This window comes from Sphaerodactylus townsendi, linkage group LG11 (assembly GCF_021028975.2).
Source record: "Sphaerodactylus townsendi isolate TG3544 linkage group LG11, MPM_Stown_v2.3, whole genome shotgun sequence".
NCBI lineage: Eukaryota > Metazoa > Chordata > Lepidosauria > Squamata > Sphaerodactylidae > Sphaerodactylus > Sphaerodactylus townsendi.
The window spans coordinates 58,791,433-59,075,825 of NC_059435.1; the positions used below are offsets into that span (position 1 = coordinate 58,791,433).

At 43.8% G+C, this 284,393-nt stretch overlaps 2 protein-coding genes, 1 long non-coding RNA gene and 1 pseudogene across 10 annotated transcripts; 1 reads left to right on the forward strand and 3 right to left on the reverse strand.

Annotated features, from left to right (window-relative positions):
• Positions 1-3,359: 3,359 nt before the first annotated feature.
• ODAD2 (outer dynein arm docking complex subunit 2) lies at positions 3,360-91,415 on the reverse strand. Its single transcript, XM_048510337.1, has 20 exons — positions 91,292-91,415; positions 89,006-89,251; positions 87,322-87,479; positions 86,667-86,862; positions 84,987-85,093; positions 84,002-84,138; positions 82,935-83,051; positions 73,891-74,105; positions 70,530-70,631; positions 68,680-68,824; positions 50,724-50,870; positions 49,517-49,726; positions 48,814-49,050; positions 46,647-46,757; positions 45,674-45,828; positions 44,994-45,236; positions 33,403-33,517; positions 25,090-25,278; positions 23,603-23,824; positions 3,360-4,118 (listed from the first exon to the last, which is right to left on the reverse strand). Exons 2-20 carry the CDS (start codon positions 89,227-89,229, stop codon positions 4,005-4,007), a joined length of 3,144 nt encoding a protein of 1,047 aa, XP_048366294.1. The 5' UTR covers positions 89,230-89,251; positions 91,292-91,415; the 3' UTR covers positions 3,360-4,004.
• A 32,784-nt stretch (positions 91,416-124,199) lies between these two features.
• MPP7 (MAGUK p55 scaffold protein 7) lies at positions 124,200-222,409 on the reverse strand. Of its 8 annotated transcripts, none has more exons than XM_048510575.1 (20): positions 222,198-222,409; positions 197,298-197,458; positions 188,657-188,769; positions 177,632-177,709; positions 175,412-175,492; positions 167,188-167,316; positions 164,254-164,335; positions 162,672-162,757; positions 161,437-161,511; positions 161,103-161,299; positions 160,513-160,577; positions 154,928-154,948; positions 154,810-154,827; positions 153,708-153,746; positions 142,835-143,005; positions 135,641-135,721; positions 133,045-133,138; positions 130,000-130,108; positions 129,331-129,474; positions 124,200-127,289 (listed from the first exon to the last, which is right to left on the reverse strand). In XM_048510575.1, exons 2-20 carry the CDS (start codon positions 197,332-197,334, stop codon positions 127,110-127,112), a joined length of 1,800 nt encoding a protein of 599 aa, XP_048366532.1. In that variant the 5' UTR covers positions 197,335-197,458; positions 222,198-222,409; the 3' UTR covers positions 124,200-127,109. The 8 variants fall into 8 exon arrangements, with proteins under 8 accessions (XP_048366532.1, XP_048366531.1, XP_048366530.1 ...); XM_048510574.1 differs by having other exon boundaries at positions 154,816-154,827; positions 188,651-188,769; XM_048510573.1 differs by having other exon boundaries at positions 153,708-153,749; positions 154,816-154,827; positions 188,651-188,769.
• Positions 198,509-199,441, reverse strand: LOC125440636 (annotated as a pseudogene).
• On the forward strand, positions 222,105-226,585 carry LOC125440690. Its single transcript, XR_007245730.1, has 2 exons — positions 222,105-222,278; positions 225,240-226,585. It is a non-coding gene; the product is annotated as an uncharacterized LOC125440690 (long non-coding RNA).
• The last annotated feature ends 57,808 nt before the right edge of the window (positions 226,586-284,393 follow it).

Sequence of the window (284,393 nt, forward strand, 5' to 3'; positions counted from 1 at the left end):
TTCAAAGAGCACTGAAAGCATTATTCTGCATGTGCAGAATGAGCCCGTGTCATACCACAATTATTCTATCATGAAACTCAAGGGGGCTTACCAAGAGCTTAACATGTTCTCCCCGGAGGTCTCTCATTCATGCACTGTCCAGACCAAGCCCTGCTTAGCTTCAGCAGTTACTTTAGCCTGTGCCCTCCAACCATATTTGATCTCTCCTTAACAAGTGAAAGATAAAACAGTACATAAGTAGGTCATAACATATATTTTCATATGCTTGAACTTTAAGAGGAAATGAATATAAAGCTCACATTTCAGAGCCTATTTGAGCATCCTGGGACAATTGATTGGTTGATAATGAGTGTCTGTCATCAAGTAATAAATCAAACAGGCAGGAAGTGATAAAAGAAAGGCTTTTTCCTTGTCTGCTGACAGACGTTTGAAATGAAAGCTTGAGTATTTCTCTTCGGTTCAAAGGACGGAAGGCCCTCTCCTTCCTAGAGTGCTATAGTATTTCTCCAGAATGGTTTTGTGAATTGTTAAAGATATTTTCCCCCTGAGCATCTTAATGAAAGGCAAGCTTAGCGGTTTTGACATCTGCTGGAGCTCTTTTGATTTACATTCAATGAACAACTGACCCAAGCAAATTGGAAAAGATACACAAATGCATTTTTGAAAGCCTCCATTTTTTGAGGCAAACAAATGCCCCGATTTGCCAGCCAATTGGAAACTCTAGAGGCTAGTTTTGAGGGGGAAAAAGAATTAAAAACTAGATAGGGACACTCCCCCCTCCGCTATACATATAGTAATATACACAATAACTGATGATTTGCTTTGTACTGTGTGCTGTGTACTGAGAACTCAAGATCTGCTACCGAGGTAGCATAAGTGGAAGGGGACAGCCCAGTTGACTGAATGTGGTAATCTGTAAGAAATTTCCTCAGGGAGTGTTTTTGGATGTATTACAAAACAGAAATATCAAATTAAGCATGCTTAGGTGGAAGTGAAAATATGGAAGCTCAGGAGATTTTTAAAAATGGCAGAGAAGCCATAGAACAGGTGATGTGGAAAATGGGAACAGAATGAATGAGGAAATGGAGGAAAGAATAGACAATCAGGCCAAGTACAGAAGAGAGAGCAGAAAAGATGTGGGACAAGATTTGCTGGAGCTCATTGGGTAGGGAATGTTGTTTAACAATTAATGTTACACTTTCTGACAGATGCTTTGGACTTGTCGATAATACCTGACAAGAAAGGATTCGTTCATGACCCTATGAACAGTGTTTTATTTTAATGGTTGTCATGTAATTTGGAAATGTTCTCCAAATACACAGACCTGGAAGAAAAAAATACCAGCAGGTCTAGTTGCAAAGATATCTTTGGTAAATGGATATCATTTGGTAAACAGAAAGTTCTCAGATGCTATGATTCCCAAATGTCTCCAGAAATTTATAGGCTGGGTAGAGAAGTACTGTGTGCTACTTACTGAAAAAATTAAATGAGGGGGAAATACGCATGGTTTGCATGTTTATTGCTTTCTTATAGGCAGCTAATAAAATATTTGAGGGAAAAACAAGGCTGAGGACATTTCATTTAATCACAGAGCTCAATGCTGCTATTGTAAACTGAATGTTGTTGCTGAATCCTGCAAAATATAACCACATAGCCTGCCACTTTCCTAAACATGGACACTGTGTAAAGGTTATGCTGATACCATGACCAGAAGTCCAAAGAGCCACCAATCAGGGCCATTTTAAGAGATGATGCTGATCCGTATCCCAAACAGAAGTCCCAATCCATTCATTTCTTATTATGCTAGAGCAGTGATGGCAAACCTTTTTGAGACCGAGTGCCCAAATTTCAACCCAAACCCCACTTATTTATCACAAAGTGCCAACCCCCTGCAACTTAACCTGAATGCTGAGGTTTTAATTTAGAAAAAACCGATTGGCTCCTTCTTCCTCCATCCCACCCGTTCGAGCAGGGGCTAGCCTGCTCTAGCCTCCAGCAAGTCCCACATGCACTGCTCTGTGCCTCTCTAGCATCTCTGCCTCCTCTGCACCCCCGGCAGCAGCCACCCCATTGGCACTCAGCCTTGCCAGCCCGAAGTCCTCCCTGCTCATCAGCGGTCTTACGTGCGACATTGACCAATGCCTCCAGTGGCACAGATCAGTCTAGATGTATGTGGGTGTGTGTGTGTGATTTTCTGCCCCCCACATGATGAACTCTGTATGTGCGTGCCCACAGAGAGGGCTCCGAGTGCCACCTCTGGCACCCGTGCCATAGGTTCGCCATCACTGTGCTAGAGGGTCGTTCATTGCCACTGCATTTAAATATACTAGTTTTGCTGAAGAAAACAGAAAAGTGTGTGTGTGTTTGTTTGCATTGGAAGAGAAACCAAAGAAATTGAGTCATTTAGAATTAAGAACCTTCACGTTTCAGTGGTTAACAAGCCGGGCTTCTCTGGGTGGGATTGTTTGATGACACTCTACAGATCTAATCAAACACGTAAGACACATAACCTAGAAAGTTACTCACAGGCTAACTTCCTAGATTGTGTGTGTGATGTGGTTAGTCAGGTTGAAGTAAACTGTGGTCCTGCTGCCCACCTCTAATGCAGAATATAAGCTCAGCCCTGGATGTAGTATAGAATCAAAAGGATTAATCAGGAGAATTCTTAACAATAGGAAATCAAACAGGGGGCCTATTCCCATCACAGGTGTGAACTATTTGGGTATCAGCCATTTATTCTCTTTGCATCTGTGAGGGGCATAAGGGGTAGAACCAGGGGGTAGAACCAGGGGGCATACATGAAAATGCTGGGGGGAAGAATAAGGACTAATAAAAGGAAACATTTCTTCAGGCAACGCATGATTGGTGTTTGGAATATGCTGCCACAGAAGGTGGTGATGGCTGCTAACCTGGATAGCTTTAAAGGGGCTTGGACAGATTTATGGAGGAGAAGTCGATCTATGGCTACCAATCTTGACCCTTCTTGATTTGAGGTTGCAAATGCCTTAGCAGACCAGGTCCTTGGCAGCAGCAGCAGCAGCAGAAGGCTTTCACATCCTGCATGTGAGTTCCCAAAGGCATCTGGTGGGCCACTGGGAGTAGCAGAATGCTGGACTAGATGAACTCTGGTCTGATCCAGCAGGCTATTTCTTATGTTCTTATGTAGAGCCCTAAGACAAACTTCTGAATACCTTCTCCAGACTGAAATTTCCAAGGTTCTTTGAGGTCAGTTATGTGAGTTAGATTGGTATAAGCCCATAAGTTAGACTGAGCTAGACTGGTACAAGCCCTACAGAAGAAATGTGAAATGGCAGCGAGATCATTCTAATGGAGATGAATAAAATGTTCATTTATTTTATTCTCATTGTAGTTGTCTGGTTGGGAATTTGAACACTTGATTTTCTAACCACAAACATTACATGTTATTAATCTTAATGCAAATCTTCGATGCTGACAGTACTAACGGGATTCTGGAGATGTCTTGAAAGCGCGTACACAAATCCATCTGCTTGAAACACTTGTATAATTCCAGATGTTGAACTAGCGCATGTGTACACGGATGTCTCTGGAGGTTTCTGTAAGTGTTCCAGCAACCAAAACCATTGTGACAGAATGATTAGACAGGTTTAGCAGAAACATAATTGCTTCAGACGCCCAGGAATAATAATACAACCACATCCAAGTATAGGAAAATATTATAGGTCCACGACAGGTCAAAATGTATTTGAAATGAAATTGGAAAGACATTTTTTGGATACTCATTGGAGTATTTTTGGTACAGGTGAAACATTGAAAACTTTCCAACAATGAGGTATGGACATTGTCAAAATAAAGAGCACTTACAACTTTTTGGTTTGATTTCAGACATTGCATCAATTGTTAGTCACCTATAAAATAACTTAACATATATGTTTCTGCAGCATTCCATGTCTGCTTGTGCTGTCCTAGTGGTGTAACATAAAAAAAAAAACATTCTCAGGAGCTAGTAAAGGCTGTCTGGAGATTCAACCATACTTTGCTTTCTCTGTAGCGAGAGCCAACCTGCGAATGTTTGCTATGCAACCAGCCGCTGCTTCCTGAAGCGTTTCATCCGTGGAGCCTGCCATGCCCAGTAGAAGCTTTAAAAACAACAACAAAATACAGAAATAATAAAATGAGAATGAGCTCCAAACCAAAACCACTAGCCTGAAAATAAATTATCTTAACATGACATATGTCTACCAAAACAATACTCTCTAATGAATGAAAGTAGCCCACGGCTCCGGAATTCAGGTTGGAAGGTTGGAATCTCAATAGTCTGTTGAATTAACAGTAGCTAAAAGCAAGACAGAATTTCAAAAGGACAGATTAAGTTAATGGGCACATCCATAACTGTTTCCCACAGTGGTTAATTATTTGTATGCTTTTATCTGTTGGAATGTGAAAATGGATAACAGGGAATATATTCTGTTCTTTTAAATTGTCCTGATCATAAAATCTTGTCACTGGTTAACAATTGGATTCTGAACCACACAACCTGTTAGTCTGTCATGCTGTTCTTATATGCACAAAATTATGCATTTTGAGTGCAAACCAAAGTCTTTGACTGATTTTATGGCCATGCCATAATTAATCTGCACCTTAGGAAAGGTCTGCTCAACTCTTATAAGGCCAATTTTGCATGCTGAAATTGCCCCTCTGTTGGCACGGGGAATGCCCCAATGCAATCAGGAGTTTTGCACTGCCCCCGGTGCTGCAGCGGGGCTGCCATGTTTCTGCCCTGGAGCCGCCCCGCACAAGTGGCTTAGCTCTGCAAATTTCCTGAACCGCACAGGTTGAGGTCCTTTTGAAATGCTCCTTTGTTGCTCCGGAGGCTTCCACCAGCATGCCAAACTCCTCTGTTCCATAAATGGGGCCAGTTTTCACACCTTGCCGCTCTGGCCTGCCCCACCAATGGACAGGCATGAGAAGCAGAACCCTCCTCCCGGGCCACTGTGGGGGAGGGCACCAGAGGGAGAAACCTTGGTTTTGAGAAAGGAGGGAGAAACCTTGGGCAGAAAAGCGGCGTGTGCAGGTGTCACAAATGGGAGGGCAGCAATTCTCTCGTACGCGCAAGGATTTTAGATTTAAATTTTAGATGGAGAGGGTGTATAGGGCGGAATTTTTCTCGCAAGGATTTTAGACAGGGGGTATTTCTCTTGCACAACCCGGGTTATTTGGACCATGCAGAAGTGGCTCTAGTGGAATTATTCAGATGTAAAAATATTACACTGGTGTAGAAGGTGAATATAGTCAGGCACAGGATTCAGGATGAGTTCTTTTGGGCTCTAGCCTAAAACCAGCTTTCTGGAGTTCAGCAGTCCAGTTTTATTTTCACTGAGTGATCATCCCATTTCTTCCCCAGTGGAAACACTATGAATACAGAATGAACCACATGGCAATAGGCCTACTTAAAATAGCAGCTCAAACCAATAAATGGTTGTTCCTAGTTTGTGCTGCAATTTTGTGGCAGCAAGTCTGTGACACAACTGCTTAAACACTTAGCTACATGGAACTCCAGATTCTGGAAAGCCTCCCAAACTTTTAATGTGGCTTCAGGTATTTTGAAGTGGACGCAGCCTTAATTAAAAACCCATTTTTCCCCCAGCCTGCCGCCCTCCAGATTCAGAATCCACTCAAACAACATTGAATCAAACCACAAAAAAATCTGTTATCACTCAATTTTCATGCATATTTTTCATGCTGCTACGTTATTACATAAAATTATGAACTGCTAAATATAAAAGCAGAAATTGAACACAGACTTAAGAACTATATACTACCTTTCACTAACCTTCCAGTGGTTGGGAGACATGGGTCACAGCTGCATACATATGGTATGTGCTTATAGAGATCAAAGCATTTCATACTTCAGGAAGTATTTGTGTTAGACTAATGCATACAATAAGCATCTTGCCAGTCACCTCTCACCCTCTGACCTCTAGATGCAACTTCTAAATACATTCCATCTTCCTGCTAGAATTCATTTTTTAAAGGGTTTATATGAATTCAAGCACAAAACTCACAGATTCATACAACTGTATAACTCGAAGAAGTAAAATTTCCAACACAACATAGGGTTACAACTAGGCCAATCCAAACAGAACAGAAACAAGGTTGCGTGCCTTGCTCCAAAAGCACCTGAAGAGACATATTTAGGAAAGTTTAAAAGACGTGCCCTAATTTTAGAATGCTGCAACATATAACAATATGGAAATATCCAGGATTTCCAGTATTACAATAGTTAAGTTTTGCAAGACCCAAACGATTACAGAATTGAATCAGTGGAGCACCTACCATCTAAAATGGTACCAAACCAAAACCTCCTCATTTGACTTCTTCTAGACCAGAGGTCTGCAACCTGCGGCTCTCCAGATGTTCATGGACTACAAATCCCATCAGCTCCTGCCAGCATGGCCAACTGGCCATGCTGGCAGGGGCTGATGGGATATCTGAACATCTAAAAACTTCGTCCACTGAACATCTGAGTCAGTATTTGCAGACCCCTGTCTCTAGACGACGGTACTTTGGCGATCTCTAGAGGGCTAGAATTTTTTAAAAGCAGAAAACCTTGGTGCGTGTGTACCAAACTGTAATGGCATGGTGTTTGCTCAACCTAAGCAGAGCCGCGAGAGCACTGAGGTGAATCCTTGAGATGCCGGTGGTGCTGCCGGGGCTCAATAGGAGGCTGTTGCTTTTCCTGGATTTTTTGAAAAGTTTCAGGTCTATTAAACCTGAACCCGAAAAATACCCTCCGAAAATGTTGCACACACCTAATTTATTAATATAAAACTGTCCTTGATTAATAACATGTAATGGGAGTTACAGGATCACATGACAATTGTTGATTTGAGACAAAGTCCATATGACAGTAATAATCACCCTGTGAATGCGGCTCTGTGGTTATACCCAATCAAGCAGCTGGATTTTGCTTAAAATTTCCACACATGCAAGGAGAGGGTCAATGTTCATCATTGTAGGCCTCTGAATCCCCCCAGCTATTCCTGGGGGTCCTCTATGCCACAGGAGCAGTATTTTAGGGAACTTTAAGGGTTGTAGTGTGAAAGAGGATGCAAGGAAGTTATATTTCCTTCTGTCTGGGGCAATTTTAGAGGTTTCCCCATCCACCAAGCCAGGAGTTTGTTTGTTTTTCCACAATAAATGTTCACTGATTTTTGGGTGGAATTATTTCCACAATTGTTAAATAAATAAGTCCTGTTTCCAAGTTTAGACATGACTCCATTGATACTTCTAGAATTATGTCACTGGTATCTCCAATATAGGATTCGCAAGACAGAAATTGTTGAGGTTCATTGGCTGATAGCAAAGACACAGTCCATGACTCTCAGCAGCTGTGCTGCTCACCTGTATTTCTTATTCTGCCCACCCGTCTGTGTTTATTAAAGCCCCTTCCTCCACACAACTCAACAGCTATTTCTGTTTCTGCAGCAAACTGTAATTTTGATCAACTTTAATTTGCAACATGTTCCCCCAGGCACGCCACAATATTCCTGTGAACCTTACAGCTGAGTTAAGAGCAGAAGAATTTCATGTGCTCCATTCAAAACCAAAAGTATGTATGTACATAGCGTACATACAGTGGTTTCACCAAAGCCTTAAGGCTGACATTTGGAACAAGGAAAACATAGGCTATTTATAATTATAGCTTGCCTGTTCACTGCAGATCTCATGACTTCCTTAAGGTACCAAATGATGAACCCCAACTATAATTTTCCCCATTAATAACTATTTTCATGACTTCGTCTTGGAAGCCTGATAATTCCTCCTACTGTGAGGTACCGTGTTTCACCTCCTTACTGTGAGGTAAAACTGTACTTCTTAGACATGTTATTTGGTAGAAATAGCATATATACTCTTTTTCTCTTTAAAACATAATCTTCCTTTGTTCAAGTTATTTCATTATTTTTGTTTTCAGAGCCACTTTGCATATTACTTTTGTTTTAAAGTGTACACCTAGAAATGTGAAATCTGACTAAGACAAACTTTTGTATAATAAAACTATACTCTTTGGGGGACTGATGTAACTTCTTGGATGTAGCTTCGTGAATGTAGCTTCTTCTTGAAGGTACCGAGATTTCCTTCTCCAAAACAATCATTATCACCTGTTTGTTTAGTATGTAAGGTTTTTTTTAAAAAAATACAGCCCTTTCATCTGGAGAACACTGAGACAAAGGATTAAACCAATAATAATAGTCAATATATCTAATTTTCCACTACAGCCCCATCTTTGGATACTTAAATCTGGAGACTGGAACCATGAACAGACAAGACAAAGCTTTCTACAAACCTGAGGAAAAAACCAAATTTGTAGAAAAACCTGAAAGTTTTAAAAAATCAGCATCCAACTGAAAAGATAACTTATTCTAAGGATTAATACTCATGCTATTGCAAGACTGGTCAAAATCAAAAACTATGTTTCAAAAGAGACTACTCTTCCAAATACAAGTTGAGTTTTGTGTACAGAATGGCATTACCCTCCAGAGAGAAAGGGCAATGATACCAGGAGTTCTCTACATAGAAATCATGCACAAAGTACAATCATCACATCTAGCAATTGAAGTATATCTATGATAGGGCAGGGAAGCCACCTATAGGCCAGGAATGAATGAGCAATTAAAGACGTTCATGGAGAAATGTGACGTGAACAGGCCCTGGGAAGGCGGCCAACTCAAAGAAACATTAGTACAGCCTGATATTCCAAGGACATCTTGGGCAGGAGTAGATTTGTTCAGTTGGATAGATAAGGAATATATGATCACTGCAGATTGGTTTTCCAGTTTTGGGAACTATTTACCAGATATTTCAGCCAAAAGGATCATATGAAAGATAAAACCACACAATGGGATACAAGGTACACTCCGATTAAATAATGCAGACCAGTTTGTCAGGAAATTATTCCAGAAAGAAGTGGGATTCTGACCACATTCCACCATCACCTGGATAGTCTCAAAGAACAGCAAAGCAAAATCAGCAATACAAACAGTGAAGAAACTTTAAAGAAAAACAAACGCTGCAGGGGTAGATCCATACTTAGCACTACTAGATCACTGGAACATCCACCTCAAGGCCGAACCCCAAGTCCAGCACAATGATTAATGAGAAGAACCAAGACCCTTTTACCCACAAGTGGAAGATTACCACAGCCAGCAATCCTTGCATATTCCTTGATGGACTCAGGAGACAGAAGCAACGAAAGCAGGCTCTGTATTATAACTGGTCATTGGGGCTGCCAAACTGCAGGCAGGCACAAACATAAACCTGCTTGCTTCTGTCGGCTAGCAATAAATTAATACCAAATAGATTAAAAAACCTTAGCGGGATACTCAAGGTACCTACCAAACTTTCATTTAGTCCACATACATGTAATTGGCATCACAATGATAGACAATCATTAGAACATTCTCACGTCTTCACAGTCTCATTACACCTAGACTCAACTCGCGCCGTAACAATCTAATCGAAATTCTTATCTCAGTGTAGTAAGAAAACAAAGAAAAAATTTGGCAGGCTGATCTGTCACCGGTTTCTGACTATTCTTTAAAGGCCCATGGAGTTATGCTTTCTCAGCTCCTGTGAGCACAAATAGTCCCTTATCAGTTTATTTATTCCTATTTCTCATTCTTCAGGACAGCAATTTCAGCATGTTTTCTCTACGGCTTGCAACAGTTCTGCTGTCTAATCTTATTTCAATAGTCCATGTATCTGTTTAATCTTCTTTTAAAGTCATCTATGCTTGGGGCCATCATTTACCCACTGGCAGTGAATTCCACAATTCACTTAGTTATTCAGTAATTGCTAGTTCAAATGACAGGTGGAGGTTGAGCTAAATCAGTGCAGGAAAGCGCTTGGTGCCTTTCAACTTTAGTATGACGTGGCTAAATCAGTCATGAGCTAAAGTGCAGATTTATCCCTCCAAATGGAGATGATGGGTAACTGCATCATGGCAGCGCAGAGGTGACACAAATATTGGCGTCAAATCGAGACAAATATTTCTTTCAGAAGCCTGCTGCCCTAGAAGCTGCAGCTTGAGGTATTTAATGTTCTTCTATCAGTTAAAAACAAATTATAAGCTCGTCTTTCTCCTTCTAATGCCAGGGGTGTCAAACTCGCGGCCCTCCAGATGTTCATGAACTACAATTCCCATCAGTCCCTCCCAACATGAGCATTGGCTAGACTGGCAAGGGTTGATGGGAATTGTAGTTCATGAAGATCTGGAGGGCCACGTGTTTGACACCTGTGCGTCTAATCAGAGTCTAATTGGACCACTCATTTGAGTGGACATATTCATAAAGGAGCAACAAGCCAGTGTGGTGTAGTGGTTAAGAGCAGGTGGATACTAATCTGAAGAACCGGGTTGGATTCCCCACTCCTCCACCTGAGTGGCAGAGGCTTATCTGGTGAACCAGATGTGTTTCCGCACTCCTACATTCCTGCTTGGGTAACCTTGGGCTAGTCACAGTTTCTCAGAACTCTCTCAGCCCCACCTGCCTCACAAGGTGTCTGTTGTGGGGAGAGGAAGGAAAAGGAGCTTGTAGGCCTTACGGGAGAGAAAGGTGGGATATAAATTAAAAAAAATATTCTTATATTTGACTATTTACAACAATTTACATTCCACATTTCCGCAAGAGATGTCCAAGGTACATTATTAAATATAAAACAGCATAAGACCACAAGGGAAAAAAAATAACAAAATCATCCTTATCTGGGAGAGGCTGAAGTTGGCAGGACAGCCAAACTGGTAAAAGGCACTCCAGGTTGGACGCCACTTGTACACTCATAAGCAATATGGGCAATCCAACAGCACCTGTACAATAGAAACCCGATCTTGAAACCTGCTTGAAATGAAAAACTTCTTTATGTTGACAGCTGCTATATTTCTGTATCACACTGGCAAACCATAAAGCATTGTTCCTCAGTTACGCTGGCTGCACTTTCCTTTTCCAGTCCAGTCTCTCGTTTCTTCCACATGCTATTCTACCAAGAAGATGTCAAATTCCTTGTTCTGTGATCTCCTAATTAGTAAGTGGATAGGAATAGTAGCTTTACTCCAAAAGAACATTTTACATGCTTTTAGAATATAACATAAAAGGGGAAAAATTGTCTTAAATAAAAGCATATGGTGGAAGGTCATCCAAAAAAGTATCAGTCCAGATGCAGCCAACATTTTGCTTTCAACACTGTGCTGAACACTGGAAATATTTAAAGCACCTACATTTGCATGTTGTTTCACATTTATTGTTTACCCCACAAAAAGACTTATTTAATTAACATTACAAATAATACAGCATGTGATACAATCCAAAATAATTCCGATTGCGAGCTCAGTTAACACTTTGTTACTGCAGTCCAGAGCTGCCCTTCTGCTTCCCCATAAATAAGACAAAATTTGGAATACGCTATCTGCCGAAAAACGATTTGGCACCTGACACTGTGGGTGAAAATGAACAGATTCCAACTGAAAATGGACACTGAGAAATTCCCCTTTGGAGGAAAACCACCACTGACATTCAGAAGATGCATTAAACCAAGATGTTCACTTGTCTCTGACCCAAGAACAAATAGGAAATTTACTGAGGAAGGAAAATCTGTTGGACTGACTGCCTCCTCTTCTACGGCCTTCCAGGACAATTACGGTAAGGACTCTGTTGGCGTGGACATAGTCAATCAGAGGTAATAGTGAAATACTCTTTGTTAACTGGCAAATTAAGATGCAGGGAGAACGAAACACAATTTCTATTTTAGGCTGTCTTGCTATTTTCCACTTTTTTTGCAGAATAGCTGCACTTAACAGTCAAATAATTCAAAGATCCAATGCTACAAAAATGAGGTAATATTACCTTGAGCAGAGGTTCATCAAAGGTGATGAATTTTCACAGATGACGCTTAATGGGCCCTTTCAGCCTCTTATGTACTACAGTGGAACCTCGGTTTTTGTTGTCGTCGGTTTTCATCGGTTTCGGTTTTCATCGATTCTTTCCCTGAAAATTTTGTCTTGGTTTTCGTCGTCGGAGGATTTTGTCGGTGCGCATACACTAATTTCGTGACAACCAACGGCGACCCATGCAGTTTCATTGCTTTCCAGTGTTTGCCTCAGTTTTCATTGGTTTCGGATTTCGCCGAGGTTTCCCAGATAGATTATCGATGAAAACCGAGGTTCCACTGTATTTATGAATATTAATAATGCAGGATAATACAACATTAGTGGATAGGGGATGACAATACAAGTAGCCTACGTAAAATCCATGCCCCTAACTGACTCAAGTCTAAGTCATCATGCCTCTTCAAGGCAAGAAAAGGACACAGCAAAGACAGAGGGCAAGCAAGACTCACTTTTATCCACATCATGGGAGCAAAAAGATCAAAATAAAAGCCAACAGGAAAGAATATCCTCTGCATTTTAAAATCGTTGGGAGAAGAAATCCAGGTTACTCAAAAAACTAGTTAATAAAGAGCTGATTTTATGGATTACCAACACTAGTAATTACAACGTAATCGCAAAGCTGTGCGAATTTATATTTTCCCAGGGCACCTGTCGATGGTTGTGAAACTTGGGGATTTTTCATATGAACATAGATGCAAGACGGAAACTGTTTATTTAACAATCAGACCTTCTGAACCAAGGAATTAGTTCCATTCTTTTGCAGAGGTGTTGGCAGGTGAAAAGGAGATTAGTTGCTGAGAATTAACTGTAGGTTGCAATAGCCAACATGGAGAGAAAATCACATGCAAAATACAGAATTTGATGAAGCAGAACTCAGAAGAACCAATATTTTCTGGCCTGCCCTTTGCCTAAGTAGCCTGCTGGTTATCCCAGAAATCTTCTCTGAGGTTTAGGAGAGTCTCACAAACAACTCGGGGATTGGGCAAAATCATCTCTTTCTCCCTCTTCTGCTGGGTGGCTTCATTACTGAGATAAATCAGCCTACACACACAGTCCGGAATCCAAAATGCCATCAAGGAACTTATGTGTGCTGGTGAATCTTTATTGCTTTAAAGGTTCCCTTGTTGATTACAGCTTCCCCCACCCAAAACCTATGTGAAACTTGGGGATCTTTCAGGAATGGCTTTCAAACAGCATAACTTGTGATCAGAAAAGAAAAAAGGGAAAGGCCTGTTAAGCAGAGGCGTAGCAAAGGAGAAAAACGCCCGATGCACTGGTGCGTCCTCCGCCCTGCCCCGGAACGTCCCCATCCTGGCCCAGCCACATCCCCACAGGGGCGCGTGCCTGATGCATCGTGCACCCCCTGGCCCCCTTGGAGCTATGACTCTTCTGTTAAGTGCAAGAAACCCTTTGGGGATAGGGTGGTATATCAAATCAAATAAATAAAATAATAAATAAATAAAATAATAACTAAAAGAAGCCTTTGGAGGCATGAACATGTGGCTCTTGGGGTCTTAAGTTTTAATTCTTATATAAACTGTCTAAATCATTTTGAACTTTCCACATGTTAACTGATACAGAAGAGAAATAGTGGAAGAACACAGGAAAAAAGAGTGAAACCAAAGAAAAAGAAAGACAAGAGATATCGAAAGTAGCCAAGGTAAGAGCTGCTGCAGGAGACAAACAAGCAGAAACCATTGGGCCAGGGAGCCTCACTGTCCTGCTGTGTTCTTAGAAGAAGAAGAAGAGTTTGGATTTATATCCCCCCTTTCTCTCCTGCAGGAGACTCAAAGGGGCTGACAATCTCCTTTCCCTTCCCCCCTCACAACAAACACCCTGTGAGGTAGGTGGGGCTGAGAGAGCTCCGAGAAGCTGTGACTAGCCCAAGGTCACCCAGCTGGCGTGTGTGGGAGTGTACAGACTAATCTGAATTCCCCAGATAAGCCTCCACAGCTCAGGCGGCAGAGTGGAGAATCAAACCCGGTTTGGGGCTAGAACACCCAACCCGCTCATCATTGCAGACCCTTCCCCTTTCTTCATTTGGAACAGTGGGCTAGAGAAAAACAAAATCAGGTCATGTACCAGACTACAAACCCCTCCCTCTTCTCCACACATGACAGTCATGCTGTTTCCTCCACTGAGTTCCATGGAAAGTTAGTTTGTGCTTGGAATCAAGAGGAATACTTATGAGAAGTCAAATTGCCTCTGAGTTCAAACCTGCGTAAATAGTCTGAGATGGGAGTTCTCCAACCCTAATTGAAGATCCTTCCTTGTTCCTCCTTCCCTACTTCTTCCCTCTGTCTACCCCTACGCCTAGGGTGGGTGGACCATGACCAGATGCCAGACTCCCTTTCCCCTTCCTTCCCCTCACCTTCCCCCCAGGGTGGGGGCGTCACGACCGGATGATGGGCCCCTTCCCCCTTCCCCCCAGAGTGGATGGGCCCCTTCCCCCTCCTTCAGTGGTGGGATTCAAATAATTTAACAACTGGTTGTTTACATGCATCATTTCAACAACCGGTTCTGCTGAAGTGGTGCGAACCTGCTGAATCCCACCACTGCCCTCCTCCCTTATATTCTTCCTTCCCCCAACACTGAAGTATACGGAGGGAGTCTGCAATCAGGAGAATTAGTGATGAGGGCATTACTCCTGTGCCACAGATGTACCTGTTCAACTGAAGGGGTAGTTGAGAATCATTAGTCTAAATCACTAGCCACCACTGTATTTTAGCCTATATATTCCACTAAAGATAAGGGTCCGTATGGACACCTGGGTTATGCCGTCATTTGTATTTATAGTGTTTTAAAGGTTATAATTGTAAACATTCTCTTTTCCATTTTATTTTAAACTGTTTTAGATTTTTGTAAGTTTTATTGATTTTATGACTGTTTTAATCGTGTGTGTGAGCCACCGCCCAGAGCCCCTCGGGGATGGGGCGGTCTATAAATCTAAATAATAAATAAATAAATAAAATAAGCCTGGCCATGGCTGGGAAAGGGCAGCGTATTTAATTTAGAAGAAGAAGAAGAGTTTGGATTTATATCCCCCCTTTCTCTCCTGCAGGAGACTCAAAGGGGCTGACAATCTCCTTTCCCTTCCCCCCTCACAACAAACACCCTGTGAGGTAGGTGGGGCTGAGAGAGCTCCGAGAAGCTGTGACTAGCCCAAGGTCACCCAGCTGGCGTGTGTGGGAGTGTACAGGCTAATCTGAATTCCCCAGATAAGCCTCCACAGCTCAGGCGGCAGAGCTGGGAATCAAACCCGGTTCCTCCAGATTAGATACACGAGCTCTTAACCTCCTACGCCACTGCTGCTCCAATGAAATTAATAACATGATAAAAATGGTACCATTGTTAGAAGACGTTCTGTCACCAGGAACATTCATAGACTCTAGTGGTACATAAAGTTCATCCCCTAAAAAGCAATTTTCAGTCCTGACAATCCAGAAAACATAAGGCCAAAGACCCTTTTAGCGTGCTTGAGTTGAAGCACATTTTCAATTTGATTTTGATTTCAGTGTAGATTTTGACAGATGATTAATGCTCAAAGAAGGCACTTGAACTGACAAAGATCTTTGTAATAATATATGCTGAGAGAGAAAGAGACATGTAGAAACCCCGTTTCAGATCACTGGAAACTCGTTTTACTAAGATTAAAAGAGGAGCCAGGTTACTTACCATGTGCAATAGGCATTAAGGAGAGAAGATTCTGCCAGACCTGTTGCTTTTGTCCTTGCAATGAACATTTGCTCAAGCATCTCCCGGGGAACCTCTTCCCGCCCGCCCCTCACGCCAGTCTCCTAAGTTCATCTTCTATCAGCCTTACATTCTCTTTTCCATTTTATTTTAAACTGTTTTATATTTTTGTGAGTTTTTTTCCCCCTTTGTACAGATTAATGTAGGGAAGATATGGCTCATTTGGAGAACACTTACTAAGTAGGTATCTTCTTTTCCAAGCTCTTACTTTCTGCTAGCATTTTATGACTCTGAATGCTTTTCCAGTCCACGGTGAAAAGAGCTATCTAAAGACTGCATAAAATGCAGAGCACGGATCTGAAATGCTTAAGAACTGCGTGCCAAAGTGCTGCAAAAACCCTTTCCACCTCAAATGGGCTGCAATAAAAAAAAGGAGAAGAGCTACAAGTAAGATAATGACTACACAGCTGGCACACGTACAACTTAGAAAAAATGATAACTGATGCTGTTCTCTATAGTACCAGCAAAGAGAGAAGGCAGGGGAGACTGGATGATTAACAAATGCTTCTTGCTTGAAAAAAGTGGATGCCGACTTGTTCAGCGAGTTCCTATGGCTGGTTAAGATCATGTAAGGAAGCTACACTGAGAGTGCCAGGAGAGGTTTGTACTGTGGGAATTTGGAACAGGGCTTCCTCTGTAGTGTCATTGCAAGTATGAAATGCCCTTCCTTCCCCTCCTGGAAAGACCATATTTTATGCTGCATTGTAGAAGGTTTTTTTAGGCTCCAGTTGTTCCACCGCATACTCTGGTACGCCCTGCTCTCCTGCCACGCCCCCAAAATGCCCTGCCCCCCACGTATGCCCTGTGCCCCCGCCACGCCCCTAAAATGCCCCTGCCATGCCCCCGCGCAAGCCCGGTGCATTGTGCCCCACATGACCCCCTGGGCGCTGCGCCACTGCTGAAGCAGAGCTTTCACAGATAACTGTAGATTCATACAGGAGTAAGTGGTCTTTCAGTTATGTTGGTCCCAAACCATAGAGCTTTAAAGGGCAACACCAGTGTCTTGAATTGCACCCAGAAACAGTTTGGGAGCCAATATATAGATAGGCCAAAACTGGTGTGATATGGTTTTTATGACCCACTCTAGTAAACAACTTGGCTGCAGAATTCTACAGCAATTGAAATTTCTGAATGCTTTTCAAGGACAGCCCCGTGTAGAATGCATAACAGCATAACAGATATAACCAGGAATTTTAACATGGTGGAGAGGTTTTCTTTCCTGAACGTTTGCTTGGGAACTTTAAAACCAAAAAAGATGGTGGGAAATTTTTAAAAGAAATAGTTACCAAGATTCATAATTAAATTATAAAATTTCCTTAGTGGATCCAGCTTCTGACAACTGGCTATTTTTCAGGACAACGGTGTGTGTGTGTACAGCAAGAATTATATAATTCTACTGAGATGCTACTTGATCATTTTTATGTTGTGGTATCATTTTTAAAAAAATGATGGGCAAGCTTTCCCCAAGCATGTCATAGTTGGTTCTGTCTGAGGTTTTACAGGGAATGTTCTAGTAAAAAAATTATTGGGAAGAACAAGTCCAGGTGAGCTTAATATCACCTCTCCCTACCATCTTCCTCCTTCTCAAAACATCTGGGGAAAGGATTGCAGGGGTAGAATGTTTGTACCAGCATCCAGGTATCATTTAAAGACCAATGTGCTGACAGCTTCTTCTGAGCATATTAAAGATTGCTGCCCTGGAACCTGAGAAATTCTGCTCAGAAGAATCCACTGCTACCTGAGATCCTGGGTAATGGATTTCCACTTGAGTGCAAATCCCAAATAAGAATTAAATGGGCTTGAACAAATCATTGTCTCTCACCTAATGGTAAGACGTTTCCAACCAGTTTTTCTGATGAAAAAGTAAGGAAGCCTTTGACCATCCCAAAGCTTATACTGGGCCTCGTATATACAAAAGCTAGTTGAATCCATCCCATTGTCTCCAACTGGATGAATACGCCTAAAATTATTAAAAAGACAGGGAATCTGAAATACTAAGTTATCATAACCATGCTGACAATTGACATACAGATACAGGAGAGGCCTGTATTTGTATGCCAATGTTTACCAATTAAACTCCTATTCCCAAGAGAAATCATCTTAACCCATTATATTTAACTACAGTACTTCTGTCATTTGATTCTAAGCCTAACAACTGCTTTTCAGTCTCCACATAACACATTTTTATGTGTATGTGCCTCAATCCAGCATTTATTTTAATGTATGGAAAATGCAAACATCAATTTTTTTGTCTTTGAGGTTTAATGAAGGAAGCAGATCTTGAGTGAAATGAGCAGGGCAGCTCTACGGGTGCAGTTGAGCATACAGGAGTCTCTGGGTGGGATGACTCCCATTTAATGCCAAGGTTACTTTCTTCCTAGACAGTGTTTCTCATATATACCGTTGAAGTTATTATTACTTTTTTTAAAAAAATAGACATTGACATAATAGATTAAACTAAGTTTGGGTGTCTTCTGTATAATCAGTTAAATTACTACATTGTATTTACAAAACCATCATGGGCTCCCTAGATATTCATCAGAGTTTGCGTGGACATATAGCAATGGATTCAAACTATGAGAAAATAGATTGCGCCTAAACATTAGGAAGAACTTCCTGATGGTTAAGGGCTGTTTGATAGTGGAATACGCTGCCTTGGAGGCTCTGTGGTGGAGCTCCTCCTTTGGAGGTTTTTAAACAGAAGACGGATGGCTGTGATTGAGTGCTTTGATTGTGTGTTTCCACATGGCAGGGGATTGGCCTGGATGATCCTTCCAACTCTATGATTCTATGGTGTAGTGGTTAAGAGTGAAGGACTCTAATCTGGAGAACTGGGTTTGATTCTTCACCCCTCCACATGAGCGGTGGACTCTAATAATGATGAGTCAGGTTTGTTTCCTTGCTCCTACACATGAGGCCTGATGGGTGACCTTGGGCTAGTCACAGTTTTCTCAGAACTCTCTCAATCCCACCTACTTCACAAGGTGTCTGTTGTGGGGAGGGGAAGGGAAGTCAATTGTAAGCAGCTTTGAGACTCCTTACAGGAGTGAAAGGCAGGGTATAAATCCAAACGCCTCTTCTTCATATACTTGTAAATGCCAGAAACTTTAATACTAAGATGAAAATCATTCCAATTCTGAATGGCTATCAAAACAGAAAAAAATATCTGAAATTGAATTGTAAGAACTGAGCTGAGTATTGAGTTGAATCCACATATTCTACAAACTTGTGCAAGCTTAAATGGTCAAAAACATTAATTGTTATTTTGGCCTACCTTTGGAGAGGGCAAGTAAGAAGCTTTTCAGCTCTGTCTAGTCCTCAATTGTTCCACCAGCTGTTGAGCTTTAGAATTTTTACAAGACAAAAGGTTTTTAAAGGCACCGCATGATTTTAAAGGCACAATCAAAGACTACAGATAGATACATAACTTCCAACCCTCACTTTTATCTGCTAAGCAAATGGCCGCCAAAGATGCAACACAGAATAACATCTGTCCAATCCCTCCATATCTATGATACCTGTCTGAGAATGAGGGAAGAGTTTTTTCATTGTCAGTCACTTTGAACACCACTCTCAAGAGGAGGCACAGTAATATCCCAAATAAATAAATACACTTCTCTGTAAACATAAGATCCCCTTCCCCAACATATGGCCAGTATAAGCTATGTACATATAAATGAATATGCACACACAAACCTCAAATGTCCTAAAATAAGGTTTGTTGCAATGCTCAGATCTAGGAAGAGGAATAAATGAAAATCACAACTTAAAATGGGAAGAACCTTTTTTGGGGGTGGGGAGGTCCCCATCAAAGCATGCTAATCATAAGGCGGAAAATTCAGAGTGCTACTTCAATAGAGAGATAAGATATCTAATTAGTAAAATCAGACTTGTGGGTTTCATGGAGAAATATATCATATTTTCACTGAATGCCAAAATCACAAGTCAAGAAGTCTGAAATACCATTTTTTATTGTTATTTCTTATGTCCAGCTTCTGTGAATAGTTTCTTTTGTAGGGAAACTATTTTTGCGCAACTGAATGCCAAAATTTAAAATTACCTGGCACTTTGCCTTTGGTTGCTAAGGCTAATTAGAAGAAAGTCATTTTATTAACTATTGTTTAATTTTTTAATTGTGAGCAGTACGGTTCACAGATAAGTTTTTTTAATGTATCAAATTAAAAGGACCTTGATCAGGAGCCAAAGAGAAGTCAAAAGTCCACACTGCGGTTTTTCGACCCAGCTTCCAGTGTAGGGTAAGTAAAAGATTTCTGTCAGATTTTGTCACATAGAGACAAACAGTACAATCAATGTGGACAACAGAGCGATCCATTGAAGTTGGTAAGTAAACACAGTGCCCAGTTGCAGCCCCTCATAGAACTCCATCAAAAGCCACTCCTGGGGATCAAAGGACCCTATGAAGTCATGCACAATGAGAGACAGACAGACAGAGGGAGAACCAGTAACCCCTCTGAGCATGGATGGATATGCTTTCGTCTTAACACACAGAGCTCCTTGGATCTGATCCCAGTCCTACTTTTTATGAAGTCTCCTAAACTGAAATTTGTCTTAGAACAATTGCAAGAAGCTGTTCCGTGTATTTCTGTGGTTTACGGAACATGTGCCAAGTCGGAAGGAAAGGACATTCCCTGCATTCTCTGAAGCAAGATAAATACAGAAGAGAAACCTAGATGAAAGATGGAGCTGTTATCTATGGCTCATGCCAGATTCTTGTGCTTTTTTGGCAAATCCAGTGAACGTTGGAAGAGTCAACTAGCAGCAACCTTTTTCCATTAAAAAGAGCAATATATATTTGGATTTAGCGTACCTTGTTTATACATTTTGAACCTTCAAAACTGTCTATTTAAAATGTTTTAATGATTCCTTCTGCACAAATTGGCTGCAGCTCCATTTATTTGAAATGGCCCATTTATCACCGAAAGAGCTGCAGGGCACAGCTTCTGCTGAATTGCTCCAGCAAACCTACAGCTTAGCAGGACAAGCTTCTTTTTATAAGACTAAAAGATATTTAGAACACGCCAAGATGAGGATGATGCCAAAGTCCAAATTTGTTATCCAAATGTTCCTAAATTAGAAACTTTCCAAAGTGAAGCATTAAGTCAATAAGCCCATCACTTACTGCTGGTACCATCTCTCACCTGGGCTGGGGACAACACGGGACTGGTTCACATGTACATATATGGATTGTATCATGCTTACAACAGTCCACTGAAAGGGGGAAGTAAATTAACACGAAAGCTTTATCTGTGGTGTTAGATCTGTGCTTGCACATATTCATATATACAGACATGATTAACCAACAGTAGAAACCAGCTCATTACTGCAAGCACCTGCTGGGTATACCAGACTTTAGCGATGTGGCTTTAACAAATGTGTTAGGGCCTCAAAACATAAGACCAGGGTCCTGCAGGACTGAGGTTATTTCTGCAGGGACTGTAAGATGGATATGTTCCACCAGGCCCATGGGTGAGGCAGCAACAGCTTTCCAACTAGCTGATCTCCCAATCCCTCCCTTCCTCTTGATATGATCTAGCATGATATGGGGAGAGGATTCTAAGCAAGCTTGAGTGATACCAATTTTTTTTGGTAAAAATTGGATTCAGATTGATTTGGCTGTAAAATTATTGTTATAGCCGAATCAGTCAAATTCAGTCAAATATATTCGGATATACCGAAAAATTTGGGTTAGTTTGATTTTTTGGTATTTTTAAGTGGGGTTTTTTTTTGGCCTGTAGGGGGCGCCTTTTTAAGCTAGTGGCACCACAATTTCAGGGTATCTTCAGGAGACTCTCCAGATGATACCACCCAAGGTGGTGATGTTTGGTTCAGGGGGTCAAATTTTATGGACTCCCAAAGGGGGTGCCCCCATCCCTCATTGTTTCCAATGTGAGCTAATAGGAGATGGGGGCTACCCTTTGAGGGTCCATAAAATCGCACCCTCAGAACTACATTTCACCAAGCCTGGGTGATATCATCAGGATAGTCTCCTGAAGATATCCTGAAATTTTGGTGCCACTAGTGTAGAAAATGCGTACCTGACAGGCAACCCAAGAAATTATCCCAGATTCTCCCTTTGAACTGAGCTGGCTCTATTGAAGCCAATGAGGAAATTCTAGGTGTATGTAAGCAGGCCAGGGTTCTTTTCCCCCATCCCTTTCAGCAGAGATTAAAGGAGAGAGAGAGAGAGAGTGTGTGTGTGTGTGTGTGTGTGTGTGTGTGTGTGTGTGTGTGTGTGTGTGTGTGTGTGAGAGAGAGAGAGAGAGAGAGAGAGAGAGAGAGAGAGAGAAGAAAAGTCACTGCTCTCTTCTCCCCTTTCAACAGAGAGCCTGCTGAAAGTGTGTGGGGGGTGGAAAGAAGAGAAGTAATTTCTATCTCCCCTCCACCTTTCAGCAGAGATTAACGGAGAGCAGGGAGGTTGATTTCAATGACTTTAAAAACTTCCCACCTTAAAGAATATCCCTATTAGGTATCAATACATGACTCAAACATTGAAAACATAGCCAGAGATTGACATACGGAAAAAAAATGTCCAATATTTTATCTGGCCTGGGTCATAAGGCATCAGTTGGTTACTGTGGGTACTTAGGCAATACATAATTCCTGCAAATTAAAGCCTAGATTTTAACCTAACCAAAAGTTACTTCTCTGACTTAAAAACCCTACACCTGTCCTAAAAGGTGTACAAAATTCTCCATAAGTTTTGATGGTAGTTTTCAATAGGAACAGCAAGAAATATTAATTGCAATGGCCACATTTCAAAGAAGATGTCGATTCTAAATTTCTCTGCCTATCCAAACTTGAGATTTTTAGGAGGTCTACAGAACAAAGATCTTTGGTAACAAACCATCTCAAAGTAATTCTACAAGAATACATTTTTCCACAGTTCTTAATAATTAAAAAAAATCCCAACATGATTAATTTTGCCCTTCAGCAAAACCTCTGCTACATCTTATTCTCAGGGAATGTCTTATTTTTAGAGAAACAGGGTATGATACAGAAATGTTTTACCTAAACCAGTATGGCAAATGGACTTGCTCAGTCCCCACCACCCGAAATTTCGGGCAATCGTATTATTTCATCTTATGCCTGTCAAGGAGAACAGCTCCTTGGGCACGAGGGAGGCTTCAAACTTGGCTCAGTGGAGTGGCAGGAGAGGGGTGTGAGCCATCTTTACTGAACTATCCCTTTGTGACTAGTCACCATGATTTATTAGTGATGTGAAAGGCAGAGGCGTATGGAGGGGAAATGGCCCCCAGAGACAGCTGTTCTCCAGGTGCCCCCCTCCCGCTACACCTGGGAGTGGGGCTCGGGGAGGTGGAGGCCCCGACCCCTGCCCCCCAGGCCTTGCCCCCCTCCCGGCGCCCGATAGAGGGAAGGGGGAGCGCGCCAAGTGTTCTGAAGCTTCCAGAAGACTTCTAGTCAGTTCTCTGAGGCCAGCCTGCATAGTCTCATGCAGGACTTCACTGAAGACATGCCCCCTCCCTTTTCAAGAGCCAAAACACCCATGGGGGTGCAGCCACTGTGGCACTTCACAGGGCTTAAGGGGGGAAATACCTCAACCTGGGACTCTTCACAGTATTTTTACTTTACTACAGTATTTACTTTACAATGGCAGCAATATCCCCATTGTAACCATGAGGACACCATCACGACTAGTTCAGTTCTCAGTGCAGGCTGAGATATCAGTTTAGCCATGGGATGAGGTGGGGGGAAAGAGTAAAAAAAAGTCATGGTTTCAAACTATGTCTGAGTCAAATGACATCACATAACCTTCTTAACTATCTCATTCCATCTTTGTTCCAGTTCAGATGGAGTGCCCCCTTGATAAGCATAGTACAATTCTGGGATACATCCACCATGCAGATGTTACCATTGATATGGTCCGACCCTGGCTCACTTTTTTCTTACCTTTACCACTCCATTTTCATGCATGGTGATGCAATTTTTGGGATCCTCTGAGAGTTGATACAGGGCTTGTGCAGTAGCTCGATGAACTGCTGGGTCAGTTGATTTCAGGTAATGTACTAAAGGGGCGACAGCCTTGGTGTTTCCAAAAGCAACTCTGTTTTTTCCCCACATACAACAGCGAGAAATGGCATCGGCCAAATGACGTCTTAATCTGTCATTATTCTGAGCAAAGAGAAAAAAAGAATGTCCCTTACATTCCTAGCATCCTAAATTAGCTTGGAAAGACATTTAAACAGAAGCCAGAGACATACTGCAGTATAAGAAAATGGTTGGAGGGATTCAACAGATATTTCCAACTGGGATCCTTAACATCAGAGAAACCACTTCTATGGAACTGGTCCAGATGAGGTATTGTCTGTATACAGAAACCATTTAAGATTATAGTCACAGGGGTTGCTCAAGACATTGTGCCTCCCTAGGGATCTTCCACTTTAAGTCAAAAGTGGTTTGCACCTGAGTCAGGTGGCACAGGCACAGTGCAGGGGATGCTGCCCCTTCAAGCACCTCAGCAGGTGTGACACCCCCAAGTAGCCACTTGCTCTGATTGGGTGTCAAACTTACTCTGCACAGCCATAGACCTTCCCTAGCAAGGTGTCTGCCCAGTTCTTAACTTAAGGCAACATGGATAATGAAAGACTAAATGCCTTTTCAGAGCAAGATGAATAACAAAATTTAACTAAGCTGTGTAGGATTCAGATTTATTTCGTTTCAGGAAAATACAAGCAAGTGGTTTTATGAACTGATTTTTAAAGCAGAATGGGGTATTGTGAGCCTTGAGAGTGTAGTAACCGTTAATGTGTTAGATACTAGGACCAGGAGATCCAGGTTCAAATGTGGGCACAACAGCAACATTCACAGAGTAACCTTAAGCCAATCACTGTGCAACTGACTTTCCCCCAAGAGATGCTGTGAAGAAAAATGAAGAGAGAATATCTGAGACACCCTGATCAAAAAGGAAGTGTGGTAGATAACAAATGCAATGGACAGATGCCAAATTGATTAAAGTCAGAATGTACCACTTTAAAGAATTACACTGAAATTTGTGATAAAAATTACTTGGTATTTGTAAAGAGGTATATATCCCTCTCAGTGTACATCCCTGTATATCCAATAATCCTTTTTTGATCATCATCTAAAAAGAAAAGGATTTACTCTGCTGTCATCTGTTCCATAGTAGAATCAACAACAAAGGGTTTTTTCCCTTCACATTGTCTTTTTAAGCCACCCCACGCCACGCCACCATTTTGGCTATTAAATCAGGAAGTCCTGTCTCACTTTTGTGCCTTCAGATGTGTGCTTCTTTAGGCCTGACAAGTGAGCACCTTTGACAACTATGTATAACTGACGGCAGTAAACATAAGGAAGCCTTACTGAGATTTCTACAAACTGGTAGTTCTGAAAGTGTATCACTAAAAGGAGTTACTTACTGTGTTTGCTAGTTTGGACAACAAAGGAACAACACCATGATCTGTTATAACGGCTAAGTTTTCTTCATCTTTTGCTATGTTGGTGATAGCAGCGCATACGCTGGCTAGAACTTCTTTATTGTCCGATTTTAACAAATTGACTATCAACTCCAAACCACCAACAAATGAGCGAACCATTTCACCAGCATCCTGAAAAACAAAACCAAGCCGTTGAGCTTTAAAAAGTAGTTTAATCACTATGTCTTATGATTAAAACTTTTCAAAATATATGCATTTTACAGCTAATTACTCTTGTTGCATTTTGTAGCTAATTACTCTGAATTACAGCTTATTACTCAAATAATTACTAGAATCCTATTCACTGTGAACCTTTGGGCTGCATTTGATTTGTGAGGCCTCATGACTGTTTGTATCAATATCCTATGACATAAATAACTGATGGATAAAAGTTTGGTCCTTTTCTGCTCCCCAGTGCCAGATTTGCTTCGTGTTCTGAGGTACTGCAAGGTAAAGTCCTTTTAAAAAGACAACATGTTTATTAATAATCTTGCCTTTGTATTGTCGAAGGCTTTCACGGCCGGAATCATTACGAAGGTAAGATTAGGATGTTGCGGGTTTGCCGGGTTGTATGGCCGTGTTCAGTAGTATTTTCTCCTGACATTTCGCCTGCGTCTGTGGTGGGCATCTGAAGATGGCAGCCACAAATGTAGGCAAAACATCAGGAGAAAATATTACTGGAACACGGCCATACAGCCCGGAAAACCCGCAACATCCTAATCTTACCTTTGTAGATAAAAGTCTGTCAATGAAAATTAGTGGCATTTTCCAGTTAGAACATCTCAGAAAGTCCAAGATGTCAAAGCCAATTTATCAACTCTGGTTGCTTTTGCCCAAAAATGTGATGGTATTGCTGTGCAAATAAACTTGAGTTACCAAGAGTCCTCTGTAGACCACGTTTCATTCAGCAGAACTGTCCTTTTCCAGTTCCATGACCTGCGATTTTAAAATTGTACCCCACCAAAATCCATTTTCAGGATGGTAGGAAGAAGCAGATCATTCAATTTGCCTCTTTATTCTTTTCATAAAATATCATTATTTGAGAAAGGAAAACTAACAGCGTAATACAGTGTATGAGCCAAATGCCTTGGCAAGTGGACATGTAATCTATACTGGGGATCACCAACTTTTATTTGTCTGGAAACCGCACTATTCTGCAGACAGCAGTCCCGGGTGGGGGCTGTTTTGTCACATAAAGGGGTCCAATGATCATAATAAGTCTCCACAAAGCCAGCACAATCTATCAGTAAAGATTTCAAAGTTATTTAAGACAACAACTGATGCACAGTGTTTCAAACTAATATATATCAATCATAAATATATTGAATTCTCAACATGGCCAGATTGGTGAATACTTGAATCTAGAGGGTGGAGTCATATTATGACCAGACAAGTAAAAAAACCCAAGGTTTGCAGCAAAATCTGAAATCTAAACAGACAAACAAATGAAACAGGAAGCACCTGTAGTTTTAATAAACAAATGCTCTCTGTGGCTGTTGCTAGACAACCACAACAGTATTGTCAGGTGAACCTTTGGTTTATGACAATACAAGGCAGCGGGGAGGACTTTTTCAGGGATGTTTTAGCATTTGAAGGGGGTTCCACCCCCTGGCCCACTCCCAGAACATCTCCAGCCACACTAGAGGGGCTGGAGACGAGTGGCGGCTTCCGGGCCAGGGACTGTGGAGCTACACAAAGCCTACCTGCCAGGATACATTACCCCCCTAACAGTACATTTGCCTCACTGCACCAGTGGGGTGGACATCCACATCAGTAGTACAAGACTGCACTGGCTCCAGAGGCTCCAGAATATTCACCCCCTCTAGATTTGGCTGCCCCTCACTCAGGCCCAGCTGCTTACTACTGTCCAACAGCAGCCACACACAAAAGCCAGTGTGGTGCAGTGGTCAGACTTTCAGTCTAGGCTCTAAAAGAAAAGGTGAAATATCTTGTTGGTATTTGGTGGGGTGGGGAGGGGTTTCCACCTGAGAACATGGTGGCAATAAAAGGAAGCTGAAAGACTAGATCCCCAAAATGCTGATTTTTTTCAGCATTTTTGGTCGGCACACACACCCCTCCTCTGTCTCCCTTATCTGTAGCCTGGCCAGGTCCTGCGTTGAACTGTGCACACTACCTCGGCAGTCCACGTGGACTTTGGAAGTGGAGCCCACAGTTTAATAATGGGTTTGGCATGGCTGGGTCCAGCACTGAATTGCAGGCTGTGCCTAGCTGGGTCCAGCTTTACACTGCTGGCTCTGCCTTCAGAAGTGGAGCCAGCAATATGAAGCTCGGCTTTTAAACTGGGGGCTTCAGAGGCAGAGTCCTCAGTTTAAAGTTGGACCAGGCCAGGCTGAACCTGTAGATGAACGTTGGGCCTGGCCTGGCTGAGCCCAGCGGTCAACTCTGCACCTGTCTCCTGACTCCACATCCCCAGACTCCACGTAGACGTATTTTTTGGGTTCAATGACTCAAAAATTATGATTCCCGGTTACCCTTACATATCTTCATGTCATTTGAAAAACGTATTGACAAAACTAATTATTTGTTGTATACAAAGACTTCTGAAGTTAAAGATGTTCTTTGTTCACAGGTAAAAGGCCAGTGCCATTGGGAAGACGGATCCGTGAGGACACAGGCAAAAGCCCTCTGGGGCTGACAGGAAGAAGCCAGACACACCAAGTCTTTTCTTTTAAGGCTCTCTGCGTTAGATATTGTACCAAAGGCTTGCCAGAGGTTAAGCTGAAGAGTGAAAACAAAAGGGCTTTTGCCCTGAGGCTCTTAGCTTGGGCTGCATAGCCAGGACCTAGTATCTGCACACAACAAGTAAAAGAAGAGATGAAGTACGCTGACTCCTGCATAGAAGTTTAGTGATATATGTTTAGTCACATTGGTCACTGAATGTGACCACTATATGTGCTTAGATCATATTACATTCTATGACCACTCAACCCCATTGCTACACGTAAAGCATTGGGTGTAAGCACTGAAAGGACAGGAAACAAAGTGAGCACTGAGGAAAGAATTTTAAAAATCATATTTCATTTTCTTTACCAGCTGTGAAAACTGTATTAGGACACAATACATATCTAAAAGAATTTGCGTGCTGGGGGGAGGGGGGGAGGGGAACATGAGAAAGATTTAGGAACACAAAGGATATGGGATAAAAAATAAATGTTAGGTATGGGGGAACAATGCAATTGGCAGATAGAAGACGGTCAGCTCAATCCAGAGGCTCCTGCGGCCAGAGACAGGGGTGCCACCATGTTGCTGTGCCACCTCCAGAGGGCTTTCAGGTGATGTGGGGCTGCAGCAAAAAAACCCCAAACAAACTTGGCCACCTGAAAGCCCTCCATAAAGATGAATGAAGTTATGCCACCTTTTTGGCGTAACTTTTGGCCTTTCGTGCCACAATGTTCCTGACTCTAAAGGTCAGGGAGAGCTCCATCCCAGGTGGAAGCCATCTCCCAGGGGCGGAGCAAGGGGGAACAGCGCCCAGGGCACACGTGTGCCCTGCGCCCCTGCCGCGGCGCTACCCACCCCACCCTGCAATGTTCCCTCCATGCCCCTGTTGCGCTGAGCGCCCAGGGCATCATGCCCCTCCCCTCCCCGTTGGCACTATGCCACTGCCACCTACAGTCAACTCCAACCTGCCCCCACTGTATCGAAGGGGCTGGTTGTGTTACGGGAGTGCTGACGTGGGGTCCAGTGCTGTACTCAAGTGTTCCAGAGTGCTGCAGTGCCCACCCACTGGCATTTTTGCCCCTCTGCTGGCGTAAATGTCCCAGAGAGGGTAAATCCACCAGCATGGACCAGTGCCCCATCCAGAAGTTAGTTCAGCTTCCCTCTGGATTGGGCTGCATATCAAACCTCAGTGCACTTTTGCAAGACAATCTTAATATTCATTAAGCCTGATTTACAGCACAGATCATCCTACAACGTGTTTCAAAATTATTTTTAATCAATCTGTTCCCAAACTACCATCACACTTAAATATATAAAGAATTGTGCCCTATTGCACTATTTGGTGAACTTAATGACAATGTGAAGAAAGGTTTTTGAATCTTTAGATTAGGACATTTTAAAAGATTCTTACTTCACTAATACTATCTGTCCAATTAAAATTATCCAAATGATTTTGGATCCTATCTATCTGCCTTTGGGATCTACATGGCGGCTATACTTGAAACAAGGAAGACTTTGTAATTTCTGAATATTTTTATGTTTACATTATTCAGCTTTGGGAATAAAGTTGTATCATGCCTACAAAACGACTTTCCAATATCAACAGAGCTCAGAACACTTTTCATTGCAATTCTTCATAATTATTTGCTTTGATTGGCTAATACGCTTCCACTCTGTCACTGCAATTACTTCTACCGTTATGGTTTGTAGCTTTTGAATTAGCCAGCTAATTAATCTAAATCTACTTCTGTTAAACTGATTCTGTTGCCTACAGGGCTGTTCTTTCTTTAAAAACACATGTATAAAAATAAATATATTTAAATTGTGTACATACGTACCAAAATAACATTTTTATCCACGGAAATAGTCTCTTGCCCTGATCTAACCCTCCCGCCCCTCCAAATGCCAACACAGGCAATGATGCCCAAGTACACCCTTAGTATACATGGATTAGGTTAGGTTATCTATAGATAAAGCAGAAGACAGAAGGAGAAAAGCAGAAGAGTAAAGCAGAAGACAGAAGGATTTTGTGTAAACACAGGAAATTACTTTGCTGGATCATGGCCAATATATTGATGCACATAACAATTACGTAAATAACTCTGTATGTTATCTTTACCATGCAGCAACTCTCCATTTAACTTTGTTTTCATCCATGAGAAGTCAACCTTTTAGGAATTATCCAATAGATAATGTTCTGCAAAATTTTAAACACAATCTATTGGAGGTAACTTATTCTTGAACATTACTTTAAGGGTATATATATTGAGAAGAAACATCTTGCTTAGGCACTGTCAAATGCCTCCAGTGTATTATCACCATGAAATTGCTCTGTTCGCTACACTCTGATTTATTAGGATAAGGATCTTTTAGCTGTCTTGTTTATTGCATCTAAAAATATCCCTAGCAAATGCTATGGAAACACTTTAGGCAGCAGAGAATTTAGTGTATGCGTATGTGTCATCGGGGATAAAAAAATCATTAAAAAATAATCATTGTTTTATTTAAATCAGATTTTTCTATTTAAATCAGATTTTTAAAAACAAAATGATTTTTGAGGGGGGAAATTCTCTAAAGACAGTTTAAATAGTTTTCTGTTTAAGGTACATTATAATCCATCATGAAATAACAATTAGTTTTTAATTACATAGCATGATACTGTAAAGTCATGCAATATTTTTAAAAAATTGATAAATGAATTCCATTAATCCATTTACAATATCATGCTCTTCCAAAGGTTTGTGTAAGATTATTTGGGGCTATTTTCCATCTAGAAGATGTTACCATAGATCCTTGGTTTTACCATTCTCAAAACCATGAATTTGTGTCTGTAGAGATAACATGCCACTTTTTCACAGTAACAATGTTAAAAAATAAATATATAGAGCTGAGATAAAGAATTTAACCCCATTGTTTCTTTGCAAAGCTACACATATAGAATCAAACCCTTACCTCTTCAATGCTAAGTTTCAGGTAGTTTAATGAATAGATTGTTTGGAGAGGAATAGATCTGTACAAGGAACTGTGAGGAGGGAGGGGCAAGCAATAAAAATGATAGTGAAACCTTTCGAGGAGAATACTCCACAAGTCTCGGGAACTTTGTACGCAGGGGCGTACTGGCCTAGGGATATGGGGACACCTATGTCCTGGGAGCATGGCTTTTGGTCTTGGGGGGGCACCAGATGCCCCTATGTGACAAAAGGGTGTGTGCCTACCTGCCACAATCCCCCGCCCTCCCTCCTGGCTGGCTTCTGCCCTCTCCAGGCCCTAGGGAGAGCAGGAGCCAGCCCCCAGGGACCTGCGGGGGGGATAAGGGACCCCAGCAGGTAGTGGCAGCACTCCGCCCCTAATCCCCTGGGCTCCCTGCAGTCTGGCTTCTGACTTTCCCAGAGCCTGGGGAGGCAGGAGCCAGCGTCCAGGGATGTGCTTTTAAAAGAATGGAGGCTGGGGGGCAGGGCTCGGGGAGCAGGACCCAGTACCCAAGCCCAGCCCCTCTGGCTGCTGTGCTTTTAAAAGCACGTCCCTGGAGGCCAGCTCCTGCTCTCCCTAGGCTTTGGGGAGGGCAGAAGTCAGGCTGCAGGGAGCCCGGGGGGGGGGGGCTCTGGGGCGGGCCACGTCCCCAACCTTCACCCTGAGCATGGGGAGTTGGCCGGAGAAGGAGTTGTCTCCGGTCACCATTCGCCTCAGTTTATACGTACAACCTGAGATTTATCATGTTATTCTCGGCCAGGAGGAGAAAATCTGTAATGGCAGTAGGTTGTAAAAGAGACCCAGTTCGGGCATATGGGTAAGGCAGGCACACATGCAAAATGCAAATACTGCAACAAAGAAATGCAAAACCTGGTTACCCCCCAAAATTAGAGATAGTTCATTTCATAATAATTCCATAATTATCTATCTATGTATTTTAATAGGAAAATCAAATCAGTAATTTTGATATCTGCAAACTAATCCAAAAAGTTATTATTCAAAAAATAAACCTTCATCTGGTTGTAATTATTAAGATTATACTAGCAAATTAGTCTTTATGTAGAAAACCATGATTTAAATCAAGTCTTACTGACTAGTGATTTAAATTGTGATTTAAGTGATGATTTAAATCGATTTGATTTGATTTAAATCAAATCACTCTGATGTATGTCTATACACAAACATTTGGAAGCTTTTTTCGCATTCCTATTTGTTGCTCTGCATTTTATTTTTAAAAAGAAAATGAGTAAGAGGATATCCAGGAAAAAAGAAAACAGTGAATATTTCCAGCTAACAAGACCAACACAGAACATGGGCTGTAGTTGCTTAAAATAGCGTAATTGAAGAAACTTGCTGCTTCTGTTTTGTTAGTGGGTGAGGTAAATTCAAATGAGGCTTATTTCCAGGATAGCTACTGCACTGTGTCTTCTATGATTCATCAGTCAAACTGAGCTCTTGCCCGCAAAATTTGTTACTCTTGAAAGTGCCATCTGACTTTTCAAAAACAATGTCCTATATTTCTGCTAGTCTGAATTCTCCTTTTGAACTGGTTTTTCCACATGGGCAAATAGAGGAATGAAAGGGAAAGTGGCATGGCAGCTATAGCCCAATCTCACCAGATCTCAGAAACTAAGCAGTGTTCGTACTTGGATGGAAGAGCATCAAGAAAGGCAGTGGTAAACCACTCTGCTTCTCACTTGCCTTGAAAGCCCCTTGTTAGGGTTGCTATAGGTCAGTTGCAATTTCATGGCCCTTATCCAGCTTGAGAGCCAGCATGGTGTAGTGGTTAAGAGCAGGTAAGCTCTAACCTGGAGAACCAGGTTTGATTCCCCGCTCTTCCACATGAGCAGAGAACTCTTATCTGGTGAACCAGATTTGCTTCTGCAGTCTTTCGTTACTGCTGAGTTACCATGGGCTACTCACAGTTCTTTGGAACTCTCTCAACCCCACTTCCCTCACAAGTGTCTGTTGTGGGGAGAGGAAGGGAAAGGAGTATGTAAGTTGCCTTGTCCGCCACTATACCAATCTCTATCCCATACCAATTTCCATCCCTGTACTCTGTTCCACATAAAGACAAGAATAGACTGTATATTTCTCCACTACAAAACAAAGCACGCCAGACCTTCTTTGTTGTAGAATGCCCCACCTGAGTCCTAGTGCTTACCTGGCCCTGCTCCCCCATTTATTTTTTTTACAGTAAAAATACATTTTAGCATTCAGTTTCATTTATCAACATTATATTTTCAATAATGCACAAAACAATGGTTTTGAGAAAGGTAGTGCATAAAAATTAATAATGATCCTCATATTCATTCAGGACTATATTCTAATGTGGAAGCATACAGCTTTCTCAACCACTGTACCTCAACTGACCAAACTATCATATTTATGTGAAACAGAGTACAGCAACCAACACAATTCACATTACAGAAAAGGGTAAATACTGCAGTATTTAACAGGCCTGGCCATTAAAGGGCACATGATGGATGGATGTGTACACAAGTAACAACCCATACAACCACTTCATACACGTTTTGACTACTTGCCAGGCTTTTTGCTAGTAATCTATACGAATGGTATTAAATGTAGAAAAATTCTTCTTACCTTTGCATTTTCAATACAGGGGCAGATAGCCCAGGCTGCACTTGCCTGAACGTCTACATGAGGATTTTTCAACAAAGACCACAACAAACGAACACCATCCAAGCGATCAATTATCCTAACAAAGGGACACATTGGGGGCATCAAATGAAAAACAAAATATGTGAAATGTGTGCTTTGAACATTAGCTAAAGATGTGGCAAGACTTGCTTGTGATATTTTTTGTTTCAGTTCAACAACAGTGGTATGTTAGGGCAGGGGTGTCCAACTCTAGCACCCCAGATGTTCATGGACTATTATTCCCATCAGTACCTGCCAGCATGGCCAATTGGCCATGCTGGCAGGGGCTGATGGGAACTGTAGTCCATGAACATCTGGGGTGCCAGAGTTGGATACCCCTGTGTTAGGGTATAGTAACTTTTATCAGCAGAACACGCCACAATTCTCCATAAATAGATTATTGAACAAACATGATTTAGAACAAGATATACTTTCTCGCTGAGTCTTTCGAGTCCTGCACACTTTGCCTAAAAAATCTTTTCGTTAAAAAAATAAAAATAAAATAAACTACATTATATAGTTGGGGATCTTGTAAACTTAAAAAACAAGACATGTGACTTTTTAACGAGCTGCATGCAAAGTCAGACCAAAATTCAAACATACTGGTTTCTTTCATATAGCAACAAATACTTTCCAAAACAAATATTTATGCCAAAAAACTATGTACTTAACTCTATATTGAGTCTATGTTTAATTTATTTACCTTGCTGTATGACATATTTTAAATTTCTATGTTGCTAACCTAACATTCGGAATTAAAATGGGTCACACCACAGTACACCCTTTGTTAGGTATGAATAACGTGTAGCTTGTTTCTCATGCGCTCCCTACCGACAAGGCGAACACTGAATACCGTGTTATAATTGCTTAAACATACCGTAATCAAAGTATCTTCATGTCTAGCTAAAAAACGAATTATCATCAGAATCATCTTTAAACCATCTGTCTTATGTTTATATGTCAATCAGTCTAGGGGATCATAACTTCATATTCAAGTCTACTGAGTACTTTAAAACGGAGAGGAAGACCAAACAAAACTTAATATCCTTGACAAACATGGCTTTGTTCAGGAAGATATGCAAAATTCAAAGCAGATGAAACAAAGATAAAGAAAATCAGGCGTACTTTGATTTTATGACCTCAAATGTGTAATTCTACACAGTATGTCCACATCTTTGTGAATCCCTTATTTAGGAAATGAAATAACACATAGATTTTACTCATGTCAAAAATCAAGCAAGAACATTTAATTCCTGTTCATTATGTAAAATGAGTTTGCCAGGACTGAAAAGTAGAAAATCAGCCCTGTACGTAATCATACAATTATTTTGGTACAGACAGAATGATTTAGGACACAAACCCTTTGTTTAAAGTAACTACGGCTTTACATAAATTGATGCAACCTGGTTATATAATTTTGCTTTCCAACATCCAGGTATTGCGGAGAAGAGCAAGGACAATCTGAAACATTAAACAAGGCAGGCAGATTTACACTGCCAATATAAAGTATGCCAACAAAAAAAAAAGGATGACGGAAAGCAGGAAATCAGTTTTCATACCAAGAAGCTGTAATAAAACAAGGACATGGCATGCAGCTAGATATAAAAATAGTATGTAAGGCATAGTTTGACATGAGGGAAGAAAAGGAGTTCAAAACAGTTTAAAAATGTAATGCCCCACCATACGGTATTCTATATTAAACAGAACTAGTATGATGTTATTTCATGATATTTTCATGTTTATTGTTTATGTACCACTGTTGAAAGTATGCAGAGTGACAGAATGTCTTGCTGCTTCTTCCACCAGTCTTGAGAGGTAGACCGTTCATACTCTCAGATTCTCAGGAAACTGAACTACACCGCGAACAAGCTATTTGATGAAAACCATCCAGCGAGTCATAAATGATTAGGAATTCAACACCTGCTTCCCAGACCAAAAATCTGTATTAGCTCGCATAAGAAGATAATCTGTGGCACCCTGGACTGACAGTGTGATCCTAAACATATTTATACCCTTTTAAACCAAGTGATTTCAGTGGATAGAGAAGAGCATGACCATCTTTAGGACTGCAGTTAATTGTCTTTTGGAATATCTCCCAGTCTTATGCACTTCCCTGCAAAATATACATTGAAATACAACTGTTATGGAAGTTGCAACATTAAAAGACCTTGGGCCATTTCCGCACGGGCAATTCATGGCAGCCTGGAGACGGTAAAAACGCCATCTCCAGGCTGCCATTCGCACGGGGGGCGCAGCTGCAACGCAGCCGCGCTGCCCTCGCGCCGCCCGGCCGGCCTGAAGCCGGCGTTTCCCCAGAGCGCTTCCCAGCGCTCTTTTTGGGGAAACGCCGCTGTGAAGCCACTGCCGAGCGAACGGCAGCGGCTTCATGCCACCTCCCCCACCTGGCACTTACCTTGTCCCCGGGCCTCCGGCGTGTCGCCGAGGCCTGGGGACACGCCCCCCTGCCCTGCGCCGCTGGAGCAGGCGCGCAGGGCCAGGGGGGCGTGTCCCCAGGCCTCGGCGACGCGCCGGAGGCCCGGGGACATGCCGGATCGGCAGGGTGCCGGCGCTCCGTGGCGCCGGCTGCCCAGCTGTTCCCAGGACCGTCCATGCGGACGGTCCCAGCGTCGTCGGGTCGGCGTCATAAACGCTGACCCGGCCGTTTCCGCCTTCGTGCGGAAACGGCCTGGGTTTTGCTTTCCTATCTTCCTTTACCCATCACTGGTACCACTCCTTCTGCACGTGGATTACCCTGCTGGCTACAAATCCCTGTACCGACTGGTTAAATGGTCAAAAGTAGGATCTGGGAAACCCAGGTTCAAATCCTCCCTCTGCCTTGGAAGCTTCCTGGGTGACCTTGGGCCGGTTACCAAGTCTCGACCTCACAAGGTTGCTACGAGGATAAAACAGAGGAGAGGAGAACAATGTAAGGTGCTTTGTGTTCCCATTTGGAAGGAAGGTGGGATATAAATCCAGCAATAAATAAATGTAGAGGAGTAGTTTGGATTTATACCCCACCTTTCTCTCCTGCAAGGAGACTCAAGGTAGCTTACAAGCTCCTTTCACTTCCCCTCCCCACAACATACACCTGGTGAGGTAGGTGGGGCTGAGAGAGTTCCAAAGAGTAGCCCAAGGTCTGTGACTAGCCAAAGGTCACCCAGCAGGAATCTAGGAGTGCGGAAACACATCTGGTTCACCAGATAAGCCTCTGTCACTCATGTAGATGTGTGGGGAATCAAACCTGGTTCTCCAGATTCTAATCCACCTACTCTTAACCACGTTGTAAGACCAGTAAGAAATGCTTCATCTTTCCACAGGCACTGCATCTGATGCTTCACCTGAGGATAGTTTCCACTGGAACAAAATCTTGTTAATCTTTAAGGTACCATTACACTCCTGTTCCGCTGTTACTTGCAACAGAGTTAACAGTGTCATCCTCAATAGAGTTAGCATGATACTGTAACACAGTTATCTGTGAAATTCAGATCTTGAGATGAATCACTTCAAGCATGAATCACTTCAAACCGTGTCTTTTGCTCATCCCTTATTATTGCACCAGTCTTTCGGCAGTTCCATCTTTTCTGTCCCCTGAAAAATTTGATCCTGCAAGTAAGAACTACTTTCATCCTCATTCAGAACAGTTTGAGAACATCAAGAGATAAATTATTCCCTTTCTGTAGAGCCTGGAACTTTGCCTCCAGACTTATACTCTTTAAATGAAACAGCCATAAACAGAAATAATAACGTTGCAGCTGGGCCTAATAATTTACAAAACAGACAACAGACTAGGATTTAGCCCTTTCCCATTTTTTTAAAACAGAGTAGAACAAGGATATTTTTTATTTATTTATTTATTTTTATTTATTTATACTTTCAGCTTTTATACCGCCCTGTCCCCGAGGGGCTCCGAGGGGATAGGATGCTATCAGACCAGGATTTAAGTAACTAACTGGGGTGGACACAGAATACTATGAAATTTATTTGGTAAGAATTTTCCTCTTCCTCTTAAGAAGAACGGCAGGGAATGAATCCCACAAGACCCAAATAACTTATGGATCACCAAGCCTGAAGTTGTCTTGTTTAAGATCACTGTCTGAGAAATAGGTTCCAAGGTAGAAACAACAAACCATATAGCCTCTGTAAAAATCTTTTGGGGAGGGCAACCGCAATTCCATGGTAGAAAAAAGAGAAGGATATTGCTACAATCAATCAAGTGAGCGAAAACACCCTCTGGAAAGTCTAGAGAAGGTATACATGAGGACAATTCATTCTCCTAAACCCAAAGACAAGAGTGGATGTAGAAAACTTTAAGGAAGGAGAAAAAATAAGGCAGCATAAAGGTTTTAGTAGAATTTGGGGCAGATCACATGGCCACCCCAAGGATTTTGGGTCACACATTCCATGTCCTCAGGCATGCAGGACTCCATTCTGATCAGACTCATGACATATATGGAGAAGGGACTTCAGCTCCTTCTAAGCAATTTTCTCAATTTGTGACAGCTGCAAAAAGCCATTATTTGTACCACTAGAAAATTTACCTGTAGGCATAGCTCCCCCCACCCTTCAGGTTGGAAAAATAACACAAGGTGGAGCCTAAAGGCCTGTGTATCCAAGTGTGCTGTGGTCCTGAACAGAGCTGGAACCAACAGCATCTGGGAGGAATGGAATGCCCAATGCATATATGATTCAAAGTTCTTAGATTTTGCATCATGTAAATGGGCCCTTAAAGGTAACAGCAAACCCAATAGGGCAATCTTACATGTTAAGTTAGGGCAAACTGCAGAGCAGGAAAACAAAGGAGATAGCAAGGGTATACAACAGCCCACTGTCACATCACAGACCTGATCTTAGCTGGACCCTTGAGTGCCAGGTAACTGAGTTTTTAAAAACATGCTGGGAGTTATGAACACAGAACTCCAAATGTCTCAGCTGCTTTGGCCCTTCCTGAAGAAGGTGATATTATTAGTTCTTAAACACTGAGGTATGCCAAAGTTACAGCATGTTCAGAAATCAGGGTCGCCAACCCCCAGGGCGTGACTGGGGATCTCCCACTATTACAACTGATCTCCAGGTAACAGAGATCAGCCCCCCTGGAGAAAATGGCTGCTCTGGGGCCCCTTTACTCCCCAAACCCTACCCTACTGAATTCCTGCCCCCGAAATCTGCAGGTATTTCTCAACCCAGAGCTGGCAACCCTCCTGACAGGATATGGCTCCTAAGCCACTTTAATGGCTTCCTGAAATATGCATGCAAGGCAGTCTTGGTCACACGGCTCGACTGATTACTTGTATAATATTGGAATATGTTTGCATAGCCCTTGATTATTGTTTAGAGTCACTGTTTGTCTAACCAAGAAATCATTAATGCATGTGCTCATTTTTTAAAGGTCTTCTGGACTGCCAGAGCTGTATTTGTTTGACTGCCAAGATAAAAGTTCTAAATGAAGTCTCTCTTTCAGCATGTAACAAACCTTAACCTACAGCAAACCACTTTTGTGCACTAATAATTTGATATTGAATATTTCCAGGGTAAACAAGCAGCAGACTTACTCAGAGGCACATGCGTATACCCTCAACATCTGTTTCTCATATCTATCATCCTTTTTGTTACGCCATGATATGCCAGGACTCTCGAGAACCCTGACTGCGTCTCCTGCCAACTGAGACCACATATGCAAATGTAAACAGTGTTACACTGACTATATAGATTGTGCTCCTTGGTAAGATTACAGGTTTCCAGTCTTGCAAAGCACCCTCTCATCTTTTGGGAAACCACAATTCAACTCTTGCAAACTTTAAAAAAAAATGCTACAAACCCCTTTTGATAAATACTATTATAAATCAGAGACTCAAGCTCCATCTGGTTGGGCTGTTTTTAAAAATCCTGTCTATTTTGGGACATTAATCATTACACCGCAAGCAAAGTTTGAAGTTAAACACAAAAAGGAGATTAAAAACCCTACGACAATTTTTAAAAGGAATATGGGATTAATGCCAGTTGTCACTAAAACGCATACATAACTGCAGTTGGAAAAGACGCTCCAAGAATACATTCTAAAACAAACAACTTACTGCTGTGTAACAGAAGAGGTTTCCCCCTTGGATAGGTAACATACTTGTGCTTCTGGAAAAGAAGACCCCCCCCCCCCCACAAAAATATCTAATAATGAGATTTACTGCCAATCAGAGGCCTCTGTGGTTGCAGGCACACTTGACCCATGTTGTCAGCGCCGAAAAACTCTGAGCAATCAGGTGGAAGCAGGCGATTACTAAGTTAAAACAGATATAACTGGCATAAGGGGGAAATCACCCTGTTTCCATTTGCTTCAGTATTAAAAAAGTGGAGATGTCTTGACAGAAGAGCTGTAATCTGAAATCACAGGTGCCTCATAAAAAACATGAAGGTTAACATGTAAATTGTAAATCGATCTTTCTGCATGGCCATCAGCTAATTAAAAAACCTGATACGACGTCCTTTAAGCCTTGAACTTTTTCACATGTGCATACTAAAGGCTGAAATACACATCAGGGGGGCATGTGTACATTTGGCCTTGACTGATACCCAAATCAGACAAAAAAATAAAAAGGAGTACAAATGTCACAATGCCCTTCATCTAGTCCTGAAAGGTTAAGGAGAATTGTACTGGGCAGAAACATGGAGAGCATTCCCTAACTGGGAGTGACACGGTCAGATTGCGAGAGACATGGACAGGCAGCATTCTCTGATTCGGAAGCAACAACTGAAAAATGCTGTTGTCTTGTTGCTCATATCACTTCAGAGGAAGATCTTAATTGATGGGCAGGTCTGGAAGTAGGTGAATCATTGGCTATCCCTGTTTATGGCTCAAAAATCAGGGCCAATTCTTTGCATTAGCTTTGGAATTTAATCCCATGCAGTTGTTGTAAAATGGGCATAACATGATCCCTGTAATTTACACAAGTCAACAATCTGCTATATTTTGCACTAACTGAAGCTTCATTTTGCAAGACAGCTCTATGTACAACACATTACAGTTATCTAACCTATTCCAGGTGTTCTTGGATAAAAATTATCATCCAGCTCCTTTTCTTTCTAAAGTCAGACCTGGTTATAGTATGGAAACTGATCTGGTTGCCCTAACAGATTGTTTACTATCAGCTGACAGGGAATGTATCCACAGGTGGACTCGGACGCCAAAGCAGCCCTGGAAAAGCCCACACACACGGAGGGAGAAAAAGCCCAGTGGCAAGGCGAGTACCACTTGGTCGAGCTGCATACAGCGAATGCACTGCCATAGCAGGCAAGGGGGATGCCATGACGCTACCTCTCTTCCACTGGCCAGTGCAGCTGAGGAAAGGGTGTAGAGGTGGTACAGGCAACTGAGCCTGAGATACAGGAAGGCTTGCAAGTAGGTAAAAGATGCAGGTACGTGGGGTGCGCAAGGGGGAATATAAAGGGAGGTATGAGGGGCACCAAAACCTAGAACCTTCAAGCTACTGGTTATGACCTTTAAAGCCCTTCACGACCTGGGACAATATTATTGTCACCTTGAACCATGAGGAAAGGTAGGATATAAATGTTTTAATAAATAGATAAGTAAATAAATCGCTGCAGTGTTTGATACCAAAGATGATGGAATTCTTCAGGGCTATTAACTAAAATGGGCATGGGAATTACAGCGCCACAATGATTTTGATATGTTTTGATGGTAGATTCCAGAAAATATTGCTGGGGGATTTCTGCCCTACGGCCATTTGCTTAAGGTACCTCAAGGTTCCATTTTGTCCTCCAAGCTAACAACATCACCTTCATGAATGTCCCCAATATCCGGATGATATACAGTTCTGTATTGTCTTTCTCTCTAAATCCACAGAAGCAGCAGAAGCACTAAATCTGTGTCTGGAGATGGTGAAGGCCTGAATGAAGATGACTATATTGAAGCTTAATTAATGATTTGGACCTAAGCTTTTGTCAATACCTACAGTAAAACATCTTTTAGTTCAATTAATACGAGAGCATTTATGAGAAGTAGTGACCATAGTTGGTATAAAACTTGGGAAAATATTGAAATATTGAAATCCAGGCAAAAAATTCCCAGAAATTTGTGGGGAAATTGAAACATATACAATACTTTCTTTCTGATTAAGCCTAAACATATTTTAATGCTTTAACAACATAACATACATTGTGCCTGACTTTGTACTTTTTGGTATATGCCTTCTTTTTCGACAAGCAAAATTACAATTGCACCAGAGAGAGAGAGAGAGAGAAAGAGAGAGAGAGAGAGAGAGATTGCTGTAATCTTCTGTACCCTATAATGCCTGTGCACGTGTAAGTAAGTAAATAAACCGCTTGGGACTCTTGAGAAGTAGGAAAATGTAGTAAATGCAGTAAAGAAAATAAAGTATATTATTTTAAAGGAACAAGCCTAACAGGGCAAGCCCCACATCTGAATATCAAGTTAAGTTTTACAACACTGAAAACAATTAACTTTTCAATAGTGTATTTTCACCACGCACACTGTAGCATGTTAACTGTTGCCAAAATTAGTCACATGTAAAAAATATGCCTGAAAACAAATTGTGTATGTCTACAGTACACAAATTATTATCTAACATTGTAAGTTGTCTTGCACCAATAATCTTTATTCTGAGTGAACAAAACTTTGTCTTAAAATATTTCAGTTATTCCAAAATGGAAAATATTACACAGGAGTTTCTTCCAGTCCTCCTCCAAATTTCCATTTTTTCCAATACAAGGGAAAAAAATACTGGGGGAACAGTGAAAAGGGGAGAAACAGAAGAAAGCATTTTGTTCCGAAGTCTTCACATTTTCTTCAAAATTATCTTGTTAAATTTGCTAATGGGGACGTGCAAGTAGGACAAGGCCAGAATCCAAGTACAGGAACGTCTGAAGTTGTACAACTAACAATTTTCCTTTATGGGTGTTTTACTTTGCTAATCAATGGCACCGCCATTGTTAGACTGATTTTAAAACATTAATTAATCCACAATTCTGCGTGAAGTACGCCGTAGAGAGGGTCCCATCGATGCAAATGGTTCTAGCGCTTGACTGTTCTCATAAGCAATGTTTACACTTCTGCACTATCTTGCCGCTGAGTGACAGCCAAGTCATAAAAACAAATGCCCCTTTCAGGAAATCAGAATCGCTAGACACGCACATGGAATATCAAGTGATTTAGGCAAAACAGGAGGGGGAGATCGCTATCTCTTTTTCTGACCTTGTTGGTACATAAGCAGAGAGGGACGCCACAACCTGGTGGAGATTTTCCCGTATTAACTACAGCGAAAGCAAATGCTTGCCCAAACGTTTGATTGAGACATGTCTCGTTAAATGTAGAGGTTGGGGTCTCCAGCTACACAAGCTTTACATTATACAAGTCAAACATCAGCACTCTCTTAATAAAATATCTGCCCTCTTTGCTGCATACCTTGGTGTGTAATTTTTTTTAAAGAAAAATTAATTGCAGATTTGTTTAGTTTCCATATAAAGCTACTAAAACATTCAGTTTAAACAGCACCTTAGGAAAGCATTTTTATGGCGCCAGGTATGCAAATTTACTTTTTTTAAAAGCCTAGATGTTCAGAAGAGTTTGCAAACATATTTCACTCAAAAGAGCTTGAAAACAGAAAAGTATAACCCACCAACCCATGCTTATTTATTTCTTCATTAAAACATTTACATCTTGCCTTCCCTCATGGTTCCAGGCAGCTTACAGTAATAGTTTAAAAACATTTTCATCTGAAAGGCAAAAATAAAACAACAAACCCCAAATCTCTTTCTCCTGCACCCCTTAAAAAAGCCCTGCTAATTCGGACCCCCTCCAAAGCCCTGGCAAAGAGGCAGGTCTTGCAGTGCCTCCTGATGATCCCCAAGGAGGGAGCCCGCGTGGCTTCATCAGTGAGTCCATCCCACAGCACCGAAGCCACAACAGAAAAGGTCTGGGCTCTGGCCGATGCTAAACTGGCCATCCTGAGTGGTGGGACAGCCAACAGCCTGATGACCATATTTGGAGCTTTTCAGCCTGAGCCCCTACCTGGTAGAATGCTCTCTCTGGGGAGATCAGAGCTCAGTGGGACTTAATGCCGTTCCATAGGGCTTATAAGACAGAGCTGTTCCTCCAGGCCTTTGGTTGAGGCTGTTGGTGATACATCAATAGACCCTCACCCCTTACGTTTCCCTCCCTCAGAATCACAGAATCATTGAGTTGGAAGAGACCACAAGGCCATCAAGTCCAACCCCGTACCAGGCAGGAATACACAATCAGAACACACCGGATAGATGGCCATCCAGCCTCTGTTTAAAAGACCTCCAAAGAAAGAGACTCCACCACACTCCAAGGCAGTGTATTCCACTGTCGAACAGCCCTGACGGTCAGGAAGTTCTTCCTAATGTTTAGGTGGAATCTCTTTTCTTGCACCTTGAAGCCATTACTCCATGTCCTAGTCTCTAGAGTAGCACCCTTCCCCCTCTTTTATTCTGTCCTCCTGACCCCCTTGTTGGGGTTCCCCTCCAATCAAATAATGACATTTTAATAGAATGCGGGATCCATATATTAAATTGAACTGTGAGTCTGCATTTACAAGTCCACCTTTCTCCCAACTCCCACCAACTGGAATCCATACATACACATGTATGTAAGCAATGAGGACACCCTTCGTGCATCCGACGCAGTGGTCTCTAGTCCACAACAACAAAACAATTTAGTCTTTGAAGTGCCACAAAACACCTTTTTTTGGGTTTTGCTATTAACAGACTACCCTGTGGATGTTATCTGCTTTGTTCCTCTGCAGCCTGTTCTCATACAGCATGTTTGTAAGGTACACATTCATACCATAAATTCTTCCTTTAGAAGGAGAGCTGTTGAGTTTCTGAAGAACTATGTAGTCTGCCCAAAACAACCAGAGTGCAATAGTTAGCCTTCCTCCACATTGCTTATCTGATTGCACTACGCTGCCTTTTGTGATTCCACAAAATGATGGATGCAAAACAAAGATAACTAGCATATCTTCCCGATGGAAAGGAAATTCTCTGCTGATCCGCTTATGCTTGCAGCTCTACATCTATTAGACACAGAGGATATTCAGAGAGCCATTCCACTGTCTCAGAGATCTGAAATTATGCTTCTCAGACTACAACCCTCGTGTAACATGGTAAATCACTTTTGGAACTCGGGGAGTTTACCGGACAGTTTGTGATTTGGCTTGAGGGAATGCTGTTCAGACAGCAGTAACAAAATCCCATTTGGACACGGCTGAAGTAACTTGTTTGGATGCTGGCCATATATCTCAAAGTAAAGAATAAAATAATCAATGTTTGTTTCATATTCACTCACTACAAAGCCATCACGAATATACAGTGATGCAAAAAAAAGGAAGAAAATGTTGTGAAACATCTGGAGCGTCTTTCACTGGATATTCACTTTTGCAAAACACGCCTTTGGGATGCACAAACAGAATTCGCTAACACAGAATTTCTAACACAAACAGAATTTGCTAAAAGACATTTTTTTAAAAAAGAAAAGAAAAACTTACTGCATATTTTCAGGTTCTACTGCACAAGCTCCCACTGCTTTGGTAACATTGACAAGAAGAGCCTGATTGGTTCCTGTGAGTAAAGCAACCAGGGATGGAATGCCACCACATTTCCGAATGATGGTCCGATTGGCCGGTTCTTGACAACACTCCCCTAATGCTCCAACAACATTCACAAGAACTTCTTCTGGTTGGTCTGTCAGCAGCCCAACCAAAGCTTCTATAGCTTTGTACTCCCTGAATCTGAAAGAAAATAGTGGCACGTCAAGATTAATTGCGTGAGAAAAATTATCCAGCAAACATTTTTAGTTAGTCCTTTTAAAAAAATCATAAGGTGGGTTTAGGTACCTTGGGAATTCTGAAAATATAATGCATCTAGGATGCACAAATTCTCTACTAACATTAACCTTTGAAGGCCTATCTACCCAACTGGTTACAATTTAATTGCCTTCCATTTTCTTCAAAATGCTTGGAACTGAAAAGTTTTGTAAAGATGCTAACTAAACTCGGATTTTTACCTTGGCTTTCGTAGGGACTGGGGCCTGAACCTTCTAGAATCTATTACATTAGAACCGAAACAAAGTGTCTTTCAATTTGTACAGAGCCATGCTTGCTTTCATTATTCAATCAAAAGATGCTACTTGAATGTATGAATAAGAAGCTAAAAATGTTACTCGTACTTGGTCACATTTTCTTCGCTAATGGCACATTTCCAGATTGCTCCTGTCACGGCTGCCAGAAGTTCCTTTTTATCAGAATTAGCAAGCATGGTAGCGAGGGGTTTTAGGCCTCCATGCTGCCTAACAAGGTCACGGGTTTCCTGATCTTCAGCACACTGCAGCACATGTTAAAAAGTGATGTAAGAATAAGTTTACAAATGTAGCTGTGATTAATAACATCCAAAGACCAAACTTTTGCTACCAATCCCAACAACATGCAAAGGAAACATCAAACTAGACGAAGCAAGCACAGAAAATACCAGTTCCCCTAGCATCAGTGGGCGCAATCCTGTAAGTACTGATGCTGCTATGCAATTTTGAAGCATTTCAGCTGAGTTCGCAAAGAACTCCCATCTGGGCTCCACTGAAGATAGGGAAAGGTTTTTGCAACAAAACCAATAACGGGTTCTTGATTTATTATGAAAAAAGAGTATAATTGCATTTATTTGAAGCTTTTAATTATTAAAAAATTGGAATATTTATAATTATTTGCGAAAGAAAAATAATTTTAGTTTATTGTTTTCAAACTAGTTTTATTAAGATTTTTTTTTCAGGAACAAACACACAACAGCTAAGGATATAGACACAAAAAAGCTACTTTAAGGGGGGAAAGAAGGACTCCTGATTTCTTCTGCGTCAAATATGTATGTGTGTGTAAGTGCTGTCAAGTCACTTCACAGCAATCCTATGAATCATCGTCCCCCCCCTCCCCAACAGCCTACTGCTAAAGGCCTTGCTCAGGTCTTACAAACTAGGGGCTTCCTTTATAGACTCAATCCATCTCGTGTTGGGGTCTTCCTTTTTTCCCGCTGCCTTCAGCCTTTCCTAACATTATTGCCTTTTCCAGTGAAGCTTGTGTTCTCATAATGTGATTGAAGTATGATAGCCTTACATTTAGCAGGAAGTAGCACACAAGAAGCAAAGCCACATTTACCTTAAAGATGGCACTAGCACAGTGCATCTGAAGTTCCACGTTATCGCTGTTCAAGTTTTTCACAAGGTTTTCAATCATCTTCTCATTTTTTATTGCAATTCTGTAGCTTGGCTACAAGGGTAAGTTAAATATTGTTAAGTGCTATTCATAATAAATAAGATGGCTATCGTTCAGATCGCAAAGCACGACCACAGATCTTTGATACATCAAAAGAAGTTTAAGCAGAACTCTGATATGAACTGTTTCCTGGCATGTTCACAACATGCATATATCACAAAATGAAATTCGAGTTACTTTCCTGGGATGGAAAGTCTTTGCTGAGGGGAAGGAAAAATTAGGCAGATCAGAGATTTTTGCACTGGATCCAACCAGTAATCTTCCACTGCAAGCTAATGACACCAACAAAAATTACCTTTCTTAGGAAACAAGACAGCTGTAGAACACCTGACTTCTACCAAGTCAAATCACTGGACTACAAGATCACCACTGTCTACTCTGACAGAGAGCAGCCCTGCAGGGTCTCAGGCGTAGAAATGCCTTTTATATCACCTGCTGCCTGTACAGAAACTGAACAGATGTGCTGGAATGCTCAATGTGGCCTACAACAGAGGCTTTTATGAGACTTCTTGGCAGACTGTTCCTTTGCCTTCTCACATTGGGCTAATTTTTACATATACATTCTGAAGTTTAACTACCGCCACTGAAGCAAATGCTAGTCAAAGTGCTTCCAGTGGTTTTATTAAAAATGTATTTGACAGATTACTACCAAATTTACTTTGTGATATAATCTGTCTGTTGTCTGGGGTCGGCCCTCTCAGTCTCCCAGAACTTCCAGTGTGCTGCCCCAGCACTTACCAAGCAGCAAGTCTGAGCTGCATGGAGCACACCAGAATTAGGCAGAGGGGGGACAGCCCCCCTAGGAGGTGGCAGAGACCATGGCTGCTGTTGAGCTGGAAGACACACCATCCACAGGGCCACTAGGAGGAGCTGCACCCTAGAAGATGCAGCATGAGTGGAAGCTGGAGCGAGGGCACCTTCAATTTCTGGCAAAGAGGCTAGGCAAGTACAGGGAGGAAGGGGGATAGGACCTGGCCCACGGAAGGGAGAGCTTGGCCCCAGGGAGAGAGGGCTGTTTGGAAGGAGGAGGGCAGGGCTCCAACCAGCTGAGGGGAGAAGGGGAACAGGACAAGGTAGGGTGGGACGTGGAGCAGAGATAAAAGAGGAGAGATGCCAAAGGACTGAGGAGGAAAAAAGGCAAAATAAAAGTTTGGATTTATATCCTGCCTTTCTGTCCTGTAAGGAATCTCAAAGTGACTTTCAAACTCCTGCCCTTCCTCTCCCTGCAGCAGACACCTTGGGAGACAGGTGGGTCTGAGAGAGTTTGGAGAGAACTGTGACTAGCCCAAGATCACCAAACAGGTTTCATGTGCAGGAGCGGGGGAAGCAAACCCAGTTCACCAGGCAAGAGTCCGCCGTTCATGTGGAGGAGTGAGGAATCAAACCTGGTTCTCCAGATTAGAGTCCACTGCTCTTAACCAATACACCATGCTGGCTCTTCACAACATGCTGGGGTTGGCCCTAAGAGCGTAGACCTGAGAGTCAGGGGTGCCATGATCCCTTGGTGGTGGGGCCTGCCCCATCCTGAGGCCTGGTGTGCCATCCAGGGGATATGGTAGAGAGCAAGAGAACAGAACAGGCAAAGAGGGCTCCTCACATGTATAAACTGAACTTGTGAAATCAGTCATAAGAACATAAGAAAAGCCATGCCATTCCAGGAGAAAACAAGGCCCATCTGCTCACACAGTGGCCAACCAGATGCTTCTAGGACAGGGGTAGGGAACCTGCGGCTCTCCAGATGTTCAGGAACTACAATTCCCATCAGCCTCTGTCAGCATGGCCAATTGGCCATGCTGGTAGGGGCTGATGGGAATTGTAGTTCCTGAACATCTGGAGAGCCGCAGGTTCCCTACCCCTGTTCTAGGAAGACCTCAAGCAAGACGGCTGCAGCAGCATTACCTTGTCTGTGTTCCACAGCCCCAAATATAACAGGCATGCTCCTCTGATACTGGAGAAAATAGTCTTATTTTTTTCAAAAGCTGGTAAGTGTTTCAGTTTGATCGCAACAGAGGGGGCCCTTTGGTTTTCTGTAACTGTAGAGGTCACCTACCTCAGAGGCACACTCCTGCAAAGTCCCCACCACTGGGATTAACATGTTTGAATGAGGAGATTTCAGCAACTGAGCCAGTAGGGGGATGCCTCCAGCCTTGCGTATGGCCTCTTTATTCCTGGCGCTTTTACTACAGCTCCAAAGTGCCAATGCCCCACAGCGTGCTACTTCAATATCTTTTCCCTGAAGGGGTGTGGCGTGCGATGATCCCATCGTTCTACAGTCCAACAGGCCAACCTGATAGAAAACACGGATCAATGAATTGCAGAAACAATATCTGGGATAACACAGCTAAATTTGAGTCCAGTAGCATCTTAAGGATCAACAAGATTTTCAGGGTATAAGTTTTCACTCCCTTCATCAGTTACAAAGACTAATATACACATTTTATATGTGTCCAATCCAGGAACTGGAGCCATGCGCTTCAATGTGTGCAAAGCTAGATTCGAGCCCAGTAGCACCTTGGAGAAAAACATGATTTGTGGGTATAAGCTTTCAAGAGTCAAACCAGATATAACTTATTAGACTTTCTTGCAGTTTTTAGAAAGCTATTTAGCAGCCAAATGTGGCTACTAAAAAGTAGAAGCAGGACTGATAGAACCAACAATATTTAAATAGGAACAAAAGTCTCAGCACTGTTCATCAAGACAGTAATTTTTAAAAAGATAACCTCAAATGTCATTCAGTTATAATGGATACTTACTAGTTTCTTGATTCCGCCATGCTGCCGGACAGTTCTTTGAGCTCGTTTGAATCTAGCCACGTTAGCTATAGTCTCAGCTGCCAAACATTTCAGATCTTTATCTACAGAATCAAGTATCTTTACCATGATTTGTAGGCCTCCGAGATCAGCAATCGTCCGTCTGATCTGTGCATTTTGGCTGACTTCCTTTAGGATTTTCAATGAACCAATCTAATCAAAGGAAGAAATTCCATTCATAAGATTTTTAAAAAATGCATATAAAGCACAATTACTTGAGCTTAGATGGTTGAACATGCCTCAAGGTCGTTCACCCTATCACGATGCAGAAAATGCCATGGTGGAGAAACATGCAGTAAAATATTTATTTATTATTAGATTTGCTAACCATTCTCCCCTGTCAAATACGAGCAAAGAATATACACTCTTTGGGACAGCTAGACTTCTTTTCATTCAGACTAATTCCAGGGAAATAGTCTGCTGTTCTACATTTGCCTAACTACATGTTATACTTTCCCCAGGTCTAAGTCAAGAGATATAATAGAGAGGCCCTTTCTGCAAAGGCCAACGCAGGTGTAAACCAGGATATCCATGTGCAAGAAACACATGTGCAAACCGGGATATGTGATCCCAGTGCAGCCCCAGGACCCTGAAGCCAACACAGCTGGCTGATGCGCCTTCGCACAAGGGCGCATCAGCTGTCACCCTGCCTGCCTCTCCCAGCGGGTTGGTGCTTTCCTGCCACTATTGCTACACAGGAGACGGGCGGGGGAAAGGGAACAAGAAAGCCACAGCCAAGTAACGTGCCTCCCCTGCGGGACCATTTGCTCGGCGCCGGCTCCATCCTGGTCTTCCCCAAAAGAATTGCAAATAATGCAACTGTCATTTAACCCGCCCTACAGCCATTAGCATGGGTGAGGGACGCGTTAGACCTGTATTAGGGGCGGGAACTGTGTGAAGTTCACGCCCAGCACGGTTTTTTTCCTGCTCTTAACCCGTGTGTAATGGCCTGTGCGGAAAGGGCCAAAGTTCCATGATTTTCAGGTACTAGGACACTGATTTAGATGGAGGGCCCGGAACTTAAGTCTTAACTTCCATGCTACTTTTGTGATCTGAAGTGGGCCCTGGGAGCTGCTATTTGCCTCTTTTACTGATAGGCTGCACGTTTTCTGCAAGTGAGTCTCCCCAACAGATATGTAAACTAACTCACCTTACATTTGATTTCTTCTGTATCAAGCAAATTAATTAGCACTTCAAGTCCTCCAACATCTCTGATTGCCAACTGACACGTTTCTTGATACAAATTGAAATCTCTCATTGAACACAACGCTATTACAGTCGCTGTCTGGTTACCTGCCTATGAAAGGAAGTAATTGAAAATACGATACGCTTACTGATAAAGAAAGGCAAATAGATGCAAAGACCACTGAGGAATGCAAAAAAAAAATCAAAACAAAATGGGGCAATCTAACAGCATAATGATAATTCCTGTGTATTGTCTAGACATAACATTTTCAAGGATTCCTTATTGTTTAACAATGAATAGTGGCAGCAATTAACACACTATTATTTGTTTGCTGATAATATATCATTAAAAAGTTCAATAGGTTCAGTAATATACATTTTAACTCAAAATTCAAATATGCTGGTAATCCTATTGTGGCAATATGGGACAGTTTTGTCCAGATAACACAAGTTCTTTTGTTTATTACAAAATACGTTTTCTGCTTTCAATTCCCCCCTACCCCTCAGATGACAAAAACTATGATATATATGCCAATATAGCATCGGCAGCAACAATGTGCAGCTCCCTTTTAAGTAACATGAACTTGGATAGTGCAATTTTGCTTGCAGAATATGGGACCATTTATTTTAAATAAATTTTAGACTCCATAAACATGTTTTTGCAGCCAGCTTTGATGCTTTGAGGCACCAGAGCCTGCGGCAGTAGGACTCAGCAGTGCCTCTAGCTCAGGGAATGGGGAACATTCTCTGATAATGGCTCTGGTACAGTCAGTTCCTTAGGATCCTGTTGCCCTAAAAATGACTTTAGGTCATTATTAGGGACAAAAGTGGATATAAATGAAGTAAAATAAATAAGTAAATACTGCGTGGAAAGGGAATGGTCTCAATGAGAATCATCCCAGCAGGTACTTCTCCCAGGGACTGCTGCAAAAATTGCATCATGATGTACATAAAAATTATCAGAAAGTCAGAACTTGCTGAAACTTCATGCTAATTGTCCACTCACTGGCAAAGCTAGATTAGCTATTCTGCTCTGTGAGAAACTGCTCTTGATTCATAGCTGAAACTAATGTATGAAAACACATAATAACTATACATAAGAATAACTATAACCGAATGGTCAACCTATCTGCTTACTATGTACACAAAGTTACCTTTTGCTTTTTTCATTTTGGAACACTGAGCTTATATTACAAGCAAGTTAAGTGGACCACTCATTTTCTTGTCTGTAACCATTTTGGCTTTTTGTGTTTGTGTTTCCAGCTATACATCCAGGACTGTTCCAATCATTACGTCCTGTAAAACTTTAACAATTGCATGCGTTCACCCAAGGGAGCAGGACTAATAACAGGTATTATCCAACCTGTATTACAGTTTCCACCAACCACACAATTGCTTAATAATAAACTTACGAGGTTATGGGAAGCTTTTGAATGAGAAACATGTTTGGCCTACATAGCACTGAAAACTGCAGTTCCTGACTACAGTAACTGAGTAGTTAGGAGGACACTTGCCACCCCTGTTTTATGGCAACTAAAAGACAGGTGGGGTGGGAACCAGGGACATAGGAAAAGATTTTTTATGGGGGGGTTCAGGAGTGGGGCCACTCCCCCACCTGCCCCTAGGGCATGGCCCCTAGGGCAAGCCCCACCCCCAGCCTAGCACTTATAAAATCAGCTCTCCAAGGCTGGGGACGGCAGACTCCCCCGCCCTGCCCTCCTCTGCTCCCCACCAGCTGGGCTCCCAGCCAGCAGCTGGCAGTTCCTTCTGCCCTCCCCTCTGGGCAAAGGCATAGAGGGAAAATGGAGCCTGGTGCAAAATCTGAGTTTTGCCCCCACTGGGCAGCTGCATGTGATGCTGGAATCCCACCCTCAAAACAGCATCACTTTCCAATGGCCAGTGTTTAAAATAGAGGACCCAAATTCTCCTTTTTAAAATTCACCCTTAAAGCGAGAATCTGGGTGTCTCCTAGTTAAACAACATTTAGCAAAGTGATGCTGTTTCTGGAGTGGACTATCCCCTACTGTGAAACAGCATCACTTCTCAATGTGGCGAGTGGTTAAGAGCAGGTGCATTCCTAATCTGGAGGAACTGTGGGTTTGATTCCCCTGGCTCTGCCGCTTTGAGCCTGTGGAGAGCATATCTGGGGGGAATTCAGATTAGCCTGTGCACTCCTACACACACCAGCTGGGTGACCTTGAGCTAGTCACAGCTTTTCGGTGCTCTCTCAGCCCCACCCACCTCACAGGGTGTTTGTTGTGAGGGGGGAAGGGCAAGGAGATTGTAAGCTGCTTTGAGTCTCCTACAGGAGAGAAAGGGAGGATATAAATCCAAACTCTTCTTCTTCTTCTAAACTGAGGACCTCAGATTCTCCCTTTAAATCCATGCCGAAGGGGGTGGATTTAAAAGGAGAATCTGGGGAAATTTGGGGGGTGCCTGCTGTCAGGGGTGCAATTGTTAAGCTAGCAGGACCAAACTGTTAGGGTATCTTTAGACTCTCCTAATGATACCACCCAGGTTTGGTGAAGTTTGGTTCAGGGGGTCCAAAGTTATGGACCCTCAAAGTTATGTAGCCCCATCTCCTATTACCTTCAATTGGAAACAATGGGGGATGGGGGCACCCCCTTTGGAAGTCCATAGCTTTGAACTCCCTGGACCAAACTTCACAAACCCTGGATGGCATCAGTAAGAGACTCTCTGGATGATACCTCCCAGGTTTGGTGAAATTTAGTTCAGGGTGTCCAAAGTTATGGACCCTCAAAGGTGTAGCCCCCATCTTCTATTAGCTCCCATTGGAAACAATGGAGGATGGGAGCACCCCCTGAACCAAACCTCACCAAACCTGGGTAGTATCATCGGGAGATTCCCCCAAACAATCCCTGAAAGTTTGGTGCTGCTAGCCTAAACAATGACCCCCCTGCAGGCCAAAAACCAAAAAACACTAAAATGTTTTAAAAACCCACAAACGGGTGGGCGGAGCTTCGGACATGAATGGAGGGGTTGAACCCGAGAACCCCCCCTTACCTACATCCTTGGTGGGAACCATGCTTCATTTACCTCTGGAAATACAAGTACAGGGCAGGTCTATTCTCAGTGCTCTCCTGACATCCAACTTGTGCCAAGTCTTCTCTTTCGGATGTGTAGGATTTAGACAAAATGAAGGTAAGTTTAGGTGTTGATTTAAATGGAAGCTGGATATGACTTTTGATGTAAAGGAAGGATCTGCTCTTAAGCTTACTGAGTTTTTGTGGAAAACACACAATTCTTTTCTCATAGATAGTACATTTAGTTCCAAATCCTTCTAGCAGACATTATGGTTATCTGGAAGGCTATTTTCCACAATAAGAATTTTAGGGCTATGGTTTTTAGAGACTCAAAAGGCTGTTTTGTTAATGCTTATAATACTTTGTTTAGAACCAATGCAGTGAAATGATGATGTACAGGAGATGCCAATTGAGTCGCTCCTTTTAGAAAGGTCTTGATAAAATTGTTCCTTGATAGATTTTTTTTACTGCTTGTGAAATAACAAGCTGCTACTTGCTGCTTTAATGTGTTAGGCTTTAGACCCTATCTCCATCCCTACACAAGGAATCTATATAATTCCTTGTAAATCCTATGGAGGCCACCATGAATCAGTTGTGACTTGAGGGCAAAACAAGAGGCCCTTGCAAGATCCTTATATGGAGACTAAATCAGATGGAAGCCTACAAACAACCCTGCTTCACTCTGAAGAAAGGAATGTACTTTGTCAGTTGCTCCTCAAAGCCACAATGAACATGAGCAGTAGGATTATTATATAATTGCTTTAATTAAGTACAAAAGTCTGTGATCAATGGAATAGAGTTTGGCTCACAAATGCACCCTAGGTATAGAATCAAACACAACCTTTAAATCCATAAGGGCTACCCAATGCATGTATTTTGGGTGGGCTTTATACTGCTGTGCCAAGTGGAGAAGAACCAAGCAATGATCCAATGCTGAATGCCCTCTTTTGAATGTAGCCTGCTCTCCCCCCAAAATACCCTTAGTCTCCAGCCACAAAACCAATTTCCGGTAAAGTTTCTCAATGGAGGAAAGCAAGCTAATGAGGTGGTAACTATATGGATCAGACTTACATCCTTTTTTTTTCATAAATGGGAACAATAATAGCCTGAAGTCAGGGCTCTTGAATTACACCCATGTCATTGAAAGTAGTAAAAAAGGGCTACTAATAAGTGGCACTCACCATGCAGGAAACATCTTTACCAAACCCCCTAGCAAGAAATCTGGCTCAGGAGCCTTAGCACACTGTTACTGGAGGGCAAGCTGGTAAAGAGCTAACTGGAGGGAAGGATCAAGAATGATGGTAAAAAGGGTCTTGCTGATCCCTGGAGCACTGAAAAGGGTAAGAAAAGAGACCTCCCAAATCTCTGCTTGGATTCACGAATATGGGGCCCTAACAAGGCCAAAGGAAATGGAAACCAAAGATCCAGAAATGCCTAGCCCAGACCTGGGCATTATACGGCCTGCGGGGCACATCCAGCCCGGGCCAGAGATGTATCTCCTGACTGGCCCTCATGCAGTACTGGGAGCGGCGCTTCTGTGCCCCGCGTAGCCGCTTGCCTTGGCCGCCGCTTCTGCAGGGCTTCTCAAAAGCGCCTCTAGCTCTGCCTCGCAAGGCCCCGGCCCACAATATTTTCTGTTTCTTATGCGGCCTCATGGAAAAAATAATTGCCCACCCCTGGCCTAGCCTCATTGTTGCATGTTGCTAATATAAGCTGGTATCACTGATTGCTACAGTGCTGAGACTTCTTAAAGAAAATAATGGTCTTATAGACCCTTTTTACCAATAGAAATCTAAGGAATAATACCACTGAATTAGCCTGCTGAAAATAGTGGTGGGCAGTCTACATGTCTCTTTTTGTTTGCCTGCGCTCATTGTCAAACTAGTCCCTATCCAACATAGAAGAAAAGGAAAAGAGAGGCCTCGAGCCCTTGATATAAAGGGGTTAAAATTGCTTACTCAATGTAACATATATTTTATAGCAAAACCACAACAAAATATTTTTCATATGCTCCAACACATTAACTCAATGCATAAGCATTACTACTAGTTGCCACAACAATTATTTTTTCTGTTCTAGTAGTTATTACAGAAAGTTTTCGAGGACAGATTTTAACCAACATGGAAATTGTTAGCGCTCTATTAAATGTACACAAAAGCTGCATCATGTTTAGTGCCTTTGAAATTAGATATAGTGTGTTGGATTCAAGATGACTTCTACTGGCATTTCGACAATCAGTTTTTAAAAAGCTTTAAATTGAATGCAGATTTCATCTTTCAAAAGGGTAGTCCCTATTCTAGGATGGTTCAGCAGAAACAGTCACAAATTTCAATTGAAAATTAATTCCCAAAAGAATGTGTGCCATCCTCAGAGAGAAAAATTTTCAAACCACTGTCAAGATAATATTTCAGTTCAGCATTAAGACAAATGAGTCGGTTACAGTTTTTCGTTCCCCCTCAAGAAATAAAATCTATAAAGTTATTTGTTTATTTAAAACTTCTATTAGCCATCTTTCTTTCCTACAGAACTTAAGGAAGTTTACAATACAGAGGTTCTTGTACTTTATTCATCAACAGGTTGAAAGGAACAAAACACGAGCATAAACTGCACAGTGCAGAAAAATTAAAGCACGGCGTATTCCAAACCACATGCTATAGTTACGACAAAGCAAATACAACCTAGATCTGCATAATGGTTCTCTTGTGAGTAGGGAGAATAATGAAAAATATGCCACTGCTACCTCTTATAGAGATGTTTCAGTAGAGACAAAAACTCTACTGACTCCTTAGAGTTCACAAGCCTCCTGAAAGATTTTGGGCAATCTTTCCCACATGGATCCCATCCAAAAAAAACCGACACTCTTCAGTCTACTGTTCCCTGATGCAATAGAAACTCTCTCTATGACACCTTGCATTGAGGAGACCATTAAGAAGAGGGGCCCAAATATAGGAATCTATTATTCCTCAATGTATTATTCCTCAATATAGGAATGTATTATTCCTCAATGTATTATTCCTCAATATAGGAATGTATTATTCCTCAATGTATTATTCCTCAATATAGGAATGTATTATTACCTATGGTATTAGATCTTATAAGCTACTACAAACACCAAAAAAGATGTTCCAATGCTTGCTGGTGCTTGACCCCTTATGTAAGTAAAGCCAAGGTAGGTCCTCGTCTAATGTACATACATGTGATGTACACGTATTCTGATGTACATATGCCTGTAGGTGAACTCTCACAAATTAGTTTTTGTTGCTCCCCTCTAGGTCTCCATGGGAGATTCCTGGCTGTTCTGGTTCCAAGAGTGCACGCATGAAGCAATGGAGAAGCACACTGTGGAAATTGCCAGTCTCCAGTTATATAGTAAGGTTTGGTGGTGCATTTCAATTTAATTCTCAATTTTAAACTCGGTTTACAAGAAGCCAAGTTATTTGAGTGGGTGGGGTTTTTTGTGGGGGGTTTGCTGTTCTTCTATGAGCGATTTAGATTTAGCAAATCTTGCAAGGTGGCTGAGATCTGTCATAGTAAGTTCCATTTCCACTACACAGCCCAGATTCTGAGAGAGCTGGAATACTCCATCAAAGAATGCTGCTAATTTCTAAACAAGACAAATTATGTCGCAAAATGCAGGCTTGTTCAGCAGGAGGCTTTGATCTAAGCAGGTGAATATTGAAGCACTACGTGTGGGAATGAAAGCACAAGTACCTCACTAGGCACAAGATGATCTTGCTGTAATTGTGTTTTGTTATTTTACACCAGAGTGCTCCTAAATGTCCATTTTCTCTTCCAATTTTTCATTCTGTTCGACAGAACACAGGTCAAGCTGCAACTTGTTAGAGATGAGTTATGAATGAGTATAACTGAGTTATGGAATAATTCTTTGCCCCATTTCCTGAATCTTCTGGAGTTCTTGGGCTACAGCTTGGCAGTGAACAAAAACATCCAGATCCAAATAACCAGGGCCAGTGGAAAATCACAACCAAGATAAAAATCGCAGATTCCATAATGTTCACATTACATGTCTGTAGCGCATGGAAAATGGCTATTGTTTAAAAGCTAATTAAGCTCTGACACCGTCATGTCTGGCATGTCTCAATAACAAGGGAAAGCATGCAGTAAAATTCAGATTAAAACCGTTACCAAGATTTCTGAGGCTAAAAGTAAAAAATAACCAGATGACACAGAAAGAACAATCATTTCTCACAGTGGATTTAGAATCCAGCGTTGGGTTGTTGCTTACTCCCCCCCCTCCCCCCCCCCCCATTCTACTGGATGGCTTTTTGCTACCTGATCTGTTCATTTTTCACAGTCTGCAAAGTTACATCCTGGGTTACAGTCCCCTTAGCTTACACAGGGCATTTATTTCTACATCTATGGGTCTGAATGCATCAATGTATTTTCTGCCGGTAGCCAAGTTGTGGAATTGGCAAGCAACTGAATAGCTGAAGGAATATGGAAAGATCAATGAATGCAGTTGGAGATTGGCAGAAGCAGTTTCCATATGCTTGACTAAAGAAATTGTCCGTGATCCATTTTATATGTTCTCTGTGAAATCTTTAGAAGTAGCATGTTGCTTCTAGGCCCCTGAAAGCAGCACTAAATGAAATAGTCTTGTTTTCTCACCTTGCTCTAAACATGACAAGGAAACCTCCACCATCTATTTGTGATGTACCTGCCAGGGCTGATTAGATTATATCAGAGTTAATATTTTTAGTAAGGTATTAAACTCTGGCATGCATTGCTTCTGTTATTCTGTAGATCTGTAATTCTGTGTAATCTGAGGCCCAAATTACATACTACAGGTATACGGCCTTTTCTGCTTGCACAGTTTACCACAGACTTTCCCAGTTTTCAAACTTTGTGTCTTGAAAACGTCTTCTGCAAAATAATTCCACATATATCCTTATTCTCCATTGTTCTGGTCCCCCCCCCTTGTCTCTTCAGTTGCATTTATTCCACATGCTACTGCTGAAAACATATTTTTCCTGATGGTGGTTGGACATTATCTGGGATGCAGAAGAACACCCCCTTTTCCCCCCTCTTGTACAGGCCCTCTAGCATAACTGCACTGTTACATTTTGAAGTAGGAATTAAAAAATGTCTCAGCCTCCATTTCTACTATTGAGAATGACCAATTCACAGCGAAAGACACCCCACAAAGAACTATATTTATTTGGCCAAATTTGACACACAATGGTTACTGCAGCGATCCCTGATTACACGCAGTGGCTACCCTTTTTAATCGTCCCAGCATCACAGTGTTCTATGATTGATGCAATCACTAGCTTCAAAATCATTCTCTGCCATAACAATAACATCACAAGTTCTATATGAAATTGACAAAGCTGACCCAACTGATGCTGCTTCTTTGTATCTCTGCCTGAATGTTAACACTGCAAGTTCTATGTGAAATTGACAAAAGCAATCCACTGGTCCCTGATTCTTTGTATCTCAATCTTAGCGTTACCTTGCTAATTCAATAAGGCAAAGAGAACATTTCCAAACATTCCTTTTGAAAATGGAAGAGGAGAGGGCAACTACATGGGACGTGGGAAAAGGCTACATGTTTTGGTGGAGTTGAGAAATAAAGGCCGTTTTAACATGATCACACGCTCAAGGGAAGCTGGCTTGGAAATGGATCAAAACATATTGCAGTTGAAGTGCTCAGGAAATCAATGGAGGACAAATCCAGGGGAAACATTTCTAGCACCAAGTGAAGGAAAAACATGTGGAATTCAAAGAAAACAAAGTTGAACTCACCTGTATTTGATTATTTAACTATTTTGGTTTTAATTGTTCTATTGAATTATATTTTTAACTGTTTTATTTTCTGTATACCACCCAGAGCCCTTCAGGGATGGGCGGTATTCCAAATCTAACAAATAAATAAATCAGGTTGCTAGGATTGGATTAGCCATGCTGTCAGGTGCAGGGAAGGAATGTCATGACAGAGAACAGTCCCTAATATTAGGAGGTTATTCTCCACTGGAAGAACCTTGAAATTCCCTTGACACATCCTGAACAGCATGGGAAACCAAAACCTCTTTGCTGGTTTGGAGACTATGAGGATCCCTGCTGACTAGTGAATCAGAGGGAAAGAAGGAAAGGCGTAAGGCACGGCCGCGGCTTCCACGCAGCCCGCCATTGCAGGCAGAAGGGGCCCTCACGGCAAGTGTTGCATTATAGCCCATATGTGGGCAAGGACGCGGCTTCAGGACCTGGCCCTGTGCATGCGCGGGAGCCGGGTCCGGTCAGATGACGCAGTCTCGCAAGACGCGAGCTGCATCATCAACAGGCGCCTCCAGGCGACCCACAAATAAGTTGTTGCATGTTTATTGGGACAGAGGTGGTTCTAATGTTAACTTGAGCCCGCAGGATCCCTTCTCAGCCTGCAATAGAGACGTCCTGACCAGTGAAGTTGGAAACCATCCCCCAACAAATGCTTGCCCAGTCCTGCTCATAAGCAGAAAAGAGGGCACTCTGCATTGCTTCTCTCCTGTTGTCATTCTATGCAGTTGCTTGAGTGCTGTCAGGAGTCTGGATGAACTCCAGACATAGGACTAATGGTGCAAGGCAGGGTCAAGACCAGGCCAAGGATCAGAAACCCAAGTAAGCAGGTGTAAGGACAAAGACCAGAGTAAAAGGAGCAAGATCAAGAACAAGTTGAGGGGCAACAGTTCAAGAACACTCCCAAAAGCAAACCCCAGATATGCAAAGTGAGAGGCATAGGCTGAGAGGCAAAAGAAACAAACAAGCAGTTCAAAGGCAAGAAGGATAATCTTGGACAGGCAGGGTCAAGTTCAAGGGAGTCAGGTTGGTGTAGGAAAGCAAAGGTACAAAGCCTGATCTGTGCTAGCTCCTCACAGAGATAGGAGGAAGAAGAAGGAGGAGGAGGAGGAAGAGGAGGAGGAGGAGGGAGGGGGAGGAGTAGGAGGAAGAGGAGGAGTTTGAATTTATATCCCACCTTTCTCTCCAGTAAGGAAACTCAATGTGGCTTACAAACTCCTTTCCCTTCCTCTCCCCACAACAGACACCTTGTGAGGTAGGTGGGGCTGAAAGAGCTATGAAGAACTGTGACTAGCCCAAGGTCACCCACCAGGAATGTATGAGTGTGGAAAAACATCTGGTTCACCAGATAAACCTCTGCAACTCAGGTGGAGGAGTGGGGAATCAAACCCAGTTCTCCAGATTAGAATCCACCTGCTCTTAACCACTACACCACGCTGTTACCAGATGCGGAGAAAAATAATATTAAATCCATTTTCCTGTTTGCTTATCAGTTTGGCAAGCTCAACCTGTGCTGCACCAGGAAAACCAGAGTACTGGAGAAAGGAATAGGTAATTAGAATGGCCACTTATTAATGGTAGAGAACTGTTTCAGAGACATGCTGTGGCACAAGGTAGGAACCTTTTAAATGATTCACAGTGCAATCCTATGCACAGTTACTTCAATCTAAGCCTTATTCAAGTCACTGCGCTTGAACTGGAGTAGCTTTGCATAGAGGACTGGACAGTTCATCTCTTCACCTCCAAACCCTGGTCACCTCCCTGAAGGCCAACCAGTGTGCAAGGCGGGCACATCACTTCCTGGCTGCTGGTGTTTATGGCTGATAGCAAATGCCAGAGAAAGAATAGCATTCTCCCCAGTGCCGGGCTACTATGGGAGAGGAATCTGGGGAAGCGCGGCTCTCAACCTCTGGCAGGAGGCGCAGCTGCCCAAGTGGGTGTGAGGTCATGGCTGGGCCTGCAACAGCGTCTGCAAAAAGAGTTTAATGAGACTAATCTGGGAAGATCCAGCGATTCTATAGACTGTCAGGAAAACAGCAAGCGGCTGGGTCTGAATAAGAAAAGTTGGGCAATCGAGTTGCAACGCAGCCAAAGGATTTTCCAGGGAAAAACTAAACCATATGAAGAGATTATTAAAATATAAAGAGAACGATGCTTTCTGGAAACAAACAATTGAGCAAGTGAACTCCTCAAAGGTGCAGAAGACAGACGTTGAGGTCGAAGCCATGTTCCCCTATCCCAACAAAAAAACTCAACTCTTTGATTATGTGATCCAGAAGCACACAGATCTGTATGTCAGGGTTGACGATGGAACGGCATCTCTGAAATATTACCTGATGGATGCAAAACAAGAGACGCCGCGGCTAAAGAGAGAAAAGATTCCTAAGAAGACAAAAAAGCCCTGACTCCTAAACGCATTAGCAGATCTCGACAAGTTTTCTCTTGCCAAGTGGACACCCGTTTAGCCTCTGAGGCAGCTCAGAAACCTCCTTGTAGCTGCAGTTCGTTCTTGGCACTTGAACCAAAACTGGGGTACATAAAACTGAGCAAAAACACATGATGCGTATCCCATCTAATCAAGGGATTATTGCCAGTCAAAACTGGATCTCCTAATCATAAAGCAGCCAAGCTTGACAGCCCCCCGCCCCCCAACCAAACCCTGTGGGCCCTTTGCATAATGCTCATATAGTTCCCTTTTCCAAAAATGTCACCAGCATAAATTTTTTTGTAAGTTGTGGAGTATTTGTTGGAATATTTTCTTTCCCAGTTTGAATTTTCTTTTTTTTGTTCCCAAGCACTTTGGGATGCAAAAGAGAAAACATACCAATATATTTGCAGAAATCTCTCAGAATAAACCTAACATTCAGGCCCATGAAGGGGACAAGGTTAGAATGGTTGGCTGTGACTGCCCTCCATGCCCTGCTGCTGTATACTTAGTGGACATCTTGAAATTAAACCTTTTTGGTTCATCTTGGCATTTGGTTAAGCTTTGTCTCCATCTCCCAGTAGCCCCTGAATGTGGATCTATCCCAAGTTGATAGCTTCATCATCATCTGAGTCTTCACTGATGTACGACTCACCTTAAGAACATAAGAGCCTGCTGAATCAGACCAGAGTCCATCTAATCCAGCACTCTGCTACTCGCAGTGGCCCACCAGGTGCCTTTGAGAGCTCACATGCAGGAGGTGAAAATAATGGCCTTCTGCTGCTGCTGCTCCAGAGCACCTGGTCTGCTAAGACATTTGCAATCTCAGATCAAGGAGGATCAAGATTGGTAGCCATAGGTCGACTTCTCTTCCATAAATCCCTTTTAAAGCTATCCATGTGAGTGGCCATCACCACCTCCTGTGGCAGCATACCTTCATCACTCTGATTCCTCCTAGTGTGATCAATCCATCCTACTGAGTCTTGGGCACCATTTCTGAAGTTAATCCATCCTACTAAATCTTGGGTACCATTTCCAAGGTCAATCTATCCTACTGGGTCTTGTGTGCTATTTCCCCAAAACTATATGTGCTGTCTGCATTCAAATTCCCAGAGCTTCTAGAATGTTTATGCTCTGAATACATTCTTTTGGAGCAGAATTCTTCCCATTGGGCCAGTCCTACTGCTGCTCAAAGGGCCTCATGTCTGTCGACAACAGCAAGATGGCCATCGCTGTACTCATCTTTACAAAGAGTTTTGTTGTCTTTACCCTCTCAGGGGTTTGGCTGAGATGCTGCTCTTCCCTTTCAAAGGCGGTTTCTGCATGGGCTTCAGCCCAGTAAAACACAGTTTTGGCAGGGACCCTTCACACAGGCGCTGCTGCCAAATCGATGCAGCAGCGCTCTGTGCCCGCCAAAGGTGTTTTCAAAACTCACTTGGGGAGTGAGTTTTCCTGCAAACGCCGGCTTCCATCTGCTGCCATGCAAACGGCAGCGGGTGGAAGCTGGCGTTTTCCCCTCCCCTCCCCGGCCCCAAACACCTCCTTGCCTCCTGCTAGCAGCAGTCGCTCTGTCGTCGCTCTGACGAGGGAAGAGGACACGCCCCCTGGCCTCCGGTACTTCATCCATCGCTCTGGCCGTGGGGGCGTGTCCCCTTCCCTCCTCAGAGTGACGACAGAGCGATGGCTGCCAGCAGAAAGTAAGGAGGCGTTTGGGGCCGGGGAGGGGAATACGCAGCTCTGCGCAGCTTGCTCCAACAGCTGTGCATCCCATGGGGCCATTTGTGCGAACAGCCCCAGAGCCTGCATTGGCATGATTAAAGCCCCAATCACGTGAAAGCCCTCCATAGGGCTCAACAGAGTTACACCACCTGCCAGTGTTCCCAGGACCAAAGCACAGTGGAAGCTGACTAGCGTTTGCTCTGCCTCCAAGAACGCCCCCAGCTATGTCAGCCTCCATGTTAGGCCAGTGCAGCTGTGGAACTGGCGATCACAAGTGGGTTGGGTGCCGCAGAGCTTTGTGGAGAACGCCTGCCTCCCTGGAGACTCTGCTGGCAAGGAGCGCAAACACACCAGTGCAAGCCCGCACCACCTCCTGTGGCTGTTCTGCCCCCTCCATCTTGATTGGGCTGCCTGCATTTTAAAGGTCTGGCAATTGTGGAATTGTACATTTATTAAACTCCCTATTTTAGGGATGGAGTTCTACTGTTAAGTTATTAATTCTATTCTCTTGATATATGTTACTACATTTTTAAAGAAGAAGAAAAAGAAGAGTTTGGATTTATATCCCCCCTTTCTCTCCTGTAAGAAGACTCAAAGGGACTTACAATTTCCTTGCCCTTCCCCCCTCACAATAAACACCCTGTGAGGTAGGTGGGGCTGAGAGAGCTCAGAAGAACTGTGACTAGCCCAAGGTCACCCAGCTGGCATGTGTGGGAGAGCACAGGCTAATCTGAATTCCCCAGATAAGCCTCCACAGCTCAAGCGGCAGAGCAGGGAATCGAACCCGGTTCCTCCAGATTAGAATGTACCTGCTCTTAAACACTATGCCACTGCTGCTCCCAAAATGGTTTATATGGTTAAATGGTTTGTTTCCATGTGGTTAAATCTTTAATTCCTGAATTACCATTGTAATCAATTGTCCTTTATGAACTAACATTAGCATTTTAAATAGCAATCTTTGTAATTTAGTATTTTTTATTATGGGCCTTTTCTTTTTGTTTTGGAGAGTCTCTTTCCCTTTTGTGTTCTATTTGCATGAATTTATATTACCATCTATATTTAATCGATCATGCAGAAACATTTTCTAGGGTAACTAGTCCATAATTCATTTCCCAGCTGTTATCTGTGTAGCTAATTTGATCCAGCAACATCATACATGGCAAAAAAAATCTTTCTAACAGAAAACAATGAAACAAATTGAGAAGGCTTTTATAACTTTTGACGTTTATGAGACTGTCTAGAGAAAACCAGACTGATGGGTTTTTAAGCAATTCAGCTTTCTGCTCCGTGTTTGTAAAGCGCCTAAATTGAGTAGATCACAAATGGCAAATAAACATTTATTATGCAAGGCCACTGTGATGGATATATTGCCTAATTAAGCACACAATAGCAATCTGAAGACAATGCGAGTCACTATTAACCATTTTCCGAAGATGCACGGCTGTCCTCCTCATTTCTCTAGAAGCTATTTGCTCCTTTCTGTCCACAAAAAGGTCCCTTTTCAAGAAACATAAAAAACTGAAATTGAACTATCACTGATTTTTATTTAACCTCATATATGGTTGTACATTGCTCTCCATGGTCCTTCATAATCAAGGTATTAATTAGACACCTTATATTATATATGAAATTGACAGTGCCTTTGTTGTCATAGACAACCTGCAGATGAGTGTGCACATGTGACAAAGGGTGGGCATGTGTGTGGCAACTTAGCAGATTGACATTGCCTTTCTTATGATGGTCAACCTACAGATGAGTGTGCACATATGACAAAGGGTGTGCATATGTGTGGCAACTTAGCAATGCTGGCATTACAGGTGGAAGAACAGGACAATGGGGGCTTTTCCGCATGTTTTTTCTGAGGGTTCTGGTCCTTTCCTGCTTCCATTTATTCCCTGATTTCCACATGTATTTTTACAGTTCTACAGTTTCACACAAGCAGCTCCCCACGGGGCTGCATTAGAAATGGCTGCACAAGAAGGGTTGCTTTTTTGTGTGAGTCAGATCTTTGATGAGGGTTGCAATGAACACTGAGCAACGCGGTAATTTGGGAAGCATGCATGCCGCACAATAGCCGCACTTTCTGCGCTCTTTTTCACTACAGAAATTTTCAATCAAAATCTGTTTTATCTATACGTCTTTCACATCCAAGCAGAAACATTCTGGATTTAATTAGATGTTTTATCTGTACAGACCAAGTCTACTGTTCTTCCCAGTATTCCAGACAGCAATAGAAGATAAAGGGCCACACTGTTTAATTTTAATAGAAATTCCACTATGGCATTTTCATATGGTAAGTCACAGATAATGCCATAAAATAAAATAAATTGGGGATACTCCATTTTAAAACAAAGCACAATAAATTCTTCTGTTTTTCCACCATCCCTACAAAATTGATACCGTGTGCAACTTATTTATTTTTATGGAAGAGAAAAAAATATTTCTTTGCTCTTGTTTAGATTCTCCCTTACACAAATCTTACACGACTTATGCTGCATTTCCAAATTTTCTTTTGTTTCCAGAAGTGTAAATAAATACAGTTCCATATGCACAATACTTTATGATGTCAGAATCTGAATCTCAAGTTTTTTGGAATAACTATATATAAAAAATCAGCATTGGGACGATAAATTTCCTTCTGCCAATATATGCTTACGAAAAGTTGGAATTAAAATCGCCACAGTTCTCCTTTTGAGACATTTGAACTATTGCTACAAACAACTTGTCAAGGTCCACAGACAGACACCCCAATCCAGCAAAGAAAATGGGCATTTGGAACACATGCATCCAAACCATAGTGTTCATTTGGCCATATGATAGCATGGAACTACTGGATGTACCTTCTGATATGGATGGAAATATGCAAAGGTTACTATTTGTGGCACAGCATCAAAGTTTAATCAGACTACGAATATTAATACTCAACTCACCTCCCTCGGTCTAGCTTCCATTTATTCTTGAGATGGAAAAAATGCTGAATACCACTATTCTAATATTTCAGGAAAACCTTTGAACAATCAACCATTACCTTCTTTTGCCTCAGCACATCAAATAATTCTAAAACCAATTAATCATGCTATAAACTAAGCATACTTAAAATGTTACTGACATTAGTGTATTGCTTGTATTTTGGAATGCCCAAGTGCAATTAAATTTGAAATGAGATACAATTGTCATTCTATTGCCAAATGGTATTCTTAAGCCTCTTGCCCAGTGGTGGTGCCAAAAATTTTAATAACAGGTTCCGATGGTGGTGGGATTCAAACAGTGGCGCTGCCGCACACATGCACCTCCAGTCCCTATTGGGCAGGGAGGTTGCCTTAGTAATCCCTTCTCGGCACTCAGAAAAAATTAGTAACCACTTCTAGAGAAGTGGTGATAACTGGTTGGATCCCACCTCTGCTCTTGCCTTTATTTGCCACAGAGCAGATTTGGGGGGGGAAGCACATCTATATACCTGCATTTATATCATACCATATAGTTTTTAAAAAAATAAGCACATCTATCTACCTGAATTTATATTGCACCATATGGGTTTTTAAAAAACAACAACTATATGTCCAATGATGTATAAACTACCAAAACTGAATAAATAATGCAAGAGTGCCATATGAGACAAATAAGCCCAAATCTAATCCGACTACTAGATTCTTCTATGATTCCTCTGTCGGTAGGGCAGAGGGTTTTTATTTTTATTTAAATAAAGTCAATCTAATCTTTAGAAAGCACAAAAATCTTCAGGAATTTTTTTTTTAGATCTAAACTGTGACTGCACCTGCCAAACTCGAGAAACAGAGAGCTGTTCAGTAGCATACAAAAGGCCTTGTCTGACTGAAGCAAGAGCTTCTTTTGAACCAACATGCAGCAAGACAAGCAGGACCACATTTGTCTGCCTTCCATGGGACAAACAATGACACAACTCATCAGCTACATTTCTAGCAAATGAAGGGTTTCATGTTCATTAGTGTGCAAAGGATTAATCCATTCACTGCTTTGATACTGGTTATAAGTGGCTCAGCTGGCAAGCGGCAGCAGCTGACTGGTTAACTTAAAAAGGCAAACTGTTACTGCCTCCTGAGCACTCTGTTAACATACCCGATCGTTCAAGCCTTCCTAGCCAGCAGCATCAGCATCAAGTCTCCCTGGACTGCGACCATTCAGTCAGGTTGGGGGGGGGACGGAAAATCGCCCCCGCACCCCTCCCCCCTGGGTCCATACACTGACTTCAAGACCTGGTGCAAAAGAAGTTGTTTGGTCCTGGTGGGAGAGGGTGGCCGCCCATGCGGGAAGGGAGGGGGGCAGAAAACTCAAGACTTTGCACCGGGCTACATTTTCCCTAGATATGTCTCTGAACGTCAGCATATGGCATCAGAGATCCAAACTAGCTTCAAACTAGCTGTATTCAGAGCTGCATATACTGTTCTGTTTTCTAGTTCTATACCTAAAAATGCAAATGTGATTTTCCTATTTATACTCCACTTTTCTCTCCAATGGAGACGCAAACCAGCCTGTATTGATCTATTCTTCTCCATGTTATCCTAACGATAACACTGTGAGGCAGGCTAAGCTGAGAGAGTGACTGGCCAAAGGTCACCCAGCAGATTTCCATGGTAGGGCAGGTATTTCACCATGAGTCTTCTAGAGTCCAGAATGACATGCTAACCACTAGATTAAGACATTCCAAACTGGGAGGATAATCCACAAAAGTGTTATATTGGACTGAAGGATCACTTGCCCCTCCCACACACAACATATAGAGCATAACTGCAGGAATGAGGACAGCCATTGATTTGGAATTCCACAGCTCAAAACTGAAAAGGAAATCTGTACTTTCCCTGAAAATAAACAAGCTGAATTTTCAGAATATAATATGAATTAATTCAGGGGAATACTAAGTAAGCAGGAAGTCATATCATATTATGAACACAGACTTCTTTTACCTTGATATATTTCACTAATTTTTGAATTTGCCAGTATTCAGATGGCAAATCTGTGTTTATCTCCTGGTGGCGGTCAGGTTGCTCTTCATCCTCCTCACTCTCTGAAGAACTTTCGCTAATATCTTCCACTTTTAATGAAATTTTCCTAAACAAAAAAAAAACCCCACAGAAACTTGATTTAAAAAATTATGGGCAGATGAGCATAAATCAAAAGAACAACTTACCAGGGAGAGCTGCTGTGCAGTTTCCATTTCACTGAAATGGAAAGGGTAGCATGCTCTTAATGAATATTAACATGGTTTCATGCAGTAGACGCAAAAAAAAAATTTGCACTACAGCTGCTAGTATGCTTCATTCTAAACATTTGGAGAGGGGCTGGAATGTCAAATTAGAATTTGACCACAATAACAATTCGGGGGGGGGGGGGGGAGGGGAAGATTATTATCCTTTTCCCCATGGGCCTTTTTCATGATCTAATTTGCCAACCTAAGATTGCATTTCTGCCAGCAGGGAAAATAATCCGTGGGGCAGTATGTTTTCACCCAAAATTAGGAAAGCAGTTTGTGAAAGGGCAATATTGTTCAGGAAAATGGCTTGGTAAGAAAGTGTTTGAATCGGCCTTCCATCCTTTCGAGGTTGGCAAAATGAGTACCAGTTTGCTGGGAGTAAAGTGTAGACAACTGGGGAAGGCAATGGTAAACCACCCCATCAACAGAGTCTACCTGGTACATGTTGTGATGTGATGTCACCCATGAGTCAGTAATGTCCTGGTGCTTGCACAGGGGGTCTACTTTTACCCTTTAAGAAATAGTTCATCACCCCCTTTTCCACCACCACTCCATTCAGGTTCAAAACTCCCCTCCTCCGTGGCTCCATCAAAATACAACCAATCCATGTCAAGACATTCCATGTATCCAGTCCATTTTGATCCTTAATTACTATGCTATGCATCAGGTTGTTATAAAACTGACAGACAAAATCTTGTGCAAATGTTTTTATCAACATTTTGTCAACATTTTATCAACATTTTTATCAACATTGTGGGTTTTTTATACATTAACTTTGCTAGTTTCTATAAATCACCGAATGACATAAAATTTATATAAATTCACTGATGTGTGCTGTACAGGGTAGACATTTTTGAAAAATTAATTATTTGTTTGGACCAATGCAATTTTATGCCAATGAAGCCTGTGAAATCACAGAAAATGTGGACCTGACTATGAAAACGCTTGAAATGGATGGCTGAATTTGTTTGCTTTTCCAATTTTGATAGTTACACACTTTGTCTCACAGTTTTGAAAGAGAGACATGGAGATGGAAAAAATTACCCCCTTTGAAAGAGAGAGAGGCAGAGAGAGGAAGCAAGGAAGGAAGCAAGGAAGGAAGCAAGGAAGGAAGAGGAAGGAAGGAAGAGGAAGGAAGGAAGGAAGGTAGGTTGAAATTCTAAGGACAAAGCCTTTTTAAAATGAGATCTGTCCCTATACTCTGGTTAAGAAATACAAGCTAAGAGAATGTCTGTCAAGAGCCAAGTTACTGGTACAAGCAATCATCTTCTCTTTACCATGATTGGAAAAATGGTAGCAGATGCAAGTACGAGATGATCCTGCCAGAACCAACAGGTTTATATTTTCAGCCTGGGAGTTCCCTCTTAGTTTATGCACAGAAGCAGTCATAACTGGGGAACGTTCTGTTTTAAAACCACTGTGTAAGATCCTCAGTTGATAACAGCAGAGACTCTGCAATGCTGATGTCATTTAAAAAGCATCCATAGTCAACTTACTGCTTGTGTTGAATGCTGATATGTTTGTAATTCATAAGGAAGAAACAAACAGTAGACAGCCACATACCGTTTAGAAGAAGGAGAGGATGATGTGCTGAGTTTCTTCTTTCCTTCTGGAGTGATAAGTTTGCTTTCCTTTTCTTCTTTCTCTCTCTTTGCTGCTTTGCCCCTACAAACATTTTTTGTTTGTTTGTTAGCGGGCCATAGTGCTATTGGGACTACATTGTAAATTTGTGCATGCATTTATCTGGAAAATCAATTTAGTCAAGGAGGTATATTTCAACTGATTAATGCCAGAATATATGAAGGTTGAAACAGAATCTCTTTTTACGAACGTTTAGAAACTTGCCATTACAAATTAACAGCAGAGGCTATTGAATTTAGAATTTTAAAACACTGGCTATAATCCAATAGACAGTTAAGTGTGCTAAGTCTAATGATTTCAGAGGACTGAAGCACATTTAATTCTCTATTGGATTGTGGCCATGGTTTTCTAATACTAAAAACAGTTCAGGTTTTTGCTTCACTCCAGCAATACCCATAGCGTGAAAATTGCTGGCATTACAAATAAATCACCTCAACAGGAATTTGGTTAAATGCTACAAACCCACTCAAATGCAATGTATGGATGATGTAAGAGCTCAAATGGAGGTAGTAATATTTAAATATGCATTTCAGGGGTTAGGGTGCAATCCACAACCTGCTTTGCTATGTTGACAATGAATGATGCTGCCACAACTGATAGCATCTTCCAGCCAGGTCCATGGCATCCTGTTCTACCTGTGATGTGGAATTGGCTGGACCAAGATTAGCTCACTGCTTCACCACTGGGCTACTTGACAAAGAGATTGTGAACTGTATACTTGGATAGTTCAGTCACCTGATCCCAAAAAGTGGTCAACAAGTGTGAAAATAATTTAATTACATATAGTACGCTCCTTTAAGCATACTAAAAAAATTTCACACATTACAGCACTTCCTTGTGTCCACAACCAGAACTTTCCATTGGTTACATGCCCAGAGCTCCCCATTTGGGCACAGGCACATGAGGGCCATCATTCATATCAACCCGCCACCCCCCGACCCCAACTGGGAATTCAGCGACCAGCAGGGAACTTTTGGAATACATCAGACATAAATACATTTGGTGGCTACAAGAGATGTATAACCTATGTATCAGGCCTAACTGAAGCAAATCTTCCTGTGTCATGTTGTGCCAGCAAAATGGGGAATGTAGATGCAAGATAAATATATATCAAACCTTTGTTGTTGTTGTTGTTGTTGTTGTTTTAAGAACAGTGCAAAAGGCTTGGAAAGGAAAGAGGTAACAGGGCCTGTCCCCTGTAGCCAATTCCACTGGCGAAAACAGCCTCTGCTTCCCCACTGCAGCACCGTTGCTAACAGAGCAACACAACCCTCTAAGAGTGAGTTTTCCTGATCATTTGTGAGACTACAAGTCGGCTTGGAACCCTGACTTGTGTATTTTGTTCTGGATATTTTGAATACAAATGTACAGTGTGTTTTGAGTCTCAGTTGTAAAAATGAATACTAGCATAGTGTAGGGAATTCTTTGTATCAGCTTGGCTCAAATACATAAGCTCCGAAAGCATAAACCAGGTTGGAAATATTTAAGCTGCTAGCTATAAGTAGGGGATCCAAATTGCAAACTCTCCTCATTGCCCTGACAGGGCTTATGGGATTTCCTTTAAATGCTGTGTAGATTCCCATGCAAAGCAGCAGATATGATATAGAGAAAATGCCTACATTACAGACAATGGCCAAGACAGTGGCTGTCAACTTCAACAAGTTGTTGCCTTCGGAAACAAGTGATCATTAACCTTGAGCACTTCCAGACAAAAGCAATTCTTTATGGTAATGACTGAGATAGATTTTTTTGCTTGACAGGCACAACATTCTCTGTGCCGGTCCTGCTTAGGGTTTCATTGAGTAGCAACTGGCGCAGGAAGCGGTATCCTGAATGTATGGATTGGTTTTCCTGTTAGACCAGTGATGGCGAACCTATGGCACAGGTGCCAGAGGTGGCACTCAGAGCCCTCTCTGTGGGCACGCACAAGGTTCATCATGTGGGGGGAAATCACCCCCTCCACACACACATCTAGGCTGGCATGGGCTGCTGGGCTCAATTATTAGCATTAAACCTAAGGCCTAGTTTTGGGGAAGCAGAATAGGTAACCCTGTTAAGCACTGTTAAACCCCACTGATTTTCATGCAAAGAACTAAAGCATGATCCTTTACCTGGGAGTAAGCTGACAATGTGCTGGCAATGTGGCTTGCTTCTGAGTAAACCCTCCTAGGGTCATGATTCACTCGTCCGAAGAATTGCATGGTTGCTTCAAAGCAACGCCAACAACTACCACCAAGCTTACTCCCAAGTAACACACGCCTCAGAGCCAACCATTTTTTCTTAACTAAAACCTCAGTATTCAGGTTAAATTGCCGTGTTGGCACTTTGCGATAAATAAGTGGGTTTTGGGTTGCAGTTTGGGCACTCAGTCTCAAAAAGGTTCGTCATCACTGTGTTAGACGCTATAGCTAGAAGTATCAGCAGTCTGTTTGTCACGTGGTATGTTTTTATCTATTTCCAGACTTCAAGCCAAGGACATACTTGCTGGACCTTGTTTCTCAGCAGTTCCCAGTTTTGATGTCCTCTGACCTACCCAGCCTTAAAAGGGGATTCATCCCATAAACAGATAGCTACTGCCAGGCCTATCAATCATCATGGCTAAATGGAAACTACATTTTCCTAATAAATGCCAGTTGCCGCAACAGTGAAAAAGGGCGACTGTCTTCTCATTCTGTTCATGGTCTCCCTGGAGGCAGCTTGCTAATCACTATCAGAAACAGTGTGAGGCTTTCCAGACCACACTTATTAGCCTTTCTAAATTCTACTGCTACTTGCTTTAAAGCAGCGGTTCTCAACCTGTGGCTCGCGACCTCTTTGGGGGTTGAACAACCCTTTCACAGGGGTCCCCTAAGACCATCAGAAAACACATATTTCCAATGGTCTTAGGAACCGAGACACAAACAATTTTACGGTTGGGGGTCACCACAACATGAGGAACTGTATTAATGGGTTGCGGCATTTGGAAGGTTGAGATCCACTGCTTTAAAGATATTACCTATTATAGGACAGGTGATAGTTTAAATAAAAACCCATTATTACTTTTTGTTTCTCTCTTTGAATAGATGATATGAATCATGTTAAGAATGCCATGGAATCAGAAGAAAGGACTATGGAAAATTATCACTGGAAAATACTGTTCCCTTAAACAGAGTTTTTAAAATAGAGGGGGATTCATTTATTTATGAATGTCCGGTGTGTATTTTTTTAAAAATCACAAATACTGTTTGCTAAATCATTAATATAGGTTGACGATGTGTGCCATAAAATGCAGAGAGTTACATACACTTGGGAGCCGGACATGCTCTTCCATTTCATAGATGACTCTAATTTCTTGCTGTCAGTAAGTTTGCTTTTTACAAGAGGACTCTTAGGCTTCTCAAACACATTCTTTTCTGAATAGTCATAAAACTTTTGGGGTTGGCCATATTCATCCGCCTCAACCACTTCCACATGTTGATAATGTTTTTCATGCTTTGGTTCGTCAAAAAAAGTATATTCCTAATAAAAGACAAAAATGTTTGGAAAAATATTATTTCCACATGAATAAAACATATTGAGAAATTAGTAAGTTTGGGGAAATATAGCTAGAATTATTTTTTTTGTTTCATAAAAATACCCCATAGTTCTCTCAAAAAAGGCAACCATATTACTCAGAATAAATATTACTCTGACTGGTTTTAAAATTAAATGCAATTAAAATAACAGCCATCTGTTGATAAATCTTTCATTTATTTTACTTTTTATTTATTTTTAAATTTCTACCTACCCACCCCATCCCCAAAGGGCTTTGGGTGGCATACAACACAATAAAAAAAGATAAAAGTTAAAACCACAACAAATAATGCAATAATGCAATAGTAAAATGCAATAATACCAAGCGCAACAGCTAAAAGATGGCGACTTCAACCCCAGTTCCCCACACAGGAGGCCAATGATAACAGCTGTTAACTTGGCTGTCCTCCTGAAAAGGCCTGGCGGAAGAGCTCCGTCTGACAGGCCTTGCAGAATTGATTCAGATCCCACAGGGCCCTGATCTCACTCAGGAGCTCATTTCACCAGGCTGGGGCCAGGACAGACTAAGGCCAGCCGGATGTCCTTTGGGCCTTGGATTCCACTAAACATGACCCCAACAGTGTGAAAAACCTCAGCTGTAGGCCCCTTGATACAAATTCTCTTCCTAATGAACAAGCTCTATTGAGTGAATAATAAGCACCCGGTTGCATCCCGCCAAGGTTTTTGCTCACAAAAGGGACTGAGGGATCATTTTTGACCACCCAAAACAAGTATGACAAGAACTGTGTGATGCATGATTCCCTTCCTCCCAATCATGATGCTGCCAACAAATATGGCCACTGTTAAATTCACTACGTTTCTGAGATGGTACTTTGTATTAAATTATGGGTACTGTTGCCAGGCATATTTTTCCAACTCCAACCATTCCTTAGGAAGGCATTTATAAGCTTAAATTCCAAACAATGACAGATACACTAATAATCCAATAGATAACTGTCATTGTGTGTGGCTTTGTTGGATGCAGTAGAAGATAGTGAGTATTAAATTTTATACTGTCCCTTTTATAATGGCTGCATTATTGGCACTTTACAAGGACTGGATATTTGTGAATATATATAATCTGAAAGGCCAAGATGGATGTATTACCTTCCTTTTATGGACTGCCTTACAGAAGGTCAGCACTTAATGTTAACAATTATATTGCCTCATTCATTCATCCAGATAGATTACCTGATAATCTAGTTCAGCCAAGATACATTATCATACTCATTCTGTTACATACTACATTTTCAGACCCAGATATATTTATGGAACATAGAATGCTATTATTTGACGCAACAGTAGGAAAGACACACCGTAAATATCTTCAGAACTATTATAAACTGTATTATTATTATATCTTCAGAACTATTATAAACAGAACTATTATAAACTGATCAATTAATTCTGGAAGGTAGATGAAACATACTGCTTCAATGGAAGGACCTCTTCATTCTGTATTTTATATACTTTTAATGCAAAATATCTTAGTTATTAGAATCTTCCACTTCTTAAAACTGAGTAATAGCCCCAAACAGCTGTTATGAAGGTGGGAAGGAGATGGGGAGATGGAACATTCTTTCATATCGTAGCCTGATTTTTCTGTTCCTAGTTGTGCAAGCAACTGCCCTTCAAAGTTGATGGGGCCAGTCTAAAAATACTTGCACCAAGTCTACTTTATGCAAGGATCTTTCTCAGGTATAGTCAATGCTGTCATCTCTGAACACTTTTTAGCTGGTTTATTTATAAACAGTTTAGATTTCTTTTTACAAAAACAGAGAAAAGGCATGGCTTGCATGCCTTGCTAAAGGACAGGTTTTTTTCAACATGGCAGAAAACTATAAAGAAAAACTACGTACATGGAACAAAAGTCAGTTGGATCTCTGACTTCTTTCAGAAATCAGGCATGGTACGTAGAGACCTTCGGTTTTAACTGGGCTGCTGAGTTTTTCAATCCTGTACAGCTACTTACTGAGAGTACAAGGAGCACAAAGAGAGTACAAGGAGAGTGCCAGCTAGGTGTAGTGGTTAACAGCGGAAGATTCTAATCTGGAGAACCAGGTTCAATTACCTACTCCTCCATAGGAAGCCTGCTGGGTGAACTTGGACCAGTCACAGTTCTCTCAGAACTCTATCAGACAACACAGAGGAAGGCAATGGCAAACTATCTCTGAATGCCCCTTGCCTTGAAAACCTTACGGGGTTGCCATAACTCAGCTGTGACTTGAGAGTACTTTCCACCACAAGGAGCAGCGCACAGAGCTTGGGTCTCAAAGCACCACAACCGTGTATATTATGTATTCACCAGCACACATACTGTGCAACATCTACACACACAATGTAACCCCAGGAAGGGTAAGCAGGATGTGCCAACCAGCTTTTCCATGGACAGATCACCCTGACCAGATCCAGACGACAGAGTCTGATGGATGCAGCTAAGCGAGCAGCTGCAGTCTCTAAAATCAGGTTCAATAAGTCATGAAACAAGAGTCTTCCCAACACTTGGAATAATAATAGACATTATCCAGCGCATGGAAATGTTCAGACTGAGAGAATGTGTAATCTGCAGCATAGAGGAGATTTTTAAAGACATCAGAAGTTCTCTCTTCTTCCTGTTCTCTTAAAGAGCCTGAACATGTGCAAACTGTTTGGAAATGGTTTCCTTACCATATGCTATAAGACAAAGCTATTCCAGACCTCACATACTGAAGTATTTCTCTATATTCTGGACTTGCCATATATAACACTCCAACAACGTAATGTGTTAAGGCTTTTAACAACTTCCCCCCTTAGCAAGATTATCTTCTTCAAAATTTAAAAAAGATTTCTCATGTACAGTTAATATGCATTTAAAGCAGGCCCAGAAGAAACATTAGCTGTTCTGTTTTCCCACCAGTGACCCAAATTCTGTGGAAGTAGAACTCATAAAATCCGTGGAAGTATAAAGACCATATCTATGTAGACGTATCTACAAAACAAACATTGATACCAATTTAGCTGGCAAGCCATCCTGGGAACTGAGGTTTAAAATGTGTCATTATCACCAGCATCTCCCACAGTCTTATGCCAGAGGGTGAAGATTTTGTTGTGTTTTGTATGACATTTCCCAATAAGCGTTACTAGCTGTCCTCCTTGGATTTAGCATTGTGTGTTTATACATTTTTATTGATTATATATTTTTATTGATTATATATTTTATACTCGGGTAGAAAGGCAGCAGAGAAATAACATGGGCAGCCCCATCCCAACCCAGAGGTGACAAAACATCATGGAGGTGACAGAACATCACGCCAATGTAGATTCTGTTCAGAAAAATTTCAAGAGAGAGCTATAGTCTGGAATTTTAAATATATAGCTATGCTTTAAAAAAACTGATTGCAGTTCACTTTCTGAACATGTGAAATTGTGCTGGATTTTTAGAATTAGTTAACATATAACGAAACATTGTCTGACAAAACGTAGGGTGGTTTGAAAACCAAGGAAAACACAAATTAATTATCTGAAATACAAGTTGGTGCTAGAATCCTTTATTATGAGATACTACACTGTGTGTATGTATTTGCCTGTCAACTGATCCATCTCATTTCATCCTATCCTATCTTTAAAGAACAGCAGTAAGAGTGTCTGCAAAACCAGGGAGATTTTTGACAAATTTCCAATGATGACCTGGGCAGATTCCGCACAGGCCAAAAACAGTGCCCCTGGAACAGTAAAAACACAGTTCCAGGGGCGCTGTTCACATGGCTGCCGCCTCTGTGCTTTTTCTCCCCAACTGGGGGCACTGTTTTCCTGCCTCGCTCAATGAGCGAGGGATTTGGGAAACAGCGTTTGACCCACAGGAGTCGGAAGGCAGCATGAGCATGCCTCCTCATCCCTGCAGAGCTGTGCAGGGAGAGAAGGTAACTATGGGGAAGGAAAATGGAGGCGCCGAAAAGCGGCGCCTCCAACCCGGTGCCGTTTGCGTGGTGCCAGCAGGGAACGCTGTTTCCCAAATGTCTCACTCATTGAGGCAGAGAGAGAAGGTAAGTGTGGGGAAGGAAAATGAAGGTGGCTCTGTGTGGAGGCACCTCCGTGGGCCGCAGCCACTCTGGGGCTGCTCAAACCTCACCATGCAAACAGCCCCAGGGCTCCACCGGCATCATATATGCCTGTGGGACGCTGCTTCCCTGGCCCGTGTGGAATCCGCCTAGGTATGGAAAATCAGTATTTTCAAGAACCAGACTGTCCCAAATTAACTAATCTCAAATTATTTTAATAAACAATATTATACCATATCCTACTCCATAGTGTTTGGGTATATTCTTTCCAATAACAGTTTTATATATATATCAAGAAAGTAGTCATCCAACCCTTTCCTGACATTAACTGGGATTGCAAGAATCCCTTCCATTACCCCAAGAAGCTTCTGTGTGAGCCTGGAAAACCTGATGAGCTTCCCTTCTATCAGTTGTTTTCATATAAGATGGAATGCTGCTCTGGAAGGCAAAGGGTTGTGGAAAGAAATGGAGGCTGTAAGCCCCTGTGCATGGGCAGAATACCTTGTTTGGATCCTAGGCAATATTTAAAATAATGTCACAATTTCCTCCAGGTTTGAAAATAATGAAAATCTGAAAACTATCATCTGCTTTAAGAACAACATAAGAACTTTAATTATAACTACCGTCTGTGTGAATTTTATTCTGAATGGTACAATGTATTTCTTATCCCGGAAAGGCAATAACACTTAAATTTTAGAAATCCGGTAGCATGGAGGTAAGACATGCTCTGTGAGCTGGAAGCACCCACTTGTGTCTGACATTTAAATCAAAGAGAATTCTTGTAAAATGGAGAATATTCCTTTTATTCAAGTCATAAGGGTGAAGTTAAAGACAGGAATGGTTTTGATTATATAAAGTATTGTCAAAGAAAGTTGACCTTTTTCATTAAAATATGATATTTTCCTGCTCTAAAAGTTATATTACTGCTCAAAGGAAAACCATCTGTAGAAGGCTGAAGGTTGAGAAGAAGTTATTTGCCAACTGCTGCAATTTCTAAGCTCGCCTGCTTGGAAGTAAAGTTCTAACAAAATCAATACGGTTTCCAAATAAATGTGTTCAGGGCCAGAGTGAAAGTCAGACAGCCATCAGGTAGAACTCCAGATATACCACTTCAGCCATTAATACAGACATTTTATCTGGACTACGCATAACAATGATAGAAACAATACCTATAAACCATTAATAATTACATTCAAAATACACACAGGAAATGTCGGTCTTCCGGTAGCAAAATAAATATTAGACGTTTTAAACATTTTCCATTACACTAAAATTCTTGCAGTTGTTTTCACAAGGCTTCACACTGTGCAGTTGGAAACAGTGGGCCACTACCCACTTACCTCACTAAACTGCAACGCCGCTGCGACCCCGCAATGAAAAGCCTCCGTGGCTTCTGACAACGGAGACATTTGTTCCCCACACGTTTGCAATTCTTGAAATAACGCGGGCAGCAAAGAGCGGGAGTTCCGTTGCAATGAGGGGAATGGAGCGCTCCGATTGGCCGTCGAACGTGTGCGTCATGAGTTACGTGAAAGTGGCGGCCAGCCGAGGGCGGGTCTCCAGTGTGATTGGCTGGGAAGAGGTTGTTTATGATAGGTTACGCCTGAGACGGATGAAGTGAGAACGTCATCAAAGAGGCGCTAACAGCCCTCTATTAAGACGTCGGCACATGCTGACGTCAGCAGTAAATCGTTGGCTCTGCGCTTTTCTGTGGAGACACGTGCATCAGCAGTGTTTGGAAGTGGAAAGCAGAAGCCAGCTCGCTCGCCACGCCTCTTGTACTTCCTCATTCGGCTTTCGGCGCCGACATTTTCCATTTGCTCGCGGCACGTGGCTTTAGCGAACAAGTTGAGACAGTGGAAGACGTGGACTTCGACTGGGTGGCCGTACCGCCGTGTCACCACATCATCACTACGCGACACTTTGTAGACGGGGGACACCCCCACTTAACAAGATGGCGCTCCCTGTTCCCTGATTGGCCGTGAGCTGCACGTCACAGCGAATCAGCCGCTGCCAGTCAGCCGGTAGGTTCCCACAACCCCGCGGCACCCGCGGGGTTTTTAAAAAAGTTGCTCTTTTTAGCGGAGCTAATTTGCCGCGCAGCCAGGAGGCAGGAGAGAGGTAAATCCCTGGCAGCCGCGCAGTGAGCGCCGGAGATGTGGGGAGCGTCCAGGACCCCCGTGGCTTTTAAAGAGGTGACCCCGCGGCTTATGGTGAGTGGATAGTGACCCCAAGTGGCTGAAATCAGGCACTGCTCAAGCTGCAAGGACAACTACTCAAAACTACCTGTTCAATAGGTACTTTTGATTTAAGTTCTAGCCTTAAAAATAACTTTTACAACATATATCAATGGTACAGACCAACAGACCAACAAAATGTATAAAAAATGTTTTAAATCAGTATTGGAAATGTGAACAGCATGAAGGCGCATTTTATCATCTATGGTAGACTTTTAATATTTTGGATACAAATTCAAGTAATAATATAGAATATTTTAATGACTAATATATAAATGAAATCCGAGATGTATTTTTTTGGGGGGTGGGGGGTATGGACAGTTGGTTTTGAAAAAAATGTGGAATTCTGTTTTTATGTGTGGTATCAGCAGTGAGGATATTATATGTGCAAAAACTGAAAACTTCATCCATACCTATGACAGAAGTCTGGCTTGTGAAACTATTGGACTTGATGGAGATGAAGAAACTTACATCTTTGATTAGAGAAAATAACTTATCTAAATTCATGGATAATTGGAAATCCTTGATGGAATTTATGCTTAAAACAGAAAAAAATGTGTTGTTGATTTGTGGCTTTGAAGAGTAAAAGATCAAGGGAAAGGATATAAGAGAGAAAAGTGTGAATTGTTTTAATGATATTAACTGGGGGTTATTTTCTATTAGAGTCACAACTAGGGCTTGGTAAACATTTAAATATGATTATGTTTGGTGCAGAGGAAGTCAGGAACCCTTGTGTGTTTTCTTCCCTTTTTGGGGGATTATGATTTTTTTTTGTCTTTAGGATATTGGTTTTTTTATGTCATTTAATGAGTCTTAATAAAAGGTATTCCATTAATATGTACTTTTGATTCTTCAAAGCTGTGCTTCATTTAACAGACGTGGTAATGCAAATATGAAAATATAAACAAGAACAATAAATGAGACATTAATTTTTATGAGCCATAGAAGGGGAAAATACAGGCATTTGTATCAGTCATTCTCTTTGCCCTTCTATGCCTACTATTTATGTATGTATGTATGTAGGTATGTATGTATGTATTTATTTATTTTATTGTCAATTTTATATACTGTAAACAACACAAGACAATAACAAACAGATGGAGCACATAATAAATTACAAATTATAGATAAATAATATAGGCTCCATTAATCATAATATTACTAAAACCCATTAAAATACAGCGTTCCATACAGAATACAAAAATTCCGGTATCCAAGGATGGAGTAAAATGGTGGGTCTCATTGATGTAACAAGACCCAGGATGTAAGGAGAACAGAAAGCTCTTTGAAGGCAGCTTCTATTGGGGAAAAAGCATGAGGGGAAATTAACCTTTCTGTGCCCTGCCACGACTTTTTAAATGTCAGAAGGTGTGGTCATTGACGTAGTCCCCACAATCCCAGGGGCACAGAAAGCAAAGGGGAACTGTTGCAGCAGCAAAGCTCCCTGGAGTGAGTGTAAAAGCATTACACATGGGCGCCTGAAATTTGGAGTCAAGTGGGAAGCAAAATCCCAACGCCCCTCCCCTTTCTCCAGCCCCCAGCAGGGACCCCCCCCCTCACTTACTTCAGAAAACAGAGCAGGCTGGAGAACAGGCCCTTCTGTTCTGGTGGGAACTACCTTTCCCAGGGTTTTCTAAAGTAGTAGCAAGTAAGTGTGGGGAAGAGAGGCTTCTTGAGGCGAAGCTGATGTCAATCCCAGCATGACCCCCCCTAAGCTCCCCATACTCACTTCTTTAGGGAAAACTGAGCAGGCTGGAGAACAGGCCTTCCCTGTTTCAATTGGTAGAACTACACATTTCCCCAGTGACGACCCTGGGAAATGTAGTTCCTAGAGCTAGAACAGGCAATAGCCTGTTCTCAACTCTGCCTCAGTGCCTAAGGAAGTGAAGAGTGGGAGATATAAGCGCGCCCTTGTGAAGCAGGTCTTGAAAAAAAAAGCCAGAGTGCGCACTGGGCGCACTCTGGCCCAGCTACGCCTCTGAACTGTTGAGACAGTTCTGCTTCCAACTGCATTTTAGAAGTTGCTGTTCTCTTTGCCTTTCCTAACAAACAAAGCTGTTACTCTCTTTTACTTTCTGAATACTGCTCCAGTCACGTGTAGGAATCCAAAATTAGGGTTGGACATGCACATGCCTACATTGTTTTCCAGGTACCGGTAATTAGTTTTGGTCCTAGTGAAACAATGTGGAAACTAACCTTGTTAGATGAGGTGACAAATATGTAATGTGTAACATACAAATGAATATTGCTTATAAGGAATGAGTCACAGCCTACACAGCAAAAGGTATTTCTCACATTTTACTCTCTAAGTGCGCTATATTAAGATAAGTTTCCCATGGTGCAAGAATACAGTACTAGACAACGGATCTGTTCTATGAAGATAATTTTCTTTTTCAATATAAGGAGCTTCCCCCAACGCAAGACACAGAGCAAGGTCCTCCTGCTGGAGGAAAGCACCTCTGCTAGTAGAATGCATAGATGAGTTCAAACCCCACACATACCTGCTTAGCCATGTTTTCTACAAATGTTGGTGATCTTTCCCTTAAAAATGTGACAAGGTCTTTATATATGTCACTCTTTCTCTCATAGTTGATTTCATCCCTTTCTTTTTCTCTTCCCTGCAGAAACAGCAAAAGTTGTTTTATTCCAAAAATAACTTCCCAAACACCAAAAGTTATTTTACGGCCTTGCACGTTCTTGAAACACAAGCAACATTTCACTCAATGACTTAGTGAGGTTCATGCTATTGTCTACATTCAAAGTGGGTACAGCTGGCCCTTCAATATGAGCATCACAACAACATCAAGATTATTCAAGTTTTGGCAATTACATATTTCCTTTACTTCTCTCAGCGGCAGTTTCTGTTACAATAGCACTACTAAAGAAATATTCTATCTGCCAATGACTAACACTGAGGCCCCTTCCGCACATGCAAAATAATGCACTTTCAAACCACTTTCACAACTGTTTGCAAGTGGATTTTGCTATTCCGCACAGCTTCAAAGAGCACTGAAAGCAGTTTGAAAGTGCATTATTCTGCATGTGCGGAATGAGCCTGATACACTACAATCATTACAACCATCAAGGAAAGAGACTTATTTTCCAATTCGTATATTGGACTACAAACAGCATAACAACAGTACAGGATAGAACAGGTAATACAAGAGTATGAAATAAGTTAAATGCGCACAAAACTTGCTATAATTGTTCATTGCCTAGTGACTGAAAAAAAGGTGGAAACAATTGGACAGCATGGTACCTTGCATATGGGAGAAAGTTAGTATGATGACACAATTTCTGCACAGTTTGAGTAATCGCTATGGCTAAATCAAAGGAAATGTTCTGTGACTTGCTTCTATAGGCATATTATAGGCCAAATCGCATGTATGTCATTGCAGTTCACATTTACCCTTGGCACTTGGCTCAAAGGTTCAATTAGAAATACTAGGATCATGATGCCCACCAATAGGATTAGGAATTGTACAACTTTCATTTTTTTTAACATTCTAGCCAAAAACAATAGAACCAATATTACAATGATTTGCCTTTGGGTGTCTTTATTACTTACTCCATTTAAAAACACTCCTGCCGTGCTGCACGTGACATACATAGCGTCCGTGTCGCGTGGTTTAATCACCAAGTAGCAAATTTCTCCATGAACTTGTCTCCATGGTGGGGCACGACATCCATTTGAAAATTCATAGTCTGTAATTAAACAGTAGCAGTGTTTTGGGCCATGTTTTTAAATTGCATGCTAGTAAAGAAGCATAAAATAAATTCTAATTATAATATTATATAAAGGAACCACATAATCTAGAGATCCTTATTCAGTCACTTTGGGGCGGGTGCAATATGCAGCGCGAAGGGTTTGTGGACAAAGGTCATGCACAGTTCCCAAATCACAGGCTATCTGATAAAGCAGGTTTTAATGGCCTATGAAAACTTAGGACAATAAATGTACTCATATTTGAGGTGTCAAAGAATTCACATTGAACTATGGGAGTCCTGTAAGGAGACTGAAGGGGGCTTACAAGCTCCTTTCCCTTCCTCTCACCACAACAGACACCTTGTGAGGTAGGTGGGGTTGAGAGTTCTGAAGAACTGTGACTCACCCAAGGTCACCCACCAGGAATGGAGGAGTGCGTAAGCACATCTGGTTCAACAGATAAGCCTCTGCCACTCAAGTGGAGGAGTGAGGAATCAAACCTGGTTCTTCAGATTAGAATTCAGCTGCTCTTAACCACTTTACCACACTGGATCCTTCTAGGGCAGTGGTACTCAACCTGTGGGTCAGGACCCCTTTGGGGGTCGAACGACCCTTTCACAGGGGTCACCTAAGACTCTCTGCATCAGTGTTCTCCATCTGTAAAATTGATAAATGTTAGGGTTGCGGGGTCACCACAACATGAGGAACTGTATTAAAGGGTCGCGGCATTAGAAAGGTTTAGAACCACTGTTCTAGGGCACCATCATTTAACCACGATTACAACTACATCTATCTTGAATATGTAATAATGATTAAGTAACCAGAGACATGAATGAAGAGCTTGGACCTGATGTATATTCCAGCGATTCAAGGACTGCATCATCCCTTGCCCCAGAGAAACGCTTAAGCAGTTCTACTTCATTTTTCACAGCAACAGGAGTTAATCTCACTTCTCTGTAATTAGGATAAAGTAGTTACATTCTAATAGCTGAGCAGATAGTTACATAATTCACTGAGGGGAAAACCAGAAGAAAATGTTGAATTTTTCTTAAACAAACCAAGTTTATGTCCAGCATACAGAAGACTGGAAATACACTTCCTTTTTACTGAGACTTGCATGTACTTAAAAAAAAAAGTTGAATGACAACATCTCATTGGCTGTACTCCAGAGATCCCTTAACTTCCTCAGACTTGTAATAAATAGGACTGTAAGCATTAACAGGTTTAATGGAAAGGTTACATGACTGAAATTTCAACAGTGCAATCCTAAACTGAGTTACACCTTTCTAAGCCCACTGCCTTCTGTGGACTTAGAAGAGTATAGCTCTGTTTAGGATCACACTTTAAGTTTATTAACTGATAGGAAACATTTTTATGCAGCAGCAATGAAACTGAAGGAGCCATTCTGCAACGTATGACTGGAACAGGTAATGAAAAAGAAAATCTTAATGATGCCGGTCTTTTTTGTATTGTGCTTATAACTCTTTCTTAAATCTGAACAAGAAAGATGGATGATAAACGCAGGAAATAATGACCTTTTCCTCAAATAACAAATGATAGCCTTTATATATTATGATGTAAATTACCTAACACTTCCTTCAATATCCTCAAAAAGGATATTTATTGACATATTGGTAATATGTGTTTACATTTAGAAGCTAAATGATCTATGAACAAAAATATTTTTAATGGATGAACAATCTTGCAGAGTCAGGTGTAGCCAACCTTGCTAAACATGGTTCTCCTCATTTTTGCACCCAGCGGAAATTTGTCACGTTTAGGTAAAGGAAAGTGTAGTTCCCCATACAAGCACCAGGTCATTACTGCCCAAGAGCTGATATCATATTACGACACTTACTAGGCAGACTATGTTTATGGGGTGGTTTGCCACTGTCTTCCCTATTTGTCTACACTTTACCTCTAGCAAGCAGGGTACTCATTTTACCAACCTCAGAAAGACTGAGTCAAAGACTGAGTCAACATTGTGCTGGTTATCTGAAACTGACTTTCATCAGGACTGAACTCAGGTTGTGAGCAGAACTTTGACTGCAGTACTGCAGTTAACCACTCTGCACCACGGGGCTCTCTTTTCATGTATATATAACAGCATTTTATTATTTTACATCATTTGTACACCATTTTTCTCTTTAATGGTGACCCAAAACAGTTTACATTGTCCTCCTCTCCTCCATTTTGTCTTTACAACAGCCCCATAAGGTAGGCTAGGGTAGGACAGACCAAGGTCACCCAGCAAGCTTCCATCCAGAATGAGGATTCAAACTTGCATCTTCCAGATCTTTGCTACATTCACTGGCTACGTACATGTCTGAATTGCAAAAGTATAGAAAACTGCCAATTACTTGCCCCAATCCTGAGAAACCATTTAATAACTTCCATTTTTGCAAAACTGTCAAAATCATCCTAATATCATTTTGGGGTTCTGAACAAAGAACTGCTTTAGATTAACAGAAGAACAGTAAAACCTCATTGGCTGAAAAGCAAAATGCTCCATTTGAAATATACTCACTGTGAAATCTGTTTCAAAGAGCTGTTGAGTAGTTGCATATCCAGTTGCTGCAGAAGGAGGGAAATTTTCATCTTAATTTCATTATCAGCAGCATCATCTTTTTTCACGTTGTCTAATAAACGAAGCATGGTCATGTCCTCTCCTTCGATCGTCCCATATCCAGGGCCAAGAACTTTCACAATGGGATCTCTGTTGACTGCAAGCATTAATATTCGTGTAAGAAATTTGAAAGAACATCACGTTAGGACATGTCATGATTTTAAAGGTTGGCATTGTCAAGAAGTAAGTATTTATGCAATGGGATGAATGAAAGATATTTTAATTAAGAATTTTCTGGTTTAAGGATACTGTTGCTTGTTCGAAACCAAGAGGAACTGTCCTTCCTGTGGGATTCTACTAGCAATTCTTACAGGACCAAGAACGGAGTAGAGCAGTACCAAACCCTGATTCTGATCCAAATAATAGAACAGATAGACAAAACAATATGGGTGGTGAGATAATCCCTGTGTAGAGCAGAAAAACTGAAGTTTATAAGCAGACAGTCCTGAATGTCACAGGCTAATTCCCAGTTCACGCAGCAGTGACATTTACAGCATGCATACCAGTGTCTGTGTGATAAAGATTCAACTGAAATAGGAACAGAATAAAATATTACCTTCTAGGCATGCTTGTGCTTCTTTTAGCCGTTTTTCTGCAGCCACATACAGCAAACGAGACAGCTGTGCAAAGCTGCGAACTTTGATAGTTGATCCAGTGAGCAGGAGCAATGGCTGTCCATCTTTGTACGTTTCGTGGGACCGAACTGTTTTTGCACTAGAAGAATAAACACAAACAGACACGAAAACTTCTGAATGGACTACAGCTATGAAAACATTACTGAAAATCATGAGTAAGGCCAATGCAGAATTTGACAATATACAGACTTTGCTAAAGATACCAAGCGATGCAGTTGGAATTTGAGTAACAGAAAAAAAGGGGACAGAGAGTTTGAAATTTATGTCCGGAACTGTCTAATTTCATACAAGGGGACAGAATGGACAGAAATGGACTGAAAATCATACACCCAGTTCCTTCTCTTTCCTTTCTTTCTTGCAACATTAGTTGATTAGAATATAAATATATTGGAACTGTCTGGCTTTATTTTGCCTATGTAAATTTCTGACATGCTACAAAGTAATTAACTAACAATGACAACAGATAATATGATTAATATTTGCAAAACAGCCCTCATTACAATGGTAATGCCCAGGGCCCATATATTACAAAGGAAGTGGAATATCCAAAGTGTCTCCAGTACATATTTGTTCCATCCTTCTTCCAAAGAGCTCATCATGTCATATAGAGTTCTCCCTTTTCTATGCTATTCCAGCAAAACCCCGTGAAGTAGGCGAGGCTGAGAAACAGTGATTGATCCAAGGTCACCTAGTAAGGGTGTTGTGGGTTTTCCGGATTGTATGGCCAGGCTCCAGTAGCATTTTCTCCCAACGCTTTGCCTGCATCTGTGGCTGGCATCTTCAGAGGATCATCAGGAGAAAATTCTACTGGAACATGGCCATACAACCCGGAAAACCCATAACACCCTAGTAATTCCGGCCATGAAAGCCTTCGACAATGGATCACCTAGTAAGCTTTCATGACAGAGTGGAGGTTTTAAACCAAGTCCATCATTCCAACCACTATGCAACACTGCCTTTATCTAAACTCATCAAGGACATCTTCTGCTTACTAACCTGGATGTCTAATATAAGGAACGTATCTCATGCCCCTCCATGATTTAACAAGTGCTCCTGACATGACACACATAACATTGAATGGCAGCTATTGATATACTCAGGAAAAGGTATAAAGTGATGCACTTGGGAATGATCCTGGGGAGGAAACCCAGCTTCTATCGTAGCCCTCCTAGTCCGTTAATTCATAACCCATATTTTCTTCTCTCCTAGCAGTCTTGCTAACAGAAGTCCATTCAGAAGTTCATTTAAGGGAGGGAAAGAGAAGGCAACTACAGGTTGCTCTGAGACTCCTTAAAGGTAGAGAAAAGTGGGATATAAATAACTCTTTTGCTTCTTCTATTTTTCTCCACAGGTCATAATGAAAGCTAGTTAGAAATTTACAAAATTGGACACCCCTGCCCTTAAGTTTAATTTGATGGTCACACTAGGGCCGTACCCAAGAGTCCGCTTTTAGAGACATGGATATAGGTCTGACCTACCCAAATGCAAGGAATGCTTGAGAATAATGCAGCTTGCTGCCCAGCAAAGCTAGTTAGCTTTGGTTTATCCTATACCATTACCATGTTAAGGCCCTATCCATTACATTTTTTTCTCATCCTTTCTTACCTGACCTCATAGCCAGATTCAAATGCGGAAGGCTCTAGCTGTGTCCGCCATTCAAGTGGCTCCTTGAAGACAAAGGCTGCTTCTTGAGGGTGTTTGCTGCTAAAGTTTTCAGTAAACTTAATGATCTCATTAAGAAGAGATTCATTCAGTGGTGTGATTTCCAGTTTGCCCGTCCCAGAACCAGCACTAGTCCATTGAGCTGCTCTTGTCAGTGCCACGCCCATGGCAAAGTCTCACCTCACACACCTTGGCAAAGGGACAGGCCAAAAAACACTAGTTATTAAACAGATTTTAGAAAAAACTTGACTGAGTGACTCTGATAGCATTTACACATGGCATATACTACTTCCACAAGGCATATAGCTCTCATTGTCATTGCAGATGCAGAGGCATTCAACAGTGCTCCTGGAATCACTGGTCTTAAAGGGTTTCTGACAGAAATAAAACAAATCACTAGTCAGTAAGTAGATTTAAATCATGATTTTCTATATAAAGACTTTGTGTGTATAATTTTGGCTGGTATAATCTTAATATGCACAACCAGATTAAAGTTATTTTTAGAATAACTTTTCAGTTTTATGGTTATATTAAAATTATTCATTTGATATTACTATTAGAAATACAAAGATAGTTTACCTCACAATCCTGATACATAATTCCATGAGGGATGGAATGTCCAACAATGAAGTGAGTCCTACGTGCCCATTGGTAGGAAGTGCGTCTCCATGTCGACCTCACCAACAACGTCCCCCTTCCTCCATCTAGCCTCCACCCACCCCAACACCCAACACCCCCACCCGCAGGGCCCACCAGAAGCCCCCCATTCCGCCACCTGCCTCTCCTCCCTTCCTAGAGCTCATGATAGCAGGCAGGGACTTGGCCAGCACTTTCCCTTTCCCTTCCTAGAGCCCACTTTATGGCTTCCTAAAATGGGCTTTTACTGCTAGCAATTTCATAATTATTTATCTTCAGTTTTGTTCAAGTCACCAGGCCTTGCATTTCTTTGTTGCAGTGTTTGCATTTTCCATGCATGCCTGCTTTACCCATAGGTAGAGGAACCTCATTAAAATATTCCCACACTGGGTCTCTTTTATAGCCTGGTATCATTGTAGATTTTTTCCTCCTGGGAGAGAACAATATGATAAGCCTCATGTTATACATACAAAGATCCCAAGACTTGTGGGATATTTTACTGCAAGCCCCTCTCTCCACTTAGCTCCTTATACAGATCTATTCAACTACAAACACCCTTCTATTCATTGAACTTCTAGCTCCTTATACAGATCTATTCAACTACAAACACTCTTCTATTCATTGAACTTCTTGAAACTTAGCACCTAAGAGGTAAGTCATTAATTCTGTGTACATAGATTTGCAAAGGAAGAATGATATTAAGGTCTTTGTATGTTTATTTTATAACATTTTTATTGTGGAGGAGGGGTATGTTATCTCTGCAGTCACAAATTCACAATTTTGGGAACTGCAAAACCAAGTATCTATGTTAATACCAGCTAGATGGAAAAATTGCCCCCAATAGTCTTACAGAATCCTCAAGAAGGACTGGATTAATGGAATCCATTCACCAAAAAATTTAACCTTGCATGAATTTATAGCCCCATGCTACAGTAGGTTGCCAGATCCAGGGTGAGAAACTCCTGGAGATTTTGGAATGGAATCTGGGGAGGACAGGGCCCTCATTGGGATACAGTGTCACAGAGAGCATCCTCCAAAGCATTCATTTTCTCCCGAAAGAACTGATTTCTGTAGCCTGTAGATTAGTTGTAATTCTAGGGGATCCCGGGGTCCTACCTGGAGGCTGGCATCCCTTCAGGCTATAGTAGTGATACAAGCAAGTTAATCGCTTAATAACTGCAACAGTCTGGAATTGAGCTCTGACTCCGAGAGATTACCAAAGCCTATCTGGATGCTTCACAAAAAGTACTAGGCTTTACCACCCCCTAAAAAGGTGCAACGAATTGAGGCTGCAATCCTATACCTACTTAATTCGATGTAACCTCTACTGCACACACAAAAAAAGTGGAGCTTACTGACTTAGTAAACCTGCAGAACACTGTGCAGTCACCGACCGGGAGTTGATGGGGATAAGGGGCGGGTGGGGGGAGAGAGCAGCCTCCCCGGAAACCAATGCACAATGGACCTCAGAACCTTCTAGTCCGTGGAGAAAAAAATCCGAAAGATTTTAAAATACAAGTCAATTCCACATTTACACGCTCATTTTTCAACTGGCGATCCGAGGCAAAAGCCCTTCCCGGAACAAGCACTCACCCCACCCCTTGGAAAAAATCCTCTTCTTGCAGGCTTGGTACCTTTCATACGAGAGCCGGAATCCAGGTACCTGCCGTTGCCGGAGCAAGAGCGACGCGGTTACCATGGCGACAAGCGGGTTGCTAGGAAAGGACCGTAAACAATGCCCGCTGGAGGCGAACTTCTCTGCGCCCGCCCTCCCTATCTCCTCTGCTCATTGGCTGTTTCGAAGGTTCTCCCGCCTCCAAATAAAGAACCAATCCAGCCAACCGCGACACATCCTGGAGCATCTCCGGCTCCCGAGACTTCTTGGGCGTCGCGCTGAGGGTCATTCCATCACCCTCGTTCTCACCACATCTCTCAACAGTGCTGTGACCTTTCTGGCCAAATTTTGGTCGCCTTTGAAACCCCAGTTTATTTTCATTGTTGAATATATCCCACTCTGTGGAACCAAACAATGGTTAGCACAAGAGCCAGCCTGGTGTAGTGGTTAAGAGAACTGGGTTTGATTCCCCACTCCTCCAGATGAGCAGTGGACTCTTATCTGGTGAACGAGATTTCTTTCCCCACTCCTACATTTCAGCAGTACCTTGGGCTAGTCACCGGTCTTTGGAACTGTCTCAGCTGGACCTACAAGCCAGATGTTTGTTATGGGGAGAAAAGGGGAAAGGAGTTTGTGAGTCCTGAGTCTCCTTATAGGAGAGAAAGGTGGGGTATAACTCCAAATGACTACTCTTCTTCTCTTTATATATAAGTGATTCATGCTCTAGCTCAGGTTTTTTTTTAAAAAAAGCTTACGCTGGGATTTGTCAGACCTTTCAACAACTTTGGTACAGCACTCCAACCATCATGAAAATATTATTACTATATTGATTTACCATATTTCTATACTGCTTTGCTTGTTACTTAAAGCAAGCAAATTGAAGCTGACCAGAAATCTGACATATTAAAATAGTAAACACTGTTTTATGCCAAATCAGGAAAAAGCATCCCACCTACATCCACTGCCACATAAACTGGATGGTAAGACTTTTGTACAAGAGCAGCAACTCCATATATACGTGCCCAGAGTGTACTTGGCAGGGGCACAGCATTTTTCCCCCCAGGTTTGAACTACGCATAGTACACTACAGTTAACAACTGGATTTATTTATGTTATAAGCTGCCACCCTAACTGTTCGTATATAATTAAACATGTTTCCAAAAACTATTAGAATTAATTTTGGGCAAAGGGGAGTATTATGGACCCTGATCTTTTCCATGTGCTCTATTACTGTTGGCCCTGATTCTTAAACATATTCGCAGAATACCTTCCAGATGCCAGCCATCGATGCAGGTGAATCGTTAAGAGCAAAAACTACCAGACCACAGGCACACAGCCTGGAAAACCCACCACAGCCAGTCAATTTCGGCCATGAAAGCTTTCACGGACACATGAATACATTATTTTCTTTTGTTAACATACACAACAATAAATATTTATACAATTTTGAAATCAGAATTAAAATGTGTTAGAATAGCATTCCCCCAAAGGTCCATACCTCTCTTTTTAATTCATCAAGAGAATGTCATGATATCAAAGTAATGAATGTCATGATTTCAACTTGCAAGTTAAAAATATTGGAAAAATATAATTTTCATTTTGCTTCATCTTCTGCACATGCAGCAGTAGTGGTCTGATTGACAATACTGCAATATTTGTCCAGTTCCAAGCTGTTGCAGTTTTTGTAAGTGCTACTCTGTTGACCCAGAATAAAAAAAACAAATATAATATATAATACACATGAGAAGAAGCCAAGAATGATTGTTCTGGGCCCAGTACAAACTTGATCCAGTATAGGGGCCTAGAGGGTTGAGATTACAGAGATCAATTCCCCCTTGGCATTTAGGGGTCTGCAACCAGTGAAGCTCTGGAGGCTGCATCGCGTGCTCTTTCCAGCCTTATACTGGCGGCTGCAGCTTTGTGGCCTGGAGGAGTCGGAGGGGTAGAACGGGCAGTGTCCCTCCAGGAAAAGTGGAGTGGAGGGGCCAGAGCTGAAGGCTGATCCAGGAATGGGCTTTGAGGTGGTAGATCTTCAGGGCCGTGGAAAATGGGTCCAAATGGCTCTTTGAGTGGTAAAGGTTGCTGACCACTGCCCTGGCAGAAATGATAATTTCAAAAGAAGGACTCTACGGAATATTGTCCCTGCTGAGTACCCTCCTCTTCCTGTAGCTTGTCTTCCCTGCAGACCAAGCAAGTGAGATTTGTTCTTGTTATACACTTTCCAGCTTCCTCCAATTTTGTCAGGAAGACTAGAAACCCAGTGGGGTTGCCAGCTCTTGGTTGAGAAAGACCTGGAGATTTGGGGGTGGAGCTTGTTGAGTGTGGGGGGTTTGGGTAGGGGAAGGATCTTAGCAGGATAGAATGCCATATAGTCCACCCTCCAAGGCATCCATTTTCTCCTGCGGAACAGACCTTGATCATCTGGAGATCAACTGTAATAGCAGGAGATCTCCAGGTGCTACTGGACATTGGCAACCCTATCACCCAGTCAAAAAATATATTGTAATTGTACTGGAAAAGAATATGAACTATCTGGTTGAATAATTCCTTTTTGTTTCTAGTTCACTGTAGTTCTGGCATACTTTTTATTCCACATAGATGAGTGTCTGTCATCTGAAATAAGAGAGAATTTCAGCAGCATGGTACTTTGCACTACAGCTGGTTTGCCCTCTCTGTTGATGGTAGGTCATCCAGTCAGTTCTCTCTATCAACATCCAGTAGCTGCTACAAAAGGGTCTCTCAGGTACCACAACATTTTTTGGACATGCAAAAGTCAAGTGAAATCTGCCACGTTACTCACTTAACTAGGAAGACGATATGGTCACTGCATTTCATTGAGCAGAATATAGAGCATGGCTGAATTCATAGGAACTGGGTATTTTTTAGGTGAACAGAAGGCAACCCTTTCCCAAGCCAGGTAAAAATGTCAGTTAGCAGCCTGCGGTTTAAGTAAATAACTTTGTGTTGGCCCATAATCCGTTTATGAGAAAAGTTGTACTTGGAGGTTTTTAACTCAGAGCCAGAGGTTAGTTTGTATATTTTACTTTGAGGCATCCAGGCAGTTGTACACAAGTCATAAACTGTTCTTGAAACAACATGTACAGAGACATGGACCTCAGATAGTGCGGGTGAGCCAGTGTGGTCCAGTAGTTTAGAGTCTGCACACTGCTACAGCCATGAAGGCACCAGCAGCCCAGAAAAAACACACTCTTTTAAGCAATTCCCCCACCTGTAAAATGGAAATCAAAGGGTTTTTCCCCAAAAGAGAAAAAAGGTTAAAGAGGATCAAAATTCTACATTAAAGATATTCTATGTTTTATTCTATTTTATAGCAGCCCTGGATCCTTTTTATTCATTTTTGCTCCACTGTGAATCTTTCACAGTTACATAAAGACTTTGAAGGAGGTTCATCTCTTAGCTGTATGCTGGAGCACCCATTTGGCATCACCTGCAGGCAGGGTTGAGCGAGGGGGAACTGCGCCCGGGGTATGTGTGCGCCCCGCGCCCCTGCTAACTCCACCCGTCCCGGAATGCCCCCAAAACGGCCCTGTACAGGTGCACGCCCAGGGCGTCACGCCCCCCATCACGTTAGCGCTACGCCACTGCCTGTAGGGAATGAGCAGGGACAAACAACCTGAGGCTTGGTTATTTCAGTTTGTACTACATGTTTACAAGGAAGAGACTACAGGCAGGCTGAGTCTTCAGAGTCCTCTACCAAAATATTCACAACCATGCCAGTGTCACTTGGAGTGGCTCCCCTCCTGGGGGGTGGGGATGGGGTGGGAATCTCGGAGGCCATCTACAATTGGGTTATATTGCTACCGGACTTTAATGTATTTATTGTCTTTATTCTGATTTGAATTATGTTGTTTACTGGTTTGCTTGTATTGTTTGGTGGTTTTATTGTACACTGCCCAGAGTCCTTTGGGAGTGGGCGGTATACTAAATTTAATAAATAAACAAACAATGTATTCAGCAGCATCTCCATGTGGGTGATGGAAGGCATGAGTCTTTGCCATTTGCAAAAATCACAGGAGCTTGAAAAATTCCAGACATAATCGCGTAAACAACAGTCGATATATGGGACACAGCAGTTGACACAATTGATGGCTCCCTATCAACCCAGCCAGACCAGATGCATCCCAGAACCTCTGTACTCACCTAGAAGTATGGGGGTCACTGGCTGTACGAACCACCTCTTTAAAATGCCCATTTGAGGTTATGCCTTCCCATTTATAAATAAACAATAAAATAAACAACAGAAATTCTAGCCTGTGGCCAGTGGGTCTTTCTGCCTAGAAAATTATGCAAAAATATTACTGTCTTCAAATACAGCATCACAAAGGGGCACAAAACAATAAAGCAGCTTTAAGCATTTCTTTCTGAACCTGCCTAAATCCAGCATATTATACTTAATGGAAATCCTAACAGGAATTCTCTTATCTGACATCATTCATTTCTAACTTCATACTTTTCCCTTTTGGTTCACTCCATATGGTTCTTCAGGAACAGAAAGGCTAATTACTGATCCAAACACAAGCCCCACACCTGACATACCAATTTACAGAGCTCTTCCTCAAGCCAAACTCTTACATTCATCAGCACTGAATTAACTGTCTTCCAGCACACCTGTACAATGTCTTTCCACCAGATATACGTTTTTCCTGTCTCTGTGTTGTGTCTATTGATAGCACTGCTTGTAACTTATTCGATATCGTTCCTCTTCAAGAACCCACGAGTTCAAATAATTATTTTTATATTCTAGACTGGATGTCAAGGCGGGGAGTTGGTAATTCACTAGGCAAGGTACGACTGTACAGAGACCAATAAGGTATTAAATGGAAGCATATGTAGATTTGCCAAAAGATAGTCGCTTGCCAAATCAGGTAAACTTGACAAAAGGGGGAAATAATGAAGTAAGCACAGGTGGAGTTATGTGAAACCTCTGTAACTTGTGGCCTCTGGCTTCAATTAATTGTAGACCCTCCCTCCTCCTCCCCCCCCCCACACATACACACAGATGCTGACTGAACTGTTATATGTTCAGAAATGGTTTGAAAAAATTACTACCACTTAGAAGTTAGTTTCTTTACTTTTTAAAAGTCATCATTGCAAAAGGCATATGAACAAATGGAACTATTGGTAGGAGTCTGAGGTCCCTTCCTCACATGCAGAATAATCCACTTTCAATCCATTTTCAATGCACTCTGAAGCTGGATTTTACTGTACGGAATAGCAAAATTCCCTCATAAACAATTGTGAAAGTGGATCAAAAGTGTATTATTCTGCATGCGCGGAAGGGGCCAAAATGGAAAGGGTGGAGGAAACTGCTAGGCCCCTTCCGGATATGCAGCCTGTTCCCATCTCATGACAGCCACCCATTCATACTACCTGCTCATCTCAGTCATACATGCATTATTTTGCACTGTTCAATCTAAGGCCCCTTCCGCACATGCAGTATAATGCACTTTCAATGTGCTTTGCAGTTGTGCAGAATAGCAAAATCCACTTGCAAACCATTGTGAAAGTGGATCGAAAGTGCACTATTCTGCAAGTGCATTATGATGGAAAGGTTTCTGAAACAACTTCATTGGCTGCCCATCTGCTTGTAGGCACACTTCAAGGTACCAGTTCTTACCTTTAAAGCCCCTTGGGACTTGATCTGTCTTAGAGCTGCAGATAATGACACCTTCTCCCAGGGAAGTCTAAACATTTGCAACAAGAGCACAGACATTTTCAGCGGCTGCCTCTCGAACAGTCTTCCAGAGGAGGCGTGGAAAGCACTCCCCCGCCCTCTGATTTCTTCCAGAAGATGCACATTCTGCATGGATCTGTAATGAAAAAAAGGATTGTGGCTTTTTGTTCTTGCCTGTTGGTTTTATGGATTTGATATTTTAATCTGTTTTTATAAGACACCCTGAATTTGTATACGATAGAAGATACAGTTTCTGTAAATGGCTTTTAAACTGTGTTTATTTCATACCAAACTCTCAGCCAGGGAGCAACTCAGCATAACATAGATTTGGAACCTTTTCCAGCACGTATCATATTCACTTTATAATCGACAACATTAATATTTGATGTAACAGTTGCACAAATTTGGTCAATTAGCCAAAATTGGGAAATGGTAGGGTAGTAGGCCCTAAGATATTGTTTCAGATTTTTGTTATTCTAGTCTATTAGCATTGTTTCATCAAATGGATTGTGTAATATATAAGTGAAAAAGGCAAGCTATACATTTAACATTAATTAAATGTGAGAAATAGGCATTATCTTTCCGTTACTTTCAATAGTGATAAAGCTTCAAAAATAGTACACAAGGAGTAAGGTGTACCACAAAATATACTAGGTTATTTTGAAGGCGATATACCACAGACAACTCCTTGTTTTGAGTTGACAGCTGCCTTTAAATAAATAGGATAGTACAAAAATATTCGAATGAAGACTCATTCAAAAAGGAGTTTGGCTGGTAATCCACCTTTCATGTGTTTTACTTTTGTACAGTTTTTAATGCCTTATACATTTATATTGGTGGCTGATTTCTATTTTATTCCTGTACATTTATATATTCCTTACTGCTATATTAGCAGTAAAGCCCATTGTACGACCAAATGCAACAGACTTGGGAAACCTATTGGTGTTTATGTGCCCAGAAGCATAGATGGGCAGGAGTGAGCCCGGGGTGCACTCTGTGTTTTCGGGCCCCCTGCAGCCCTCCCCACTTACTTTCATGTTGGGGTGAGCCAGCGAACCTCTTAGGGTCTCAGAAAGTGCACGGGAATGCCTGCGCCATCTGTTTCCCTCCGGGCAAGCATCCTCACCGGTCACAAGACCCCCATGACTCACGGGTCACCAGGTGTCCTGGACAAAGTGACAAAAGGTGCATACCCCCAGGTATGGATTAGGCCCACACAGGAGCGTTTCCTCCCACACCTACGCAGCCCCTATGATTCATGTATTGCCCAATATTCTCCCGCTCTACTGCCTCCCAAAAACCCTCATAAAAGGTGCCAGGGACCAGAGCACGGCAGATTAGCCAGATCAGCCCGCTACTGGCTTCTCTCCACCGGATGATATCGCTGCGTCTCGTCTCTTCATTGCGTCCCCCGTGACGACTTCACTTTTTCCAGCTGGCAGAAAACAGATTTCTGCCAACTGAAAACAGGCCAGGCTGGTGGGGCAGGGCTAGGCCTGGCGGGGCAGGGTGGGGCGCGGAGGACAGGGGGGTAGGGTCGGGGGTGATTTTAGTGCCCCCCAGCGCATGCCTGGTGCAATGTGCACCCCTTGTAGCTCCGCCACTCTATGTGCCTTTTTAACAATTGAAGATAGCAGCTATTGTGGACAAGGCGTAGTGCCTGCTAGAAAGCAGTGCAATCATATAAATTAATACATGCAAATCTGTTCACGTGGAAGCAGCCACAAACTGAACTAGTGGTTAATCAAGCATCACTGTTGTACCATCAAAAAAGCTCATGATGTATTAAAGTGTTTGGTTTACCATTTTTGTAGCATTGTTTAATCAAAATGATGGCTTTTTAAAATAATATATTAGAAGAAGAAGAGTTTGGATTTATACCCCCCTTTCTCTCCTGTGAGGAGACTTAAAGGGGCTTACAATCTCCTTTCCCTCCCCCCACCCCCGACATCAAACACCTTGTGAGATAGGTGGGGCTGAGAGAGCTCTGAAGTGCTGTGACTATCCCAAGGTCACCCAGCTGGTGTGTGTTGGAGTGCACAGGCTAATCTAGTTCATCAGATAAGCCTCCACAGCTCAAGTATCAAACCCAATTCTCCAGATTAGAGTGCACCTGCTCTTAACTACTACGCCAGTGCTGCTCCATAGTCAACTATCACACAGTCCTAGTGGTCAGATTCACACAATGGCAGGCATCTTAATTTGGCACATTACTTGCTTTGCACATATGAAGAGGCCTTTAGCAACATGAGGAGGCTTTTTGAAACATGCAGACATTTGCAGGTCATCCTTTACCACTACCACCACAAAAAGCAATACAGTTCACAGTTGACTATTGGTGAAAGACTGGGAGATGATGTGATGCGATGTTGGGGGGCACAACGCCTGGGAGGCTCCCGAGTATGGCAGCCATTCTGCTTGGAAAGGGGTCTCACAGCGCCCGGGAGGCTCTCAAGTACGGCAGCACCTTGCTTGGAAAAGGACCCCCCAACATCTGGGGGGGGGGGGGCGCCTGAGTACAGCAATAGACTGCTTGGAAAAAGGCCTGTCACGTGCAATTGACCTTTCCTTCCAAAGGTGGTTTCGAAGAAAACTGCTGACATTGCAGACTCTCTGGCCCCAATATGTGTACGTTCAAATACTTAATTCTGTACTCTAACCCGTGCTCTTTGCCCTGTCCATTGTGCCTGCCTGCCCTGTTTGTTTTTCCACCTGTAACTGTCAATAAAAGGGCTGGGAGAAAACAGGATGGCAGAGTTGCCCCCTGCATCTCTCACTCGCCGAAACGACATGCTGCCTCTATTGCTGTAAGACAACAATGCGAGCTTCAGTTGACATTGTTCTGTTTGAGACAGTATTTGATGTTCCTTAAAAGACTGACTTTGTTCCAGTTTTTGACTCTGCAAGTTATTTATTAGGAGCTGTTGTGGCTATTTCCAAAGCCAGCATTTTCAGAATTATCCAAGAAGACCTCAAAAACCTCATCCCTGACAATTAATCCATTTTTAAACTCCCTGCTTAAATTCTTTAATTAGACAGACACATGTTCTACAGTCAGCTGATCTGGAGGCCAGACAGCTAAAATCTCAGCTGAGTGTTTATAGGAGGGAAAATGAAGTCTTTGGGATAGGATTCAATGCGAGGAGGGAGGGAATGTGATTTTGAGAAGAAGTTGTCTGGCCAAGATATGATGCCTTCAACAACCTTCAATCTGAATAAGAGCCGCCTAAAAGCAAGACAAGATATTTGGGGATAATAAATTGACGATTAATAATACCAAGGCAGTTGCTTTTCCTCACAGTGACAGGGAAGGAGAATTTGCAGGACACTTGTAGAAATAGCTTCCAGATGGGAATGCATGATATAGTATCCAAAACTTAATGTGATTTAGGGAGAGCTTAACCAATAGACGGGAGGGGCGATGCATTGCAAAATCAGAATCATGTCATGTGCTTGTTTCTGCTTTCCCAGTTCTGTGGCTGTCTTTGCTTTGGCATCATGCACGCTGTCACTTCTGGACCTAGTGCATCAAGGAAAGTGCATAAAGAGAGTAAGAGGGAGAAAAATGGCCATTGATGATTACTTTTTCCATCTTAACAGTGTGATTAGCAGAATCCTACCCTTGTTAATGTTCATTAAAGTTCCATGTGCCCCCCTCTGCATAAACAATCTGTGAATCTCTCATTTCATTTAGTCTGGCTTGTGGTTGTTCTTAAGAGTTGCACTGCTTCTCTTGGAACAGGATGAAATGCCAGAGATGAAACCAGTAGAAAAACCAAAAGCTCATGGAGATTTTAAGTGGAAGAACTAAACATGTAAACACTGACAGGCAGAATATGTGCCCCATATAATTTCTTGGTGGGGGCGGGGAATCGTTAACTTTGATTACACTCAAAACAACCATTACACTGATAATAAAACCCAAGACTCTTTTGTTCTGTCCTGCACTTATAACCCTGGAAATCAGAGAATGATCTGGGAATTGATTTGTACTAGGATACAGGTGTTGACAAGTATTTACAAGGAAGACTCCAGTTAAGTAGTAGGATTTCCAGTCTTTCTTGCTTTCAGTCATAGTATAAGGCCCTTTAGCATGGATTGGTGGTGGAATATGCTGTCAGGTTGCAGCCCACGTAGGGCAACCCCCGTAGGGCTTTCAAGACAAAACACAAAGTGGTTTGCCATTGCCTGCCTTTGTGTAGCATCCCTTCTGGCTCAGAGTTAATTAGCAGGACTAAGAAAGATGCCAGTGGCTCTGGGTCTCCAGATACACGTTAGCGTTGCAGATTGAAACTTGCCTTAAAGGAGAGACACCGCTCTGCAAGATTACAGGATAGGCATTTGCAGGAGCAGACCCAGGCAAGTAGCTCTGAGGAATAAATGGCCTTTGGCAGGACCTGCAGTTATGGTTGTGTAACCCCCATGCTCAGAATGGGTTGACCCAGAAAGGGGTGGAGACTCAAAGCAGCAGAAGGCTGCAGAGCTCATGTAGTTTGGAGGAGACAAGGCTACCAGACTCGGACCTTGATTTGTATAAGCTCTTAACACCTTGTTAAGGTAACTGCAATGTTGTTGGGAACTACTGGGAAGATAGTTGTTTATTTTTGCTATGTTGTAAATGTTGGAGTTTATTGTTTCAGGGTTTTTTGTGTTTGTAATGGGTGAGAGTTCTCCTGGAAACCTTCATCATGTTGAATCCTGTTCACCAAGCCCTTGGAGTCTTTAGGAGCCAACCCACTTGCAGGAAGAATTTCACTTGGCAATATCAGAAGACTGTAACTAGAAGGACTTGAAATGAAACCTGAACAGGACCTTGAAGTGTGATGTTAAATGTTGATGTTTGATGTTATATGGAAAGTAAACCATTTTGTTTTTTAAATTTGTTGTTGCAAACTCATTCCAAGTTCTGCCCCACAGAACCCACAGATAGAGGTTACAGTTGCAAAGTGTTTTCTTCCTGACCTTGCCTGTATGCCACTGTTGTCTTCAGATCCCAACTGACAATGGACTGGCTTCTTGACCTTGATTCTCAGCTTCTCCTTGTTGCTCTGTACATTCCTGGCTTTCGACTTCTGGCTTGATTGACATTGCTCCGGACTCTCCCACGGACTTGGTGTCTCTTGAATTATTACTTGCTGAACTGTTGTCAGTACAGCCCAGGCTCTGAGACTCTTCAGTGCTGTGTGTTGCTGTGACAGCACACCAGCCCTGCCCAGCCTGCACAATTACCAAGTGCCTCCCCAGATATTGGTTTTGGAGGGGGGGAGTCCTCTGCATCCCAGAAGCAGCATTTCAGGGAGCACTTGGGGTTGCCCAAGAGGGTAAGAAAGTTGCACTCAACACAGGCAGAAATCCTTCCACTCATGGAAACACTTCACTAGGTCCAAGCCAGATCTTTTATCAGAAGATGACTAAAGCATATGGGCATCCATTTGAAAAAGAAGTTGTCACAATGTATTGTCCTGAGGAGAGCTGGAGACAGATTTGCGTATTGTCAGAGTACACAGATGTAGTTGGCTTTGTTGATCTCCTTTCTGTTTTAACACAGAAAAATTTGCTCCTTTTGCTCACCCAGATTAGGTTTTTTTTAATGTTCCACATGCCTATTTCCAGTGCTAGGACTAGATCCTCAAATAGAAAATAAGAACAAATCACGGCTCGCCTGTGTACCGACTATATTTCCATCTCTACTGCATAACTGATAAATCCCCACAAATTAAGGATTCGGACACAGATTGTGTAATTGACCCCCTGATTTGAATCCATTCCCCACCCACCCCACTTAGAAATTAAATCCTGGTCCTATTCTACATTGTTAACAAGATTGAAAAAAAAGGAACGCATAAAGTAACTCCTAAATGTTGCTGTCCATATCTTACTCTAATTTGTTCACTGCAATCTCATTCATGGGCAGAATTCAGAGACTGTGAATAAAAAGGGGAGGTGTTAAACTTTACACATATTGGCATGACTTATCCTTACATTAATGCACCTGGGTGGGAGATTGTCAGGTTTATATACTGCCTCATGGCCCGGAAATTAGTGTGTGTATGTATGCGTGTAGGCAAACTGTATTTGACAGCCTACAGTTGCCCTATGGTTTGTTGAGACCGTGGAAGTGATTAATTAAGAAACATGCTCAAGGTTTTGTAGGATCCTCTCTTTCAACAGGATCCTTCCAAAATAATCTCTCAGAAGTGTCATCAAACCTGTTTTTGCAAGCAATTTGAGCTTTAGCATCCCATGGAGTTCTGTCAGCCAGGACTAAGAAATGGACCCTGCATTGGCTACTGTTCTAATCTCTATTGTGATATATGCTGGGAGTTGCCAACAACAGCATTTTCAGTGATCTGTTTTGCTGGTAAAAGTGGCAAAAATTTTAAAAAAGGAAGTAAAGAGAGAGGATATGATCATTTGAGCCACTGCAAGGGGTGGACAACATGTTTTAATCAGTTAATAGAACTGCATGGAAGACCACAAGTGTGTGAGTTTAGCAGCAACAACAACCACTCTTCCCTTCAACTAAGAAATCAGGTTCCAAACTAAACCAGGCGAGATGCTGATTGGTGAAATGAGAGGCCGGCTACTGAGAGAAGGGGGAAAACTATTGCAGTTGTATCTGGTTTCTGTCACCCTACTGATCATATTATGTCAGCAGTCCTGAAAAACAGAAAGTAGCCTTCCTTTAAAGCCAAGGAATATTCCCCCCTCCCCTTGAAACTAACACTTGACTTGAATGACAAATAAATTTTGTTGAAGGAGGTTACAAATGGGGCTTACAAGTCTTATTCAACATTCATCTCGATTAGGTGTCCAAATTACAGAACAAAGGACACCTTTTATCACCACTTTTGCTGTTGTTTAACCAGAGCAGAACTCTGTGTTACAATACGTGTCTTCCTGCATAGTGTACATTCTGATACTGTTCATTCAGCCAATTTTCTGGTATTTTTCTCAAACTCCCTGCCATGGATATTCCAATTGTCCATATGGGTACATTTACTCTTCATTTTTTTCCCATTTCCTTTTCTGGTAATAACTTTGCTAAATCAAGCTTTTTTTAGTTGAAAAACTGGAGCCATTCTATTCAGGCTAAAAGAGCCGACGCCTTCCAGGTTTGGCAATTACATACTTTATTGTTGGAAGAACCAAATCTAATAGTTTCCTTTTTCTTCAATTAGGAGTTTATATAGCACTGGAGATTTACTGTGAGACTCTTTCATTGGATGCTTAGTAAAGTATTGAAGTCTTGGAGATGCCTTTCTTTTAAAGATCCTTATTTCTGAATGCCAGTGTTCCAAAAAGTCACGTGACCAGTTCCAGAAAGTTATTTACTGTGTTTTGTTTAAAATGGTGGCATAGGAGGCTGAATAGTAAAACTAGCTCACACATGTCTTGCCAGATAGTAATGGGATCCTTTTTATAAGTGTAACTAACATTGGGTTTGATTCTCACTGTTGGTACTTTAAGGAAGGGGCCTGGCAAAATCTAAATACCATGTGAAAGTGACAGGCAAAGTGAAACAAAAATTAAAACGTGTCACCACTGGCCAATTTCCCATTAAGGTGCCAACCTTCTGATGGTGGCTGGAGATCTCCCACTGTAGCGACAGATCTCAGGTGACAGACACCAGTTTACCAGGAGAAAATGGCCACTTTGGAAGAAGGACTCTATGGCATTATACCCCTTTGAATTCCCTTCCCTCCACAAATCTTGTCCTTCTCAGGCTCCAGTCCCTGAATCTCCAGGTATTTCCCAACCTAGAGCTGGCAATCCTACATGTGTATTCAGGGGGGTGGGGGGTGAGTTAATTGAATTTTACCATCACAGGCTATTAGGATTGCCTCCCATTTACATAACTGCCAGCAGGAGGTGGAGGTTAGATGGCGGCCAGGTTGCCAGGTTCAGGTTGCAAAACTCCTGGTGGTAAAGGCTGGGGAGGTCAGTGACCTCAGGGGGAACAATGTCATAGACTCCATCTTCCAAAGCGTCCATTTTCTCCAGAGGAACTGATCTCTGTAATCTGTAGATGAGCTGTAATACCAGAGGAACCCAGATCCCACCTGGAGGCTGGCATCCTTATGGGCTGTAGTAATGCATGCAAGTTAGTAATGCATGCAAGTTTATCACTCGATAACTACAAACTTCAAATGATAATGTCTCAATCAGCCATCCGGTAGGATTTCCATGTTACCCAATATCACCTCAAACAGCCTTTTTTATTGGAATCAGCAGGGCAGCCAACCTGTGGGATCAGTCCCAAGGGATCACCCCATCCAAAATTCTGCTGCCAGCTAGATTCCTCTAGGAAGATCACAAACAACCCGTAAAGCCCAATAGCTCTCCCAGCTGTGCCCCCCATCAGCAATTGGTTTTCAGAGGTACAATCAACAGCCTCTACCAGTTCTCTTTTTTAACTGGGTGAAGAACTGATAAGGCTGGTCAAAAGACCAGGTTACTAGACTTAGGGCGTTTCCCCACTTGCCACGACCCCCTTATGCTGCGCGCTGCTCTCAGCGCGCATCATTTCTGGGGCGCGCCCGGGCTTCCCTACGACCTTGCGCTCTGCACGGGGTCATCAAAAGGCGCCGTTTGGAAGAGCGTCAGGAATGACGCGCGCTGAAGGGGCGCGACAGCGGCAGCGTCGGGGCGGCTGCGTTGTCGCCGCCCTTGTAGTGGGGAGTGCCAGGGGACCCCGCGCTACTTGCCTACAGTAGCACGGGGCAGAAGGTAAGTGGGAAAACGCCCTTAGATAAAAATTCTCCTCTCAGCCCAATTCTCTACCTGCAAAGGAGGAAAAAAAAATGCTTGCAGCTCCTACACGAAGGAGAAAATAAAGACATATTCATTAAAGTGTCTTGTTAAGGCAGTTTTGTGTGGGTAGTTTCTCTTAAAATAGCTCCCAAGACTATGCACTTGCAATGTACAGCCGTTTATGCTCAGTATAATAACTCCACAGTGCCCAGTACCAAAACAGTTCAGAATTTTATTGGGACACAGGCAAGGGCTAAACCAGGGGTAGGGAACCTGCGGCTCTCCAGATGTTCAGGAACTACAATTCCCATCAGCCCCTACCAGCATGGCCAATTGGCCATGCTGAAAACTGATAAGGGAATTGTAGTTTTATCTGGAGCACCCTAATTTTAGTGCCCCACTAGGCAGTAACCAGCTGCAGTCAGCAACCAACATAAGCGAAAAGAGTAACCAAAGCAAAGCCTTTTTCCTTAGGCTTAAGGGATCGTGTTAAAATAACTATATAGCACAATAAGGGAATGTCACAAAATTCACAACTCTCCACAATGTAATATTAAGCATAAAGCAAATTTTTCGAGTTCAGCAAAGGTTGCCAGGTCCTCTCTGGCCACAAGCAGAGGATGGGAGGTAGGGTTGTTGCCAGATCCAGGCTAGGAAGCTCCTGGAGATTCGGAGATGGAGCCTGGGAAGGACAGGGGCATCAGTGGGCTTTAATGCTATAGTCCATTCCCTCCAAACATCCATTGTCTTCAAGGGAACTGATCTCTGCACTCAGGAGATCACGTGCTATTCTGGGGGATCCCCAGCCCTCACCTGGAGGGTGGTGTGGCGTTTCCCTCCCCCCCTCCCCCCGTCGCCCGGGCCCTTTGGGCGGTGTATCCTTCCCTCCTCCCTAACCTGGGGGTTGGTCTCCCCAGACGATGACTCTCCCCATTGGCCCAAGGGGCCAAGAAACCACCACGCCCACAAAGCACTGGGTGTATGGGGCAGCCCTCGCCCATGCCACCCTCCTCCTAGTAGGTCTCCTTGCCTCCCTTCCCCTGTCTGGCTTGAGAGTTCACACCCTCCCTCCCTCTCCCTTGTTACTTCAGAGGGAGAGGAGTTTCCAGGGCCTTGTCTCTCCCCTGTGGCCTCACAGGGAGAGGTGTTTACAGCTTGCGTGAACGACTCCCACCCTGTTACTGCACAGGGTGAGGACCAGCTTGAACCAGGGTCTAGGTTCTCAAAGGGGATCTGGGCTTCAGGGTCCTCTTCCCTCCTTCCCACTTCCCACCATTGAGCTGTCCCTTTCCCTTGTCTTTTCACACCACCATCCACATTCCCTGCTGCTGCGGCAGCTCCAGACTCGCCCTTTCCCACTTCCGGATATACCTTCTGCCCTCTCATTCCTCTCCCTCATCCCAGCTGCTTCTCCAGCCCATCTTCTCCAGCCGCCTCAGCTGTGGGCGGGCGGGCCCTGCCTGGTCTGAGCTGCTTCTTCAGCTCATCTTCTACAGCTGCCTCAGCTGTGGGCTTGCTGGGCCTAAGCCTCCTCTCTTCCCTGCCTTTCCCTTTGAACAAGGCTTCTGAGGCCTCTAAGGCCTTCTCCCTCCCTGCAAGAGGTTCCTCTGCAGAGTTCCCATTTCCCGCAGTTTTAGCTGGTGCAGGACTCAGTGGGGTAAGTCCGAGCGCTGCAGTCGAGCCCGGACAGGTGGCATCCCTGCGATAAGCCTTTATTGGAAATCAGATCTGAAGGAAGGCATGTTTATACCTCTGCTTATGTCGCTTGTGGTTGACCAAGAAGAGTGAAACTTGAGAGTGCAGACAGTCCTCAACAGCACACACAAAAAAGGGGGGGGGGGGTTTAGAAAATTAAATATCTGTTTACATACCTATTTACAGCAACAGAGGAAAGAATCCTTTCACACATTTTGGTCATTCCCCTGTAGCCAATTTTTTTCAAAACTATGATGCCCCAGATACTTCACTCATCTAGGGCTGTCACTCACAGTCCTCCTGATTTGTGTGTCGGCTGTCTCATGCAGTTTGATTGAATTGTCTTACATGGTGTGATCCATCTTGAGTTTCACCGAGAAAGACAAGACTATAAATTAAGTCAATAAATCCAGTGGGGAACCGAATACAGATAAATCAGCAGCTGTACATGTGTGTGCACGCATGCACATTTTCGGGGTGTATTTTGCGGGTCTCTTCCTTTCTCCTTTTCTTACAAAGTTTATTCTGGTGCATATTTGGAGAGTTCCTTGGGAATGTAGTGCTCCCATATGTTGTCTGTAAGATTAATCCATTGTTTTCATTTCATCCTGGGGTCAGCCAGTTTGCTATTATGTAAAAAGTACCTGTAATAGGAATGATGTTTGCATATCTTCTTAAGGTAACATTACATTTTAAAATGTAGTTTAAAACGTTGGTAATAATTTAACATAGTACATATTCATAACAGCAACATTAGTTCTCAAGGATTTTCTAAGAAGGCATATTGAGAATAAATACACCTTCTTCCTTCTCACATTTTATTGGGAGTGAAAGTTAGGTATTTAAAAGTTGCTAATTGCTTAGATTAATCTTTTGATCCCACGGTGGCTGTCATGAAATGTATATGCCAGTGGGTTTTGTGCTAATTCAGTGGCAAAATGTCAAAATCTGTGCCAATCAAAATGAATAAGCCAATGAATACTTACCTATAGCAATGCGCCCAGTGAATTAGGCAGGCTGTTCATGTTCAGTTCAGGATTTATTATATTTATAAACCACCTTTCAGTCATAAGAGCCCCTAAGGTAGTTTTGCAAAATCCACATGTTATGCAATAAACACACATTCGTTTCTTATTTATAGGCTATGGCATTCTTTCAGGGCTTCTTGCACCTGGGAAAGTTTTGTGTTTTCATCAGAGAGCAACATATTCTGCTATCGTGATTGTTCAGCACACTGTAACTGTACAAAAACACAAACTGAGAAACGCTGATGGAACTATTTATCCATAGCATTTGGGGGATTTAAAATTTTATGCATGTGCATATATGAATGATTTGGAGGCTGTGCTTTTCCCAGTGTACAATTCAATCTCAAACACTCATCTAGCCTTTTATTTTTAAGTTACAAATAGCAGAAGAACTGAGTCTCATAATACTTGATCATTTTATCCATCCTGTCTAACTTCTAATACTGCATACTGTCTCTATTTTGAGCTCCTGGATCAATATTCTGGGCTACTGATTTAGACTCTTAAACAAGTCTCATCCCCAATTGTGGGGTTAGGAAGCACTTTCAGTGATCTACAGGAAAGTGGTCTGAAAAGTTCTTTGGATTGCCTTTGTTTACTTGCACCGTAGCTCCATTGGAACATGTGTGTGCATGGTGTAGTGGTTACTGTAAGGAATTCCATAGAAGCAGAAATAAAAGGCTCTTTGATGAAAAAAAGACCGTTTATTCAGACATCTTAGAAAGCTCAAGTACACGCAGTGGCAGGAATGACACTTCCCGCCAGAAGCACAGGTTATAACTCTATTCACCCCATCCCCATCCTGCTTCCCATGGGAGCCAGGAGTCCCTCATCATCTCTGTGCCAAAGATAAGTCTCCATGGAAGCTATTTACATAGCCAGACTGTGGAGATACACTCAAGGTTACTTCACCATCAACACCATTAGATCCTTGCATGCCTCCCTTAAAGACCCCTCCCCCCAGGTTTTATGGAAGGTGGAAAGCAGAAATAAGGGGTGGGAAGCGTCCAATATTTTGAGGAATAAACCCATTGGTGCAGAGATATCCCACCCAAGAGACTAAATATTGCAAAGCGTTTGCAGTTAGCCCGAGAGTCAGGATGGCGTCAATTTAAGTAGTGCTTGTAGCCATCAATAATGGTCGGTGGGGGGCCTCTCCGGTAGTGCGTGCCAGACATCGAGCCAGGAGCCTCCTTGAGCAAGCTGGAATGGAGAAGACAGGATGAATGTTACTAAAGAGAGTTAGACAAATTGTCAGACGGTATTTGACATCATTAAGCACTTTAGTAATCTGAAAGGTCCCACCGAATCTTTTGCCAGTTTGGAAAATTTATACACGTCTCTGAGATTTTGGTGGACAAATACACCCAAAGCGTATCCCATGAAATCGGCGGTGTTTGGTCCGCTTGCAGCTTTTGAGGTCCTTAGCCTGTTGTAGAGCTCTGGACCGATTCCACCCTACGGCTAGGGGCGAAATCCATTGTTGAAATTCTGGAGGGTCCAAAGCTGTGTGGTGGTTGTGGCTTAGCAGTGGGGAAGGAAGCTGACAGACACAATTTCAAAGGGGGGTTTTCTTTGTACTACTATGAACACGCATTGTTATAGTACTCCACCTGACGGAATAAGCTACGCTAATTGTCTTGGTGTGGTAGTTGGTGTAACAAAGTAAATACTACTCCTAGGGTTCTGTTAGTTCTCTCCTCTCACCGTGGTAGGCTGCATTTAACAACTAGCTGAGGCAGGTTGGGGCGTTTGAGGAACCACCTTATCAGTAGGAATGTAGGCCGGTAAACATGTTGAATGAACAGCCCGTGTAACTTAGAACAGAGGATGGAAGCACATGGAATAAAATGGGCTTGTTTAGAGAAAATAAAGTCCACTACCACCCACAAAACCGTGTTGCCATGACTTTGAACCCGTCATAAAATCCATGGAGATGACTTCCCAAAGGCGGGAGGCCACCGGAGAGGTTTCAACAACCCATGGGGCTTTCGGGATGGTTTGGCTTCTGCACAAACCGAGCAGCCCTTAATATATGCCTCAATGTCCCTTGCGCTGGCGCCGCAAGAACTGCCCGTGAGGGCCAAATGCAGAGTTTTCAGAAAGCCAAAATGTCCAACCCGGCCGGGCATGCATTGGCGAACTTCAAGAACCTGCTTCTTGGCGGAGGGAGGCCGCGTACCAACATTCCCCTCCGTAAACTCCATTCTCCAGCGCCAGTTGGGAGTCACTTTCTTCCAGCTGGAGGCACCGTTGCAGCCCGCCTCTGAGGGATTCCACTTGGGGAAGGAGAGCGAGACTAGGAATGGGGGTGGAGGAGGGTGGGCGTTTGAATCGGGGTGACAGCCAGCCCAGCTGGGAGGGTGGTCGTGGAATGTCACCGGTAGGCAGCTCCACCCTCGAGGTGGTAGCGAGTAGCGTCAATTTATTAGTTTTCGAAGGGAAAAAAATGGACTGTGAAAAGGAGAAAGCGAGAAAAGAAATCGACCCCAGCGGAGTTGTTTTGCGGACATCTTGAAGGGGGGGGTGGAAAGAGCTGCCAGGTTTTGTGATCCGACCAAACCTGAAAGGGGTGTTTAGCCCTAATCAAAATGAATCAATTATAAATAAGCACGGAACCAGCCTACCATCTTTATTTTTTTTCTGCAACAGGGCTGCCCCAAGTGCTTTGTCGAGGCATCCCGTGAACCACAAGCGGGAGATCTGGGTCAGGGTGCTTTAGGATGAGTTGATGGTAAAGCCGACTTTAAGAGTTGAAAGGCTGTTTGACACTCTTCAGACCAGGAAAGGGGCGGGCTTGGCGGACGTGGATGCTACCTTTAGTGCGTAAAGAGGTCTGTGAGAGGGAGAGTCAGTTCAGCGAATTGGGGTATAAAGTCCTGCGATAGAAATTATATGGAAACAAAAAAGAAAAGATTGGAGTTCTTTGCGGTTGGTGAAGTGACCCATTGGAGGGACTCTGCGTCAATTTTAGCAGGATCCATTTTCAAGCCCTGAGATCCGGTAACCAAATAGTCAATGGAGTCTGGGTGAAAACAGCATTTGGAGAGTTTGGCAGGGAGTTGTCGAACAAGCTATTACCTCGAACCAATGTTTCATGCTCTTCTATGGTTTGTGGAAGTAAATTAAAGCGTCATCCTAAGTATACCACAACTCCTTGTACAATAAAATCATGGAGAACTTCGTTGATAGGGACCGCCACAAAGCCCGGGGCCCCATAACCGAATGGCATTATCAGAGTATTCAAACTGTCAAACTTTGTGTTAAGCGCGGTCAAGTGTTCATAACTAATGAATTCTGACTCTGTAATGCCAAGCTTCTCTCAAGTCCAATTTAGTGAAAATCGCCCTTTGCGAGTGCATCTAAAGGTCCTTGATCAAAAGGCAAAGGATATTTATTGGACAGGAGACGAAACTGGGACCCTCGATAATCTGTGCAAGCCGTAGGAATATCTTTCTTTTTTACAAACAAAAGCGGAGACTGGCGTGTGTGTGTGTTTGGTAGCCAGCCATTATGAACCAGCGAGGTTCTTGTCCAGGAAGACACGAAGTTCAACTTCTCCTCGGTACAGGACTCTGGTGGATTCTACCTTTAGGCAGTTCAGCCCTGGTTGTATAGCGATTTTGCAGTCCAGTGTGTCTGTGGGGTGGCAACTGATAGCATTCTGCTCCTGAAAAACTCTGGCTAGATCATGTCGCGGGTGGGATGCCAATGGAGATGGGAGCAATCGCTATGAAGAAGCCAGGGAGGGGGGGTGTGTCAGGAGGTTGGGTTTCCCCAATTCATGTGTTCACCGCCAGAGGGTCAGTGAATTCTAAGATCCGTTCTTTCCAAAATGAACTTTGGTTCATGTAACAATAACCATAGCATGCCCAAAACTATGAGTGTTTATTACTGGCCAAAATAAAACTAATTTTCTCCCAATGGTGGTATGGAGGAACCGGCTGTGTTTTTGAACTGGGCGGTCCTTACGTTCCCGAGGAGTGCCGTCCATTTGGGTGAATGAATATGGGCAACCGGGGAATTTGATCAAGACCTGGCTCCTCTGCCACCTGGGGCGCGGTAAGCAGTGGGGCAGCCAGAATCACAAGGGCGAGGCTATAATCACGAGTGTGTTTAGCGGGGTTGTAAGCGCTTGGACAGTAATGGGGCGCTACCTTCCTCACAGCGTCAGAGTCGGGCCATGTCCATGGGGGCTGAAGAAAGGCAAACAGCTGCTTCCCCTCCCTCTGGAGTGTATGACTTTTAAAGGCTGAAACCGTCGAGGTGATCGTGGTGGCTTGGCAGATGGAGTCTGGCGTAGCTGGGCGGCTGGTTTTGTTTCTTGGGACAGTTGGCGGCCTAGATGACCTGGCCCTCCGCGAGTAAAGACCTACAATCTGGTCAGCGGCGGCATTTCAGAAGGTGGTTTCGGTAGGAAGCTGGAAGGCTTGGCGGGTGGCACTTGATGGTGGGTTTGAATTAGGCCTCCCGGCCTGGCGTATTCAAGCGAGCGCCACCTGGGACTAACTGGATCAATCTGCAATGATGCGAGGAACCGAATTAAAGAGAAACACCGTTTCCGCAGCTTACCGTCCACAGCATCGAAGTATTAGCATTTCATGCGTTCAGGCCACTCAGGAGGAAGTCGAGGCAACCACCGCCGCGAAATTCGCAGACAAATTCTGCCAAGCAGGCGGTTGCCTTGCTGGATAGTTTGATGGTCGCGGATAGCTTCATTCATAAGTAGCCTGGATGTAGGCCGGCGCTCTTAAAGACGGAGGAATCGCCGAGGGCACCGTCGCGAGGAGATCTTATAAATACTTGCAAATCAAAAGAGTCCACCGGAGCAGTCGGCTTACTGCCCCATCAGGACTGAGCCGATGTCCATTATTTTTTAGCGCTCAGACCGGTATAAATCATCATAATAGTCTTCAAAGTGGGCATTGGTTGCAAAGTGAAGTAGAGTTTGGAAGCGGTCCCCACATCAAAGCGGCGGGCCTGGTATCGGGGGCCTATAGTAGCCCCGTTCCGCAACTCTTAAGCCTGCTGAAGTTCGCGGAGTTGAGCAGGTTGGGCAGGCAGCTGTTATGCAGAGGCGGAATGAAGCTGGCAGTGCGCTGGCGTTGGGTAAGCTTGGGGCCAGATGCAGTGGCCCCTAGGCGCCCGGCATGATCAATAACAGCATAGACTCCAACTTGGGGCTTCCTGGTCTGCTGCCTCCCTTAGCTCCCTCTCCAGCGCCAGCCAGCTCCCTCTCCTTGCGGGTCAAAGGCATCCCTAGATGCGCGCTTCATTCTCCGTTCCAATTTAGCCAGTTAAGTCCCGTTTAAGAGCCAGTAGCTCACTTTGCGTCATAGGCCTGGCCCGCTTTCGGCGTTACGCTGTAAATCCACAGTCTGGAGTGTTCCCAGGACCTTATGGTAGTTTGACAAGTTCTGCGCGCGTATTGCCGTTGGAAGCATCTTTGGCGCGGTCCAGCTCGAGTTGGACTTCTTTGCGTTGCTGGTCGGTCCCTCTACGGGTTTTGGCTCTTGCTGCGCTGTGCCGTTCCTCCTCCCTGCTGGCGTTCCGCGGTTCCATGCCGCTTGGGCCTCTGCTTGGTCGCCCCACTTCCTCATCCCAGTCACTCTTTCGATGGAGGAACAGATCGGCTAGAGGCCAAAGGCTCTTGGACTCTTCTTCGTCTGGAAGCGAGACGCCAGCGGAGACACAGCGCCGGTGGCTCCAGGGCACCTCAGAGTGCGGTGGCTAGCCAGGATCCAGGGGTCCGATTGGAAGGCATGATACGGATACCCTCCCAATCCCAGGTTTAGTCCCAGTGTCCTTCGGCGGGCCCCAGTGCTGTACCCGCGGTGGTTCTTTGGGGCATCACGGTCTGAGTCCAGGAACGTTCAATGGATTCCTGGTTTGCCGCATAAAGGTGGTCAGGCCCGTCTCCTCCCACTTGACAGGTTGCATCACAGGGTTTGTAATCCACACGAAAGCGGGTAGAATCCGATCCACAGGCTCGATCCATAGACGGCCCCAAACGACTCATGTAAGTCCCCATGGTCGTCGTCACGTCCCTCGTTCCAACGGAGTAAAGGGAAGACAACGTGCTGATACGAGGACGGGAAAGAGCCACCAGCGAGGCCCGTTCTCCTGCCGGTTCCTCCAGATCCAGAAGGGAAAGGTCGGAGCCCTCTTTGGGGGCTACCGCACCTTCCTCAGTAACATTCAACCTCTCCATGTCGAGACACTAGAGGTCCACTGCACTAGTAAAGTAGATGGATTAAGGATTCCTGCCACAATGTAAGGAATTCCATAGAAGCAGAAATAAAAGGCTCTTTGATGAAAAAAAGACCGTTTATTCAGACATCTTAGAAAGCTCAAGTACACGCAGTGGCAGGAATGACACTTCCCGCCAGAAGCACAGGTTATAACTCTATTCACCCCATCCCCCATCCTGCTTCCCATGGGAACGGAGTCCTCATCTCCCGCGCAAAGATAAAGTCTCCGCCGATGAAGCTGGCCCATCGCCCGGGCTGTGGAATGCACTCAAGGTTACTTCACCATCAACACCATTGAATCCTTTACAGTTACAAGTGCGGGGCTTGAATCTGGAGAACAGGGTTTGATTCCCCACTTCTCCACATGAAGCCTGCTGGGTGACTTTGGGCTAGTCACAGTTCTCTCTAAATTCTCTCAGTCCCTCACAAGGTGGAGAAGGGAAGGGAATTGTAAGCTACTTTGAGACTCCTTAGAGAAAAGGTGTATAAAAATCAACTTCTTCTAAAGTTACGTCAAGCCATAGCTGACTTATGGTAACCTAGAAGGGCTTACCAGGCAAGAGACTAACAGAAGTGGTTTGCCACTGCCTTTCTCTGCATTACAACCCTGGTATTCCTTGGTGGTCTCCCATCCAAGTACTAACCAGGGCCATCTCTGCTCAGCTTCTGAGATCTGACAAGATCAGGCCAATGGATAAGAGTGTATTGTCAGTCATACAAATCAAATCCATTTGTTGAATTCTTCAGCATTCCAGTAAAGCCCTGGGCAAATTACATCCGCATTCAGCAATGCATCTGATTGCATAAATACTGGGAAACTATCATCCATCCTAAAGGACTGACAGAGTTCTCATTTCAAAAGCACTCTGGGTCATCACAAGCCAAGCACTTTGTGTGCATTTGTTAAGGGAGGCACATCAAGTTCATTGCTAAGTTGCGCCATTTCTTCAAAGAACAATAAAACCAACCTATGATAAATGTTGTAAAATAGTTAACATTTTCCATCTTCAAATCAATGACTCACAAAGAAAATTTGCTCCCCCTCACAAATCCCATTGTTTGTATTTGGAACTCAGCATTACCTGCAGAATTCAAATTATTCTCAAATCTGCAAAGAAGCACTCTGGATACTAATTCATAGTTAACTGCTAGCCTTTTAAAAATACTATATTTTCAGTCATAATCTGCACCTTATCATTTGGTCAAGAACTAATGTCAAGAAATGTCCAAAAAAGGGGGGGATCAGAGGCATATTGAGGAACTGTGCAACCTTGTTGAGGGATGGCCTCAAGATTATGCTGTCCCCATGGACTCCTTTCACCAGGATTTGCGTCTTTTGACTGGCATTTCTCTTCTCTCTACTTGGCGCTTCCCCCTTAAAGGTCAAGCTCCCGCAATACCAGCTCCACCCTACCCCCACTTGTGAAAGCCAGAGAACCAGGTTTGCCCATGCAGTAGAACAGGGGTAGGGAACCTGCGGCTCTCCAGATGTTCAGGAACTACAATTCCCATCAGCCTCTGTCAGCATGGCCAATTGGCCATAGCCATGCCTGAGTATGATAAATGTCCCTGGAAACCACAGAGAACAGCTTTCCATAAAAGTGGGAGTGTTGAACTAAGGCCTGGGACATCTGAGTCCAAATTCTCACTCTGCCATGGAAACTCATTAGGTGATCTTGGGCCCATCATAGCTGCTCAGACTAACTAACCTCACAGATAGTTGTTATAAGGATAAAGTAGAAGGAAGAATGGTGTGAGATAAGATACCTTGGGGGAAAAGTGGAATATAGCACATTGCCTCTCATAAGGTCAAAAGGCTGAAGGAACATTCTTTGGAAAACAATGTCCCGGTAACTTCCAAGACAAACACACTTCAGTGAATATGGGCAAGCCATCTATTTGTCCAAAAAAAGCCTGCCCATTCATGACCCCGACCTGTATAAAGTGTACCTTCCTGTTCTGACAGCGTATTGTCCATCATCTGCAAAGTAGCTTTCAGGATTTATAGCAAGACACTCAGTGCCAGATACTGCTTCTAAGAATTATGTAATCCTCCCCAAGTTCAGAGAATTCTTCTGTCGGCCTTGTGAGCTCAAAGTGTTCTTTCAGGTGACAATCAATCATGACTCAACCTGGCCACGGCCACCACCACATTTACGACAAAGAGGGCTATTTTTAAATGGTTACACCGATAGAGCAAGAAGCATTCCCTTCGCCAAAACTATGTCAGCTCTGCTCTGTTATATGCAGAGTGCAGACTGTTATTTTGGGAGAGTTGTCAGCTGGCCTTGTTGTATTACATTAGGTTTATTAAGAAGTGGAAAGGTTGTTTTTTGGGAGTTTTTTTTTTCCAAAAGAAAACACTGCTGATCTGCTGGAGCAGAGCTGCCATCTTGCATTACAAAGCGGGCTCTGGATGATGTGCGGGAACTGCTACTGTCCTTTAACTCCATCAAAAGGCACGACAGGAATTCAGTGGTATTTTTAGCAGCTTTATACACATTGTTAGGAATTACTTTTCAGGACCAAAACAGGCAGTACTTTTTCCTTGTGAAACTGGAAAAGCTCTTTTTGGAGGCTCCATAAAGATCAGAAAAGCAGCAGTGAGAAGTCCGCTTCTCTCCTGTTGTTCTGAATTGGCCATGGCTTTTCCAATTAGTGAATTCCTGGCCCCAGGAAAGCTCATGGGGGGCACTTTGGGATGGAGAAAAGATAAAGTTGTCCTGGCTCCCTGCTTCTGTTATCCTGGGATGGGTTGCATGCTACCATTGCACTCAGCCAAGTACATAGATTTTTGTCAGCAAAAGAGCCATTTTCTTGGGATGAAGCCTCCATGCATGGCTGAATATGGGACACAAATCAGTTGCTTGGGGGAAGGGCTGAATGTCCTCTCCTGCTTCTCTGAACTCAATCTTTCTACAAGCTATTTTTTCTCCCTGGCTCAAAAATGACTGCTACAGGCATATCTTGGGGGATAGTGATAGAATCCCTGCTTTGTATGTTGGGAGGTCTCAGATCTAGCCCTTGGCATCTCCAATTTCAACATTGACTAGGCATTGACTTGAAAGACTTGAGACCCTGAAGAATCTCAGTCACAGTAAGCGATACTGTCTAGGCCAGTGTTTCCCAACCTTTTGGAGGTCAGGGTACCCTTGACCTCACTCTTCATATCTCACAGTACCCCTGCCGCCACCCTCCACCTTCCCCTCCCATTGCCCCTGCTTGCCACACCCCCACCTTCCCCTCCCAGGGTGAGAGAGAGGGGGAAAACTTGCACAGGGGGGGGGGGGAGTGAGCTTCTTCTGAGCAATGGAGGAGACCCCTGCCCATGGGCCAGCTCCATGTCCTTGCTGGCGCCGGTGGGAGACACCACAAAAATGGGAGGGGGGTAGTGTTGCCACGGTACCCCTGGGACATGCTCACGGAACCCTGGTTGAGAATGGCTGGTCTAGGCCAAGTGTCTCATTTCTGAAATCCATGTCAGTGCTTTACAAATGAGGATGGAGTGGACCAGGTTACCATTTTGCAGACATGAGGCACTGAGACCGTGTCCAGAATTAGATTGGATAATGTCTGGCAGTCATGTAACTATAATGGAGACATCCGGGGACAAAACTCATAGGAAAATATATAATGTTCTTCCCCTAGACAGAACAAACAAGACTCACGTTTGCCATTTTGCGCAGTTTTGAGTCCAGACCCTTTGAATTTTTTAAAGAGCACCATCACAGTTAATGAAGAGTTTACCATACAGACACAATCTAGAGAATGAAGGAAGCCTTCGATAAACATCCTCCACGGCGGCAAAGAGATCTGGGGGAGCCGTGCTCTCCTCATCACCATCACGTACCTTTTCGGTTGGCAAGTTTGGTGCAAGATGGAGGGGAGGGGGAGTGTTCCAAACTATTCAGTTCTTCTAGAACGCTCTTTAGACCTCTCAGCGGCTGACCTGTGAAGTCCCATATATGTCTGCACAGAAGGCCGAAACAATGAGACATTTTCTTCTTAGAGGGCTTGCAAGACTGAGGTATTGAGACAGGTGTTTGTGGGCATGCTGAGCATTGCCTTGAGGTTACTGGCTCACAGGGTGTACTAGTTGTCCTGAGATGACCTGCTGGCTGTCATTTACTGATTTATTTGAAGGCTTTTACTTATAATATTGTCCTGCAACTTTAGTGTCATTTCAGATGTGGTTACCCACCTTGTGCCCCAATTGTAATGGGATAAAGGTAGCTTAGGAATATTTTAAATAAAACTATTTTCCAGCATACAAAATTATGTCCATGAAAGCTTATGCCACTGTAAATGTTAGCCATTGAAGGTGCTACAACATTCAAGATGTTTTTGTAACCCTAATTACACATTGCATTTTATTCCTTTTTGAAGCCCAATATATATTTTGACTTCAGTTTCTAAATACCTACCGGTAATTGTATTTTCATCTGCCATTCTTTGACTATCACACCACACTTAAGTATCACAGATTTATGATGCCACATTGGCACTTCTCTTTGGTATACTTCCATATGTCTGTAACACTTCACTGTTCTCCAGTATTACAAGCTCACAGGTGTAAGCACACACCAGTGTTGGAGTGTTAATATCACCTTTGAAAAACAGAACTCTTAACGTTTTAAACAACAGCCAATTTACTTGTATCTAGACTCGCACCAGAAAAAATTGCAGACTGAATTAAAAAAGAGATGCAAAACACTTACCAGCTGGACCAGTGTTTTGAAAAACGTTCATGTCATAAGAGTCTGTCTTCTACATCAGACAAGCATATAAAAGGGCTTAGGGATAGTTTATCCAAGAGAGAAAGAAAATGAATATCCAGGTGGCTTTTAAATGAGAATATAATAAAGGGCAGGATTTAGAGAGGGAGAGCAAGTTGAAAGGTACAGTAGAGGAAGCTAATCTTAAAAACACAAAGAATAGGGGAGAAAATCCAATATTTCATTTGAAAACAGAGGTGAGAAGTCCGTGAGATCAGCTAAAACTTTTTTCTCCCAGCACACCACCCCTACCATGAATAAAGCAGCTACATACAACTTGGAAATGTGGTCTTATTTAATAAAAATTAGAATGTGGCTTAGAGCCCCTGGAAAATTGCCACTAATGGAAGGTGCTGGTTTTGCTCACTCCCCCATCATGTAATGTCTGGGATCCCCAGTCCCCCAGAAGCAGCATTCTGGGCAGAGATGGATTTATACACAAGTTAAGAAAGCTAAAATGTAAGGCCTCCGATTAATCCTACAATTTCTCATTAAGCTCAACAGTTCAGGGCTCCAGCGTATCTTGATCTGTCCCTAATTTTGCAGCTCATTTTGGATTGCAGTGGGAGAAAGGAAGCCCCATTCTTCTGTCAAATGAAAGCATTGTTTACAACCTTTTTGAGTCCTTGAATACTGTTGTCATTCAGACATAAGAGGGTGGATGCAGTGACAACATTGGTGCTACAGGAGACAGGATTCAGCCACGAGGGCTGCTACATCTTGCCTTTGACTACCCAGAGAAGATCCTTGTGTTGTGGTGTCAGCTGCTGCCAAGCAATGCTTTTAAAATTCAACACGTGTGTCACAGCCCCATTTTAAAATTCTGAACAGCTAACCAAATCCCCAGTGGCCAATCAGAAGCTCTGCTAGGCAAAAGTTGGAATTGGCACCACCCACTTTCTAAAAATACTTGGCAGGTGCCAGGAAATATGTTGGTAGGTGCCTTGGCCCCTTGTTGGGGACCCCTGGTTTACAGAGATTTACTATAGGATCCAATCCCATATTTGAAAAAACAGCACTAAAAGGCCCAATTAGGAATGGAAGAGTTTCACCTTTGTGAAAACTGAACTTTGTAAGTATTGCCCTTCTAAGCCAGTAAGTTACTACAAACTGAGTTTGTTTGGGGCACTGGAGTCCTGTCATGGCATCTTACTCTTCGGATCTTCTGGCCTGGTGTGTCATCTATTTCTGAAGGCTGCAATCTCTAATTACTTGACAGCCCTCTAAATATGAGAAGGAAACAGCAATTTTTCAGGTAAAGTGTTTAGAAAACCCGGAATTTGGGGGGGGAAAAATTAAAAAGCCAACTGCCATATTGGTATGAGAGTTGTGCTCACTTTTGGGGGGAGGCGGCTTTGAAATTAGGTCATCACCAGGCACCATATGGCTTTAGAGACATAAAAACGATAGACGGGCATTCGCCACCACTGCCTGAATGGGTGTCCGGCACACTCTAGTCCTCCAAAAGACCCAACCAGCACAAACTCCCAGAACTGGATACCGGAAATCAAACGACAGTCAATCATTCCTTAGTCATGGCAACTTGGCACCTCTAGGATTCTTCAGTATCAACAGCTCTCTGATGCCTTACTTGAAATATGAGTGTTGCCCATCTTGCATACAGACAACAATCTTCTCATCCTCAACAGGTTTGCACTCCTCTTTACCTGGCCAGTATAAAACATCTCTCAGGGGACAAAGAGGCTTTTCCCGACATGGATCAGATTATTTGAACCAAAGGCAAAGTTTTGCAGCTTGGGTTCTTCAGGCCCTTTCCAGTAACATAAGGAAAATCTGTGTTTAGAAATATAAAATTCTAAGCTTTCTCAAGATGTGTGAATGATCCGTTTTGTATAGGTCATATATTTTTACCAGCCTATAACTTTACTGCTATGTGGGATAGAAAAATGCTATGCTTCTTCAATTAGGCAAGAAAGAAACTCTTGTAAGCATGCTTCTTACAAGGAAACAAAAACACAGGCTTTCGTGCAGTGAGACAAGTTTGTATGTGTGCGCACGCATGCATTAAATGGGACAGTAAATTGGTTGTTTTGTTGGGGGTAACATGCACATTAATCACGGCCATCAGGATACAGTAAGAAGTTGTTTCTGAAGTTCCCCACACACACACAAACTATTTGGGGAATCATGTAACAGATCCAACAAAATTATATTCAAAAGCCAGTAGTAGAGGGACTTGACAGCCTACAAATAAACACAACCAGAATTCTCTACTGAAGTTACCAATTTTTCCTGTTTTCAACATCTTAAAGATAAGCTAAGGAAGCTGCAAGACAGCACTTGCCTATCTGGCAATGAACATCCTAGTTTTCACCACTGGGATACAGTAAGACTTTTTTTTTTTTGGTTATGAGCAGTGAGTAAATCTGGATTCCCCGTCTTGATTTGGCCCATGGTTAACTAAAATTGGAAGTAGTTTGTTCCCAAACAAACTGGGTGGAACTACTGCAGTGCAATAATTAGTTCTGTCCCTGAGCTAGGAACCTCCCCATTCAATGATCAGTTTAGCCACAAATTCTTCAGGGACCTTTTCAGTTTTACTCCTCCAGCTGTAGAATAGGAATGGCTTCTCTTTGGAGGATGTTGCAAAGATTATTGATTACTGAGAAACAGACGGCCGACAAATATCAGAATTGCTTTTTTCTCCAAATACTGGGTCTCATGTCTCCAAGAATGGTTGGGCTTCTTGGTGGGTGCTCATGAATGAGACATGAAGTTGGCAGAAGCCTTTCCCCTTTTTCTCAATTATCTGGTATTCAGAGGACAAGAGGGTGAATTAAGAGGGTGAGTTGTGTGAACAATGAAGTGCCACTCAGGATTTCCCAATACTTAAAGCTATTAATACTCCTGAGGACTTCCAGAACTCACAGATCTCTTATGCCTGTGAAATCCAGGCACGCATATTCAACTTTAATTCTTAGCAATCAGGAACATTGGTTTAATTTAGGTAAGACAAACTGATGAATCAGTTTACTTTCAAAAGCATTTTTATCCGATTAGATGGCACCATACTGCGAAAAAGCAATAATGCTTTCTTCCAGTTACATCTTGGATGCTCAGAGAATGGAAAGCTGGCCACCAGTATCCATGCCTTTGTAATTTTTCACAATCAGAGTACTCTAATTCGGTCTGCATTTGTCTGCCCTCAAACTTTTGAAAATTTCAGCTGGTGCGAATGCAGTACAGTTCTATTTGCTGATTTAATCTTAAAACTTTACCTAGCAGTGCCTTGCATATTTAAGAGGATAGATTCACCTTTATGAACAAAAACTGAACTTGATACCATTGATTAGTTCTTGCTCTGCATCCCTTTAAAAATGCTAGAGCTGTAGAGAAAGGTAGAGTGGGGAAACTACCCAATTCACGGCAGTTGTGCCTCAGCTATGGAATGCACTTCCTAGGTAGACTTTTTTGACATCTTCCTTAGATTTTTCCAGGGGAGAATAAAGCCCTCACTTTTCTGCCAGGCAATTGATCATGGAAACATTTATTTGCTGTGTTTTTTATTGCTTTTTCATATTTTGGGAAAGTTTTTATTGTGACCATGATGTATGTTACACACACAATAGTTTCATTTGTAACTCAAGTAGTTTCTTTCGATAGCAGCAGCAGCAGCTATAAACATTAATAAACTAAAAAAACTTTTCAGATACATAGAATTTAATGTACCAAGCATCATCCTGTTGCTCTTAGGAGGGAAAAAAAGCAAGAGTGTCTAGACTTTATTGTCAAGGGAAAGGTATGAAGTATTTTAAGTTACTTTCAGGACTGTCAACAGATTTAAGAATTCAACTAATTTCTCCCAGTAACTTTAAATTTAAATACATGTACATATTATGTTTTAGATGGCTCTGAGATTGTTAAAATAGAAAATAACTTATCCCACCATACGTTGCCAGAAAGGTCACCTTTAATTACTTTAATCGCTGGCAACACATTACACTTGAAATAGTCTCGACGCAAGCGTCGCAAGCCCCATTTAAACACGTATATGACAATTTTAAGTTGTTTAACCTGCCAGTTATTTATGTAGCATATTTCATATCTCACTTCTTGCCCTAATAGGTACCCAAAGCTGCAAACAATATATAGAGACAGAAAAAAAAACAAAAACAAAGGGGGAAGGGGTAGGGAGCGTCCAATGGTCAAGCACGTCTTCTCTGTCCACTGGCTGCTGATTCGTTTAGTTATAGGTTCAACCTTCGGATCAAGAGCTTTTGGGCCCTTGCCCATCAGCATGTGACCAAGGGCTTGTGCCTGTGTGCCCAGTGGAGAACAAACTCAGTGAGAAGTTTTTTTGGCGACTGCCAACCAGCAGGCTCTTCTCCAATCCTCCCCTCCAGGAATTAAAGCTTGCAGTTCTGCTTATACAAAGGCTCTGCATTCATAGTGTGAGACCCAGTATTATTTGGGAGAAGCAGCAATATGCATGTTTGTGGGGCATAGGGAAGATATATGCAAGGATACGTAGACACAAATTAGGACTTGCCTGATGCCACATGCATAACCTGGAACCCTGCTATTGCTCGCCCCCTCTGGCTAGATAGCTTTGTTTGTCCAGTCAAAGACCGGCTACATTTGATTGTTCATCAAGATATTTATACCCTGCTTTTTCCTTTGTTCAAAGTGGCTTACAAATTAAAATAAACCTGCAAGACAAAATGCAGTAAGATACATTATGACAATAATTTATTATGATAAAGCTGTATTTCAGATACAGTTTAGATGTAAGTGAAGACAACTTCAAGTATTGCTGTGAATTCAGAAAAATATAAAACTTCAACATTTGTTTTACAGTGACAAAACAATACAATAAAGATATCTGCACAAAGACATAAAAACAGAGTTCTCAAAAATATGCAGTACAATATGGAGGGGATCAAAATTTAAGTGTTCACCTTCAGCCAGAAATAGGTGTCAGGTTTTTTTGTTTTTTAAATTGTGCCAATCATATATACATAAATCCAAAGCTCAGTACAGTTCCAATGTGCATATGGAGCTTTCCATAGCACTGACGTCAATGGAGAGCACCAACTTGTGCAAAGCTGCATGCACATCAGAGGTAACGCATCTGTCATGTTTCAAAAGATGTTAAAAATTCACCTGAAGCTTGGAAAATTATGCCAAAGCAATCGCAATCATTGACAGAGGATTTAGATTATTGCAAGCAAGAAAACAGCGCTCCAGGCTTCAGTCACTGATTAAAGGTGTCAGTTTCTCTTGCAGCGGGGTGTCAAGACTGTTGTAGTTTGTGATACCTACAATCGAAATGCAGGTTTGCTTTCAAGCAAACACTGAGGGAGTTATGTGCTATAGTCCAGTCTTCAACATTCAGGTGGATCACCGAGATTCACCTGCTGGGTCATGAATCCTCATACAGCTGCATATTTCTACTCCTTTTCATAGGACCTACTTGTAGTACACATGTTTTAAAGCTCAACTGCACCATGTTTCAATTCTCTTTGTATGAACTATTACAGCAGCATCAGCCAAATGAGGCAACATTAGTTAATAGCGGAGAGAACTCCACCACGGCTCTAAGACTTGGTTTGTTCCATACTGTGAAAGACTTGGTTTCCTGGTCAACTGTCCACTGTTTTAGCCTTGATACCAATGAGGTCACAGCTTTGGCTCCTCCTCTTCCTATCACATCACACTAGATATCCTGTGCTTCTAAGTTCAGTGTGCTGCAGGTGAGTTCCAGGTCTGGAAAGAGTCACTGCTATAGCCTATATTCTGGGCCATTTCCAACAGCTCTCTTCTGAAGACCTTGAGAGTTAACAGGCAATCTTGGCACTGGTTCTCACTGTACGCACTGGTAAGTCAAATATGTATAGTACCTAATTAAAGAATCAACCTGAATTATTCAGTGAATTACTGAAATTCCTACATTTGAGTGAGAAAAAAATGACAGCTCAGTATTTTCATACAACTAATTTGATTAACTGAAGTACAGTCACATTTAATTCATTCAAAGCAGTTAAGACCTGAGATACAGTCATGATTATGTTGTAAATGTTCAGTGCCAGGGTTCGGGATGCATCTAACGAGCATAAATGTTTCCAAAAGGCTGCATTTGGTTGTTGGCACTTCCCTTCTATAAATGCAAGGAACCAAAACAAAATATCCAATCCTCTATTTAGACTATGTTTGCAAAGACCTGGCAGTTTATCTGCATCTGAAGTAAAATATTTATATGGAATGTTAAGTTTATAAAGCCAATGTTTCAAATCACAGACACCTAGTGGTCTGTGTAATAAATGATCACATTGACAACCAATTCAAAAAATTAATATCCCTTCTCACCTCTTTTCATAAATATATAAAGTCTCACTAAATTCTTTCGCCTTTAAATAAGTCAGCTAAGTCTTGTACATGTTAACATAAAATAACTGGGCTTCCTGTTTGCATGCCAAAGGTGTGATGCATCACTGTCACACGCTGTTGGTAAGACAGACTCACTTACACACAACATGCACCCATATCTATTAATATACATCATTTCAACAGGAACACAAGTAAAAGCAAAAAGGAACACCCCCCCCCCCGCCCCCCCAATCGCTTTCTTCATTCCAGAGACCACAGCTTGGGTTTCTACTGTACAAGGCCAGTGTAAAATGAGAATGATACCCAAGTTTTAATTAACAAGTTTTCAAATAAAAAAATAGCTTCTGGAGTTACACAAACGCTATTTTATCTATCTTTAAAACAATGAAGCACTGGGTGTAAATAAATTCCCCTTATGCTGCTGCCTCTATTGCAAAATTTCCAACCCATCCCATGTGTTACATAAAAACTACTCTAACCAACACGAGATCTGATGTATAACTTTAAAGCTTTCCACTGTTTTGAATACCACAGAAGTTTATCTTTAACATTTTCGATGCAAAACATTTTTATTGCTTATTGTTCGCTCAAAATATTGGTTTCCTCCAAGCAGGCAACACATTCCGGCAGATGCACCCTTCAGAGCACAGCCACAGGAATGGGAGTCTAGCTTCAAAGAACACATTCAAACATATCTAAAAAGTATCTTAAATTGGCTCTCTTAATAAAGATCCCAAAGTCAGGCTGAACATGGAAGACAGTTTACACACAAAAATATCCGTGTTCATCATTATCCTATTTCAACACTTATGTTAGACAAAGAAAACATTAGCCCCTTATTTCTCCTCCAGTTTTGCATTCTTCAGGTGTTAACTCTAGTCCCTGCTTGGCAACCAGAAACATTAGAGGCCATTTCAAAGATGGATCTCACACCTTATGATCTTCCTGGCTTCATGGAAGTCCCACACTGGAGGCACAATCTATTTATAAAATGTGGTATCTTGTTTTTGTTTTAAAAAGTGGTTATTTGAATCAAGTAAAATAAGGCTTCATCGTTGTCCTCTGCCTCCTAAAACCTATTTCCAATCAGGAAGGCTCACACACAGAAAAGATCACAATTCCACTGCACAAAGTTTGTGAAATCATCAATGTGCCAAAGCAAAAAAAGCTTCCCATCAACAGAATGGCATTTCAGGGGCACCTAAATACCCTTATAAAGTTCCGTGAAAGCTTTTTCTTTGCTTACAGTGCTAAGAATGCACCCAACTGACTGGAACCCAGAAAGCCTCTCTTTCCAATTTGTCAAAGGTTGTTTTCAGCTCATTGTACGCTGTAGTTAGATCATCATTTACTATAACTTTGTCAAAGAGATGCCCATATTGAACCTCCATTATTTGTCCTGATTTAATCATTTCTTGAAAGTCTTCTTCCTATAACATAAAAGAGGAACACCCAGTCAAGATAAATGTTGAACAATTTATAACTCAGGCTGCAATGGCAGGGACATGTTCCTGGCAGTAAGCCACACTGAATAATATGGGATTTATTTCCAAGTGGACTGGTTTAGATTCAACCTCTGCAGCACAAACAGGATTCTTGGTTCTGCAACCATCCAGAGTCCCATTTCAGGGACACAAAGGGGTGCTGATGAGAGAGCAGGAGAATCAGCTACACCCGTCTCCCAGGTGAACTGAACTGCTTTCTGCTTGCACGAGAACTCTAAAGCCAAGCCCGAAGTCCATAACAAAGTGAATGCAAGTCATATTATGCAGTTTACACAAACTATCATTTCAAACTGCAACAACTACTTTGAAAATATCCTGACAGCTGCCCAATCCCACCCCCCTTGCCCAGTGTATCAGCACCATTAGCTAGTAACTGATAATCAAAGAAATGTATGTGTGTTAGAAGCAGCACTGGAAAACTGTTTTTAAGCTGTTTACATTACTGATGTACTACCAACTGCATTACCTAAGACTCAGTGTGCTATTAGCAAGGGATTTACTAGAACACAGCCTGTATTTTTGAAAGTTTGGTACAAATCCAAAGAATCACTTGGATTCTTGGGTCTTACTAGAGCCTATTCATTAGGTTTATGTTCAAGTGTCTGGAACGCACAGAATGTAACCATAAAAAAATTAAGACAGAAAATGTTAAGAGCAACCACCGAAGACAGTATTACACTTTCCAAACTGTTTTGCATTTCACCGTTTTGAAAACTCTTGCTGAATAAACTATTAAAACATACTGTGCTTTGGAAATAATATATTACAGAAAAAATGTTCAGAAGCAGATGTGTAATGTTCACCCACAGGATTGCTTCATAAATTCTAAATAAAACTGGGAGTTCCAGAAGTGGTTGCTTATCATTCCAGGACATACCCCAATGCACTGCATTCATTTCCCCACCCCTCCTTCCATGCCAGATGGTAAGACCCAAGCAGTGGAGGCTGGTGCATCACTAAATTAAGAGCACCAGCTTCATATCTTCCTGTTATCTGTTGCAATTCCTAATGTTAGTATATTCAGCATTTGGGTTTGGGAGGAGAAGCTGAATAGGAAAAATTGAATTCCATTGGAGGAGGAAGAGGAGGAGGAGGAGGAGGAGAAGAAGAGTTGGATTTATATCCCCTCTTTCTTTCCTATAGGAGACTCAAAGGGGCTCACAATCTCCTCTCCCTTCCCCCCTCACAACAACCACCCTGTGAGGTAGGTGGGGCTGAGAGAGCTCAGAAGAACTGTGACTAGCCCAAGGTCACCCAGCTGGCGTGTGTTGGAGTATACAGGCTAATCTGGTTCCCCAGATAAGCCTCTACAGTTCAGGCGGCAGACTGGGGAATCAAACCTGGTTCCTCTAGATTACAGTACACTTGCTCTTAACCACTACACTACTGCTGCTTTACGTCACTAAGTACCCATGCGATCCAAAGAGTAAGAATGATGATGCCACTGACAGTAGCTGGAAGGAGCACTGGGGTGAGAAGAGGCAGAAATCACTGACCCCCTGATTTCAGCTTCAATGCTTCTGCCACATAAAGTGAGCAAGACAGGCTCAGGTGGCTCCTGCTCTCTCTCATCCTGCTGAATCACTTTCACCTTGCCTCTGTTCCCTCCCCTTGGGGTTTTCTGCAGCAGTGCTTTTTTGAAGTCAACAACACAGAAAAAAGTTGGTTTCCTCTCCCCTCCACCACCTGTATCACTTCAGCTGCAATTCTGCTGCTGACAAAGTATCAGGCCAAAGAAGGGAGCATCTGGGGCAGGAAGAAGCAAAGGTCCTCACATGGCCATCCATGCTAATTCAGTTGCTGAATTTTTCAAACTATATTGAAAAATACTGTTAATGTGCATTTTGAAGAGGTTATTTCCAAAAGCATTTGATTATCTTCGTTGCTGGATACAACTGATCTCATTAAAATAGATACAAATCATCTGGCAATTTTTCACACTTGAAGAAAGGCAAAAGGTACTTACTGAGAAAGGTTTGGCAGCACCCTTTTCATCTTTGCTGGAAATTATCTTGGCATTTTTTCTGGTCTCTCGCAAACGCTCAATTGATGGAGGCTTTATAAATATGACATATGGTTTAAATTCCGATGTCCTTAAATGTTTCACTGTCTGAAGAAGAAAATGCCTAGTTATAAGCAACTTATTTTAATATGCATTTATCTTTGAAGATAAGTCATTTTGCACAACAGTTTCTAGCTGTCTCCCTCATCTTCCAAAGCTATGTGTAATTTATACAATGCTTGAATTGTGGAAAATAATTTACAATTCTTCATTCTTTAATGTGAATCAACTGCCTTGTACCCACAAGGCTATCTGTGCAACTGATATCCATGAAATAAAGATATCCTAAACGCCTTTGTCAGACGACACTCTAACACTCATTTAGATTTTTCAAACATAGGAAAGTTTTGTGATCCATTGATCCTTTATTGAGTCTAGATTACTGTTGAGGGACTTATTGAGTAAATATTCTTCCTTGTCAGTAAAGTCAGAAAAGTATTTGGGATCAAACTGAAAACCAAGTAAATGAAGCACAGTACATCCCCCCCCCCCCCAAATCTTAGCATGAAATACAAAGAATCAATGAAAATAAGGGGGCCAACAAAAAAGGCAAAAACCTTACTGCATACTTACATGAGGCTGAATGTCCAACAAACAGACTTTATTTTTAGCCAGAACAGATCGAACCGAGTCTACACTGGTACCATAGTAATTGTTCTTATATTCCCCATATTCAATAAATCTGTAGAAAAGATATTTCAGTAAATCTGTTGGAAAGATACTACTCCCCTTTCAATTAAGAAGTCCCAAACTTCAAAACAATACATATATGTTTGGCTTGAATTAATTCATGAATAGTTGCATTTGTCTTCTACACAGTATTTTGTTTTACTATTTCAAATTCACAGTCTGCTGGCGTTGTGTTAAAAACAATACAAGGTTCCAATAAATTACTTGAGTTTTTAATCATCCTTGCCTAAATCAATGCAACAGAAGGTTTGACAAACGAAACAGCAGTAACTACTGCAAACTGACCACTCTGGAGAGCCAGCATGGTGTATTGGTCAGGAGTGGTGGACTCTGATCTGAAGAACCAGGTTTGATTTCCCCACTCCTTTATATGAAGCCTGCTGAGTGACAGTGGGCTAGTCACAGTTCTCTCAGACCTCTCTTAGTTTTTGTGGAGGCAGGCTTTTTTTTAAAAAAGAGCATGGTATTCCTGAACCATTGTTAATTATCAGTTCTTCTTTTGTGGTGTATTTTGCAGACAAAGCTACCTGGTTTAATGTGCAAAAAACCACATGTAGCCTATGAGTAGCTCCAAAATTACCTTTCCAGTTAGGGTGATCAGGGAACAAATTGGTAGATGAAATTCAATGCAAGATGTATGAAATGATGCATGTGAATCAAAGCTTCCTGATTAGGACTGAACTACTGGTCACAGACCAAGAAAAAAGACACTCCATCAAGTGTTGTGGGAGACAGCTTGCTGAAAATATTGACTCAGTGTGTGCAACAAGGTAGTCCCCCTGTGTAAGCACTACATCATTGCTGACCCATGGGGTGACAGTTGCTAGACAGGCTATGTTTATGGGGTGGTTTGTCATAGCATTCCCAAGTCATCTCAGTATGCAGCGTGAGTTAAAAAAACATAAACTCCGTGCTAGTGATCACCAGGAAACAGACTGAGAACAGTAATACACAAACCCCTGATGTGGGCAGATTTTGAATACTGTGTACAGTTCTGACTACAGGTAAAAAAATCATACTGAAGATCTGGAAAAAGGGCAGAAAAGGGGCAACAGAAATGGTAATTGGTTGAAGCATCAGTCCTTTGAGGCAGAGCTAAAGCACTGAAGGCCTTTTAGTCTAGAAAACGGGCAACTGTATGTGAAGAAGATGTATAGAATGACAGGTGGCATAGAGAAAATCTACAGAATCTTTTTCCACTATAATACGCCAACGTGGGGATCATCCTCTGAAAGTGATTGGCAGCGGTTTCAAGACAAAGGGATGTGGGCTACTGGCTCAGATGGACATAACAGGGGATTAGACAGCTTTACAAAAGACACCGCTATTAGCCAAGAATTGCTGAAATACTCAACAAGCTTTGGATTCAAAGTCCTCTGATTATCAAATGCTGCGGACGTCAGCAGGTGAGGAGTGTTGTCAGCAAGGGCTTTCTTGAAGCACAGGTCAGAGTGGCAATGGATGCTGGACTAGATAGCTCATTAGTCTAAATCAGCATGCCTGCTCTTATATAATTGGAACAGCGACTTCACGGTCATTTTAAAAAGAAGTGATTTGGGATAGAAAGTAAAAATAGTTCCTGACCTCTCCCCTCACAAACCAAGAACCAATAATTAGCAATGTATTTTTAAATGACTTGGTGACAAGGAAGTATCCAGCTTGGGAGATGCTTCCAGCGTTGTTAGCTACAAGACCAGCCAGGTGAGGGATGGGCTTTCATGCACCATTGTTTATTTTCAAGGATGTATTCCAAGGCTGGTTCTAATTAGAACATTTGATGCAGCTGAGAAACTTCTAGTTGGGAGAAGTGAAGTGCACATTCCAGTTGGGAGGGACGATTCACTCCAAGCCTGGAAGGTTCGGTCAGGGCTGCTGCCCCTGTTTGAAAGAGATCACCAGACTATGGCCAGTTTCTGTATGTTCCATGAAGAACCTTCCGTGTAAATTATCCCCCCCTTTTTACCCTCCCCCCCTTTGTTGCTCCCAGAGAGAACTTTGCTTTGTGATTTGCAACCTAAGGCCTCAAGAACAACTATGCTGTGTAGGATTTCAGCAAGTACGTCAAGAGTTAGCTTTGTTATTTTTTGTGTACCTGTTTTTGCCAAGCTATCATTCTCTTAGATTTTCAACATCTTTCTAATTTCCTTAATAAAGAACTATTTTACTTTTTAAACAGTGTGAGTTTACTGGCCAAACCCAGAGTGCTTGGTTATGTTATTGACAGTGGCCAGGCTTTCACTGCTTCATTTGGTCAGCCTCAGAGAGAACAGGAAGCACTTAAGACTGTAAAAACAGGAATAAAAGAGAGAAAAAAGCAGAAGCCATGCTGAATAAGAATTACTTTTGAAGATAGGCTTCACAGGATTTTTATGGGAAATATAGCTAGATTAAGTGTTGTGGGGAATCCCAGCTTCAACCCTTGCAGTCGATTGCAACAAACAAATGACTGAACTGTGCAAAAGTGTCATAGTATAGAGGGCCACACACAGCGACTAAAGACCTATTTTAAGTGCTCATTCTTACTATAAACAGCTTCTTTTAAAACCTCTCCCCATTTCAGAATAAGCACACGACAGCTGCTTTTTATATTGTTTTACTAGTGTTCCTTCATGATCTATGGATTGAAAATATTAATGCTGAACATAATGATAATTAATTATTGGCAATTGCTGACTACTTCTGGCAGTCCATGTCCTGACAGATTCACTCACAGAAGCACTCAAATCATAGGCAGGGTGCTGGGAAATATGCAGGCAGAAATTTACAATGGCTCTCGGCTTGCAGGCCTCCAAAAAATCAAATGAAGTTAGCTCTAATTTCTTTCAAGTATTTAGATGTGGAACATTCCTCCAGTTACCAGACTGATGTCCAGCCACAAAAACGACAAAATTTTGTTATTGTAGTTTTGCTTAGTTGTTTCTCACATACTTGTTATTCTGCACGTCTGTCTCAAACAAGTGCTTGGAAATAAAAGTGTACTCAACGCCGTCACTTTCTTGGCTTCTTCGTGCTCTTGTGGTATCTGGTTTTGATAGAGGATTAAAAACTAGTTTACAAAAGGAAAAAACAAACAAATGTACCATTTGGTGCTCATCACCACACTGTTATAATGCAAGTGGATGCTCATCAGCCTTCAAGATGCTCGCCCCCCCCCCCCGCCCCCCTTTCCAGGCACATACTGAAGTCAGTCTATCTTCTTATACATGCTCCTTACAACAAAAATTAATGATCCTATGGTTATCTAAATGAGAGTTCTACACTAATCCTAGCATCAGTTTCCTTTCTCTAGTGCCAGGGTATCCATCAGATAGCTTGTGAGTTATCATTAGCACAGTGGTTGCTGTAGAGAAGCTTATATAGTTGCTAGATCAGGGGTAGGGAACCTGCGGCTCTCCAGATGTTCAGGAACTACAATTCCCATCAGCCCCTACCAGCAATGAGAATTGTAGTTCCTGAACATGCTGAGAGCCAAAGAGGTTCCCTAAATTCTGTTAGATGATCCAAATATACCAAAATTATTATTTAAGTTCTTTAAAAAAAGTTTATTTCATAGGATTTTTCTCTCTGCTGTTTGGCCAACAGCCTCATTTTTGGTGCTCTTCCTAGCCCATGCTTTGTCTCTAGGTCTGAAGAAAGCTTAGTAACATGCTGGGATGGGGAAGTTATGCAAGATCTTTTCATTACTCAGAAGAAACTCTTATTAACAAAAATTCTGGTGACTCCTGCTCTAATGGTGTCAAATACCTAAGGAGTGAGAGTATACAAGCCCACTTGAAGAGGGATCTCTCTCAAAACTGAAGATTTACAGTCTATGACTGCTTCTATTTTCATGTTTAGAGGCATTAGAGAATATTTAATTAATACAGAACATAAATTACAAAAACAGCATGTTTTTACGTTTTTATGTTGTACAACAAATTATGTCTTTGACTTTCTGAATATAGTCATACAAAGTTTCTTAGAACACGTTACCACACATATTTCCCACAATGGCTTATTCATGACATTTTGTATGACATGATAAAACTTCAGAAAATCTGTTGAAGTCCAGTGCACTAATTCTTCCCATTCCTGAAATACCTTTATTTCAGTAATGCAGAGAAGGTAAAATTTCTGTCTCTCATCACGGAACGATGCCTGTATCCTATCTCTCTGCTCAGCACAGTCTGAAACCTTCCTTCAGCCTAAGGAGCCTTCCTCCAATTTGTGGCTCTTCTGTCAAAAGGGAGAAACTCTTCAGTTGGAGGAATGCTTCAAATAGTGCTGAGCAGAGTGCTGGGATGCATGCCACTGTTTATTTTAGAAATAAAACGTTAAATGATATGTTGTAGCACACTGTCTGGCAGCCTTTACTGATTTAAGAAGATGTCAGCTGTATAAAAGTTTGCTTCCTGACACAAACCTAAAATTACCAGTATATGATGAACTTGTTCATTTGATTTGAGGAAGTCAACATTTCAACATAGGCACTGTCTAACAATGGCACCTGGCTAATATCTATTCAGGAAGTTGCACTATTAACATTATGCAGTGGCATAGTGGTTAAAAGCAGGTGTACTCTAATCTGGAGGAACCGGGTTTGATTCCCCACTCTACCACCTGAGCTGTGGAGGCTTATCTGGGGAATTCAGATTAGCCTGTGCACTCCCACACACACCAGCTGGGTGACCTTGGGCTAGCCACAGCTTTTCAAAGCTCTCTCAGGCCCACCTACCTCACAGGGTAGGAGCTCTCAGCCCCTTTGAGTCTCCTACAGGAGAGAAAGGGGGGGGATATAAATCCAAACTCCTCTTCTTCTTCTTGCCCATTAAGCTGAGAGGCACAGATGCCACTGCACAAAACTGAGGATGCCTCCTCATGATTGAAGTGAGGACACTTTAGCGATGCCATTTATAGTAGCCTTTCATCAGTCTCTGAACACATGCCAGGAATAAGTTGCTTGCTTGGTGAGTTATCCCGCTGTATCAATAAGGCTTATTACTGACTACTACCACAGCGCTTGTCAACTGCTGTTTGAAGTGCACTTCCAAAGTTTGACTCTAGCATGCACAAAAACTGGATGCAACCCCACAAATCTATTCTGTGCTTTGGAACAGATTTCCTTTTGAAAAATAACGAACAGGCAGCTGGGTAGCACTAGGAAGGTGCAGGCCTCTTTCGTAACAAGCCCCTAGACTCCCCTGCTCCCATCCTGGAGGAGTACAAACTTCTGCTGCCTTTGGCACTTGTGGCACAGGTTGAACAGCTATGCTCTACCATTTCTCCATTCCTCATCTCCCATTCAGATTTCAAATGAGAACTGAGTGTTCTAAAATACTTGGCAACTTACAGCAACAGTATCCACCTTATGCTAAGAAAAATACTCCAAGGAAAAACACAGCCAATTTAAATTTTTAATCAAGGAGGAGAGCACTCTTAAAAAGTAACTTAATATGGATGTGCATATATCCAAGCTCAAATGTCCTGACCTTATGCCAAAATTCAACTGATACATCAAGGACTTACAAAGCAGATTTTCACTTACGTGGCACGGTGACACCATAATGCTGGGTATCGCTGATCAACAATTTCCGTTTGAGTTCATTCAGTCCGACACCCACAGGACCTGAAAGTTTAAATACATTTTAATCAAATATCTTTCTTTGATTACCAACACCACCACATACTATGTTGAGATGAGAAATCGAAGAGGCTTTTCCAGAGACATAACACCAAAAAAAACATTTGTAGTGGAACAACTCCAACATCAGCAGCATTCACTATGCAGATGGAAGAGACTGCCAGAGGTTTGAATTCATGTGACTTGTGGGATTCACGGACTCTGCCTTAAACGCTATCAGTGAAATTTAAAAAAAGTCTGATACTTATGAATAGATTACCAAAAAAGAAAAGAAAAAGAAAATATGGACAGAAGGTAAAAAAGAAAATATGGACAGAACCAGAAGATTAAAGAATTGGGAATATCTTTCAGTACATTTACTACACCGGTTCTTTGTACTATAGCTTCCAATTTCATGAGATTTCACCTGCTTGCTTATGCTGCCATAAAAAACTAGCACGTTCATCAGCTGTTGGGGCTATGATTTTATTATTATTATTTTATTGGACTTATATACCGCCCCATCCCCGAAGGGCTCTGATAAAATATCACGTCTTTATTTTGCTCATCCTCCAAGAATTGTAGGACAGCATACATGCTATTGTTAACCTGTTAAGTGTGAAGGAAATTAGTTTGGAAGAAGGAAGTTGTTTGCCATCTGTAAGTGTTTCTGGTATTTGATTTTTGTGTTTTTGGTTTCAAATTTATAGTTGTTTGTATTCTATCGTATTTGAATGATGTTTAAAATTATTATGTATTTTACTGATATTTAATTGTTTCATATATCTTGCTATTTTGTATGTTATATTGCTTGATACTGTAATTCCTATATTTTGATTTATATTTGTTGATGTTTGCTATTCTATATTGTTACTGCTTTTTGCAGTTGCTCTTTTTGTTCGCTGCCCTGAGCCCTTCGGGGGAGGGTGGGATATAAATTAAATATGAAATGAAATTATTCCCCCTCCTCCATTATATTCTCACAACAACACTGCAAGGTAGATCAAGCTGAGAGAGACTGGCTGACCAAAGATCTCCAATAGTTAAGACACCTTTTGGCAGACCCTCCCTCATTCACAGATACACAAGATAGCCAATACTCGAGCCTCCCCAAACCCCAGAGTTAAAAACTGCTATTATTTCACTGCCAACTTTGCTACTTCCTGCTCCCACAAGCAGCAGTTTCCATTCATTTGATCACCTGCCAATTCTCCTCCTCTCACCCAATGGGAAAGCAGCAGCTGTGCTCCTGCACTTCACCCCCACAGCATTGGGCTCGAAGAAGAAGCAAAAAGAGGATGAAAGAATGGAAAGAGAACAACAGCGGTGGTGGGAAGAAAAGGAGAAGAACTTGAGGGGCTTCAAGTGGCTGCCCCTGCAAGGGCGTCAGCAACGTCTAGTCCAGGGGTAGGGAACCTGCGGCTCTCCAGATGTTCAGGAACTACAATTCCCATCAGCCTCTGTCAGCATGGTCAATTGGCCATGCTGGTAGGGGCTGATGGGAATTGTAGTTCCTGAACATCTGGAGAGCCGCAGGTTCCCTACCCCTGGTCTAGTCAATGATGACGAATCCCTGAAACTGACCCTTATTTCAGGTTGAAAGCCAGATATTGTATCAAAAGGCATTACTCATCAATATCTTATCCATTAAAAAATTAAAAAATTACAAATTTAATTAATTGCCGTCACAATTAATCTTTGTGCCATTTGTGGGTCACTGCTAGTAAGTACTAAGGCCAGGCATAGAGGTCAGGCCCTCAACAGTAATAAATAATCAGTAGTGACTTGTAATACTCCCCTTGTGTGCCATAAGGCATACTAATGAAGGCCAAAAACTTTTCACGATTCCCAAATTAGAGTTTCTCTAAGAAAGGTATACTGTTGCTGTATTTATACCTTGCTTACAGAAAAAACAGCATATCAACTTTAACTTCATGCTAATCTGAAATTAATTTACTGTGTGGATTAATGTCTAAAATGTAAAAGCAGTATCCATCAGCACAGTCACGCTATAAAAATGATACACTGCTCAACCGATGCCATCAGATGTTTCCACTGGAAATTGTTTGTAACGCATGTTTAAATTTAGGAGTACTCTTCACTTACACTTAAACTGAAGTACCTTTCTCTTCATAATATTTAACAGCTATTGGAGCAAATTTAACAATATTACTAAAAGCAACTTTCCAGCAGCAACAGCAGGACGAAAGCCTGCTACAGAAGGGTTACTGGAGCTTTGCACACTGAATTAGTATGGTTGTACCTACCCACCCTGCTTACAAGGACTCTGGATCCAGCCTAAAATGACAATTTAGCCGTAGCGTTCCAAGATTAGTAGATTGAGAGGTAAGGCAGGAGCGTCCCATTCTGTCATAGAAAAATTTAGTTTGGATGCAACACCATATCTAAAAATAGGTGTATGTAATTAAAATGCAGTGTTCAGTCTTGCAATTTGAACAACTGCTTTGGTAAAGCTTGTGTAAACTATAACTGAATTTGCACTGTGCTCATGAAGCACTTAGGTGTCGTTCCATCAATTCTGAATATCCTGCCCACCCCCTTTCCCTTTCTTCACAGCTGCTTAGAACACACTCTCATTGGACAGTGCTTTGTGTTAATGACCAATGCCCTTTTCAACCCTTACTAGTTGCTACTAGGTACGTGTTCAGCACAATGCAGCACAGTGATTTTGAACAGGAAGTTAGCAGCCATTAACGAAACAAGAGCATTATCTGCCATGGCTAGTGGCAGTTTGGATCTCACATTCTCCCAAGCATTTGAAGGCCATGAAGAGATCGGAGAGCAGCCATCATTATCAAGGCTGCTCCTAGTCTTCCCTCCATCTTCATCTACTTCTGCCAACCAACAGCTACGTGCACCTTCTCTTTGTGTACTCTATTGTGATCTGTTCTTGAATATCCCAAGGTTAAATTCTGCTACTTCAGGTGCCTCAACATTTCACCACACTGTTATTTTGGGTAGCAGTGACTGAACTAAGTGAGGGAGAAAAAGCCCTCTCAGGTGTTGGAAAAACCAGGTGGGTGGCATGTGCCAGGCAGAGACCCTGGGCTGTCAGTGGGGCCCAGATGCTTTTGAGGGCAAGGTGGAATAGGGCCTGCACGTCAGAGCAGGGCTGTTACATCACATCCTGGTGGCAGGAAGTGCTGGAATTACAACAGAGAATTTGATTGGTCAGGCAATTTGAATTTGGCATGCACATGACAAACAGAGCAACAGAAGTTTTCTCCTCAGTTTGACTGGAGTAAGATCAGATCAGGCTAGGTAGGATGGAATTACCAGACCAAGTGAAAATATTAAAGCTGACAAAGCAAGAGCTTTAAAAAGAATGCTAGAAGCAGCTGCTGTTGAGATGAAGGCTCTCTTGCTAAATGCTGGCAAGCCAAAAGGAACGCTGCAGCCATGGAACCCAATCTAGAAGGACAAATCTGGCTCAAGGAGCTAGAGATGGAGAAGTTGTGGTTGCAGGTGGAGAAGGACATAAGGGACCAGGAGATGGAGATCTAGAAACTGAAAATGTAGTAGGAGCAGTGGGAAGAGGAAAGAGAAGTCCATATGCTTGATAGAGAAAAAAGTTCCTGTCAAAGACTGAATTATGTGGTAGTTGGCTTAAATACCACTTCGCTGCAACGGGCAGTAAATAATGTGTGGGAGCCAGGCAGGCCATGCCCTGTTTTTAGTTGTTTTTTTTATACAAGAATTTTTATTGCATGTGCGTTTTAACTTGGTTTTAACTATTTAAATGGTGTGTTTTTGTTATAATTGTAATGGTTTATAATTTTAATTTATTAGCCACCTTGATAGCCCTGATGACAGCAGAAAGGTAGGGTATACATTTTATAAATAAATAAAGCCATCTATATAAGTGGTACAATTGACAAGAGGTGAATGATTCCGAATATAACTTGAATGAATGTGTCAAGGATCAGCACACCTACTTGCAGAGCACATGTAGGAGTCACACATGAACTTCCTGGAGACTGAGAGATAACATGACTGATCAAGCTCTTTTCAAAATAACTTACTTTACAACAAATTAAAAAGCACAAACAATAGTTGAGACCATGTGACAGGGAATTTACATTCTGCAAACTAGAATAAAGTGATTTTGAAATATCTTGGCGGGCAGTTGTTTTAAATAGGCTCCAGCACTAAACAGTGTTTTCAGTTTGTGTAGCTGAACATTTTTGCCATGACCAATTATGTGAAAATTTAATTATTTGTACTTGTGTTTCCTGGCACTAACAGCCAAGCTGTATTTCACACGTCATATTTGATACTGCTCCTAGGTTGCAGAAAGCTTTTAAATCTGATCATTTCTACTGTCCCAATAACAGTGCCAGTTTTTCCACGTTTTACCCAAGACATTTTAATGATATTGGCCAGACTTAAGCTGCCCTCAATACTGAGAGAAAAACATCAGAATTACTGAAGTCTGCAATAAATTGTGAACTGCTTTTGTTACTGTAAAAGCACACTTTCTTCATTTGATTTATTACCACCAAAATAAAATGAAATTTCTAGATATTCCTCAGAGCCAGCATATGTGACTTGTTATAAAAAGCCTACTTATCACACTTTTCACAGACCTCTGTTGATATAGGTGTAAAATCAACTCAACCATGTTATTACTCGCTGTGTACAACCCACAATCTCTCGCTCACAGTAGTAGGTGCCTGAACTTGCACGTTAAAGAAAGACAAAGCTGTTTATTAAAAACTGATTTTAAGCGTTCCCTTGGATATGAGCTATATAAAAACAGCAGTTCTACAGTTCATAACAGTCCCTGACAGAGGGTCATATTTCTTCTGGTCTGCAACTTTTTCTAGTGGAAGAAACTCTGCTAATGAACAGTTAGCCTATGTAATACTGAAAAAGAAACAAGAATACAGTGCAACAAGTACTAGAAAAAAGGTTAAAATAATTGTGTTTTAACTTGAATTTAGGAAGATATCCCTAAAAAGACAATGCATTTCTACAAGTGGGTATCACTTGTGGGTATCACATTTCTACAAGGAGGTATCAGACTCTGAAATCATGGAAGAGACACAAGAACCTCATCAAGGTGATTTTTGAGGCATCATGGTAGAATTCCTAAAGACCCATCTTGTTAAAAACTCACTCATCTCTGTTCTAAAGGATTGGTTCCAAGGGCTGGCCAGTGAAATTCTCAAACTTCAAGCAGAACTTCTGGAGCAGAAAAATGGTATATGAAAGGATATACTTCCTTTCCTCCCACTCCATTCAACCAGAAACTTTTTTGTTTTTTTACTTGCTTTTAAAAATTATTGCTCATTTTCCCCCACAAAGGCAATATGCCCGAGACTTCCAATTCACGCTCCGGCACTTCCATGCAAACTAATATACGCAGAGGTCCCACAGTATCTTGAAAATGAAATTTGACTATGGCTTTCAGCACTTAGGAAGTTCTTGGTCAATTTCATGTTCAACACCCTGGGAGAGAGAGCTGTGTATTATTTCGGAAAATAACGCCAAGTTTGTCTCACTGCTCACTGGAACTCCCATGGATCAGGATGTGAGCCAGTGAGGAGTCTGCAAACAGGAAGGAGGCAGGAGTGGAGCCTGGTTTCATGATGAAATGCAATTAATGTCTGATTTTGAAATCATCCCTACTCTTATGAACCATGTCCAGTTCTGAGACGATGATGAGCTTAGCTACAGACACACCATAAGTTCCACTCAAACAATGAATGATTCATTCTATCATTACAGGCAGCTACTAGCTTTGAGTCCCCTTTTCACCATTTCATCGTTATAATGGGACTGATTCTGGACAATTTGAAAACCCAGCAGGGGAATAACAAAAATCTGAACATATTGTGAAGACCAATATAACATGTATATAAAGTACGCCCTGTTAGTAAATAGTTCGTAAACAATACACAAAATTAGGAAATAATGTTACCAGGACGTTATATTCCTAAGTTTCAACACTGGTGTAACACTAGATACTGCTTGTTGACGTACATCTTTGAATCATAGAAACATTATGAAAGCAATATTCTAAAACTATAAAGGTGGCACAATTTATGAAGTCTGACTCCTTTGCCGAAACACTTTATAAGAAACCTCTGCATTAGACTGCAGCCATGGTTGGGAATGACTAGCTTCATAGTAGGTTATGAGAATTTACCGCGGGGGGCAGGGCAGGGGGGTAATAACTTTGGAACCATTTTAAGTTGCCTGCTTTTGCAAAACCACACACACACACAATTCCAAAAAACAGAGGAAATGGTACACACCTTCACAGCGTGACCATGGTTGAACTTTTGGTCAGCATCTGAAACAAGCTTTGTTATTTAACTAGGATTTAGAAGCCAGCTTAAAACTCTGGGGGAAGTGATTTTGCAACCATTAAGCAGGAAATGACACTCTGTCTGCACAGGCTGTCTTGTGAGATAGAATACAGCTAATTGGCTTCTGTGTAAGAAAACAGGATTCCTTTTTATGGGAGACTGAAGTGATGCAAACAATGGCCTTTTTACAAACTGAAACTCACTTACAGATACTATTCTCTGTGCTGACTTATAAACTCCCATTTTTCCCCTCACATACATGAGTGTCTGTGCACTAGCAACGGGAATGACTACAGTTGCAAAGGTACCTCTTTCACAAAAGAGCAGGGTATCCATCTGCTTCTGGATCCTTAAGAGTCCGAGGAGAACCTTCTCCTGTCCTTACTGTTTAAATACAGTGAATCTCCACCTGATCTAGCAAATGCAAATGGAGATTAAATATTAACTCACCTATTGCAATCTATTCCTTTCCAAAATTTTGCCCCAGAGTCAGTGGACCCCAGAAGTACCATGCAGGTTGAAGTGAGGAGCTGCAGATAGAAGGGAGAATTGACAAAATTGTCCTTCCTCACTTCTGTGAGCAACCGACAAGCAAAAAGGGAGGTCAGCTAATAATTATGACATTCAGTTCTCATTTTTGCAGCTTTAAAAAAAATCCCAATCTTTTTGCAATTTCATTTGTTGGGGGTCGAGGGAAGGGGGGACAACGACAACAAAGAACAATGCACCTCAAGCTCTATTGTTTTACTCGACCTGGCTTTCCAGTTCAGGAACTAAAACTTACCAACCAAGACAACAAGTCTGTATTTCTCATTAGGATGCCATCTATATTTTGCTACTTCCTCATAGGTTGGGACATCTGCTGTATCGTATTGATCACTTTTCTTGCATTCATACATAGTCTTGTTTGTTTTTCGGTCTTTTCTGCTCAGACGAAAGCTTCTCCTAAAACCAGCTGCAGCCACAAGATTTTTTAAAAAAAGAATCAAGTGTTAATTGTAAATCAACCAAACAACCATACCACATGCAATAAATGTAACTACAGATGTGCCCCTTGCAGCATCTCTTCAGTTTCAAAATGCAGCCAGCTGCAAAGGTAGCACAAATAGTTCAAAGTGTTGGTTTCAAGGAGTATTTGTTGTAAAACAAAATGATGATGTTTTAGAGGAGTTTGTAAAAGCCTCACTGATACAATAGGGGACAGAAACACACAAACAACAGGAAAATGTCCACATATTCAAATACATCACTGCTGACATGAAGATTACGGAATTTTGCATTAACTGAGAAAAATGAGAGAAACAATCACTATTTCAATAATTATTTTCCAGATTAACAGAAAAGCCATTTTACCTACACATATTCCCATTTTACCTACACATAGTTAAGATATTTAATGTCCACGTTGGTTCAAAGGAAGTCAGTTTAATGATGAATGTTTCTTTAAAAGTATTACTAATGTTACATTCTTGCATAATGTTTTGACAACAGAATATTAACTGTCATAACCAATATACCATTGGTAATATTTATTTATTTATTTATTATTTAAATTTATAGACCACCCAATCCCCAAGGGGCTCTGGGCGGTGCACATCATCATCTATGTACAATATATAACAAGGGTCACAATAGTGACCATATGTACTAAAATTAATTAAAACCATGTAAACAGCGGTCAAAAACAGTAACAATAAAAATGGCGTCCCGCAATCCAATTCCTTTAAAAACCACCCCAAAAAGAAGGGAGCAACCAAACTCCTCCCTAAAAATAGCAATAAATATGCAATAACAGATTATAAAAATAGGGAGCGATTAGCTACTGCACAGAACATTACATTAGCTACTGCACAGAACAGATCACAACTAACAAAAACATATCCAACATATTATGCGATAACTGTTTTGAAAAGTCAGTATGTTAGCAGTTACCATGGTAAGAAGAATTTCCATTTCTTTAGGTGTGCCAGAGACCCATTTACTGTATACCTGTATCCTATGGCTCACTGGGAATTGACAGCAGCAATTCAACTTCAACCACAGTGAGGTAGATGAAAATATTTTGTTGACTCATGTGCCCTCCTCCTATGCTGCCCCATCTCTGGCTCCAAATTGGGCACCTGAGGCTTTGGAACTTGCCTTAAAGCTGGGCTGGGCAACTGTGGCATGGAGCTGCTCATTTGCTACCCCCAACATTTGGGGTCCCACACAACTGCTTGTATGAAGAACTGGCCCTACATCCACCACGTCAGAGTCACTGAGGTTGCATTCTGTTATCAAGGTCGACCCTGATTTGTCTATTCCTTGCCTCCTCTCTTCTTCCACTGCTATATCCAATATATTTGCAAACTGCAGTGCTGCTCAAAAAAGAGTGGCATGAAACCCTCATTTGGTGCCAACCACCAATCCCTGGCTTATTAGACAGTCTGTATTCATATATTCCAATTGGTTGGGCTCCAAGTATAACTCATGATCTATCATGACGTCTGAATGCAATCTCAGAGAAAGCAATTTGCCCATGGTTACCCGTCAAGTCAAACTTAGGTTCCTATACTCAAATTTACTTATACAAATTATTACATTAACAAAGGGAGGGTTCTATAGTTTATGTTTAAAATGCATTAATGCCCCCCCTCTTCTCTTCTTTCCTAGAGAAGGAACATTAGAAAGAGCCTTACTGGATCAGACCAGAGTCCATCTAGTCCAGCACTCAAAGTGGCCCACCAGATGCCTTTGGGAGCTCACATGCAGGATGTGAAAGCAATGGCCTTCTGCTGCTGCTGCTCCTGAGGCTTTTGCAATCTCAGATCAAGAAGGATCAAGATTGGTAGCCATAGATTGTAGCCAAATCTGTAGAAGCTATGGATTGTATATACCTAGATTCAAAGATCCCCACTCCCCATCCCGATCCAGTGTCCTAGACTTACATGCGTAGAAAATTATTTTCAAATACCTTGATGTAAGTACTGATTTGGTTAACAATAAACCCAAGAGTAAGCAGTCAGGAAGTGGCATACAACCTGAGCAAGTTCTGCAGAGACGGAATTTGTTACAGGCAAAACAAATTCTTCCCAAAAGTTTAAAAATGTCATGCATATTAACAATCTCTGATATACGCGCCCAATAGCTTATCTTCAAAAATTGGGGAGGGAATATGGCTCATGAGGCACATTAAAAAGTCCAAAGTTCACAAGGATCTCAAGTGCTGGTAAGATTTCTTCACCTATGATGCTGGAAAGCTCAGCTGGTAACCATGAACAAAATCATGTTTGATAAATGGATCTTGGATGGAAATCTTACTGGATGGAAATCTTACTGGATGGAAAAGCAGTTTTAATTGTTCTGATTTACAGAGGCAGGCCACCCAGGGCCAAGAGATGCATTTTTTTAGGTGAGTGTTTGATTAGAATCTATATTTTCTCAAGCTTTTTAGTTTTGATTTTTCGTTGTTAAGCCTTATAGTATTAGACTGATGTGGTCAGTGGGAAAGGGAAATATAAACTGTTTCATCTAATGACAGCCACTAAAGCAGTGGTTCTCAACCTTCCTAATGCCGCGACCCTTTAATACAGTTCCTCATGTTGTGGTGACCCCCAACCCTAACATTTATCCATTTTACAGATGGAGAATACTGATGCAGAGAGTCTTAGGCAACCCCTGTGAAAGGGTTGTTCGACCCCCAAAGGGGTCCCGACCCCCAGGTTGAGAACCACTGCACTAAAGAGTAAGGTCACACTAGGCTGTGATAAATCCATTCAGCCCATGTCTCCTTTTCAGCTAACATTTCCAGGTAATAACTTCAACTAGATTTCTGAACACAAAATGGAGTTCCCTTATAAACATAAAAATTGAGATTAGGTAAGGAATAGGAATATAGAACAAAACCGAACAATTATTCAGAACAGATACAGATAGGGGCTCAATAATCCTTTGAAGCTTGCTTTAATTTCACCACAAAGGTTTCTCACTGCAATGATAGAAGGGAAAGAAAAATAAGCTAAAACATCAAAAAATTAGTTATATTCCACTACCCAAAGCCTTTCATACACTTGACATTTTAGGCTGACTTTGCAAAAATAGTTTTGAGTTATACATATTAGGCTCCTTCATCCAACTTACAACAAAAACAAACTGAACAAAATTACTTGCAATAAAACATGTCGTTTTCTCTGTCATACATTTTAGTATTACAATTCACCAAAAGAAAGGTGTATTACTCAGATTTAGAAACCCTGGTTTAGCAAAGTTGAGATTAAGCTGCATTCAGACATCGTCAACATTAAATACAAATTTGCATGAATCACCAATCTTGATGCTGGACTATGGGGGATATTTTGTTCCTCTTCTCTACTTGACTGGAGTGCAACGAAGAAATCCTGGGCCTTTTTTGCATGAACTACTTACCCCCTCATTGAGGAGCAGTCGATTCTCTAACTTTGCTTTTCTAAATTTGCTTTACTGTGGGGTTTTCCTGTTCACACCATTCTAAATAGGTTCACCATTTTGCCCACCCACCCACCTCCTTGTTGTCATGCAATCTTCATCTTGGGAGATTGCCTGCCATTTTTTGTGTGTGCCATCTAAAAGGCTATCAAAAGTTTGCTGAATGAATATAGCCTTGTCAATTTCAGTGGGTTCAACACTCCAGCAATATACTTAGATTGGAGGCAGGGCGGGGGGGGGGGGGGGGCAGCTGAGGAACGCCTGCAAACCTTCTGATAGTCCTGAAATGGTGGCCTGCAGAATGGGGGGCAACTACTGTAGTGTGGGCAAGACAGGGCAAGGGACGCATAAGAAAACCTGAAGAAGTGTAAATACATAGGGCTCTCCTTTCCTTGTGAAGAGAGGAAAAAAGTTGCATTTACAGCATACTCTGAAACCACAGATATTGTCAGATCTGACAGTGGGATGAGTGCCAAACAGTGGGAAATGGGTGTGTCAATGAGAATAAAACCCAAAGTGAAAGTACATTCAAGGTGAAGGAGACCACGTGTCTGTAAATGGACCTAAATTAATAGTAGCTGCTTATGCATGGATGTGTCTTCCTTCTGGAAGTTGAGATTCTGGGGGCTGTATTCACACTTTATGGGGTAAATTTTTAAACCAGGATTCCAACATGTTGTGCAAGAAGGAAAAAAGGAGAATGGACAAGTGAGGCATAATCCATGTTCATGCACATTCAAGCTCAATGCAAAATCTGAATGCAGCCAGATTCCATAATCTTTCCAAAACTAACATTACCATGGCCCTGATGGCACTCCAGTTACAATTAGTCTCAACCTCAAAAAAAACTGCATTGGAAAATAATGTAATCTGCAAAAGAAAAACATCAAAATGCAAAAAGATTTGCTGAATGTTAGGTTTACAGTTTAATTTTCAGAACCAATCCCAGGCACAGCTACACCTTTCCAAGCCAATGAACTTCAGTGAAAGTTCAAAAGGTATAATTCTGTTTAGGATGGCATGTTAATCTTACTTAGCACCCTACTTTTAAAAGTCAAGCCTTATATATACAGCACAACAGATCATACTATACATTATTTACTGTGAACTTGATTTGGGGTGTAGAAGGCAGCCATTATAGCCACTGTCTTCCAGAGTCAGATACTTTTTTCTGTATCTCACCAAGATAATTCATTCTATTTAAAATCCTTTAGTTCTCCACATAGTGCTATTTTCTCAGTTCTAAATAGGTATTACTATCTACCAACTATGCAGGAAACTTTCTTTCTGTTCCATGGAAAAACAGTCCTCTGTCCAGTTCCTAGCAGCTCTTGACAGACACAGAAAACCTATCATGGAAATTATGCTTATTAATCAAGAATCCATAACAAATTAGGCATTTTATGAAGACAGGCTCACAACGTAAAACTACAGATTCATTTAAACAACCTGAATGCAGTTTCACCCTAATTATGGGCAAGTACTGTATCATGTATCATTTTCCAAAATAGTAAACGTTTCAGATATTTCTATATTGCTCCAATCTGCCGAAAGTTAATTAAGAATACCATCCTATATAGCCCTCCTAATGCTCATTGAAGTCAATGAGCTTATAAATCTGCAATTCTGCCTAGGATTGCACGGTAAGTACATGTAATTTCTCATATAAGAATAAGACTTCTAAATGGCAAGATCAGCGTTGTATTTACCTATAACTGTTGTTCATTAAGTAGTCATCTGTGCAGGCACAGGCCAGATGTGGAGCCTTTTTCCTAGCTTTTTCTTGCAGCGACAGATGACTGATGGGTGCTCCCGCCTCCCACACACCCAGGCTAATAGTTTTTCCTGCCCAAGGACATGTGACATGGGTGGGGAGCACTCTCTCTCTAGTTCTCCCTTTGCCGCATTGGGAGGGCTACCACTCTTCATAGGTGACAGCACACAGCAAGGAAACGAGGGAGAGATGTGTGCCTGCACAGAGGACCACTCAGTGAACAAACAGGTGAGTGCAATACTGTTTTTCATCTATTCTCCAGAATTGGCCTCATTCTCAGGTGAACAAAATGCCCTGTAGTGGTGATAGAGGCCATAACACTCAAAAGCATTTGTATAGTCACTGCTTTTTGAAATCTATGGTGGTGAAACCTAGCCACCAAACTCTAAACGGCACTAACCCTCTTCAGTGGAAGACTGTCTAGGCTGACTACAGCATCCAATATTGTCCCTACAAGCTCCTGACATTGGGTTGGCTGAAACTGTGACTTGTCCAAGTTGACAATGAGGCCAAGGCCTGAAACACATGCAATGTGCCTGAAGGTCAAAAGTCAACCTGGCCATTAAGAGCCAGTTACCCAAATAGGGGAATATAGTGAAGCTTTTCAAGGACAAGCATTCCACCACACCTGCCATGACTTTGGTGAAGAGGCCAATGTGAGAAGCCCAAAGGCAATACAATAACTTGTAAATTTGTTCACCAAATGCAAATCTCAAGTATTTGCGACATGCCTCCTGAATAGCCACATGAAAATAGGTGTCCTTGAGGTTTACCACAGCGAACCAATCCCTTGTAGTGGGAAAAGGGATGACCTCTGGCATGATCTATCATCTTCTCCTTTGGAGGGGAGGCAGATTGTACTGACACTGAAGAGGAGCATCAATGGCAAAGAACAGGTGAGAACACTCTCCGAGAACCCTTCTGGGGTTCCCCGTTAGCTGGAGACAGAAAGCATTGATTGTGTGATAGAGGACAGAATTACTATCGAGAAGAAGGTGACTTTGATCGCCTCCGAGGCAGGAGTGTTGCAGAAGTGATGACAGAGTGAAGGCAGCCCTTTAGGAGGAGAATGAACTCCCTTCAGAAGGGCAGAAGTTATTTCTTAGGCAGGATTCTAGATGTTTTGTTTTTCTTGGGAAGAGGCTCAGAGAGCACCCTTGGAGGTTGCCTGGGAAGGCTCGTGTGCAGAACCCGCTGAAGATGAAATTTCCTTTCTGCTCTCAGTCGAATCTGGTCAAAGCAGTCCTCATAAATTGCTGCCTTCAACTTGGAGACTTTTTCCTGCCTCACCTAAGGGGTGAAAAGTGCACAGGCCCTGCTGAAAGAGACAACATGGCCCTTCCCAACACAAATGAGGTCTTTATGCTTGTCCAGCTGAGACATCTTCAAGTCACAAGAATGGCACTTTTTGAAGAGTGTCATTTTGTTTTGAAGCGCTCAGATCAGTACATGTCTATTCCAACTAATTCTAACAATAAGAACAGCAAACTTTCAACTCTAACATTAATTGTGACTAGAAACTACCAGCTTCTATGACAACTAACTATATAACTATGAATAACAATAAAATGGCTGTTTTTATTCCCTCACAGGAACAAGCACCTTCACTAAGAAGGTCTACTCCCTGCAGCGGTGAAGAGAGAACTGGAGAGAGAGTGTGGCCCACCCCTCCGCTGTGTAACCTTGGGCAGGAAAAGCCGTTACCTCAGGCACATGTCAGGGAGGCGTCCACTGTCACTCCAAGAAAAACCTAGCTAAAGGTATCTGTGTTTGGTCTGTGCAATCCTAAACACGGCACAACAATGAAAAATGCACTTATATTAATGTGATGCTGTGTCAGTTTCCCATTACAGAAAAATCCTACCATTTCAACCCAGTACTGTTGTAATGCTACTATACAACAATGGCTGGTGTGGGCCACAGACTAAGGCTGTACCTTCTTTCTCAGCTATTTGGCAATAATTCTCTTCCCCATTCCAGTCTTAACTATGACTTGGCAACAGATCTGTACCAGTGTTATCCATGTTGCCAAAACCTGCTTCTAAACTTTGATTAAGAGGGATAGCCCAGGCTAGTCTGATTCCGTCATATTTCAGAAGCTAAGCAGGGTAAGCCCTGGATAGTACTTGGGTAGGAGACCCCCAAGGAAGTCCAGTCACTATGCAGAGGCAGGCAATGGCAAACCACCTCTGTTAACCTCTCACCTTGAAAACCCCATGAGGAATAATCATAAGTTGCCTGCAACTTGACATAGACATGAAAGGGGAACCCTGATTAGAATAAAAAAGGGCTACCATCAGTCTAAATATGACACTAAAACATAATGGGAAAGAAGGGAGATTTGGAATGATGAGAGAAGGAAAAAAGAATGACTAGGGCTTGTGTTTGATTTCCAGTACAGTCCTACACAAAGTTACTCCCCTCTAAACTCACTTATTTCCACAGGAGTAACTCTGCACATGATTTCTGGACAGTGTTATGTCTGCACAGGACTTTAGTAGAATGCTGTTCCCAGGATTCTACTCCATGTCCACTTTGGTGCAAGTAACTTAAAATTTAGAACATTATTCCTTACATTTATACAGTAACCTGTTTCCAAGGTTCAAGTCCAGAGACCAACAAGATTTTAAGCATATAAGCTTTTGAGAGCCAAAGTTTCCAGAAGTTATGCAGGCTCAGTCATACCGGTAGTTAGTATTTGGATGCAAGACCACCAAAGAATTCCAGGATCACTAGACTGAGGCAGGCAATGGCAAAACACCTCTGAATGTCTCCTGCCTTGAAAGTCCTATGGGGTCGCCATAAATTGACTGTGGCTTAACAGCATTTTCCACCACCACCAGGTACATTAAGCTGAGTGTGTTATGACTCAACTAGTTTCAAAGGAACTGAACATTAGAACCCAAGGCCTCCCTAGTTCCAGTTGAACACTCTAGCTACTATGAAATAACTAAAGTTAAAAACAGAATAAAACTAACAGTATAAGGGCCCTTCAGATATTTGGAAACCTCAATAATAAAAAAATCTTGAAATGCCAATTGGATGCCAAGTTTATAGTGTCTCATTAATTTGTCTCCATTGTGGCTAATGCAGTTCAGAAATTAACTTGCTACAGATGGATGCTATGCAAAAGCTCAAAATATTAATGTGTCTATTCTGATGGGTTTCTCTTTCATCAATAAAAAAACTGTCCCCTAGATTGTTTTGGAAAACATTAGGCAAAACATTAAATTTCATATCGTCAAAGATAAAATTCTGGTTATGTGAATACATGAAAATGACTAGGACCATTACAGATATAAGGAAACTGGAAAAAAATCCATCAAAGGAAAAAACCATGGAAAAACAACAACTTTATGCCACTATGAATACTATATAGCACTATATAAGTACTATAAATGCACTACTTAGAAAACTTCTCTGCAAGGGCTATGAACAAATTATCTGAGGATACCAGCTGATCACTGGGTTGGATCTCATGGGCCGTTTCCGCACGGCCGCCATGCGCCCCGCCGCCAAGAGTTCTGCCGGGCGCATAGTCGCCCAAGACGCCAGTTCGCGACGCAAGCGGTGCGCAGCAGGCCAAGCAGAGGCCCTCAGGAGAGGCGGTTCCGCGACGAGCCGCTTTCCCACTATCGAAATACCGTTGCCGCCTGCTGGCCGTGGAAGCCCCGCCCATGCTGCCCTCCGACCCCTGGAGGTTGGAGGACAGTGTGGGCGGGGCGGGGCTTCCACGGCCAGCAGGCGACGACGGAGACATCGTGAGTGGGGCGGAGAAGGGAGACAGCGTCTTCCCCCCCCCAACAACAACCCTTTAAAGGGTTGATGTTTAGGGCGGCCTGATGCCGCCCTGGGGGGAAGGAAGCGCAGTTAGGTCGCCGCTGCTGCGTTGCAGCAGCGGCGCCTGTGCGAACGGCGGCCGGGGGGCGGCGTTTTTACCGCCCCCAGGCTGTCGTTTTTGGGCCGTGCGGAAACGGCCATGGATTCTTTTTGCTAACACTCACATCTTCCCCCAGCACCACAGTTAGCAAAGCAGATCCGAAGGCTCCAAATTATTGTCTCACAGATCATTACAAGCCCTGCATGCGCACCTCTCTTAACCAGCACTCTTAAGATAAGGTGGTGTAGACTGTGGTCTTATAGCCTAAGTGTGGCCTCTTGATTTTCACTGTAAACTATGATAAAGGGAACTGCCATGGCAGTTGGGAATCCCAACTGTGTTGGCATTTTTCTGGATTATTCTGCCATTAGTCCACAGCAGAGTAGTTTTTATCTCAGTATGATTGAACAAGGGAGCGACCAGGCTGATGACAAATCTTCTGGTGGTAAACTAAAGGTCCATCTCCACAGAGGTTTGCAGAATGACATGTGACAAGAAGAATGAGAGAATAAAGAGAGGAATATAGAATTTCCGTCTTCCCTTTGCATTAACCCTCTTCACTAATTACTGGAACACTCCAATCTTTCTACAAAATGAACTAAATGCCTTTCACTAATCATTTGTGACTCTGTGCAAGTGTTTGATAGTCTCATAGCTCCTTATTCCAATAACATTTTGATATACCAATTTACTATCATTCATTCTGTTTTGAAGAATTATTTAGGTTTATAATCTATCATATTCAAAGAAAAGAGCAGTTACATAGTAGAACCATGAAATCATAGAGTTGGAAGAGACCCCAAGGGCCATCAAGTCCAACCCCCTGCCATGCAGGAACACACAATCAAAGCACTCTCGACATATGTTCATCCAGCCTCTGCTTAAAAACCTCCAAAGGAGATTCCACTACTCTCCAAGGCAGTGAATTCCACTGTCAAACAGCCCTGACAGTCAGAAAGTTCTTCCTAATGTTTAGATGGAATCTCTTTTCCTGCACCTTGAATCCATTACTCCGTGTCCTAGCCTCTGAGGAAGCAGAAAACAAGCTTGCTCCCTCTCTTGATTCTTTCTTCTACTTAAATTGTAACCACTTTTGCTTGTATTTAATCATACTCTCTCTCCACTCAATTCTGCCTCCCTGAAGTTTCTCTTTTTTTAAAAAAGTCCTGACCAAACAAAACAAAATGGTAGTAGAGTTTCTGATAATGACGCTCTTACGGTTCTAACTCAACCACTGAAGACAAATATCTTAGAAGCCATCAAACACTAGTTTAGGCTGAATATACTCAGCCTAATATTTCTGATTAGTAACCAGTGGGTTACTAGTTGTTTTAAAAAGAATAATCCAAATCACGACAGCGTTTTGACAGTTTCTCTATTTTAATGTTAGCCTGATATTTGCACAGATAGTAAGCAAATCCTTTGTGTCAAATCCAGTGAGCCATTTTTTAAAAAGATTAACTGTCATAACATGCAAACATGCCCATTCGTTACCTGCAAACTCTGCAGCCCATCCAGGAAAAAGCTGAGAAAGAAAGTATTTTGTAAGCAATTGCTCACCTAAAAGGACTCCACTGTTGTGACCAGCACATTCAGCTTCTTCTGGATGAAGTGTAAAAGCATACAGAACAAAAGCCAAGAAATAAAGCAGAAGAGTTAGAAGCCCAGCCATAAATGCAAAAAGAAGATTTACTTAAAATGACAATCGTACAAAGCATAGCATAGAAAAAGCTTTCAATGTGCCACTGCTTAAAAATAAATCAATGAATTGTTCTATAGTTCAGCAAGAAATTCTGTAATACAGCAGCATGCATGCTTAACTTTTCACCTTTTTATTGCCTTCTGCATGACAGCAAATAAAAATATTTTTAAGAAAATGTTCACTTTATATTGCAAGGAAAATATGACAGCTGAAACCGATAGGCAGAGAACCATATTTACAAAGAATATTAAAGAGTTTTTGCATTGGCTCAATGGATCAGACAGAAAGGTTTTTTATGACCACAATCTGTTTGTTTAATACAAAATGGTAACAGTTCTTCTATTTTTCATGTGCCAGAGGTCCTTCCATAAAACAAGGTATAGCTTTCAAGATTATTAAAAACCACAAAGCAGCAGCATAGGTTACTGAGTTGGGGAATGAAAATCTTCAGTTGGTCTACTTTATTCAATAGGCTTACTCCCAAGAAAGTGATGTTAGTGCTGCAGCTCACTCCTGATAATGGGAGAATGTTCATGGAATCCCATGCCTTCACTAAGTGCGAACTATTTCTCTGTGGCCACAGTAGCTGCCCAAGGACTTCTCCCCAAGGACGTTATTCTTGGGATCAGAACTAAATAGCAGTCATGAAATCACTGAAGATTACTACTTAATGTACTGCAGTATCTGAGTATTGCTGTAACTGCTTTTACAGCAGAGATGGTGTGTCAAACTCGCGGCCCTTCAGATGTTCATGAACTACAATTCCCATCAGTCTCTCCCAATATGAGAATTGGCTATACTGGCAAGGGCTGATGGGAATTGTAGTTCACAAACATCTGGAGGGCCGCGAGTTTGACACCTGTGGTTCTAGCTCATCTATTTGACAAACCTTCCCTAAAATCCAGTTGCAGCTGGATGTTCGGTGAATAAAGTCACTGGTCTATGCAGGGAAACTTGTACCTGTACCTTCAATTTCCTCTGAGAAGCACAAAAGGGAGAAATAGGAGGAAGAGTGATTACATGGACTGAAGACACAGTGGAAGAATTTAAAGTTAAAATTTTAGAAAGAAACACCTACCACACTCAACTGTTTCCTCAGCTTAGAACAGCCAAAAAAAATAAGACGACATGATTTACATTTTCAAACATCATTTTCAAAGCTTAATGAAACTGGGAAAAGCATATAGTTCCAAAGAAACATGAAGAACATAAATATTAACCTTTGCAGTAGTACAAACTACAATGGCATGTATGTGCAAGAGGGACTCTTGTTGAAAACAAGCTCTTGCCAAATTAATATTCTCCTTCATTTGGGGAGACTAACAGAACTTACTCCATTAAAAAAAAGAAGACTTTGCATCTCCAAAGGTCAATGTGGATGCAATGCTTGCCACTCTTTAATTAAATTAAAAAAGATGAGCCAAAGATCTATGTGACCTGTGTAGCTCCTTTATCCTTAGTTATAAATCCTTCTTCTATCCTGTATCATTATGTTTGTGCTGACCTTAATCATATTTTAGGCAAGCCACAGTACATTTGTAATCTAGAACCGTAACCAATTTCAAAACCGGGTTACAAGCTCACTTTAGTTAGCATCAACCATGGCTAGCACTGTCAAGACAAAACAAGCCAAGAAAAGAGGAGGAAAGGGGTATGTAATCCCATGGAATCCTACACAAAGGTTAGGGAACAGCCTTTTGTCTGTACCGACGTTGATATAATTTAGTTTATCCACAGAAAAAATAACTCCGAATATTCAAACTCTATTTAGAATTCAGAGGGAGGTGATGTAGTATATTCAAATCTATTTTTTACACTAAGATTAATGTGACTTCTACAGGTTGGTTCATCAAAGGTTGTGTCTAGCCGTTTCCTTTGTTCCCCACCTGCTTGGAAGTTATGTGGACTTTCATTGAACTGTTCTCTGCCTGCTTGTTTTGCAACCTACCCATAAATGCTGCTAGCTTTATATGAGATGACATATCCCCTTGGACCACATACTAAGTATCAACTGCTCATTTCTGACGCAGAGCTGGCATACAGAATATATGCACATACCTTAAATATTACACTTCTCTGTCTCACACACTCACGGACACACAGTGAGCAGGCGTTCTTCTCTTATTTGGAAATAATTTAAGTGTAGGGTTAGAAAAAAAGAAGACAAAGAGGCCAAGCTTCAACTGGAGAACATTTCAGGATCAGCTGAAGTAGAAAAAGCTTATTTCAGAGGAACAGGAAAAGTTCTTAATCTAAGCTACTAGATATACTCTCATAACAGATCTGCAAGTGGACCTTTGCCATACTACCACCTCACAATAGGAGAACGGATATCCATTGAGAGTGGTTTATAAATTGAAGAATTAAATTAAAACTTAAATTAAAATTTGCCCAGATCTTGCGAGTAAGTGTTGTCATGCAAAGCTTCTGATGTGTACTACCATCAGCCATTCGAAAGGTGTGCCTACCTCTTGAAGTGGGCCTGTGTCTAAATTCTGAGTTTGAAACATGGTCTATGCTTTCTAAATAAATTCATGACAAATATACCGGTACCACAAATCTGAACTGCAGGCTATCTTGAAATAAACCAAGAAAGATGCAACATGCAGAAAACAAAAGAAAGGTCATTGTAAAGTATATGGAATGAAGTTGACTAATAGTGCAATCCACAACAGAGCTACTTCAGTCTAAGCCCATTTGGATTCTGTTCTGGATTGCACTGTAAAAAAAAAATAACCGAGTTATTTGAACAGAATTTTGGATTTGTTCAAAAGATTTGTGATGGATCTAAGAAGAGATGGCAGAGAGATTTTTAAAAATCCATCTCACACCTGTCCAACATGAAAATAATTCAGGGTTAGTATATGTAGATGACAATTCTCCATATTTCAAAACTCACAAAGAAAACACAAGCCTAACCTATAAAATAAACCAGGAATCAAATGGTTGAAAAAAGCTGAGGAAATATTAAAACCTTAAATATACACAAAATATTTTTATTATACTGTACTCACAAGAATTATATTAAAAACATGTACAACCATTTGCCTAATCTTAAACTAATCTTAATTTTAAATCAACCAGAGGCTTTTTGGGGGAGATGGTGAGGACATGGGCGACATCCCTGGTCTGTCCCCTCCCCTGGTCTCCTCCTGGCCACACAATGGCACACTGAAGAGAAAGTTAAGTTTAACTTTAAAACCACCAAAGCCTTTTTGCAGCAGCAGCGGTGGAGTGGCCAGGGCACCCCTGGTAATTGGTACCCTCCCTTGCCCCATCTTTGTTATGCCCCTGACCACATATTGAATGTTAATAATACAATTGTAATGAAACATAAATCTGCTATATTAAGAGATTGAACTCCAGAAGAATGCTATGTCCACAACCAGTGGCGTAGCACCAAGGGTGCAGGGGGATGGAGGTGTTCCAGGGAGTGGCATAGCAGGGGAGCAAGATGCACGCGTGCCCTGGGCACAGTTCCTCCTCTCTCCAGCCCTATCCACAGCAACAAATGTGCCAAGACATGCTACCTAGACTCTACAAAAAGTTGTTAAGAAAGAAATCAAAGTTTGTCATATCTGTAAAGAATGGTAATTGAGAAGTAGACCAAATCACTCTCAATGCCAAAATAAGACATCAGTTCTGAAATAATGGCAAGATTTTATCTGACTCAGAGACAAAAAAAACCTTTATAAAGAATGTTCTAGTGTCTTGCTTTTATTACACTAGAAAAGTGAACAGCTTGCAGATCCTGAAAGGAGTTCTGCAACAATTTGTAAAACTCTTACATATTTTATCTTCAGCGTACGAGCTACAGATATAATTGATATTATGTACAATTCTCAAAAACCTTTCATACTAAAACGTCTTATAAACTACATTCTCAGTATTTCATTAAATGGATTACAACTTTGAACAACCATGTTCTCGATGGCAACATATATGAACTTACATAAATTATATTACACTGTCCCCAAATATTTCTTCTCTCTTGTAGTGGAAATTTAAAAAACGGAATGTGCAATTTTTAAAATATGTAAGTCATTTTTTCTTAAGATATAAACTTACTAAACTTGTTACCACTTATGCTGTCTCACATATGTATATTTTGTTAACACTGAAGTGACGAAGATAGCACTTATAGTCTCATAACCACCCCCCATCTTCCATAAAGTCTAAGCATCACAAAGGCATATGATCTTTACAATTAATCCTAATTAATGCTGAAATGCTTTTTTGACAAGATGAAACAGAAGCAATGGCGGTAATTTTAGAAGACGGTTTGCACCCATCAGAAAGAGTGGTTGGTTCAGGCATTAAATCATGTGATAGAGGACAGGAAGAGAGAAAGTGTTTCCTGGCCCATGTTTTGCTTTAGAAGGCCCTTCTGACTCTTTCCACAGTAAGGAGGAAGAAATGTATAGATACTGTGCTGTATTTTGGGAGCCCTGATTACTGCATTTTGCCCTAACAGAAACTTTCTAGCTGTTTTCAAAGATAGTCTCATGAAGAACACATTCAAGTAAGATCATTGGACCAGTATGGACATCTGCGTGGATTGCGGACTGTGATGAGAAGGACAATTGCCACAGCAACGTGTGGCCGGGCCCGCTAGTTTTATTTAAGATAACATCACTATACTTTACAGTGTAATTACAGGCAGCCAACCCTATAGCAGAATGTATGACCATCACAGTAATTTTCAATGCATGGTTATGCAACAGACAGGGGAATTCTTCCTTTCAAATAATTCGCTTTGATATAACATCAGTTAAGTCAAGCACATAGCAGAACACTATGCCACGTTGATTCCGAGGGTGTTTTAATATAAATGGCTCACATTTTTGAGGTCAATTAATCATTTTAATATTTTAAACTAATCTACTTGTTTGGAGCATCATTCCCATCTAGTATAAGGAGAAAAACCAACTAAGCTAATATGCAGGCATGATATTCCTTGATTCGCTTGAAACACTCAAAAGAATGATAGTGGTGATGGTGAGATAAAATAGGAATCTGAAAAAGTAATAATCAGACTTCCCAAGGAGGCACACACTTAACTATGTGGTAGTTCAGGAAATATTAACTCAGTAAAGGACATAAGACTGAAAGAAAGGACGTATTTCTGTGGGGTGTTGTGTGGTTTCTTAGGAGAAAATGCTACTAGAACACGGCCATACAGCCCAGAAACCACACAACACCCCAGTGATTCCGGCCGTGAAAGCCTTCGACAACACAACATATCTTTGTACTTATTTTAATACAGCTACTGACTATGTAAATATAGATTCTGAGAAATCATTTACATTCATTTTAATGAAATATAAAATTAAAATAAATTAATATGACCCATACCAGTTCTAGGAATGAAAACCAATTTATCATGTTTTAAGCATAATTTCTTGCATAATTTCTTGTACATTGAATAATAATATGTGAATAATAATGTCACAGATTATTGTGGCTTTAAGAAACTATCACTTGAAAGTTCAAAGAAAGAACAAAGAAAGTACATCTCCAATAAACATGGAGATGAACTATGCTTTAGTGCCTTTGCATTACACATAGAATTCAAGTTATTCTCCAACAACTTTGAAAGGTTATTAATTCAGCCAGTGAAACAAAAGGGTTTAATGCCAACATTATACTTAATTATTCAATCATCAAGACATCTTGCAGTGGAATATAAAAGAATGCAGAAAAAAGATCTGAGTCTCACATTAAAGACTTGGGAAGGGTTAATAAAATAAATTGACAAATATTAATTCACTATTGGAAATAGGGAAAATGATATAAAATATTTTTCTGATAACATAGATAGCAAAGTTCTCAGGAGAACAGACTGGATAAGGGGCACAGAGAAAGGGGCATTATTTCATATGTGGCATGGATGTGTTATGGTGGGGAAATTCTGGAGTACAGTGCACAGCGACACTGCAGAAATAGCAAACCAGATATGTGAGTGTTTTCCAGTGATTTATGTATTAGGTTATTTTTCAGAAAGAATACAATGGGAATACAGAAATGTCACCATAAATTTAATAACTACACAATAATGATCATACACAAATGGAGAAAATAAACTATACCAGGGAGAAAGATATGGTTACAAAGAATATGGCAAATAATGGTAGATAAAATTACTAATTATAAATATATGTTGGAAAGGAAGAAAATGTCACAAATGAATTTTAGCAAAAAATGGTCACCATTTTTTCAATACTGCAATAACTACAATTCATTGGATAGAGGAAAAAGAACCAGTATTTCAGTGCATTTAAATAACTGAACATATTGGGGGGGGGGGAGGTTAATAATGCAGTCATTTGCAGTTTGAAGTAACTTTTAAAAAAATGCTATCACTTGAACTGACGAAAAATGAAAGAACTGTTTTGAATATAACAACCAGAAACACTTTCAATAGTTAGACAGATATTTATTTTATCTGCTGTAACGTTTGCTTCTCTTATGAAGGTCTTCTGAACAAGGCTCTTTTTGAACAAAACTACTACTTGCCTTTAATGAAGTCACAGTACTGGTCCTAAAGGACTACTACCTTGAGTGTTTTGACAAGGATGAAAGCAAAAATTTAAAATGCCTCAAATTAGTATGATTTTAAGTGAGACAAAGTGAGCATTTCCTTTCACAAGGTGACATACTTACATGATTTTCTATTGAAAATTTTGAGTGGCTGAACTTGTACATTAGTTCTTCTCAATGCAAGTCTCCTAATAATGAGTTCAGAGGAAGACAGAAAGAAGAACAAAAATTTCACTGCTATTCTGGGATTAATAAAAATTCAGTATTAGTCTTTTCCAAAGCAGCCTGATTTTTTTTTAAAAAAATTCTTGAACAATACAATCTATTCAAGTTCAACACAATTAAATATTGGAATCCAAAGAAATACGCTTGTCTGTTCTCCTGAAACAACTGCAGCTCTTTTTCCTGCATAGCATAGTACAGGACATCAATGTAGATACAGATGATGATGTATTATTTCCCATCTGTTTTTTCCACCAAACCACTCTTCTGTCAGGTTTTGTCATTATTAATCTAACTAGACAAGTAAGGAAATCCAAACTATTTGGGCAATGACTTACCAAAGCACAGACATTTTACCACAAGGCAAAGTTTGAAAGTTTATTGACCTTGTAAGCCGCAAGTGCAAGCATACCAATTATACTCAAAATATACTGATCGCATTTTCAGTATCGGGGGGGAAAACACTTGAACTCTGCTCTGTAACTGCTCACCTTTCCTGGAAATGTTTTGAAGGAATTAGGCCGGCTCTGGGATTGGCATCACCTTCAAGTTTGGCTTGCCACCAGGTTGCATCATCCTGGCACATGATCTGAAGAATATCACCTTTTCTGAAAGGAAGTCCAGCTTCTTTACAGGGGATTGCTTTATCCTCGCTGGGTTCGTAGTCAAACAGAGCTTTCATAAAAATCTGGAAGGACAGTGTTTTACAATTAATATATAACCCCCAGCACCACTCCATGCTTGCCAAATACATGGTGAAAGACAATTATAAAATGTTTACACATGGGAAGATAAGCGCCTTCCTTAGAACAAAGGGGTTCTTACCTTGCCTTCTTTAGCTGGGTTTTCTTCTTTGATACTAGGTATAATTTTAAATGTAATGGCTCCTTGAGACTGGGACTGAAAAATATATAGGAAAAAAACACTTAAAACTGATTTAAGGAGCAAGCAAAAAAAGAAAAAGAAGAGTTGGTTTTCATACCCTGCTTTCCTCTACTGCAAAGAGGCCCAAAGCAGCTTACAATTGCCTTCCCTTCCTCTCCCCACAACCAACACCTTGTGGGGTTGGTGGGGCTGAGAGAGTTCTGAGAGAACTGTGATTGGGCCCTGGTCACCCAGCAGGCTCTGGAGGTGTGGGGTCCACCAGTCCTAACCACTACACCATGCTGGCTCTCAAGAGGGGAGACAGGTTGCTGCATAGCCAATAAAGCTTGCATAGTCAGGAATGTACTTGATGGGAGAAAGCTCATATTTTGGGCATAAAAACATAGGCCTTTACGCACATTCTACTCTTCTAGCACCAACAGCAAACTAGGGCTGATTCCGCATGGGCCAAAAACAGTGGTGTGAAAACAGTATAAACCCTTTTACACCGTTTTAAACCCTTTTACACCATTTTCACACCACTTTCACACTGCTGTTTTTGGTCCATGCGGAATTAGCCTAGAATTGGTGAACTGCTAATGGATCATATACTTCTAGTAAGGTCTGGATGCTTCTGACATGATCCAGAAATCCAACAGGTTCATAGCACAATTCTACCAAGTTTTTAAAGAAATTGCATGGCACATTTAACAAAAGAGGATATAGAAGCCACTGGTTTTATTTCTTTCAAATGACCATGCTAAAACCAGGTTCATTTTGTAAACACATAACAGCAGGAGTTAGGCTTTTATTCAACTGCCTGGCTGGAAACCAAAGAACTACTTAAGCTCACACAAAGAAACAAACCTGCAAACTGTCGATGTTAAGCACTTATTTATCTGTCTAGGCTGCAAGAAAGTGTCTTAACATTTCCACACAATGGAATTTCTGCAATTCAAAATACACTATAGATGCCACGGGCTTCCTGCTGTTTAATCATCAGGAAAGTGCATTTCACCTTCACTGAGGCTTTTAAAAACTTTCTGTAGTACCTCTGTTCCCAAATAAGCAATATGAATGCAATACATGAAGTAGATAAATACCTAATTAGAAACATGAATATGGATTCTCCAAGAGCTATGAATATAAAAAAATAAAAATCACTTTTCTGTTAAAATTATGACTCGACAACATACCAGGATTTGTATAATTTCCTCTGGTTTTTTATCACCCACAGGAATTCCATTGACTTCTTTAAGTACATCACCAACATGAATGAGACCTACAGAACATTATTTAACACAAATCATTTTCATGTTTAATAATATAGTCCATCACCAAATCTCTTCAAATCACATTTTTTTCCAATTTGCCCTAAGGCACCAGATCTCTGTATTTCACTTAATACTTCACAACTGTAAGATAGCAAAGGCACATCTGAAGAAAGGGAAGTTTCCACTTTTCTGTATAGATTCTTCAACTTGTCTAACTGTGATAAATACTAGAATTTATTTTCCTTCTTTTTTTCCTCACTGCATTTAGTACCACTGGCCCTGTAGCCTGAATGAGTTTGAAATGGCAGTGTGGACAATTTGAGAGAGAAAGTACCTTTTTTTAAAAAAAAAACAAAACAGAAAACTTCCGGCCTTCAGGGTTCAGTGATAAAGTGCAAACTGAAAGACTGCCATATGGGAAAGAACCTTTTCCCCCTTCTTCTTCTTCTTCTTCTTATTTTTTTTTAGTTTGGATTCTGAAATCTTATCAGCCAACAAAGAAATCCCTTGCTTCCATACTGATCACAAAAGTAACACAATGGGTCTACCAAAAAGGGACAAAGGTTTATGCACACATATGTGAAGAAGTGTCAGGGCAGCCAGTCTCAACCTTAAACAATCTGTCCTGAAAGGATGGGAGAAAGTATTCATTTTTCCTTTCACCCCTCATAAACACACCCCCACCTATAAACAAGAACATTATATAGTGTTCTACAATTGTCCTGTTCTGGGTTGACTGAAGAGCTCCTGTTAGGATTTGGAAATACGCTGCAACATGTTGTTGTACTCCCCCATATTTTCCTCACATATAGGGAATGCCATGGTTAATTGCAAGACAGAGTGTGGCAGGGGAGGAACTCCCAAGGTACAAAGAAAAATATGACTTGAGTTTGAGTATGCTCATTGCCCTGTTGAACCTGCAAGGCAGCAGGATACTCAGATCAAGAGGGAATGGAGAAATTGACTTGCTCAAGTACCCAACAAGGAGGTAGGAAGGCAAAAGATAAGGACTTCCTGACCTACGTCCTGCAAAATCTCCAGGCCAGAAGCACAGAAAAGGAAAGGTAAAAATTGCCTTTGTTGCACTGTATCACTAGTGGCTAAACAAGAAGCCTTCCTTAGTCACCTACTCAAACATGACATCAATTGGTGCTATAGGGAAATTGTGGCACACATTTCAATTGTTGAGGTTAATGACCAGATGAGCAAGAACCCATTAAATTATTCCCAGGGATCCGTCTTACACTTTGGGAGAGGGGAGTGACCACCTACTTGGGCCCCAACTTGTCACTTCCATAAGAGAGAATACACACCTATACTTATCGGACCATAAAGATCATATTAGAGGTCTGTTATGATAGTTGTATACAATCTAGATTTCAACTATGGCTTTGCCTGAGCTAGTCCAGCAAGAAGAAATATTTGCTTTTGCTCAATTTAAGATTAATTTGGAGCTCCAGCTGGTCACTACATTGGCAGAATTATACACTTAAAAAGCTCTTACCACTTCTATCTGCAGCTCCTCCATGCATTATCCGAGCCACAACAACGGCTCCATTATGTTCATCTCGTTTAATAGTAGCCCCCTTTAGAAATAATAAACATAATAATTTCATCTTTGACTGCTCAGATTTTTTTAAAAGATATATACACACACAATATGTTTTCCACATCTCTTATATTATCTGTCTTTAAAAGAAGAGCATCTCACTTAAAATAATTTCTAAGAAGCCAAGGAATATTTGAGTGTTTGCCAAAGGAAAAAAGTGACCTTGAAAATCATTCTACATCACACCACTTTCTTTGAAACACATATGGGGAAGAGCTCAGTGCTACAAAAAGTAGCCTCTCTCTTACATTACCATAACTGCTTTTACAATTATGTAACAGGTACAAGACAAGTGCAGCTAGAATCAAGACATATGTCGGCACTGATACAGAATGAGTTACTACAAGCAGGACCCACAACCTTAACCAGCATGTGCATTTACCAGCCCCAATCATTTGGCTCCCAGTGTTGGTCAATTCTCCCTACATGTCTTTAATCTCCATTTCCCCCAGCTCCTGCAAGCAAGTTTGTGTATTTCTTCCCCACAGCTTCACTTGCCCTGTTAATTCATCTCCAGTTTTCAGTTCTGCCCCTATCAATTTTTCTCTGGTACCATCTGAGTTACACACCTACCCAACACAAATTAGCTTTCCTACATGTTACTTCTGTGTGCCTACATCATAATCTCTTCTTTCAGACTAAAAGGGTTAAAGATAGGATTGCAGGAAAGTAGAACTGGAAGGGGGAGAACAGGAAAATGTAAAGAACAAAAGTGGAAGATGGGAACAGAAAATGCAACTAGGTGGTAGAAGAGAAGGAAAAGCTACAAACACTACCAGCGGAAGGAAAAGAGAAAAGCAAGAGGGAAAAAAGGAATGAGGGTATAACTCTAGTAGTTCAAGTCTAAGAGCTAAACTATGAATTATGGCGGCCACAGGTCCAATCCATACTCATCAATGCCATTTTAGGAGAAGGTTTTTTCCCAACCAAGTCACAGATGACTATGGTGACTTGGTACAGTTTTCAAGGCAAGTGATATTCAAAGGTGGTTTGCCACTGCCTGTCTCCACACTGCAATCCTGGACTTCCTTGGTGGTCTCCTATCCGAACACTAATCAGGGCCAACCCGACTTAGCTTCCAAGATCTCACAAGATCACACTAGACTGGGCTATCCAGATCCAGGCAGGAGAGAATCCAGCCATTTTTAAATTGCTGAAAGGGCTGATCCTGGGCAGACCAACAGTGAGGAGGCAACAGGTGATCTTGTCCCTCCCCCACCTTTTAAAGTGCCCAAACAGCTCCACACACTATTCCACTACTGTAAAAAGTGTGTGTGTGTTGGGAGGGGGGCAGATCACCAGTTGCTGCCATACCACAGGCCCTTGTGACAATTTTTAAATGGATAAAATCACTTCTAAAATGGCACCTTTGACCATGGGTTGGACTCGTGGCTGCCATAATATCTAGTCTGGGCCCTAAGCAATCTTATTGCAAGTGAACACATGACTTACTGTCAATCACAGTCACCCAGTTTAGATAGTATCAACATGACTTGACAGTGTAAAAGAACAGGCCAGGGACTAAAATATCTGAGCATTTAAAATATATCACAAAAGGCTGTTAACTGACTTGCTGAGATATAGTGGTTAGAATAGTTGGACCCCAGATTCAAATGCAAACACTGCCATGAATAAAGTTTGTTGGGTGACCATTACCTAATCATCTTTCTTTGGGACTGTAGTGAAGACAAAATATTTAGGGCTACCTAAACAGCATAAACCTTCCATATTCCAGAGAAATCTTTGTCTACGCAATAACTACCCATTCTTACTTCTGTGTGCCTCGTTAATTTAAATGATTAATGTCAGACTTTTTCAAGAAACATAGCATGAAATAACAGCTCAGAGCACCTACCACACTACCTACCACTACTTCTCCCACCAAAAAATCAGTAGGCATTTGCTTAACTCTGACTACGACATAATGAAAAACAAGTTTGCAATTTCAGTTGCGCAAAGCAAAAAGTGTAATATAAAAATTAATGAAGTTTATTTTTTACCATCGCTTCGTTTTATTTTTTAATTCATTTTACACAGCTTGTAGCTTGCACTGATCATTTTAAATGATTGCCATTTATCATCAATCATTATCAACATTTTTAACATTCCTTTCTCCCAACAAGGTACTCAAGGCAGATTACAATGTTAATTATAAATAATAATACTATATACATTGCCTTCCAACAACAAAGACCAGTTCAAAGAAGTCTAGATGAGTTTAGATCAGGGGTAGGGAACCTGCGGCTCTCCAGATGTTCAGGAACTACAATTCCCATCAGCCCCTACCAGCATGGCCAATTGGCCATGCTGACAGAGGCTGATGGGAATTGTAGTTCCTGAACATCTGGAGAGCCGCAGGTTCCCTACCCCTGGTTTAGATGAAGATGCATTTCAACAATACAGACTGCAGTCTCCAAAGCCCAAAGTGGAGAGCTTCTTAGCAGGTTCAGCAACACCATTCTACAAAGTAGGCACTGCTTTGGAAGATGCTCCAGAACAGGAAGTAGCTGTCATTGCTTGCCTGCAAGATGGTACCTTTCAACAGGCCTTGATCAACACAGAGGAACTGCTACAAAGGAACATAACAGCAGAGGGAGTCCTGTAGACCACAACTGATTTGCAGGTGACTAAGCACACATCGAATTACATCTCAGCACACAACGAATTACAACTCAAACACTCTAACAACCTTACCCAATGGGTTTCAAAATCGAAGAGTAAAAGTAGTATAAGATTAAAAGTTGTGCACTGTGCTATGCCTCCAGTTCATGTACGAGTGCCACAAAAATATTTCTATTACCTTGTAACTCAAACATGCCAGTATCTTACCAGTGGTTCTCTGTTTTTGACAAGTCGGATTATTTTTACAGAATCTTCTTCGTCAATGTCATCAGGCATGGGGGGCAATACTGGATCATAGCTTTTTTGAGCAACGGTGTCATGCACAGAAAGCAAAGCCTGAAAAAAGTTAGATTAAGAAACAATTGTCAACTACAAAGCATAAAATGAAGGAAAAATAAACCAGCCACTCACACTGACAGTTTACAGAAGAGGATACTACTGCTGAATGGCATATTGCTGTATGGGTTTGGCATAACAGCAGTAGACTATTCTTGTGTTCACAAATTAAGTACGTTTGTGTTGAAGTGACAGCTGGTAGTAACCTGCTACTATTTGAAAAAATGAATGTGAATGCAGTCTCTTGCAAAAATCAGAATAATACAAGAGAGTATTATTAAACTCTATGAGTCAAACAGTATAGTCAAACTTGTAAGCCAGCGTGATGTAGTGGTTAAGAGAAGGTGCATTCTAATCTGCAGAACTGGGTTTGATTCCCCACTCTGCCACTTGAACTGTAGAGGCTTATCTGGGGAACCAAATTTGCTTGTGCACTCCAACACACGCCAGCTGTGACTTAGGCTAGTCACAGTTCTTTGGAGCTCTCTCAGCCCCACCCACCTCACAGGATGTTTGCTGGGGGGCGGGGGGAGGGAAAGGAGATTGTCAGCCCCTTTGAGTCTCCTTACAGGAGAGAAAAGGGGGATATAAATCCAAACTCTTCTTCTGCTTAAAATGGACACTTTTTGTTATGCACTTTCAAAATTATAAAACATATATACATTTCTCAGGTAACTGGAGAAAGTCTCTTCCCCAGGTTGAAAGAAGTTTTTCTCTGTTTGTGAAAAGTAAACTGAACAGACTAGCCTTACATCACAGGTTATTGGGAAAATAGCTGAAGTTTCCAGAATGTAAAAGCAAGATCATATTCATTATCGGCAGCTTTAGAAAAATTGTTTTAGTTACAGTTCTGTATATATGATTCTGTAATGTAAACGTGGTCCATATTTAGAACTTTAAAGCATGGCATGATTCAAATTCCTATACTACCTAACTATAAATATTGACGTTCAGCCACATGCTTAGACATGATCTAGCTGGAAATGAACATACTTAGAAAATCTCTGCCGTCTGGTACATTTTTTTCAAACTGAAGCATTTATCAGGCTTCATTTCTCAGTGTTGTAAGGAAACAACTGAGACCAAAGGAAACATATTTTGAACATTTACATTCCTATCTCTAGATCTAATTTGGAACTTTGACTGTGACAACGTAAACTGCTTAGGGTCCCCATTGAGGAGAACAACAGGAAATAAATGAAGTAAATAATAAATAAATCAAACTTCAGAAGGTGAGATAATTTCTAGCACATCATCCCAACAATGTTGTAGCTCTCAGTTTTGTTAAAGGAATGTTTTAGATCTGCTATCATGAGAAATTATATGGTCAGTTACAGATCTTTTCCAAAGCAAACATTAACTACTGTAATTCAGCTGTACTACAGTAGCTTACATCCATATGATACCATGTGTTTATCATCAAACTATGAGTGCTATACTCAGTAACATGATATGGAATCAGTTTTTTTATCCCTTACAAAGTTATTGTAGCATGCAACTTCCTGCAACAAAAAAAGGCAATTTCCTGTCCTGAAAGTACATTTTAAAACATTTTATATCCACCAGTCTGAACTGATGGATTTACCTGCAAAGAAACATCAACCTTTGAAAGCTAGAGACTTTTGCCTCTTCAGGCTCCTACTTCCTCTTGCTCGTGGCTTATAACCTCAGGAGACATCTTTGACTATCTAGCTGTTCTTTGAGTCCATACAAATATGCAGCCACTTTGAGTCATCTGGTAAAAGTGTTAATAACCCTCCAGATAAGTACCTCTTCTACCTTTGTTTGTCCAAGTTTGATTCCTTTTACCAGGTTAAAAGTTGGTAATTTTTTTGAAAAAAATCACAATATAAGTTTATTTAAATTCCATGATTTTGCTTCTTGTACAAATCTTTTTTTAAATCTAGAAAATATTACTACTACTATGCTGCTTTTTGCATGCAGTATGCAGGTTTACGGTATGCCTTGCCATGATTTCGAGTCAATCAATTTCTTCAAGTTAGAAAAGTTAAGAACTTTTCCCCAGGACTAGGGCTGTTGAAAGAGTGTGCATTTGTGGCCTCAAGTATATAGTGTTGATGGTGAATTACACACTTTCTCCATCCCCATGTTGGCAGGTTAGGAAGCATTATACTGTATACAGTTATAAATACACCCCACCTCCCACCTCCAGCCAGACCCCGTGCAGATTGAATCTGTACAATTATTAAACTACAAATCAAACATCAGTTTAAACGTAGAGGCACCAAAAAGGACAAATGAGTTCCTGCCAGAGATATATCTGAGTTGAAAAAATACTAATTTTTAAGCCAAATACTCATAAAAGTATCAGAACTGAAAAGCTGAAAACATGGCATTCCCTCTGATGAGTGTGCAGAATGAGCATGTTTTACCCCATGCAGGTAACATGGTCAGCCCACACTGCTCACACCTGCTCCCCAGGTAGATGGTGTTCCTGAAGGTCAACTTGCTACTGTTCAGCTCCCCAGTTCTGGATGTGGAGGGTGAGTAAACTGAGGAAGTGCTTGTATCTGAATTCTGCTTAGAAACTTGGGGCAAAACGCTCTTCCCAAAGTTAAAATGTCACTAGAAAGAAGCAAAAGGTATCAAATCTGATTAGCAGAACCCTTCCCCTTCCTAATCCCATTCCAAATCCACTTACATCGAAATGCCTCAACTGAGTGCAGCACAAGGGATGTTGGAGGTGATATTTCCGCAGTCTCCAGCCACCACATACCGAAACTGAATGCTGAAAATAACGCACCTGCACCCAAACTGTTCTTTATCATCTTGGAGGTGAAAGGGATAGAGACCTCTGTGTCTAACAGAAACCAGCAGGACCCACAGGAGCACTATGAATAATCAGGCTAATCTGCATGTATGGATCATTCTTCTTTGCAGGGGAGGGAGGTGGGAAAAGAGAGTCAGTGATTCAGGGCAGATGTAACATCTAACATTCTTCCTTTGAGGCTGAGAGAGGAGGATCAGGGTCCACAAAAAAGCTCTCTTTCCTACTTTGAGACCTTCATTTGGGAAGTAATGGAATGTGTTTATCGCTGGATTGTCCTTGGTTCTGCTGGGCTTGCATAAGTGTACCCCCCCCCCCCCACCTTCTACTGAAGACTCTTTGGTTTGGTAAAAATTCTGCTGGGCTTCTGCACACTGCCGTTGGTTCTGCTGGACTTTGAAAAGTGGCCTCCCTGTGCTTGAGATAATTGTGCTGGGTTGTTAAAAACCCCCAAACTGCTGGGATTCTCTGGTTTTACATTGTTTATGTTGGACTGGCATTGCCACATTGGCCCTAAGTTCTTCCTGGCTTCTCTGTGGGATTGCAAAAGTGCTTCTCTCTTGAATTTTTAAAATTGGATTCTCTGATTGACATTAGTTTTGTTGGGCTTGCTACATTAGCTTGCGGTTCTGCTGAGATTCCTGAGTTCTCCTTTGGTTCTGTTGAGCTTATATTGGTGGGATGGGAGCATTTGCCATGATTGCTATAGGCATGTCTCTTTGCTTTTGGATTGAAGGGGAAAAAAGGCTGGTTTTTCCCCCAAAGAAACAATGGAAGATGGATGGGGCTCCTTCTTTGAGGGCCCACAGAACTGGATCCCCCTCCCGATCCAATCTTCTTAAATCTTGGGGGTTCTTCTGTGGAGAGTAAATTTTAAAAAGAGCCTCCCCCAGACAACTTCCCCACAGGGTATAATGGAGCAAAATATATTTGGATTCCTGACCACAACTCAAATCCAAATACCATACTGGTACTGGAATTAGGGGATACGGATATTTTGCAGCTATATTAAAAAAATTAAAATGACTTCTATGCATATCCCTAGTTTTTGCTGCTTCATGGAAATATTGGGTTATGTTCAATGAACCATGAAAAGAAACGTTAAGTCAGAATACAAGAATTACAAAACATTTGTTATTTTGAAACAAGGTATTCGATTGTTGTTCAGCATTAAGTATATGTTGAAAAAAGAAAAGTCTCCTGCTAGATTTACATATGCAGATGTTGCAGCTCACCAGAAGTGCCCAAAGAACCTTATCCCCAATCAAGTAAAAAAGGTGATTTCTAAGTTAGAAGAATATTGCAGCAGCATAGCTCATGCGATGCCTCCTTTAAACAACAGAGTGATGCTGATTGAATATGCAGCAATTTCAGTTACTGAATCCTATTGTGGGAAAGACTAATACAAACTACGCCTTTCCCATCTATCCAAACATTCTGATGCTTCACACAAAGCTTGACTGCTTCACTTGACATGTCTATCCCCACAGACAGCATAAACAATATTCAAAGTATTTTTTTCCATGTGTGCTTTTACTATCACTAATGTATCACCTGCTTTATACCCTGCACATTGACCCTATGCTCATTTACTTGAGAGCAGCTTCTAATCATTTCAGTACAGTGACAAATAGTGCTTGGAATCTTACTAAGTGAACTAGGTCAGAAACATCACTATCTCATAGCCTTAGTTTGTAATGTGGAATAAATAACCTAAACATCAGAGAAACCTGAAAAAATTCTCACATCTCTAGGGCCCCTTCCGCACATGCAAAATAATGCGTTTTCAAACCACTTTCATAACTGTTTGCAAGTGGATTTTGCAATTCCGCACAGCTTCAAAGAGCACTGAAAGCAGTTTGAAAGTGCATTATTCTGCATGTGCGGAATGAGCCTAAGAAAGACACAATATTCTACAAAACTAATTATGCACTTCAACATTTACAGGATCTGAATGCAATTGAATCATGGGCATAAAGGCCATGAATTCTGTACCATTTTTCCAGTTTTTCTCTAAATTCCCTGACCTTCTATAACCTTTTAAAATATGTATAATCCTGCTGCAGAGGAAGGGAGTTTTACCTGGTTAGATACCAATCAAATTAACATATCCATGAACACTAGTGAATCTGAATTAGGCCAGAGGTATTTTGGGTATTAATGCAGTCAAAGTGTATTTTCACTTAAATAATGTTTCTATTTTAAGTGCCTCCTGAGAGGGTAATACCCAGTTGTACCTGTGTTTCAAATAAAAGTATAATTTTAAAAAATGTCATGGAACATTCAGCTTTGGCCTGTAATTAACGCTTATAATAAACTTCTACCATAAGTTTCTTATGAACTAATTGAAGCCAAAAAGAAACTGCTGAGGGAAACACAAGCCAGTAGTGTAATACTATTTTCCTGGCTCAGAGCAATAACTTGTAATTGACCATTTAGCTCATCCAGAAAAAAATGGCACATGTGTTGAAATCCATCAGATTCCTTGGGTAAAATACTGTTCTGACAAGGTCTGATTTGTTAGGAATTTTAATCCCATTCTATATTGAATGCTGAGTGTAGGTTACAGCACAAAGAAATTAAATTTAAAGTTTTTCCTATCTATCCTGCTTGAATAGTAAGCGCCCAAGTAGGATAATTTTATGATTCTAAAAGTATATGCATGGAGGCAAGTTTCCAAGAAGGACACATTGCAGGAGGTTAAAGCACCTTTCGAAATAAATTTGATTTGCAACTCTGAATGTGCTTTCTGAGTAAGCAAAAATGTACACAGGTAGTCAAATCTACTATGCATATCATAACAAATGACAGTAAAAGCTGTTTGTCATTAAAGTGCCAATTGACTTCTGTTTTTCTGCGAAAAGCCAGCCAAAACACAATGCCTGCCTTGCATCTCTTGAGTGTCTTTGTCCTTAAGAGTTCAACAACTATGATGCAGCTACCAAATACAGCTCTGTATGCTCATATCTCAAAATGTGTGCAACATCTGGGGGAAGGGGTCAATTCAACTTCTGCTTTGTTTTCTCCACATATTCTCTCCTATATACAGAATCACATGTTTAAAAAGTCTTCATGATATACACATATGTATAGCCTGCAGCAGCCATTTTTCAAATGGCAGCAATTCCAAAGCAATTGCAGAAATGGCAGCAATAATTATATTTGCACAAGTAGATTTGGTGCCTTATCAAAAGGCTTCTTATACCAATTCAATGATGTAGCTGAGAAGGAAGATGTTTTGAAAGCCAAAGTATACTACTGACTCAACTGATGATCGATCTTAGCAGAGGAATTTCTATAACCAGTAGAAATTGTGGTTGTTTTACCATTTGCTGTTTTCAGGCATACTTTACAAAAGAAAATTTAAGAGATTGCAGTAGAGTACTACATACACTGTATTTAGATCTCCTGTCCTCTCAATAATAGATCTGTATACGCACATGTGATTATTAGCTTTATCTCCAAAAAATTCCCACAGTATTTTACCAGCATTTCTTCCTCATTTGTACACTACTACAGAAGAAAGCACAACACAGAGTAAGGAGACAGACAAGGAGCACCTTATGGGGTCAACTGCAAACACCAACAAAGAGAACTTTGCAATCAGTAAAATACTAGCAGGGAACCTACAAAGAAAGTGGGGGGGGGGAGGGATATCCAGTTTTCCCTTCATCCACTATTTCATTTTTCCCTTTCCTGAAAGCCACACAGCATCATCCCTTTCACTGGTTCCTTCTCTCCTTCCTAGAGTCAACCTACCTTTATCTGTCCTTCTGTCATAGTGTTCCCCCCAGACAGGAGCCTCTACCTAGGAAAACTGTGGCCCAGTTGTGTGGTGTCAACTGCTGGGCCAGGCTCACTTGCATGGTAGGGAACCCTCAAGAACTTGTTGGGGGTGCAAATCACTTTCCCCTGAATTCCCCTCACTGAGTAATTTCCCCTTTTCTCTCCTCCTGGCATCCCCCATATCCTCTCCCCTTTCCCTGCCTCATTCTTTCCTCCTCAGCTGTTCACCAACCTACCTTTTATCAGTCTCCCATCTTTAGCTATATTTATTATTTATTTACTTCATTTATACCTTTCCTTTCCCCACAGTGGGGACCAAAGCAGCTTACATTATTCTCCTCTCCTCCCTTTTAACCTCGCAACGAACCATGAGGTAGGTTAGGCTGAAAGTATGTGACTTGCAAACATCATTGAGTGAGTTTCCGTGGCCGACTGGTGATTTGAATCCCAGTCTCCTAGACCCTACTTCGAAGCTCTAACTGCTACACCACACATGCTTTCATAGGATGGCTGCTGCAGCAAGCAGCCAGACCTAGATGAGGCAAAGGTTGAGTGAGAGCAAGTTGCCCCAAGGTTGCTGCTGGGTCTGGTCCCATATGTCCTCCCTCAAAGGTCAAAACAGCCTTGGAATGGGCTGCACACTCTCCCTCTTACTGACAAGAACCAAGCGTGGAATGCTACCCAAACTGTTGTGGTTACTTAGTAGTGGCCACTGTGGGAATCTGTTCCTTAAAGCTAAGGATGCTCCTGTATCATTTGGGGGAATTTACATAGGCAGAGAAGTGGCAGACTCATAGATTAAAGGTAAAGTTAAATGTTTATTTGACAACTACATTTCAGACAGGAAAGCTGAGAGACAGGGATAGCCTTCAGCTACCTCACTAGCTAGGTAAGGAAGGAGTGAAGACTTCTGAGAAGGGGGAAATTAGACTTGAGAATCTAAGGGCAGACAAGAGGTGACACAAAAGCATGGAAGAGTCTCTAACCTTACAACCCTACCTAGCTGACCTGCTTGACCCCTGCTGGGTCTTCTCAGTTTGTTTGCACACTAGACATTGCTGCTTCCAACTATTTAACCTCCCAATGAATTTTTTTAAGATTTCAGATTTTTCTGCAAATCAGGCGCAGTTTTCAGGTTTGAAAAAAATCTGTCTTGTCTGCCTATGGTCTCAGTCTCTAGCATTAAGTATCTTTAGATTTGGCTTCATTGAAAACTTATGCATTAGTATCAGTCATTTAGACTGTTTAGACTGTTACTAAGGAATGATATTAAAAGAAAACCTTTGCTCATGAAATCACCTGTGTTGATTTATCTTGTAACAAATATTACTTCTACTTAATTCATGCTAAAATAGTCTTCTTACTAGCAAACAAAATATCTACTCTAAAATAACACCCAGGGACTGAAAGCAGTTTTGAATAGCTACAAATCTCTATGAATGTTCAAACCTTTTGCAAATGTTGAAAACTGAGGATGAGCAAATGAGTGCATTTTAACAGGTGCAAGCAATGGATCCTCACCTTCAGATTGGGTTTTGACAATAGTTTCAACAATTCTCTGATCTCACTGTTTAGTGGTTTGCTCTGCAGCTCCTCAGTCAGCTGTAAAGATTGAAGTGACACAAAAGAACATCAGCAAGACCATTGTTTTACTCAGTATTACAGACAATCAATCTTGTTCAAGATTATTACTTTCCAGTGTGTACAGCATGAAGAAAAACAGAATATCAATCATTACTCTTCATTTTCTGGCCTGCATGCTAGTTTCTGGCCTATATTCTCAGTTTCTTTCAACTGAGTTTAACTAAAGTAATCACATTTGGCAACAGTACATCCAGATCACATTCTGATTTATTGCAATGATGGCAAATCCCAGCACTTCATCTAAGTGAATGGTCCTTCGCGTGCAGACAAAGAACTGCTTGTAAAAACGACTGGATCAAACTTTGACACTGTCTATAAAAAACAGCTTCTGAATGAAGTGGTGAAATCTACACTGCTTCCAAAAATCCACAGTAGCTATGCTGTCTAGGGCTGGGATAAGGAAACAGAGTGCCCCTACAGTGCTAGTCCTCTGAACTTTATTACGTTTACATATACAGAGCAAGTAAGCTTGTTATATCAGACAAGTTAATCACAGTAATACAGCTGGTATTAGATTACCAGATATTCAAGCTAAAGAACAGCTTTTAACAACAAGCTAAATTATTTGTATTTGGTTATACCACAAAGAACCAATTTGATTACAATAGTCTCATAAGACACAATTCTTCATTGAAAAGATGTTAACAGAGTATGCTGCATTACTTCAGCATTTCTTCAACTTGAATTCCACCCCATCTCAGGGAGGAAATCACTACATAATCCAAAAGTGGCATAATCCAGTCTCCTTTCATCATTATGATTAGGTTTCACACAGCTTCAGCTGTGGATAAACCAACCATACATTGAATCAGAACAGAGATGGCTATAGACCTTAGTGCCTTTGCAGTCTCAGGATTAATCCTTTCTGAAACAATGTAGTAAAACAGCACAAACTGATTCTAGTTACAGGGGCCACATCACGGCAACTGTTGTTTCAGAACGGTCCTGTAAAGTGCACAGAAATTAACGAAACACACCTCTCATTCACGTGCTCCTTAAACAAGTTAATGACTTACTTTATAATATCTAAATATTTGTTGCTCATTTACATATGCTGGAACACTTCACTACTAAGTGCAACATATGCACAGATTTGTCCACAGTAATAATAGCAAAAACTAACACCTGCTTTTCATCATTCTGAAAGAGGAAAACAGCTACTGCTATTTTGAATTCCATTGTTCTTCAGGATTTTCTCAAAAACACTGGAAGGAGATCCAAATCTCATTAACATGAATGTTTAAAATGGGTTAATTTCCTTTTGCCTCCCAAGTGTACAACTGTGTGATTTTTACCTGCCATCATGTATAATAAATTAATTAGAACCAATCATTTCAACAGTTACCTACAATGGATTCAAAGAAAAAATAATTATCCTTCCAAAAATTGCCCTTGGTGTACACCACTGTGCCAAGCGTATCTAAAGTTTCACTTAAATCAGTTTAACTTTACCCTGCCCACCTTAAGTTCTGTCATAGTTTATACAGGTGTGCACACAATTCATCAGGGTTGTAGAATTCACCATATAATGCAAAAAAGGCAGGCTTGATTTTTTATTAATAAAAATTACAGTAACAGGAAATTAATACTCTGTCAATGCCAGCTATTCTAAATTTTTTTAGTTATGAAAGTAATTTGAAAAGCTTTAATATCCATAAATCTCTGCTGCTTTAAAAAGTAATTTTCTGACAGCCCCTTCCTATATCTTTAACAAGCCTCATTTCATAGTATCTTCTGTCTTTCTTTCTTTTTCTTGTTATTCTGTCAGCAGTCTAGCTATATTATTTGTCTTTATTTTTAGAAAACATTCCTCTTGTCTATATGACTCTCATAACACATTAGTAGCTGACAGCTTCAGTTTCACCAAAGATTTCTAATACATAATTTCTCTTATGGAATACCAAGGCAGAACAAGAGTCTACCTAGCTGCCGTTAACAGCGAAAAGTTTAATAAAATCAAAACATCAGCAACCCCTTGATGACAAGGTTTTTGGAAACCTCTAGCATTCAGTTTATATGATCCCCTTGTTCTACACTCTGCTCAGAGGTAATTTTGGGAAATAAGGTACCTCCAATGGCTTCAGTAGGTACACTTACATCATCTGCCAAAGCTGATGCACCATGCAACATGGGGACAGGGCTCTGTTTTTCATAGTAGTGTAATTTTTCATGAATCTAGGAGACAAGAGAAGGAAGCGGATTTAGCAGTAGAAACAGTCTGACAACCTAAGCTGGCTAACTAAACATCTACAAAGAAACAACCTTACAGAAGCATTTATCCGTGAACATGTAGATATAATTTATCGTCACCTTCTAGTAAAGTACTGTATGAAGTCAGATGGAAAAAATGCCAGGTATGTAGACCAATCCACAGAAAAACTAAACATTTTTAATTTCCCTCCCTTTTTTGTTTTTTTTAAACTATTTTATAATATCTAATTACAATTTTAAATTCTGTCAGAAAAAAACATACATCCTGAGAAGGAAATAAAAATTAATCACATTGTTTCTGAAATTTATTTGCCGCCAATACTTTTCTAATTCTCACAAAAGCAGTTTTTAAAGCTTTCTTGCAATACAATCGCCAGTATTCAAGTTTACAGTCCATCCCATCTACCATTTTACCACCCTTCTACCTTGCAGCTCCTCCTATTTCGCTTCATCCCTCTTTCCTCCTTATCCTTCCTCAGTTGTCCCCATATATCACTTCACTTGATTTATACCCCTGCCTTATGTTTGGAAAAAAATTCTGTAAACTGGAGGGCTCACCTAGATTTGCAGAAACACCTCTCCTGTCTGTCCATGGCCCCATTGTACAGATGCTTTGATTTACACTCAGGGAGTAGGTTCAGAATTAAGTCTATAGATTGAAATGAGATTCAAATGCAGTAGCCTCTTAGAGACCAACACGTTTTTTAGGGAATTGGCTTTTGAGAGTCAACACTCTCTTAATCAGAAATTGACATTATTGGAATGTATTAAAATTAGTTTATTACTTCAAAATCTCTGGAAAAAATATTTATTTATTTAGAATTTTTAATGCTTTTTCTTCAGGGAATCTACCCAAGGCAGCTTACAAAATAAAACATAATAAAAGCATAAAACATAATGCAAGAATTAAAACCCTCCAGAAAAGTTAATTAAACTCAATTTTTAAAAACCCAGCCAGAACATAAAAATAGAGTTCACTGATCAGCTTAAAAGAAGTTTTCTGAGTAAATCATAACATGGAGTTAAAAGATCGACCTCTTAATTAAAAAGACAAAAATGGTCAGCCCACACTGGACAAAAATGCTTGGCCTGATCTCTTCCCCGCCCCGGGCCAGAAACGCAGATGTCAGGCAATCATCGTGGAAAAGCACATTCCATAAGCAAGGTGCCACTACTGAAAGGGCCTTATCTCTGGTTGTCACCTGCCTTATCTCTGAAGGCAGGGCATGGTAAGCAGGGCTCATTCAGCAAGATCTTAATTTAATGTTACAACTTAAGTCCCAATAGTCTTAGAGAAATGACATCATTAATTTCTTTCAGTATGATATGTATGTGTTCTTAAGTTATTAGTATCTATTCCATAATATCTACCTCTAGGTTGTTTTTAGAAGCTCTTAACGGATTAAATCAAAACCATTTTCAGAAGAGATTGGTTGGATCCGTCCAATCATTTCTGATACTGGAAAAGGGGTGATTTTCATAAATTTTGATTTTTCTTTGATACTGCTCTTAGGGGCACCCCATCTCTTCTAGGTTTAGGTGATGACCTCCCTCTGAGTGTAGACAAAGGCCATTTGCCTCTTTGTTGCTCTTACTGGACTAGACAGCAGTCTCTGATACAATAGATCTTACCATCTTGTTGAAATTGTTGGAGGCAGAAGTAGGTATCAGAGGATTATGTGGAATGATTCAAATAATTCCTTATGCTTTGGACTCAAAGGACTGCTATTGGAAACCAGTTATTATCAATGTGGGATGTAACCTGTGGCATTCCACAGGGTGCAATTCAATCTCATATGCTTTTCATTCTCTATGTAAAGTCTCAGGACAAGTCATTTGTAGCTTTGGGGTCGGCTGTCATCAATATGTAGAAGACACCCAGTTCTATCCTTATCTAAGTCTCCTGGTGATGCGGTATAGGCCCCAAATCACTGTCTGACTACTGCTGGGGTGGAGTCAGCAGTTGTGGTCCACATTGGTACCAATGACATTGGGAAATGTAGCCGGGAGGTTCTGGAAGCGAAATTTAGGCTGCTAGGAAAAAGGTTAAAATCCAGGACCCCCAAGGTGGCATTCTCCGAAATGCTACCTGTTCCACGCGTTAGGGGAGAGCTAGAAGTGCCGGAGATACAGGAGGTCTCAATGCGCGGGATGAGAAGGTGGTGTAAGGCAGAGGGTTTCCAGCTTCTTGTCAGGAACTGGGAACCTTTTGGGATAAGGCAGGCCTGCACCAAAAGGACGGGCTTCATCTTAACCAAAGAGGGAACCAGGCTGCTGGCTCAACGCAAAGGTGGCAAGAACAGCTTTTAAACTGATCCTTGGGGAAAAAAAGTTTACCCAGGAGCTGGGAGGTGACTTCAACTGAATACAGAGTCCATGGGGATGCAGACACAGAGAGAGGTTTTTCTAAATCAACCACATACAAGCGTTTGGTGAGCATAGCAATGTGTTAAGTGATAGTGTCTACAAAAGGCTAGAGGGCAAAACACATAAATCCCAGGTTAAGGACAGAGACAGAGTATACAAGTGTCTCTATGCTAATAGTAGAAGCATTCAGCTCACAAAATGGGGAGCTGGAGTACAGAGTTTTGAAGGAGGACATGGATATAGTGGGCATCACCGAGACATGGAGGAATTGGGAGAACCAGTGGGATGCTGTGATCCCAGGTTACAGGTACTACAGGAAGCGATAGGACAGAGTGGCGTATTAGTGGGGTGGCCCTCTACATCAAAAGAGAGCATAGTGTCACATAAAATAAGACAATGCAAGTGGGGAGCTTATTCCTCATGGCTGGTGAAGCACTGTGGATATCATCACCAGGGTGTAGCTAAAAGTTTAACATTAGAATATATTATCGTCCCCTGACCAAAAGTGCACAAGTGAGATTCTGAGATGGAAAAAAAAAAAGAAATTAGAGAGGCCATCAAAAGCAAGAAAAATAATAATCGCATTGGTAATGGGCGATTTTAACTATCCCCACATAAATCCGGAAAAAATGCATGTTCAGGGTCATAGTAAGGGAGAGAACATTCCTGGATATGCTAAATGATCGTGGTTTACAGAGAGCAGATGGTTGTAGAACCAACCAGGGGAGATGTGATCCCAGATCCTAATTCTAAGGGGACCCAGGACCTGGTGCGAAGTCATGTTGTTGAGCCGATAGGGAACAGCTAATTCACAATGCTGTCAGATTCAGTATCTCTGGTGCATGCTAACAAGTGACAACTACTAATGTAGTTAAGATTTGCCTTCAGAAAGGAAATTTCTCAAAGATGAGGGGATAGTGCGAGGAAGCTGAAAGGAAAATCAAGAGAGTCAAAAATGTCCAAGGTGCTTGGAGGCTTAAAAAACACAGTCTTAAAAGCTCAGCTGGAATGTGTTCCGAGGTTAGAAAGGCAGCCCAGTCCAAAGTGAAAGCCACCATGGTTAACAAGGAGGTTGAGGTAATTATAGGAAAAAAAAAAGATGTCTTTTAGAAAATGGAAGTCCAACTTAACTGGATGAAGAATACCTCAGAGAGAACACAAATGGTGGCAAAGAGAAGCAAGTTAGCTGCAAGGGAGGCAAAAGGATTACGTGAGGAATGGCTGGCTGCTAACATCAAGACTAGCAACAAACAAAGGCTCTTCAAGTACATCAAAAGCAGGAAGCCAGCTAGGGAAGCTGTAGGTCCGGTTAGACGAGCGAAGGAACAAAAGGTGTGCTGCGCTGGGTGACAGGGAGACGTAGAGAAGCTGAATGAATTCTGCATCTGTTCACCCAAGAGGAGGTGAGGGAGTTCTGCACTCCGAACCAAGCTTCTTAGGAGGTGAACTGAGGAACTAGTGAAGTAGTGGTAGACAAGGAAGAAGTTCTGGCAGCCATTGATAAACTAAATGCTACCAAATCCTCTGGCCCAGATTGCATTCATCCAAGAAGTTCTAAAGAGCTCAAGCATGAAATTGCTGGATGTTCTCACATTAATATGCAACTTATCCCTGAAACCAGGCTCCATCCCTGAAGACTGAAGATGGGCTAATGCCACACCATTAATCTTTGGGTTAAGAAAGGATCTAGGGGGGACCTGAAATTACAGGCCAGTCAGTTTGACATCTGTTCCTGGTAAATTAGTAGAATCTATCATTAAAGATAAAATTATTAAACATGTAGAAAAGCAAGACCTGCTGAGGAAGAGTCAGCATGGCTTTGTAGAGGCAAGTCCTGTCTTACAAACTTACTAGAGTTCTTGAGGGTGTGCCCAGACATGTGGATAAGGGGGAACCAGTGGACATTGTTTGATTTCCAAAAGGCTTTTTGACAAAGTTCTCACCAGAGACTGTTGAGAAACTCCAGCAATGAAGGAATAAGAGGGAAGTCCCTATGGATTAAAAACTGGTTGGAGGAACGGGAAACAAAGAGGGTGTAAATGGGAAGTTCTCACAATGGAGAGATGTAGGGAAGGGTGTCCTCATGATCCGCTTTTAAATCAGTGCTCTTTAACTTATTCATAAAATGACCTGGAAGCAGGGGTGGTAGTGTGGTGGCCAAGCTTGCAGATGATAGCAAAGTAGGTAGGGGGGTGAGCACCACAAAGGATTGGCGAAGAGCTCCAAGCTGACCTTGATAAATTAGGTGAGTGGCCTCAGAAATGGCAAATGCAGTTCAATGTAGCGAACAAAGTGATGCAACGGGGCAAAAATCCAAACTTCACATACACGCTTACAGGGTCAGTGCTATCATCACAGACCAGGAAAGGGATTGGGCGCCTTAGCTGATAGTTCCACGGGAATGTCAACTCAATGCAATGGCAGCCGTGAAAAGGCAAACCTATGCTGAGGATAATTAGGACAGGAATTGAGAATAAAACCGCAAAGACTGTCATGCCCTTATATAGCCGCGGGTGTGACCGCATCTGGAGTACTGTGTGTTCAGTTCTGGGTCGCCACATCTCAAAAAAAAAGGATATCGAAGAGATAGAAAGTGCAGAGAAGGGCAACGAGGATGATTGAAGGATTGTTAACCTTCCTTATGAGGAGAGGCTGCAAAGCGACTCTTTAGTTTGGAGAGGAGACGCCTGAGGGATATGATTGAAGTCTATAAAATTATGCATGGGGTAGAAATGCTGACAGAGAGAAATTTTTTTTTCTTTCTCACAATACTAGAACCAGGGGCATTCATTGAAAATGCTGGGGGAAGAATTAGGACTAATAAAGGAAACACTTCTTCACTCTAACGCAGATTGTGCTTGAATATGCCACAGGAGGGTGATGGCCACTAACCTGGATAGCTTTAAAAAGGGCTTGGACAGATTTATGGAGGAGAAGTCAATCTATGGCTACCAATCTTGATCCTCCTTGATCTCAGATTGCTAATGCCTTAGCAGACCAGGTGCTCAGGAGCAGCAGCAGCAGAAGGCCATTGCTTTCACATCCTGCATGTGAGCTACCAAAGGCACCTGGTGGGCCACTGCGAGTAGCAGAATGCTGGACTAGATGGACTCTGGTCTGATCCAGCAGGCTAGTTCTTATGTTCTTATGTTCTTATGATAAACTGGCTACGAGCAAACAAACTGAAATTAATCCCTGAAAAGACAGGTAATGTTAGTTGAGAAGGTGGCGATCTCGAAGGACACTGTGCTCCCCGCTTTTGAGGAGTTCAGTTGACTCTTATTGATTCAGCTAAGAGACTTCAGGTTATACTGGGAAAAATGTTACTGTTGGAGAAGCAAGTTTATACAGCTGCTAAAAAAGGCTCCATCACCCTCATATAGCATAGCAGGGCTGGATCATCCTACCAGTCTCAACCATGGGCTTGAACCATTGGGGCCCAGATCCCAAAAAGTCATCAATCATAGGACAACCAAATATTCACCACTGGACAGCCAGTTTTGGCCCAACGTCAGCATGGATCCTAGCTCTGCACTAAATTAGGCCAATCGCAGACTTCTTCATTCACCCCCAGATAAATCCAGATGCACAAGAAGGGCATCCCAAGGACTCAATTTGTATAGTTGGTTTATCTTCGGAACCATTTCCCATTACCATAAGCACAAAGTTAATGTGGATCCTTCCACAATGAGAAAGAAAGAGTATGATTTCTTTTCTCCAATTCTATCTTCCTTTGCAAAGTCAGCCCCCTACATCTTTCTACTATTTCTCAGCTTCTTCATTCAGAACTGACTTTCTCTACTGCCTATTATTCCTTCTCCATTATATCGTAATTAGGGACTCATGTTTCTGACAATCCTACTGCACCCTCTGGTCTCAATTCAGGCAAAAAAGTATTACAGTTACATGTAATGATTGCACAAAGTGAATGGTTTTTGCAGGTTTCTTCTCCCTCCAGCCCCCCAAATACCGACTCCTCATTTTCTTAGTATGTATCTTGGTTAGAGAAATAAAGTTACCTGTTGGTTAAGTGACAGTCTCTTATCTTCCTAACTGAAAATTTATTGCGCCCAACTGAGAGTAGTGTATACAACAGATTACAAGGTCCCTCCTTTATCCCAGGGCTCATATTTTAAATTTTTCGCAGGTAGAGGACGCTCTTACATAACACACTTGACAAAGCAACTAATCAACAATATTTACTATCAAAAGATTAGTCAACACCAGCTTAATAGCACAATCTGCATACAGAGCTAAAATTAATATTCCAAGTTTAACATTCATAACCTTATTGTGCTATAATTAATTATATAAACATTATTAACACATTCAAAACACCTGCTTTCTTATGGACAAGATTTCAGCACAGTGAGTTGTATTCTGACAGGAACACCTTATCCCCCTCTGGGTGTCAATGACAACTGCCCAGTCTACTGGTGCTACAGTACATTTTTTAAAAAAACTGCAGTGTTTGTTTATTGGTTTGTTCACTCAATCAGGGATCACATAAGGAATGTGATGTTGTCATGGTGCCGCACAGCCCATCAAGAACCAGCTAAATCCCGTGAAAATTCAGCACAGCATTAGCCTATCATGTATACTCAGCATAAAGACAGTTTACACTCAAGTTCTTTATGCAGAAGGATGTTGCCCTTTTCAAAAGCACAATGTGAAGTCAGGGCAAGTACTTTGCTTTCCCTCCACTACCTCTCCAAGTCTTCTGCAGTTGGTAGTGAATTTCAGAAACAAGCAGCACTTGATTGTCTTCTACAAAAGCCCAGCGCAAGAGAAGACAGCACATTCCTTTCTTCCTAAACTACCTGAGAGGTTGGTGGTAATTACAAATAATGGCTGGCATTTCAGAAATTCTTACATGTGAGTGCTTGACCTCAGCCAAAGTTAAAACACTGGAGCATTCCCCCCACTAGGTTCACTTGATTAAACTTTCTGTCAGTGTCAAATCATTGTTTGTCGTCAATCAGTTTTTGAAGGCCAAATTTTAAAACCCCATTTGACCTAGCCATGGCTGGGGGATTAGAACTGTTGCATCTGTACAAGAACAGAACTATGGGAATCCTTTCACCTGAAATTTAGTTTTTGGTGCTTTAACGTGTAGAATGAATTTAAAATTTTTGTATTTGACTACCAGAGGTTCTCAGCTTCTATTCTGATACTTTTATTTTGCCTTGCAATATTATATTGGAATTGATTTTTTTAAAATTCTTTTGCATCATTGACTGCTGGATCTACCATCAATCGGGGAAGGGCGGTATAGAAATTTAATAAAATAATAATAATAATCCACAGGACAAAACTTCTCCTGAACTAATGCAGAAAATAATCTCCCTTTAAGGAAGAACAATTTAAATGCTGGCTTAATTCTCAAAAACATGTTGATCTTGAGGGAGAAAAATGTGCACTTTGACTTCTTTGTTCCTCACAACAACAAAATAAAACAACTATTATTTGGGAATTCAGAGACTTCATTCAAACAAACTTTTTCAGTTTGATAGTAAGAAAAGCTTCTGATGACTTTGCTTATAGGAAGAGGTCCCCTTGATGGATAGAGGAAATTCAGATTACAGCCAAACAAATTACCCTTCCTCCAAGATAAATTTCCCTGCCCCTTCAGAGCCAAATTCCCTGCTCAGTTACTGCAAAAAGAACTTCCTAAATTGGAGGTGGTCTTGTTGTGCACTTTTAAGCTCAAGTTTCTTAGAACTTCTGCACTCTTCAGGACACTTCAAAACCTGAATGAATCTCTATGCAAAATGTGAACATGATGCTCTAGTAACAAATCTATTCTCTCTCTCTCTCTCTCTCTCTCTCTCTCTCTCTCTCTCTCTCTCACACACACACACACACACGAGAACATTACCTAACCTTGCTTTCCTTAAAACCTGAGGTCCTTCATCTACAGATGCCATGTTATGCAGTCTGTGAGAGAAGGGACTGTCCAACAATTCCCTACCCTCGTCCGCAGTCTTTGCATTCTCATCTCAGCACCCAGGCAACTGCTGGGAGGAGAGCAAGCTAACCACAACAAAGAGAAAACAAAGCCACCATGACTATGGCAGCTAGGTAAGAAACGAGCAACCCGGCCACAGTAAAGTGATGGTGGTTTTATTTTTATTTCTCCAAAGCTGACTCACTCTCCTTCAGAGATTTTGACAATTTTTTTCTTGCCTAAGCTGCTGTGCTTCATGCTGTGAAGGAGGGAGACATAACTCTACATGGCCAGAAGTAATTACAATGGCTTTAGCTATACATTTAATATTGAAAAGTTCATGTTCTAACTGTGTGTGTGTGTGTGTGTGTGTGTGTGTGTGTGTGTGTGTGTGTGTGTGTGTGTGTGTGTGTGTGTGTGTAAATGCAAATGTGGCACTCTACAAAATGTGGGGTGAGTCCCACTGACCCAACCAATGTCCTCCTCCTCTCAAAGACTGTTCTAATATAAACAGGAATGCTTAAACGGGCAAACAGCAAGACTTCAGCATAGTAGTATGCTGCACTTGTAGAAAAAAAGAAAGTCTTATTTGTCAAGGCATAACCAGTGTGTTCCCTTTATAACTATAAGGGAAATTGCACATGGAACACTTACCTCAAGCCATTTAGCCGCGCGATGGGGCTGACGTGTGGTCTCCTTGCATTTCTCTGTTTACACCCGAGGAGGCAGCCCAATCCTGCTCTGCATCTAGTCTCAATGAGCCTGTTTCCCAGTCCTCTTAACTCTGTCCCTCTTAAAGGGTCAGATCTAATAACACTCAGTAGTCCCAAGACTATAGAGCTGATGAAGAGGCAGCCAACGGCAAACCACCTCTAAATGTGTCTTGCCTTAAAAGCTCTATGTGGGTCGCCGTAAGTCTAACGTGACTTGAAAGAAAAAGAGCACACCAACCTTCTGCCAAAAGAGCTCCAATAATAAAGACATGCAATTCCATAAGAAGGATATTTATAGTGCTGCAAGTAAATATGGGAGAGACTGAGTATTTTACAACACCTGTTCTACATCCAGTCAAGTCTGTATTGCCATTTCTGAAGGACAAGGTCGTGGATCTCAGCCTTATGCAATCAGGAAATGACTACAGCTTCTTGGAAACTGGAAGAGACAGAGAGTAGCCTGGGCTTGGACTGAGGCTGGACTTTTGTCCTTGTCCTATCAGGATATTCAGCAGCAGAAATGAGCTGCATTTAAACTGCTACAGCTGCTGCCATTTATTTTCTTCAGGGTTAACAATGCCAAGAAAATTCAGACTTTAAAAGATTCCTTGAAGTCTCCAAAACATAATTAGGGCACAGTCCCTTTGATACATAAGCTTTTTTGACTCTGAAGAGCACAAGAAGAGTGGATAAATCCATATGCCAGTAACCGGGTGACAGGAATTCCCATTTTTATCTAGGTTCTACATGTTTGGAGTAGCTAACAACTAGAATATGACACAAATCTCATTTTTAAAAAACCCACTACAACTGTTAATGTATCACTTTAAAATCAATGCCTCTATACCAGCTGAACTCCCACTCCCAGCCCAGGATTCCAGTACTTGGCAAGTCTTCTAAAACCAGTACATTCCAAACCATCGGCAAGTACTAGAATGTGCCTTGCACTTGAGTTTTGGCGCAATTTAGAAAAAGGCAGCCATGTGCACATACAGCAATCAGCAAAGGATATAATGAAGCCTTCCAACTTCTTTTTTCTTTCCTTATAGCATTCATGACAGTACATCATTTCCTAGAATGGGAGCCCAGCATGCTTTCTGTTTCCCACACAGTGCATCCTCTCCAACCAAGGGCTGAGCCCCAAATTTAATTCAAGCTCAAAGTACAGGACTTGCCTTAGGCAAGCCCTTCTCAACCCTAGCTCATCTGCAAAACCATTATACTAGTGACTCAGCTGGCATTTTCAAGATGTTTACAATAAAAACTGCAAAGCATTTTTTTTAAGTTCAAGAGTAGAACGCACATGAATACTTACCATTTTTCACCGGACACATCTATGAATTACCCTCCCAAACTCATGGTCTTCTTCAGTATGCTTACATGTTGAACACAATTTTCAGTGGATGAAAGCCAATTAAAAAGTTGTACTAGAATTTCAGTTGACTTTGTTAAAGGAAATTATTTTAAATTAATGTGGCTACTGAACTGTTGCCATCTTTTACCTCAAAAATACATCCCGCCTAATTTTTGCTGTGAACATTTATTTATTTAAGCTAAACTCCAGGCCTTGAATGTTGACCATGAAGGAGTCTCAGGTTTCCTGCTACTATTTCGTGCTACCTCATTCTAAACAAGGGCAAACATCATATGTTTGTTGCATTAGTGTATACTGCCAAAACATCACTATTAAATGAAATCATCTCTGTATTTTTGGTAGAATCCTTCAACAACATCCATCCCTTGCAAGAGCAGAAAGCTGAAACAAGGCAGTTTTGTTTTCAAGTGAGTAACAGTTTGAGTCCTGGTTTACTAGAGGCTGCTCAAAATGTTTTTCCATAAACGCTTCTCAAAAAGAATGAGCATTTAAGTGTGGTTTACCTTTACCAGTGAATGAAGGCTTTTTTCACCAAACATATCCCAGAGGAAGGTCAGGTCTTCCTGGCTGTCCACATGTGGCTGCAGCTGGGCTGGCAGAGAAGCCAGCAGCTCATACAAACCTATAAAGTGAAAATAACACAAGAAGTTAAAGCTAAGGGTGATCTCATTAATTTCACTTAACCCTCTTGTGTAATTTGCTGCCTATACCATTTTATATTAAACTAGTAGTAGGTTTGAAAGTAGCCGAAAAACATTGAGTCAGAGAAGGAATGACGACCCCCCCCCCTTACAGTTACTAGTAGGGTACTTTTTACTTTATTAACAGTTGCTAAAGCTTCTATAGGAATATATTTACTTAACACTGTACCAAGAATTCATAATGCTTTTTGGAAAGAGACAAATCCCAGAAACACACACATTCCTCTGCTTAATCGTTATTCCATTTCCCTTGATATTAGAGTGAAATGACTCATGAATAGGAAAAACATCCTTAAAAGAACAGAGAAAATGGATGGGGTGGTCCATTAAAAAGAGTTTGTGGTTTCTCTAAATATTTCTCACTGATACATAGCTTTAAAAAAAAGAATTTGGGTGTAACAGATGCACAGCAGAATAAAAACTTCAAGTCTAGCTATACAGCAGTCAAAAGCCTTACACCTGTAAGTGGCACTGAGAAAGGGAATGCGCACAAAAGACTTATCCACGCTTCTCCAAAAGGGATTAAAGCAATGACTGCTCCTAGGTATTTGTAGCACATCTCACAGAAGTTCACTGGGGCAGACAGTAGCACAGTGTTTTCACAGCAGCAAACAGCAAAAAATTATCCATTATGTTGCTGTCTAAGAAACTTGGCAACATGACTTGCAGAAGCGTTCTCAAAGGAGGTAACCTAGCATGAGCTGATACCAACTCAGAGCATGTGCCTAATTTTTCCAGTGGGATTTCTCAGGGTGAAAACAGATGAAGTGCACTTCCGTCTTCATCCCAGAACACCCACCCAACCCAACATTATCAGGATCTACCTAACTACCACAGTAAACCAGTCTGAGTTACTGACTGGATGTGATTCCGCAGCACTGAATACATTCATTCTTTATGAAGTAAGCTCCACTAAACTCAGAGCAATTTGTTCCTCAGAAAAAAATGGTCGTGAGCAGACCAAAATTATTTATCACTAGAAAAACATTCTGAAGACATTGCAACATTGCTGTTATGAAACACACTGGAATCAAAGAGTATTATGTTATTGTTAGTAGTCTATCGATCTTATCTTTCTACATTTTAAATTCTGAAATGCTATCTTTTAGGGCATACTACTACAGCACAGTTTGGAAGTATCAGATGCGCCTCTTATAAAACTAAATGCAATAAGAAACTGATCCCCCCCCCCCCTCAGTCCACCAGGTAACACTTTTAAAAAACAAAACCCAAAACATTATTTTCAGTCATTTTTGACAGGCTTTCAGGAAGCAATGTCCAGTTTTGCCTTAGAAGTTTCTCTTATGCCTCAAAAACACACAGAATCATTCAAAAATCACTGATATTTTTCCTGAATATAAACAAACAGAGCCTATGCTAATACTGCCTTGCATCAGTGATGGCACTAACATCTAAAGACTGTAAATTCAGGTCGGGATGCTTGGCTCAGTGGATAGATTTATAAAAGCTAAACACCTGGTGCAAAACATGCACAACTCTATTTCAGCACACCGGTGGATGATGTAGGGCCATTTATCAGTAACAGTGACCCAAACTTACCAAATGGACACTTGCAGCATCTATTTTTCTCATTAAAACAAGTACTTAAAAGCAAATGCTGTAAATGATTTCTGAAAGGGTACTAAGAACATTAAAGATTTCTTTCCATCCCATCTCTTTTTAAGAACTATAAATATTTCAGTCAACTGTCTGCAGCTACTACACATTTCCTATATATAAAAAAGAAACAATACTGTAGAAAGTTAAAGTTAGCACTATGCTTCTCAACTACCACCAACTGTTAATTTGTATTATTATATGAATGTTAATAGTAAGCATTTCCTTGTGATAATAATGGTGGTAAGACTATTTCCATTTCTTACAGACCTGTTTTTACACTTTTTTGTTCTAGTCTCTTCATTTTCAGCCAATGAAATCAGAACCAAAGCACGTTAATAGACTTAAAACCAGACAGAAGAATTGAGTGCTCATTTGGCTACAAGTTTTCACTGAGAGAAGCAAGACAGGCATATTCACTCCTCTATTAACCAACATAAAAAATCTAAGTTGTTGAACAACTAGGGATTTTCAATCCTTTTGTCAACTGACATCTGCTACAACTCAAGAGGTCCTAAATAATATACTGTATACCGATTGTGCCTTACTTATATCTACAGAGAACAGACTCTAGAACTTCCTGACTACACTTCGTGATTACAAATAAACTAGAACTTCCTGATTACAAATAAAAAAGCAATGGTGAAACTGTCTCACTCTCTTTTATACTTTTTTTCCTCTCAAGTGTGGGCCAAACTATAAATATCTAAATCTGTGGTCTGGGCCCACAATGAGAGAGAGAAAGAGAGAGAAGAGATTTAAATTAAGTTGAACAAACTGAAGAGTTAAATGGTTAAAAAGTGAAGTTAAAAAAACTGAAGGGTTTAACCTCCCCCCCCCCCCCCCCCCCAAGCAAGAATATTATCAGTGCATACACGGATTACATGCCTGCACAGCCACCAAGGTTGCAACTGAAATGACAGTCAAAGTAAAGAGGGTTGGAAGGAGAAAGGGAGGTGGGGGAAATATTGACATAGATGGAGAGGGGGAAGAAAGGAGGGTAGATTGCCCTAGAAGGGGAAGGGGAGAGAAGAAGAGGGGGTTATTGACAGAGAAGGTGAAAGAGAAAGAGAGTGGGTAAGATAGAGAAAAAGAAGGGGGGAAATAGAAGGGGAAGACTGACAGAGAAGGGGATGTGGGAGAAAGAGTCAAGAAAAGTAGCTTCATGATCTCCCTGTCAGGGATTTTACAACTTACTGCCTTTACAGATGCTTTCATGGGACATTAATGTTCCATGCTTCATGTTTAATTCAACCAAAAAAATACTGGAATTGAAGACAACTTCATTTGTACTACACTAAAAACTGTTCAATGTTACTATCAGTATTTTTTCCAGCAAAGATCCTGTGGCTGAAAACCAAAGTGTATGTGTGTTCCATTATGATCCCACAACCTTCCGTGATTAATTTTATGTTAAAGGCCATATTAAATGACAGGATCTCAGAAGTGGAAAAGGCACAGGTTTCAGTTCCATTTCTGAAAGTCTGGGACAGGGGTCCCCAACATGGTGCCCTCCAACACCTTTTCTGGCTCCCACCAAGTAGGAAATAGACAGGACCAGGTAGGGCTTTTGCCCAGCAAGGCTTCTGATGGGCAGTGCAGATTTTTTAAAAAACGAATATTTTTTTTGCCAGCAGCTGCCACCACAGTACAAGGAACTGAACTGTACTGCTGAAGATAAATTGGCAATCATTTTGTGGCTGGTTCTGCTTCCTGCAACAATTATTTTTGTAGCAGTCATTGTGTTCTTGCACCTACCATCCATATCAGAATTCCGAAAGTACCCACAGCCTCATACTGGTTGGGGATCAATTGCCCAGGAAATCAGGTGAATTAGACTGTTTTAACTATTATCATGCATAGGAACATACAATTAGCTTTATAAGAACGACATTGTCACAACCTAATTAATTTCAATAGTATTACTACCCCATTTTATTGGATGAAGAGTTATAGACTAAATTCCAGAATAAATTCTGTGAGGTACTCCGCAACAGATATCTAACTTTCCTCTAACACACATGAAAGCCGGTAAGAGCAATTAAAGCATAGTATGTATTTACACGTAAATTTTCTAAATAAATAGGTGTTATGTTTTAGTATGTTTTATTTCCCTATCTATTGTAGAGATACTACAAAACTGAAAATTAAGCTTTCATGTCATATAAATTGCTGCTGCTTGTTTTAGATAATCTAAGCACTTGACTGAAAAACATGATAAGAAAACTTGTACCTGTATTTTGATTTATTAGCACTGATCATTAACATAAATTTCAAAACAGCATAATTTTCTACCTCATGTGGAAAACAAGATTTAAATCAATCCAACATTAACAAAACCTGACAGATCAGATTTCACAAGATATTTTGAGTAGGGGAGGAAACAGGAGGAATGCAAGACTGCATGATGTCAAAACTACAAGTTATTCACAGCAACAGTTTTACAGGGTCAACTATCTTAAAGCCTGTTCTAAATAAAAAAAATCTTCCACCAAGTATTGTAGGATGGCTTGAAAAAGTTGTTTATATCCATAGAACTGTCTTCCTCAACTCTCTTACTGAATATATGGACCCATTGTAATTTTAATTTTAAAGACTTGTAAATTGTTACAAATAATGGAAAAATGAATAGTATACAATTTTTCTTCAAGTCTACAAAACAGTTTCCACCACTATTATTTTCTGCACAAGGCAGCTCATTGCTAAGGGAAAAGAATAAGGGGCTAAACAATTGGGGAAAGTTTTCACGTGGTAAACCACTCATACTGCAGAGTCCAGATGCTCAACATTCTTGACATCAGAGTGGAAAAATTTACTGTTAGTCTAGAGAAATTTAATATCACCATTCTTGTCATATCCTTCATAGCTTCATTATTAGAACTAGTCTGTGGAAGCTATAAAGTACAGCTAAATGATAAAAAATATGGTCACTGTGTTCCTTCACTCTTGCATATTACAAGAAACTCTAATCATGTCAAAGAAACTTTTAATCGTTATTAAGACAAATGGGTGTCCATTTACCTTCATTTATTAAGTCATTTACTACATCAGAATTTTGACCAAAAATGCCGAGTTAAGTCCTCAGTTTTTAACTGAAACTAAGGGGTAATAAACACTAAAGAACATATACCTAAGCCCAAAACAACACTGTAAATTTTTTCTGTATTAACAAAACAGAACACACAGACTTTTAAGTTTTCCACTTCGTCAAAGGTGGCATAATCAGTACTGTTCATTGCTATTTCTACCAGGCTTACATTTCTCACAAGTAAAGTATTTTACAGTTCTGTAAACGGATCGGACATTTGTTATACATGATTAAGTACCCAGCAACCCCAATGCCTGGATTATGACATTAATTGCTACTGCATAGTGGAATATAATAAAGTCCATCAATATTGCCTGAAAAAGATGTAGTGACATTAGCACTTTAGTATTGCCTAATGTACACTGAAAGTTTGTAAATATTCATTTTGCTAAAAACACACCCTAGCACTCTTCAACACTGCTTCCAAGGCAGCTTCCTCAGCAATGTTATAAAATAAAGCATGCAAAAAATAGCAACAGCAAACATGTTTTTAAAAATTCTTTCCATAATGCCAACATAACCCATGTTTAAAAATAATCAGAGATAACAACAGGGAAACCACAAACACATGTTAAACAAAAATCCTAGAGAACAAGTTTTCATCTGCTATCTACCTATACTAGGCTCCAGTCAAAAAGTCATGAAACAGAAATACCATAGCTGAGGAGCCATTCCCAAGAAGGCCCTGTTCCTCCATCATGCCTTCTTGATGGCCAGGGCCTATGTAGAAATCCTTAGTATGCATTAGGCAGGGGTCCCCAACTTGGTGCCCATGGGCACGATGGTGTCCGCCAACTGTATGCGTCCAGGTAGAGCTTTTGCCCACCAAGGTTCTAATTGGATGTGCAGAATTTTTAAGGGTTGCTTTAGCAGCAGCTCCCACCATAGTACAAGAATCTGAACAGTGTTACTGAGGATAAGCTGTGGCAATCATTTTGTGGCTGGCTCCACGTCCTGCAGGAGTCATTTTGTGGCAGCCATTTTGTGTTGCACCCAGCATGCCATTTCAAACTCTAAATGTGACCACAAGCTCATAAAAGTTGGGAAGCCCTGGCCCAAGGCATATATTAATAATGAAATAGATACACACCAGATATGATTGTTTACAAACTTTTACCATCTTTGATTATATATTAAGACATTCATGCACTTGGGGTTTCTTGCTATAAATCAAGCTGTTACATACATTGTCAAAATCTGTTATCAAGAACAGCAGTTTAGAGATAATACAACCAATATTGTTAGGGTCTTCCAGAGTATCAAGCCTTCATCGAGGAAATGTTTATCATATCAGAACACAAAATAACTGCATGAACTTTTAGTTTCATTTAACCACTTCAAACACAGGCAACTTGAACATCTTTCAAAGGTTTGTTCTCTTGGTCAGTTTTTACAACAGTTTACAGTTTCTCAAACCTGTTTCAAAAGGACTTAGGAAGATGATTTTTCAGAATTCTATTTATTACTATATCCAACTCTAAAGGGATTGCCAGTCATGAAAGAAGCAAAACCTAGAGACCTAATGATAAGGAGGGTTTATGAATTTAGTCATTTCCCAAGGCATGCAGAAAAACCTCTCTTCTAAAACAGTAGGAAAGAGCATGATGAAAACTTAATATGCTGAAGGAGATGCTGGATGTTGGGAAACATTTGGTCTCAGGAAAAGAAAGGAAGGTAGAGACGTTCACTTGCTCAAGTTCCTGAGAGCTTATAGAATCCTGGAGAGAGAAAGATTTCAGGGGGCAATGGTTTTAAAATTGCTACCCTTCCTACAACTCTTCTTCACCTCCTGACTTGTTTTGAATATAAAGCAGAACAGCATACAAGGAAATGCAAAGATTTCAACTGTATTACTCTGTGTCAGTTAACACAGCAAGGTAAAGTGACTTCTACAGTTGATGTTAAACTACAGTCTGCTTTGCTAAACTAAAATCAATATTCTCAAAATGTCAAATTGTGACTTACTACCAAAAATAAAATTAAGAATATGAATATACATTTTTGTCCCTTTGTCTTAGGTTGAGGGTAAAAGTGAGGCATACATATAAACATTCTTTCCAGTGGCCGGGCAAAAAGAATAATGCTGAAAACACATGTACAAAACACATGTACAAAAACCTGTGCGTCACTTACAGAAGTAATTAGCTGTGTAAAACACAGTATCCTGATTGAACATACACCTTTTCGTGAGCAACTTTCCTTGCATAAGTGGAAAGCACCTTTTTATCAAATCCCACATCTAAAACTTTTATACATCCATTTTTTTAATTCCATTAGGCAGTTATACGTTATGTAATGTGCACTACAAACATATACAACTCAATAAACTAAGGAGATCGATGTGCAGAAGTCTGCTTTCACACATGTGTACCATTTGATGGATTAGGAATAGTCTTCCACAGAACTGTCCACTAAAATAGTAGGGGTGATTCTTATGAGTGAATTTCCTTGGGACCAGATCCCACTCTAGGGTGAGGCTAATTATGCAAGTTGACGCCTACTGACTTAAACATGCCACTGTCTGGAAAATAGCTGTGAATGTAGAAATGGTTGTTTTGAGTCCCTGCTGTAACTGGGTGGGGGGAGGGGCAACAATAATATTTTGCAGAATTTTGGACTGGGTTATACAAGGCTCACAGGAACAGCAACAGGAGGCACTGAGCGGAATGGGAACTAAAACACTGCTTATGCAGAAGCAGCAACCGCTGTACCTCTGCATTTTCTTGATGGAATAATCCTACAGTTGTTTAGTGAGCCTTATTAAGATCAACTTACATCCAGGTAAATCTGAAGTCTAGTCTGCAAGCCTGTAAATAGCTTGTTTGGGAGTAAACACAATAGAACCTAGTGTGGCTTACTTCTGAGTAAACATGAGTAGGCATGCATGGCAACTCTTTTATAAGCACAAACTTTTTGGAGCAGTGGATAATCTTTACCAGCATAAAATACTTAGTTTATATTTATTATACATATTGCTGTAACCAGAGGATGCCCCTAACAAGTTCCAGACAGAGCAAGACTAACTTAAACAATCACACTGATTTATGGTTGATCTGATCACAGCACTGCTCATCCTGCATAAACAGCACCACATTTTGACTCTACTTTCGTATTATCTAGATGAGGAGTTCTTGTTAAAACAGATCAAACTTGCTACTTGTGTGCCTGGGCCAGAAGATGTCTCAAGGCTGCAGGAGACAGCCATGGCAGGGAGCTCCCCGCCTAGCAGGGAGGAGGAGAGGGCTGGCCAGGATGGGACCTGGCCAGCCCACGCCAGCCAGGCCTTGGAGTTTGCCCCAGAGGTAGATGTCGGAGGGATGGGGAGCAGCTTCAATGAGCAAGAGGAGCAACCAATATGGGAAAGGAAGGGCAGACTCACCCTGACCTCAAGACCAAGACTGGTGGAGGTGGATGGGAAGGCAGGACAACCCCTATATAGGGATGGGGAGGATCCAGGCCAAGGAAGAAGCCTGAGCCCAAGGCTGGGGAACTGTGTGGATCATGAGAGTGAGGCAGTTTGTGAGCTCCCTCACTTCTGAGGCCAACCAGGAATCAGGGGCACTGGTGAACCCTGTTGAGGGACAGACAAAGGAAGATGCCCCATCCAGCGGGGGCGTCACAATGGGTTTACTCTGTTTGTGCATTCAACCAGAGCAAGCTCTGGCCAATATGCAAATGATTTATTAATAATTACTAAACTGACAATAACTCCATATAGAAGTTATCAGACCAATGCTTACATACCTGTGTCCCCTCCAGATCCAGTTGACAAAGCTGGCATGGTTTAGTTTGCAGACCACAGAACACATATGCTAGAACAGCAGTCCACACAGAAGATGACAGTAAACTTCAATACACTGCTTCTGGCTTTTTTACCAAGATTTGCATAGTAGCTTCAAAGCAGCCTGCAAAAACAAAAACATAAACAATGAAGAAAAACCATTAACATTGCAAGTGGCTAACAATACCCAAAGAACAATAGCCATCTAAAACCACTTCATAGTCAAGTTGCTATAAAATGAATTTTTTAGAATCTCAAGGACTAGGGAACAATGTGCACATTGTTTCTTATAATCTAATAGATAACCAGAGAATGCATGCATATATAAGATCTGTGAAAATTCTAACCAAAATCTAAATTTAGCAGAATTTGACCCTTTCTCCCACTGATATACCACATACTGCTTTTGAAATCCTTCAAAAACAATTTGGCACACGACATGGGGGACCTCTGATCAAGACAAACAAATCTGCAGCCCCTTTAGGCTCCCATGTCTAGTTGAAGTTCTTGGGGGGCCTCATTTTTCCAACAAAACCTGAAGACCGCATGAACTTCTAAGGCTACAGCTGTTTACTCTCATGTAAGATAACCCCAACTTTTCTGCTCTCTTCATTAGGGAGTAGAGTATTTTTTTCAAGTATTCTGAACTACAAATCTTGGATACCAGTTGACAAATAGAGAAAAAAATTGTAAAGTTTAAGCGCAACAATATAATTCATTATCTTGTACTTATTGAGCAAAACAGAACTGTTATAACACAAACTAGAGCCAGAGTAATACTTACATGAGACTGTAACAAAAAATAACAGAAGACAGACACCATACATTATTATATAACTAATGTTCAGGAATAGTTATTCGTACATTTAAGTACTTTAATGCACGCACACACCAAAGAATTAGTTTCAGCACCTGGACAGGATTTTCTAGTTGCTGATTAAATTGTCTGGTAATATTTATAATCACTGTGTTATAAGGAACAGGTTTAAATATTAGTTCTGTAAAAATTTGATATTTTAACAAATAATATTCAAATACTCAATAGTCTTTATAGCGTGCTTCACTTGACAACTGGCTATGGTCTTTATGTTTAATCATAACTTATCCTTGCATACATAGGACACACAAACAAGGTAAAACAGATTTCAAGCCGAGGATACTCTATACATGTTTTTCAAATAAGTCTGTCTTTGGTGTAAGTGTAACATACACACGTCATATATCGACCACTGTGACTGAATTTCACATCCGATATTGAGGAAATGATTTCTGAAAAGAATTATCTGCTGCTGGGATCTTCTGGCTCCTCAAAGAATTCAGAATGTCGATCGAAGGGGGCGGAAGAGTGCATGTAACAGAGCCGTATAGTTCCTTTGCTACTGCTGAGGACAAACACATTACAGTGATGGGGGTGGAACTCTGCAGCAGTGATCACCTCGGTCAATTCCTCCATGTTAGCAGGCTTTATATCTACAATGTTAAAACTTCTATCTTGATTTCTAAATGCCACAGGTTGATTCTTAAGTCATCTGCAGAAAGGTATGTTTCATGATCACTATTAATTGAAATGGAGTTTATGTGATACGTTTGCAAATATCCTTCGAGGACTTGCTTCTACCATTAGGTCCATGGGTTTCAAGATTGGCACCCCTAATGCTGTGATTCTAAATGGATCCTGAAGTTGTCCATCTTCTTCTTTCAAGTTATAATCTTCAGCTCTTTTATCCCTTTCACTGATTTTCCATAATTTAATAGTTTCGCCGTTTGTAGATAATAAGAAGTGAGCAGCGTTTTGCTGCAGTAACCACTTAATTTTATTAATCTTTTCCTCAATTTCAAGACTTTTCAAGTAGTCAAACTCAGGTTCGTGACTTTGAAAGGTACTGTAAACATTACACTCTCCCCTTGATTGAGGACGTCTTTTATTCTCTGGCTCCCTTTGAAATATAACCACTCTGCCACCTTTGTCTCCTGTTGCAAGAAGATCTCCAGAGTAATTAAATTCATCTGTTGAGATGTCAGCTTCAGTCACGTCTTCGTCAATCGCCCCCTTCACCTGGGAGAAGCACCACTGGAAATTGTTGCCACCGTCTGCCACCCCCGCCATGTTGCACCGAAGCATGTGCCGGGTGGAGCCAAGGGGCTGCGGGGCCCGCGAGAGATAGAAGCCAGTCGGGAACAGACAGGATCCACTATGAGCGATGCTGCTGCTGATGTGGCGGCTGCCAGCACCAGCGCCACCCAACGTACACATGTCAAAAAGGAAAATATTTAAAACTTGGACACACACTCGCAAATCAGTTATTGCACAATTGTTAGCATTACACAGCCTGTCAGCTCATTCAGTCAGCTGCATAGCTCAGACCTTTGAATCTATATCAAAAGTATCTACCCATATTAATGAATCTATTATATGGATTACAAAGCTATTAATTAAGATCACAAATTTAAACACCAGAAGTTCAGTTAAGCTAGCAAACACTCAATATTAACAAATATGGGTGCCATTCCTCATTTTTCTTTAGTGTGGTTAAATTCTTCGATATTAACTTTCAAAATCATTACTATAAAAAGTATGGCATGAAGTTATTCCCTAAGGTATCTCCATGTATATATTAGTGAAAAATAAATGATCTGATGAAATCTCTAGTACTATAAAGCTTAATATTTTGCTGGAATGAAACAAGATTCTTCTCCTCAAAACTTGTAAATTAAGTTACATTTTTAGTGATGTTTGCTTTGGCTAAATTTACTTCAAAACGCTTTGTAATTTTGTGTCAAAATCCAACTATGAGTACTACTAACTGCTGCATGGAATCGATTTGCTGCAACACAGAAATACCAGCTGTTATAGTATGTCCTGAGAGGGATTACCAAATATTCTTAAATTGAAGTTCAATCCATCTTTCCATAAAAACACAACCAAAAGCCAGGAATGTAAAAAGAGTATCAAGTGCACCTGAGGCATTTACAATGCCCAATAGAACTGTTAGAACCAGCCCTTTAAAAAGGCTTACTTTTTTGAAATTTCATTATTCCAGTTGTACCTTGGTTCTATATCACACTGTATCAGATTCTTTTGGCATCTACTATGTGGAAACAGTGAATTATGTTAAGTTCAGTGATATGTTGTTGAATTTCCACCAGGCCCTTAGTAACCTCTCAGGCTTCTGTAATACTTGTGACATCTAGTGGTTACATGAAATGGTGCATTGCCATTTATTTGGGACACAAGGGCCACTCCACTCAGATATAAATATTACAATGCTGAATTCAAATTTAATGACTTTTAAAGAAAAAAGTTACACTACAGATTCACACAAGAAATTTCAAAATCATGTCTTATATTCTTTGATTAACACTTCTGTATTCCAAAACCTACTTTACTACTTATTGGAGTCTAATCTGGTGGATCACATTAATTTATAGTGCACAATGTAATCCAACTTCGGTCACAGTGAGAAAAGTGGACTATAAACATAACAAAATCAATTAAATAAATACCAAGAGCTGTTATTCCTAATAGGATATACATCAACTCTCACCACAATACATGTTTTTACTCTCAAATCAGTGTTTATTAGCCTTAGGCCATATACACATACAAAGATACATCAGCCAAAGCCCTCCTACCCTCAGATTACAAAAGTATAAAACATGTTATGAGAGTTTTTCAAGCATTAGAGTACAGAAGCAATGCAGTTATATAACATTAAACGGAATATCATAAATTTAGTTAAAACAGGATTATAATACATGTTTTTAATACTTGGGGAAGTGCTACAATGCTCAGAATTCATAGTATTTCAAATGACTATTCAGAAACTATGACAACTATCTGGTAGTACTATATCAACCATAACTGCCCTACAATGGTGGCTTGTCTAAGGACACTTCACAGCTAAATGGAGATTTAAAGCAGGAACTTGGTCCTTGTAACATGCCTTCAATCATTTTGCTACAATAATTCTTGTAATTCGGTTGAATTTTAGAACATTAAAATTAACTGGAATTCAACGATAAAAGTGCTCTCTAACCGTGGCTGGAGTGTATATGGGATGGATCATTATATAATCACAGTGAGTGTCTAGGTTCCATGTCATAGAATACAACAAGAAAAAAGCCTTACAGAAGATTTGGCCTTCATGTGACTTCCAGTGGGTTAACATTTTAACTGGGATGCTTCTTTGGTAATTGCTGTTTCACTCAACTTCTTAAGCCTTTGCTCCAAAGCCTGATGATTCTTTTGGATGCTTCCAGTTTGAGTTAGTATAAGATTCCAAATGAAGCATAGAGCAAGAATCTGCTTAAATTACTACGTTTTAGTAGTTTACTAAGTGGTGAGAATGAAGGAAAATAGTTAAACATGTGGTCCTATATTTCCAAAACTATTTTCCCAGAACTCTCAAAATGTCAGTGTGACTAAAGCAAGAACTAATTGGCTTAATCTGCATTTTCACAATTATTTTCTCTAATGAAGAATTACCACAGACTAACAGTGTCTGCTAAATCTGGCTCTGGACAACTATTTCTACTGCTATAAATTCTTCCACAGGTCATTTTCAACTCATTATGTTCAAGTCTCATACTTTGTGGTTGTTTTATTACTTAGTTTGGGGAAATGGAAATGCAGAACTGATTCGGAAAAGTATTTTGCTCTCTTCATGTATGTGTGTACAAAACATAATCATTCACAGAGAAGCCTTTAAATGCTTTAAAAACTTATACTATTGCCTAACATACAAGAAGCTGAAGATTTAGCGAGAATTTTTATTTGAAGATGAAGCCCTCTGCGTGGATTAATTCAACAGCAGTGGTGAATACTCATCCTGTTCATGCAAAAACAGAATATTTCCTTAAGTCTACAGGTTCAGAGCCAAAAGTATTAAGCATGGTCACAGAGCTCCTGTTCCATTCAAGGAGTTTAAACATTCATACAAGCCAAAGAGCACAATTTGTATTTATGTTTTGCTAATTTTCTGTTTGAGAGCATATAAATATCCAATATAGTTTCTTACTAAATACCAAAATCTAATTCAGCATAATCGTTTTATTAAAGCTAGGATCATTTCAATGCAGCATTGTTCATTTTTTGGGGTGGGGGGTGGGGGGGGGGGAAGCAAAGGAAATGCAAACATTAACTTGGAGCCCCTGCATATCCTGTATAGCCCACAGTATATACCTTCATAACAGAAAATGTTACTATAATGAAGGCAAAAGGGGGAGCCATACAAGAGTGTAAAAAAAGCATGCGTGCACACACACTCTCCCTGTGAGCCTTTGATTAAACAAGACATTATTCATACTTGCATTTGCTAGCTTCACTTCCTGTCTAAAGTTGTACCAAGCATAGGTTCCAGTACTTTTGACATTTTCTTTCTACTCTACTCAGTTTATCTGCTAAGGGAGAGACATTCCCCACACGCGCACCTGTACTCTTGAAACATGACCTATTTGGAAGCCAGGGAAGAAAAGTATAAGAATTTATCACCAATAACGAACAATGGTTCTTCCCTCCAACTGCAGAACTGTTCTGTGATCTCTCCATGAAAGTACACTATATGCCCAGTGACATTCTCAGAAAAACTGGTTTTCATTTTAATTCCATTCTGCTTATTTGATGGCTGTTGACTTGTTTCATTGTGTGTTTAAATTGTTTAATGATTATTTTAGATTTTTATGTAATTAAATTCAGACTACATGTGAAGTGATTAAAATAAATAGTTTTCCTAAATTAAGGCATTATAATTTGTTTTTACATTAAATTCTCAACAGGAAAATTGCTTAATATCATTTCCTACAGTAGCTTAGTTGTCTATGTTACTACTTTATCAATTTGTGCATTCTAGACCAACAAGCTAATCTAGGTACCAAAAATCACACACAAAATGATTCAGTTATCCTGTATAAAAATGACGTATCCAAATTTCAGGTTCAAATCTTTCAGTCTATGCCATTCTTACAGGTATCTTTAAAATATAACTGGTATATCTTTTCATTATCAACCCTATGTATTAATGAAACCAAAGTTGATGAAAATACTCTGCCATTAAGATAGCAATGAATATCAATAAAACAATCCCAATGAAGTTCACAGTAAGTCTAAATGCCTTCCAAGTATATCACCTTGTGTGTTTAAGAAGAGTACATCAAATATAGGACATAAACTACAGAGAAGCTTCCTTATCCAGTATGACCACAGCCATTGCTAGTTAATGCAAGTCCAGTATAACTAACTATTGTGGATACAACATTAAAAGGATTCTAGTGATCAAGGTAACTCTTTGGTACCACATTGTCCCCCCCAGTCCCCTCTGCTGCAGCTCAGTGTTACATGTAAATGCTTTAAACCTGGGTAAAAATGAACTCAGCAAGTTTCCTGAATGCTATTGTGAAGCCGACTCAATTTAGGAGAACCCAAACAAGCAGGTTGTTATACACTGGAAATGTCCAATAAACAAGCAAAAAGTTTTACAAACACAATCTAGAAAAGGAAAAGTATACACTTTGGCCAGAAGGGGGCGCCCATACTCTACAAGAGAGATACACACGCCTATCATGGAAAAACAAAAATACTCACTGCCTTGGTTAACATATTCTCATACTACATTTGTTAATGAATATGAAGCAAAATTTTCTAACAGCATATATTTCCATACCTGCACTCAGACTGCATTAGAACATTTAGGTCTACATTCTACTTTCAGACCTAAATATAACCATATAATATAACGACTGACGTCTTATTCATCAACTAACAAAATACTTCCTTGGGAATGTTTAAGGTCAGCACCTTACAGCTGCGTTTGTAACACTGGATATATTCTCCAAATTTAAGATTTCTTTTCTTTTCTTTGAGAGAACACCAATCAGTTTCACATTACTGATACCACATTTACCAGGCATCTTGCAGTTATATCCAGGTTAACATTTGACAACCTTATTTACAGATGATGAAACAGAAGAGTTGATAAAGGCAAAGTATTTCTTAAAACTCTGGCTCACAGGTCACATCGACACTTATCAGACAATAGAAAGATGGAGCTTCTGTGTCCCAAGACAATACACCTTCAAAAACTAGCAGCTGGGGAAAAGAGGGGAGGCAACTACCTCCATTATCTGCTTGTGGACTTCCTGGAGCCATCTGTCTGCCTACTGGGAAAAATAAGATGCTGGACTAGATGAGCCTTTGATCTGATTCAGCTGGTTTCTGGTAAGTGAAGAAGAAGAAGAGTTTGGATTTATATCCCCCCTTTCTCTCCTGTAGGAGTCTCAAAGGGGTTTACAATCTCCTTGCTCTTCCCCCCTCACAACAAACACCCTGTGAGGTGGGTGGGGCTGAGAGAGCTCCGAAAAGCTATGACTAGCCCAAGGTCACCCAGCTGGTGTGTGTGGGAGTGCACATGCTAATCTGAATTCCCCAGATAAGCCTCCACAGCTCAGGCGGCAGAGCGGGGAATCAAACCCAGTCCCTCCAGATTAGAATGCACCTGCTCTTAACCACTACGCCACTGCTGCTCTAACCCTAACCAACACATCTATAAGCATAAATGGTGGAAGAAGTCAACAGGAATCCTTGCTTAAAAGAACAGAAAGAGGGAAAAAATCTAGTTCTAAAAGGTTACAATGAGGACTGAACAAATGGACCCTTGCATCAAAGGTCTAAGTAATTTTAAAGACATGCTGTTAGCAACAGACTCACAACCGGGTATCCAATCCTGTGGGTGGCAAGCAATGGGCAACAAACAGCTTTCTAGAAGATACAAATCACAGATCATACAAACAATGACATTAAGATTCTGACTAGTCTAGGAAGAAGAGTAATGTATTAAGAGTTATTTTCTAAAAAGCACAGAACAAGATGCCATGACTGGTCACGGGAAGGACCATCCTTTGTGCATATAAAGAGAAGAGAGAAGATACTGACTTACAGAACAAACTTAAGGAAGTTGCTGAAAGAAAGAAAAAACTTGAAGTCACTCAATCAGGTCATGTGGTATGATCATGGCATTTCATCATAACTTTGTTATGGTAGTTGTGCCACAGAAGATATTGTTGTGTGACGCTGCCAAATGCTGCAACCATCTCTTCTTCCAGCAGCAGCCTTTAGCGGTGTTTTACAAACATGGCTGCTGTCACCAATAATTTCTTGCTGGCAACTGCACTGTTGGCAAGTATGTTGAGGACTCTTCCCCCCTCCCCTCCAAATTCTCCTTGCATTGCTGTGAACTCAGAGGGACGGGTCAAATGCCCACTGTGCCAGGTTAGGAGACACTCAGAAGTATCAAGGTGCTGCTTTCACTGGCCTTTCCCAGATAACAGCTCCTGTGGAACTTCAGAAGGACAGGGGAAGCAAGTTCATTTAACTATGTCATGCAGATTCCTGGAGGCATTCTGAGGTGGCAAGAAAGATTCCTGGTACTTCAGAGTATCTTCCAGTCTGGCGCAAACCAGAAGGCTAACTCCTCTTCCATGAATTTTCTGCACATGCCAAAGAACTAGAGACAGCAAGGGGAAGGGAGAGGCCAAGGAGGGACTGAAGCAGCCACAAATACTTGGTATGGTGGCCCACTTAAAAAAAAAACCACACACACACACAGCATGCAAAAATCAACAACATTGCAAAAGCCTGGAACCCAATTTCACAAACAGTGTGACCCACAGAGTGGGAAACATTGCCACATACTATTAACACTAAAAATTAGTTGTGTTATAGCTTGCAAAAAGTACCAGAAATTACTACGATGGGTACTTTAATACCCATACAAGGTACAGTTTTTCCACACCAGAGCCGAAAAAATTATCAGTAACCTGTTGAATTCATTCAGGTAATCTGACATTCTGCTGTGGTAATGATACACTGTGACTCTATCAGCCCCTCAAACATGTTGGAAGCAAGGAGCAAATGTTCCAATACCACGAGTATGGCTAAACCCAGCAATACACTCAAACTTTATGTCCTTGTCAGCACAATTTAATTATCCATTGAATAATTAGTTCCTAACTTCCGCTCTCACAATTAGTCTGATGGGGGCATACGATGATACTTTGGAAATGAGCTTGTTTCAGAAATGTGAAAAAGGGGATAGCACCAATGGAACCAATCTAGCTGCTTAGTAGGACATGCCTTTCCTCACAGGAATACTTAGCAGTTTTAGGTGACAGTTACAGACAGTGAAGGTAAAGCAGATTTCTACAGAGATCAGATGATGGAGAACAGTTTGAATTTATACCCTGCCTTTCTTTCCTGTAAGGAGGTTCAAGGTAACTTACAAACTCCTTTCCCTTCCTTTCCCTACCACAGACACCTTGTGAGGAAGGTGGGGCTGGAAAGGTTCTGAAAACTGCGAGTAGCCCAAGGTTGCCCAGCAGGCTTCATGTGCTGGAGAAGGGAAACAAATCCAGTTCACCAGATGAGAGTCTGCTGTTCATGTGGAAGAGTGGGGAATCAACCCAGTTCTTTAGATCAAAATCCACCGCTCTTACCCACTACACCATGCTGGCTCTCACCATGACAGAGCAAATTCCTTTTCTTACTGTCTTGTCATGGAAATCTTGGTGCTGTGTACAAAGAACAGGAAAATTTCCAGCATCATATAAAGAGGATCTGATACCTCTTATCAGTTCCCTGCCAGCATGGCCACTGGGCTGGCAGGCCATTGGGAATTGTAGTCCATAACATCTGAGTGCCAAAGGTTCGGCCACCACTGATTTAGGGAGACCGTGGTGGCGAACCTTTGGCACTCCATATGTTATGGACTACAATTCCCATCAGCCCCTGCCAGCATGGCCAGGTGGCCATGCCAGCGGGGCTGATGGGAATTGATCCTGTATCTAATTAAAGGTCCTCCTAGGAGATCATTGGAGAAATGAGACAAACAAGGCACCTGGCATTTACTAGTTCAATTTCCCCAGGCTTGCTGAAAACATGGTGGTATGGAAGGGGGAGTGACAGACAAGACAATGGATTCCAGCATTAGAGAGGAAAAGTGTCCCCAGAAACACAAATTACAAACATAAATTTTATCATTTCACATTAGAATGTTTTGTTGTATGACAGAGAAATGTAAGTGCATAAAGTTCTTATCATTGCTTTGTCTATTCAATGACAGTAGATTCATTCATTCTTTAACAAGTTGCTTGCTACACTGGCACCAATATTCAATTAAATGGAGCTTATTGAAACAATTACATTATCACAAATTGAAGAGAAGTTAGTTTAGAGTTAGAGCAAGGGTTGCCAAAAAGTGAGCTACTGGTAGTTCACTGGCTACTGCAGATTAGTTTGTGCATCCCAAAACAACCTAGTAAAAATACTTTTTTTGCTGTGCTGCTTAGTTAATGGATGCATTTCTGGTGCTCTTTCTGTCTATTTCTAGGCCAGAACAAATCTTGATACCACGGTAGTAGGCAGGGGGAGTAGTTCAGGACTATTTCATTACTCTGGTGTAGGTCTCAGTAAAGAAAAGATTGGCAGCCCGGGATTTAGAGGTTATCCCATATTTAAATACTATAATATTTGTGTCCTAGGTTTAATAAAATTACAGGAAACACTGAATGATTTAGGATTACATTTTTGACAGCAACCATTGGAAATGTGGTTGTTAAAATATAAAACCCAGACTGAAAAATTATTTTGGATCTTAATTTTTGGGCTGACCTCTACAGCCAAAGAGAAATTGTCAAGGCTTGACGTATAAACTTGAAGGACTCCAACTACTCCACCCCCCCTTCACCAAATAAAATTTCTGGGACATCATAACCTGTGGTGTGTGTGGTAGGGGAGGGAACTGTTCTAGAAGGTTTGTGCTGTTAACAGTTCATTAGATAAAGTCATAAAGCAACTGATTTATTGGAAGAACTTGACTCTAGCAGTTTTCATAAAAAATTCTTTCAAATTAGTGCTATGGAGAGCAATAAACTCAATTTGAGGGAATGCTGCATCTTGATATGACAGTTAAAACAAAAGTCTCAAGGTAAAAAGTGATCATTTTATGGTTTATCTAATTAACCAAATCGATCAAAGTAAATCAAACTCCTTATACAGGCCAAACATAATTAGATTGAGAGAAGAAACACCATGAGAACTAGAGAGGGGAATTCCAAACTGGAAGGGGGGTGGGGGAGAGAATCCTAAATTATAGCTTTTATCAAATTTTTATCTCACCCCTCCTCCGAGGAACTCAGCGTGACAAAGATAGTCCTCCTGTCCTCTCAGTTAGCCTTGTAACAAGGCTTGTATGATAAGTTAGGGCTGAAAGAGTGTAAATGGCCCAAGGTCAGACAGAAAGTTGCACAGCAAAGCATGGTCCTCTCTTTGTCCTAATTATTTTCTTTAACCCAACGACCCCATAGTGTCCACTAATGTTTCCCAGTGCCCATTTGCTTCGTCTCTAAAACAGCTCTTCCCCAAAGAAAACATACTAGTTTTCCTCTATCTCTCAGGAACAGAATGGGCTTAAGGTGGCAACATCTCTGGGTCTTCAGAAAAAAAAGCATAATTTTCCCCATTACTAGAAGCAATGTGAATATTATAATTTTAAGATGTACTGCTAATTGGCAAAATGACCATTATATTAATATGTTTAGAATTCCCTCTATTAATCATGTAATTATACAGACGCTACTGACAACGGACTTATGACACTGGACTAATAAAATTTCCTCTTTGATAGTATGGAAACAATTACTTTTAATCATGTGAAGTGTTGCATTTGAATACACCAGTCTTCACTTGACCTCTGATCATTCTGGGCTCTTATTGCTTTGCAGCTTCTTTGCCCATCAGGGAAACATATGCAAAATCAGTCTTATACGAATTGCAGAGAACCCAAGATCTATATTCATGTTGCATAAATCAGGGGTCATGGTTTTAATTATTGCCTGTTCTGCAGCTGTCAAAACGATGCAGAATATCAATGAGCTACTAAATTCTCTACATGCTGCTCTAAAGGTCAGCTGGACAAGCACCTAGAGTAACACACAACGCCCAGTAAGAGACTACAGCTCACATTTGCCTCAGCAATACTTTCAAAGTAGCTTTTAAATAAAGAAATTATGTATTTAATCCATGAATTCTTATGTCAAAACATATGTAGGCCTTGAGAATTCTACAATATGCAAGACCTAAGTTCTGCCTAACAAGCAGAAAGTTTTCAGTTCACAATTTTCAACATCTTTTGTTTTTCACCATCATAGTGGACAACTACATCTAAAACTGAAGGCTAAAGCAAAAGTACTTTACTTTCTGCAGGGAGCCCCATGATTGTATTTTTCCAAAATGTCGTTTTTCCCTCTCATCTTACTCTTTCCTTCAAAGGAGCTTTTAAAAAACTGGAGGTGTATTGAGTGCTTCTAACTTCAATCTAACTTCATTTTGCACTTTCTTTGAGTTGCCCCTCTTTGACCAGAACTGAGAAAAACAAAATATCTACTTGCAAATTCAGGTAAAACTAGCACAGACTGAAGCACACAACACATGCCCAGCATGAAAACCAAGTCACTCCAACATTCCAAAGTACAAGGCTTCAAATGCCTGATATAGGCTGTACTTTGGGTCTTCTGTGTAGCTGCAAACTAAAGAAGCCTTCCACAAATGCAAGTATTCAAAGCAAAACAGCCGTTGCTTCAGAGATCAACACTGATAACCACTATTTAATCATCACCAATCTATTTTTATTCGCTTCCTTAAAAAGGAACTCTGTTTTTTTCCAATTCCAAGTCTTACTTTCTAATTACTGTTACTACATTTCCTATCATCATTCAGCTATTATAAACAGAGGTATAACTACAAAAAATAGCACCCAGGACAAGCACTGAAATTGTGTCCCCTCCCCAACTCTGCTGCTCCAGTGTGGCCTCCACAGTGTTGCAGTGAAGTCGGGGGGGGGGGGGGATGCTGAGACACCTTAGTTGTTTTAACTGGAAGGAAGGAAGAATGGAGAGAAGGAAAAGGAAGAGGGAGAGAGAGAGAGGAGAGGCTATAATTTGTATGAATGTTTTCCTGGGAGTAAGACTCACTGATTCAAATGGGACTTGCTTCCATGCAGACCTTCTCCTTAGACTGTGCTGGGATAGCAAAATGGCAAGAGACCAAGTCTGCACGAACTGTCTCCTGCAACTGCAAATTCTGCAGAAGAGTCGCCACATTCCCTCCCAGATCGCAATCTGCTAGATCAGACTACCTCAGCACCCTGTTTCTAATAGGATGGCCAACAAGATGCCTCTGGGAGACTGACAAGCGAATTTCTCCTGTCTGCTAGTATTCACAGTTAGAGTGCTTTGAAACATGGAGGTTCCATTTTGCTCTTATGGCCTTTTGTACTAGGAGAAAAAGGAGACAAAAATGACATGAGTTGGGAGGCTGAAGGAAGTTCCCCAGTGCATGGCAATGGAATCCTGAACCCAACTAGTATGGGGAGGGAGCTGTATTTTCTCAGACACACAATTCTTCCTTCCCCCGTTCCTTTCCTATTCTTGTATCTTTCTTTTTGCTAACTTCATTTCCCTTTTTCTTATTTTCATTTTTCCTTCCTTCATCTAATCTCCTTTCCCTCTGCAATCCTCAATTGTTATTCTTCTTTCTATACTCCATCATTATCTTTCCTTCCCTCTCTCCTTTTCTCTTTCTTTTTTCCCTCCCTCCTCACCATAGGCGCTGATCTTGAAGAGCTCCTGGGCCTCTGTCCTGGCTGCGATGGGGATGAGCTGATGGATCCTCCGACAGCAGAAGGCTCAGCTGGGGGGGGGGGGCACAATGGTGGGCTCCTGAGTGGCAGCCACCTCCCACAAGCCATCGAGGGGAAGAGCTCAGAGGCCCAACTGTTGAGGCAGACCCCAGGAGTGCAGGTATCTTTTCAGTCTGTGGGGAAGGGAAGTGCAAATCAATAGATGGTTGCTGGGGGAGGGGAAAACTGGGGGGGAGGTTAACCGAAGCAGGAAAGCAATTCAAATTGAGTAGGGAGGCTCCCACCACCGCAACTGCTTTCTTCTGTCTTTCCCACTCACCAACCAGCCTGTCTTCGCCCATCTTCAGTTTTCCCCCTCTTCCCTAACCTTGTCAGCCTTGTCCTGGGAAAAGTTTAGCTGGGCTATGTGGTGCCTTGACCACTTGGTTACATGCACGCTTGGGCCAGGCCAAGTTGTGTGAGTAATGAGTTTCTAGCAGTTGCTACTGGGCTTATCTCCAGAAAGTCCTCTTTGTGGTGGGGCATTTCATTTCCCCCCCCCCCCCAACCATTTATATTTTCTGAAAGCCCTTTTCCTGTCTTCCTGCTCCCTTCTCTTCTTCCCACATGCCAAGTAAGCTACCTTTTATCTGCGCCCCCAGCTTCAATTATATTTAATTCATTTATACCCTGCCTTTCTCCACAATGGGGACCCAAATAATTATCTTCTGTTTTATCCTCGCAGCAAACTTTGAAGTAGATTAGGCTGAGAGTGTGTGACTAGCCCTAAGTCAACCACCGATTTTCCCTGATAGAGTAGGGATTTGAACATGGGTCTCCAAGAGCCTAGTCTGATACTCTAACCTACAACACAACACTGCCTATTGAACCTTTGCAAGCTCACATCACCATTTGAGATCTAGGTCACTGAGATCCTGAACTGACACTTCACTATACTACACTGGCCAACATGGGGTGGCTACTGTTTAGCAGCAAGTAGTCAAACCTGGATGAATCAAGGAAGTCACATGGTAGTCAATTGCTGGGTGACTTCTGCCAGCCCTGTCCCTGGTGTGTCCTCCCCTGCTCCCTCCCGTTTTTTACTGACAAAAACCAAGATTTGACAGCTTGGCAATACTGTTGTGACTGATGAGCAATGGCCACTGAGGACAGATATGCTACAGACACTTCTTCTATTGTTTTGGAAGAACTGAACCCCTCAATTATTTATTTGTTTGCTTTTTGTTAGATTTCAGATTTTTCTGCAAGCCTGGGACTCTTCTTGTCTGTCCACGGTTCCAACCTCCAGATTTAAGTCTCTACAGATGGCGCCATGTTGAGAATTAAATGCACTGTTGATAAAGTAGTGTCTGTGAAGAACTTTGAATACTGAAAGCGCTTAACATTTTAAGAGAACCTTTCACACATTAAACCACAACTGGAAATCAAATCTTGGGCGGGGAGTGGGGGAGAGGATTAGCAGTAAACCAAATGTATTATGCAAGAGGCCTGCAGAACAGATCAATCTAAAGGGGCCCAAGCAGACAAATAGCATTAGATATGAGCTCTCAAAAAGGCTCCCCCAGGAATCCAAGGTTATTCTCTTTTCAAGTTAGTTAGATCACAGATAAAACTTAATTCAAAAAAAGCAATCTTATCAGGCTGAGTCTCTCATAAAGCTCTAAGGAAAAGTAGTATTTGGAGACATCAAATTTTAACTGTGAGAGAACATGTACATTTATGCATCTAGTTCTATATATAACAGCTAGTTTCAAACTGATATTCTATCTTTGTTATAGTCCAAGCTGTCACACCATTTTCCCTCCTTCTCCTGCTGTCTTCAGTACTACAAGGGCAGTATAACGGCATATCATAAAAGCTAGTTTGCTCTTAGGTTCCAGTAGGTGTACATACTCCTCTCCTGTAGGGGGCAGGCATATGAACTGCAACTATGAATGACAGCAGGACCATAATGGTAGAGGAAAGAAGGGGAAGTAATTAAATATCTATACACCATTTCCTTAAACAGGAGAGCATGCAAGTAAGCTGTTGTCAGTGAGACTGGTTGTTACACAACAACACCCCCCCCCCATTATTGTATACTTCCAGACCCTGAGTAGTAAGCCTACAGAGGTAGGGGCTTTTCTCCAATTTCTCTCTAGGATGTCAACTTCATGAGACTATGGACCAAAATAATGGTCACTTTCTGTTATGCAATGCACAAAGGATTAGTACAAGCAATCCAGCACTGTAAGAAGCATCCTTGCTGCATTTAACTCCACCCAACATTCTCTTTCAAATCTGGGAAAGTTAATAGGGTCATGAAACTAGTGAAAGCTAAGGAGGACAGGTAGCTTCACTGAGGACAGAGGAAGAGACAAGCATAGCTCTGCTGACTAAAAAGGAAGGAGAAATCCTTCCCTCAGTACAGCCTTGTGAATCACATGACTATTAATTCAGATGAGCCCTGGGAATCAACTTTTCCCATGGCTAGGATTCCACTGACAGCTGGATCCAACCCTAAGGGAAAAGAAACACAGATAAGCATCTACCCAATAAACCACCCACTCAAGACTTAACTTAGCTCAAACTGAAACAACTACTCTACATGGATCTGCCTTTAAAGACAACTCTGGGACTCCAGTTGGTACAGAATGGTGCAATTGGGTTATTATTAGTAGCTAGGCAGAGGATATTTTACACCATTCTGCTAGTTCAGTTCAAAATACTGGCTTTCACATGAAAAGCCATGAAGGCCTGGGACCCTCATACTTGCAGAACCAACACTCCTGCTCTCCTCAACCCCAACAGCTTTGCTCATTCGAGCAGGGCCATCTACCAGTACCACACTGCAAATGGCAAAATCAACTGCCTGCATGTGCGGATCCTCTAAAGACCCACAATTTATGGAATGGTCTGCATGAGGTAAGGGAGCCTTCCCTCTCTTTTGTTATTTTGCAGACTCTGTGTCCAGGAAGGCACTTCAACAAAGGAAATGGGACTGTGAACTACACTACTGAGCTTAATTTGCATTATCTGTTTGCTGTGTGTATTATCCTACTATCATGGCAATGTTTGTAATACCATTTTTTCATGGGGCAACATAACATGTTTAATGCTTTATTTCTGATTTTAGTAATCCTAATCCGATTACATTGTTTATTAGATGTCTCCTCCTACTGACTGCATTGACTTGCAGTATATAATCCATGTTGAATCTCAGTGAGTGAGGCTATAAACAATTTTCACTTGCAAGTTCCTTCCTAAAAGACAGGGGGTATACAATAATAAGAACATTATTTAGTTCATACTGACCTAGAGGGAAAGTTTCTACAATAATTAAGTCTGCTACAGTTTCTCACAAATTCATACCTCCGAAAATTCAAAACAGGAAATGAACTGTAGGCATGCCTTTTACAAAAAGATGTGTAAATGTGAAAAACCACAATCACATTATTGGTAAGACATTAAAACTAATGACCATGCAAATATTTAATTGCAGTATTTTCAGTATGAAGTCTAACTAGTAGTACAATAAAAGTGAAACTAGGCACTAATTCTACTATACAAATATATGTTTCAGCATGCAAGCTTTCAGAAAAATACATGATATAAAGCAAAATCTGCTCAATTTAACTGTCCTACTTGCCTGAGATGGTCTTCATCATCTATTTATTTCCAATACTACATCAAATAATTTCTGAAGAAATTGTGTCTACTGCTCTTTTGGCTATACCATCTTTTTAGTTAAACAATGTTTTCCAAAATGCATCTGAACACAGCTTTGGCAATGTTTCAGATTCTGTCCTGGAGCAGCCAGGTCCAGTAATTACCAAAGACTCCTCCAATGAAGAATTAGCTGGTGGTCCTGGCTCTTATCAACAGCCAGTAGAACTGTTATGGGAAGAAGCAAATCCCATGGGGCAAGACCTGAACTCACACCAAGAACCATTGCAATAACTCCTCAGCCCCCCAGCTCTAAGCTAGCTGTGGAAAACCACTGCCAGTCTGCTCCCCTCCCTCGTCACTAGAGGCTCAGGAATAGAGTAGGAGAACACGCAGGGCCCTACAAGACAGGAAGCAAACAGCGTGTCTGGCAGACCAGCACAGACAGATAAGGAGGAGTATTCACAGGAGCAGGTCTGAGGCAGCTGGCAGGTGCATGGCATTAGAGGCCAAGTAGAATAGTGTATACGATCAACTAGAAAGAGCATAGCTGCATGGAACAACATGTCTATTTACAACGACTTTGCTACTTCCACTCTGAAATGCCTCCTCTGTTTTGACTTTAGCTTAGATCTCTGGAATTGTGCTTTGGATTAGACTGACCACTAAGAATTCTTGGAACTTTTCATGCTTGACCCCTGGAACTGGACCTTGACAACTGAAATCCGGCTGAATGTGGACCTGGGAAACATGACAGATTTTAGCATGCCAACAGAACACATTAAAAGATATCAGTTGTTACGTTTATTAAAAGAAATGTTTCACCATCAGACCAACTGCTTGGGCTCAATCCTTATATATAATCAGTCATTTCAGAATTGTCTCAAGCTGTTTTAAGATTAACATTAAATATCTGCTATTAGTTTAAAACCATGTTTGGAGCACAAATAGAGTAATCTGAATTATTTTCATGGATATTTTAAGACATAGTGACAAGTGACTGCTCTTCCTTTGCGGCACAAAGGGGCACACCCCTGAAGAAAAGCTGGAAAAACTGGCTCCTGAGTGTCTTCCCAGTTTTCAGTCATAGGAATTTTACATGTTGTTCATCCCTTCTCACTGTAACATAGAAAAGCAGATAGCAATTCAGATCTTTCAAAGTTCTCTAGGAAGCAGCAATCAATCAAAGCCTCCCTCTCACAAACATTTAAAAAGTTGGGATTATGGGTCTTTTAAAAAAAGAATAATAAATAAATGTACTCTCCACTAATGTATAACAGATTTTCCTACAACGGTAGTCATCAGTTTAGCACCCCTCAGTGGCATTCCTGACATCCATTTGTTTCTCTGTCCTAAAGCAAAGAGCCAGCTATGGCTTTTCTTAATAGAGCAGGAGGTTCTTCAGAAGACTACAGCAAGCACCACTTTTGTATCTGCAGGGACCACCCATTCAAAAACAATGGCCTCCATCATAGCAGAATGCTTACCTTGCAATTTCCCAACATTTTGTGATTGCTCCTGACTCTTCAGGACAGCCATTCTGTCATAGTCATAAAATGGTTTCCGCAGTAGACAATATCCACTAACAGTTCCCCAAACTCAAAAACTCCATAGACTGAACAAGATTTGGGATCTCATTCCTACAACTTAGTGGCCAAATCCTGGGCTTTTAACTACAGGCCTCTATGTTTTTAAGCTAGTTTATAGTTTGCTCTTAGTCTGAGGACTATATTATCCATATCATTTTAGCCAACTCCATATTATGCTCAGATTGGTTTAACTGGAACTTGATTTGTTTTATTGTGTTGTGAGATGCCTCAAGCAGGTCTGGAGAGGCAACATACTAGTTCTCTAAATACACTGATGCTTGCATTAGATATCATTTTCTAAGAATAAAGAAGGACACTGATGAAGTCTCTTCAAAAGTTGAAAAGCCTTTACCTGCTTCCCTTACCAAAACATATTCTAAGGGACACATGGAGGATTTTTTTTTGCAATGTGAGTTGCCCTACAGATGTAATGGTCATGTTGCACCTAATCTCAGAAGGCTTGGGCAGATGAAGCAGGACCTTAGAAGACAACCATAGTAGTCAGGAAGAATTGTAAAGGATTAGGCAATCCTTTGGATATTGCAAGGACTGGGCCTAATGATTTTTCATCCAAGGACAACACCATGAAAAACTATGGCATACCTAGGCCTCAGACTCCCAGATGTCATGGAACTTGAAGCCAGCTGTGGACACTGGAACAAAAGCCCTGGAAACTTGATAGCAATCACCATAGCCTGGGATTACAGAAGGACCCATGACAAATAGTGACAATTGTCAAGGACTCCAAGAGCAGAGCAGATAGAAAGCATGGATTGAAGTACTGTTCAAACAGCTAGCTGCTCAAAGCTTCTCCGCTGCCCACAAGGCATCTGAACGCACAGAACTGACTGCAGTAATCTAATCTTATCTTGATTCTACTTTGAATGTCTACACCTGGATAGATTTTTCTTTTTTCTCCACTTATTCTTCCAATTAATCTATTCTGTAGAGAAAGAAAAAGAAAATATATAGCATGTTAAAATAAATTATTAAGTATTGTAACAGGTGACAAATGCAAGTACCTATGAGAACTACCACTTGGCTGCTTTTTGGAAGGACATGCCGATCACATGCATGGCCAGAGACTAAGGGTGCCATGCCTTTGGCTTCTTTTTGCACACAATCTTAAAGAAGAAGCAGGATAGTAACACAAGGTTACTCAACAGAAGATAACTTCAGGTAAATTTAATGACTTTTGGTCACATGGTCCTGGTGTCATGTGAGTGGTATCATGTAATTTCTTGTCACATGCTCAGTGAATTCTACAAGGTTAAACCTGGGTCCTGGATCTGGAAAGGATGAAGACAACCACTTTAGAATGCAGTGAGAACGAAGCAGGATGGCCACCATGGGAAAAATGTGACAGAAGATTAATGCTTAGCATTTTACTATACATGCAAGCAAGAAACCTTGGAGAACACAAAATTAACCAAACAATGTGTTGAGGCCATTACCTGTGGGAGACACAAAACTTGTGTACACAAGAACAGGATTTTAAAAAACCTGGGATATCTTAAAAAACCCAAATTAGAGCCGTTTCTTGCATGTGCATATCATAAAACAAACACAAATTTCATGTTCTAGGTCACCACGGCATCTAGAAATTTCATCACGGTGCCATCAGAAGCCACCCCATTCTCTTCAGGCTGCAATTAGTACATCCCACACATTGTCAACATCATAACTGCAGCACTAGGGTGAGTTCCAGGGGAAGGCCTGGACATCTCATGGAACACACCTCCCTTCTGCAGGATATTTGGGACACCAACTGGAGCCATCCAAAATTCTGCAGCTGCTATTGCAACTACAATGTTTCAGCCTGGAGATGCTAATGTTTTCTTGGAATCAAGAAGCTTACTGTTTAAGCTGAAGGGGGTAGATAGACCTCTGGATGCTCCACAGTAGGTGCTGTTGCTACTGGTTGGTGCATGTGAGGAGTTCCCTTTCAGGAGCATCAGTGCTTTGGTGGCTGCATTGCAAGGTACCATGCATCTTTTGAGCAGCATGAGGCCTGCCCAAAGCCAGAACCTGATGCTCCTTCCTAGGCATCTGTGGTTTAATGGATGGTGTTCTGGCCTTTTTTTGCACATGGCAGACGGTGATAATGATACAACTGTGCCAGTTCCAAAACACGGGCTACTGTTTCTATTTCCACACAGGACTGTACATACATAGAGAGGTTTGTGCAGGAATGCTTTAAAATATTTCTGCCCTTCTGCTCAGTTACTAAAGCCTTCTGTTGAAGAATAAGGATGAGAGGAGTTCCCAGAAATGTATAAAATAAAACAAAATATCCAGGGGTGTGTGCCCTAGATGATGATTTCTTTACTTTGAACAAGAATTGACAGATGATTTAAATATGGTTACAAATATCATATTGGTCAAGTTAATGTCATGAGGTGGCTGAAAAGCCTAGGTCCTACATTTCGGGGCTGATTCCTAGAGCCCAATAAGATTTGTCAAGGCTCAATTTATATTATTATGCAATTAAATAAGAAAAAAATTCTGAAGAAGGGTTTGGATTTATATCCCACTTTTCTCTCCTGCAAGGAGACTCCGGATGATCCTAGAAAGATACAGCAAGGTACTATTCCTGCAGCCAATACTTATTCATACTACTTTAAGTATTTCTAATAAAAAAAACGATGTACAGTCTTTGTACATAAATTGGGCAAATGACTATTTGTAAGCTTTGCCTCTCTGGCATAGGTTTCAATGAAGTCAGTATTCTGCACAGGTGAGGTAACTGAATACTTATTTTAAGAACCTATGAAAACATGTCATATTTGTGATAACCTGAATAATTAAGCTATTGGTCTCACGGGCTTAGCTACACAGTGTAAGATCACATAACAGTTTAATCACAATCACTGTTTCTCATAATTACATCTCCTCTTGACTATTCCCAGTAGCTTCTAACTTTTGAGATGGCTTAGGAAGGTGCCGAAGAGCCCAATCCAGAGTGGGGGGGGGGGCTAATTCCCCACCGGATGAGGCATGGCTTTGTGCTGAAGGGTGTGCCAACCTTGCAGGCAGTGGGGGCACCCATGCCTCCATAAATGTGGGTAGCCACAGAGCCTTTCTGGTGCAGAATTGTGCATCACTCCGCCAGCAGTGACGGCACCTATGCTTCAGGGGGTGCCATAGAGCTTGGCGGTACCTGCACCCATAAGTGCCAGTGGCCACAGAGCCTGTCAGGTACGGAACTGTACATCAGTGGGGGAGGGGGCATACCGAGGGAGGGCCCAGGGCCAACCTAAAGCGGTTTCCACCAGGCTTTCAGTCCCTAGATGCTGCTGTAGCTGGCCTCAAACTTATGCCACTATTTTCATGGCGCAAGTTCCTTTCACCTATAGGGAGGATTTTGCAGTTTTCCTCCTGCCTGTACTGCAGGGGAACCCGACAAAAGGCAGCCACACCTTCCACACCGACCTTGTCTGGATTGGGCCACTCTTTTACCTTTTCTTTTTATCTATCTACTTCAACACCTTTTTAAGAAGTATAGCTATTCTGAAATCAGAGCCCTCATTTTAGTCCTCACACATATGAAACAGTCCCACATCCTGGAAGCAGCATATCACTTCACCATTCCACCTGAAGCCAACAGGAGACAAACCTGCTCCAGTTCATAAGCCACAAAAGAAAACCTGCCCTCTGTTCTCTCAGCATTATCCTTCTCCTTTAATCACATCTCCATCCCTTTGTTTGTCCTTAAGGGTGCACAATCCAGTCACCCTCACAATGTCAACACTTACAATTACACTTCTGTTCTCAGTCTCCATAGGGCCATTGATTCCTGAATTCCAGCCTAAGTTGCCTGCCAACTGAAATCACCCTTAAATCTGTAGATATTTATGTAGCGCCTAGTGAATCATCAATACTATGAAAACCTACCAGTTAAAAGATTCTTATTCAGAAAGATATACTGCACGTTAAGCATACAAAATCTGATCAGCATACAGCAGCAGTCATTTGTTCTTTCATGCAAGGAAACACTCAAAGCTCAAATCCCAAAACTTAGGAACTCATATCTAAACACTTGACTAATTACCTGCATCAATGTCATCAGGTACGTTTTCCGATTTCTGGAGGTAGCTTAACACAGCATGAGCATACACAAAACTCGACTATCTCTCAAGACACATTCTTCTGTTTCCCTGCAACATGGGACTAATACTGGCGTACACTGCAAAGTTTAATGACAGCATATGTGAAACAGATTGAACAATTTTTTCTAAAATATTAGCATTGTTTTTTCTTATTCATAAGAACTGATTAGATGAAAATGTGGTTCAGAGCATAAGAGGAATAGGCTCTCTCAGCAAGCTGGAATCTTGACTATGATTTTTACAGAAAGCACATGGTACATAAGGTACATGCTTCACCAGCAAACAAGAACAGTGGAAACACAGTGCCTGTCAGCATACCACCTTGACCAATTTCCCATCTATTCCTACATCCCTCTTCACAAAATCTCACAGAGGAGGAGAACAGGGAAAGTGCGAACTTAAATTCGAAGCTAAACCACACTGGAGGCCAGTGCCTTCTTAAGACTAACAAAATCTATTTTAAGCTAAGGTTTTTCAGGTCAGAGCCTGCTTCATCAGATGCACAGAGCATCCATCAAAAGTGACCAAACTGGATGGACTCTGTGTGTCTGAAGTCTGAGTCACAAAAGCTCAAGCTTCAAAAAGCTGTACTGGTCTTTAGGCATTGCTGCCCTCCTGTTTTACTTTGGTACTACTGACTAACAGGGCTACCCAGATGCAATCTTTAACCTGCTCCAATGATCTACTTTCTAACCTGGAGCAATTTTACAGATGCCATTTTAGGCTGTGGAATGTTGATTTTCACAGCATGTTTTGAGGACAAGTTTTACGGCTGCTTCTTTAATTATGAATGACAAAACTTGTATAATTTAGTTATAACATTATAAAAGAGCTTCTACACTACACTTCAGGTTTGTGTGTGTGTGCTGCTTTAATTATTTCGCTGTATTTCTTTGCATTTTGTGAGCTGCCTAGAGCAAGTCTCTGGAGCAGCAGCATATAAATTTTCTAAATAAACTAGGATTAAAAGAGGCTGGGAGAAATTCAAAGAAAATTAAAATTGTGATACGGCCACCCAGCCCAAAATAAAATGCTGTAAACCACTTTGAGAGCTTCTTTATGCATGCAAAGCAGCATATGAAGAGAAGTACATAAAATCACTAGTTCACAATATGTGTTGAGAACGCTTTACAGTTGACAGATTCAGACTGGGAAATTCCTGGAAATTTGGGTGTGCAGATTGGGGGACAATAACTCCACAGAGTCCATCTGCCAAAGAAGTCATTCCCTCTAGGGGAACTGATCCCCATGGTCGGGAGATCAGATATAATTCCAGGAGGTCTCCAGGCCCGACCTGGAGGATGGCAACCCCACTTCACACTACTTGCTTTGAGGAGAAAAAGAAGAGACTGCACCACTCACCCCCATTCCCCTAATTTCGGGGGGAGGGAGAAGAAAAGGTTTTTACGTTAATTCTAAACTGGGGAAAAAACAAAAGGAATGGGGGGGGGGATAATAATAATAAGAAATAATAATAATGATAATAATAGCTCGAAATGTAATGAAAAGCCAACAAGCAGCTAAAGAACTGGCAACTGCAACATTAATAATAACAACAACAAAAACAATAAACCGTATTAAAGCAGCTCTTCAAAAACAGCGGATGAACCTGAGGGGGCAGGAGGGAGCTTCGTTCCCCCGGCTCCCCCCCCCCCCGCAACCGCCACTAGAATCGGTCGCTCGTTTCCAGCAGTGCAGCAGCTGCTCCTCCTCCTGCCCCCCCCCCGCGCCAACCGTCAGTCCGCGCGCCAGGCAGGCAGCCTCCCCGCTCAAGACAGCGATCGCGAACCCTGCCCAATTTCTGGCGCACCCTCACCGTCGCCCCTCTTCACCTCAGCCGCCGCTCCCTCCGCCTCAGCCGCGGCGACCGTCTCGTGGCGCCCCTCGCCTCCACGCACCGCGGATCGGCACGGGTGGGTTGAACTGGGCTGCGCTTGACTAGCCAGGCGGAGTCATTTCTTCTCTACAACCCCCCCCCCCTTTCCCCCCCGAGGGAGGAGTTCTGAAGCGAGAAGGTGGAGCGCGCGAGCCGGCTGCCCTGTTTGAGCAGCCGGTGCTCGGATTGGGCGTCGGCCGGCGGGGGGCGGGTCGCCTTGCGCCACCGCTCACTCCATTGGTTGGGGAGAGGAGCGTGAAAAGGCCCCGATGGACTGCTGGAGGGGCCCCGCCCAGCTGCTGTCACGTGACTCCAGGTGGAGTACAATATCTTGCTCGCTGCGTTAGCTGGGCTGCATGGTCGTCAATGGGGCATCTGTCCCTTAGAGGACAGAATCAGGCGCCATAGAGCGGATGTTGTCATCTTTGTTTCTGGTGCATTTTCCTCGATCGTGTTTGTGCTGTGAGGTCTAAGCATGCAGAATGAGCCCTGATGAATCGGAGAAGGCAGGTGGTTAGGCCGATGAGCGCTTTCTTCTGGTGGCCCTCTCTAGGTGATCCCGGGAGGTATTTGTGCCTCTGAGCATGCACATTCCATTGCGTTATCAGACTGCTGAGCCTGGTTTGTGTTTAGCTGGAGACAAGATTGCAGCACGTGGTTAGTTGCAGGGGGTCATTACTCAGATATATTTTTTAATTTTGTTTTTGGAGGTGAAAGCTGCAAGATTAGAAGGTTTAGATTTAGCTGCATATTCAGTGATTCTTGAAAAAGGTTTTCCCCAGGCCAATGAACATAGGATTGCAGCCCAGTGTATCTCTCTCTAAACCCACTGTTGCTACAGTATGGAACATATAAGAGACAACATATGTGATGTAGTCTGTAGAGTGGTAGGCTAGAACTGAACAGACCCAGGTTAAAATCCCTGCTGGCCCTGAGTCTCACTAAGTGATCTTGAGCCAATCATTATGTTTCTGCTTAAAGTAATTGATAGGGCTGTTTATGGGGCTAGACTGGAAATGGGGAGTATGCCGTGTCCTGTCCTGAGCTTCTTGGAGAAATGGTGAGTTAAAAATATGGTCAATAAATAGACCCTTTAACCATAGTAAAGGAGCCCCATGGTGCAAAGTAGTAAGCTGCAGTCAAAAGTTCTGCTCACAACCTGAGTTCGATCCCAATGGACAGTGGCTTCAAGTAAGCGGTTCAAGGTTGATTCAGCTTTCCATCATCCAGAGGCTGGCAAATTGAATACCCAGCTTGCTGTGAGTAAAGTGTAGATGACTGGGAAGGCAATGGCAAACCACCCTGTAAACAAAGTCTGCCTCGTAAACAAAGTGATGTGGCATCACTTCATGGATCAGTAATGACCTGGTGTTTGCACAGGGAGTACTGTTACCTTTTTAACCACTGTAAGGTTAAAGGGCTCCTTGAGCTGGATGGCTCCTAGAGTTTGGAATGTAATGGTTGGCACATATTCGACCCAGCTTGGATGTGATTGTGTGCAGTCTGTGCCAGTTGCAGCATTCCATCCATATGCCTATTAGTGTGATTTCTAACAGCTTGTTCCAGCACTTATGCGCAGTCACAGCCATTTGAGAGGCAGGCAGAGGTGTGTGACTGATGGGTGCCTTCATATACAAAATTCCTGTGAGGTTTCTAATAGTGCAGGAAGAATTTTGCAGGATCTTTTCCAGTAGCAGAAAAAGTCCACCCACATCCATGTGTTGGTGCACTGGGTATTTCTGCTCTACCTCAACAACATGCATTGCTATTTTTTTTAAGTACAGTCTCTCCCAAAAGAAATGTTGTATGACTATTCCTAGTGTAGACAATACCTAGTACCATTGATGGGGTATCATCATCTCGGCTGATTTTCAGGAGGATGCTTGATTAAATGAAATGCCTCCCATATACACAAGGCTTAGGATCATTTTTCTTTTCTGTCTTGACTACTCTAACTGTTTCAGCTGCAGCAGAGGCAGACTGGGGGATGAAATAGCCCAGGAACAAAACAGACCAAGTGACCCCTGCAGTCCTACAAGCCAGTACTGCAAAGGACACTCAGCTCAGACCTGGCCAGCATTGCCAATGGGAGGGAGGGTCACCTCACCCAATGCTTCTTTCTGCACCATTACCAGAAGAAGCAAAGACATGACTGACTTGGTCTAAGTTGAGTGGACCCAGAACAACTGATGAGTTATTGGGACTCCACTCTGCTTGTTTCTAGCTGCTGCTGGTTCTTTGTGTGGCAGTGGCTCACTGGGAATTTTCTCTGTAAATTAAGTGGCTAGTCCTCTCCTGAACTGCACTGGCTTTGTATTGTATGGGCTGTGTTAACTATGGGGGATTGCATAAGGATTGGTATCTACTGGCTTTCAGAGGCTAGTGGTGCTGCTTCCATACAGTCAGACTTAACAGTGCAGTGCAATACAGTGCAGAAATTAACTTTGTCTAGACAGTCTACTAAAGAAGCAGCCATAATGGGATCTGTTAATCCTCAAGTGACAGTAAATGCTTGCAAAAGTGTGTGAGTTTGAGAATGTTAAAGAGCACCCCAAAAAGGTAACTTTAGTCCCATGTTAAGCACTGGGCCAGTATTGGCCCATGGAGTGACATCATATTGTTTACTAGGCAGACTATGATTTCGACGTGGTTTGCCGTTGCCTTCCCCAGTCATCTACACTTTATTCATTTTACCGACCTTGGAACGATGGAAGGTTGAGTCAACCCTGAACTATCAACCTGAAGCCAACTTCTGTTCCCTCCCAGAAGGAGCACCCTCCCAGCTCCTAAAATGGGCCAGGGATCCTTTAGAAAGGGAATGAGTTTTGTGATGAGACCCATATTTATAATGAATGTTTACCAGTAAAAATGAACCAACCCCTTCTTTAATATATGTTATTGATTATTCAGCACAGGTGTCTTTGTAATCTAATCGGTTTTGAGGAAGTATATACCTGTAGGCAAAATAGACATCACATGACTTTTTTCTTTATTTTAGGACCATGCAGGATGTTTTAGAATATTTTCATTTGAGCAACTTTTAAGAAGATTTCCTATTCAAGCACTGAAAAACATTTGATATTAAGAAAAACTGATGGTAAAATATTGAAGAGGGTGTATGGAACAGGCTTACGAGGAGCAGAAAACAGTACTGTTTTTCCATATCTTTTGCTCATCTGGGTGTTTGCTTCCTTCTAATACAGCTTAGAGAGAGAATGTGCTGTCTTGTATCAGCCTGTGACACATTGGAGAAAAATGTATGTTGATTTAACAACCCACGCTGTGCCTCTGGGGAAAAAAATGGGTTTGGGAATGTAATAATTTGTTTTGTCCTTGTTTATAATGTTTCTTACAACAGCAACCAGTCTCTCTCATTTGGAACAGATCAAACTTTATGTTATAAGAATCTTTGGCTGTTTTTGGTACCAGGAAAGAGGGTATCCTTGGCTTGTGCTATGAAGAGCAGCTTAGTTTGCAGAAATCAGCTGATAAACTTCTTCACAGCATGCAGTTGAGCCTTAAGTGTGCATAAAGCACCGCCAAGTCGCAGCCAACTTAGCTAACCCTGTAGGATTTTCAAGGCAAGGGAATAAATTGGGTGGTTTGTCATTGTCTTCCTCTGCATAGCAACCCTGCTGTTCCTCGGCGGTCTCCAATCCAAATACCAACCAGGACCAACCCTGCTTAGCTTCTGAGATCTGATGAGATCAGGCAAGCCTGGGCCATCCAGGTCAGGGCACAAAACACTGTGGACATTTGCTAATAATAATGTTGAATTGTGGACACTTGAGTCTTTTCAGCTGCTAAAGTTTAAAGACCACGTTACTGTTGATAACCTTTAGGGAACAGTAAAAATTTTTGGCAGCCATTGTTATAAACTCCTTGCCACTTTCTTGTGTACCTCCTGTAAGCACACTACATTATGAATTTATTGTGTTGCGTAATAAGTTTTTACAAGAATAGAGTGTAATGGCACCATGCAGTGATGTACAATAAGCGCATAAAAGGTGTGCAGATGACTGATTAAACAACAACAACATTTGCTGCTTGAACATGTCTCAGGTTATATTCCATTTCTTCAGGGCAAAGTTACCCAAGAGTGACTCGGAGTACAATCCTAAGCAGGTCTACTCAGAACCCTACTGAGATATATTCTGTGGGGCTTACTCCCAGGAAAGTGTGCTTAGGATTGTACTGCCAGGCTGTCTTTGCTCCACGCCTTGATGCCAGCTACATGATAGCTGCTAGAGTTGAGTAATTGTCTCCTGAAATATATATTGCGCAAAATTCATTTGTATTACTAGGGTTATTTTTGTGATTTTATAAACCTTCTGTAAACATTAAGCTTTCAGCTTTGCTTTAGCCATTTTTTCTAGCAGTTTCCAGTACAATATTGCATCCGTCTAGAAGGGCATTGCTATACCTTGTAAGAAATGAAAAAAAAAATCAAACTATTCCAATATGTTTGAAACATTTTATATCAAGTAAGGACAGAAACCAGCATGATTATTACTAAGTACTCAGATGTACCAGGAGACCAGTAGTTATATGTATTATGGTTAGTATATCTGTTACACGCTTTCAGTACCATATTTTAAAATATTAATATGCTCTATTTATTATTTATACATAGCCGATCAAATAACTATCATGGCAGTTCGTTGGCTTTAATGCCACTAGAATTAAATTAGTGATCTTAGAAATTTGTCCAAATTAAGTTTCATCTGAGGGGCTTATGTGATGTAGGAACAAAAGAAGAGCCCTGCCATCCCAGACTGGCCAATCAGATAGACACTCTACAAGCTGACCAACATTCCGCTGCCCCCCACCCCCATTATACTGTACGAACTTTGAATTTGGAGGTAGATATCACAGTCAGTGGTTAACAGGGCCATCCTAAGCAGAATTGCACCCTTCCCTGCCCATTGACTTCAAAGGACTAAGGGTGTCACGTTGCATAGGATAGCGTTGCAAACTGTTAAGTTCTAGCAGCAAGCCTTTATTGGCATAGAAAACTGTTAAGTTGAAGATAATAGTCAGAAGAGATCATACTCAGTTCACCCAATTATAATTTTTGTTGAATTCAATCCAGTGACCTTGATTTGTTTTTCCTTGCTTAAATATATGCATTGCAAACTGGCTTTGTTCATCATTTCACTGTGACCACATGGGTACCCTCAGTATGCTGGAGGCCACAGCTGTGTACACATCCAACAAGGCTCTTTTCTGAATATATTGATCCCACCAATGCTAAATATCTGGCATTCAGGGCTAGTAAATAAACGAATTATTTACATCGTGTGTTTGGTTCTGTGTAAGCAGTTTGGTTGATACCCTTTTAAAAACACACGCATTATCCTATTATATAAAAGCCCAGCCATGGTGGTGACGACTCAGTCAATTGCCATGTGCACACAGAACGGGTAAACAACCCAAACAAAACAACGGAATGTGGTGGTTACTCATTCACTTCTCCCCCACTGCTGAATACTTCCAATCACTGTTCTGTGGACAGCTGCCAGAGGAGGAGCAGGCGCAGGGCATCAAGTGCTCCCCGTGGGAGGGTTGTGACTGCTGGTGGTCGCAACTGTGCTGTTATTGCATGGTGTTACAGGTGTCTGGGAAGAGGAACAGGCATCTGGGAACAGGAGAAGAACGCGGGTGTTACCATATCACCTTGGCATAGCAGGGGGAGTACTTATTGACAGGTATTCCTGCTTGCGTACCAGCCTAAAGGGTGATGCTGGCGTTGCAGAGATGGGGAGCCCATTCTATGGCAACAGCCATCTACAAGGAACTTCCAATAATTTTTTTTTCCTTTCTGTTCTCACGCTCTCAGCTTGCTTGCCATAGCAGCACATTTTCAGCTGTGTCCTCAACGTGAAACAGTAGCCCTACTGAATGGATACTCATTTCCAGCCACAAGAAGACCTCTGATGATATTGCCTCCCCTGATTATCGTAACCCGGATACTCTCTTCTGTAACTAACTTCTCCTGACCACCTTACAATGCACTCTATTGTTTCTTAAACAATCCATTCAGACACCTCCCAGAAGTCGTCCTAGCACCTCCCAAAGGTCATCCCGACACCCCCCAGAAGTGGTTCTGTACCCTATAATTATCCTACCCTCTAAAGGGCCAATCGCCCAGTGCCGTTGACACCTTTCTGTCTTTGTTACTGTGCCCAAAGTGTTTCCCCCTGGAGCTAGATGCTGGCCGTTTGAGTCTGGACCCTGGACCTTCTTCATGTTGCGATCATATCGTATTACACACACTCGTATATACATACTTATATCCCATACCCCTTTCTATTCCAAACCTATTTTCTAACCTATTTATATCTTAGGAACTCTGTGTGTGTGTTTATTACATTGACTCAAGTGCTTGTGAACCTCTTGCATTATATTCCTCTCTGTGGACTTTCTTCCAGGAGCTGATCTTCGTATACACTGGTATTAAAGATTCCCTACCCAGCCTCTTGCAATATTAATAAGCAGTCTGCTCTGAGCTAATTTTCCCCACATTATTGAGAAACTGCATCTCCATCCTGGGTAACAAGGGAGCTGGTGACATGGGGCTGAGGGAAGAGGAAAAGCAGGAGGGGTCACCCTCCTCAGTGGGCACCATTAACCCTTGCATGCCAATATAGGTGTTCAGGAATAGAGGATGAGGAAGGAGCTGGTGTAGCAAGACCAAAGGGAGAGGAAAAGCAGAAAGGATTCACTCCCATGGTGGGCACCATTAACTTACAACAGTTTTCTAGAGCCAGTTGTATTTGTTCATACAATGGGGTTTACTTCTAGTTCCTAATATGATAGGAGCCCTTCTGGCGTTCACAGAGACTCACCTTAATCTTTGCATGGCACCTTAATGCTGACAGTCCTACAGGTGGGATCAATCTATTGACAACTGTACTAAAGGAAAACCAGCTGAAACACTCAGGTCCCTTCTGCACATGCAGAATAATGCACTTTCAGTCCACTTCCAAAGTTGTTTGCAAGTTGATTTTGCACAGTAAAATCCAACTGCAAAGTGCATGGAAAGTGGATTGAAATTGCATTATTCTGCATGTGCGGAAGGGGCCTCTGCTATGAACAAAAAAAGGGACATAAATAGGCAAGAGTTTATTAATTTGCAAGGCAGGTTCTGCTCAGTGTCTCTTTTTTAAAAAATGCTCAGTTTCTCAAGCATTTGTGTAAGCTATATCTTGTTACTTGAGAGTGGCGCTCCTGATCTTAACTCCTCAGTAGTGTATTGATTGACCAATGTGGATACAGATGGAGGCAAAGTCAGTTAAAGGTGATAATGTGAGTGAGGATATTCAGGTTAGGACTGGAAATAGCTTAGGACTGGAAATAGCTTCTGGATCAAATTCTGAAGCATGCCTTCAACAAACCACAGATGAAAAAGCAAAACTTCAAAATAATTTTGTTCTTGCTGCTGCAAATGCAACTGAGCATCTTAACTGGAAAATGTTTTATATTTTTCTAGTATAGGAAAATTAAAACCTAGGATACTTAAGCATGAAAGCACTAGTGTCTGAGAAAGGTGGAAAAACCAAGAAAAGATTGTTGATCATCCTTAACTGATCCGATGGTGCAAATCAGGGGCGTACCGCCCAAAGGGACATATGTGGTCAAATATCGTCAGGCTGTGGCCATTTCATCACGTGGGGGGTGGAAAATCGCCCCACACACCTCGCCTCCTTTTCCCCAGGTCCAAACACTGACTTCGAGACCTTGTGAAAAAAACATTGTTTGATCGTGGTGGGGAAAGGTGGCTACCCATACGGAAGAGGAGGGGGGCTCAGATTTTGCATCGGGCTACATTTTCCCTAGGTACGTCTCTGGTGCAAATGCAATAGTATCTAAAATTAAATGTTCTGAGATCTCGTCACCTTTGCAGACAATACCAGTTGCTATGTATGTAGTGCCCAAATGTCTGTCTCTGTAGCTCACAGATGGAGAGGAGGCTGTTAGCAGGCAAATGTTTACAGTGGCATTGCAAGGATTATTTTAAGTCCTTGAACACTTAAAATCTACTCAAGTCAGTGGGACTTAAACACGTGTCAGGCAGGAGCCTGGCATCGAGTAGAGGAGTATTGCAGGGATGGGGGATAAGTCAGTTGATTAAAAATTATTTTAATTTTTCTTAGGTAATTAAGTAGAGGCACCTAGGACCAGGTGGCTTTGTCTCAGTCTTTTGACCTTAAGTCTATTTTATATTCCTGTTGTTTATATTTTCCATAATATGGAATAAAATCAGGGAAAGGGGATTATACCAAAAGACACCCCTTCCGGATGAGTGGCACCCCCATCACAAGCCTCCACCACCACTCCAAATAAAAAAAAACAAATGACACCATAAAATTAAAACCATCCTGAATACCCACATCCACAGAAAGAACTTACAATGCCTAATATCTTGAACTCGCTGTCCTCCCGGGTTCAACGAGTAAACAAATACTCACCATATACAAACACCACAATTAATAAAGACTTTCCACCAAATTTATCCAAATCGACCATGGGGGAGGGATGGGGGGAGAAAGCCTTGAGTGGGGCAGAATGTCAGGCAGGAGCCTGGCATTGAGCAGAGGAGCACCAGAGGGGATGGGGGATAAACAGGCTGATGGAAAATTATTTCCACTTTTCCTAGGTAACCAAGTGGAGGCACCCAGGGCCAGGTGGCTTTATCTCTGACCTTGAGTCCATCCTACATTCCCGTCATTCACACTTTCCATAATATGGAATAAAATCAGGGGAAAGGGAGAGGGGAGGCAAACAGAGATTAATATATTGAGATTATTTAAATATGCCAACAGAACTGACTTTTTCCCTCCAGCCACTGATATCTACCAATAAAGACTTACGTTCTGAACTTTCAAATTACAGAGTCTATTTTAAATTATAAATCCGGGACTTCACAACATGTGTATCTCTGATTAGGATTGCAGTCAGTGCGGTAAATACCCCACATTTCAAAACGCAGCTCGTGTCTTAAATCTGTTTGCGAAGGTCCTGCTTGACTCTGGGCTTATTTTTATCTGCAGAGATAATGTTCTAGATGTCTTAACCTCCTGACACTGGTGCTTTTGCAGGGCATAACTGAGATTCTTGCATAATTAAACAGCGCACTCTCTCAGGTGTCACTCATGCTATGCAAGTGTATTCTTCCATCTCTGCTTGCTGCTTCAAGGATCAGTTTACACTTGCATGGTTGCTGAGAGAAGGGTTTTCCTAGGTCACGAGGAAAAAAACCCAGAAGATGCCTTGCTTAAGACTCCTTGCTTAAAGCTGTAGTACAAATTCCAGTTGTGGAGTCAGAGATTGAGAATGTGATTGATGAAGAGCTGTACACTGCCAGAAGAGTACAGATGATCAGTAAAAGCTTTGCCAAGATTTCTATCTAAGGGCGCTTGCAAAACTAACAATAAAGTTAAAGTCCTAAAGTTATAGACCAGGGAGTAAATATATAGGAATGGAGTACATGGATGGTACTGGGATTCCAGTGCCTATAGATTGAAATTGGACATCACTATTACTACTACTTGATGCTTCATAACATCAGCAAAAAGATACTTGCCCCCTACCACAAAGCGCTTATGACAGCAAGCACGATGTAGTAGTTCGAATGGAGCCAGCATGGTGTAGTGGTTAAGAGTGGCCAACTCTAATCCAGAGAACTGTGTTTGATTCTGCACTCCTCCAAATGCAGCCTGCTGGGTAACTTTAGGTCACCGACAGTTCTCTCAGAACTCTCTCAGCCCATGCAGAGGCAGGCAATGGCAAACTACCTCTGAACGTCTCTTGCCTTGAAAACTCTACGTGGTAGCCATAAGTCAGCTGTGACTGGACAAAACACACACACAGTAGTTAGAATATTGGATTAAAATTAAAAGACCCAAGTTTGAATCTGCACTCTGCCCTGGAAGCAAGCTGGGTTACTTTGGATCAGGGGTGGAGCGAGGGTGAACTGCACCCGGGGCACGCGTGCGCCCTGCACTCCCGCCATGCCCATGCCCCGGAACACCCACGCACTTCCACGCACCTGGTATCATGCCCCACCCTCCCATTCTCTTGGCGCTACGCCACTGCCTTGGATCAGCCACAAGCTCTTGGCCTAATCTACCCCACAGGATTGCTTTGAGGATGAAATGAAAGAGAGGAAATCAATGTAACCCACTTTAGGCACCTTGGGGGAGGAAGGCAGGTTAAAAAGGAATTATATAAATACATTTAAAATGTGATAGTGGGGAGAGAGTGGGAGGATGGGAGCAATAAAGAAAGACAAGGGTAAAATGAGATAGAAGAAATATAGTTACATGCACATAAGACCTCCAAATGGTTTAGAAAAAGGGCTTCATTGCAAATAAAAAGTTGTTTTGATGAACCTTTCACATTCTATTTGGCTCTGTTTTCTGATGGTATAATTTGCAATAATTTGTGCCAATCCGCTAATTGGCTTAGAATTTTGCCATGCTGCTATAATAAAACAGCCATGTTTATTCATGTCTGTGTGGAATGACTTTTGCTATAATTCCTGTGGATGCATCCATGCAAAGATGATTTCCTGGTCATATGCATTGTTCCTGTGAGTTGCTTAAAAACAATCCTATAAACAAGATGTGATCCTTAGCGTGTCATAGGATCCTTATCGTGTCATAGGAATTAAATGAATAAGCAATGCCAGAGAAACATCTTATATATATTCTGCCACTGAATTATTCTAGAATGCTATTCAGGGGTTCAAATTTTGGTATCAGCAATAACGTTTATGAAGTTACAGCTGAGATATTCTGGGTTCTTGAAAATAGATCTAATAGAACTCCAAATTATGTGCCATGCCAGTACAGTATTATATTTCTGGAATTGCAGGATATTCAGTACCAGTCAGACAACTTCCTCTAAGTGCTTATAATACTGCCCTGTTGGAAAACTACCACTGTAACTAAGCAATTGTATGCTAACAATTAACACATTAAATAGTAGGCTTTCCCCCCTAAATTAAAGTTGGGTACCAAATGAAACTTCTGTTTTTTATTAATCCAGAGAGAAACAATTCTTTCCTACTGAAAGGAGTGGGTTGGATACAACCCACAATCTTTTTGTATCAGATAGGGATTTACATTCTGAGATGTCATTCTCAGATCATTTCTGTGGCATCATTTCATCAGGTGCAGTAGAGACCGTAGAATCATGGGTGTCAAACTCGCAACCCTCCAGATGTTATGGACTACAGTTCCCATCATCCCCTGCCAGCATAACATCTGGAGGGCCGCGAGTTTGACATCTGTGCCATAGATCATTTTTTGTTATTCTGCGATCAATGGATTGCCCCAGGACTTTTTGGATTTTCTCTATTTTATTTGGATATCGACTTTCTGTTGAATCCTGGCTGGTATCCATATTGTTAGCAGATTTTGATCCAGAAATAACTAGATCTGTTGAAAATACCTGGTAATAGAGGTCTCTTTAAAGTCTCGTTAAAATGAGTTCTATCTTGTTTATCAAACATAAAATTGTATAGGTTCGTTTCATTTATGTGCTATTTCAGGAGTTATGCATTTTATTGCTCTATATTTTGTAATGTTCTAATGCTGTTTATCCTCTTACATAATGGTTTGCATTCAAGATTTTTATAATGTTGTAATGTTGTTTAATGCATGATATTTGAGTGTTTTTATAAGTGAGGTGGCATTTAGAGAGGGTTGTGTGGAGCACATGATCAGGGCAAGCCATTTGCTTTGCAAAGCAGTCTAAAATATCCGGGCTCTCCAGTTATTTTGTGTTCAGGCAAATTACAGCCCATTAGTCACAAAAGGGATGATCCTGCATATGTTCCTTATTCTGCTAGTCTAAGGATGCGAAAGGAACGTTGAAAGAAACAAATAATCCCTGTTGGGAGCTCTGAATCCAGCAGTGGGCCTACTGGCCAGGAGATCAGTTTTGCATTTAAAATACATAGTCAACCAGTGGTGTATCTAAAGGGGACGGAAGGGCCATTTGACCCAGGTGCCATTTTGGCCCCCTCCCCTCTGCTCCAACCTCCTGATTGAACTCCCCGCTCTCCCACTGCTAAACTCCCCCCCCCCCACTGCCACAAAAAAGCCTCTCTGGGGTGCGGTCCCAGACCCCTCATCTTCCAGTAAGCCGGGGAGGAAGTCAGGAGGGAGGCTGTGCTGCTTGCTCACTCACTTGCCTTGGACCAAGCCAGAGGCACTCTGAGCACAGCTGGTGAAGCCTAGTATGACAAATCTCATCACCCCGGGCCTCACCTGCTGTGCTCAGAGTGCCTCTGGCTTGCTCCAAGGCACTCAGGGTAGGCAGGCGAGCAAGCAAGCAGTGTGGCCTCCCTCCCAGCTTCCTCCCTGGCTTACTGGAAGTAAACTTAGAAGAGAAGAAGAAGAGTTTGGATTTATATCCCCCTTTTCTCTCCTGTAGGTAGACTCAAAGGGGCTTACAATCTCCTTGCCCTTCCCCCACTCACAAACACCCTGTGAGGTGGGTGGGGCTGAGAGAGCTCTGAGAAGCTGTGACTAGCCCAAGGTCACCCAGCTGGCATGTGTGGGAGTGCACAGGCTAATCTGAATTCCCCAGATAAGCCTTCACAGCTCAAGCAGCAGAGCAGGGAATCAAACCTGGTTCCTCCAGATTAGAATGCACCTGCTCTTAACCACTACGCCACTGCTGCTTCCTTGCTGCCCCCCGGGAGTACCAGAAGTAAGCTTCCGGTAAGCCGAGAAAACCTTCTTACAAACCTGGGAGGAAGCCAGGAGGAAGGGAGGCTGTTCTGTTTGCTCACTTGCTTGCCCATTCTGTGCCATGGTGCAGCAATCGGGGGAGTTTGGAGGCAAGGGGAAGTTCAACTAGGGGCTGGGCACAACGTCCGGGGCTTGCCCCAGGCACCATTTTGTGGCGGTATGCTACTGCAGCCCAGCCGATAACAAGAGCTTTGCTTTTTCACTGGAAATCTTCATTGTGTGTGAGGTTGTGCATTGACCATCTTCCAGTACTATCCTATTGTTCATTCTCGTCTACAAGTTAGCAAACGTATGCAAATCTCATGCACCCTTAGTAAGAGGAAAAATCCAGGGACCATTTTATACATTACATTCCTTGAGTTTACACCTGATGCCAGGATGAACAAGCATGTAGTCAAAATGTAAGGCAGACAATATGGATTTCTACCACTAAAGACCCAGGGAGACTGCACTGACCCTTTTTAAACACCAAGACCATCTCATGACATCAGAAGCTCTTCCTCCTGGCAAACCATCACAGGGAATAGTGTGCTGGAATATGGATGCCCACATCCCTGATTTAAGTTCCTTGGTACAATAAAAATGAATGCAAAAAAAAAGTAGGTGTGCGCGCGTGTGTGTGTGTGCATGTGTAAAAATATATGTATCATTTTTTTGCAATGTATGTATCATTAGGAAATGGCCTCAACCACACTTGCTGTGAATTTTACACTCCGTTCCAAACCAGTGTGTTGTTGTGCAATATGTGAAAAGGTTCATAGTGCATGACAGTTGCAGATTCAGAGTGCCAACAGATATTACGTTCTGTAGCCTGTAAAGCCCTGTAAAGCTTGGGACCAGCGTACAAAGGATAAGGCATTCCCCCGTGAATCTACTTAACCACTTCAATCATCTTCAGGGGCCCTGCTTTGGGTGCCCCTGACATTCGAGGCTAGATAGGTGGCAAACCAAGAAAGGGTTTTAGCTCCCAGAGGAAATCATCAGACCCCTGCAAATGAAGACTTTTCTGTTTTGTTTGGTGTTCTGTCAATGACTTTCCCATTAATGTAGGCTGACCAGACGTCCCGCTTTTGGCGGGACAGTCCCGCCTTAAAATAATTTGTCCCGCGTCCCGCGGGTTTTTTCAAGTGTCCCGATTTTTGGAAGGCTGCCGCACTGCCTTCTGGGGCGCAAGGCAGTGCGGCAGCCTCCTGTGCGGCCGCAGGAGCGCACTGCCTTCTGGGGCACTCCCGTTTCCCGCCCTGTGACAGGGCGGGAAACGGGAGCGCCCCAGAAGGCTGTGTGCTCTTGCGGCTGCACGCGCATGCGCGCACACGCGGCCACTCCCCTACTCGCCCGTCCCGGTTTACAAAGGTGACCATCTGGTCACCTTACATTAATGTGTTTTGTTTAATTGTTGCTTTTAACAATTTTGTGTGTGGGGTGCTGTGTGGTTTCCGGGCTGTATGGCCGTGTTCTAGCAGCATTTTCTCCTGATGTTTCGCCTGCATCTGTGGCTGGACGCTTCAGAGGATCTGAAGGTTTTGTGTGTGTGTGTGTTCTGTGTATGTTTAAAAGCTGGTTTTAACGTTTTTGATTGTTTGCTACCTTGGCAGCTTATTCAGCAAAGCTGGCATAAAACATTTTAAATCTATTATTAAGTATTGCTATACATGCTTAGTGTGTGGAAAAAGCAATATGAATAAAGAGGGAATATCAGGCAACACAACAGGTTACCAAATTAAAAGACCGGGGAATTTCACAGCTGACCTGAGCAATATCATACAGGGTAGAAGTGGAAAAGGGTTCTTTCTTGTATCATTTGAGTTGCATCTGTTCCTGAATAATGGTCACTAAATATATTTTAAAACAGGGGTGTCCAACTCTGGCGCTTCAGAGATTCATAGACTACAGTTCCCATCAGCCTGCTATCTGTAGCCAGTTGGCCATGCCAGCAGGGGCTGATGGGAATTGTAGTCCGTGAACAGCTGAAGCACCAGAGTTGGACACCCCTGTTTTAAAAGGACATCCTTGTTTATTCTACGACGTACAATCCTGTTTCTGTAGAAACAGGTTGTGCAATTAACAATTACGGGAGAGAGCAGTTTTTCATGTTAAGGCATGCTTATGTCAGGATTTGTAGAGAAGTGCATGGCAGGTAATGAAGGGAACGAACAAGAGTGCTGTGCTGCCTCAGAAAGGTCTGCGAGGTGTGCGGTGAGGAGGGCATCTCGTGGGATTTTAAAACATCCCAACAAAATCTGTGGCAGCAAGCCTTGGTGGATATGATATAATTCATATTAATGATGTTTGCCTCGGGCAAACATGCTGTTCATTACTGATTCTGTTTATATTTAGATTCCGCCCTATCACAAAGTCTCTGAGTAGCATTCACAGATGGTCTAATTCCCCATTTTTTAAATTAAGAGGAAGAAGGATGTCAGCTTATCCTCTGGAGAACCTTCCTGCTTCTTTAACAGCTGTGTAGCTAGGAAGGAGGGCTCGTATGTGGGCCGATCCGCCATCCTGGCTTCACCCACAACGGTCCTTTGCTGATGGGCTCAGCCAGCTTAGGTGAGTTGTCACTGGCCTTAGAAGGGTCAGAAGAGGTAGAAGCAGATCCCTTCTCTCTGCCCTGGCTGGAGTTCCCTGGTCATTAAAGCGAAGCCCAACCATTTCCTGCTTGGCCTCAGACTTTGGCTCCCTTAAAGGAGGTTACCCTTCCCTTCATTGGTCCCCTGAGTGCCTGAGTTGGGAGATAGCTCAACCTGGAACTTTGGGACAGAGTCCTTTTCCTCCTGTCTGTCTTTGTTTCCCTTCCTATTCACCCTTCAAGCCCACGGGCATATCTTGGGGGGGGGTGGGGAGTCTCACGACCCAGGCGCCACTCAGTCATGTGGTAGGGGACGCATTTGGCCACCTTCTCTTCTGAAGGTCCGGAAGGTGAGGGTGCAGGCTGGTAATTGGGTTGGGGTGGGCTCTGTTTGTCTGGCTTTGTAGGGCTGCAACTAACAAAATGAAAAGCAACCAACAAATACAAAATTCTGCATGTAGAAGAAGAAGACGACTTTGGATTTATATCCCCCCTTTCTCTCCTGTAAGGACACTCAAAGGGGCTTACAATCTCCTTGCCCTTCCCCCCTCACAACAAACACCCCGTGAGGTGGAACGGGAGCTGAGAGAGCTCAGCTGTGACTAAGGTCACCCAGCTGGCATGTGTGGGAGTATACAGGCTAATCTGAATTCCCCAGATAAGCCTCCACAGCTCAGGTGGCAGAGCGGAGAATCAAACCTGGTTCCTCCAGATTAGATACACAAGCTCTTAACCTCCTACGCCACTGCTGCTCCTTTTGCTGTAGACAAAAAAGACTAAAATCGCCAGATCTCACCAAAAATAAAACGTGGCAAGATAAACAGAATGAAAATTTGAAGATATGGATAATATCGTGGACTGGATGAAAGAAGCTCGAGTCAATGAAGAAATATGAGTGAAGAGGCTACGGAGAATGAACTTACGGCTGTTTGTGTGACAAAACTGTGAAGAAGAAGTAATGGGGGGAGGGAGAAAAGGGGGGGAAAGTATTGTTTGAAAATGTATGAAGAAGGAAATTACTACAAACTGTAAAATTCAAATGATACAATAATTTTTTTAAAAAAAAATCTCCAGATCTCAGGCACATGGCTTGGAATCGAAGCAAGGTCTGCCATCGTAGGTACTTGGATGGAAGACCAGCAGGGTACTCCAGGGTTGCTACTCAGCAGGAAGCAAAGGCAAAACTCCTTGGGGGTCTGTAAGGGTCAGCTGTGACTTGATGCCACCAATGCTTTTTCCTCTGGGTCAGCTTACCATCCCTTCTGTTCAAAGCCAACCTTTAAAAAACCCTCAAAATTGGGTATATATTTGGAATGTAATTAGCAGTAATCAGTCTGTTGTATTTAAAATTAGATTGCCACTGTCTTTTAGTGTGCAGTACAAGGAGATTATACGCTCATTATGAACCTCCTTGGATGGATGAACCTCCTTCATTACATTTTCAAGGACGTGTGGCTAGTAAAACGCTAAACGGGTTTAATGTGAGGAAATCCTCATTATTCTCTTACACGTTTTCAAATATAGAAAACTTCCCTTGAGGTGGGCCTTGAAAGAAGGTTTTTTTGGGGTCCTGCATAATTCTCAGGTCCAAACAGAGAGAGCGAGATGATTGAATCATCAAGAGGTGTTGTTGTTGTTGTTCTTAAAATCTTAGTAGTTGATTCTTCCAGGAGCAGCAGTGGCGTAGGAGGTTAAGAGCTCATGTATCTAATCTGGAGGAACCGGGTTTGATTCCTAGCTCTGCCGCCTGAGCTGTGGAGGCTTATCTGAGGAATTCAGATTAGCCTGTATACTCCCACACATGCCAGCTGGGTGACCTTGGGCTAGTCACAGCTTCTCGGAGCTCCCTCAGCCCCACCTACCTCACAGGGTGTTTGTTGTGAGGGGGGAAGGGCAAGGAGATTGTAAACCCCTTTGAATCTCCTACAGGAGAGAAAGGGGGGATATAAATCCAAACTCCTCCTCCTCCTCCTCCTCCTCCTCCTCCTCCTTCTTCTTCTTCTTACTGACAGGAAAATAAACAAAATATTTTCCTGAAGTCAGGTTGCCTAGCTACACTGGCTCCATGCCTGGGCACGGAGACTTGTGTGGTTCAGAAACCTCCATAAGGTTCACAGAGAACGCATATGTATGTTTGTGCCAATGCTATATGGTTTCCCTCTTGTTTATGCCTTTCCAGGATGTATTAAAAGCCCCTTTTAAGTTGAATTTGTGATGTGCCTGCAGTTTAGGATGTTAGTTTAGTTAGGTTCTTCAGTTAGTTTAAGGTTTTGTTATTGTTAGATTTAAGAAAGCCATCCCAATAAGTATCTGTAAAGTCTTGCCCATAAGTATAAGTACATGTGTTTATCCTTTAAGGTTTCCCTAACGTTTAAGTTTAGAAATGTTATTTTTGAAATTTGTGTCTGATGGCCAAAGCAGTGGCCAGAAAGGTTGATATTAAGGGACAAGGAAACTAGTCCTGGAATTCAGTTTGGACCAACACCCAGGTAATCCCATCTTCACCAACAAAAGGACCTTTTGACTAACAAAGGATGTCACCCTGTTTTGCTATTGGACTGTTTGAAGTTTACTCTCAGGATCCAGAAGCTCATTGGACTGTTCACATCCTCACTTCCGGGATCCAAGAATTCATTGGATCATTCAAACTTGTCTTTGTCTAACACTCCCAAGGAACCACCTCAGGCAAGAAAGTGCTAGCTTTTCTTCTGGGATTTGATCTCATCAGCATGTACAAAGGGACTGTTTTCTCCCTTTGGCATTCTAAGATATTTTCTCTGTATTAGGTGGAAGGAGACCGCCCCCTTCCTGGGTTTTGCACTGTGGGGGTGGGACTGCCCTACACCCCCTTTCTGGGTTACTGGGAAATGTATGAAGGGCTGAGGCACAGCCATGTGGTGGTCCTTTTGCTGAGCTGTGCCAAGAAATCACTTGCAATAAAATCCTTCCTGCTTTGAAGAAACGCCGGCTTCCTGCGCCTCATTAAGTTGCTGAGCTGAAATCACTTATTGTTACCTGGCAATTCGTGGTAACATTATTCCTCTTCCTCTTCCTCTTCCTCTTCCTCTTCAAATGTGGCTTCAGAAGCCTGAAGCCAGTGGGCTTTCGTGGACTTTTGACTGACACAATGCACGCATAGCGTAACTACTACATGCCATCAGACTGCTGAGCTGAGAGATTTTTAAAGCTACCATTGTTTGCTAATGAAGCAGCAACAGCATTTCCTGGTGTTTCCAGCTTATCTGCATCTCCTAAAATGTTCATCAGCAAAAGCAGATGGATGCCATTTGTATTAGGCATTCTCTTTCCATTCCTCCAAAGAGCTTATGGCAGCATGCGTGACTCCTCCTACATTTTGTCGTCGCGGCACCCTGCTGAGATAAGTTCAGCTGAGCATACTGAGCAACTGGCCCCAGGTCATCCAATGAACTTAAGTAGTAATAATTCCAGAGGGGTAACTGTTGCAGCAAAAATAAGCAGAAATCTAGTGCCTCTTTAAAAACTAGCAACACATTGTAAGCCACCTTGGGTCCTCGTTGGGGATAAAAATGGGGGTATAAATGAATAAATAAAAAGACATTATTCTAATATAAATAAGCTTCCATGGGCTGGTGTTCTCACCCCCTTCAGGTAGAATGCATATGCAATATCTGAAAAAGTGGGCAAAACTTTTTGTTGTTGTTGTTAATCTTTAAGGTGCCCCTGAACGCCTGTGAGTGGAAATATGATCTGAGTCCTCGTGCCACACACTAACCCACAGCACCATCCAGGGTCTCAATCTAACAACAAAATGGATTTATTCAGAGTACAGTAATTTTAGGACATCCACTATAGCTGCAGCCACAACCATTTTCAGAGATCATGAAAAAGAACAGTTAAGATACTACTTTGCAATGAAGGTTCTTAATCTAGAACTTGGCTGCAAGCTTGTTCCCAAGTATCCACACCTGGCCTGTTTTCACACACCTCAATGCTGTCGAATAGGAGGAAGATGCCTTTTACCTCCACCTGACTCTGGCTTAGCCTCTGGCTTGGGGCCCTCACAAGCCCCACCTGGCTTCCCTGCCGAAACTCTTTTGAGCTTTGCATACATATTCAGCGTTGCTCCAAGAAATGCAAATAGGATTTCGATTGGATTCATCTTCTGCCATGGCTGAAGTGAAGCTGTGTACATATTTATTTAGCTTTCCCTTTGTTCCTAAGGCCTCAATGCTTGTCTTTCTGTGTGTCTATGTGCTGACTGTTTCATTTCTCTGATACAGAACGCATGGTTACTTTGCCTATGAGGATTCATGTCATAGGAGACACAAGCTACTGGAAAACACTTCGAAACTCTTGAACTGTTTGACTTGATGCGGTGGGATTTGTCAGGCTGATCTGATTCCATTGTTCTGTGGTTCTATTCAGAACTACGCTCAGCTGTCGGGCAATATACTGTCAAGCAAACAGAAAGGCAGTGCTGACACGCAGACGAAACATAGCGACAGTAAAGGTATTTTTCACTCACAGGAAGCACACAGAGGAATTTCAGCCAGGTAATTGAGAGGACTGGAAGGAAGCTTTGACAATGCTATTTACTGCCTGTTGCCAGGCCAACAGTAGTACACTTGTTTGTGGACCAAGTCTGGCACCTGAACTGGAACTGCAGTGACGAAAACCAGGCATTGGTTCCTGAGGTGAGGTCAGTAACTTGTCACAGAGGCATAAGCTGGAGCCAGTACTCTGGGCAGCAGGCTGTAGGAAGGAACACGGGACAGGGTAAGGGTGGAGGTCAAAGCATGGTCTAAGAGATTTATTCAGCAAGGAACACAAGAATTCTTGACTTGCTGACAGCAGAACGGAGCTGCTTCTTCACGAAACCACTACATTGTAGAATTCACTACTGCACAGTGTAGAGACATTTAAACTATTTAAAAGACTTTCAAAGCAGATCAGACAAATCCTTGGAGGACAAATCCTTGGAGGACTGGCCCATCCGTGGCTATTGCCCATGATAGTGAAACGGGCCTTCCATGTTCTGGTGCTAGTGGGCAACCAGATGAGGAGGCTCTGCATTTCTGTGCAGCTTGTCAGTCTTGGGGATGTCTGATCAGCCATTCTGTGAACTGGGTTGCTGGACCTCATTACTCATTGGTCTGATCCAGTACAGCTGCTCATATGTGTGGTACTAAGAGCTCTTGATTGTCAGCCAAGTACAGGTCAGAAGATTTCAGAAGGTGTAACCCCCATGCTCAAAATGGGTTGACCCAGTAAGGGGTGGAGACTCAAAGCAGCAAGAGGCTGCAGAGCTCATGTAGTTTGGAGGAGACAAGGCTACCATACTTGGACCTTGATTTGTATAAGCCCTTAACACCTTATTAAGGTAACTGCAATGCTGTTGGGAACTACTGGGAAGGTAGTTGTTTATTTTTGCTATGTTGTAAATGTTGGAGTTTATTGTTTCAGGGTTTCTTTTTGTGGTTGTAATGGGTGAGAGTTCTCCTGGAAACCTTCATCATGTTCTTCATCATGTTGAATCCTGTTCATCAAGCCCTTGGAGTCTTCAGGAGCCAACCCACTTGCAAAGAAGAATTGGACTTGGCAGTATCAGTAGACTGTAAATATAAGGACTTGGAAATGCAACCTGAACAGGACCTTGGAGTGTGATGTTAAATGTTGATGTTTGATGTTATATGTTAAGAAAGTAAACCATTTTGTTTTTTTTAAATTTGTTGTTGCAAACTCATTCCAAGTTCTGCCCCACAGAACCCACAGATAGAGGTTACAAAGGCACATCTGGAGTGACGTGCTGAATGTTACAGAAAGTGCCTCTGTTGTGCACCTGGAATTGGGATTTCAAAACATTATTTTCATGTATGTTTATTATTTTTAATGCTCACAATTCCGAGACGTCAAGGCATTGTTAAACGGTGCTTACTTCCTCACAATGACTCTTTGGACCAAAATCAGGTTCATTTGTCCATTAACACTGCAAACTGTGGACAGTCAAACATAATCAGTGTAGGTTCCAACTTTATGTATGCAGCTTGTCCAGGACCCAACGATCTACTTCAAGCATGGGATATTGTTTTGAATTGTACAATGGAATTTTAACCACTCTGCTTAGCCCCTCCCCTCCCCATCACAACTGCCTCTCCATGACGGATGCATATTCAGCCTGTGCTCCTCCAGCTGCATTAGCTCCAGGTGGAATACCAAATCTGGTTCAAGGTTTTGATGCTTTCTTTCAAAACCCTAAATGGTCTGGGGCCATTGTACACGTGGAACAGCCACTCCCAGTTTGTCCCCCAAAGGGTGCTATGATCCCCTAACAACAACTTGCTGGTGATCCCTGGCCTGAAAGATGTCTGGCTGGCCTTGATCAGTGACAGGGCATTTTTGGCCTTGGCCCCTACCTGATGGAATGCTCTGTCTAATGCAGGGGTCTGCAACCTGCGGCTCTCCAGATGCTCATGGACTACAATTCCCATCAGCCCTTGCCAGCATGGCCCTAATCTCTGATTAGGGTCCCCCAGAAGTTTGATTCTGGCAGTACTTGAAATGCTTTCTAAGGTTTTGTGAGGATTGTTTTTCAATGCAAGCATCTGCCATTGCCTCTATGAACGTATTTTGAGTGCTGCCGTAATTGCTCCTGTTCTGATATAGCGACAGATGTTCTTCTACTTCCTTCTGGCTGTCAACATCTCTGTCCCACTCCACCTTCATCTTCCTTCCTATTACACACATCTCACTGAGAATCATCTTGTGTAAACAAAGTTTGTTCATGTAGAGCAGACAATAACATTCTATCTCTGCACCCCACAGCTGTACCTTAATGTCTTATGTGCTCAGAATCTTTCATAGTACCATAAACTCTCCTGCAAGTCGTAACCCGGTACTTTTGCATTCTTTTGAATGGCTTTGTTAGTGCACAAGAAGGGCATCAGTTTAGAGAAGGAAATTCCTCATGGACAGTTCACCTTACGAATTGCATAGAGGACAAGCAAAGTTTGCTTCTAATATTAGCCTCTTTTTTCTCAGACCAATCTGCACCTCACTTATAAGGAAAGACTCTAAGAATGTATTCTCTTTCAGGCCTGAAGGCAGAGGTGGGATCCAGCAGGTTCTCACAGGTTCCCGAGAGTAGGTTACTAATTATTTGTGTGTGCCGAGAGGGGGTTACTAATGGGTGATTTTGCCACGTGATTTTTGCCTTAGTTACGCCCCTCCTCTTAGCAATAGCGCACAGAACTTGAAGCAGTCTCGCAGAAGGTTCACCAGCGTGCGTGGCAGCCTGCACCTGCGTGCATTTGTTTTCCGCCCAAGGACCGGTGCAGTGGCTGCGTCCTTGCCACAGCTCCGCCCAGGAATGCCCCACCCCCGGAATGCCTGGTTCCGCCCCCATCGTGCCCTGCCCAGCCCTATTGGCGCTACGCCACAGTTTGACTCCCACCACCATGGGAACCTGTTACTAAAATTTTTGGATCCCACCACTGCCTGAAGGCAAAATAATGTTGGTATACAGAGAAGCAACCAGCCCAGTTTCAGTCTGGAAATGCAACAGCAGGGCTGGCTTTTACAAGCCAAGGTTGCAAAGAAAGCAAGCTTCAGATACTGGGCAAACAGAAACACCTATCAGACTTGAAGACCAGAAGAAAGAATATTGGCCAGCCTTCCTTGGAGCTTCTGTAGTACTTCTCTGGCAAGGGGCCAATAGACTGTGCTCATGCATGAAGCCTCTGAATGTCAGATCTTAAAGCCTCTGGAACTGGCTCACCCTTGCACCCTCAATGGCTCACCACATGGGACAGCACAATTCTCAGTCCAGGTATGATTAGTTCAAATCTCCCCAGCTCCTAAAGCCAGTGATGGGATTCAAATAATTTAACAACCAGTTTTGGTAGTGGGATTCAAATAATTTAACAACTGGTTGTTTACAAGCACTATTTTAACAACTGGTTCTGCCGAAGTGGTGCAAACCTGCTGAATCCCACCACTGCCTAAAGCTTATGTTGAGGCCATGCTTCTGTATTTGGCCCTGTCACTTCTGGGACATCCTATTTGCCACCAGTCTGTTCAGACTGACGTGTATAAACATTTGTGTCTCTGAACAGGACTTTGGTCCCGGCTGAAACAGTGGGAAATGAATACTGCAGGCCCAGAGATTTGGAAGCAAAATCAACAGGAGTATGTTTTGAAAGAAAGACAAAGTTTGTCATAAATTCACAATAATTTATTGAGAACTATCAGGGTTATATGCAAGGAGTCAATACTTCAGTACATTTCTACACAAAAATACCACATAGCCTATCAATTGTAGTACCCAATTCTGGCTTTTAGCCAGCAGTACGCCCACAAAGCAGCACATACCTCAGAGAACAAGCAAATAGGAGCAAGAAGTGGAGGAGGAAAGAGAGAGTGAGAGGGAACACACATGTCAGATTTGGCATCAGGAAGGGAGATTAGTTGTAGTGGATGAACACAATAGAAAACAGAAAATGACTTTAGTGGACTGAGCAGAAGACAAGGAGAATCCAAGGAAATTGGAATTGGCACTTCTTATTGGCCCAAGAAGCACAAGCTGGAGCAGAAGAATGCCATTCCTCCAATCAGAGAAAGGAGGAGGGACTGGAGGTGGCAAGTTGGGTTTAAATCCTTCCCAATTGAAGTGTCTCCTGGGAGTGAATGCTGGGAGATGGTCTGGCTGCAGAAGAGAGCACTGTGACAAGGGTGGGGTGGGCGACTGAGCACCTGCTGAGGTTGGGGGGAAGTAGGCAGGCAAGCACTATGCCAACAGTGGGGGCCAAGAAAGCAGAGCATCAGTCATGGGGGAAACTGAGCAGAGAACCAACAATGGGGCAGTGGGGAGTTCCACAGACAGTCAACATTACAGAGGGGAGGTATAGAGCCAAAATAAAGAGAGAGAGAAAATAAAGCTGGGGGGGGGGGGAGCAGAAAAGATGAGAAAGGAAAATGGAAAGGGGGGAAGATGGGGAAATAACAAGGATCAAGTGGGATCAAAGGCAGAAATAGAGTCTTTCCAGAAATACAACTGATGTTCAGAGTACAGGTCCTAACTTGCTGCTGTGCCCAGCACCAACATCTGTCTGGAGTCCGCTGTATTGCCTACCGCAGCGGGCTTTGCTGACCTGGTTAGCTCAGTGCCCCGAACTCATCAGATCACAGAAGCTTAGTAGGGTCAGCCCTGGCTAATATTTGGATGGGAGATCACCAAGGAAAGTCCAGATTGCTGTGCAAATGCAGGCAGGGACAAACTACCTCTGAACGCCTCTTACCTTGAAAACCCTTTGGGGTCACCATACATCAGCTGTGTGATCTGATGACACTTGACACACACACACAACATGAATAGGCATGATACCTGTCCCATCTGGGTTGGGTTGGGTTTGCTTCACAGGACTCTACTAATGATCTTGCATAACTTAGCTCTTTCCTTGAGAAGCTCGCCTTTACCCCAGATATGTGTAGCGCTCAGATTGGATCATTCATGGTAGGCAGTCCCAGACTTGCATTCCTTTAGGCAGCCCACCTTCGTAAAACGAAGAGAAGGAAGAGAATGAGAAGACAACGAATAAGAGTTCTGGTATTCTAGAGGGGCTGAATCCAAGGTTCCCATGGGTGGAGTGAGAGAAGCAGGAGTCAAAGGAGAGCAAACTGGCCAAAGCCAGCTGGCAATGGGAGGCAGGACTGACCTTTGTCCATCCATCCATATGACTGCATTTGTACCAGCCAATGGGCATCTTATATAATTGTTGGGATATGGTGATTGGAGTCAGTGATTTCAAAGACATTATTATCCGTTATCCTCCCAGTTCATCCAGGTGTTGGAAGCTTTTAGGGACAAAATCTCGGCACCATCAAAGGTTAGGGAATGCATTCCACAGATGTGGATGAAGCCCAGTAAAAATGATCATGTTAAGTTCCCTTCCAATGACAGCCATAAGCTGCATAGGGAATCAAATGTCAGGCTTGGAGCATGAAGCTAGTTCACTCATCATTTATTCAGTGTTCTCCACTTCTCAAATTCTGAGTAGCTACCGCAAGCCCTGGAGGTGGGGCGGAACAGAAACTGACATAAATTAATCCATTCAAGTTATTCAGGGTCATTACAAAGCATTGAGAGTGTGAAAATTACTTGTTGCTAATAGGGTGTTTTCAGATTTAATTACAAGCCATTTACTTTCTCTTTCAGTATAGTAAGCCACCTCATTCCTCCGTGGAGGTGGGCCATGAAGTTCTACTCATTGCAGAAAATTTGGAAATCCAGTGTAGTCTGTGCACTGAACGGTTCCTTGTGGCAGTTTTCTCTTTAAAAATCAGATCCCTTTAGCATATTCAAAAACGCTGTAGCTCTGGCTGAGTTGCCAGGAAAAAAGGAGGAAACCCACCCATCCTTTTCTCCGCTGATCTATTTACTTTCCATGGGGTTAATGAGTTTCCTGTCAGCGGGCCAGCTCCTCTCGTATGTTATTCAGATAAGCTGATATTTATTTCCCTTCTTCTGCAGAGCAAATACACGTGAGATTGTTCAGGCTCTTTGTAAAAGCAGCTTAAGGTAACCCAGAGCTTTCAAAGTTGCAGGAGTCACACTTTTCCAGTGCTATCAAGCAAGGTGGTAGAGCAGACAGTATGAATGGGTTAGACCTGGGTTGTCAAACATGCAGCCTGGGGGCTGGATCTAGCCCCTTGAGAGAATTTATCAGGCTCATAAGCCAGCTGAGACAAACCCCCTCTCCCCGCACTCCTGATCCAGGCCAGATCGGGTGTGAGGGAGAAGGAGGTTTGCCTCAGCTGGCTGACAGGGATGATAAACCCTCTCAAGCTGAGGTAGTCACTCCCCACCTCCACTGCCAATCTGGGCTGGTTGCCTGCTGGGGACTCGCCAGAGGAGGCAGCCACCCCTTCCCCCAGGGCCCAGCCCGACCAAATCACATTTGTGTTATATCCGGCCCTCATAACAAATGAATTCAACACCCCTGGGTCGCTCTGTTTATTATTTGGGCAAAAATGTTTGATAAAATGCTTTGTAGATTGTGCCAGCACTCCAGACCAGCTGTCTCAAATAATCCGGAGCAGTCCAGACCAACCATCAACTGCCCCAAGACTCGGTTTGGATTTGTCAAGCAAGAAACTTGCTCTTACAGTTGGTCTGGATTGTTCTTCAAGGACAGTTCACAAAGCGAGAGAGATGCTATTTTGGGGGATGATGTAAAACATTGCTATTGGAAGCTAGTGCAGCAACCAAGTGTTCCTGTGGGATTATTGGCCCTGTATCAGTTTACGTCTCTGGTATGTACACTCAGCTCTTTGGACTGCAGGTAATGAGGTTTGTATCTATCCATTTTGACTCCATCATTCTCCTGAGGAGGTCAGAGTAGATACGCAGCCCTCTCAATTCTGTCCTCACAACCACTGTGTGGAAGAGCAATTGATCCAAGTCAGTGAGTGTCATGGCTGAGTGGAGAACTGAACTCAGGTCTCCGGGTTACCGTGCAACGCGACCCATTAGCTTTGTCTCAGGTGTGTCAGCTTTCCTGGTTGTGCAGCCATACAAATTTGATTGTTTTGTTCATTTGTTCTGTTTTGTTTATTAATTTTGTTTAGCTTATTCATTTTGTTATGTTCATTAATTTGGTGTTCATTTGTACAATCAGTCTGCTTTCTGGCCTTATTAAATTGCTTTCTTGCAGCTACTACCTCTCATACCTGTCCTCTCCTGCCTGGTATTTCTCTCTCTCTCTCTCTCTCTCTCTCTCTCTCTCTCTCTCTCTCTCCCTCCCTCCCTCCCTCCCTCCCTCCCTCCCTCCCTCCCTCCATCCATCCATCCATCCATCCATCCATCCATCCATCCATCCATCCATCCATCCATCCATCCATCCATCCATCCATCCATCCATCCATCCATCCATCCATCCATCCATCCATCCATCCATCCATCCATCCATCCATCCATCCATCCATCCATTCAGTTTGATATCTCGCCCCTCCCCTTTTGGGCTCAGGGTGGCATACAACACATTTTTAAACCATACAAACATTAAAAAAAATGAATATCATGCCAATATTGAATCAAATACCATAACGGGAGGCGACTCTTCTAATTTATCAACATAACATGGCATTAAGTTAAATAACGCTGACAACTTCTTTGTCAGGGATGGATGGATGGGGAGACCTTCAGTTGTTCAACTGTAGCTGCCTCATCCATAAGCCTGATGGTTGAACAGCTCGGTCTTGCAGGCATCTGGAACAGCAAACGTTTCCGCAGGACTCTGGTCTCTTCCAACAGAGTGTTCCACCAGGCTGGGGCCAAAAAAGCCCTGGCCCTGGGTGAGGCCAGCTGGGCTTCTCTGGGGCCGAGGATCACCAGTAGATTCAGATTCATTGAGCGAAACAATCTTTGTGATGGCCCTTGCTGCTGCTTTCTCGATGAGTTGGAGCTATCGAAGAAGACCCAAGGGTAGCCCTGTGTAGAGCAAGTTGCAGTAGTGTAGTCTGGAGGTGACCATTGTATGGATCACTGTAGCTAGATCAGACTGGGAGAGATAGGGTGCCAGTTGCTTTGCCTGGCTTAGATGATAAAATGCCACTCAAGTGGACCTCCACTGATAATGAGGCATCCAGGAGCACTCCCAGAATCTGTTTGGTCAATGCAGCTATCAGCTGCGTGCCATGCCCTCTAGGGTTGGCAAGTGGCACTCCCCTATCAGACCTCTCCACATGACCTCTGTCTTCACTAGATTTAATTTCAGATGGCTCTTCTTCATTCATTCAAGTATGACTCCCAGACAGCTGGTCAGATTTTCCAGAGCAGCATCCAGATGGCCGGTCATCAACAGATATAACTGGGTGTCATCAGCGTACGGATGACAACCCAGTCCAAACCTCCGGATTAACTCAGCAAGAGGTTGCATGTAGGTGCTAAATAAAATGGGTGAGAAAGCATACGTGTGTGTGTGTGTGTGTGTGTGTGTGTGTGTGTGTGTGTGTGTGTGTGTGTGTGTGTGTGTGAAGTGCTGTCAAGTTGTTTCCAACGTATAGTTAGTTTTTTAAAAAATTGTTTTTACATTTTTGATTTGAGACTTACTACTTAGTTTAGATGCCCCTACGTGATTTTGGTGTCTGCTGCTGAACAGAGCTTATCTTGTAATTGATTCTGGCGATCACCCCACGAATAAGCTGACACTGACTTCGCAGGCACAAAAGCAATGAATTCAACATTGGTCTTTTAAAGGCTGTACCTGGCTGTGCAGCTACCAAGGAAACAAACTGCAAGCAGTGCCATCCTCAAGTGTCTGAAGAAGTAAACTGTGGCTCACGAAAGCTCATGCCCTGCAAGAAATTTTGTTAGTCTTTAAGGTGCTACTGGACTGTTGCTGTTTTCTACTGCTACGAACAGACTAACATCACTACACGTTGTGATCTATGCTCTACATCATAGGTGTCAAACTTGCGGCCTTCCAGATGTTATGGACTACAGTTCCCATCATCCCCTGCCAGCATGATGCTGGCAGGGGATGGTGGGAACTGTAGTCCATAACAACTGGAGGGCCGCGAGTTTGACACCTATGCTCTACATTGATCTGAGATTGTAAATGCCTTAGCAGACCAGGTGCTCGGGAGCAGCAGCAGCAGAAGGCCATTGCTTTCACCTCCTGCATCTGAGCTCCCAAAGGCATCTGGTGGGCCACTGCAAGCAGCAGAGTGCTGGACTAGATGGACTCTGGTCTGATCCAGCAGGCTCTTTCTTATGTTCTTACATGTGTGTCACTTTAATGACCCAAACATGAAGAAGCAGTACTGTATAAAATGCATGTAACCACAAATGCAAAACTGAAATGAAAAACGTTCATTTGAAAATGGTTCAAACTATGTTCAAAAAACCAAGATGCAGTAAATAGTTCATAAAACAACCACAAGATTTTTGTAAAAATATATACTTTAGGAGTCCAGTAATCTTCATGTGTTCAGGTAGAACCTCTTCTTCAGATGTTTTTACTCTCAAGGTTATGGAGGTAAAAGCACCCTTTTAGAACAAAAGAAACATGAAACCTTTGCAGCTGCGATACTGCCTGCCTCAGTTTCAATGTAACTGAGCAGGTTTAGAGATTCTCTTGATCTAAGGGTGTTTTTTTTTTACTGTTAAGTGGGAAACAGTAAATGGTAATCTGATGGTTCCCACACAGAAATATTAAATATTTATTCTTAAAAGATGACTTCATTTCAATATATTTGTGCAGTTCTTATTTTAGCATTTATGATTGCATGACCTTCAGGACTCAGTCATGGCCCAAGAGATATACACCTCTTGTCAAGGAATGCAAAAGATTTAGAAAACTTTGTTATTTGTTACTTATTCTCTAGGCACACCCGGGTCACATAGCAGGTGCTCAAGATGAATTTGGAAAAAACGATCAAGGTGACCCACCCAGGAGTTTCTTTTGCACAGATACAAGACAGTGTGATCAGGGAACATTTACCTGGTATTTGCCCTGAAGTTCTCAGCATGTTCAAGCATGACTTTGACTGTCCAGGACCGGGAGTGTCCTGGAGCTCCCAGCCTCACTTACTCCAGGAAAGCCTGCCTGAGTGTGCCAGAGTTCACCAGGATGCCGCAGGGTTGGGTAGTGGAGGTTGGTTGAGAGTGGAGGGAGGCAACAGACTGTTGTCTGGGAGTCAATCATGCCTGGGGACTCCTTGGAGGAGGACTCAGACATGGGAGAAGGCACAGCTTTGGCCCCAGATTCCCAGGTAATGGCTACAGGCAGAGGCATATATACGCTTTTGTTACTTTGTGGCTGGAAGACTGCAACATGCTGTATGTGGGGCTGCCCCTGAAAACAACCCAGAAACTTCAACTGGCCGAAAATGGCGGAGCCCAACAGCTATCAGGGCTAGCCACCCTATGTTGCCCATGTTGAGATGGATGCATCGGCTGCCAGTCTGCTTCTGAGTAAAATTAAAGGTGCTGGCTAGTACTTTTAAAGCCCTGCACAACCTAGGGCCCACACTTTTGAAGGACTGTCTACAGAGCTATAGCGAGGGAGAACTGCGCCCGGGCCACGTGTGTGTCCTGCACCCCTGCCATACCCCCGCCATGCCCCGGAACACCCCTGCCATGCTGCATGCCCGGTGCAAGACACTTCCCCAGCCCCTTGGGTGCTACGCCACTGACTGTCTACTTCCGTATGTCCCTGTGTATGAACTATGATAATCAGGCAGCCACCTGTTAGCTATTCCGCCCATCTAGCATTGACCAGAATGATGACTCTGTGGAAAGGCCTTCTTGAAGAGATGTGAGGGTCTCCTTTCCTGGGGATCTTTCAGGAGGTGCTGAAGACCTTCCTGTTTGCCAGGGCTTTTGAGGGGATTTGAACAGCGGGCATCTTTTAAAGTCAGGGGGATTTGGGCTAGTTGTTTTATCTTTGGTTTTAGCTGGGGATAGTTTTAAATATTATTGTAATCCAAGAAGAAAGGCAGGATACACATGTCTTAACAAGCAAACTGCGGTGTCCTGCGACCTTTTCTTTCACTATGGAATTGTGTGGACAACTGTGATAGTGGACCAAGCCCCCAGTTCCTGCTAAAGCCGGTATCAAACATCCAGTTAAACTCCTTGGAATTCCAGGAATCATATGCCGTTTTTGTACAGATAGGGTGGCAATGGAACAGTGTGGTAATACCAAATATGATAGAAAGCTGACATTTGCAGCCACGTGTGCGTATGATTCCTATGAAAACGAGGAGCAAGTCACTGCAAGGAGATGCTAACCTCTCATCTGCCCCACTGTGACTCTTTTTTTTTTAGAACCCAGATGAACTCGAGTTCAAAGAGAGGACTGTGATGTCTTTGAATACTGAACAGAGGCTTCCCAGAGGGGCAGAAGCTTTAAATAAGGACTTGACAGAGCTGGCAGCTTTATGAAGTTCATAGTGAGCAAATGGATGAAAAAGCCCTTTGTACACTCCCTTCCTCGGTGCCATTTGTCATTGAGAGCATGCTTTACAAAGCCGGGCAAGGGCAACTGTACATGGTATCCCCTGGCTTTGATCTAGGGGAATGAGCGATGCGCAGGGCTTTGGAGCACATACTTCCACTTGCTTCCCAACCCCATTGCCAGGAATGTTTACAGATCAGCATGTGTACATGAATGCAAGGGTCAGGATCAGTTGGGACTTAGGGCTGACAACCTCCAGGTTGGACCTGGAGATCTCCCACGATTACAATGGATCTCCAGAGGCATAGCAAGGGGGGAAAGCACCCGGTGCACTGGTTGTTTGCCCTGTCCCACCCCGGAACACCCCTGCCCTAGAACGCCCCTGCCATGCCCCTGGAATGCCCCGGGAACACCCTCTCCACACCCCCACGGGGGGTGCGCCTGGTGCATTGCACCCCCTCCCCTTGGAGCTATGCCTCTGTGGATCTCCAGATGATAGTCATCATTCCTCCTGCAGTAAATGACTGTTTTGGAGGGTGGACTATATGGCATTGTACCCTGTTGAGGTCTTGCCCCACACCCCTCCCTCTCCAGGATTTACCTCCCCCAAATGTCCAGGAATTTCCCAGTTAGCAACCTTGGCTGGGACTTGAATCAAGAGCTGCCTGATTTATAAGTTTGTACTTTTAATGGTGAGATGCTCAAAACTGTGGAATGGGGAGGGGGAAATAACTACTGTCTTCCTATTGAGATCACAGCATGGCTCCACCCTTAAGCATCCCATTCGTTCCTCTTGACTTGGCTCAAATAGCTCCGGGCCTGGGTTTGTGGTTGACCTGCAGCCACTTTCTGAATTGGTCCATGCAGTTTCAGAGTGTCTGGGTACTTCCGTGCTGAACATTTATTATTTCATCCGTTCCACCATACTTGGTGCTGAATCAATTTCAGAAGCTGATTCCACGCTACAAGCTTTCCACCTCATGGTTTTTCTAAGCTTTTGAGCCAGGCTTTCCTTTGCACGCTGGAGCCAGTGAAAGGTTGCTTTTCTCCAGCATCAGCATTTTCATCACCGCTGAGTCTGCAAGACGCCGTTTCTGTAGCAGATCAAAAGCTCTGCTTGCCCCTGGACGAGAGAGAGGAACAGCAGTGCCCCCGTCATCATTTTGAGAGGAGAATGGATGTGGCTTCTTCTCAGTTGGCTTGGTGGAACTTGGAGGACTGACATCTCTTGCACACCTTCTCTCTTCACCACCACCTCACTTTCCCACCACCTTTTCTTCTCAGCGGCAGGTGGCTTTTACCACTTTTTAATGTTGTGATTTGCCGTGTGGATGGTGATGACTTTTGGCTTCAATGGTGGTGGGGGGGGGGGGAGGGATGTAAAAATCAGACCTGTACAAACCTCTTTGCAAACACAAATGTCAGTTTTAATAATAAAAGCATCTGTTCAGGAAGCAGCTGGTAAATGTATGTATTATTTCCTTCTTTTATCCCCTACCTTCTCCCTCATGGGGACCAAAAGCAGCTTGTCTTCTCTGTATTATCCTCATGGCAACCCTGTGGCCCATTGTGGTTGACTCTTGGTTGTGCATTGGAGCCATAGTGGGGGTCTCCTTGCATTTCTCTGTTTACATGCAAGAAAGGGCCCCACTGCCTGCTGCGTGGCTTGCCTGCCCCCTTTTTCAGGTCGGTTCCAGTAGTCTTAAGATTGCCAGATTTGTTAAAGCCCTTTAAATTGCTGATATATCAATACTGCTGAGTTTTTTAACCAAAAGAAGCAGATTCAGCTGTCACCTGAGGGAGGAGGCAGACTCATCTTGGTGGAGTGCTGATGGGCTTCTTGCGTGCCCCATGGAATCCTTCTCTCCACTCTCTCCCAGCCCCCCCTGCACCACTTGCTGCCCCCCTCCCCATCCTCTCTTTCTCCTGGTGTCCCTCTGACAGTTCTCTTTCTACCCCTTCCTCACAGAGCAGGGAGCAAGGAGCAAACTTGGTTGTTGGTCGGCCAGTCCAGATTTGGATTCCACGCATTTGCTCCTTCAACTCATAATGCATAATATGCTATTTGTAATTCATTATTCCTCAATTTACGTAACAAATATTTCAGACACATACTGCCTCGAGTGTCTGCTGAAGTCAGTGGAAAGTTTGCCTCCATTTCAATAGCGTCTCTGTACAACACGCTATAGCTAACACAGGGTCCATTGAAGTCAATGGGACTTCAGCTCTGATTTCATTTTCGTTAGCTTTATTCACTTTTTAATAAAGGGCACTGCAATCTTCAAAGACGGTATTATTTGTGGGGGGGAATCAAAGCAGTGCCTAGAGAAAGGAAGAGGAACCCCACCCATGTGGCACAGAATTCTATCCCTTCTCCTGCCCCTGTTTTTTTGTAACTGAACTGGGTCTTTGTTATTGCTGGATTAACAATAAACTTGCTACACTGAAGCACAGAGGCTTCAAAAAAGAAAAGAAAAAGAAAGAAAGAAATCCGAACACAGAAATCTGGGAATTCAATATATATTCTCTTCCCTTGCTGTCAGTCTGGGTACTAGTGGCTTGGTCCAGATGTCATGCCAAACCACAGTTTGGCGTTATGTGAATGAGAGCAGGAGGAAATGGGGATTTACTGCATTAGCACTTATGATTGGCAGGTCGTATGAGAATTCTAGATTGACCAAACCAGTCATAAGCAATAGGATCCTGGCTTTCTGCCCTCGGCTGGTTAATAGGACACAATCTCTTTCCATCTCCAGCTCCCTACTGCATGGCTACTGGACAGGAAAACATGCACTCCCAGTCTGTCTCCTCCTGTGGCCTCAGCCAGCCTGGACAAACAGACTTTTTGTTGTTGTTGTTAAGCCTAATAGATCAAAATCTTCAGTGGCCTTCCAATCTAAACATGGCTGCCAGGAGCTGTGGAATTTCCTCTGGTAACCCTTGGGTTAGAAGTCCTGCTTCTGTTTGTGGCAAGCTGCCTCAGAGTAAGGCTAGAAGGTGCTCAGAGCCTCAAGGCAGGTTTGGGCGCTGACTTCCTGCATGGCTGGTTCACAGCGCAAGAGACCCAAGAGACCTCCATAGGTGCCACCTGGTGGAGGACAGTGACAGAAGAGGAGACTGGTGTGGTAACCATGTCTTCTTCTGCCAGTGACACTGCTGCTAAGGGTCCAACGTGGGCTGCAGAGGTGCTTCCTCTTCCACCACCTTGTAAATAGCCTGGTTGACGTGACAGGAAGTGTGTGCTGTCTCTGATGCTACTGGCACCAATTGAGAAGCGTCTAAGGCCACATACGGAGGAAGCCCTTCTGGAGAAAGGATCCCAGGCAGGTGGCAGCAGAGAAGATGTGATATCTGGGATCCATCAAAGGTTCCTCTCCTCCCAGATTTGGAGCCTTCCAGATCGGCAGGGAAGAAAGTCCTGGGGCACTTACAGAGCTTGAACAATGGCTCAGTTTAAACCATAATTTTGAACAGTTTCTGCATTCAGCAGGTTGGAGACACAAATCTAAGCTGGGACTCATCTACCCACCCAAGCCCATTCAATCAAATCAAATCCTGAAATTCCTTTTGCCTAATTTAACAGTACAGTCCTAAGAAGAGTTACACCCTTTGAAGCCCATTGAAGGGTGTAACTTCGCTTAGGAGTGCACTGTAAATCACCTGCTTGAATACATTCAAGTTGTAGCTTGACTACAGTGTAAATTCAATGAAAGGAGTTGTAACTGAAATTCTTGGAGGAAGTATTTAAATTGGAATAATCATTAAAGACAGTGACTCCAGGAATGTGATTAGTGAGTTCAGCTAACTCCAGCTTTGGAGGTGGATTTGATATATCATTTTAATGCCAAAGACATTAGTTAAGCACCTTGATTCCAATGGGAATATTAAACCTGGTCTGACAACTCTCCTATTGAAATCAATAGGACTTTATTTGGTCTGGATTATGTCCCATGTGTTTTTAAACACCGCCTGGGGAGAGCACTGAAAATGCTTTTCATTGTTGCTAATGCTTAACCAATTTAAAAACAAACTTGAAACCTCCACTTTTGTTGTATATATTAGTCTTTGGCCAAGAATAATGTCTTTTGGTAAAAATTTCCTAGGATTTATTTTTGGAACTGTGGGCTCTTCGTGGGTTTTAATCGTTTCAGTGTTCTAGTAGACCTGGCATAAAGCAGGGATCTTGTGCCAACCTAGCTACTGAAGTCAGTGGAATGAAATCTGTGGAATCCAGTGGACAGAGGGACTGGTTTTGATCTGGATGATGAGGACTCAATTGCCTGGTTCATGAAAAACAACCATGCTGTTGTGTTTCTTGGTTTCTCCTCCCCCTGCAAACCCCTTGTCTCCCCTTTGCTTTCATCTCATTCACTTGTATAATAAATTGGGAGTCGGTGGAGCCTTATGAAAACTCTGCTCATTCTTTGCCATGAGGAATACTAGAAATTATGGTTATATTACTCTTCTAACAACACATCAGTACCGAAAAGTTCTAGTTTTGGTGCTGTGGTCATCAGAAAATCTCCTTTTAGTGTTCTTCGTCCAAAAATTTTGTGTTACTTAAATGTGGGGATGCCAGCAGATGTCTCACTTTTTAAGTTTTACTGAAATTGGTAGAGTACCTGTCTACTTCATCAATTCCTGCTCCTCGGTTAAAGAATTATGCTGTGCATATGTATAATGGGTGTGTTCCTCCGTCTCTCGATATAATTCCTAAATTGTGAGGATTCTGATGGTAAGGATTCTAATGGAGGAAGGAAGAATTATGTAAGCTGCTGAGTTGGCTGTTAGGGAGAAAAGCAGAGTACAAATAAATAAATAAACTATGCCCACAACTACCCTGTTTCCCCGAATATAAGACATCCCCTGAAAATAAGACATAGCACATCTTTGGGAGCAAAAATTAATATAAGACACTGTCTTATTTTTGGGGAAACACGGTAAGCACAAAGGAAAATCTGTGGGAAAGTGAATGTACAAAAGGGGGGGAAGAGGAAAACCTAGTTTTTTATTACTGAAATATTAACCCAAACACCAGACATCTCTCTGAGAAATTGATCAAGCTTAATCCCCCCCCCCCGCAAAAAAAAAGCTGGGCTTGGAAAACATGGCAAAAGCTTCCTTCCTTCTTACTCATATTTGTAGGAGTTGCTGAGAGTGGGGAGTTATCTTTTTGAATCAATATGAAAGTGGAGGCCCCATTCAAAACTGCCACCAAAGAAAGACTAAATCAATAAGAATTTTCCCCTCAGAATCCTTGGGTGTCTATCCCTGGCCCCAGAATTTAAAGATGGGCAAACTAATGTGGGGGTGCATAAAAAGAAATGAATAAGGTATCAAGGTGGGAAACAGTCAATTCCTCCATAGATGGCCAAGAGGAGACATTTCTTCCTCCTACCTCCATCTGGGATGCAGCTGTGGAATGGTGTTTGGTGTTTTACTACAGGCACCAAACAGGACAGATGGGCTTCTTTCATAAACAAAACAATTCCTTCACAATAGGGAAACAAAAGGAGAATGCCATAGAGAAAAATGCTTTTCTTCCTTCATACTAATTTGGCATTTCGAAGAAGAGTTGGTTTTTATATTCTGCTTTTCTTTACCTTTAAGAAGGCTCCAAGTGACTTACAATCACCATCCTTCCCGCTCCCCACAGCAGAAAATTTGTGAAATGGGTGGGGCAGAGAGAGGTCTGAGAGAACTGTGACTAGTCACCCAGCAGGGTTCATGAGATTGAGTGGAAAATTGAAATTGGTTCTCCAGTTCACCAACATTAACTACTACACCACACTGGCCATGATAGAATGTTTTGGGAGAAACTGGTTCACAGGGTCACAGGGGTAGAACCGGGATCTTACATACCGCGGCTGATTTGTTGCGGTTTCTCCTTCTGCACGGCTCCCCGGTGCTTCCAAGGAGTTGATGCAGGACCAGAATGTAATGCCCCAGCTGTTTCTGCACTAGTCCATGTCTTTTTTCACTTGCACTGCAATCTCTTCCACAATCTCTTCCACGTATGTGCGGACAACCTCTGTTTCCCGCATTCTGATTGGATGATTTCCCCTCCATTCACCCCCATTCACTTTCATTAGTTTAATTTTAATTGACTTTGAACCCAATTACACAGAGAAAACTCCTTCTGTGAAGATAAGAGACATGACTTTATTGCAGTGGAAAAAAACCACAGAGAGAGAAACTGTGGATTAAGACAGGAAAAAAAGGGGGGGGAGACAAAAAGAACAGGAGGGCAGAGATTCTCTCAAGCAAAGCCAAGCAATTCCAAAGCCAACAGAAACATATGTTGCTCCCAGTGCCTGTTGATTGGTGGGATGGGCCAGAGCGGCGAGGCGAAAAAAATAGACTAGTTCTGCCCCGGTTCTGCCCCTGTGGTGTTTGTACGGCAGCGGGGTCACACAGGGGCATTTTAAAAAGTTCCACACTTTGGTGGTTTTTGAAAGTCAGGAGGGGAGGCAAAACAGCGATGCGACCCTGGGGCAGACCCTGTGCAATCTTGGGAACTGTGTGGAATTCCTGGCTGCACAGGGATATTTTCCTTGCTCACCCTGAGGTATTTTGACCGTACAAAAACACCATGCATGAGTTGGAAGAGACTTGACAGCCCTGAACACACAGGCCCTTTCCACACAAACTTTTAAAAACATTTTGAGGGAGGGAGTGCAGACATACATCATTGTAGAGGACTGAAAATGTTTTAGAAACGTTCTAGGGGATGTGTGCAGAAAGGCCACACACACACAAACCCCCACAGAATTTGTGACATTCTAGTAATGCTTCTTTAATCAATTTCTTTGATATTCATGTTCTCTTCTTCCACCAACTTTAGCCCAGACTTCTTTCACTTCACAATCTTGCTAAAGCTGAGAGCTGGGGACTGGTTCTAATGCCACTGGGCCTGTGCAGTGCCAGCTTCATTACTTGCTGCCGGATCCCTCAGCCTGCATGTGAATGAAATAACACAGTTATATTGGGTTTCATGCGCCCACAAGGCCAAATTACCGTGAGCTCCCAAAGGTCCCCCTCTGCAACAGAGATATAAAGGAGCAAGTAATTTCATTAGTTCTTTAGAACCAGTTAGAGGATTATTTTAAAACAATGCAAGGAAGAACAACTGAGTCTAATCATCGGGATTTGCAAGCAAAACCATCCTAATGACCGTGGTTCATGTTGTTAAATGATTAAGAGTCTTTGCCCTAATGGAATGTTGTTGTTCCGAGGCACCTAAATGCAAGGAATGAAGCTCCTAAAGAGACAGCTTCATTTGGAAACCTGGTCTGTTTAGGTTAGTAGAGTTCAGAAATCTTCACAGGCACACCTGTAATTATACAACCTGTTTGTAAAATTCAGTTTTGTTCTGGGTAAATAATATCCTGCCCTGGGATACTAAGGCAGGCTTGCATGCAGGGGGAGAGCATCTGCTTGGCATTCAAAAAGTCCCAGGTTCAATCTCTGGTTAAAAGGATCAGGTGACAGGTAATGTGAAAGGGCCTCTACCTGAGGCGCTGAAGATCTGCAGCCAGGCTGAGTATACAATGCTGTATGACAAGTATAAAGCAGCTTCATGTGTTCATCGATGTAATGCTGACTTCAAGGACCATGGGGTCCAGGCCTCCACTATCCATAAGCCGGACTGATGCAACCAACAGACCAGCTTGAAAGGGCTATGCAAGCCACCTGGCCCATTTCCTCTTCTTTCTGCCAATATGTCCTGGGAAACAGCCCTCATTTTCCATATAGCACTGTCTTCCTGCACTCAGAGAGCCAGTGTGGTGTAGTGGTTAAGAGCAGCAGATTCTAATCTGGAGAACTGGGTTTGATTCTGCACTACCCCACATGTGCAATGGACTCTAATCTGGTAAACTGGATTTGTTTTCCCTCTCTTATACATGACGTCTGCTGGGTGACGTTGGGCTAGTCACAGCTCTCTCAGAACTCTCTCAGCCCCACCTACCTCGCAAGGTGTCTGCTGTGGGGAGGGGAAGGGAAAGGAGTTTGTAAGCCCCTTTACGTCTCTTTACAGGAGAGAATGCAGGATATAAATCCAAACTACTCCTCCTCCTCCTCTTCATCATCAAAGCACATTTCCGCCCTTCTTGTTTCACAATGGTATGAGTGACACTTGGTTTGGGAATCACTATGTTATAGGTGTTCAGAAAACAAATGTGCTGCTCAGGGCAGTCAAAGAGAACAGTACCAATAGTTTCAGTGGAGCTAGGGTTTTGCCATGCAGTTATTATTGTTGAGTTACTAGTGATATAATTGTACAATGAAAACATCTTCTTGAATAAAATGGCAAATCTATACTGAATGTCCAACCTTCTCAGAAGACAATGAAGACGTTTGTCATGTATACGACGAAAACTGATGAAACCTTCAGGGTGACTTTGTCCAGTCACAGTTCTTTCAGAACTCTCTCAGCCTCACCTGCCTCACAAGGTGTCTGTTGTGGGGTGAGGAAGGGAAGGAGTTTACAAGCTGCTTTGAGATGCTTTACAGGAGAGAAATGTGGGGAACAAATGCAAAATCTCCTCCTCCTCCTCCGTGCCCCAACAGGCCAGCAAAGAAAAAAAAAGAGGCTTTCCTTTGCAACTGTCAAGAAAGCAGACAGGGAAGAGAGATGATTTATTCATCTAGAGCTACTTGGTACAACCTTGGAAGCTAAGATGGTATCAGCACTAGCAGACTCCCTACTTTGTTAACCTGGCCATCCCACCTGTCTCAGCTGTGTGTTGTGAGACGTAATTGCAGTCTTGCCTGTGGCGGAGTCCGCATGGGCCAAAAACAGTGGTGTGAAAACAGTGTAAATCCGCCTGTGTGAGAGAGGAGAGGCAAAAGGAACTGTTGGAAAAGCAATTGCTAGAGGCACTGGCGGTGCTAAATCCTCCATGGCCTTCAAGGGGACATGAGACAGGTGGTTGTTTGTTGACACTCTGACTTCTATACCATGCTTTAAATCTTGTTTGATATACTAAGAAATGATCCCCTCCTAGACACACACTGAATGACATTTAAATCACAAGTCACATAAAAAGAAGTGACAGACAACGACAACTGCCTTCTTAAACGCGGGGAGAGAACTCTGCAATTATTTCTCCTTGAGTCCTTGACTAAAGCCCATTTGGAATGTTATAGCTCCACCTGCTGTTTTACTTCACAGTATTGCTGGATATTGAAAGCACTATTTTCATTTCCGAAGAAATAAAAGAATGTTTGTCCTTAGAGTAAGATGGCAGGGATATTCCTTCTGAGGATTCATGAACAGCCAAAAAAACAAACCCTGGCCAAACTTCAAGGGTTCAACTTCTCCACCAATGAGTTATCCACCAAGAAAAACAAATACTGCTTATAATAATCTCAGAATACACATTATTGTTTAAGTACAGAGGTTCTGTAAGGGGACAGTGGGAGGGTTTCAAGTGGTTTTAATATATTTTCAGTTGGCGAAGCAAGTTACTGTTGCTAAGGGTCCAAGGGTCACTAAATAATTGCTGTCAAGATCAGATACATAGAAAGGATTCTTTGATGGGCCTTAAGTACAGAATTCCAGAACCAATGAGAACAAGGCTTGACCGACTGTCAGCAGTTGATTGGACGGAACCTGACCACTTGGCTATATCCATGGCATTTGGAAGAAGCAGAAGAGAAGTGGCTGGAAGGCTGATAGAAGGCAGAAGGTCTCCAGGGAGAAGAGCGAGGCAATCGACCAGCAGTCAGGGGTTTTGGCCATGCTGACAGGGGCTGATGAGAACTGTAGTCCATGAACATCTGGAGAGCCACAGGTTGCAGACCCTGGACCAGCTAAAGACTTCCACGAGCTGGATGAAAGAGATGCTGAAGGCAAGGAGGATTCACCACCAAGAAAAGCCAGGGAGAACCACCCAGATAACTTAGGAAGAGGCTAGAAGATCTGTGGCTGACTCTGTCAGAAGTTGAGTTGGAAAGAATGTCTCAGTAAGAGCAGAGGGGAAACTGTGCAGCCCTCCACCAGCATCAGCCAATGAAGACATTCTCCATCAATAAGCTTACGAAGTATTAGTAGAAGGTTTAGATTTTTACCCTGCCTTTCTCTCCTGCAATGAGACTCAAAGGGCTCACAAACTCCTTTCCCTTCCTCTCCCACAACAGACACCTTGAGAGGCAGATGAGGGTGAGAGAGTTTGGAAAGAACTGTGACTAGCCAGGATAACCTAGTAGGTTTCATGCAGAGGAGCAGGGAAACAAATCAAGTTCACCAGATAAGAGCCCCCACTCATGTCAAGGAGCGGGGAATCAAACCAGATGAGAGATTGCTATTCTTAACTGTCCACAGTATCAGGCAGGGTAACAATAAGAGGTGCAAACTGATTCCATGAAGCCATTCTGCCTAAATAACCATCTGCACAAAAAAAGGGGCTGTTCTGTAGCAACAAATAATTCACTCCTGCTGCCATTGTGATAGAGTACTCTGTTTATTTACCTCTGAATTCCTGGTTGGACAAAGTCTGAAATCACTCATACATTGTCAGGGCCAAAATGGTTGAGATGCAATTGTAAAGGTTATCCATGGATTCAGAAATCCAGCACTGGCTCGTATCATACTGCCTTTTGTGTTTCTTAACAGGGGCGCATTAACAACAGAAGCAAAGAAGGAGGTCTTGAATCTAGCTAACAAAAAGAGATATTTTTCCAGTTAATACCTCCAAGTGTGGACTTAGGTCAGGAGGAAACAGTACAGGGGAGGGAGAAGAAAGGAGAACAAAGAACTCTTTATGTCTTTGATCCCTTGCTCCCCAATTTCCCCCCCACCCCCCAACCATGCACACACATAGGTTATTCAATATATTTATATCTGCTTCTTTAGGAATGATCGAAGTGGCTTACACATTTAATGAAATCCAGTCAAAATAAAACAACATTAGAAACACTAAAAAAGAACACAGATGTATAGACTACTTGGAACTCAAAAAATAGAACTTAGATCAGAATGGTGCTGTGTTTATCAGAGTCATGTGGATTTAGCAGAAGTTCAGATAAAAGCAAATGCCATGGACTTAAGGCAAATTGTGAGTCTCCTAGTAAATTTGTATCATCAGGAATGTTGGATGACTGATATTTGGATGGGAGGAGGATCGTGACATTTCCAGGAAGAATCCTCTCTTTTTAGTTGAGTCCATTTCCTGAAAATTCAACTGCAAACTTTTGATTTGTTGAAGTGAATACTGGAGACAACAGAGCAAAATGAGGCACTTAATCTCTTTGCCTGATGGCAGACACACTATAAAAGCCAATTGTTTCTTTTCTTTCAAATTAGCAATGTTGGCGAAGGAGCTAATTTGTCAAAATAAGACTGCAGTTAAAAAAAATCTGTATTTTCACTGTGGAAAATGTGGACTTTGGGGGGAAAACACAAACAATTCCATCTGTGCTTCCAAGTACAGAACTTAATTTATTGCAAACATCCTTATATTTATTCTAAATGGGCGTATTTTGCTATAGAAAACAACATATTGCTGCAAAGAAGAAATTATCGGCTTAGTCTGATCAGATTTAGCTCAAGAAGGGCTGCTTACCTGAAAATGCCCAGTTTAATGGATATATTTTCTTCTTCTATGTGCGACAAACCTGAATATGATTTATTAAAAAAATCTTTCTTTGCCTTTGCTGTTTGTTGGCAGGAGACAGCATCAAAGATACTCCAAGCAAGCCACCAATCTTATTTTACAGACGATCAGGAAGCCCATGTGGTATAGCGGGCAGAGTGTCTGTGTAAAGGTAGGGGATTGAGCTCCAAGCCCCATTCTGCCTTCCACTCTCTTTCTCTAAGCCTAAACTCCCTTGCAGGGTTATTGTGAAGATAAAATAGGGGACAAGAGAATCATGTATGCTGGTCTGAGCTCTTTGGAGGATGGGATAAAAGACTGGTGACAGAGAACAAGGATTTCAGCCCTGTACTGCCAAAGAGATTTCACAATTAAAAATGATTCATCCTACCCCATTAAAACACAGTGCCATGATGTTGGAAATTTCTGTGCAAAGAAATGGAGTAACTACCAGGTGATATTTCCTGGATTCATCGGGACCTTCCGCTGCTATCCTAAAAGCAGGGGTGGAGGGAAGCAAGCACTGAAGAAAGATATAAATTGCTTTTGAGCATCTCTCATACCATCGAGGCTGGCTGGTGCTGACCCGGAGGGAGGCATTTGTTCTGCAAATAAGCATTCTGACTACTGTAGGTTTGCAAAGGGGTTGAAATAAAAGATAACTTTTTTCAAGCTTTCCTGACCCAAAGAAGCAGGGAGGGTGTTTGCATATGTGTGTGTGTGTGTGTGTGGGGGGGGGGGATGGGATGTTCAACACTCCTGATTCTCCCCTGCCCGGCCAATCGCTCGCAAACGGCTGCAACCCAGGATTTTTCAAAAGACTTACGAATAGCGTGATTCTAAAAAAAATTGGTTTGGGGAAAATAACACGGGGCAGACTCGCTTTAGAGGCGGGATCTGTGCGAAGTGCCCCTCCCCCCAAACAGATTGCTTTTGGCAATAGTAGTGGGCCACTGCGTTTTAGGGTTGCCAGCTCCAGGTTGGGAATTTCTTGGAGATTTGTGGATGGCGCCTGTGGAGGGTGGGGCTTGAGGAGGGGAGGGACTTCAGTGCGATATAATGTCCAAGAATCCACCTTCCAAAGTGGCCATTTTCTTCAGGGGAACTGGGCTCTGTAGTCTGAAGATCACTGTAATTTGGGAAAATCTCCAGGCCTTACCTGGAGGTTGGCAACTGTATTTGTGATTCACTCTTCCTTTATATCTTACTTTCCTCAGATTTATATTTCCTGACTCTCAGTAAAGTAAAAGTGGTGAATTTGCCTTGGCTACTTGGGTGCTGTGAATTTGGGCGGGTGAGGGGTGGTAATCATTTCTGCCCCAATGGGCTACACATATGATGCGTTTGCCTAGAAATGATAGTAGAACCAGAAGCAGAGATGTGTCTGTCCTACCCTTTCAGTTCTCTTTAGACTATTGAATTGTCCAGGTTCTAATTCAATCTTTCTCAGTGTTCTGTGCGCATACAAATGCATGCACAGTTTAAATGTGTAAAGTCATTCAGCCAATGGCTGATAAGAAAAAAAGGAGGCATGGTGTTTTTGAAAGGCCAATCTGGCTTTGATTTGTGGAATGTCCATTGAAAGATGAAGTGTGGCAAGAGGTCAGGTCCAAAAATATTTTTGGAATGCAGTGGCAATTCATCATCCCTTGGCCATTCTTCAGAACCGAGGTCAATAAGGCCAAAGCAAAGCTGCCTAATGAACCACAACTGAATGGAGCTGGCTATCAAACAAGCCCTGCCAAATGCTGCTGTTCAAGAGTACGTCTGTCAGGTGGAGGCCAGTCGTAAATTAGATGGGTGCTCCTGACCCGTTAGAAAGGCTTTGATATTTGAGAAGGACTCCTTCTCTTCCAGCTTCTGGCCCTGAATAAAATTCCCAAAAAGTGAAATACTAATTTGACAGGAAAAAAGATGAGGGGGAAAAGAACATATGGTAACTAGACAGCTGCAATCTTTGGGCTGAAGGCCGACAGGAGATTTTAATAAAAGCTGCAGCGGGCTCCTTAGCTGCAGTGTAAGCCTAGTTGATCAACTTGTTTTACATTAGACTGAATGCCTCAGCAACTGTCCAGCCTTCTCAGTAGAAAGCTGTCCAACAATGGTCTCCCTAGATGATATTATCAGACAATGGTCCACCTAATTCAGCACCATATACACTGACTAGAACCAACTTCCCAGAATCTCAAGCAAAGGGCCTCTTTCTTTTTGCCACTTCTGATGGTCATCTGGAGATGCCAAGAAGTGAAGTTGGGTCCAACACACAACATGCATAGTCTGCCACTGAATTGCACTACGTCTGAATTGGTGGGGCGGTCAGTATTTTTAATCATTTAAAGTCATCCTTATTTGGTTGTATGTCTGTTCTGTTTCTTCATACCTTATCCCAACAAACAGATTCAAAGTCTGTAGGGCAGACTTTCACCTTAAGCCTGCTCACCAAACAAATCCACTGAATTTGATGGGACTTCTTTCCAAACAAATGTGGTTTGAATCTACTCCAGCACCACCTCACTGGCTTACATTGCTCCCCCCACCTTTCTCTCTGGCTCAAATGTCCTAGTTCTGGAACAATTGTAAGATGATCTCCTAGGGGCTTTCCCCACTGACAGAGTTGAACTGGTTTCTACCTAGGTTCTCCTCAGTGACCCCCCCCCCCCAGAACTGCGACATCCTTGTCGCAGTTATGAACTACGCTTTTCTGCCGGAACAAGGTTGATACCGCTTCAAAGCTTCGAAGTGGGGAAGCATCGAAACGACACCTCATCCATTCAACCAATCACAAGCCGCTTTTGTGGCATGCGCAGAACGGGAGAGTCGTGGCGGGCAGAAAGTGCATGTAACTGTAAACTGTAAAAAAAAAGAACGCTCCCATTTCCCGCCGTAACACAAGCGCCAATCATGATCGAGGAGTGAAACAGGCACCAAGATGATCCCACCCACTTAGCTCGGTTCCAGGGGGCCAACTCAGTTGCTGTGGGGACAGCCTGGAATCGCCCTCCACTGAAGGGAACCAAGTTGACCTTAGCTCCCTTCTGTAGTGGGGAAAGCCCCCTAATTAAAAAGCACTGATGCTCATATTTCACCTTTGCTTTGATATACTGAACTGCTTTGAGAGACAAAGGGGTGTTACGGATAGAGCATCAGACGAAGAGCCAAAGGTGGATATCACATTGACATGAGTTGGGATGTGGGTACCTAACCCAAGGGCAATTCCCCACTGGCAGAGTCAACCTAGGTTCAACATAGGCTCATCCCAACAACTCCCCACTGCCGCTGAGTTCAACCCGGGTTCGTTTCAGTTCTGCTCCCCTCAGAACTGGAATTTCTGATTCCAGTTCTGAGGTACAGCTTTTTCCCCGAACCTAGGTCGAACTGAGTTGGACGCTAGACAGTGGGGAATCGTCCGTGGCGACTCTCCCATTCAGCCAATCAAGAGATGTGTTTGGGGCATACGCAGAACGGGAGAGTTGCGGCGGGGAAAAGTGCGCCTTTTATATTTTAACTGCTATTTTCAAAGCTACGTAGCTGCGACATATTAAAACTTTTTTAAAAGGACGCATGCTCACGTTTTCCGCCAATTGGGAACGAGGAGCGAAAGAGGTACCGAAGTGATCCCGCCCTCTGAGCTTGGTTCAAGTTGGACGAACTGAGTTGAACTCAGTTGCTGTGGGGAATGACGTCAACCCTAGGTCAGTACCAGTTAAAGGAACCGTGTCGAACCTAGGTCGACTCTGCAGTGGGGAAACAGCACACAGAGGAACTAAGGAATTTAGCTTGAAAGCAGTTCATTGTGCCGCCTGGGCCGGCTCCAGTGTTGTGACAGGGGAGGAAGGGCTTCAGCCTTTTCTTGCACTATTATCACAAGCGGAAATAGCGTTGAGGGGCCTGCTTGAGAGATGGCTGAGGCTCCTCCTCCCACTCATAGCACTGTGGAGCTGAATGTACAGCAGATTTTGATGTGTTGCTCAGAGTTTTGGGATTATATTCCTCCTCCGTTCCTTGCTGAGAGAAATTCAAACTATTCCATTTGATTCACCCCCATCTTTGTCTACATGCCAGGAAGATCTGCCGGGCAGCAGCAGTGCTCAGAGGAATTTTTTCTTGGGCTCATTAAAATAGTTTGATGAATGAGTAAAGCAAAGAAAAAAAGAAACGCGCACACCTTGGCAATGTCAGCTGTCTAAGTTTGTGGGCTGACCTTGCTGCGTGTGTGAGCTCAGAAGGAAGAACAAGATTGTATAATTAACTTGCCCCCCTGCTGATTGCTGTAGCAGAATGCAAACGACTGCAGAAACAATGCAAACCCAAATTCAAGATTTTTCATTGGGAGAAAATATGGCATGTGCTTAACTCTGCTACTAAAACTGAAAAGTACTTTGGCAGGATCATGAACTCTCTTTTAAACCATTAAAAATAAACGTTTCTGTAGACAAAACACCAATAATAAACTAGCTGTCACCATTCCTAAATAAATGTTGCTGATAATTTTTTTTTTTTTTTTTTTTTTTTTTTTTTTTTTTTTTGCTATGGTTTTTTTTTTTTTTTTTTTTTTTCAACGAAAAACAACGTTTGTTTTTTTTTTTTTTTTTTTTTTGTTTTTTTTTTTTTTTTTTTTTTTGATTTTTTGTTTTTTTTTTTTTTTTTTTTTTTTTTTTTTTTTTTTAAAGTTCCAAAGTAGCAACAAAAGTATATTCCAAGTCCAAGTTTCACACAGAACGCAGTGACTGCTGATCTGGTTTTTTAAATTCACCAGCTCCTTAGGCATTTTTATTTCTATGATTTGTGCTGTCTTAGAGATTGCATGCTGCATGTTTGGCCAGGACCTAATCATGATGTTCAGTGATCAGAATTTTCCTTAAAATTTTTTTTTATTGTATAGAATGTTTATATAACCGTTACATACAATATATTTATTCAAACTATACATTTTCCCCCTTTTTTCCCTCCCTCCCCCTCTTTTTCCCTGTTGTTCAAGCAAGCAGCAGAAGGTTCATTCTCCGTGTTCTCTTCTCCCAGATTTCTTCATTAAATCCGGCTTCTCTCATCCAGGTCTCAAACATTGTCCATATCTTCATAATGTCTTAATTTCTCTTGCCATAGCATATTTTTTGCCATCATCTCAAAAATTTCTAGCTGTATTTGCTCCCATACATATTCCAACCATTTTGAGATTGTCCATTTCTTATTATCTTTCTAGTCCAATGCTATCACTGCATGTGCAGCTCTGATAATTTTATACATTGGTCCCAGAGTTCTATTTACCCTTTTATCTTCTATTATTCCTACCATTAATAAATCATTATTTATATCAATTTTCACTTTTACTAATTGTTCTATATACTTCAAAAAAATTTCCCAAAACTTTTTACCTCTTTACATTCAATCCACATATGGATGTAATATGCTCCCTGTTCACCACAATGCCAACATCCTGGGCTCAATCCCTTAATCATATAGGCTAGTTGTATTGGGGTTCTGTACCATTTAAGTAAGTGATCAGAATTTTCCCACACAATTCATATTTCTAATTAGTGGCATGCCCTTAGCATGCTTTTTACAAAGACAGATGTTGTTTTTGGGGACATCACAAATAGGAAGTTCCTCCAAAGAGCTCAGAACAGCATACATCTTTTCTGCCTCCATTTTATTCTCACAACAACCCTTGTGAGGTAGGTTAAGTTGAGAGAAAATGTGACAGCCCCAAATCCCGCAAGCTACTGTGGAAGAGTGAGGATTTGAACCTGCATCTTTCACATCCTCATATTACACTATAACTGCTCCGGCTTTTAAAAACTACATATACAGCCGGTCTTTGAAACCTTCTGGATTTTGGAATGTATTTGTATACAAAATTCTTTAGCTTTATTACAAGTCCACCATAAATAGTAATGATAAATAGTTATAGTCACGATGTTCACATTTGTATACATTTTTGCTAATTTTTCTGGTGACAAATCACAATTTAGGGGCGTGCGTTCAGCAAAAACTAAATCAGAAAAAAAAAACCCCTAAAAATACTTCATAGGTATTTTTCAGGGTTTATTTGACTGCCGCACCCCGCAAAGGTGACAATTTAAAGTGAACTCAGAAGCAGATCTTGAATCATGCAAAAAAAAAAAAAATTGGGGGGGGGGGTGGTGGGGGGGGGGGGGGGGGTGGGGGGGGGGGGGGGGGGGGGGGGGGTGGGGGGGGGGGGGGGTGGGGGGGGGGGGGGGTGGGTGGGGTGGGGGGTGGGGGGGGGGGGGGGTGGGGGGGGGGGGGGGTGGGGGGGGGGGGGGGTGGGGGGGGGGGGGGGTGGGGGGGGGGGGGGGTGGGGGGGGGGGGGGGTGGGGGGGGGGGGGGGTGGGGGGGGGGGGGGGTGGGGGGGGGGGGGGGTGGGGGGGGGGGGGGGTGGGGGGGGGGGGGGGTGGGGGGGGGGGGGGGTGGGGGGGGGGGGGGGTGGGGGGGGGGGGGGGTGGGGGGGGGGGGGGGTGGGGGGGGGGGGGGGTGGGGGGGGGGGGGGGTGGGGGGGGGGGGGGGTGGGGGGGGGGGGGGGTGGGGGGGGGGGGGGGTGGGGGGGGGGGGGGGTGGGGGGGGGGGGGGGTGGGGGGGGGGGGGGGTGGGGGGGGGGGGGGGTGGGGGGGGGGGGGGGTGGGGGGGGGGGGGGGTGGGGGGGGGGGGGGGTGGGGGGGGGGGGGGGTGGGGGGGGGGGGGGGTGGGGGGGGGGGGGGGTGGGGGGGGGGGGGGGTGGGGGGGGGGGGGGGTGGGGGGGGGGGGGGGTGGGGGGGGGGGGGGGTGGGGGGGGGGGGGGGTGGGGGGGGGGGGGGGTGGGGGGGGGGGGGGGTGGGGGGGGGGGGGGGTGGGGGGGGGGGGGGGTGGGGGGGGGGGGGGGTGGGGGGGGGGGGGGGTGGGGGGGGGGGGGGGTGGGGGGGGGGGGGGGTGGGGGGGGGGGGGGGTGGGGGGGGGGGGGGGTGGGGGGGGGGGGGGGTGGGGGGGGGGGGGGGTGGGGGGGGGGGGGGGTGGGGGGGGGGGGGGGTGGGGGGGGGGGGGGGTGGGGGGGGGGGGGGGTGGGGGGGGGGGGGGGTGGGGGGGGGGGGGGGTGGGGGGGGGGGGGGGTGGGGGGGGGGGGGGGTGGGGGGGGGGGGGGGTGGGGGGGGGGGGGGGTGGGGGGGGGGGGGGGTGGGGGGGGGGGGGGGTGGGGGGGGGGGGGGGTGGGGGGGGGGGGGGGTGGGGGGGGGGGGGGGTGGGGGGGGGGGGGGGTGGGGGGGGGGGGGGGTGGGGGGGGGGGGGGGTGGGGGGGGGGGGGGGTGGGGGGGGGGGGGGGTGGGGGGGGGGGGGGGTGGGGGGGGGGGGGGGTGGGGGGGGGGGGGGGTGGGGGGGGGGGGGGGTGGGGGGGGGGGGGGGTGGGGGGGGGGGGGGGTGGGGGGGGGGGGGGGTGGGGGGGGGGGGGGGTGGGGGGGGGGGGGGGTGGGGGGGGGGGGGGGTGGGGGGGGGGGGGGGTGGGGGGGGGGGGGGGTGGGGGGGGGGGGGGGTGGGGGGGGGGGGGGGTGGGGGGGGGGGGGGGTGGGGGGGGGGGGGGGTGGGGGGGGGGGGGGGTGGGGGGGGGGGGGGGTGGGGGGGGGGGGGGGTGGGGGGGGGGGGGGGTGGGGGGGGGGGGGGGTGGGGGGGGGGGGGGGTGGGGGGGGGGGGGGGTGGGGGGGGGGGGGGGTGGGGGGGGGGGGGGGTGGGGGGGGGGGGGGGTGGGGGGGGGGGGGGGTGGGGGGGGGGGGGGGTGGGGGGGGGGGGGGGTGGGGGGGGGGGGGGGTGGGGGGGGGGGGGGGTGGGGGGGGGGGGGGGTGGGGGGGGGGGGGGGTGGGGGGGGGGGGGGGTGGGGGGGGGGGGGGGTGGGGGGGGGGGGGGGTGGGGGGGGGGGGGGGTGGGGGGGGGGGGGGGTGGGGGGGGGGGGGGGTGGGGGGGGGGGGGGGTGGGGGGGGGGGGGGGTGGGGGGGGGGGGGGGTGGGGGGGGGGGGGGGTGGGGGGGGGGGGGGGTGGGGGGGGGGGGGGGTGGGGGGGGGGGGGGGTGGGGGGGGGGGGGGGTGGGGGGGGGGGGGGGTGGGGGGGGGGGGGGGTGGGGGGGGGGGGGGGTGGGGGGGGGGGGGGGTGGGGGGGGGGGGGGGTGGGGGGGGGGGGGGGTGGGGGGGGGGGGGGGTGGGGGGGGGGGGGGGTGGGGGGGGGGGGGGGTGGGGGGGGGGGGGGGTGGGGGGGGGGGGGGGTGGGGGGGGGGGGGGGTGGGGGGGGGGGGGGGTGGGGGGGGGGGGGGGTGGGGGGGGGGGGGGGTGGGGGGGGGGGGGGGTGGGGGGGGGGGGGGGTGGGGGGGGGGGGGGGTGGGGGGGGGGGGGGGTGGGGGGGGGGGGGGGTGGGGGGGGGGGGGGGTGGGGGGGGGGGGGGGTGGGGGGGGGGGGGGGTGGGGGGGGGGGGGGGTGGGGGGGGGGGGGGGTGGGGGGGGGGGGGGGTGGGGGGGGGGGGGGGTGGGGGGGGGGGGGGGTGGGGGGGGGGGGGGGTGGGGGGGGGGGGGGGTGGGGGGGGGGGGGGGTGGGGGGGGGGGGGGGTGGGGGGGGGGGGGGGTGGGGGGGGGGGGGGGTGGGGGGGGGGGGGGGTGGGGGGGGGGGGGGGTGGGGGGGGGGGGGGGTGGGGGGGGGGGGGGGTGGGGGGGGGGGGGGGTGGGGGGGGGGGGGGGTGGGGGGGGGGGGGGGTGGGGGGGGGGGGGGGTGGGGGGGGGGGGGGGTGGGGGGGGGGGGGGGTGGGGGGGGGGGGGGGTGGGGGGGGGGGGGGGTGGGGGGGGGGGGGGGTGGGGGGGGGGGGGGGTGGGGGGGGGGGGGGGTGGGGGGGGGGGGGGGTGGGGGGGGGGGGGGGTGGGGGGGGGGGGGGGTGGGGGGGGGGGGGGGTGGGGGGGGGGGGGGGTGGGGGGGGGGGGGGGTGGGGGGGGGGGGGGGTGGGGGGGGGGGGGGGTGGGGGGGGGGGGGGGTGGGGGGGGGGGGGGGTGGGGGGGGGGGGGGGTGGGGGGGGGGGGGGGTGGGGGGGGGGGGGGGTGGGGGGGGGGGGGGGTGGGGGGGGGGGGGGGTGGGGGGGGGGGGGGGTGGGGGGGGGGGGGGGTGGGGGGGGGGGGGGGTGGGGGGGGGGGGGGGTGGGGGGGGGGGGGGGTGGGGGGGGGGGGGGGTGGGGGGGGGGGGGGGTGGGGGGGGGGGGGGGTGGGGGGGGGGGGGGGTGGGGGGGGGGGGGGGTGGGGGGGGGGGGGGGTGGGGGGGGGGGGGGGTGGGGGGGGGGGGGGGTGGGGGGGGGGGGGGGTGGGGGGGGGGGGGGGTGGGGGGGGGGGGGGGTGGGGGGGGGGGGGGGTGGGGGGGGGGGGGGGTGGGGGGGGGGGGGGGTGGGGGGGGGGGGGGGTGGGGGGGGGGGGGGGTGGGGGGGGGGGGGGGTGGGGGGGGGGGGGGGTGGGGGGGGGGGGGGGTGGGGGGGGGGGGGGGTGGGGGGGGGGGGGGGTGGGGGGGGGGGGGGGTGGGGGGGGGGGGGGGTGGGGGGGGGGGGGGGTGGGGGGGGGGGGGGGTGGGGGGGGGGGGGGGTGGGGGGGGGGGGGGGTGGGGGGGGGGGGGGGTGGGGGGGGGGGGGGGTGGGGGGGGGGGGGGGTGGGGGGGGGGGGGGGTGGGGGGGGGGGGGGGTGGGGGGGGGGGGGGGTGGGGGGGGGGGGGGGTGGGGGGGGGGGGGGGTGGGGGGGGGGGGGGGTGGGGGGGGGGGGGGGTGGGGGGGGGGGGGGGTGGGGGGGGGGGGGGGTGGGGGGGGGGGGGGGTGGGGGGGGGGGGGGGTGGGGGGGGGGGGGGGTGGGGGGGGGGGGGGGTGGGGGGGGGGGGGGGTGGGGGGGGGGGGGGGTGGGGGGGGGGGGGGGTGGGGGGGGGGGGGGGTGGGGGGGGGGGGGGGTGGGGGGGGGGGGGGGTGGGGGGGGGGGGGGGTGGGGGGGGGGGGGGGTGGGGGGGGGGGGGGGTGGGGGGGGGGGGGGGTGGGGGGGGGGGGGGGTGGGGGGGGGGGGGGGTGGGGGGGGGGGGGGGTGGGGGGGGGGGGGGGTGGGGGGGGGGGGGGGTGGGGGGGGGGGGGGGTGGGGGGGGGGGGGGGTGGGGGGGGGGGGGGGTGGGGGGGGGGGGGGGTGGGGGGGGGGGGGGGTGGGGGGGGGGGGGGGTGGGGGGGGGGGGGGGTGGGGGGGGGGGGGGGTGGGGGGGGGGGGGGGTGGGGGGGGGGGGGGGTGGGGGGGGGGGGGGGTGGGGGGGGGGGGGGGTGGGGGGGGGGGGGGGTGGGGGGGGGGGGGGGTGGGGGGGGGGGGGGGTGGGGGGGGGGGGGGGTGGGGGGGGGGGGGGGTGGGGGGGGGGGGGGGTGGGGGGGGGGGGGGGTGGGGGGGGGGGGGGGTGGGGGGGGGGGGGGGTGGGGGGGGGGGGGGGTGGGGGGGGGGGGGGGTGGGGGGGGGGGGGGGTGGGGGGGGGGGGGGGTGGGGGGGGGGGGGGGTGGGGGGGGGGGGGGGTGGGGGGGGGGGGGGGTGGGGGGGGGGGGGGGTGGGGGGGGGGGGGGGTGGGGGGGGGGGGGGGTGGGGGGGGGGGGGGGTGGGGGGGGGGGGGGGTGGGGGGGGGGGGGGGTGGGGGGGGGGGGGGGTGGGGGGGGGGGGGGGTGGGGGGGGGGGGGGGTGGGGGGGGGGGGGGGTGGGGGGGGGGGGGGGTGGGGGGGGGGGGGGGTGGGGGGGGGGGGGGGTGGGGGGGGGGGGGGGTGGGGGGGGGGGGGGGTGGGGGGGGGGGGGGGTGGGGGGGGGGGGGGGTGGGGGGGGGGGGGGGTGGGGGGGGGGGGGGGTGGGGGGGGGGGGGGGTGGGGGGGGGGGGGGGTGGGGGGGGGGGGGGGTGGGGGGGGGGGGGGGTGGGGGGGGGGGGGGGTGGGGGGGGGGGGGGGTGGGGGGGGGGGGGGGTGGGGGGGGGGGGGGGTGGGGGGGGGGGGGGGTGGGGGGGGGGGGGGGTGGGGGGGGGGGGGGGTGGGGGGGGGGGGGGGTGGGGGGGGGGGGGGGTGGGGGGGGGGGGGGGTGGGGGGGGGGGGGGGTGGGGGGGGGGGGGGGTGGGGGGGGGGGGGGGTGGGGGGGGGGGGGGGTGGGGGGGGGGGGGGGTGGGGGGGGGGGGGGGTGGGGGGGGGGGGGGGTGGGGGGGGGGGGGGGTGGGGGGGGGGGGGGGTGGGGGGGGGGGGGGGTGGGGGGGGGGGGGGGTGGGGGGGGGGGGGGGTGGGGGGGGGGGGGGGTGGGGGGGGGGGGGGGTGGGGGGGGGGGGGGGTGGGGGGGGGGGGGGGTGGGGGGGGGGGGGGGTGGGGGGGGGGGGGGGTGGGGGGGGGGGGGGGTGGGGGGGGGGGGGGGTGGGGGGGGGGGGGGGTGGGGGGGGGGGGGGGTGGGGGGGGGGGGGGGTGGGGGGGGGGGGGGGTGGGGGGGGGGGGGGGTGGGGGGGGGGGGGGGTGGGGGGGGGGGGGGGTGGGGGGGGGGGGGGGTGGGGGGGGGGGGGGGTGGGGGGGGGGGGGGGTGGGGGGGGGGGGGGGTGGGGGGGGGGGGGGGTGGGGGGGGGGGGGGGTGGGGGGGGGGGGGGGTGGGGGGGGGGGGGGGTGGGGGGGGGGGGGGGTGGGGGGGGGGGGGGGTGGGGGGGGGGGGGGGTGGGGGGGGGGGGGGGTGGGGGGGGGGGGGGGTGGGGGGGGGGGGGGGTGGGGGGGGGGGGGGGTGGGGGGGGGGGGGGGTGGGGGGGGGGGGGGGTGGGGGGGGGGGGGGGTGGGGGGGGGGGGGGGTGGGGGGGGGGGGGGGTGGGGGGGGGGGGGGGTGGGGGGGGGGGGGGGTGGGGGGGGGGGGGGGTGGGGGGGGGGGGGGGTGGGGGGGGGGGGGGGTGGGGGGGGGGGGGGGTGGGGGGGGGGGGGGGTGGGGGGGGGGGGGGGTGGGGGGGGGGGGGGGTGGGGGGGGGGGGGGGTGGGGGGGGGGGGGGGTGGGGGGGGGGGGGGGTGGGGGGGGGGGGGGGTGGGGGGGGGGGGGGGTGGGGGGGGGGGGGGGTGGGGGGGGGGGGGGGTGGGGGGGGGGGGGGGTGGGGGGGGGGGGGGGTGGGGGGGGGGGGGGGTGGGGGGGGGGGGGGGTGGGGGGGGGGGGGGGTGGGGGGGGGGGGGGGTGGGGGGGGGGGGGGGTGGGGGGGGGGGGGGGTGGGGGGGGGGGGGGGTGGGGGGGGGGGGGGGTGGGGGGGGGGGGGGGTGGGGGGGGGGGGGGGTGGGGGGGGGGGGGGGTGGGGGGGGGGGGGGGTGGGGGGGGGGGGGGGTGGGGGGGGGGGGGGGTGGGGGGGGGGGGGGGTGGGGGGGGGGGGGGGTGGGGGGGGGGGGGGGTGGGGGGGGGGGGGGGTGGGGGGGGGGGGGGGTGGGGGGGGGGGGGGGTGGGGGGGGGGGGGGGTGGGGGGGGGGGGGGGTGGGGGGGGGGGGGGGTGGGGGGGGGGGGGGGTGGGGGGGGGGGGGGGTGGGGGGGGGGGGGGGTGGGGGGGGGGGGGGGTGGGGGGGGGGGGGGGTGGGGGGGGGGGGGGGTGGGGGGGGGGGGGGGTGGGGGGGGGGGGGGGTGGGGGGGGGGGGGGGTGGGGGGGGGGGGGGGTGGGGGGGGGGGGGGGTGGGGGGGGGGGGGGGTGGGGGGGGGGGGGGGTGGGGGGGGGGGGGGGTGGGGGGGGGGGGGGGTGGGGGGGGGGGGGGGTGGGGGGGGGGGGGGGTGGGGGGGGGGGGGGGTGGGGGGGGGGGGGGGTGGGGGGGGGGGGGGGTGGGGGGGGGGGGGGGTGGGGGGGGGGGGGGGTGGGGGGGGGGGGGGGTGGGGGGGGGGGGGGGTGGGGGGGGGGGGGGGTGGGGGGGGGGGGGGGTGGGGGGGGGGGGGGGTGGGGGGGGGGGGGGGTGGGGGGGGGGGGGGGTGGGGGGGGGGGGGGGTGGGGGGGGGGGGGGGTGGGGGGGGGGGGGGGTGGGGGGGGGGGGGGGTGGGGGGGGGGGGGGGTGGGGGGGGGGGGGGGTGGGGGGGGGGGGGGGTGGGGGGGGGGGGGGGTGGGGGGGGGGGGGGGTGGGGGGGGGGGGGGGTGGGGGGGGGGGGGGGTGGGGGGGGGGGGGGGTGGGGGGGGGGGGGGGTGGGGGGGGGGGGGGGTGGGGGGGGGGGGGGGTGGGGGGGGGGGGGGGTGGGGGGGGGGGGGGGTGGGGGGGGGGGGGGGTGGGGGGGGGGGGGGGTGGGGGGGGGGGGGGGTGGGGGGGGGGGGGGGTGGGGGGGGGGGGGGGTGGGGGGGGGGGGGGGTGGGGGGGGGGGGGGGTGGGGGGGGGGGGGGGTGGGGGGGGGGGGGGGTGGGGGGGGGGGGGGGTGGGGGGGGGGGGGGGTGGGGGGGGGGGGGGGTGGGGGGGGGGGGGGGTGGGGGGGGGGGGGGGTGGGGGGGGGGGGGGGTGGGGGGGGGGGGGGGTGGGGGGGGGGGGGGGTGGGGGGGGGGGGGGGTGGGGGGGGGGGGGGGTGGGGGGGGGGGGGGGTGGGGGGGGGGGGGGGTGGGGGGGGGGGGGGGTGGGGGGGGGGGGGGGTGGGGGGGGGGGGGGGTGGGGGGGGGGGGGGGTGGGGGGGGGGGGGGGTGGGGGGGGGGGGGGGTGGGGGGGGGGGGGGGTGGGGGGGGGGGGGGGTGGGGGGGGGGGGGGGTGGGGGGGGGGGGGGGTGGGGGGGGGGGGGGGTGGGGGGGGGGGGGGGTGGGGGGGGGGGGGGGTGGGGGGGGGGGGGGGTGGGGGGGGGGGGGGGTGGGGGGGGGGGGGGGTGGGGGGGGGGGGGGGTGGGGGGGGGGGGGGGTGGGGGGGGGGGGGGGTGGGGGGGGGGGGGGGTGGGGGGGGGGGGGGGTGGGGGGGGGGGGGGGTGGGGGGGGGGGGGGGTGGGGGGGGGGGGGGGTGGGGGGGGGGGGGGGTGGGGGGGGGGGGGGGTGGGGGGGGGGGGGGGTGGGGGGGGGGGGGGGTGGGGGGGGGGGGGGGTGGGGGGGGGGGGGGGTGGGGGGGGGGGGGGGTGGGGGGGGGGGGGGGTGGGGGGGGGGGGGGGTGGGGGGGGGGGGGGGTGGGGGGGGGGGGGGGTGGGGGGGGGGGGGGGTGGGGGGGGGGGGGGGTGGGGGGGGGGGGGGGTGGGGGGGGGGGGGGGTGGGGGGGGGGGGGGGTGGGGGGGGGGGGGGGTGGGGGGGGGGGGGGGTGGGGGGGGGGGGGGGTGGGGGGGGGGGGGGGTGGGGGGGGGGGGGGGTGGGGGGGGGGGGGGGTGGGGGGGGGGGGGGGTGGGGGGGGGGGGGGGTGGGGGGGGGGGGGGGTGGGGGGGGGGGGGGGTGGGGGGGGGGGGGGGTGGGGGGGGGGGGGGGTGGGGGGGGGGGGGGGTGGGGGGGGGGGGGGGTGGGGGGGGGGGGGGGTGGGGGGGGGGGGGGGTGGGGGGGGGGGGGGGTGGGGGGGGGGGGGGGTGGGGGGGGGGGGGGGTGGGGGGGGGGGGGGGTGGGGGGGGGGGGGGGTGGGGGGGGGGGGGGGTGGGGGGGGGGGGGGGTGGGGGGGGGGGGGGGTGGGGGGGGGGGGGGGTGGGGGGGGGGGGGGGTGGGGGGGGGGGGGGGTGGGGGGGGGGGGGGGTGGGGGGGGGGGGGGGTGGGGGGGGGGGGGGGTGGGGGGGGGGGGGGGTGGGGGGGGGGGGGGGTGGGGGGGGGGGGGGGTGGGGGGGGGGGGGGGTGGGGGGGGGGGGGGGTGGGGGGGGGGGGGGGTGGGGGGGGGGGGGGGTGGGGGGGGGGGGGGGTGGGGGGGGGGGGGGGTGGGGGGGGGGGGGGGTGGGGGGGGGGGGGGGTGGGGGGGGGGGGGGGTGGGGGGGGGGGGGGGTGGGGGGGGGGGGGGGTGGGGGGGGGGGGGGGTGGGGGGGGGGGGGGGTGGGGGGGGGGGGGGGTGGGGGGGGGGGGGGGTGGGGGGGGGGGGGGGTGGGGGGGGGGGGGGGTGGGGGGGGGGGGGGGTGGGGGGGGGGGGGGGTGGGGGGGGGGGGGGGTGGGGGGGGGGGGGGGTGGGGGGGGGGGGGGGTGGGGGGGGGGGGGGGTGGGGGGGGGGGGGGGTGGGGGGGGGGGGGGGTGGGGGGGGGGGGGGGTGGGGGGGGGGGGGGGTGGGGGGGGGGGGGGGTGGGGGGGGGGGGGGGTGGGGGGGGGGGGGGGTGGGGGGGGGGGGGGGTGGGGGGGGGGGGGGGTGGGGGGGGGGGGGGGTGGGGGGGGGGGGGGGTGGGGGGGGGGGGGGGTGGGGGGGGGGGGGGGTGGGGGGGGGGGGGGGTGGGGGGGGGGGGGGGTGGGGGGGGGGGGGGGTGGGGGGGGGGGGGGGTGGGGGGGGGGGGGGGTGGGGGGGGGGGGGGGTGGGGGGGGGGGGGGGTGGGGGGGGGGGGGGGTGGGGGGGGGGGGGGGTGGGGGGGGGGGGGGGTGGGGGGGGGGGGGGGTGGGGGGGGGGGGGGGTGGGGGGGGGGGGGGGTGGGGGGGGGGGGGGGTGGGGGGGGGGGGGGGTGGGGGGGGGGGGGGGTGGGGGGGGGGGGGGGTGGGGGGGGGGGGGGGTGGGGGGGGGGGGGGGTGGGGGGGGGGGGGGGTGGGGGGGGGGGGGGGTGGGGGGGGGGGGGGGTGGGGGGGGGGGGGGGTGGGGGGGGGGGGGGGTGGGGGGGGGGGGGGGTGGGGGGGGGGGGGGGTGGGGGGGGGGGGGGGTGGGGGGGGGGGGGGGTGGGGGGGGGGGGGGGTGGGGGGGGGGGGGGGTGGGGGGGGGGGGGGGTGGGGGGGGGGGGGGGTGGGGGGGGGGGGGGGTGGGGGGGGGGGGGGGTGGGGGGGGGGGGGGGTGGGGGGGGGGGGGGGTGGGGGGGGGGGGGGGTGGGGGGGGGGGGGGGTGGGGGGGGGGGGGGGTGGGGGGGGGGGGGGGTGGGGGGGGGGGGGGGTGGGGGGGGGGGGGGGTGGGGGGGGGGGGGGGTGGGGGGGGGGGGGGGTGGGGGGGGGGGGGGGTGGGGGGGGGGGGGGGTGGGGGGGGGGGGGGGTGGGGGGGGGGGGGGGTGGGGGGGGGGGGGGGTGGGGGGGGGGGGGGGTGGGGGGGGGGGGGGGTGGGGGGGGGGGGGGGTGGGATGGGGATGTGTGGGTAAAGGTGTCATGCTAAGGCGCCCCAGTGGCATAAGATAAGATAACCGCAAAGGGAAAACCCTGGCTGCCAGAAAAATCCCCCTGGAAAAAACTACTCATGCCACGGAGGAGGGCATTCCTGGGCTGAAACCCCGGGCGAAGCCAGTTAAAGTCAATTCCACCTGTGGAAACGCCCCGGCCAAATCTCCCTGATTCCGAGCGGCAGGTACTTCCAAATTTGGGTGCTGCAGAGAAGTGCAGCAGGTGAATGCCAGTGTATTTGCTCTCTTCACTGGCATAGGTGCCCCTTAAGCCAGCGGGGTGGGCTAAAATGCCGGCATGTGTCCATGTTGTCTCCACAACTCAATTTGACCCCCAAATAAAAAAGTTTTGAATTCATCTGATCGGCTACACGTCAAATCAAAACTAAAAATTTCCTTTCTATGTCTCCTCTCACTTGATGCATGAGTACTCAGTTAGGGAATTAACAAGTTATGCAAATAATCAGGTGCCCCAGTGGTAGGCCAGAGTAAATTCTACTGAAACAAATGACGGGAGACCTTTGCCAGCGGGACATCACGTAGAGCTAAAATTAATGTGTCAATAGCTTTTAGGAATTTACAATTTAAGGGAAGCACATGTTACATTGTCCTGAAATTCACACAAATTTCATTCTAATAAAAAAAATTCTTCAAAAGTTTGGAATGTAACAATAACATTTAAACCACACTAAATGCCCCAGTCAAATACTTTACTTCAAGTGTTTTTTGCTATTAGACATAAAATTAACATGTGCTACTCTGAAAACTTGGTATACTAAAAAGAAGTCAAAATAAATATACTAAACTGGATCACACACTATTTGAAGCATCCCAAAATTTTCCAGAGCACTTTCCAATTAACATCTTTCCAGAAACTCATATCACTACTTTGATGTTAACATCGGTTTGATAAGGCTGTTATAGTCACTGAACAGGGTATGGCTATCTTTCTCACGAGGTCACGATTCTCATTTGGATCCTAAACTGTATTTAAATCCACAACACTTAGAGCTGCTTCTCAGATGACAGATTTCCTGTATGGAAGATGACCAAAGGAAAGTGGTGGGTGCAGAATCCCATGAAGCCGCAGCTTGTTTTGCACTAAGATAGTGGTGGCGAACCTATGGCACTCCAGATGTTCATAGACTACAATTCCTATCAGCCCCTGCCAGCATGGCCAATTGGGAATTGTAGTCTATGAACATCTGGAGTGCCATAGGTTCGCCACCACGGCACTAAGACCATGTGGGTAGGGATCCTATGGACTTCGACAACAAGAAACGGATGTGTGACAGCCCAGCACAGATCATTAGTGTGAGTGGGCACATATTCCTATTACATTGATCTATTCTTATTATTACATTATTATAACACACACACCCCACCAGTCACCTCTGTATGACAAAAGTCATAACTCTGGGGAGGACTCGACTCTTGGTGGCAACTACCTACCTGCCTTTGTTGAAAAGAAAAGGGACCAAAGCGACACCCTCCACAAAATGCAACAAGTCCAGTCAGTGAACAGTGACCCCAACCCTTATTTGTTGCCCCCCCCCCCCACTACTTTCACTTTTGCAGATGGGAGGGTGAAGAGACAAGCAATGGAGTGCATCCTTGAGCCATAACTGATCGTATTGTTATACTGGCAAAAATATGTCTTCAATTAGTAGGTGCCAGCGCGAATGTGGATGTGTGGAAAAGCATATTTTGCATGCCAGCGTGCATGTGTAGCTGTTGTTGTGAGCACCAAGCCAGGCCAAGCCAGTGGACGCACCCGGCCACCCACTTGCCACGTCCTTTTCTGTTTAATCACTGCTGAACCCCCTTCCCCCTCCATTTGCTGTGCGGATGAACACCTCCGGCGCCGGCACACATCTGTCCTCTCGATCCCTCGGTCAAGAGCACAGGAGGCGATGCAAAGGAGGGCAGCCGCTGATCCTGCGCAGCTGGAGCGAAGCAACCTGAGGAAGCGCTGCCAAGCAAAAGGAACGGCTCTGCCCGCGTTTCTCCCGCCCTCCCTCACCTGGACCCCGCCTGCTCCAAACCCTCCGCAAAGCGAAGGGGCAGCGTCGCCCACCTGTCTCCAAGGAAGCCCATCGGCGCCTTCGCGAAGGAGGCTGCAAAGAAACTCTCCGAGACGATCCCGGGCACAGCTGGGGAAGGAGCAGCCTCGCAGCAAGGCGCCTTCCTTTGGCAAAGCAAGACCTAGATGCAAACCAACCAATACCGGCTCCAACGGGGCGTAGTCCTTAAGAGGCGCGCAGGACCAAAGTCTTCCTGCCAGATCGTGTGCATTTTGAGCATCCCGCTGAAAACACCGAGGTTTATCACCTCCCGCTTCCCCGCAAAATGTGCATAAGGCGGCCTTATTTTCGCAGCATCCCCTCTCATCCTTGATTGCAAAGATTTCCCCGGCAATGCAAGATCCTGACTCCGCACTGCACAAAAGCGACGCTGCCGGTCCCCTCTCTCGGGTTTCTTGCTCTTAAAATTCCCGGTCGTCACACGCATTAATTAATTCTTATTACTAGGGCCCTATAGAAGAGCGACGCACCTCTGCTCCCAGCAGCGACAACCCTTCCTCCGGCGGAGAATCCAACAAAAAAGTCTCCCAGCCAATCAGCGGTCCGGAACGATCTCGCAGCTATGCTAAATAGGGTTACGGAAACAGCCGATGACGACTTCGTTCGTTCTCCCCCGCTTGCGAAAATAGCCGACTTTTTTCCGAACTGCAAATAAGTGCCACAGCCCGGGAGAGGGACGCTTGACGAAAAATACCGACGTTTTCCGAACTAGACCGAGTGTTCTAGCAGGGTCAAAATGGGAGGGGGAAGCGAGACGAAAAATACCGACCTTTCCCGAAGGTAGAGCAGGCGTCTCAGCATTCGTCCAGGAAAAAGGGAAGGATGCAGACTGAAACTTACCTTGGAGGGGATTCGGTTTCAGCGGAAACGGCCGATAATTCCCGAAGTAAGGGTGGCCGAACCCGAGTCGGGGAGGGCGGGGCCGCAAGGAAGAGGCGGGAGAAGCCGTGGCTTTGCCGGAAAGAGCCGACAAGAGCCGACGTTAGGCGAAGGCGGCGGCACCCGAGTTTCCCGGATGTAGCCGGACGGCGGTAG

Bases quoted from the DNA above. Each gene is read 5' to 3' on its own strand.
- ODAD2 (XM_048510337.1), bottom strand. From the start codon at position 89,229: ATGGGCGTGGCACTGACAAGAGCAGCTCAATGGACTAGTGCTGGTTCT. The intron at 50,871-68,679 runs GTAAAAGAAGTC...TTCCTTTCATAG, and splicing joins AATTAGTGAAATATATCAAG to GCAGGTAACCAGACAGCGAC. The intron at 49,051-49,516 runs GTAAGTATCCAT...GTTTTCTATCAG, and splicing joins ATGGCGGAATCAAGAAACTA to GTTGGCCTGTTGGACTGTAG.
- MPP7 (XM_048510571.1), bottom strand. From the start codon at position 197,334: ATGCCAGCTTTGTCAACTGGATCTGGAGGGGACACAG. The intron at 188,770-197,297 runs GTATGTAAGCAT...TTCACTTTATAG, and splicing joins TGGATCTGGAGGGGACACAG to GTTTGTATGAGCTGCTGGCT. The intron at 160,578-161,102 runs GTGAGCAGTTAC...ACTCATTATTAG, and splicing joins TCAAAACATTTCCAGGAAAG to GAGACTTGCATTGAGAAGAA.